The sequence below is a fragment of the Python bivittatus genome, unplaced genomic scaffold (assembly GCF_059951505.1).
Source record: "Python bivittatus isolate LINGU-HERP-01145 unplaced genomic scaffold, Pbiv_v1 ctg000010_np1212, whole genome shotgun sequence".
Classification (NCBI taxonomy): Eukaryota; Metazoa; Chordata; class Lepidosauria; order Squamata; family Pythonidae; genus Python; species Python bivittatus.
Window position 1 is genome coordinate 931,698 of NW_028277029.1, and position 286,361 is coordinate 1,218,058.

Below are 286,361 nucleotides of genomic sequence, written 5' to 3' on the forward strand. Positions count from 1 at the left end.
CCAGCGTAGAGACCCTGTTTCTTCACCAGCTGGGCAGCTGTGAGGATGGTGCTCGTACCACATCTCATCCCGCTTCTCCTCCCTGGCCTTTGCTGCCGTCTTCTCCCCACTGCTGGAGTTAGCACTGGGACCCCATTGGTCGGGATGGCCAAGAGCTCCAGCTCAGCAAAGCTGGACGCGCAGGAGATCCTGGCACACCCCCGCTTGTTAGAATAGCTTTCGAAACCCTATCTGTGTAGGAGGTACACAATTTGCAGAGATGTTGAACCTTCCGCGTGAGCAACTTCGAAAGCGTCCTCATCTACTCTCTGCGTATGGATGGTGCCCGGGCTGTTGCTAATGGGTTATTGCTCTTTCTGGCAACAGATTTACTCAGATGTCCACCCTTTGGCCAGAAACGCTGCATGTCATACATGCAGAGTCATAAATACAAACATAATGATGAATAAATTAAAGATGATACCATTAGCAAGCACATAGCCCTTCTGAAAGAATGAAACCTCTCCAACTTTTTTTTTTTCCAATTCACTAAATCCTGTTATACTAAAACAAGGAAGATTCTGTAATCTGTTTGTAGGCAGAATGTAATGACATTTGCAGGTACTGTTACTCCTTCAGTGGAAATCTCCTTCCAAAATTCAGAGATGTGCAGAGGTGATCAGTTTTCACTGCTAAAAAAAGATTTGTGGAAATCTTATGGAACCGTTCTACCAGACTACAAAAGATACGTTCAGATTTGGAGTTAGCTGCGATCAACACTGATTAGGGGATCGCTGGCAAGGATGGGCACTAAGAGGTTTATTAATTTTTATAACCATGGGCCTGCATGAAGCAGCAGGTTTGCTTTGAAGAGCCTGGTTTGCTCTGCTGAAATGAGGTGGCTGCCCTTGACGCGCTTTGGGGCGATCTTGGCAGAGGAGGTTCTTCCAGCTTCCTCCCCTTCGCAGAGGCCGAAGCGCTTCCACGCCGGGGGCATCAGGCCTGAGCCACTTGGTCCAGGGCTGCAGCAGGAGGCGCCTCCCACTCTGTTCCCACGGAGTTCCCGAAAGACCTTCTCGCCCTTTCCTACCGTGACCTCCCCCCCAGTCCTTCCATGTGGCCGGAATCTCTGAACCCCCCTTAGCTGTCCCCAGATTGCGGGAGCCTTTCACAAGCCCTTGCCCGCTTGTGACAAGGCAAGTGCTGCACTAGTATTGCCCTCCATCCCCACTGCAGCTGGAGACCTCTGGCACACATGAAAAGGGACTTGGGGGTAGCTGTCCACCACCAACGCCACAGATCTGGAGGTCCCTCAGTCTGCAAGGAGGCCCCAAGTTTGGGCACTCTGGTCACAACACTGAGAATACTGGAATGCCCTCAACTTCCAGGGTGTTGCCATGGTGTTTCCGAGGCTGGGTAACAGCAGCACACCATGGTGCCCACTCTGAAGCTCCAGGGCTGTGGAGGTCCAAAGTGCAAGCTGGGCACTCCAGCACCAGCAGGGCCAGAAGGAGCAAGTCCCAAAGCCCATCAGCAGCGGGGTCATGCTATTATGCACACCAAAATCATGGCAAATACACAGACCTGAGAGTCGGGCAATGGAGTGGGACAATCCTTACCCACCAGAAAAGATGGCGCTGACAGTTACTTCACCGAGTGGATTTGGTGGGCTTATGCCATTTGCGTAGAGGAGTAAATAGTTTAGGAGCAACCAGTTTAGCAGACCACTGGAATGCCACGGACCCCAACACGAGTAAAGCATTTGATAAAATGCTAGCAGAGAAGATGGAAACGTACACGCTGGACTATGCTATCATCAGATGGAAACAGAGCAAATGTGCCCAAAAAGCGTAATTCCATGGCTTCGTTCCAAGGAAACATTCAGGGACATCATGCAGGGCTCCATTCTAGGAAATAAATGACTTGGACGAGGTGTTAGAAAAAAGCTGAACAATTATTAGCTTTGCAGATGGCACTAAGAGAGGGGAGGCCTTAGAGGGGACAGTATCAAGGGGGAAGCTGCAACAAAGGGCTTGAGCCAGCAAGATGAATTCCAACAAGTGTCAAGTCTTGCATTTGGCTAGGAAAAGTCATAGGCACGAGTATAGAACGGGAGAGGCCATTTGGGCAGTGGCACACACGAGAAGGATCTAGGCGCCTTGGTGGATCATAAGCTGAACATGAGGCAACAGTGTGAGGCAGCTGCTGGAAAAAAAAAAAAAGGAAACTGAGAAGGTTGGAGGAACTGGTATGTTTACCTAGGGGAAGAAAAGACTGTGGGGTGGGGAGGCCCAGCAATTGTCTTTCAGTATCTGGAGAGTTGTCACGTGGAGGACAGAATCGTTCACCGCTATTCCAGAAGACAGGGCAAGAAACTGCGGGCTTCAATTATCAGGGGGCTGGCTGGACATCAGGAAAAAATTCCTGACAGCGAGAGCTGCTTCACAATGGGGCAGATGCCCGGGAGGTGTGAACTCTGCTTTGCTGGAGATGTTAAACAGAGGGCGGATGGCCGCCTGTCAGGGACAATGTCGTGTGGACTCCCACCCGGACAGGGGACTGAGCTGGGTCACCTCCAGCGCCCCTTCCAGCGCTTCCATTCTCGGGTTCTCTTATTGTCCTTGGTGGACACAGGCAACCTGAGGCTGGGATAACGAGGCTATTTTGTAGAGAATGCCCTGATTTGGAATGAAAATGATTGCGCTACACTGCTGAGTGACTGGATAATATGTACGTTCAGAGGACGTAGCCGTCGTCCTGGGTCTTTATTAATAATTTCGGTTCAGTGGTGCATCAAGTTTAAAACCCTTGATAACTTGGGAGGCATCGTGGTTGGGAGTTCATAGTTCATAGTAAGACACAATAAACAAGCCACAGCAGCTCCTGGATGTTTCAGCCCACAGGCAGGAGGAGCCATCAGGACATGCTGGTGGTTCGCCGCTAACCCAGAATGCCAAGCAGAGCAGCTGGCGGTTCCTTGGGCACGCAAGGGCCTGAAAAAGCAAATGACAGATAAAATAATCCTCCTCTCCTGTTTTGCTGTTGTGTGTACTCCCAGGTGCCCTAAACGCCACTGAACAGAATTCGTCTTAAACAGTAAAGAGTTAGGTCTCCCTGCTCTTTTCTAGAGTAGAGTAATGCTGCCAAACCAGTCCAACTAGCAGGGAAAAAACGACACATTCCAGGGCCATGAGAAGGTGAGAGCCAGCGAGCGCTCAAACCTGGGTAGCTGGTGGAAGATTTCTCAGTCGAACAGGTCACGAAGGAAGCTCTTTAGCCACCAAAACGGCAGCGTTATTTTATTTCCTTACTTGATTTACCTGCTGCCTTTTTGCTCAAAATGAACCCTTGATGTAGTTAATAGGTTAAAACAAAGGAAAAGGTGGCACATGGATAATAGCATCCTTGACCTGTAAGGCCTGGTGAAAGACGTCCTACGGGCAGAGAGAGAAGCCCACACGCAACTCCGGAGGCTCTGCTTTTCAGAGCCTGGCAGACAATCCTCTTAAACAGGAGCATCTTTTGACTGACAAGATGGTCTCCCAGATCAGGCTGTAGGCCATGTAGGGCTTTGGACAGCAACAGCGACACCTAAAACTGTGCCTGGAGGGTAACTGGCAACCGAGGCAGAGCTTTCCATTGAATCCTGTTTTCTTGTCGAGTTCACAGTCTAGCTGTTATCAATACTTTATATCAATTGCAACTTTCATATAATTTTCCAGAGCATGCTACAGGAGATGCGACCACCTCGGGAACAGTCTCAGCCATCCACACTCACTGTGCAAATGCGCTCCTTACCGTAGGCACCCCCTGTGACCCTAGTGACAGCTGAGGAATGAGAATCACTTCCAGCCAATGGACCTGCTCTTTCAGGGCATTCGGAGGGCTCCGTCCAATTCCATGCACAAGTTGAATTTCTATGAGTCAGCACCATCACAATCTCCTCTGGACTGAACTTCATTTTCTTGTGTGAGCTTTATCGATGCTGTGTTTGCTCTCCAGATTGATGAAGAAGCAGCCAACAGTTTTCTTATCAGGTAGTAAAGATACTTGAAGGGACAAGTTATGAGGAAGCAGGGCCCTAAGTTATCACAAAAGCGGTGGTATTCTGTGGTACCAATCAGGATCTAGGGCTGTGCACTAACCTGGAGATTCCTATGCTGTTACAAAATTCACATCATTTAAGTGATGACACTGTGATATGTGTTTTGTCACTGACTCCCTGCAGAAGTCCATGTCTGAATTTTCAGATGACTCCCACTAAAGTCACAGTGCAACTTTAGGAATGGGAAGGGCTGCTCATTGTTGCTCAAACAAATCCCTTGACTGTGATCAGGGAGTGTCCTTCACGAGTTCCTCATTGAGCTGGAGGAAGGAATCGAGGGCGGGCACAAGATTCAGTTCTTGGCCCTGAATTCTTCCACATTTTCATTCATGACGTGGGTGAAAGAAGTGGAAGGGCGCACAGCTGAATAAGACTGCTAACGTCCTACAAGGCGAGCAAAATTCAAAATGATGTAAAAGATCATGGACGGAATACGAGTCAGCAGGCAAATGCACCACAGGCAAATGCCGTTTCAGACGCATCTGTGGAAGCATCAAGGTAGCAGAAGAACAACTTCCAAATCAGGGGAAGTTATTGTTCCAGTCCATTCTACACTGATCAGACCGTTCCTCAAATTATGTATCCAATTCAGGGCACCACATTTCAAGAATGATCCAAAGAAACTCGAGCAGGTGCGTGCAAACCAATTCTGCAGGGAGAGACTGAGGACTCATCCTCGCATGCTTTCTTCCCATCCCACGTCAGAATAACTCTGCCTTGCAGTGTGCCCTTAATGCGCATCCCAAATGGGCCATACTGTGGCACTGTCCACAGAGGCCCTCCATGCGATGCTGTGGAGTGACAGCTGGCGATCTCCCTGGCTGAAATTCAAGTCACCCACCATGGGAAGAGCCAGCACCAACCGCCGTGCAGCTGATGATGCTTGTGAAGTCGAGGTGCTGCCTCTGGTCCATTTCTTTTTTTCCAGAGGGCGTCAACCAGCTGGATCCAGGGAACTGGACACATTTAGCCTTGAAAACAGACAAAGGAGGTGGCTATGACAGCCCCTCGGAGCACCTGAAGGAGCCAAGGCCCTCACTGGCGGCCTTCAGCTACTGGGAGGCTGGCGCTTCACTTCCGTCCAGCAGTGCGTTCTCACAGGCAGGAGGAGGGAGAGGTCTCAGCGTGCCTCTGCGCACTCCTGGGGCTCCTGCAGTCTTGAGCTCTGGGTTTCCCTGCAGGGCTTCAAGGCTTGTGGCAGGAGAAGCTGGCCCATCCCCACCTCAGCCCACCCTGAGGCTCTGGGCCGCTTCTGTTCCTGGCCCAGGCCTTCCTTGGGACCCTGGGAAAGGCCCCTGGCCCCTGGGATTCCTCGGAAGGGGCAGATGATAGTGCCGCATCACGCCCGGGGGCCCTGAGTCCCCTGGACCCCGGCTTAGACTCTCAGGATCCTCCCAACATCCACTGCGGGGCTGACCAGGGCTGGGGAGACCCCTGTACAAGAATGAGGGCTGTGTACCGGTCTTCAGTGCCAGGAGGCAAGAGGGACCTGCTCTAACGGATGCCCTCCCTCGGCCGCCCTGGAGCAGGGCCAGAGTTGCACAGCCAGGGCCCCGTGGCTGAGCCCGATGGGTTTGGGGAAGCGCTGTTGCTGCTGCTGCTGCTGCTGCTGCTGCTGCTGGGGCCAAGGCTGCAGCCCGCTTCGGGGCAAGGTGCTCACGTGGCTGCCCGGCCGGTGGGAGGCGATCCCAGGACCTCCCTTCTCCCCGCCAGCCCCGATGCAAGCGAGGAACGGGGCTCGGAAGCGCTTCCCAGCCTGCTCCCCGCGAATCCGGAGCCCGGCCGCCTCCGAAAGGCCGTCGGGGCCGCGGCCGGGCTGGCGAAAGGCCTTCGGGCGCGGGGGCGCGGCGCTCCCGGCGGGCGGCTCGGGCAGGGCGCACGTGCTGGCCCCCCGCCCGCCCGGGCGGCAGAAGGTGTGGCTCGCCGGGGAGGGCGGGCAGCACCCGGCGCTTCGCAGGGGGCGGGAGGGGAGGGCAGGGGAGGGCAGGGCAGGGCAGGGCAGGGCTGGGCTGGGCTGGGCGGGGCGGTCGGAAAAGCGGCGAGGCTCGAGTCCGCGAAGCGCCGAGCGAAGGAGCAGCTGGGCGAGAGCGTCTGCCGCAGCGTCCCGGTCACGCTCCTCCGTCCCGCCGCCGCCACTTCGCCGGGGCCAGCGCCGAGCGCCGGGAAGCGCCTCTCTCGCCCTCGCCCTCGCCGCCGCCGCCCGCCCGTCCGGCGCGATGCCGGTCAAAGGAGGCACCAAGTGCATTAAGTACCTGCTCTTCGGCTTCAACTTCGTCTTCTGGGTAGGCGGCCCGGCCGGCCGACGGAGCTGGGGCGGGCGGGAGGGGCCTCTGGGCGAGTGCAGAGGGCGGAGGGGTCCCGTCGGGGAGGAGGCGCGCGCGAGGGCCGCCCGGAAGCCCCGCTCCGCTCCGCCCGGCCTTTCTCGGCTTCCCGCGGCGGGCGCACCTGGGGCGCGCCGCCGCCCGCCGCCGCCCGGTGCCCGGGCCGGAGCGGCAGCGGCAGCGGCCGGCGTCCCCCTGCGCCGCGTGTGCCGGGCCGCCGGGCCGGGGGCTGCTACGGAGCGGCGAGGGCCGGGCCGCCCTCTGAGCCAGCTCCGGCCGAAGTTCCGGCCACGGAAAGGCGAGCGCGGCGCCCGCTGCCCGGCGCTGAGCCGGGGCAAGCCAGGCGCGGGTCGCCCGGGAAGGCGGCTTCTCCCGTGCCGCCATCCCGCCGCCCGGGTGCCAAGCCTGGAAGAGGGAGGGCTGCGGAGGCTCGCGGGGGGGTCGACCGAAGGAGCAGCTCCTTCGGCCCCGAGGCTTCTGCGGGGGCAGCCTCCGCCCTCGGCGCCCGCCTGCCGCTGGGGAAGCGGCAGCGCCGGGAGGTGGAAAACCGCCTCCCGGCCAGAAAGAGACCCGCCTCGAGCCTCGTCTGCGCCTCCAGCGTCGACCTCCGAGGCGTTCTGAGAAAGCGGGGAAACGAGCGGGCTGCAGCCCCAGCTTCTTTGGGAAAGGGGCCCGCTTTTCCGCAGGGAGTCAAAAAAGTCAAGATGGCGGCTGAAACCTCACAACCAGAGCCCGCCTCTCTTTCATGCGCCTCTCTTTTACGCACAACACTTCCAACGTGGTGCAGTCGTGGCTGCCCTCGTGACTCGTGTTGACACCCGTGGCCCACTTGCCCAGACCACAGACCAAGGTCGAGAGAGGGCTTGTCCTTTAAGTCTCGGAGTAACAAAGGGATCTCGCGCCCCTCCATAGCAAGCAATCCAGATCAACGCTTTCTGTGGGCTGCCGTGGGTAGATGTTTCTGTTTTGGGTTTGTTCTTGTCCGTGTGCTGGTCCTTGGCCCACTCGATTGACCGAGGTAGGAGCTAAAGGACCACCTCCTTCTCCAGGAATGGCCGGGCTGGCCGGATTGCTCCAGGCCTTGAATCCGCAAGTCGCCCCCAGCAGGAACGTGCTCTAGATGGATCTAGATGGTTGGACTCGTTGACTAGCTGAGAGCTCATTCAGCGTGTTGTGTGAACCCACAAAGTTGGGTCTGTTATTCAGGTTTGGGTCTTGTGGAAACACCACCAGAGTCAGATGGCTTCAGGTTTCCAGTGTAGCAGTAAGGGTTGGTGACCGCTCTGGGAGTTGTTGGAGGCCTCTGGTTGTTAAATTGTTTGAAAACGTGGTTGATTGGGAAGAGGCTTACTTGGAACAAGGGCATCCTGCTTTCTGTTCTAGATGTGAGAATGATAGATGGTTCGTTCTGGGTTTGACCTTCTGCTTTGTACCATGGAATCGTGTATCCGGTCTTACCTCGGCTTTGCTTTGAGGCTGCCTTTCAAAAAATCATTTTCCCCTCTCATCAAACTCCGTATCCCAAATGGCAACTGAACACCCAAGAAAAATTGGGGAGGATTCTGTTCTGTACTTTACTGCATTTGGATGCCATTGAAGCTCATTTGTTTCTCTGAAAGAGACGAGATAGCTTTTGAGTCATGAGAAAAGTGGAGCTAGACTGATGTCCTCAACTAAGTTCTCGTAGAATTTTCCACGCTCCCTGAAACTTTCTGCACCGTCTGCTTGTGCCCTTCCAGCATTAATCATCTGGGGAGACTACCTAACCTGTACACAAAGTGATTTTTCTGGCTGGAGAAATCTCCCTCCAGGTGGAGGCAGGAAACCATCAGAGAAGGGTCCGGATCCTACACAGGGACAGAATTTATGTGCAGTTTATCTAAGTTATGTCTGGCCAGGTGTGGGTGGTCCCAGATATGACATCTCCCATGTCATCCAACCTGGATTCCTGGTGATTTGTGATGGAGTTTTCCCTCGCTAGGACTAGCAGAAGCAAAATACATTTCACAGAATAAGCCAATACTTGCAGATAGGGCTCGTGTAGCGGATGCCAAGTTATCTTTTCATGTTCCTTAAGTCTCCTTTTCATAGTGTAGCAAAGGGTTGGGATTGCCTGAGAGTGCGTCTCTCTGAAATCTTGTCTCTGCATGCCTCTGGTCTGGTTCCCTGAGTTATCATGGGTGGGGCTGCCCTGTTTCCAGGCTGCTGAGACACTGAATGTCAGTCGGAGACCAGAATAGAAACTGGGGCTTAGTTGAATGGATGATGGTGGCGAACTAAACCCAGATAACTCACACTGAACCTGTTCTGGCAGCTGGTTGCGAGAGTGGGAAACAACTGATTTATGGGAAAGAGAGATGTAGGTGGAACAGGAAGCATTGCTGCGTACGATGGGATAGAGCTGTTCTCTTCTGAGATGCACGAGTTGCAACAGCTCCTGTTTGGGGGATGTGCACAGTCCTTGCCTTGGCCAACTTGCTGTTGAAGGTGTGTTGGCATGCAACTTCTGTGTGGCTCTACACAGCTAGAGGAAGTGTTACCTCTAGGTCTAGATTGCACAACGTGAGTCTTGAGGATTGGCCTACTTTTATCCCCTTCTCAGACAGTTTTCAAGTATAATCTGTGAAGGCATTTGGTGCACACCATATTTGTCTTCCATCTGGGAGAAAAGGAAGAGACTCAGCAGAAGGAGGAAAAGGGTAGCCCCACCTGACTTGGGCAGTTGGTCTCAGCAGATTCTCCCAGGGAAGGTGGACCTCAGCAGAAAACAGCTGCCCTCTGCTGATGGAGAAGAATCCAGGCTTTCGCCTGTTTCTTCTTTTCATTTTTAGAGGCACCTGAAGTCTCCAAAATGCAAGACTGCATCATTTGGTGCAAAGTGGGCAAGTGCAGAGGGATCAGGGGTCTTGGATGGGATGCTTGATTTTGGTCTGTGTGGTGGGAGGTCAGACTGAAGATGGGCCTGGAATGCCTCCGGGAGGCTCCCTGCCATTTGCAGCCTGAAGATCCTCCTCTCCCCAAAAATTATGGGAAGCAGCCCACAATCGCACCACTGGAATTCAGCTATTTGGCCACCCATTTTCTGCAGCACAGTCTCGGGAAGAGAACAAGCAGGGCGCTGGGAGCAGATGTGGATCAGAGATGCCCTTTTGTGACGTTGTGATTTCATTGGGCAGTTGATGTCCTCAGCTATGTTTCTGTCTCTGCGTCTCTCTGCATCAGAATTTGGGGGGTTCCTTTAGAAGCCTGACAGGTCTTTCTCAGAAAGGTTGCTTTGAGGGACCTGCTCTGGATTGTTTTCCTGTAGTTGACAGCTTTAGTATAGTCTGCTTCAGCCGTTGTGCTGTCTGAACCCCAAATCTTTCATGTCCTCGGTGGAAGAAGATGTTAGAAGAAAGTCAGAAGATGCTACCGTGCTAGTTCCAGGTTCATAAACTCTTGGACAGTCCTGGCAATTTTGCCGAAGAGGCAGGGGAAAGAAGGAAGAAGTGGGTGCTTGAAGGAGAACAGTGACTCAGGGTGGTGTATAACAACAACAAGCAATAAACCTGGCTGGGGAATTCTGGGAATTGAAGTCCACTCATCTTAAAGTCGCTAAGGTTGAGAAACACTGCCTTAAACATACAATATATAAATATGAAATACAAAATATAAAATGGTAGCCAAGCACCATAACACAAGAACCAAAAGGAGACCCCACTCAGTAGATGCCCGGTAACATTTGATCTTTGGCCCTCTCCCCCACTTTACCTCCAGTCAAATATGTGCTTTAAAATACTAAATGTTTTCATTTTTAATAGAACGACATGTTTGTTTAATAAAGCAACAAACTGGTGTAGATTTGGGGGAAACTGGGTGGCTTAAATTGACTAGGTTCTTAAATGGTTCGATCTACCCTTAATCAGCAGAGTTTTAAAATTGTTGCACATGCTGATTTTCAAATTGTTCCCAGTGCTAAATAAATAAATAAATTTAAATTCGTTTGATAAATAAATAAAATCAAAGTAGAATAGATGTGTTTTGCTTTTTAATCTAATGATTTAAAAATTATTGGCTAAACATTATTTGTCAATATTATAAGACACGATTTTCTAGATAGAACATATTTTCTCATGCTATTAAAAGTTGTTAACAGTGCCAGAGAGCTGTTTGCTTGATGCTGCCCCGAGGCAATTATCTGAAAAAGGTTAATGGCAACTTTGAAACTGCACGGTTTGCTTTTACACCCCTTCATTATTTAATTCTGTGAAAGCATTCGTTTTAAAATGAGAGTATTTTCCGTGGAGAAATCTTCCAACTCCCATTATTGATTGCAACTCTTAAAACTGCAGGACGCAATCTTGCGCTTTTTAAAGGAAGTGAAGCTAGGAAGTAACTACTCAGCCTTATCGTTTAACATACAATATTTTCTACTTGTAAATTCTCCAGGCTTAATTAATTGCTTTTTCGGAGGCCCAAGCTGGGTACGTGGATTCAAAAAAGGCAGTCCTGCCGTCTCGCGTCTTTTGCTCTAACGTTTGAACGCTTTGGATCCTGTGCCCTTCACCTTCCCTCCATCGGCCCCTGTTCCTGTCCCCCCTCCACGCCCACCATTTCTCCGCCGTTAATTACTAACACATTTCATTTTCTCTAACCCCAGAGAGAGCAGCCGCATGGCGGTTCACCCAGCCAGAACAGTGGCATGGAGAGCGCCCATCGGTTTGCCCGGTGCTGTTCCTCAGCCTGCTGGCACCTGTTGGGGAACAGGTTCTGCCACTGGGCGGCCGGGCCTGTAATGTTTGCCCTCTGTTAATTGGCTGATTAAAATCAGAATTTGGCATCTCATAACTTCAGGAATACAAAAGGGTTTTTTTTCTTCCTGGGTGAGTGAGACCAACAGTTCCTTAATTTGAGCTGCCGGAAAGGGAGGTTTACAGGAAGCTGTAAATATGGAATATTTGCCTTTCAGTGTGAGGATAAATATGTCAGCAGGACTGTAACTTCTCTTTTTGTTATTATCAATAGAAGAGAATATGTGTAGTTCAGGGTTGAACTGTGGAGTCCTTGGGGTTCTCTGAACTTGGATTTTTCTATTATTTTATTTTTACCTTATGATGATGATGATATTTATTATATTTTTAATTAAGCATTTTAAGAAAAGGAGAAAGAAAAAAGGAAGCAAAGAAGAATGAAGGAAGCAAAGAGAGAGAGAGAAAAATATAAAGCGCAAAGTCAATAAAAAGGCAGTAATAGATGGATGTCCACAGCAATAGTCAAGAGGCTATAAATCATAAAATGAGGGTAAGAATTATACTAATTTCTGTCATTTAGAGCGTCTGCTTTAAAACGGGACCAAGATTTTTATAGTGCTGGCTGCAATTTCAGTAAACTAGCAATGTTACTGAGGTTATAGTCTTTCCCCCCCCAAATTGAAAACAAAATATTAAATTACACATTTTCAGTGGTCTAATTAAGGGTTAGGCTAGAATTCAAGATACTACAGAACTTGAAAGGATGAGTCAGTCAGTCAGCCCCAAACTTTAAGCTGTATTAGCAAACTAGCTATTTAAATTGGTCTACAGCAGTGTTTCTCAACCTTGGGAACTTGAAGAGGTGTGGACTTCAACTCCCAGAATTCCCCAGCCAGCAAGGCTGGCTGGGGAATTCTGGGAGTTGAAGTCCACACCTCTTCAAGTCCCCAAGGTTGAGAAACACTGGTCTACAGACTTAATTATAGGGACTCCTGGATGGACTGAATCTTTGCATCCTTGGACTGATACAAACAGAAATAAACAGTTTAGGATCATTGATAAGCAGCATATTAAAAGCTTGGGATAAATACAGGAGGAGAGACGGTTCAGACGTATCCCTCTTGCTTCGTTACTGAATATTCATGTTTGTGAAGCAGGGAGCCCAAAGAAATATGCCCGGGGGCAGGAAAGAAATCACGTGGGCTGCAAGCAGACTCTTGTTTCTTTTCTTCGGAAACAGGGTTGTTCCACTTGGAGGAGTGGGGAGGAATTCTGGAAGAATTCGAAATATTTCTGATGGGTTCTGGAGAGCCACTGAACCAGCGACAGCGATGCGCTCGAAGGCTCTGACCCAAGGGCTGCTTGAAACAGGCAGGCCCCGGGGCTGTTGTGCGGCAGGAGATGAGGGTTGTGATGGGGAGGACAATTCCAGGGGCTAGAAGTGGGGTCTCAGGTTCTCTTTGCTTTCGCTTTGCATTCTTGGTTTGTCACAGGCTGGGAAGGGCCAAGCGGCTGGGCTCTTTTGCTCGGAGAATAGCCTCCTCCGCCTGGCCGGTCTTGGTCCACCCCTGCGGCTTCTTCTCACTTCTGCGTTTCCTTCAGGAGCCTCTTCCAGACCCGCCCTGTGGGGAGGGGGAGCTCCCCTTTCCACCTGCAGGGCCCGGCGTGCCTTCCTCCTCCCACCTCTTGGACGCCTCTGTCCCAGATTTTACAGGTCATGAATGAAATGTCCGATAATTAAAAAAAAAAAGTTTCTGCTCTGGTGGTTTCTCAGCCATTCCATGCTGGGAGATGGACAGCTGAGTGGCAGGCAGACATAACAATTTTGGAAAAGAAATGTGCATCGCCGCTGAATTCCCGTGCCATCTATCTCCCTTTGCCTCTTGCAGAGTTGCAATATATGATTCCTCCTGCAAATCGCAGATTCAACCTTTTCCATACAAACCCCCTTTTTTTCCTCTAGCTTACACAATGTGTCCAGGTGGAGAAAACCAGCCTCGCCGCCTTTGTTCTCAAGGGTGCTCAAGCACATGTATGCACGTATACACGTGTACATGCATCGGTCTAAGGCTGGAGCACCCGTTCAGTGCTGCTTTGGCCAACGAAGGCTCGACGCGCCCTCCTGGGTAACTGGCCTGCGGCTGAGCAGATCACTCAGCGACGGACTTCCACCTTCCCTGGGATGCGGTTCCCATGAAGCGTCAATAAACTGGGAGGAGAAGTGGAGAAATGACTGGGTTTTGTGGGTGTGCTTCATCTGGCTGGTTTTCGTCTGGGCTTACTGAACGAACCCGTGGCGCCACCCACTGAGCCACAATGTCCGAGCTCGGCATCATGTATGGAGGCAGCCTGGATGGGGCTGGGAGAGCAGGGCATGCGTGGATTTCATTCATGGCATTGGCAGCGCTGGCTGCTTTTGCCAAAGATGCAAATGCAGCGTGGCCCTGAAAGCTGCCCCTCCCCTTGGCATGCATGTAATGTGGGGTGCACACCCTAAGGGGGCGGGGCCTACTGCCATGCTACGAGGCTGCCTTGATCAGATGGACTGGATTGACACCCACTCCCTTTGGCCTGGAGGCTGAGTCCCTGAGCGCAAAGGAGAATGAAGCGGGCCTGGGCTTCAGGGGCGCCAACTCTGGCCATGGACTCTATGCCCTTAAGCATGAGCTGGATTTTGGGTGTGCATGAGAGAAAATGGGACCTAACTGGAGATTATGGGAATTAATGTCCAACCTCAAACAGTTGTAAGGTAAACCCTCTTTATTACCGCCCATACTGCATCTGTTGGGACTGAGATAGGCTTGCCAAGATTGTCTAGCTATGGTGGCTGGGAATTATGGGAGTCAGAACCCAACAGCGGTTATGAAAAAAACTGCACATGCGGTGGGTCAGGTCGGGTGGCTACTAAATAGCCATCCAAATGTTGAGCCACGGCTTGACTTTGGTTTAGTGAATGAACCACAGAAAGACGGGCTGGGTGATGCTGGTCGATGGGCTGAAATTCCCATTGACTCTGGCTAGTAAGGCCACGATGGCTGGAGGTGATGGGAGTTGTGACCAAACATCGAGAGGTTCCCTGAGTTGTGGAAAGTGGAGGATCAGCTTCGCACAATGCACCATCGTAGGTGTGTGTCTGTCTCTGCGTAGGAAGGACGCATCACCCCATCGCTGTGTGTTGTCAGTGAGCCTCTGGTGTTGTCCGCTCGTCCCTCGGTCCCACACGGCTCTCCTTTGGTAGCGGGGATCCAGGAGAACGTCCGTTTTTCTCAAGGCGAGGAGAAGATGCTCCTGCTCTGCCGTGTTGTTTTCCAAGTCTAAACTTAATTTTAATTATTGTTTATTTTTGGCCACTCGAGCTCCACCAACATAATCCGAATTTCCTGAAAGCTCTTTTATGCTCCTCTGGGCTCTTCCTATTCAGACAATGTCTGATTCACGGTCTCAATTGCCCCCGCTTTGCAGGGCTTCCTTTTTTTCCTCCCCTACCTGCTGTTTTCTGACCAGTGTTTGCTCCCACCCACGCCTGCTCCTTTATTACGGGGCCCTGATTCTCTCGGATTTCCGTTTGCGCCCAGAGCCTTTGCTCAGCCGCGAAGTGGGCTGGAGAGACGCAGATTCAAGGCCCTGCTCCTCCACCGAGCTCGCTGGGAGCCACGAGCCTCCTCTTCCAGTCCACCCGCCTCTCGGGGTCTTTCTGTGTTTGGGTCTGGGGGGAGCATGGGGGAGTGGAGGCGGGGTTGCTGTCTGCGCTTGGGAAAAGGAGCTGCAGCCGAGCAGAGACGCTTCTCGCTCCACGGCCCTAATGCCAACTTTACTCACAGGCATCCAGGCCGGCGTTCCGGCTGCTCGGGTGTAACAACTGGGCGTTTTCAAGGAGCCCCACCCCGCCCAGGCTCTTAGCTTAAAAGGCAAATGCTAAAACAGAGTGGGAAGGTGTGTGTGTGTGTGTGTGCATGAGAGGAAAGGTGATAAGCACACCCAGATAGACAGGGAAGCGGAGGCAACGTCTGAAGGTTGGCAGCTCTTACAGGCAGGCGGGAGGACCAATCGGTCAATTGCCAGGACCGTGTTATGGGGAGCGGCCTATCCCGGTGGGGCTCTTGCGGGGAGTTTGCCGGGAGCTCGGGAGCAACTAGGAGAGGAACCACCACTCCGAGGGAGCCCCTCATCCCAGCGAGCGCAAGAGCGTTTGGAGAAAGGCAAAGGTTGCAGGCTGCTTTATGGACTCTGAGACTTTTGAATGGACTGAGTATTAAAGGACTGAGTATTAAAGACGTATTTACGTGGCCACATCTCTTTGCATGTCCTAGATGGGTGGAGAGCAAGAGTCTGTTGTTGGGGAAGGCGTGCGCTGCAATAAAGCATTGCGTACAGATACACTACGCTGTGGTGTGTCCGGTCCTTGGAAAACAACCTCCACGGGGGGAGGGGGTAAAATTAAGGGAGGACCGACCCCTCCCCTCCACTCTGCTTAAAGGCGGGATATAAATGCCAGCATCACGTCAATGGTGATATCTGGAAGTAAGCCTCACTGAACACAATGAACTGTATTTCCACAAGCTGTTTTTACTTGGATTTACTTCTGCGTTCTTCTCCTTTTGAAAGCTGCAATGATGGCATGACCCATTGTTGTACAGTCATGCGCCTTCTCAGGGCTGGTGACGATGGCTCCAGACCGCGGTGCAGGAATCTGCACAGAGAGGGAAATGGAAACAGTGACACCCGTCAGCCGGGGGATGACGAGGCAGGACTGCGGGGCTCGTGGCTTATCTAGGCTGGGGAGATGAGCGGGGAGGACTGCGACCTTGACTTGAAAGTGCGAAAACTGTGAGAGGGTTCAGAATCCGAGTGGCAAAAATCCTCCATCATAGGAAAGTGGTGCACGACTCCTGAAGCCGAATCTTAGCGGTCCCTGTTGAACTACAGCTGAGCTGGGTACAGGCATTCAATAACCAGGGGTTGGGTGTCGTTCCCAGGTACAGTCATCGCGAAAACTCTGTAAACAGTCAGACCGTCACTTTTATGATGCCGCCTGGCTGAATGCTTGGCAGATGTTTAAAGGGGCCCACAGTGGTGTCTGTTTTCCCTTTGGAAATTCAGTCACCACCAGAACTCCTGGAGGCAAGGTTAAGTCAACACACAGTAGCTCTCATCCCTCCAAGGACCTCACCACATTCTTGGGAAGGTGAAAAGAATCCCAAATGGCAGGATTTCCCAGAGTTACATCCCCATGACAAGACCCCGAAACAGGAGTAGGAGTCGAGGCAGGTGCAGTTCATTTTGTCCACAGAGGGTGATGCGGTTCCTCCGCTGAGCTGATGGCTTTTCCATCCTCTTTGTCACGTGGGGTTCATTTTACAGGTGCCGTAGAATAAGCACCCTTCGTTGCCTCCATTGCTGCCGTGAGGGACCCCTGAATTTGGGCTTGGTTGGATTCCTTCCAGTGTTCCTCCTCTGCTAACCCTCTTTCTTCCTGCTGTTTTACTCTCTGCTCCTGAAGTGGGTGTTGCGAGAGGGGAGATGAGGCTCTGGATGGATTTGTCAGTCATTTCAGCTGCCTCTGGGTTCCTCAGATCAAGACTTAGGACAGCTGGAGGAGGAAGCTGGGGTTACTCGCATCTTCCAGTGGGCATGCCTGATCAATTCATGTAGTCTGAGAGCACCTCCGAAGCCCCCCCTTGTCATCAATTAGCAGTTTGGGGGGCAGTTTCCTCCCAGTGATGTCCCCTAAGGACCATTTTCTGAAGAACTCCCTCCAAGGACCTCAGGAACAGTCCAGGGGAACTGGGCAGGGTGGGCTGAGCAAAGTGGGGGACTCAAGCAGCATCAAGCATTGGGCCTCTTTGTCTTTCCTTCTCTGCAGCTTGCGGGCACGGCTGTCCTCGGAATTGGACTGTGGCTTCGATTTGATTCCCAGACCAAGGATATCTTTAAATCGGAGCACAATGATACAAGTTTCTATACAGGTAATCATCAAGAGCATCTTCCATGCTTTTTTTTTTTTTTTAAATCCCTGACAAATACAAAGCTGATAATTGGAATAAAGACCATTTCCTTTAATGCAAGAAAATGTCCTGCAAATATCCGAGACACTTAACAAGGGCGGTGGACACTTTTGAAGAAGGTTCAAAGTGCCTCCATTCTGACATGAGCAAAACTATCAGTTAAAGCGGTTGGCCCTTTTTCAGGTGTCTGTGTGAGCTTGGAAAAAAAGTGGCATGGGTTAGCATCAGTTTTCATGAGCTGGGTCCTCAAAACGGGAAAAATCTTCTTTTCAGGTTCAGAGTTTGCATGAGGCCTCCTGAACCATTTTTAGGGCACACACGGTCCTAATACTCAGTATCCCTTTGAAGTCAACTGGGAAGTGCTTTAGTAACAACAGCAAAAGACTCCTGGCCAAGCGGGCAGCTGTTAACTGACAGGGCAAGCAAGCAAGCAGGCGTCCTCGGCTGCTTAGGTGGGAAAAGAGCTCAGCGGGGTTTGCGGGCGGAGGAGGAGGCGGAAGGGGCTAAAGCAGGGATGTGAGCACCATCCTGGGAGGACCTGCTGAGCCCGCCGAATAGCAGGCAGAACAGATGCATGGCTGCCGTCAAGAAAAGGCCGTTCCCTTAGGAAGGACATTTAAAATAAAGTGGTGGCACTGCTCCGTGCATTTTGCTGGGATCGGAATCGCCTTCCAGCTCTGCTCATCGTCCCACGTGAGGAGAGGCAGAAAGGGCCGCCAAAGTGAGGAGGGGGCGCCAGGAGAGATCGCAGCCGGTGGCGTGGGTGCGGTCAAGCCACGGACGACGGCCGGGGTCGGCCCGAGGGCCTTCGGGGTTTGGAAAACCAGACCCGGTTGTCCTCCCTTGCCAGGCTGAGTCACCCCCACGGGAGAAGGTCGCTCTCCGTCCGTAGAATCTTATGAATGCTTTCTAAAGGTTACAGCCTGCACTTCTTTGGAAGAACCTGGTTATGAGTTTGTATCTCTTAAAAAAAAAACAAAAAAAAAACTTGGTTACAAGTTTGTATTGGGTTGTATAAACTAGCAACATTATTGTAACGGGGTAACTAAGGTATACAAAATTGTATCCTTTGAAAAAGAAACCTAGCCTATTATAGAAAGAATTACTGTAGACACTGAGGGGGGAAAAAGGGAGGGGAAAAACTATTCTAGGGAAAAAGCACGGGGGGGGGGGGAGCAAAAAAAAAAAGGCCCAAGGGAAAAAAAATCAATCAAAAAAGTAAACAACCAATTAAGTAGAACTGAAAACTCAAACAAAAAACCACACCTAAATTCTAATTGCCGCCTATCTTAGGTAATTACAATTATGTAACTTCCTTCAGTTTCTTCTCTCTCCTTCCACGCGAGCTGGTTTCAAGGCTGAGAACTGCGAGTTTTGTTAAGCCAACCTGGGGCATCTTCATCTTTTTTGCAACCGTCCACGTGTGATACATCCCACCCCAGATTCCAGATTTGGGGAACTTGTGGGAGGAGGGCCGTGTTGGTCTCCGGTGGCAGAAAATCGGGGGGGGGTCTGGTAGCCCCTTTTTCGACTAACACGTTTTATTAAAGGCAGAAGCTTTCAGCTCCCTTCCTCAGAGGCCCAGAGGGGCTGGCCTGAGGCAGGATTTAAACTGGGGTGAGGTGGGGCGAAGGGAAGGGGGGATGCTTTGGCCATGCAATGCAGGCTCCCTGTGAGACAGATCACAAGTACCTCCTCAATTAACAGTCGCCACGTGTTCAAACATAAAACAGATTTGGGGGATTTCGTTTACCAAAACTTTAAGATCTTTAAGTGTCTTCAGAGTAACTGGCTCACCATAGCGATAATAGCTGAAGAAAATGCACATGGACCTGCCCCAAAAGTATGTGCCAGTGTTCCTTCAAATGGATTGCATGGTCAGCACAGAAAGGGAGAGAGTGAAACTTTTAAAAATATTATTTGAGAGGATCTAAAGGGAATCCTTTGCTGACTCTAATTCTGATCAGGAGAAACATATCTAACACTCCATAATAAAGGCTTTCTCCAATTTTGTCAGAGGCTGCAAGCACTTCAGAGCCAGGCAGAGCAAATAATCTGGGTTTTAATTGTATGCATTGCCATTCAGCCTCAGTAGGAAAACTCTACCGTGTTCCTTTTATAGAACCTCAAATGCCTTTAAAGGGTCATTGCTTAAATAGCTGATGAGGGATAATGAGCCCACAGAGGAACCCGAGCATCGGCTTGGCAGGTGGGGGAGAGCGCCAGGTAGAAGCCGCAGTGGGTGAGCGAAGCAGACCGCCTCAGGGCACACTGACAAGGGTGATCTCCAGAAACCTCCTTGCTGCCTCGGGTGATTTTCCACATTCTTGCACCCCAGCTCTGGTTGCCCCCATGGTGGTGGGGCCTCCTGGAAGCTCTGCCTCCAAGAGACCCCCCTGAGCTGTTGCCCTTCCTCCCCAAACCTGTCTGCTCCCTTGAACAGAACAACAATTGAGACTTTTTAGCCCGGAGGAGAGGGAAGTCAGAAGAGGTGGGTAGCAGTCTAAAGAGATGGGTGGTGGCTTGGAAAGGTGCATAGAAAGACCGAACGTTTCCTCCTCGCAACATCAGAACGTAGCGTCAACCTTCAGGTGCATCTGCACTGGAGAGACACAGAAGGGTCCCCTTAGTTGAGCTCATTAACCGAAGGTGCCCGAAGGAGCAGGGGCCTTAGCAGCTTCCATGAGACACGACCCTTTTACTCAGCACAAGGATCTTCTCCTTCTTCTCCTTCTTCAACCCAGGGGTTTACATTCTGATTGGAGCCGGTGCCCTCATAATGCTGGTGGGCTTCTTGGGGTGCTGCGGAGCCATACAGGAGTCCCAGTGCATGCTTGGCTTGGTAAGTGTTCACACACACACAAACACACGGGTAGGATGCTGCCTTAAGGTTGGTCCATTTCATTGCTCGAGCTTCCGCTTTTCCCAGTCTAAAGATAAAGCCTATGTTTAATGTTTAAATTCAGGACATTTCATTCATTATGTATGCCCGGATAGGCTCCAAAGACAGCGGATGGCACATGTTAGGATTTTCTCTGTGCCACAGAAGTGACTCCTGTTGGCATAGCATCTCAGGGCAGCAGGAAGTTGTTGGGAAGCTGATGGCCTGACCTGGCCCAGGTCACCTTCGAGACTGTCCACTTTTGAGGCTCAGATCCAGAGCGAGATTCGGAAAAAGAAGACTAGGTTTGCCCCGATTGAGAAAAAGACGGAAACTGAAAAAGAGAAAGCTGGAGCTCTTTTGTCTTCACCCATGGGACCATTAAGAGGAGTTGTACTAACTTCCCACCCCCCACAATAGCAAACTCAGGGCAGCGCCAACCCTGAGGACTTGTGTGGTGTGGCCCAACACACTGTGGCCCCCGATGCCCAAAGGAAAACGGAAGATCCCCTCCCCATAGAAAGCTGATGTGAGCTTGGGTGCCCGAGGCAGCGGTGTGGGGCTATCCTGAAAGCGCCCCCAACCAGTGGGGCATCCTAGGTTGCAGGAGCACCGGTGTGGAGCTCCCAGTTCAGCCCTGTCCTGCCTCCGCTTGGTGAACTGCTGCCTTTTAAGACTCTCATGGATTTGCTGAGTTTGAAGGAGCTTGTCAATTGCTTACACCAAACTGTTCTTACAGGAGAGGGTTGTTGGCCTTTTTTCTACCCTGCTCTGAACGTCTTCGGAAGGAAGAGCCGTATAAAAATCTAACAATGATATTATCGATAACAATCTATGCCAGAATACTTACTTTCACCCCATCCGCCTACCCTACAAAAGTAGCCTGCCTTATCCGCGAAGCCTCTGTTTATGTAGCTGAGACAAAACATGCAAAGCACATTCATATTATGTTAATGCATCCTGTTAACTATAGAGAACTAAGTAATACCTCTGCATTTCTCCAAAGTGTTCAGTCCTGACCTGACTGCAAACATCTCTCTGTCTTGTTCTTCCTTAGTTTTTCACCTTCCTTCTCGTGATATTTGCTCTTGAAGTGGCAGCCGCCATCTGGGGATTTACACACAAAAAACAGGTAGGAGAACTCCTTTCAGACACCGACCCTTCAGAATTTTTGCAGCGTATTCTCTGGGCTTCAGTGGAGCAACAGTTCAAACCGATGGCCGCGAAACTCTAAAGACAGATATCCCAAATTGACTGGACCAGTTGTATTATTATTGTTTACACGGTGCCATCATTTGACTGAATCGAGGAAGCCAAAAATAAGTATTCCTCTCCTGACGGTCAAGATTTATTGTGGGGTGGGGAATGAGGGAGGGAGAAGGTGTAAGCCCCCTCCGATAGCTGTATCACATCTGTTCCATCTGATCTCAAAGGTTTTCATCCCCACCATGAAGCTGAAGCCTTCTGGCCACAGCATCACCAGATGGAGACTCAGCTGCTGTTCTGAACCCCTCAAACATTGCCCACCTTGGTGGGTTCAAGGATTCCAAGCTAGGCCTGACTTCTCCAGGAATGCCATTGCTGACAAACCAGGTGGCATTAGCAAAAGACTGTCCTGGACACTCTTTTCATTTGCAAGGAGAAACTGTAGAAGTAAAGACGTATACTCTCTGGTAGATTGACCATGATTTGAGATGCAGATATAGCCTCAACTTGAACTGGCCTTAACTCTTAATAACCTCATAGCTGGCTTCTTACAACTTGCAGGATATAATTTTTGTATCATGCTTTTCTTGTTTCAATCCTGGTTGAGGGTCTAACCCAGTGTTTCTCAACCTTGGGAACTTTAAGAGATGTGGACTTCAATTCCCAGAATTCCCCAGCCAGCCTTGCTGGCTGGGGAATTCAGGGAGTTGAAGTCCACACCTCTTAAAGTTCCCAAGGTTGAGAAACACTGGTCTAAGCATGCACTACTTTAGCAGGCAGCTAAATTAATGAGACCGATTAGTCTCATAATAAAGGGGAAGGGATGTTTATGCCTTCCAGCCTGGAACAGAAAGGGCTTCCTCCCTGGCACGATCGGGATGAACTATTATCTCCTATTTTGTTCAGGTCATTGATGAAATACAGACTTTTTATAAATCCGTATATGAGAAGAGAAAGGAGCCAAGTGTGAGAGACACCCTGAAAGCCTTTCAGCACTCGGTAAGTCTATATTTGATTTGTGTCTTTACTCTTAACTTTGGTCATAGAGAGTGCCTTCAAAGGAAGGCCTGTCTCTAACCTTATCAAGGTGCACCACCCCTTTGAAGTTCAATGAAGACCCAACTCTTAGCCATAACTAAGAGAGAGGGCCTGCTTCTCTTCTTTATTGCTCCTTGCATTGTCCTCCTTCTTGACATGATACGCCCTAGAGTTGTTTAAGACCTGCTGTGATTAGCATTCATGTTGGCATAAGGCTTAAGACACTGTTTGGAGTCCGACTGGAAGAGGAAAGGGCTTTCTGCGGCTGGAGTGGGTCACCAAGCCAGCGAGGGTGAGCAAGACTGAAGAGAAATGGGTGCTGGAGTCTTCAAACAGCTTTATTGGAAGGAGCTTTGTGGAGCTGGGGTATGGCCCAGTATCTAAGTTGGCTTCTAAAATAGACCTCCTCTTCCTCCTCTTAAATCTCAGAGGGTCTCCCTTGCAAGTTCATATATCTGCAGTGAACAGCTTCCTCTGGCAGTCCTCCCATCTTCCCACATCATAAGGGTTTGTGAGAGAGGCCTTGGGACGGGGCCCTGCTGAGAGAATCTCATACTACGTATCCCACACTGTGTAGCTTTCAAGCACTTAATTGTTAAATTTCTCACAGGAGGAAGGAAGATCAGTGAGGAGATCAGCAAATTAACTGGAGCTTCCTTCCTTATCAGCTGGTTACAGGGCTGGTTCAGCCCACCACAAGCTTCTGTCGAGATTGGGTGGGTGGGAGGGGAGATTCTGTATATTGCAAAAACGTGTGCTCCATTCCCCTCTTTTTCCGTAGCTGATGTGCCCCACACGTGGGGGTGTATTTTAATCCCTGTGAGAGCTTGCTTAATGGTCCAGTAAAGGGTGTCGCTGTCCTTCAGGCCTGCTGGCTTGAAGAAGGCTAGCATTTAGAAGATGAGTTGCAGCAGAAACAGAAACAGAAAAAGGCCCCCACCCGGCTCCTTGGGGTTTGCCTGTTGTCTGATGGGTGGCTGGGGGATTAAAAACAATGCCGTATCTCTTCTCCCTGGGGCATCATGCCAAGATGGCCATTCTTGAACCTTGTTTCTGGAAAAACAACCCTTGTGTTTCTTTTTGCTGTAGATGGGTTGCTGTGGCCTCACAGGCTTTATAGAGCCCGAGTACCGGGATACCTGTCCTGATAACCTGAGGGTAGGTATTGGGCTGAGAAGTGTCATTTGCATTGCGACTTGTGGGTACTCCGGCACCTTCTGCTTGGGTCCGTTCCGCGCTGCCCGATTTCCTCACGGAAGCAGAGTCTTCTTTGTGGCAGCGTCAGGTTAGCTGAACGTCCCCAGAGAAGCTGCAGAGTCTTGAGGGCCAAAGCTATTTCCCAGAGCCATAAAGGCCTCTGGGTGTGCAGATGGTGGTTGCGAATTAACATTTAACTGCAAGTTGTAACGATTTTAAGGGGGAAACAGAAAGGGGAAGATTCACCTCCCTGCTCCCCTCAAGCAGCAAGAAGAAAACCCTCCATCCGTTCCAAAAGAAGCCCCCCGCCCCCCCCCCAAGGTTAATTGTCACATAGAATGATAACCCTCGGAGCTGAGGCAGCTGGGACGGGGTGGGAGGGGCTCGCCTCCTGCCTCTCTAGGTGAACCTGGCAGTTGCAAGTTTTATTTGGAAATCCAGTCCAGGAGAGTGAAAGCGGGGGGGGGCGATAAATGAGATATTCCGTGTAATTCTGCTTCGGTCAAACCCCGCCTTGAAAACGGTCTGCTTGGGCACTGCACCTCCGAGGGATTCAGGGGAATTGGGCCAGGCTCCCAAGTAGGCCCTCCAAAGAGAGGCTGAAGGAGCCGGGAGCGCTTTGCCTGCAAAAGATGACTGGGCGCGGGTGGGAATTGTATAGCAGTCTTCAAACACTTGAAAGGCTGCCGCGCAGAAGAAGGTCAAGACCTCTCTCAGTCCAGAATGCAGGACCAGAATAACTGATTTAAAAGCAGATTTCTACTGAATATTAGGGGGGAAAACTAGCAATAAGAACAGTTTGCACCAGTGACCAGAGAGGGGCTGGGTTCTCCTTCATTGGATGTGTTCAAGCACTTGTCTGGGGAGCTTTAATTTGGATTCCTCCCTGGGCAGGAGGGGGAAAACCACAGCTTGAATGACCCTTTCCAAGTTTGGGATTCTGCAGCCACATTGGTGGGGTCTTCTGGTCATAGTCGCCAGTCCAATGCATGCATTATGGTACTGAACTCAAGCAGAATCTAGCAGTCTCTTCCTGTGGTCCTGGTGGGAGTCTGCAGCTGTGGCTGAACGTCCCTTCAGAATTTGCCATGTTGTTTTGTGGGCAAATAAACTCTGCAATGTATTTACTAAATTTCCCCCAGAAATAAGGGGAATTCTCCAGTGGAGAGCTTTTCATTAATCATGGTAATAGGCCAATGGAAAATGTTTTTTTGAAAATGGTAGTGGCTAGAAGATGGAACTCTTAGCCACAGTGTACAAAAATGTCTACTGAAATATTTAGTTCTAGTGTGCAACAAAACCGAAGAATATCATTCCTTTCTCTTCCAGCCGTGCCCCGCGTCCATTGAAGAATTCTTCGAAACCAAGTTGAATGTAATCATAGCTGTCGGCATTGCGGTTGCTGTGGTGATGGTAAGTCATGACTGTTGTACAGGGTTTGGATTCTGAGTTAATGATGAATATGGCATTTGTTTTACAAAACATGCAAATTGGCCAACTGGAAGACTACAAGCTTCAGTGGACGATGGGAACCATGCCTTCCTCATAGGGTTCGTGGAAGTTTAAACCCAACCAGTCCTATCCAAGGGTTTTAGAGTTACTTGAGCACTAATGGATCTGGAGTATTCTTTAAATGTCTGCATCGACTTTTAATATGTAAAATATTAATATTTAATATTTAGTAATACAATATAAGTAATCACAGCCTACATTGTAAGAGGCCATGTGCCAGTTCGATGACGAGTCAGGATTTGGGCTTGATCTTTGCCCTGAACTGTAGACCATTCGAAGGAGGGACCTCACTAAGCCAGCTTGCTCCTTTCTGAACCAGTGAACTGCGGCTCGGGGCTTCAGTACAGTGATATGAGCGGTTTTCAGAAGAGAACAAACCGTGAACACTTAAGCATTCGGGCTGAGGCTATCACAGTAGCGCAGAGCACTGCACCTCCCAGCATTTTTTTTACCACTGGTCATGCTGGCCGGGGGGGTTGCACACTGTTGTCATAGCGTCTGGATGAGCGTGGGTTCCTCGCTGATCTTATCTTTTGGACTCTAAGCCCTTCCTGTTACTTCCTAACTCTAAAAGCACCTGATTCTGCTCTCAGGTGAGGATGAATTATGCTGTAGCCCAGGATTTCTCAGCCTTGGGAACTTGAAGAGGTGTGGACTTCAACTCCCAGAATTCCCCTTGCTGGCTGGGGAACACTGCTATAAGCAAACATGAGTTACAACTTCCTCCAAATCTTGAGACTGAATGCTTAATAGATTATGGGACCCTTCATTTTTATTCAGCGCAGTTTGCAAAAGAGCTTCGTAGATATTTACTTTAGACTTGTAAGGAGCAAGTCCTAAAGCTCTGAACTGGCTACTTAATGTTTACTAACAAACATTTCAGTTGTTTTCCAAAGCATATAAACTCTCTGGTTTGTCTTACAACTTGTGAAGAATTCTACAAAATATTTGTTTATTTCTTTTTCAGATTTTTGGTATGATTTTCAGCATGATTCTTTGCTGTGCTATCAGAAGAAACCGAGAAATGGTCTGAAAGCATTCCGGAGAGTCCCAACTCCTCATCCAAAGAATCTCCAGTTATTAACTTAGCATTTTAAATGGCATTTCTAAAAGTATATATTTCGTTTTTAAAGGCTTTATTTAGTTTGGATGTTCTTAATTTTTTGCTCTGTAAGTTTATAAATCTTAAAAGGAATCTACTCTTGAAAAGATACTATATTTGTAAAGCTAAAGTCCAACCACTTGTATATAAAGTTTTTGTCTCTTAATTGATGTCTTGCTTTCTATAAGCTTAAAACTGGGATGTAATTTATGTTGGAGAAATTTTCATACTTAATAAAGATTTAAGACCACATTTTTAAAACACAAATCCATTTCTTTTTCGGCGTACCAATTCTAACCCGTTGGCTGGGCTACTTTTTCGTGGGAAGACCCTGCAAATTTTACCAGGATAGCTATGGAAAACTTCAAATTCTTGAGCTTGGCCCTTATCCTCTGGTCTGCTTCGGGATAAATTTAGTGGGTGGAAAGTTTAAGGGCTACTTAAGTAACGGGTATATCTGTGGCTTGCATTAATGCCTGTTTAGGACTGGAAGCAGCCATATTGCAAGCCAAAGGGAAAATCTGGCATTAGTCAAATTGATGCAGATCAACGCAAGGTTGGTCGATCGATTCCTCTAGACACACGGCAGCAAAGACACGCAGAGCCAAGCCAGAAAATGCAGTTGTTGGCATGTAAGAGCCCAGCAGTTGTTCAGCCTTGCAACCACAAGCGAGCTTGTCCTCCTGCAAGACTCTGCCTCTCTGCCTGGCCTCGCCTCTTTGCTCTCCTCCTTCTCAAGTCCGCTGAATATGTTGCTTCCAAGTGGCGCTTCTCAAGGAACTCGTTAAGATCCATCTCCGGAAAGAGCTGCTTATGTCTCTACAGCGGTCTTTCCTTACTTTGGCAATTTCCTGATGTTTGAACGTCATTTCCCAGTTTCCCACCTGCGTGGCCATGGCTGAGAGTTCTTGAAGTTATTTTTCTCATACCTTGGAGAAAAGTGCAGCCGTGCAAGCTAGTGCTGCAGTAAACAATAGTTTAAATACAATCTTTCTATAACATCCTATAAATGTATATAAAATTCCTTGGGCAATTCAAACTGAGGCCTATGTTCGGCATCCTAGAGGCATCTTGTATCTTGGAAATGGGGAACCTGAGTTTTTTGTTTCTACAGCAGCTTGACCAAACTCTCAGAAGTTCTGCGATTCTTTGATGTTCTCTTTTGCAAAAGCAGAGGCAACTCTGCCTAATGGAACTGCAGTATTTAGTGTCTCTGAAGGACCAACACAAACAACAATAATTGTGGCATAAAGAAAAAAAACGGGGACATATTCCTTGCGTAGCTATCTACTTTTACCCCAGAATCTCTTCCCTTTTGAGATGACACTCAGTGAATGAGCTCAACCAGTTCTCTTGTTGACAGCAATTGACTAGAAGAACAATTCTGATAAACCACCCTATGGGTCCCAATAATCCTAGGTTTATATTCTTGCTCACTGAAAGTGTTCAAATAAGGCAAGGCAATGTCAGTGAAATTCTCACAAAGTTCATTCAGAAAAGGTGCAAATTTCTGATACAAGTTCCACTTTGAGTTTTCAACATACGCTACAGGAAAAGGAGACAAAATTGGGAGGAGAAAGGATACAAGAAGAACAATAGAGGTGAATATGTGTAGCTCAGGGTTCGACTGTGGAGTCCTTGGGGTCCTCTGAGCTTGGTTCTTTTCTTGCAAACGTTTCATTACCCGGCTGAAGATGTTACCTAGCCGGGTAATGAAACGTTTGCAAGAAAAGAACCAAGCTCAGAGGACCCCAAGGACTCCACAAGAAGAACAGGAATGGAGCATCGCTTTAGATACTACCTAAGGTAGAACAGCTGGAAAATTGATTTTGTCTCACAGAAAATGTCCATGTCTGACTTCGTGGTGGTTTTACATTTGGCCATGTTCAACAAAAATAGCATTTCATTCTTTCTTAAACATTCTCTCCCTCCCTCTTCCATTTCTTCTCCTCTTCCTCCAAACTATAAGCATGCACATAAACACTGCACATAAACTTTCTCAGGATTTCATTTCATGCAACAAGGGCATCTGGTAGAAACCACAAAGACATCAAGTGTGTCATGATGTCCTTTATATGATCCAAATTATTTAATATGCCAGAATTTGCATTGTGTCTGCAATGAGTCAGGTGGTCAATTGTTCCCCTTGCCCCTTCCATGCCAACCCATGAAGCTGAGGTGCTCCAAAACATTTCATGGACTTTGCTGCCTAGTGCTGACAAGTACACAGAACATGGGTTTGGTTCTAAGCACTAAGTAACTTTAGAAAGTAAGGAAGATGACCTTGATGAGACTAGACTGAAGCTGCCAGAACTGAAGATGAAGCAGGCATGTCAGTGAGGACAAGCAGCCAGGAATCTGGTCTAAAAGATCCATTCGGGGAGGGAGATAAGAAGGAAACAAGTCAATAAGGAAAAAAGGGGAAAAATGGCACCTGAACCAGGCAAAGGAAGCCGGGCCTGAGCCCATGGAAAAAAACCCAATCCCAGCTAATCAACAAAGCAAGAGCTTCTGAGATAAAAAGGGGTCCTGAAGCCCGCCCACTCCTTGAGTCATTTTTGGATCCAGACTTGGTGGCTTCCTGGCAGCTTAGTTGAGAAGGATGTGGGTAAGTGGGGGTGAGTGTGTGTACACACGTGTGAGAAAGAGCAAATGTACATGGTAACCAGTAAAGTTTTACTGTGACTTTAAATTCACTGAGTCTCCGTGTACTCCAAAGAGCTTGAACGTGTGCCTCCATGTTCAGTTGGAACTGATTTGTGTGTGCCCCTAATTACTTCCCGGCTGTTGACCAGGGCTGCGTGTCTGGTCTGCTCCAGCCTCCCCTCTCTGGAAAATCCAGGTAGAAAGCAAGGGGGCTGGCAAGATCCGCGTGCCTCAGCAGGCCGTGAGCGTGCGAGTGAGTGGCCATAAGCCGAACCTGGGAGCGCCTGTGACAAAGATGACCTTGATCAAGATTCGCAGGTGCTGTTGCCTAAGTAAAAGGGGCTGAAGTATGGTTTAAAGTCCAGAAAATCTGGATAGCATTCGGAAGGAGCTCAAACAGGCATCTTCCTAATCCACTGGCTTTAAAAAGGAGGTCGAGGTCGAGGACGAGGAGGAGGACGAGAAGGAGGCACACACGGCACAATCAATTGGCAGAATGTGGAACTGAATAAATTATTTTTCCCAATTGTTATACAGGTTTGATATATAATTGCTGAGGGCAACTTTTCATAGAATCAGAGTCTCCCAGTCTAACCTCCTGCCCGTGGCAGAAACCCTCAGACCCTCCCACACTGTCCAATCTGTTTGAAAACCTCCATGGACGGAGTACTTAAGGACTCCAGGAGGCAAACTGTGCCATTGTTGAACAGCTCTGACAGCCAGGAATTTCCTCCTTATTTCATGTTTGGATCTCCCTTTGCAAAGCTTTCACCCACTGATCGTTGACCTACCCTCGGGAGCTTTGGAGAATAGACATACGCCCTCTTCCCTGAGACAGTCCTTCAAGTATTGGAAGACTGCTGTCATGGAAGATTACTATACCCTTATCCTTTTTTGTTTAAGCTAAACGTACCCCGTTCCTGGGGCTTAGCCATTCTTCACAGGATTTAGCCTTCAATTGCCCCACCATCTTTGTCATTCTTCTCTGCATTCTTTCCAATTTTGAGCACAATGCAAACAACGATTTATATGGGCTTCTCGAGCTACCTGGCCCATTCTTGCAGCTGAGGAGGGAAAGCTAAGTCACTCTGCAAAAATCTAAGGGTCTTGAACTCTGTCCCGTCTCCTACTTTAGCATGTGGTCAGTGGCTGAGAGCGTGTAATCTTGCTTTTCAGTTCCGAAATTTGGAGAAAAAAAATGCGAGGAGGGAAACAGATATATCAAGTTGCAGTTACCAGTGTCCAGTTTATCAAGACCAAGAATCTGTTTTGCATGCCTAATAACCAAATACCCAAAACAGGCCAAGTTTTTTTTCCAGCGTGGGATGGGGAAAGCAACGCCTGGATTCCTGACTTACTGAAAATAAATCAACAAGGAAGCCATTCAATGGGCATGAATGCATGCCTTGACTGGAATTCTTCTTTGATGGTCAAGCGATCTGAACTAGACCACTGCGGGTCTTTCAGAAAGGAGATGGCATTCTGACATGTATCCCAAATTCCCAGCTGATCAGGTTACTCCAGAGTTTGTGCTTTAAGATTAGAAGCAACTGAATTCTTTTTAGAGGGGATTTTAGGAAGAATCTGGCACCGGTTACAAGCATGTAACATGCAAGGCAGCCCTCCTGCCACCACAATAGCTTCCATGAGGAACCACACAGTGAAGCCAAGGATGATGGAATCGAATCTGAATGCAGTTCTGGACAGAATCCCACCCATTCCCTGATGCCCATTGAGTGTTCTGTATCTCCTTGGCATCCACTTGGTGCCAGTCGGCAGAGGAACTCGAGTAAGTGGAGGAACCGGGAGAAGATGCCATCTGGAAATTAAAAGGCAGAGAAAAGATGGTCATTCTTAGCCCTGTAGCCAGATTTCCCTGATGTTCATCAGATGTTTGGAGGCTGCTGGGCACTTTGCTCCCTTTCCCCTCCTAAGCCTCAAATGAAAGGTTATCATCTGGTTAGGGGACCCAGCAGCATCGGTCAGCAGGACAGCTGGTGGGGGGCGGATTTAGAGGATCAAGAGAACAGCCTGGGGCCAAAGCTGTTCATGTCCTTAATATGTGCAACTTAGAAGACCAACAGGAGATAGGGGGGTGCACATTTTTGGCACATGGATGAGGGCCGTGGATGGCCGTGGGGAGGACTAGCGAGAGGGATGTGCAACGACCACAGAGCCACATTTCTATTTTACTGTCAAGGAAGGGCGCTGCAACTGGAAAAGCCAAAATGAAAGAGTCAGATCCCAGGGCAACCAGAGATGGGGGAGAAATTGTTTCTCTTTGCATTTTTGAACCCATTCTCCTTAAATCTTAACCTTAAACCTTCTCCTTAAATCTGAACCTTAAATAATCTTTTGACATTAGTACTTCTCTGAGTTTTGCAAAGAAGTCCACCAGATTAAGAAAGAAAAAAATGGGGAGAGGAGAAGGCAATACAATTTCTTGCAAAAGTTTAAGCATCCCTGGTCAAATTGTACATTTCCACGAATCCTTAAGTGAACCTAAGCTGACACCTGTACCTGGTACAAAGTTAAGCACAACATCTTTCCGCAGATTTGGACCCCCACTGGCTACGTATGCACAGTTGCTTACAGATCCTTGCTGAAATATCCGGTCTCTTCTCAGCGCTTTTCTCCAGTGACTCTGGGACGCTGATTTCTGGCATACGCTGATACATAGTATTTCCTGTGCCACTGGCTGCCACACCACCACGTACCCCATGGTGCCACCCCCCCCCGCCCCCCGTGTTTAATGAATGCCAAGGTGTTCTTTTCTTCAAATGCTTCACCCTCTTTCCTCTGAATGTATCTTCTGGGGTTGTGGCCAAACCATTCAGTTTTTGCGTCACCGGTCCAAAGCACTCTGTTCCAGAACATGCCAGGCTTATCAAGGCTTTTGTTGCCGTGCCGCAGACAATGACTTCTGTGAAGAGGCCAAAGAAAAGGGTTCTTTCTGACAACTCTCCCATGCAGAGCATGGACACATCAGCCACGCCGTGCTGCCGACCTGCGGACAACTGCTCCAGAGGCAGCTAATCTTTCCAGGGGGCCTTTGGTGGGCGTCTGAGCATGCTTTTTCACTCATCTGACCAGTTTGGGGCACTCTGAGCGAGGCTTTTCTTGATTTTCAAGCTACGGTATGATCCACACGGTGAAATGCAACCCGCAGAAAGAGGGATCCGACCTGCTGGGACCTCTTTGTTTACTCGGCGCTTCTTGCAATCAAAACGAGTTCAGTTGCTGCTCTTTGTGAGCGAGGAGAAGCATTAATCTGCCCGCCTTCACCTTGTAACTTCCCTGCTTGATTTGGAAACGGTAATTCGAGGGTTCTTTCCTAGATTCTAATGGTGTCTCTATACCACCAGAACTTTGCGCTTTCTGGTCCTTTTTTTAAAGCTTGCATAAGCCTTGCGCATTCCTTCTTGCCTCACACTGCAAGCCTTGCAATTAATTTCCCCAGAAACATGGTAAATAAATCAAAGCCCTGGCGATACACAAAGGTGGGGCCCCTCTGGCTGTGTGTGGGCAGGGAGAAGATGTTTGCTGGGTGAATCAACCCCACCGTTTTCTTCTTGCCAGGCCATTATTAGCTCAGTGAATCATCTCAGCTGAAAAGGAAACTCCCAAGACTTTCTGGAGGCTCCGTTAGGGAAAAGCCTCTTGCTGGAGCTCTGGGGAAGTTTTCGTAAAAAGCAGGGAGCTGATGAGACACCGGCAGGGAGCCCCGGACTTCCAGCTCTTTTCTGCTGCTCCAGTCTCAGATGGCTTTTTCTTACAACGGGTTTCCTCCGAGAATGATTTCTGTTCCACTTTTCAGAATAATTTACAGAAACACATTTCCAGCAGTCTGACATAACAATAAACTAGGAGGATAAAATAACAAAAACTGCTCTTTTTCAACAAAACAAAAAAACTTGGAACATAAAATGCAAAGCAGTCAGTTGCAGGAAATGAAACTGGCTTTGCCTGGGGGGGACAAAACGAGATCGGATGAGCCTCTCTGGGAGAACTCCGGGGGGGGGGCAGGCAAACAGAAGGCGCCCCTCCCTCAGCGCCCAAGCCCAGGGCACCAGCAGCTCCTTGGGAGTAAAGGAAGGAGCCAGCCATCAAGGGTGGTCAGGAGGTAGTGGGGGTGTCTCTCCAGTTTGCAGGGTGTCTGCGGGGTGGGTCAAAAAAGTCAAGATGGGAACCATGGCAGTGCACTTGAAGCAATCTTGACTTCTTTTGGCCCAAGATACAACCGAAAGGCTTTGACTGGAGAAGGCTTTCGGGTTTAGATTTTTCTTCGGCAAACACCCAAATTGAACAGAGGCTCTTAAACACCGTCTACCAGGATCCGCAAGCAACAGCTAAAGTATCCTGCTCCCCAGAATATTTTGGAAAAAGGCATGAGGAAGCATTTTACTTTATGCCTTACATGAAAACTCTTTCTGTATTTAAATACAGATGGGCTTTTGGCAGGGCTGGGCTAAATGTCTTCCCCTCCCAGATGTTACAGGAAAGATGTAAGGGAATTGGCCTCTCCAAAAGAATGTGTCCCTGTAATAACCAGGATATAAAGCCAGTGGAACGTAGTCCTCGCTTAATGACAGTAATTGGGACAAGCAACTCTGCCACCAAGCCAGGCGGCCGTCAAGCACAACATCACGTGGTCGCCATTTGTGGCCTCCTGTTGGCTTCCCCGTGGATTTTGCTTGTCAGAAGCTGGCAGTGAAGCTCACAAATGGCGATCACATGACTGTGGGAAGCTGCGACTGTTGTAAATGCACGCCGGTCGCCAAGTGTCCGAATTGCGATCACATGACTGTGAGGATGCTGGGACGGCGGCAACTGTGAGGACCTGTTGCAAGTCCCTCTCGTTCAATCCCGTTGTAACTTTGAATGGTGGGTGAGTGAGTGGTCGTTAAGCGAGGACTACCTGTACTCCTCTATTGCAGCTCTTTGATCTTAGTTTGCATAACAACCTGATTAATCCTATTTTAACATCTTTTCCTGGACATTCAAAACACTTTATGTGAAATATCTTCTCTGGGATCAAAGTCCTAGAGTGACACGAGCAGCGGCAAAGTTCCTACCGGCTACTGTGAGGGTAGGGAAGCAAAGGGAGGGCTAGCAGTAAGAAAGTTCTATCATCTTGGATTTTAAAATAGCCTCAGAGTGTAGCCTGTTCAAATGAACGGGACGGCTGCGTTGGGTGCCTCCTGCGCGTGCCCAGCCTCCCCCTCCCCCTCCTCCATCAGGGCCGAAGCTCCCAGACGGCCGGCCGCTGGAGAGCAGCAAGGGGCTGGGGTCCTCGCCGTCCCGCTCTTGCCCCCGGGGACCCTCCTGGGGTTTACCGTCCTGATCGGAGGGCCCTCCTCGTGGCTGGAGACACACGCAACGCCGGGCGAGGGCGAGGCACAAGAAGGAAGGCCGGGCAAGCGGCTTCACTGTTGATCCCTCCTAGCGACCTTTTCGCTTGTTGATTTTTGCACCCATTCTTTGCACTTTCATAAAATCAACAGCCATATTTTGAACTCTTAACCTGAGCGGAATTTTGCTCCAGAAAAGGAAGCTTTTTTCTGTAATTTAGGAGGGAGGAAAACCTGGCGGGGGTGAGTGACAAGATGCCACTTCCACTTCACCGGAGAGCTGCAGAGTTGTCTTTCTTTTCTGCAGTGACGGGCAAACGTTGCCCAAACAGGAAGGTCCCGTTCAAAGGAGAAAATCAAACAAACTCCCCGGCCGATGGCTTTGTTATTGCCAGAGCCTGGCCTTGGCGGGGTGCCTCAGCAGCCGTGCCTTCGGGCAACGCTGGGGCCAGAGAGCAGCAGGCAGAGGCCTGCCCCTTCGGCTTGGCGATGGGTGGGGCGGCAGCAGCCGGGCGTTGCTCGCCTCCTGGTCCGTGGCCAGAAGCTCCGGAACATTCTTGCGCTCCCTCGTCTCTGGGCAGGCCGACAGAGATGGAGGAGGGCTGGCAGGCCCGGGCTGCAAAGGGCCAGGCGGTGGGGGTGGGGTGGGGCGGAGGGCAGGCCCTCTGTGACTCTGTGCTGGCATCTTGTGGTCTGTTGGAGCCCGGCAGTCCAGACTTGGCACCCTTCGACGAAGAGGAAGATTTCAAAGTGGCAAGGGAACCTGGAGGAACTGGTTCTTCCAGCCAGAAAACAGCATTTGCTCACCTTCCTTTGGAGCATGGATTATACTGGCCGGCGGGCGGGGGCGGGGGGAGACAATTCTTCCCCAAAGGACTGCTGGGATAAGCGGCTTCTTAAAAACAAACAAACAGTTAATGCCTTTATCCCACGATTGAAAAGATGAAGGAAGGGCAGGCTGATGGCCCGTCTTGTGGTCTCAACATCTCTCACAATGCCCCGCCTGGGGAAAGTGGGGCACCGTCCCTGGCTGTGCTCACAGGGGGTGAACTACAGATCACGCACGGCCCTGCAGCCCACAATGTCTCCTTCATGTGCTCCATGCACGCAGCGTAGAAGGAGGGCTGAAGGCAGCACAGGGAACATGGCACCCTCTGGAGTCACCCGCTCCATCGGATGAGAAAAGCCACCGCGCTCAGCCAGACAGAAGGGGCTGTTATCTCACGCTGGCATCTCCTCCATCTTCTGAGTTTCCTCACTCGCCTTGGGGATGTTCTGTCTTTTGCCAGGAAGGGAAGGTGGGAACTAGTGCAAACACATAAGGTGTTGCCAGATGTTTCTCCACCTTGCTCTGGCTGGTCCCGCGCCTGCTGTAGTTGCAGATAACACAGCTGGAATCACTTTCGGCCTGTTCAGAGTGAGTCAGTGAAACTTGAAGGAATCCGTCACACCCCTGGAGACTCCTGCAAGCTGCAGGCTGAGTGGAGGGAAAGATCCTCTAGTGGCTTAAAAGCTCTGGTGGTGGAGCAGAGCTGCCTTCATTGGCTCTCCTTCCTGTTCCCCATCTTTTCAACATCCTCTTCCCAAAGGAAAAGCTTGTCCATCTCCCTCTGGGCCAGGGTTCCTCAACCTTGGCAACGTTAAGATGTGTGGACTTCAAGTCCCAGAACTCCCCAGCCAGCATGGCTGGCTGGGGAGTTCTGGGACTTGAAGTCCACACATCTTAACATTGTCAGGGTTAAGAAACACTGCTCTGGGCCATCAGGCTGCAGGGCTGCTGCCGTGCTGGTGATATTGGTTCAGGAAGAACCACCCCCTGCTGCCTCTCAGCCCTTGGGCGCAGGGGCCCTAGAAGGATCCACTACTGGCACTAGGTTGACCCCACGGGCAAGTGTGCTGTGTGAACAGGGCCAGTGTCATGAAAGGACAGCTTCTGCGTGTGAAACAAGCAGGTTGCGGACAGTACCAGCATCGTTCCAAGCCAGTGTTATTAATCATAACACATAGTAATAGCATCACCTCTGATGGAGACTGCCGAGAGTAATTACTTAACTAAATAGGTTATAAAAGAAGAATATTATTGGTTCTTGCCTGACTCACAAAAAGAGCTAGAGGATAAACATGTTCTCTTCTCAAATAGCCGCTGTGACTCACTTCTAACTTGCTGCCTTAATATTTTGTTAAAGGCTAATGTATTTTGTACAGGATACATCCATCAAGAGCAATACATTAATTCCCGTCTCTGGATGATAACATTTGACTGAGGAAATGCCAGCCTTCCAAAAGATAAGGAATTCCCTGCAATTTTAAAGAGGAAGTTAACTTGCTCCACCAAACAAACTAATCTCTGTTGTGTTGGGCCGAATTGTGTAGAGACCAACTGATCTTTTGGCCCCAAACACTGGAAGAACTAGATTTCATAGCTGTCTGGGCCAAGAGTCACATCTGAAGGGTCTACCAAGATGAACCTTGAATCCAGAACAATACTTCATTCATCTTTCCTTATGTTCTTCTGGCACCCTGGACACCAAGATCGTCATTCACAAGCAAGGTACAACTTTTGTTTGATGATCTGTGACCCTTGAAAAATTATTAGCCTTTGTAGCAGCCAGGAATCAGCAGCTTTCTATTTGCTGTCCTTTTTTTACAAAGTACACACACACACACACACACACACAATGTATTTCTTCTGCTACAGAAACCCAGTTCAAAGAAAGGCAATCCGCTGAAGCAAAAGGAGAAGGAACTTCTCAGGGTCATTAAATTATGGCATATATCAGGTCTAATTCCCAAATACCTACCTACAAATTTGGACCCCCAGTTACCCAGTCCAACAGAAATTCATCTTCTGTGAAGGCTAATAACTAAGTAACTTGCCCCAAACCTAATTGCAACGTAGAAATAGGATTAGCACTCCCAAATAGACAATTCTCTCTCATGAAAAATCAAGACTACAAGACAAAATCCATCTTGTGATTTGCTTTCTGTCATCATCTTCAAGTTAATCCTCAGACTACCAACCTGAGCTGCAGATATCCAAATGAACATGAGATGGCAGCAAAAATTACGGAGGACGATCCAATCCTTGTTATCATGTAGAGCCATCTGACCTTTTGCAGACCAAATCTTTTTAATATCCCCATCCCCCCATAGAAACACACGAACCTGAACTCTAGACCTCATCCTAATCTCCTCAACCCCTCCTTATTGATCTGTTGCCTTTCCCACTTTAGCCTCCCTCCCTCCTTTGCCTCCTCCTCCTCCGAGATATTTGAACTTTCCTGGGCTGCCATCCTCAAGCACCCTTCCTCAGCAACAACAACAACATCCTTGGGGATTGGATCCTGCCTCGTTTCCACTGAGGATCTAGGACCCTTTCAGAGTGAAGTGTTGGCCTCCAAGGGTCCACCAGGCTCACTCTGGGGCCTTAGAAAGTGCCTGGGGCGGAGAGGTGTCCTGGAGAATAAATGTGGCAAATGGCTGGCAACCAACTTGTCACTTTAAATCCATACTTCAGCTTCCAGTCTGTCAGCCCCATTAGTCAGCATGGAAATCCACTCCCCAGGAAGGCTACCGAGAGTCTGATTGTGCCGGACCTCCTCCTCCTTCTGCTTGAGCCACTTCCAGATGTTACCTTGTTGTTCTAGACTGAAAAATGTTCCAGCCTCTTTTGCCGAGGTAACCATTTCTGCACATCTCCGTCAAGGTCATCTTCCATAGTCTCTACACAATCTTCCCCAGATATTAAATTTTAAAATAAGGTCAGTCTTGGATCCATTGTCATATCGCATCGCTTATTCCACGTGCTAATGTTTTCCCTAGCCAAACATTTTCATTCCATTATAATAATTATTGTGGCAAAACGTGGTGCCTGGACGCATTCAAAAATGTTAATGCTGCTGTTTTGTTTTTTAAGCATGCAGTCCTTTGCACTGACAGTTAAACTCCATTAAGTTCCACGAGGCTTAATTCCATGTAAGTAGGGCAGCCCAATCATGTTAAAGATACTAAATCAGATCAAGTTCTTCCCCTTCAACTTTCTAGATGTACTGGACCACCCATCTTGGCAGGCTGGAGGCTGATCTAAAGCATCATTTGGGAAGAATGCGCATAAGTGCTTCTGAGAAGACTCTCTTTGGAATAATGCCTCGCTCTGGGATGCTGTCACTGAAATCCACACGCTCTTTGCTCAGGCCTTTCCAAGAGGAAGGAACCTATAGAGGGTTCTCCCTTTATGGAGAAGAGGCCAGATGGCGGCCTCTCAAGGGTGGCTTAACTGGTTTTCTGGCCCACTGCAGAGAGTTGAACTAGATGACCCTTGTGATTCCTTGCAACTCTGCAGTTTAACGAATGGTATTTGTTCACAATTTTTCTCTTTTCTCCATCCTTCTTACTGTTAAATTGTTTTAAATTGTTTGTACTGTGTTTTATATTTTGTGAACTTTTTAAGCATTACATGAAACCCTTAATTGTCCAAAGCCATAAGAGGCAATTGGAGTCAATGTGTATTATACACTGTTCAAGAGACAATAAAAAAGCTAAGAAGGAAACAAAGAGACCAGAACACGTCCCCTCCAGCACCCTACACCCAGATGAGCAGGGATTAACACCAGACAAACAATCAAGCAGAAAACAATACCCTAATCAAGGAACTACCAAGGATAAAACCACACCCCCATCAACACTGGCAGGGCAAGCTACTGTATATAAGCAGGGAGCAAACCCCACATTCACTAGCATGGAAGGTGCTACCTAGCCAGGTAACGAAACGTCTGCAAGCAAACACCCAAGCTCAGAGAGCCCCAAGGACTCCACAATTCAACCCTGAGCTACAGAGATTCTCTTCCATTGGAAGCAGTTCTGTTTATTTAAATATTTCAAATAATTCATTGTAAGAATGGAATCTGACTGCATCTTCAACACATCTGTAAAATAAGGCTGATGATGCATCTATGCTTTTGATGCACAGTTATGATTTGGTAAGAAAGGAGGGCAAGTAACCTTGACGCAGTGGCCATTTAATACAGTCTCAAACAGTGCTCTGAAGGAGCTTCTGTTTTCCTTGACAATCCAGACATAAGGCAATTCTTCAACCCTTCAGATACAATGTCCAGTCATGCAAGCCCACAGAACCATGGTCTATCTGTTCTTCAACACAGCTTTTTAAAACACGAAATTAAACTGATGGGAATAAGTTACTAAATGGAATATTATGCAGATCAATGTAAAAGGTAATATAAAGCAAAGAGCACATACTAAAACAAGAAGTAACAATTTTAATACTGGTTCATTTTTTTTAAGCATGGAAACAAAGTGACTGAGGGATGAATCTGAGCCTTATTCAGCATTTGGGAAAACGTGGGGCATCTCCCCCGACAGCTTTTGAGCTCAGCTCTGCCCACCCACTTTGCTCCAATGCGTGGCCCTCTCAGGACATCCATACTTTTATCAGGTCTGTAGAGGAATGCCTTCATGTACGCACTCGTATGCATGTTTGCATCCACACAAGCCCTCTCTCTACACAATCAGGGTACACGTTCCTGTGAAGGCCAACCCGTGCACCAGTGTTTTCCTCTGGGGGCAGAAGCGTTCCTGGGCAGGGCTGGCCTTGCGGCCATTCTTCGAATGGTCAAGAGGCAGCCTCTTGCTGAGAGTGGAGCCTCAAGGAAATGGAGGCACTCACCACCTGGGAAACGCTCAGCGGGACTCAAGTCTTCTGCTCAAGACAGCATCCGCAGGCTCGGCAGTAGCAAGAGGTGGCCAATCCTAGCTGCTGCCCTAAAAACAGAGCCCTGGCACATCCAGCTTTCTGTGCCGATCCTCAAGATTTCTCTCTCCGTATCTACCCACTGCAGTTGCTCAGTGGTTTCCACCTCCTCCCTTCTTTAAACTCTTTCTTTGAGGAACTGTAGTCCATGGTCATGAAGATAGTGCTTCAAATTGCAGGAAGTTGAGATTAAATCTGTGCATGAATGATTGTGATGCAATCACATTTCAACAGTTGACCAGCTTTGGGGACAAAAGCATGGTTTCTCTCTTCTTCCTTAGCACCCCACCCTTCAACTGTTACTGGAATAAGCACTTGACCTTCAGGTATTTCAAAGTCCTAAGTGTGAAAGGGACACTGAAGTCACTAACTCCACCCCTCAAACCCAACTGAGGGACAGAAGCAACTCATCCCTTTTCTTTTAATACAGGGAGAGCAGAAGGGGGAAGCCAGATTCAGGATTTTAAGATAGCTGAAGAGGGTAACGCAGAATCTCCACTCAGAGAGGTGTTCCGGGAGCGTCCAGACAGGCCACTTTGCAGGGTGTGTAAGCCCAGTAGATACACAAGAGAAGATGAGTGGACACAAAACAAGAGGGCTCCTTTGCGTCACAATTACTCTTCTGCCATTATTGTGATGGTGGCGGCGGCGGTGGATAAGCAATTTTAGCAAGTGAAAAATGCTAAAAGGAGAGACAAGAAAGAGAGAAACAGAGCACCCTTTTCAGTTCGCCATTTCTGTTCTAACTCAGGAAACTGTCTGGAGGCCAAGCTCAGGTTTCAATGAGAGTACAGCAGGGAGAGAAATCTCCCTTTCAGCATTACAAAAGTAGGTCTGAGCACACACCAGGAGAACCAGTTTTGCGTCTCTTTTCAGCGCAACCAGCAGCGGCGTCTGCAGAGCGTGGCCAAATAGGTGGTGCTCTCATCACGCTTTCACGCCCACCCTCCGGACCTTTTGGACACTCGGTTGCTCATCAGCGTCTAAAAGTCATTTGGAAGAACTGCGTGTAACAATTCTTGGGTGTAAAGGAAAGAACTAGATTGGCTTTATTGCCGCTTCTTTTTCTCAGCAGATAATAATAATAATAACAACAACAACAACAACAACAACAGCAGCAGCAGCAGCAACAATAAGAACAAGTCCTGTAGTGATGATACTGGTAGTTTCCCTTTCTCCAGAGTTCCAGGAGGCTTGCTTCTGAAGCACGTAACGCTTCTGCTGATCTTGCAAGGAGCCTTAACGAGACTCAGGCCGCGTCCTCATCGCTCCTGCCTTTCCAGGAGAAAAGCCGAGTCAGTTCTTGCTCTCTTCAGAGAGATCTGAAAGGATAAGGACCAGGGAGTCAGGACAATCTTGTGAAGGGGCAGTCTGGGTTGGGGGAGGAGGGTCAAAAACAACATGCAATCGAATGGGCGGGTCCTTTGGGAGCTTAGCCGCTCTTTCCAAAACGGGGGCTTTGGTTGTCCGCAAAGCCCCCGATGTGGCGGCCCATGCCCCCTTGGCCTCCTTTCTCTGTTGCCGGCAGTGCAGTATGGGAGCCAGCCCAGGGAATGGGGCTGATCTGGGCAGGCAATCCAAGTGATGGTTTGGGTCATGGGAATCCCGTGGGTGGGGTCCTCAAAGACCAACCATGGGATCAACACGGTAAGACAACGGAGTCAGAGCTCCATGAAGAAGTACTCCAGTAATCATCCTTTCTCCAGGGAGCCCCCCAGTTCAGTACCATCTCACTTCTGTATCTGCACCCCCCCCTCCATTCAGGAAACCATTTAACTTAAAGGGATACCTCGTGTTAACTGTAGTCCCTGAGCTGGGCGCAGCTGCACCCAGAGAGTTGCTTGCTCTCCCTCCATGTCACGAGGGGGTCGAGGGAGGCTGGGAGGACCACCAGCCAGGAGGGCCCCAGCTCTCTTCTAGGGGGCCTGAAGGGGAGCAGCCAGCTCAGGGTGCTTCTTGATCTGCCTGCTAAGGGGCTTCAGAAACTATGCACATAAGCTGGTCCCTACAAGGTGGCAGCCGGGCTTTTCTGCCGCGGCAAGAGCGCGGACAGGCCTGGGAAGGGGGCCGTGCAGTGCAATGTCTACAGGAAGAGCAGGTCTTCTCCTTGGTGCTTCTGTCAGTGGGCCGCCTCTGTGGAAGCAGGCTGGAGAGCGAAGGAGCTCCTGCCCGCCACCTTCTGGAGTATCCACAGGGAGGGGGTCAAAAAATCAAGGTGGCGCCCACAGCCATGGGATCAAAGCCCCACCCCTTTTTATGTGCTGCAATGGCATGGAGGTGGCCACCGCCTTGACGTTTTTGACCCCCTCCCTGCGGACACTCCCCCTGCCCTGTCTGCCTTGGAATCCGCGGTGTTTTTGCGAGCATCCCCTGTGCGCAGCCTGGAGGGCCCGTCCAATTTGCATCTGGCCGAGAGACCCTCCACCCTTCTCGAGTGAGGAAGGGCGAGGCCACGGCAGAGGAGCGTCCGTTCCTGGGATCAACCAGCCAGGAACGTTTCTGACACAGGGAGGGAAGAGGCTTTGCCCCCCCCCCCACAAAATGCTTTGCTCTTTCTTGGGACTTCTTTTGAGGGGGTAAGAAAACCACAAAAACTCTGACTGTTCTTGTTTTGATCAGAGACGTTGGTGAACTCTTCCTTCTGCACCAACCTGGCAGTGGATCCCCAGCCGCGCTCTCCTCCTCCCGGGGAGCATCGTCAGGGTCCGAGTCCCCTCCTGCTGGCATCCTGGTCTGCGCCTGAGACGGGGGCTCCAGATTCGCTGGCACTGCCGGCTTGGTGCTGAACAACAAGGTGGTGCCTGGCCTGGCGGGCTTGGGCAGCTGGAGGAGGCAGGAACTGGCAGGCAGGGTCTGGCTCGGGGCAAAGGGAGCCTGCTCGGCAGAGCTTCCGCCAGCCGCTGCCAAGCTGGAAAACGGTATCGGGGAGGAAAACGGGTGGGCAAAGGGGGCTCCTTGCACAGAAAACTCATTCCAGGGCAAAGCCTGAAAAGCAGGGATGTAGCCTGAAGAAAGGAGGAGGAGAGAAGAGCCTCATTAATCCGCACCCAAGAGAGTGTTCCCTTGTTCACCAGGAATACTCAACTAGTCCAGAAACAGTTCAAACTAATGGTATTGTACCCTATTGCATCAGGTTACATTTATAAATGGCATTCTATGCTACGGCTGAGCATGTTTCAAGGTCAATCTCCAGAAGGGGCTTTGAGATTTCGTCAGGTGCATCTTCCCCCAGGACCAGGTGGCTGCCCTCCTGTTGCGCGAAAACAGACGCCGTGTTACGTGGCCACAGAGCAAAGCTACGTTTCTGCTCCCACACACTCCCAGCCCCTTCTGGAGACCAAACCTGAAGCATCCCATAATTCAGTTTTATGCCTCTCCTCAAGGCGGGGGGGGGGGGGACCGCACAAATAGAAACTTTCAGATGAACACACAGAAAAAGCAAGAGGCTACAAGGGCCCAGAACCAAGAAGAGCACGCACGAGTTGTTGGGAGACTTGAAGGTGCCCAGAGCGCCTGAAAGCCGAAGAGCCTGGGTCAGGCACCAACACGAGAGGAGGACGGCCCTCCCCAAGAAGAGGTCCTTTCTGGCCAGTCTCCCAGTTCTTCCACCCAGAGGCCATCAGGACCGTCCGAAGAACCCTCTCCCCTCTGAGCCGCTTGACTGCACTGCCCAGAGAAGTTGGGGGCCCTCCTCTCCCCACACAGAAGCCCCGCGAGACAGAGCAGGACCACTTCCTGAGCAGCGGCTCCCATCAGGGGACTGAGGAAGCATTAGGAACTGCTGCCTCCATTCTCCTGCTTCCCTTCTCCCTCTCTGTTTACAGAAGCCAAAGACTGTTTAAAATACGAATGCTCTGAAAAAAGAAATAAACATCCAGTCCTAAGCCATGATTTTATGGCATCGTGTGATAACCAAATGAATTTCCGTAATGAGAAATGCAGATTCCTCCATTAAAAGATTCCCCTATTAAAACGTTACACAAAAACTGCATGAATAAAGGCAGCATTGCAGGAGGAGAGCCAGGTTAGTCTACAGTAGCCAAACGTCAGAAGTCCGGCTCACAAAAGCTTGTGCTTTTTAATGCAATGCGTTAGCCTGAAAAGACGCGACCAGACTCCTTCCGAGTTATGAGTAAGATTAAATCTCCTTCAAGGAAACCTTCAGTTCTGGTGGCATCCATGCAGTTTTCCTGGCTGCTATTTGCCTTGGCTTCTTCAAGGATGTTTTTCGACTTCCCAGCCTGGCCTGCTGCTCTGTATTTCCTGCTGGTCTCCATCCAAGTCCTAGCCAGACCTGACCCCGCTTAGATGTTTAAAGACCAACTAGAATCAAGATAACTACAAGAAGCTGAGCTGAAGCGGAGGAAGGCTTCATCTGCCATCAGGAGGCGCAGATAAAGCCTCCCTCCGCTTCAGCTCAACTTCTTGTAGTTATCTTGGCAACAACACAGAAGTGGCTTGCTCTTCCCTTCCCCACCCCCAGGAGCAACCAAGTCTGACCCTCTTGCCAAGGTCAGCCAAGGCTGGCTGCATGTTGCTGAAGGCTAATGACAGGATCACCCACAGTCTCTTTGTGGAAGACCACAGCCACGAGGAAGGCACAGTGCCTTCCTGTGCCTCTTCCCAACCCTTGGTGAAGAACCCCCAATACTGGGCACACTTCTGTTAGGGGACACTCACCTGAGCTCCCAGCTGATGGCTGTACTAGGAGGTGACCTCCTACGTGGTTCTGCAGGAAGCCTTGAGGACACTCTGTGGCTCCATAGGTCACAAGTCCACCACTACCAGGCAGTGAGAAAAAGGTCGTTGTGGACTTACTGGGTGTCGCTGTTGTGAGTCGGACACTGGGCAACGCACTGCCAGAAAGATGGATCGGGAAGTGGACCTGAGGCACCTCGTGTTGAGAATACTGGCCAAACTGGTACGCCCCAGACTGGCTATTAGGGTGAAAATAGGGGGCTTCAAGGTTGATTGTAGGCTCCAGTTGTTCAGGATAACTGCAGTGCCCGGGAGAACTGATGCTCAGGTAAAAGAAAAAAGATTGCTGGTTATTGTTTAGAAGCAGAAGTACTGATCAATCTTTATCACATTACTGAAGTTATTTCAAAGGGACTCCCTTATATCTAGACCATGCAAATGTTTTACACACTCCGGGAAAAGGTCAGGCTTAAATTACGGCATGGCAAAAGGAGAATGATAAACGAATCACAGAAAGCCTCATGGAGGCAGCCCTGGAGAAACTATTCAGAAACCGCTGCAAAAATAAAGTGTGCAGAAGCTTGGCTTGAGCCCTGGGAAACAGAAGAGACTGGGCTTGGCTCCTCCCTAACTCCCAGGAATATAAGAAGGAAGGTAGGGAAAACACAGCCAGGCTTGCAAGGTTTTGTTACACTGGCCCCTCTCCATAAAGTGTAGCTCCGGTCTCCTCTAGAAGAATCTGTTTCCTGACCTGGAGAACCTCAAAGTCAGCAGTTCCCATATTAAGGGTGCAAAGACAATCTACCCCGCCTCTGGTCTACGCGTGGCTGCAATATTTCCACGGGCAGAGATTCCATGGGGCGGTCAGCTGTTGGATTCCACATGCTGGCTGGGAAATTCTGGGAGTTGAAGTCCACACATCTTAAGGTAGTCAAGGCTGAGAAGCACTGCTCTACCCTAATACTGCAGACTGCCTGATGCACCTTCTGACCGAGAAAGGCCCTGTGACTGATTTGGGCTGCTATTCCAAAGAAGAGTGGGAAGCGATGGAGTGCAACCCCCCTTTTCTTTCCTGGTGGTGGATCATCATGGCTTCACGGAGACAAGGCCTCCCTTCTTGCATCTGTGCCACTTGCCTACCTTTGACTCTGGATGCTGTAGGAGAAGGCCTCGCTGGGGCTGCTCTCCTGGCTGGGGGGGCTGCATTCGCTGGCAAGGCTGTTCTCCAGCATCAACGGAACGATGTGGTGATTCGGGTTAAAGACCATGTTGAGGGGAAGGCTGGTCCTCCGAATTGGCGGAGGGCTTGGAATGGCAGGAAACAGTTCTTCCCTGAGGGATCCCAAGGAACCCTGTGAGGTGGCTTTTGTCTGGATGGAGTCATAAAGGGCTGTCTTGCCAGTAACGGAGGCGACTGCAAAGGAAAAAGAGCGCTGTTGATGAAGGATGAATGGAAAGACCAGGAGTTCCCAGCAGCTGGCAGGAAGAGAGAACATGGAAGGATATCTCACCAGACAGCTCCCCTGATGCACGTAGCCAGTCATGAAACACACATTTCTGGAAGATTCAGGAACATCTTCCAAGTACAAGGAGTCAACAGAGTATTCAAAGGTCAACAGAAAGACCCTTTCAAGCAGGGGTGGTGGAGAGGCAACAGACGGGCATTTGCTCACTTTGCAGTGATACCTCTCTTTTGAGGTGGCATTGTCACCTCCCTTGCACATAATGCCCCCAATTTATTTTTTCCACCAATCTCTTTTCCCAACATAAGTTTCTTCCTCTTATACTTAGCTACCTCACCTTTTCCTTTCACAACATTTTCTAGCCCTTTATTTTGCTTTGGACAATAAATAATTGTACTACATAAGGATGAAGACCCTGGAGGATTAGAAAAGGGGTTAGTTCTTTCCTTCCCCATCATGTTTGTAGTCTCTGGAATGAAAGTCAGGCCCTTTAAGAATGAAAGGAATTGTTTGAATGCTTGAAGGTGGTGCATTGTTCCCTTTCTAGGGATTTAGCATACTTTCACATTGACTTTTATCTCCATAAATTTAAAACTTTGTCCCCAAATAAGTGTAATTAAGTACATTTAGTTAAGGGACAAAGGCTAGATAGAGTCAGAAAGTCATGCCTCATCTTTCAGCTTGATGTTATGGCATATTTGGAGAAGCCTTGGTCCTAGAAGAATGTTTTGAGATGCTCTGTTTTTTTTTAAATAGTAATTTTATTAAAGATTTTAATTACAACAGTAAAAACTATTGCAAACTAAAAAAAATAGAGTCAAAGGTGCAGAAAAGAAAAAAAGGAAAAAGAGAAAGAGAAATACAAAAGGAGGAGAAGAATAAAGAAAAAGAAAAAAAGAAAAAAGAAGTGACTTCTTATCTTCATCACAAGTATAAACAATTTTAGTAACCTGTCACTTCTTCTTAAATTACAACCAATGATCTCTTCATCCCATATCCCATCTCTTATCTATAAGCAAATCCATGAAGCATCGTCGTTTCAGTCCTGATGTCAGCAAAAATCCATTGAGGGTTACCAGAGATAACAACATATCTATTTTAACCTTGATCAAATAAACCAACTTTATATTCCTTCCTTTCACTTCTAACAATCTTAATATTTAATCTACTCAAATAATGTCGTAGAATTTGATTTTTCATTTTTTCTTTGTCTCATCTCATGAGATTCTTCAAAATTTTAACAAGCCTTTTTCATAAATCCAGCACAGGAAAATTATCCAGTCACTCTCTTGGTTTGTTATTTGTATATTCCTTTTAATTATTAAGACACCAGCCGGTTTCTTTTGTATGTCCAGAGTAACGTCTTTTTCCATGACATTCCTGTAGCCTGTCATTTTGAAGCCCAATTTCAACTTTGTCTGGATTTTGTCAGGTATAACTTGTTCCTCTTCCATAACATCTTTTAGACCCAGTCTCTCCACAGAGGCAGATGTCTCTGTTAACACTATTAAGTTCTGAGTCCATTTTTCAAAAATATCCTTCAGTAGGTCCAATGTTAGAATATTTTGCTCCATTCTGTAATTGTAAGTCAAGTTTATGTGTTCTTCTCCTTTAATTGAAATCTTTAGTTCCCTCTAGTGTCCAATTTTTAAAATCTTACCTTATTATGTTTTTTTAAAAAATTCAGAACAAAAGCATTTTCTCGTGGGAAAGATTCTTTATAATTAATTCCCAAATCTTATTTCAAATTTATCTGGATCTTAGTCCATTTGTAACTTTCTAGAATCAAAGTTTTAATCACCCTTTTGCTGTTTATTCCAAAAGAAGAATTTTTTCAAAGTCCTTAAACTTGTATTTAAAACTTCTTTTGCAACAGATTGAAGGAGACTCACCTGGTGTTGTAAAAATACTTGTCGATCCAAAGGTTTCTAATAGCTGAAAAGCAGCTAACAAGCAATTTTCAAAAGTGATTAGAAAAGGAACTTTGCGAACTTAGCGTCCTTTCAAAGGCACTGACTGCAGTTTGAGCAAGATGGCTATTTCCTCTCTCAACCCACCAGACACTGCTACCTTTCGGTCTCCTTGTAAGGAGCAATGGTCTGGAGCATTTGTGGGTCATCTCAAGTCCTCTCCTTGTCTGGAGAGAAATTACTGAAAGGCTGGTCTACTTGCTGGCTCTTCATTCCGCTGCGGTTGTTGGTTCCACCATTTCTTCCTCCGGAAGCCAAGATGCTCTGTATCTTTCTGATGAATCAAGATTAGGGCTTCACAAAAGAAAGCTCTTCTCCCCAAACTCTGGCTAAAGCCCTAACAGCTAGGTCACTTGGCCTATCTTGTGGGACCATTGTTCCTGACAATAGATGTTTCTCTGGGGCATCTTTAAGATCATCTTTGATAAACTGAGTCAGAATGCAGTACTTTTGCCTCCAAACAGCCCAACTTCACCTTCTTGAAGGGAGATAGAAAAGGGCTTATATTCTGAGTCAGAATGCAACTAGGAACCAGAAAGCACCTTCTTTAATAAGTGGTTAGGAATCAAACACTTAACAGTACAAGAAATATTTTCCAAAAAAGAGACAAGCCATTCTCATTCTGAAAGACGAGATGAGCGAGGTGGGTTCTTGGTGTTTTCTGAGGTTGGCATTTTTCATGCAAATATTTCATTACTTTCTTCTCCATCATTGGGGCCCTGATTTCCAGGGCTGACCTGCAACCTGAGAGGTGACAAATGATCATTTTGGATCTTGCAGATCTCGCATAATGGAGAACGAGGTCCAACTCTGAATGGGAGTATTTGGAGGAATAATCAGTTAACGCTAATCTGATGATCAAGGTGGGATGGAGGGTGGACCGCAGGATGAGCTTGCCAGTATGCCAGCCTGAAGCCCCCTCAGAGAAGCCCAAGGGAGTCTCTCTCTTTTTGTTTTTTGTTTTTAATATCTTTGTTAAGGTGTTTCTTAATATATTCTTAATTCCTTTCAGGCAAGGAAGCTGCTTAAAGAAGGGTTCAGTAAGAGCATCCGTTCCTTTTTGCATAAACCAATTCTATAATGGGGAGAAAGAAGGGTTGATGACCAACCCCTCCCACCTCGTTCTTTCTTTCCTGGTTGGGTGCAAATTGTGCCACCCAAACTGAGGCTGAGTTTCTCTTTCTGCAACAGACGTCCCCGACCCTTTTGGTCCGCTAGGAACAATTGCAAAATGGCATCTGGGGTGTGTGTGGCTTACAAGGCAAACTGGTGAGGGTTTAACGGGTTTAACCCACCCGTCTAAGCCCAGAATGTCTCCTGTTTCAGAACAGCCCAAAGCAAGCTATGGGTTTCAGCCTCCCATGTCCCATTTTTATTTTGCAAGAAAGCCTGGAACCCAGAAACCTTGCTGAAAGAGTGTTGCCCACCTGCCTGCCTCTTTTCTGTTTATTTACTTGTAGATTAAAGTATCCTTTTTTAAAAGAGACAGGTGAGGCAGGAATCCTGGCCATCGTTCAGAGATAGGTCTGTGGGTCCTGATTGTAAAAGTTCAACTTTTAAGAGACGACAATTGTCTTATGGTGCCATCTCATGGCTGAAACTGTTATTGCTGTGAGAATGTGTAGTCCTGCTTTCCCTTGAGACCTCTGCCCTGGAGAAGCTGAGGCACCCAGGAAGCTCAGCTGGATGTCACTCTGGGACTAGGCTGGGTTGACTCTTTGGGGATGGAGCTGAAGGTGAACGTGCTCCCTCAGGCTCACCATGATGGCAATTCCTGGGGAAAGGGAAACATCAGACTTCAACTCTGATTAACTCACTTCTTATAGGAGGGAGCTATCAAGGTACTGAGAACATCAGCAATACGGGCCACTGGAGGGTTGTCTTACTGCACCTGCTTGTCTAGGAGCTAACCAGGGTCCATACCAGGAAAGTGACTGGATTGGAATGGGGAGAGTTTTTCACCTATGCTGGAAATAGGACACACTTCCTAATTTAGGCCCATTAAAAACAACCACCACCACCTTACCTAACTATCTTAATACTGTTTTCTAATACTAAGTCACACCTCCTCTCAGAAGGAGCAGGTTCATGATCTGGGGGTGAACAGCAGATGGAAGCCACGGCCAGGGTACTTTGCCCAGTTATGACCCTACCTGGACCAGGAGAGTCTGGCAACGGTGGGTCACCGTGCGACTGGGTTATTGCAATGCAACCTATGTGGGGCAGCCTTGGAAGACAGTCCAGAAGCTGCAGCTGATTCAGAGCACGACAGCCGGACTGCTGGTGGGCAGGTCCTGGCACTGCAAAGTAACGCCTATTTAACGGTGGCTGCATTGGCCGCCACGAGGCTTCCAGGCTCAGTTCAAAGGGCTGGCTATCTCCTGTAAAGCTGCTGCCGCAGCCTTCTTCCAAAACATTGACCGCCTAAAACGGCCTGGTGATGTAAAGGAATGCAGAGGTAACCTTGATGAAGAAACGGATGAGCTGTCAAGGGAGGAAAAATGACCACTCAGTCCTGGGAAAGTGGAAAGCATGAGAAAGAAACTCAAGATAACCCTGCCTTGATTCTGTTTCATGTAAGGGGGCAGAGAGAAACTCTGCTGAGTTGTCAGGATTCTGTTAGAATATCCTGCAACAATAAAGTAGCATTCCTGGAACCCCTGCAGTGTCTGTTTCCTGACCTGGCCTGCCTCAAAGGGTTGACAGGGGATCACCCATCCCAGTATTAATGAAAGCCCAACTCCACTGAGATCTAAGCCCAGATGAGGCTGGCCAGGTGCCTCCACCTGCTCAGCTCAGACGACACGCAACCTACACAGGGATGAAGACACTTAGTACCTCCAGAGGGAGGCCTCCACTGAAACAGGATTAGAACAATTAGCATCTAGACAGCATTGTGTTCATTTAACTCATTCACTGTGTGGTTGTCAACAAGGCAGACCATGCAGAACCCATTTCTCATTCTGAATTCCAAAAATAGGTCTCAGTACAGAACCACCAGATAAACAGCGATGTAGGGAAAAACGGCTCTTTTCTTCAAAATGAGTAGAAGGAACATTTGGTAATAATCTTTTCGTCTAAAGAACTGTGTTGAAGGCCTGAACAATTTCATCGACAAACCTCATCTCACACGAACTCAACATTTACACAACCCAGCTGCTAGCAGCACGTGGTTATACTTCAACTCCATACACGCTTCTGTGATCTACTTCCAAACCTAAAGAAAAATAATAGATGTGAGGATAGATATTCTTTTATGGTATGCCAAAGGTGTCTTGTAGGTTCACCTTAAATGATGAATGTGCTAAACGTTCCTACCACATACGCTTCAACGTCAATGTGATGTTGTATAATGTGTGAAATGGTCTTACAGTGAGGGAAGGTAGCAATTAAACAGCTTTTGAGAGAAAGGGAAACATGAGACGCTCCAGTCAAGGCAAATCCAAGAGGGCGATAAGCTGTAACAGATCTCACCTGATGTGGAGGCCAACGAGATGGACGGTCCACTAAGTGCACCAGAATAGTTCACCGTTGCAGTACCCATTGTGATTGTGGTGGGTTGACTGTTCGCAGGGTCAGATAGCTGAGTCACAGCCAAGAGAGTCGTGCTGAAAGAAAAGGTAAATGTGACATCTAACCACCTTCTCTGCTGCTTCATACTGGGCTTCCTTGCCTATTGCGGAAAACAGTATTGTCACTCTCCTTACCAAGGGATCCTCTGAAGAACCCCAAGGAAGAAAGGGACACTTCCTCTGGAGGGAGGCTAGTTTCTCTACTACACGGGCTGATGCAAACAGACAATGCCTTAATTTACTGTAGCGCTTTCGTTCCAAACCAGAATAAGTCATCGGGTAATTCGGGAAGGTTTAAATGTGTCCCCTTTGTGGCTTCCTTTAAAACCCAATTTAAAAATGTTTGTCCCAGTGGCAGTAACATAGCTCTATCCACCCCAGGAAGGACAGTGGGTTTCAGAAACAGGTCATCAGCCAAAGTTAGTTATTGTGAGGTTTATACTCCATCTTTCCACCACAAGTCATGCTCAAAGTGGTTAATAAAACTTAAGCAGGATTGGGCCAGTGAGATGAGGCAATATAAAGATGCTAAAAACAACAAAGGGTCTTCTTTGGGTAACTTCAAAACAATGAACTGCTGGGCAGCTCAGTGACTTCCAGGTCTCTTAAGAAAGAGCAACGACTGCCTTGAAGCTAAGATGCAAGGCCTGCTCACCCTTGTGATATCTGCTGAGGGTCCAGCGACAGAGCAGGCGCTGGAAAAGAATATTTCTTATTGCTTTTCACTGTCATCTTTTCTATTTTTCTCCACTTTGCTCGGCGATTCTGGAACCAGACCTAAGAAAGAGGGAAAAATACTTAGTCAACAAAGCCCATGGACAGATGTGCACATCCCTTAATCCAACCTTCCAGGTTGGCTGGGAATTTGGGGAGTTGTATCCTAACATGGGGGGGCAGCACTGGCACAGCTGCCTGAAATTATACAGGTAGTCCTCATTGAGCAACCACAACTGGGACCAGCAAATCGGTCATTAAGCGAAGTGGTCACTAAGTGAAACTGCAACTGTGCTTACAATCTTACTTCAGCTTTCTGCAAAGGCAGTAATGTGAGAACTGGTTGCAAAGTTACTTTTCCATCACTGTCGTAACTGCGAATGGTTGCTATTCAAGGCAGCTGCTAAACGAGAACTACCTGTATAAATATCAGAAGCACCATCTTAAAGAGAAGAGGCTGTAACACAATAATTTTGCTATATATACCACCAAGATCATAGGGCACCACTCAACATACAGTTGAAACTGAAGATCCTCAAACATACAGAGAGATAGAACAACCAACCCCAAATAAATCAGTAAAGTGTGTTTTCCCGTCACATCTTTTTTTAACTGACAGCAACTTGGAGATCAGGAGGATCCATTAAATCTGAGAATCTGCTTTAAGCACAGAGTCTGATCCTGTTCTCCAAGTGAGGGAAAACCGCTTGAGGAAGGGCATCTTCAGGAGGAGGTGACCAAAGGTGAAGAGGCAACAGGATGACCCCATCAGCTACTCTGGAGGTATTAATAAAAGCAGGGAGGCGGAGTAGGTGGGTTTCAGACATATGCCAGATTTCTCAGCTAGAAACCATCTGTCCAGACTGGTATCATGGCTAGAATTTTAGCACCGGGATTGGATTGACCTTTCCTTCTTCCTCTTGCTCTGACCAAAACAAGAGGGAAGCCTTTTAGAAGGTGTAAGCTGTTTATGCAGCTCATGAAGTGGTATGTGGTCATGGTGGAATCAAGCTGTGGTACAAGAATAACAAAGCTATAGTACAAATTAGAAATGGTGTGGTATAAACTGGATGTAGCTATGCTTCCTTTCCTTCTCTCCTGTCTCATGCCACCCAGAGTCATACAGATTTATACAAAGTTCTTCTTATTTTCTTGGCCTGTTTTTTCCTCCTTTTCGGCCTAACCCTCTTACCCCCAAAGGAAACGGAGTGATGGACAGGGAACCAGAACATGTTCTATGGATACAAGGAATGAATAAAGCTCGAAGGACCGATGACCTAAGCTGCTTCCTGTAGAGCATCCGGATGATCTGCATGTTCTGTGCCCCACAGTTGGGTTCTGGTTGCCATCCTGACTTTGTGTGTCTCTAAGAGCATCGGAGGAGATGCTTGCTTCCAGACTGTTTAACTCTGGATTGCTAACCAGGAAAGACGGATGCAAACCATCACATTTGCTGTTCGCCAGGACTCACCATAACACGCTGTGGTGTCACACCAACTGAAGCAGCAATTTCCCGGCGCTTCTCGTTGTCAGGATAATGGTCTTCTTGGAACATTCTCTCCAGTTCCTCTAGCTGTTCTGGAAAGGAGGTCATCAATTAACAAAATAACGTGGCAAAGCAATCAGGAAGAAAGAGAACCAGAAAGCTAGGGACATAGGCAAAGACATCTAAGCTTGAAAAGCATTTGTATTAATACTCACTGACTTAAAACACACACACACACAACATGCGTCTGTCCAAGAGAACCATATTTTTTTCCCCCTTTACGCCACATCGCACTAAAAACTCACAATGGGGGCCAGCTGATTAGCTGATGCAGCTGCCAAGAGAGCAGAGCAGGTGTGGAGGAATGCAGAGACAACCCTGATAAAGGAATAATGCGAGAGTTATTGGGAGAACCATTAAGGGGAAGTAACGACCACTCGGTCCTGGGAAAAGAGGAGGTGTGAGGGAAAAAATCCTGATTCTGTTTGGTGTAAGAGGGAAATGCTGGCAGGCTTTCAAGATTCGGCTATTATACCCTGTACCAATGAAGTAGTATTCCTGTAATCCTTGTGGGGTCTGTTTCCTGATCTGGCCTACCTCAAAGAGCTGACCGCAGGAGACAACCTTCCGCCTTCCAGCTCCTCTAGATCCTTTTGGCAGCCCACCTGGGGCCGAAGCGCGAGTGGCCAACAGTGACTGTTGGTTTCTCCAAGCTACAAGGTCCAGGCAGGGCTGGAAAGAAATTATCCTGCGCTGGAGTGTATCCAGGTAATGAATCAGTTTTGCAGCTAAATGAAAGAAGCTCAAGGAGTTTGAAAAGGCTGCCAAGGGCTTGAGGAGACAAGCACTACTTCTGGTATTCATCTGCTCTCCAAAGTGAGAATGCACGCCTGGAAACAAGAGGAAACCACAAACTGCCCCAGAAGTACAAGGAAACCAGAAGGACAGGAGCTGTCCCAAGAGCTTCTGGTTACATGGGGGAATAGTACCAACTTGTACAAACCAGTCATGATTTATTCTTCATAACTTACCAGCGCTGTAGAAAGTCCGTGTCTTCTTCCGGGCAGGTGGAGCAGGCTCTTCAGGAATTTCTGGCAAATTGGAGTCTCCTTTTTCCTGAATTTCATCCAAACTGCCTTTGGATACCAGAAATGAAGAAAGCTTGAAGGACTGCTGGCCCAAGCTATTTGCTGTAGCACATCTGGCTGATCTGCGTGTGGGATGGCCCAGGTTTAGGTTCTGGTTGACATCTGGATTTTGTACATCTTCGAGAACAACACAAGAAGCATTTTGGGAACCCGCTGCAAGAACCCTATTCGTTTTCTTTTTTGCAGTCTCCTTCTCTGTAACATTAAGGCTGCATAACTCTGCTTTTTCTTCTGAATTTGAATGGTTAATAAGTTCTTGGTTCCGTTCAGTTTCAGAAATAGAGGGATCAGCGTCCATATCACTGAAGTAGGCTGGTAGGTTGGAAGGCTGGAAGATGAAACTGAGTGGATGAGAATCTAAAGATGACGGCTGTGCAAGATGGGATTCAGGCCTGTGGTCTAGGTAGTACTCTCCATCCCCCTCTTCCTCCTTTGAAACCTCAGAGTTCCCTTCTTTTTCCAGGATCTTCCCAGATTCGTCATCAATGATCACAGTATGATGCATGGATACGACACTACTCTGGGCTCTAACCTCATTCACAAAGTTTTCACTTTGAACAAACTGTTCTGTGCACAACAGTGACTCTCTCACTCCCTTCCCTTCTGGCTCCTCAAAGTCTTCCTCGTACGCTAATAAAGAAAGGAGTCCATATTATGATTCATGTCAACAAAATGAAACAGGAGTTTTCAATTTTAAAATTCAAAAGTGGAAAGACAGAAGAGGAGGAATGGTCAGGAGACCACAGAAGAAAAGGTAAATTAACCCAGTTGCATGGGCTGAGTCTTCGGAGTTTGACTTGGGGATGTGGTTAATGGATTTCCACCACAGGCTTCACCCCGTGAAAGGTCAAAATAATCCCACATGATACATTCAGTACATATTGTGATTTGTCCTGAGATATGGCCAAAACAGCCTGTACACTCCACATTCAAACCATCTCCTATCAGAAACCTGAACTCTGACCGAAACATTTAGCGCTGGAACTGGAAACCTCCTTGCAAAACACACAATCTCAAGAAAAGGTTTTGGCCAGGCCTTAAAGATCTACCCAAATACCTGGAAACCAGACGCTAGGTACAAGGAAAGAATGGCCGTTCATGGCCGTAGCTGCAAGGAGCTGGTTGGCTCCCGAGGACCTCAAACGCTGCGCTGTGTTATGCGACCTCCCTGTTACATGGATAACTTCTTCCTCTTTCTCCAAGGCATTCGGGCAGCCTGAAGACCACTCCCAACTCGCTTCATTGGGCAACGGGCTTCCAGCCTTTATGCTAAAGGCACATCCCTGTGGGGGAGCCTTCAAGAGTACAGAGTCCTCCATGAATTGTATTCTCCTAAAATCCTATTATCCTCCATGAAATGGGGCATCCCCTCAATCCCTGGGCTCTCCATGCCACGCGCTGCACCATTATTTTGAAAAGCTGTAGCTGTTATGAACATCAACCCTAAAAGTAAACCGCCCAGAGTCACTTCCTCGTGAGACGGGTGGTGTCCAAATTTGAAATATAAATAAATAAATAAAATAAACAAACAGCCGCAGCCAAGGTGTTGGGCTGCCACGTCTCCCTGTCATTTCACTCGCAAAATAAGAATGGGTCGTGTGTGTGTGTGTGTGTGTGTGTGTGTAGAAGGACTCTTGTTTACATTCAAAGCCATGCACAAGCACTCTACCCCTGCTAGCTGGGCCTCCGCATTCAGACATGCTATACCCAAACATGCATGCTTTCCTGCTACAGACGCAACAGAACTACCTTGTACGTTGTGCTAACCCATGCCTTAACCATGGCTTAATGAACAAACTGCATTTAATAGGATTCACTCAACATGCTAAGCCATCATCTCCACCACAGAAGATCATCTAGGAACTGGTGCTACTAGGGTGCCGATAAGACGCAAACCAATTTACTGCAACACCTTCAAGATGAGGTGCCTCCCCAATGCTTTCCTGCAGTTGGTCAATGGGTGGTGGAGGAGTAATACATGGACACGGAATGCAGGTGAAATCAAGAAGTCAATTCTGTAAGTGGGGAGATCCACTCTTCTGCATGGGGCCCAGTTTCCCAGAAGCAGTAGTGGGCGCTTGGATCAAGAGGGGCCAGAAATGGCTTTAGCAGCTTCAGACGACAGGTTAATGGTATCCCCTCCAAGAAAAACAGGACCTAAAAAGGACAGAACTACGACCAAGATTCGTTCTGCCATTGAGTCTAGTCCAGAAACTGCAAGATGGTCTTAGAAGCAGCAGCAGCAGCAGCCAGAGAATTTGTTCCCGGACACTGTGGCTTCTCATGGTGAAAGCTTTGATCCAGTTTACTTCAGGGAATGCTCCGTTCTGCATGAGCTCCTCAACTCCAGAGCGTTCTAGAGCAGTGTTTCTCAACCGTGGCAACTTTAAGATGAGTGGACTTCAACTCCCAGAATTCCCCAGCCAGCCATGCTGGCTGGGGAATTCTGGGAGTTGAAGTCTACTCATCTTAAAGTAGCCAAGGTTGAGAAACACTATTGTAGAGACTCTGGAGCCACACACACACACACACACACCTCGTAGACAAGCTTCAGGATCCCAGGCGCCTCCTGAGGCAGGATGAAGCCCATGGAGCATGTCTGGTTCACCCCCAACCCCCACAGAGCACAAGAGGGAGAAATGCAGTCTTGAAACATCCACAACGCTAGGCTCCCAAACGCAAATCATTTTTGAAAGCTTTTCTTGAGGAACACGTGGGTCGATACTGAATCATTTCAATAGAAATCGGTTAGCTCTGTGTTAATCTGTAAACTGCACGAATGCTTCCAACCCCCTCCGTGAAGGGTACATAAATCAAGGACCAATGTAAATATTTACTGTCCACCTACGAAACATACGAATTCCATTTTCACCTGCCAAACAGAAACTGCCCTGCTCGGTGCTGTAACAACATACATTTGCTTGTTTGCTATTTTTCAGGGGGTAGGGCAAGATGAAGGGTGTTGGGGGGTCAGAAAAGTCAAGATGACTGCTAGGCCCGTGTGACTGAAGCCCCACCTTCTTTATGTGCATTGCGTATAAGCCACCCTCTTGACTTTTTTGACCCCTGGAAGGAGGGCATATTGTCCACCGTCACCTTCTTAGAGAGCCACCCTCAACCTCAAAACCCGCCTGCGCTCCCTCGAAAGAAGGCCTCCACGCAGCTCCCTGCAAGCAAAAACCGGGTGAACCCTGGAAAATGCAGTGAAACAGTATCAGCGGAAATGTGGGTTACAATGATTACATTTTTCTGGGCCACCGAAACGGTGGCTCAGATCCGTCCACCCCGGTCGCTCTGCGCAAGGAGTTGAAGAAACGGCTGGCTCTCCGTCCTTCCAGTTCAGCCCCTCGAAAGGCGAGGAGCAGCTCTGAGGTCCTTGCCGCGCAACCAGGAAACCGAGGGCGCTTCCCTGCCTCACTGAGAGGCTTCCACGCCGTGCTAAGCTGGGGCTGCCTTAACCACGCTTCGCGGAGCAAGCCAGGGTGCCTTTTGTCGGGTTCACAAGGCCCGCTAAGCCGTAATCCACGCTTTGCAAGCCATGGTGGGTCGGCACGGGGCAGGAAGCCAGCCCGAGGGACGCCAGCCGCCAGCATCCTGGGACGGGCAGCGGGAGGACCCAGCCCGAGCCCGCGACCGCCTCTCGGCTCCCCGGAGCCGCCCTGGGGCCCCCACCGGGGCTCCTCCCCAGGCCCTCCCGCAGCCAGCCGTGCTCTAAGCGCTGGGAGCCGCGGCAGGTGCGGAGCGAAGCCTGGCGGCGCTCTTGCCCGAGGCGTGCCGCGCCGCCTTCCCCGACGGGGCCAGGGCAGGGCCCAGGGCTCGCCCTCGGGGGACGGAGAAGAAGGGCCCGGCCCGGCCCAGCCCGGCCCGCCGAGAGGCAGCCACGCAAGGGCCCGGCGGGGGAAAGGGGGGCCCGGGGCCCGGGGCCCGCCTGCCGCCGCCGAGTTACCCGCGTCCTGCTGGGGGAGCCCCGGCTGCTGCTGCTCCCGCCGCCGCCGCCGCCGCTGCTGCTGCTGCTGCTGCTGCCCGGCGCGCCCGTCCATCCCGCCGCCCGGCCCCGCTGAGGGCCGCGTGCGCGGAGGAGCCGCTGGGACGCCCGCGAGATACGGCCCCGCAGCCAGGCGGCGCCGCACGACGGCGCGGCCCGCCGGGAGCCTCATCAAGGCCACCTGGCCGGGCTGCGGAGCGGGGCAGGTGCTCGGCGGGGCACGGGCGGCGAGGCGGGTGCGGCGCCCCCACCCGCGACGGCTTTGGCGGCCGAGCGGGCAGGAGGCCGGCGAGGCAGAGGGAAGGGGCCTCCTCGCTCGTCCCCCGAGGCGCCTCTGCGCGGTTCCAGAGGAAAGACGCGCAGGATCGCGCGCCGCCAAACCCCGTCCGGCGCCTGTGTCAGAAGAAGAGCTTTCAGACGCTGCGCGGGGGTCATCGGCGGCGTTTCTGGGTGGGATTTCCCCTCGGGCCGCAGGGACCCTGCCTCCGTTCCTCTCCGGTCTCACGCTGGCACTGCTGGATCAGCAACACGGCAGATGCGCCGTCTGCATCTGCCACGTTCTCCGCACAAACGCGCCTACACAGCAAGGACAGTAATGTCAGAACTGGAGGAAACCTGGTCAGTAGGGTTCACTTCAAAGCACCCTGATGCTGCCCAGGAAGGTGGCATAATTAAGCCCATCTTGGCTGCGCTCTAGAAAGCGAAGCAACCTCGGAACGGGTCCAGGCGGGAGGCTGCAGGACGCCCCGGCTGGCCAGCAGCCAGGATGACTTCAGGGAAGCCCCTGCCAGGATCCTGCTGCCCAGGGACCTAGGAGGTGCCCCAGAGCCCTCCTGAGAAATGCCGCCTACTTTGGAATCCCGTCCTGAGATGATCCAGGGGTTTCCATAGCGGGGTGCCCTTTACGGGCCAGCGGAACAGCGGCTTTCTGTGCTAGTGATAAATTGCACACGTGGGTGTTTCTTGAAATTATATATCAGTTACTGAACAAATTGAAAGTGAGCGAATGGATGCGAGTGCAGGCACCGACTGGGTTTTAACATTTATAAATGTTTTAAAGAAATAAGTGTGCACACCCATGCTGGACCCCGAGACCTTATCCCGCTTCACGTCCAACGTTTGGACACCTTGGGCAACTACGCTGGGTAAGGGAAGACTCTGTTGTATATACCCACTACCATGATGAGGGTCATTCCAGGTATAATGATGAAGAGCAGTGAGGGTGCTCTCTGAGCCCAGTCATTGTGGTTTGCGAAAGATGGCTTGTGGCCTAGCATATTCTCCCAACCCAGCACAAAGTGATTCACTCTTAAGTAAACTATGGGGTAGAGGGTTGTGGGGCACAACCAATCACTGGATTACAAAATACCAGCACATGGATCACCTGAGCATCATATATTGAATTTCAAGCCTACCATGGGTGCCATTTTGTGGGATCACCCCCAGCAGGCCTCCAACATTCCCAGTGCCCACCAACTCAGAAAAGTTGACTTCCCCTGTGCAAACCAAACCAATGGCCCAGGGTGCTGGTGAATCCAGCCTTGCCCTCCCCAAGGTGGGTATCGGTTGGGCTTGGCCATGTAACCTCACTGGCTGGCTAAGGAAAAACCACGGTTGCCATATTATTCTTACCCCACATTGCTCCTTAACCATGTTGATGGGTAATCATGCCTGTTGTCCAACCCAGACCAGCCACCATTTCTGTTCAGTACTAACTGAAAGGTGTTTAGTGCTAAGGAGGAGTGGAAACTGCTCCAGGTTCAGACTGCATGTCTAACCACTAGAAAGTCAAGGCACAGTCAAGGAGCCATCTAGGACAGGGGTCAGACGGCAGGCATGGGTTCATATGGAGCAACCGGGGTAGCTTAGCTGCGGAACCTGATTTGCACGTTGCCCTAAAGCCAAGGCTCGTGTAGCTGGCTTTCTGAATGCACCACTGTTTGGTGCAAAACGTACCACTGTTTGGTTTCATGTGATGCATGAACCCATTGTTCACTTTCAGCTGGGAAATGAAGCCCACGGTCTAGAAAACAGGGCCTCGAGAAGAGAGGCCAGTGGCCAAAACTGGGTTTTTTGGCTTGGAACACCAAAGTTCCTTTTTTGTTTTTAGTTCTAATCCTGTTCCTTAAAGGGATCAGAGTGGCATCCGACTGGCATAAGAAGAGCGATGCTGCTGGAGACCTGGGGCTAATCCTGCTGCCAGAATTAGTAGTAATGAGAGGCGTTTGACCTCAATACGTGTTTCTTTCTTGGTAGGAATAGTTCTGTGTGAGCTAAAATGGTTGGAAAGAAAAGACCGTTTCATCGTAATACCACAAAGTATATTTTTTTCTCTACTGCGTTCTGCTATACAATTCAAAGCACATTGAAATATTAACATTTTAGCCTCACGTCTTTCTGTGAGGTGGCTGAAGACTTATTTTGCAGAGCTGAAGCTAACTCCCTGGTGAGCAGACTGTGCCTTTCAACGTGGAAGAGCGGAGAACAGATTCTCGGAAGGCCAAGTATCGCGCTCCCTGTTGTTTCTCAGCTCTTTCTTCTCTACGATCCTCCCAAGAAAAATGATGCGGCTCTTCTCTCCTGCAGCTTTTCTAATCCGGGCGATGGGCTGGTGCAGCCTATTCCAGCAAGGCCAGTCTGGGATTTGCCTCTTCAACCCCAAGATTAACGCGGCAGTTTAGTCCCTCGCCAGATCCGGGGAATGTCCCCCTGGGTTGGAGAGGAAGCGGAGCCCTTCTCCTGGACAGCAGGCCTTATTTCTTGCGAAAGACCTGCTGTTTGGCATTTTTGACCCGCTGCTCCTCCTTCAGGTTCATCTGCCGGGCGTGCTTGCTGGAGATGAACTCCACTTGATCAGAAGGGAACCAGCCTCTCTCTGCATCTGAGAGCTTCACTCCTTCGATCCAGCCTGCAGAGAGAGAGAAGGCAAATCAATCGTCGTTTGGAGAACGTTCCACCATTTGCGCACTGCCCCTTATCCAGCCATCCTAAAAGTTAAGCATCTTAATGCATGCGTTCACCGCTTTATCTGGCTTTACCTCTGTTATGCACAGGAATGTTGTTTCTCCTTTGCGCAAGCGCCCAGCAGAACCCCCAGTGATGTCACCCGCATCCATGAGGCAAATGATGCCATGACCCTTGGGACTCTGCCTGGAGCCAAGCCTGAGGCAGCCATCCCAGGGGTGAATTCCGTTCTGCTCTGGCCTCGCTGGCTCATCCTGCATGGGGGCTTCCTATTTCACCTGAACCCAGACCGTGGTTTGTTTCTGGGGTTAATCAGAAGTGGAAATCATGGTTTGTCCGCCCTTGGTAGAGCAGCTCCACCACAATCTAAGTGAGCCATGGGAAGCCAAATGCGGTGCATGTTCCAGGCTAGCAACCTCCTCCTGGCCTGTTCTTTGCTGAGACTCCAAGGGGATGTGTAAAGGGGACCCAGCCCCCGTCAGCCAGGGATCGGCTTCTCCTGAACCCTCCTCGGCTCTCAGGGCGACTCCCCTTCTCCTCCTGCAGTCCCGCTCACCCCAAGCAGATTCCACCCGGAACGGGACAGTCCCAGAGGTCGTTCGCTCTGCAGGGCTTCTCCATGTAGAAAAGCAGCCAGGCAATCCCACGGAGAGACCCTCTGCTGCCGGCCCTCCCTCCCTCCCTCCCTCCCCACAAAGAGCACCACCTTCGGATGCTCAGCTGAGCTTCTGCCCATCAGGCTTGGCAGTCTGCTCGTCGTGGGGCGGCATCGCCCCCTCCTCTAGGGGCAGGAAAGGAAAGAATCCCCAGGACTACCACCTGCCCCCCCCCCATTCTGCCATTGCTGCCTTGACTGGAGGGCAAACCGAGATGCCATGGCAGAGTCACAGCCTGCTGGCTTATTACAGTGGCAGGCGTGGCCGTGCGGGGTGACTCATGGTCCAGGCAACTCAACTGTTGCCTGAAGACCGGAGCAGACACTTGTGCAGGTTTGGGATCCACCTGGCTTCCCTCCCAGAGCCAACCCATGGCTTTGCCACTCGAGGGAGAAAAATGCAGGTCCTGCCCATGTTTTCCACTAGGCAGGTGAAGGAGAACTAAGAGTCCACAGGGAAGGGCTTGGCCCGTAACATCAAGAGTTTCTTGTGGTGGATAAACCATCTTTATCCTGGGCGCTCTTGCCTTTCTGTATCTTCCAGTTCTGCCACTGAAGGGACAAAGGCCACGTGGGCAGCCAGAAGCCCCCTCCTTTGCTCTGCCGCCACGCCACTTGGGTCAACTCACCATCACTGCTTTGCCGCAAGACCATGACGATGTCGGCTTTCTCCAGGGTCAGTTCGTCGTTCTCTCGCGCCTTGTAGGACTTCACACACTGAACCTGGGGGGCATCTGGAAATGGGGTGGGATGCAGGGATGGTCATCTCAGGGGAAGCAAGCTAATTCAGAATGCTTTTGGGTCAATACAAGTGCCTCGTCATGGGTTCTCCTTTTCTCCTTCTCATAATGAAGATGCTTAGAGCGAAAATGACTGAAGCAGCACGAAACATTTGTAAGAAATAAAATATTTAGCCCTATTTCATACCCTGTTCTGGGATTCAACAGCGACGGGCCACGGCCTTCTGGACTCTGTTTTCCAGTGCCTTAAAATCTAAAATTTTGTACCTGTGGGCTTTTGTTCTAATGAAAGTTTGTTTCCAGGGGCAGGGTTGTCCGCAGAGGGGGGCGTCAAAAGTCAAGATGGCAACCGGAACTGGACAACCAAACCACGCCTCTTTTTCCCTCGTGTTGCACTGCAGCATATAAAAGGGGCGGAGCTTTGGTTGTGCAGTGCCAGCTGCCATCTTGACTTTTTTGATGGTCCCCTGTGATATCCCTGTTCAGGGAATCTTTCTCCTCAACAATGGAGATCTAGCATCACCACTGCTGCGCTAAGAGTGGAGGGTGGGATCAAGCTCTGGTAACCTTCTCAAGGGCAAGGTCCCATGGGATGACCTTCTGGAATGGTGTGAGCTCCAAACTGCCAGTATATTTTAAAAGTGGCCAAAATATTCTACGAAACAAGCAATATCATCTCTGAAGTCTCATGCTCTTTCCCATAAGAATGCTGAACTCTCTTGAAATTTGCACAAGGTTCACCTAGCATTCATGGGGTGGGGCGGGAGGGTGTCCCTGGATACCATCAGGAGAACTTCACCGACCAAGGAAGCTGAGGAAGAAACTGGAGGTTCTTCTAATGCCAGCACCTTTCAGGAGTGGCTCAGATCCTCCACTGATGGCCATGCTGGCTGGGACTGCTGGGAGTTGGAGTTCAGCAATATATGGGGTGACGTACGATCCTCCGTCACGTCTCAAGGCATACTTTCATGGGTTTTAAAGCTGCCTTTCAGAGCCATTAGTCACAAAAGGTGGATTCCAATACAGCAAAAGAGACTTAATCTGAACTCGGTGAGAACATCTTTTATCATCACTCAGCTAAAATCCATGGATGGAAGAGAGGAACCACGGTGAGTCCAGGTTCAACCCTTGAAGGCTGACTGGACCGGCTGACATGGAGGCATCTCTTCCTGAGGACCTGCTTTTGTATAACAGGATTCTATTTCTGGCTTTGAATAGAAGAGACGAGTAATCTGAAATTAGGCCCTTTTTAATATTTAAATAATGCAAGGTTGGTGGTCCAAGAAACAGCAGAAAAGGTCAGTCTCGATCCTCTCCCTTTCCCATGAGAACTGATCAGGCAGGAAGTAATGTGCCAGAATGGTGGAAGCTGAGGGTTACCTGCAGCCTGACCCAACAGGACTCTTCCGATGTTTTTTCAAAGCTTTAGCAGAAGTCCCTCTGAGGATTATCCCTACTGCCAATGCTGTAGCCAATGGTGGGAGCTGAATCTGGCCCAATAACTGGGCTCTTCCCCTTGGTGTGGACACAGAGGGCTTTGGGGAACCCCTGTGTCTTAGCCGACCCCCCCCCCTTTTCTGCATACGTGGAGCACAGGGAAAGTGGGGACCAATACTGAAGTGTTGCTTAGGCTGGTTTTGATTGAGTTCCGAGCGTTCTTACCAGAATCGTCCAACAGGTCAGGTTCTGGCTGTTGTGGCCTAAGAGCGGAAATCCACCGCAGTTTCTCGCTCCTAGGAAAAGCAAGGATTGAGGTCAGATAGCAAGACCGCACATGCTCTGTTCCTTCACTTGAAGCCCCCTAGGCTTTGGTTCACTACTGCACAAAAACATGGCTTGTTAAATCAGCCACAATGGGATGCGTTCACATGCCACGCTGCACTAGGAGCCATCTGTCAAGGGCTGCATTCAGACAACATGCTAAGGCAACCCCAAATCAACTACTTTCCAGCTGAGTATAATGTGCATACGTATGGGGGATACCAAGAAGCTCAGAGGTCCCTGCTGAGCATTTGGGGGCTGCTTCTTTTCATCCACAGATGCGGCTGCGCTGGGTCTCCGAACTCAGCTGATGACTCTTCTGCACTTGCGGTGCCTCAGCTGTTAAAAAACTTCCACAGGCTTCCAAAGAGATGATGACTGCAGCCACCTGGTTTTTGTCTATGAGATTTCCCCAGGATCTCAAGGCAGCTTCTGTGGGAATCCCTGTTGAGTTTCTCTCACAGCAAAAACCAACTTGGGTGGGTTGGGCTGAGACCGAGGGACTGGCCCAAAGTCACCCAGTGAGACTTGAACCGAGGCTTTCTACGCCGGGTCCCACATCTTTATCATGCCTTCTCAGTAGGAGCCTGGTTTGCTTATTAACTGGCATTGTAGCCAGTATCCCAGTCTTTTTTGCAGTAGGGGGCTGGACAGCACTTCCTGTCGCTGGGTAGCAGATCATTCTGAACAGTGGAACGAAGGGGTGCAGAGAGGATGGCTGAGGAAGGAGTTCTGCCTTTGAAGGAAAGCATTCCTGAGGCTGGGGCTTGTATGAAGGAGTTATCTTAGGCGGAGCCCCTAACGCCCCACTTCCCTTATGGGGAGAGCCCAGGCAAGGAAATACCCAAACTGGACCGCTCAGGACAGGAGGGGAGGGGGGGTCAATAGGTTCAACCCACATGGAAAAATCTGTGCCTGGGGGGAACATTTTGCCACGCAATAAACACTGAATGGGGAACAGTCCTTCTGAATGCCACGCTGCAGCTCTAAAAGGGGGAGAGGGCTGATGCAACCAGGAGCACTCAAAACAGTCAAGACAGCAGCTGCAACTGCACAGTCAAAGCCCCATAGACGTGCTACGCTGCATGTAAATAGGGTGGGGCGTCCATTGTGTGGTTGCAGCTGCCATCTCCCCCTCTGCCCCCCCCCAAATTGCCCATGGATTGAATGCAAAGGAGGGTTCATGTCTAGAAGCAACTTTGGTGCGACGCTGTCAGCGTGTCCACGTGGACCAGCAGGAGAGGGGCTGCTCCCATTTAACCAGGAAGAAATGTCTGGCGTTGCTCCGAGTTGGTGGCTGCGCAAGCCGGCTGCTCTTGGGCACGCCTCTGAAACTGAGCTGGACCCGGGTCTTACTGTGTTTCTGTGCGGAAGAGGAACTCCACTTTCTTCCCCTGATTGTTCTTCAGCAGGAAGAGACGGAGGAGATTTTTGTTCGAGCCGTGGAGTTTCATTTCACACTTTTCTCCACGCACGTTCGAGGAGGCAGCATAATCAAAGACAATGAAGCGCCCGTTCCTGCCGGGGAGAGAAAAACGGGGGTCAGCATTCACTGCTCTGGGTCAGGATTGTTTAATTCTCATCATGCTTCTTGCGGGAGAATACAGGAAGGACTGCGCTGGTTTCATCTTGAACTCTGAAGCTGGTTTTGATGTATCGTTCAAAAGCTCCTTGGAAAATGGTAGATACGTGGATGAACCAGAGTCTCTTTTCTGAAGGGCCTAGGATTACCATGGCCAACTGGGAATTAGAAACCCAATTTCCTCAAACCTTGCCCGGTATGGTTCCCCACTTCTGCGCTAAAATTATAACTGCAATCCTAAGAGGGTGGACTGGGGCAGAGCAGCTCCAGGCTCGGACAGGTCCGTGGGCGAGGCATCTTTGCTATCTCCTCCCTCCTGGGCTGGCACCACCCACCCCATTCACCTGCTTTCAGCCTGGGTCTCTCTTTCTAGGTCAAATGCGTAAGAAGAGGCAAGGTGAGCCAAAGACGCTTGCTTGCCCTCAGGAGGGCAGATGGAGAGAGCAGCCATGTTCTTCTCCCAAGAGATCACAGAGGGATCTCTCCAGCTCTCTATCATCTTGGGAAGAAGACGTGCTGGAGCTGCAGTGAGCCACAAGTCCTTTCTCCTGTCATTCTCTTTGATAGGCTCAAGACCACCGTGGATTCCCCCAAAACTTACTCCTTGGGTCGAGATAGGAGCAGGTAATCATTGAAGAGGTGGAGGTAGATGGGTCGGGTGGTAAGTTTCCACTTCAAGCTGATATTATACTCCAGAGCTGTAAGTTCCCCATGTTTCACTAGCCGTCGTGACTGTGAGATAAGTGGGAATATCTGCAAAGGCAAGTAGCCTCCTTTTAGTCATGCTTAAATCGTTGTCTCATAGTAACTCCAAGCTACGCTCCTCTTCCAGCATGTAGCAGGACATTCCTCGTCCAGTGTTACCCTGTACACACTCTAGGCGTAAATACATCCCCACCGTGCTGCTCTCTCCTGGAGCCAGCGACGTTGCATAAAGTACAGGAAAGAAGCGAGACGTGGCGACCGAAAGACGTTGAAAGCAGCAGAACTGAAAGGAAGTCTAGCCAAAACTAGTTTACTCCATCAGCAGCCACTATACGTGTCCATACCTTTCTCTCCTTGAAAGCTGCCCTTACATCCACCCCATTCACAGACATCACCTTTCCGTCTCACTTCTCTCCTTTTCAGGACCTCACCAAAATCATCCAGCCGAGACCTTCTCAGTCTTCCCTCTCATCTCAACTCACTCACTCTTCCTTCTCTATGGCCGAACCACCTCTGTGTACTTCTTTCATGCTGCTCCCTCATTTTTATATTCAATCCACACTGGCTCAGCCTCCGTTTGTTCTTGAAGGTATCTCTTCTGGTTTTACTACATGCTCACTCCCACTGAATCCCCGTAACTTTGAACTTTCTCCTGACATAGCCGGCCACATTTCCACATAACGAATTACGTGATCTTTTCTCTACCAAGGCCACATACTATATTCTACCTTCCTACCACCATTTCCATGCCTTGGAATGTCTCCATCCATTTCTCCATCATTAGCAAACATTGTAGCAGGAGGCACACATTCACCTACTTGGTCTAAGGCAGTGTTGTCCAAACTTGGCCGCTTTAAGATGAGTGGACTTCAACTCCCAGAATTCCCCAGCCAGCTGGCTGGGGAATTCTGGGAGTTGAAGTCCACTCATCTTAAAGCGGCCAAGTTTGGACAACACTGGTCTAAGGTTTCACTAGGCATGTATAACTTGTAATCATTCAATCCACGTTCACTTTCAAACTTAAACAGCTTCATTGTTAAAGCATTAATTTTCAGATCTATACTTTATTCGTACACATTCATCAGCCCTTGCCTTGAACAAGGGAGATGACTCAGCACGCAAGAAAGCTGTCAGAGAGGGATCAAGATTTCACGTCTCCATGACAACAAGGAGCTTTCCTAAAAGATTATGCACCCTACTTGCTCTGCGGGTCACACTCTGGATCTCATGTTATCAACCAGCAGCAGTGGAAGATCTGGAATTAGGAAGGGGGCTCTAATGAAGCTTAGAATAATATGACTGTTTATGAGAAACGAAACCAGTTCCATACAGACTGCTTGGATGACTTTAGATGACCACATCTATTCTCAAGATGGCTAACTGCTTCTGCTGAAGGAAATGATCTGTATGGATTCAGAGCGACTCATGTTTTCTTGAGAGAATAAGGCCACTTGGGACACAGTGATTTTGCAGCCTTTTTTAAGAAGCCCCAAAGCTTGCAACAATTAGTAGAGTCTCCTACAAGTTGAGCTCAACTTTGTTGACTTCATGGGCACCTCTTGGTATCCTCCACAATTCATCTGTTCCCTGATGATAACCAGGAACTTAGATACTGCATTTGGGGACAGTGGCTTAGCCCCCATCTACCACTGTGGTCATGGGAATTCTGCTTGAAACAAAAGTTAGAAGGATGTTAGTGTTCAATGAGTTCTGGAAATCTTTGGGCAGGGGTATGAGGGAGAATATATGTCTAGAAGACAGGTTACTCAAAAACAGATTCTTTGCAGAAATATTTTTTACCTTGCATTCAAACTCCATATTTTGACTTAAGTGAATTAATTCTTCAGTGCTCTTCATACGCTGGACATTTTCATTGCAATCTTTGATAAGCTGCAGAGAGGAAAGCGCCATCAGAATAGGAAAATGGAGAAAAATTGTCTACGCTTCCTGGGGAGGGAGGGTTGGTTATTGTAAATTCAGTGTTATCATTCTTTCGGGTAAACCTGGAGTGATGAAAATGATGATGATCAATAGAACTGCATCACTTGCCAAGATCCAGCAAGAAAAAGCCAGGGAAATATTTCTTGGATGTAAAAATCCTTTGCACAGGACCTCATTTCTGCTGCATTGCACTGCACTGTGCTGTGCCTTTAGGGGTGAACCATTTGAAGTAGCCCCAGACGGAGTAATTGAGATATTTATTTATTTATATATTTATCACATTATGTTTTCTTGTAGAGAACTCAAGGAAGTGCCCAGCCCACTGAAGACCTCCCATCAAAACTAAAAGAGGAAAGCCTCACAGAAACGAACTGAAGCTGGTTCCATCTTCATTAGGAAGTCGATGGCAACATGAAGGGTTAGTTCCATTTTTCTGAAGGAGGAATGGGCATCTCTTTGCTAATTTTTTATGGTTGGTCACACAGTCAGCCAGATGTTTAGACTGGATGTGGCATTTTTATCCACCTATCGAGTCCTTCCCAAGGACCTGGGATAGGCAGATGTTGTTGTTTCATGGTGTTAAAGGTATCATCACAGGATGTAAGACACCGTCAAATAACAACATCTGCCTATCCTAGGCTTAACTTATTATTATTACTAATAATTAATTAATCATTATTATTATTATATTGTTGGCCTTTCAGAGTTGCATTCACGAAATGGATGGCCAATAAATTGATTTACTAAATGAATAATAAATCAATAAATCTCTGATCATGTTGGTTACTACCAGTTTCCCATATCTGCAAATGCATTAAATTTAATTTTCTCATTAGCATGTTTTTGGAAATATGTCAAATTCAGATCATTGAACATAGATATTTTAATTATTCACACTAAACTAAATGAATGAATCTGTATATTCATTCATTCATTCATTCATTCATTCATTCATTCATTCATTCATTCTCCAAACATGCATTTTGTTTCCAATTATGCCTAATGCCTGTAGTTTGGGCAAACAGTTTTTCTTCCTATAATATGTTTTTGTACATATTTGTTTTACAAATATAGGCCTTTTTGTACAAATTTCCCCTAATACATTTTTTTTAAGTAACTGTACTGAAAAATTTTCAGAGCTATCCAAGTTTAAGAATATGTATGTTTTGTTTTATCCGTTGGTTTGTTCAAATAATAATTAAATACATTTGCATTCAGATACAAACTGAATGGTTTCCTCTCCATTCCTGTTCTACAGAGGGATTGCTCAGTTCATTATCATTCTTCTGTATTCCAAAAAGGGGGGAAAAACTCCTCAAAAACCTTGGATATCTCAGCTTCTGAGCTGAAGGGACATTTTTGTGTGAGGAGGGGAGAGGTGATGGAGGTCTGAAAAACAGATTCTGAGAGCCTTTTACCTTCTCAAGAGCATCATACGCCTGTGTGGCTTGGACTTCTTCATCAGCCCCGGGTGGAATTCGTTTCAGGATGTTCTGCAGAAGGAAAGCAGAGTGAAAGGCATCTGTATTTCTCATCCTTCTTCTCAACTGGCCATCAGTCTTGAATTCAGGCTGACCTCACAGAAGCCATGGCCCCTGATGAGCAGCTTGAGAACAGGAAATGGGGCAGCCCCACAACTTCTATCTGGAGATCTTTGCTAGAAAACTTGGTAAACATCTCCTCTCTTTTTGTCTAAGTGCGGAGTGGGAATGGGAGTAGGAGGGAAGCAGGACCGAGCCAGGGTTTTTATATAGGGGATCCTAACAGTCCACCAACAACATCTGCAAAGAGGAGAGCTGGAAAGCAACTCTTCCTGAGTCCAAACCATCCTTTAAAAACAGCGTACGTCTATAGTAAATGAAGTTTAAATAGCAGAATATACATGCTGTGCTTTGGATTAAAAAAAAACGTTCTTTGGAGCACATGTGGGGTGGTGAGGTGTGTGATCAAAGCACCTGTCTGTAACTGTAGAGAGCAAGCAAGATGGCCTTCATGGAGATATTCAGGAGCCTTGACCTAGGCAAAAGGGGCCGAAACATTGTTTAAGCCCACCACAGACAGACAACATTCAGAAGTGGGTCAGGAAGATGCCTCCCTGATTCTCTGGAGTATAAGAGCAGGGGGGGGGGGGAGGAGCAGCACAATCAGACTGCAGGATGCTGTTATTACAGCCCACCTCAATGGAAGTAGTTTTAGCTGGTTCTGGTCTACCTAGTGGGGCTGACATCCACTCCTTAAGTCAAATGCACTTTTTGCAAAGATCCCCCTCACTGCAGCCACAAAGAGCTGTTTTAGGAAGTCCTAAGGGCCTGATCCCCAAGGCCTCCAAAGCACCTTCCTGCCTTCAGATCAGAGGCCTTGCCTGGTCCTCGTGCGTAGAGCCATCATATGCTGTCCATATCAGATGCTACATTTAGGTCACTGGCTGACCTGTGGGCAGGTGAGTGTTCCTACCTGGAGAAGGAGCTTCAGTCGCGTGATGCGCTGGAACGGGAGAATGAGGAAGGACTTGAGGGAGAGGCGCTGGCAGACGGGGTCACTTTCCAGTTTCTCCAAGACCTGTTGGAAAGCAGGAACCCCATTCCTAGGCAGGAGAAGAAAAGGGGGACGTTACAGCGGAGGTGGAAGACTGGGATCTAAGGGAGGCTGGGCGGGAGAGACTTGAGGTCCAGCTCGACAGGACACAGCACGTCTGCTTAGAACTGCAGGACACAGTCCCTCCTGCCCTCTTGTGCCATCCATTTAAGGCAAAAAAAGCACCCGGCAGGCGTCAAGGGACAATTGCATGAGTATCACAGTGGGAAGTTTCAAGTCAGTGCAAACTTAGAGGCGTAGCACACTTCTTGCAAGGATGTAAGGAAAGCCGCCACTTTACAGCCCAGAAGAAAGATAATATAGAAAACTGTTTCATAACAAGGAGGCTTCCAGACAGCCAATCCATCCATTTCCCAATATATGTTGAAATGCAACTGGATTATTTGGGGATGTCCCTACTTTCGTACTTCTGGAGCTCACTCAGCATACCAACCAATGTTTGTCCTTGTGACTTCCAGCTGACCTATAAATGTTCAAGGACTCACCTGCACAGCCACCCCAAGGGATCCAAAGCTGAGGGGGTCATGAACTAACAAAAATAATTACACTCCCACTCCTGAGCAAAAAAAAGAAAACTCACTGACAATTCCTTCTCCTGCTCTCTACCACCCACCATTGACAAAAGGATTTTTTAAAAACAAAATGCATACGTAAACTTTGGAATTTGCTACCACCAGATGTGGTGCTGGCTAGCAGTTTGACTGGCTTCAAGAAAGGGTTGGACCAATTCATGGAAGTAATTCCAAAAAACATTGTTCAGGCAAGCAACATTTAAACCAGCTTGCATGCTACAGCTGCCTTCAAAGCACTGTGAGAAGCGAGGACATTAGGAATTTTCTGTTCTGCCTTAACATACAAGCGTGCATCAATTACAAAGCTGTAGTTTCGGAAGAGGAAAGGTTGCTTGGTAATGTGGGGCAGATTTGCTTAAAAAGCTTCTGCGGAGCCCTAGGAAGAGAAGAGGCAGGATGGGAGGCGTCTTCAGGCTGCTTACATCAGTCTCTGAAAGGTCTGCTCCTGGTAGGTCTGGTTCGTCACGTATGGCAAGTAAACCCTGCGGAATTCTGGTGCGTTCCTGAGTGCCACATCGCAGACGTTGAAGGTGAACATGTTCTCCTCAAGCTTCTCTTCCAGTTCAAAGAGGAAACTGCAGGCATCGTCAGGTTATCATGAAAGAGAAACAGAAAGTAATGACTGCACTTGTTTTGCTGACTTGTGGTCCTTCTTTCAGAGGAACGGAAGGGCCAAGGGGGACATCGCTGTCCCCAACGCAAGGAACAGGAAAAGCTTTACTTGGGTATTGGTTGCGTGCGAGGGAAAGGACTTTTTGGGAAACCAAATGTTCAGAGTAGGAGAGGTTCATCACTAACCATGATAGGAGTCAAATGGAACAGAGGCAAAGCAGGATAGACAACAGACAAGGAATGAGGATGCTGGCTCTCCTGGGGAGGAGAAGACTGGGTATGAATGACCAGAAGCCCAAGGAACTGGAACCTTCGGTTGAGTTAGAGCCAGTTTGGGGTTTCGTTGAGCATTTTGTGAACAGTCACCACCATTCACTGCTGTAAACTACTTTCCCATCTGTATTTTCTGTTTTTGATATCACTTTTTATAATCTTCACCAATCGTGTGTGTGCATGGCTGTGCTCCATGACAGCATCTGCCATGAAACGCATAGTGTAGTTATCCTTCAGGTGTGGCATGACTTCTTTTCACAGCACAGCTAACATGGGTGCAGCTCTGGAAATTGCTTTCAAAGTAACTTTAGCGGTGGGTCAAAATCAACATGTTCTTGTCATTTCTAATGTAATTCAGCCCACCACCTTCTAGAATGCAGGATTTTTCTTGGCATTGCAAGAAGTTTGGGGGCTGTCTGATTCATATGATTGGGTCATATCCACTTTGATTGTTTTTGGCTTCAGGATATTACATATGTTAACATAGCCTTGGGGAAAAGTACAGCAGTTAAAGTTGTAAGTGCTACGTTGAATTATATACTCCTAAAACATAGCATTCAGCATTTTAAGAACTTTGCCTCTGTCAAGCCTGAGATTCAGCACGAGAATTATTCTACATATGTGGAAAGAATATTCACACACCTGATGTTAAAGAGTGAATTCAAGAGGTGTGTCCTCTGTTGATTTAGAAATGTCTTTATATTGTAGAAATGAGAAGATGGAGGAATATGCTTCTATATGGCCTGGCTTTAATACTATGTTAAAAGTCTGAGATAGTTCTACATTAATAGTATATGGATCCTTTTTTTCTTCAGTTTTAGTTCATTTCAATCAAAATCAAAAGAATTATTAACTTTTTTTTGACTGTGTAATCACTGGTGTAGTATTATTTCTTTTTTTATATTATTTTTTGGTTGTTACAGTTCACAATTAAAAAAAAAAAGCCAGTTGGTTCAGAGTAATTTTTGCTAGCATGGTTTACTCCAGTGATTCTCAACTTTTTTTTTCCCCCCACTCAAGGCCCCCTTCTGATCTTGTTTTTCACCTGTTGCCCCCCTCCCCCCCCGTCCATTACTGGATATGGACATGGGATGGTAACTGGTGTGTTTTCTGCTGTCAATAAGGCAGTATGTGCAGTATAATAGACTTTGCTTTTCCGTGGCCCCTTGGCATACATCGTGGCCCCCCACTGCATGTTTTTCACCTGTGGCCCTCTTGAAACATCCAAGGCCCACAGGGGGCCATGTGGCTCCCGGTTGAGAACCGCTGGTTTAGACAATATGACAGACACTGTTATTTAGACAAATACACAAAAGGATAAAAAAGTAAAGGAACACCCCCCCCCCAAATTATACAATATGAGCTGATACTGAAAGTGTATCTTCCTCTGAAGCACCATATAACCTTAAGATAGCGGAAGTGAGATTTTGTTCCAAAAAGGAGCACCGTTTTTCCAAGTCGGGGAGAATTAACTAGTCCCCAGGGACGACTGCATGGACAGCTCAGTGCAGAATACTAGTTGGCTATGGGAAACAAAGCCCACTGTTGGGTTCTTGACCCTACTCAGTGTCCCAGTGGTTGACTTTCGAGAAGAGGAGGAGCAGAACTCACTTGGCGCTAACGTCGCGCACATCCTGAAGACGGGAGAAAAGCCACTGTTTGTCCTGAGTGGTTAAAAGTCCCTGAAGTTCCTGGCAGTGCTGGAAGTGGTCCACCGCTACGTTCAAGCTCCGCAAGTAGGAGGCTTCGGACGCAATTAGTTCAAACTTGGCCTGTTTTAAGAAGAGAAAAGCAACATCCCCAGGGCACTCTTAGACACCTAGTATTCTTCCGGACGAAACACCAGAAACCGCCCAGATTTGCTGGTTCCTGACAGAGGGGAAACCAGCATTTCATTTCTCATCTGCATCCTCCAGCAGAGAGATCTGGCACCCCTGATCATTCAAATCAGATCAGTCAGTGCATTAATTGAAGAAAATTGGGGGGGGGGGGGGAATGGCTAGATTTGGGAGTCAGCCCAGCCCAGATTAAGATAATCCAATGTTAATGGCTCTCTTTCTTGCTCCTATCCACCCCCCCCCCACTTTTGCGAACCTCTCTGTGATTAACCTCTACAGATATATTTTAATTAAAAAATGGAGCCGCTTTGAATTATTTTGGCCATTCAGCTACTGCTATATTGCTGACCTCTGTGCTCTCGTTGTCCTGAGCTTTTAAGATTGAAATCCTACAGTATATGCCAGTGTTTCTCAACCTTGGGAACTTGAAGAGGTGTGGACTTCAACTCTTCAAGGCTGGCTGGGGAATTCTGGGAGTTGAAGTCCACACCTCTTCAAGTTCCCAAGGTTGAGAGACCCTGCTCTACACATTTAGTTGGCAGTAATCCCTTCTGCAATCAGCAGGACCTGCTTCTGCACAAAAGAGTTTGATTATTTATTAATGTACCAGAAATGTGGATAATAGCTTCTTTTCCTTTCAAGCTGAGACACTGCTTTGGACCTTAGCAGCTTCTAACCAAGTGTTGGTTCTTTCCTGAGCATTTCTCTTCCTGAGCATTTCTTGCACTGATGTGCTCCAATCCCCTCTGAGTGGCCTGTGAGTCCCTCTAGCTCTTTACCTCCTGCAGCTTCTGCTCCTCACGGGTCATGCTCAGCAGCATGGTGCTTCCTCGGACCATGGGGATGTCCTGCCACAGTGAGGACCCTGACGAGACGGACAGGCGTTGCAGGTAGGAGTCCTGAGGGGACAGCCCTTTTCTTCGCAGCTTTGGGGAACCCAGCTCTACCTCTTCGGACAGGGAATCGGCCCGTTTTTGGCTCTGGATAGCTTTGTTCAGCACATCGTCGCTGTATTCCTGGTAGAGCAATCTTGCTGTAGGAAACAACCAACAGATCTCGTATGGGATCATAAGTCTACTGAGATTAGGAGGGACCATTTTTAACATACCACATGCGTAGTGACAGCTGACACGTGCAAATACCGTTGCACCTGTTGGTTAAGACCCAGCACGGTGAGAGCACTTTATTTGCGATCTGACAAAGTGGGGAGAATTCTGTCTTGTGTGTAACTTTCTAAATTATGAGAACTTCCGCCTAATGTCTTAAAAACAGGCAAGCTGAAAACTTCTCTATCAGACGGAACGATCTCTGCAGACTCTTCAACTGCAGGGGACAAATCAGGTTATTTCTAGAAGATAAGAGGTCTTTTCTAAGCACTGCCCCACAGGATGACCAACAGGATGTCCTCACACATCTCTAAAGTGGACAAGACTGAAGCTTATCGGCCCTTTTCTTCAGCATAGCTCTGGCCATGGAAGGAAGCCAGGGTGGGGAGGAAAAAAAAAGAACCACGACAGGGAGCCAGGTGAAAGGTCAGCGTTCTTTCACTGAGTCAACCTTTTTGGGTACAAAAATCAACTCGGGGTGAGACACGCAAATGGAGCAGACTCATGATTTCAACCTCGCGTGTTTTTCTTTAAAATCCCCAATACGTATGGGCTATGAAATAATTTCCTATCCACGGGATATGGCTTAGGAGCTCTTTTATATTTTTCACATTCTACTTTCCGATGCTACCTACAGAACAGGACATTTGGGACTTTCCATGGATGTTTTTTCTTCAAAACGTTTTAACAAGCATAAATAAAGGAACATGTTGTTTAGCTCAAGCTTAGCAAGACAAGTAATACTTACATGAATTGATCAGTCTGGAGTGTCGTCGTTTGATATTTTCTATTGTTTCTGTTGTTTTCTTCTCTCTTTCAAGGAAGGGAACATTTTTTAAAAAGGAAAATTAAGAAATCCCTCAAAGGAGATGGACCTTATCAATTACATCTAAGCATTGGGCAAAATTCACTTGTTCAGATTTTTATATGAATTTATTCCAACTGCATTCCTAATGCACGTGAACAGGGGGAAAAATGAACTTTTTCAGGATGTCACAGTACCGTTTGCAGCTGAAAACGTGTTCACAAAGATGCATACATTGATGAAAGCACACACAAGAATGTATTGTATTATCAGAAAATATATAAAGCAAAGCTATGCTAGGGAAGTGCATACAAAAATGAATTAAGAGAAATGTGCATTAAAACGCACTCAATCTGCACGTAGATGAAAATGAACTTAAGTTTAGAAAAATGAGAAATTGGAATTGCATTTACGGCTTGGTTCATAATCTATTTTCCTTGCAGAGAATGGCTGGAATCCAGAACTAAGCCATGTAAAATCATCTCCCTGATATTCTCAGTGTCTACATCTGAGGACTTTGTTATGAAATCCTACTCATAATGGACATGTTACAGCTGAGGTGCTCCAGATGACTTTGTCCTCCATGATGTTTTCCCCACTGCTCCTTCTGTATTTCTCTCCCCGCAAAGCATCTTTTTAAGGAAGGAAAAGAGAACAGCTGCCCTGAATTTGGAAGCACTCCGAAGCATGAGAATTTGTTCTCCCCCACTCTTCTTTCTCTCAAACAGGTCACAGTGACGTGTGACAGATTAATCCTATGCTTGAACCAACTCCATCAGGCTGATTCCCACAGCCCCTGTTCTGTAGGGCTGCCAGATCTGGGCTGCAAAATACAGATGGTCCTTAGATGGCAGAGAAAGGTTAGAACAGTCTTTCTCAACGTTGGTGACTTTAAGATGGGTGGACTTCAACTTCCAGAATTCCCCAGCCAGCCATGCTGGCTGGGGAATTCTGGGAGTTGAAGTCCACCCATCTTAAAGTCACCAACGTTAAGAAAGACTGGGTTAGAGAGTCCTGTATCTCTTTGCTGCTGTCTTGTGACTGACTGGATCTAAATTTAGTAGCCCTATTTTATGCATACTTTGATCAAGACGGTAGAGGTCTGTCCTTTACAACTTGGTTTGCGACTTTCTTTTAACCAGCGTTAACATTGTTTATTTAAAATAACAGAATCCACATTGCTTCCAGTCAAAGACCTGCCTCTGGTTGCCTTGTGGCTTCCTTCTCAGCTCTCTGAACCCCTGTTGCTCTGCCATGTACGGTCATGCTTGCTCACTGACTAAGAAGGCCCTGCTAAAATCGGCCACCAACATCCTTGATCCTGAGACCTGTAAAGAAGGATGAGCTTCTCTGGGTCCCCTCAGCCTGAGTCAGAAAATAAGGTCACCTTCTGTCTGCATGTAGTCCCCTAACTCTCAGCTTCACCTCAGAGCCCTCCTCTGCAGCCAGAGTTTCTGGAGAATTGCAAGGCTGAAGGCTTCACCATCTCTGTTGTAAATAACATCCACCCACATTTTTTAAAGAGGGAGGGAGTGTTCAGTCTCAACCTTGGCAATTTTAAGATGGGGGGACTTCCTCTCCCAGAATTCCCCAACTCCATGCAGGGAGACAGAGAGGCAGCTCCATCCTGCACTGTTTTTCCTTTTTGCACAGGCCCACTTCTGATGGAGAGAGAAGAGGATTTTCAGAGCCTGGGATGCAAAGGACTGAGGCGAAGAGACTCACCCGTATTTAACCAAGTCTAAGTGATCTGCTTTGTCCTTGTGTCCAGGGGCTTCCTCTTTTGAATGGGCAAGAGATGCTATTGCTTCTGAAAAGGAAGAGCAACAGACGCAAGTCAAGGGTGATTCAGCCAAGGCTTCTCAGCTGAGGTCACTCATGGCCAGACGGTGGGGATGACTGAATGGAGGGCTGCCCTGAGATCCGGAGAGGGGCGCAGAAGGCCTGAGAATTAATCGCAGGCTTTCCAAGATCTCTTCACTGAACAAGGGGATCAGCACCCACTTTTGTGTCAATACTCTACCGCTTGGTCTACTTTTATAAAGGCGGTGCAATATTTTAGACAGTATCCTGGTTATAAGATAAATTGGGATAAATCTTGTTTACTTCCCTTGGGACCTAACATATCAGTGCAGCTATGTAAAGAGTTGGGTTTTGTGATTTCTACTGATTATATTAAACAACAAATATACCCAAAATATTTCTAAATGTGTGGAAATAAATACGTTGAAACTTCTAGAAAGGGTTGTATTGGAAGTTAATAGATGGGTTAAATTCCTTTAAGCTTGTAGGGTAAAATTAATGTTATAAAAATAAACATTGTCCCTCATTTGATTTATGGTCTATCCTGTGTTAATACCAAATAAATATTTCCTTTGGATTGATAAGTTATTTAGGAAATTTATTTGGGATAATGGGCCACCAAGGTTTTCCTTAGCTAAATTGGGACCTCTGTTTGAGGAAGATGGCTTTAATTTATCTGATTCGCAAAAATATCATTGGGACAATATTTTATCAGCACGTGGAATGAAAATATAGTTAAATATTACCCTTTATGGACTACGTTGGAAACGTTTTATCTATCTCCTTTGCAATCGAAACAACATATAGTAGAAAAGGTGCTTTATTTCCAGGAGTGCAAGCAGCAAGAAATCTTTCAACCGTACTGGGATGTAGGCTGAGTTTTGATAACGAGATTCATGAATACTTAAGCCTTTGGAAAAATTCTACTTTGAAAATTGGTGGTAAATTGTTCTTTTGGAAAGTTTGGGCAGAAGCTGGTATCATGGTATTAAATCAACTGCTATGGGATGACTATTTTAAGGATTTATTTTTTTTAGGATTTTTCCCAACTTCAAATTGAATTTGGTCTTCTCAGTTCACAAGAGCGGAGGTATCTTCAACTTAAGCATGTTCTAATGGACCGATATCGGCCAGGTGCTTTGGCTGCCTCAAAGGCTCCTGAGTTGCTCTCCCACTTGATGGAATCCATGTCAGAACTAAAACCTGCAACATAACTCTAGCAAAAGCGCAAGAATATTTTTAAAGTGGACATTTCTGGGTTATTTCAAACATGGACTAAAGAACTAGAATCTCTGATAAAGACACCTCAATGGATTCATGTTCTTAAACAAGTTAAAATAGTATCAACAGATCTGAAATTAAAGCTGATTCATCAAAGAAGTGTATTTAGGGTATACCGGATCCCCCAAATAATGTATTTGAAAGATGGAGATCTGATTTTCTGTGCTGGGGTTAAAACAAAATTGAGGGTTTACTGACCCATATGATATGGTCATGCGATCCTTTGGTACTTTGGAGGGAAAGCGGATTAAGGTGAGATGGGTGGCTAAACAAATCGAATAAATAAATAAAGGTATATAACCATTTTTATGGGGAAATCTTTAAATGTTAAAAATGTTAACGTAATGTTGAACTATATGCCAAAGCATTGGAAGTTGACTGTTTATCAGGAATTATGATTCTGTCAAGCTCAAGGGGTGGCTGAAAGAAACGTATTGAGAAATTGGAAATGGGGTCTTTTTCCAGATGTCAAGGAACGGTTGTCAGAAATGAGTGAACTATCCGTTATGCAAAACGCAATATTTTCTACTGATCAAAGGATGCAGCACTATGTCTTACAAGGGCAGAGATTTTGTGATACAAAACATTTTGTACTGATTATATTATAGCAGTGCATTTATTGGTAAACTGATGACTGTTGACAAGTATAGAATATAAGATTTTTTTTCTCATTTTCTGTTCTTTCTTAGTTTGTATTTTAGTTTGTTTGGGGTTGTCTCTTTTCTAATTTTAAGGGTTTTTTTTTAAGTTTAAAGATTGTTCTGTTAACTGTGTATGTATAAACCCTTTAGAAAAATAAAAATTACAGTCATCTATTAAAAGGGGGCAGTCAGCACCCAGGAAAAGGAGCACGTGTATGTGTGGCTGGTGTTCAGGGATGAGGGTCTACCAAATGGGGCTACAGCAAATTCTTTTCTCTGCCCACAGCCTACTGTTTTGTTTTACTGCCCCCTCCACCCCAGGGAATAAGATTCCATGGCGAGGGGTTAAGAGCAGTCCCGGATCACGGGAGACTGGTCGCTGCTGCTCCAGGGGCACCCTGTGCCTGCTGCCCTGCATCCTCCTGCACCACGGGCTACCTCGGTCCCCTTCTGGACCTCTGAAGAGGCCCTGGGGAGGCCCTGCAGAGCCTGCAAACGTTATCACAGCAAGAGGCGGGCATTGCCACGTCTGTCTGTCAGATCAGGAGCCACTCCAGGCTTAGCCTGGCACGCCAGGGCCCGGGTGGGTGGGTGGGTGGGGGGTCTGGAGGGGGAAATGTCAGGGGAATTAAGTATCTTCAAGTCTGCTTCAAACCCCCAGGCTCCTCAAATGCAAAAAAAAAAAGGGGGGGATTTTGGCCTTTCCCATTTTGGGGGCTCAGTGGGTCACTAAAGGGTTTGGGTAGAAAACTTGGGCTGCGTTTATTGCTCCCTGGGCACACGAGTGGAGCCTCCATAGGTGGGCCCGTCCTGGAAAGGCGTCAGCCATTGCTAGGAGGTGCCACACCCCTCTCAAGTTGGCCACCCGTTGCTTTCCACACCCAAGTCAAGCCCCCACTTGTGCGGCTCAGACCCAAAGTGCGAGCAGGAGCTCCCAACTCTTGTAATCGCTGCCACATCATCTGAAGGCCCTCAGTAAAGCGCCTCTTGATCACTCTTCCACCAACATCTCTCCCGCTAGCAAATTCTGCTTCCTCCATGGCTGGGGAACAAATGAACCTTGGGGCTGAGGTTGGCTGGCCTCCTGTGGCGGGGGGGGGGGGGGGGGGCTCAAGCCCTCCCCTTTTACCCAGGCCTTTGAGAGGGCTGGAGCTTTGGGGGTTTGGTCTAAGAGCAGTTTTAGATGTCCTAAATCAGTGTTGTCCAAACTTGGCCACTTTAAGATGAGTGGACTTCAACTCCCAGAATGCTGACTGGGGAATTCTGGGAGTTGAAGCCCACTCATCTTAAAGTGGCCAAGTTTGGACAACACTGTCCTAAATGCTTCTAGGACGCCCCATGATTGGCCAGGATGCTGGGTGGGCCGTGACTGTATGGCCAAGAGGCACCCCAAACTTGTAGCGCGTTCTTTCCATTGTTTCTGATTACTTGTGATTGTTTTTAATGGCTCATTAGCGGCCCAGAGTCACACGGTAAGTACCTGAATGCATTAATTAATACACACATTTTACAGCCTCTTAGAGCCACTGGAGTGGGGGGCATTCCAATCCACCAAGCACACTCCACCAAAAAATAAGTAATATTCCCATCAAATTCACTAAATCTACAATGCAGGGGTAAGGCATGGTAAGAAACAGTCAAGATCGAGCAATCAGTACACATAAAAACAGGCAGAGCCTTGACTGCGCTCTCACGGCTGCCATCCTGACTTTTCTGACCACACCCTGCAGACACCCCTGATTACCGGGCTAAGACATTCTACTGGAATAGAAGAGTTAAGCGTTTACAGAACTACGTTTTGCCTTCTCACTCCCCTATTGTGCTTGTTTTTCCTGCAAGTTTGGGATCAGAGGCTGAGAGACGCTCACCCATCGCTCCATCAGTCGGCATAGAAATCTTTCTCACGCCGTGTCGATGCCAGTCTTTGCTTTTCGCTCGGTGCTTGATTCCTGCCTCCTGCTTCTTTGTGCTGAAGACGGGTTCCTTTGCATCCAACCCCATGGCATTCTTATCTGGACAGCTGGAGGACTTCTCCAGGCGGGGGTGTCTGCCTGCCACGTCTTTTCTGTGAACCAGCGGGAGAACGGGCTCCCCCCCCGATTTTCCCAAGGCTTTTTTGACCCTCCCTGGGCCCTCGGACGGAGATGCTACTGGGTCCTCTGCAGGCCTGGTCTGTCGCTCCTGCCACTGTGGCTCCTGAAAGTCAGCCCGAGGCACCCCTGGATGTCGAGCAGTTGGGGGCGATGGCGGTCCAAGCTGGAGAAAGTGCATTGGGTTAGTAAAAGCTAAAAGGGAAGGTGTCTGCTTTACATTTCTGGAGTCTCTAGTTTCACACGGTTTCTCACAATCTCCTGAAGGATGGGAGATGCGGTGAGAAGACCTTCCATCATGAACATCTGCACACTTGGACACCGTTTCAGGAACACAACTGAAGGAATCTGCCCCTGTTGCGCCATTTCCTAAAAGGTCACCTTGCAAGTCCGACAAATAAAAACCCAACTCAGGGCATGTTTTATCAGAGGCTGAGGTCCAGTAGACAAGATTGTCAACCGTTAGACTAGTATGTGTGTGTTCATCACTTCCTGTACAGGAAACAAGCAGGCTGCTTTCTGAAGCCTCGGCTCCACGCTGTGCAAAGGGATTGCCCCCAGCGGTTAGATGCTTCCTGGACCTGGAATCTGGTTGGGGACTGTGAGAGCCCCCGCTAAGAGAAACGAGTGGAAGTTGCGTCAGAAGGCTGTTGCCAAGTCCAGCAGCTGTAGACTGTGCGATGTGTCTGGAGTCAGTCCGCTGGAAGGCTGCACTGCCAATGCGCGAAGGAAACACAGCTCGCTTGGAAGCAGTGGGAGAACTGGCATTGTGCGACTCTTTAGAGCCGTGTACGGAGCGTGGAGCCCGGCAGCACAGACCCAAGTCACTTCCAGAGGTGGGGGGCTGCTCAGGCGATCTGGCTTCAGGGGTTACGGCTGAATGCTCCAAAACAGCCTGGGTGGCAGGAGTTCTGGGGGCTAAGGATGGATCGGCCCGGCTGGGACAGGACAGCTGTTCTAGGAGCTGGTCAGGAGGCCTGGGAAGGAGGCCTGGGGGAATTGGCTGGGCATCAAAAGTTGCCGGAGGTGGGCGGCTGACAAACTGAAGAGGCTTCCTAGAGGAGGAAAGTGAAGCCAATTCAAGAACCAAAGTCTGCTCAGAGTCACCTACTAGAACTGGGGCCAAAGGCTGCGTTAGCTGAGCTGCATCAGCAGCCACCGCAGAAAGAGTCCGGGAAGACGGAAGGCTGTCAGCATTACAGTCACATTCAGTTCTGTCTTCTTCAAGAACTGAAAAACATGGTGACTCACTGGTTAAGATATCTTGTTCCGTGCAAAATGTATCTGCTGCTGCTTCCTTCTCTGATAACACGGCATTCTTACTGGTTGGTTTAAGTTGTTGAGGGAAATTCTCCACATAACTTTCAGTAGTGTCTTGCACTGAATCTCTTGTAGTAACAGATGGATAAAGACTTAACTTTACCATCTCTTTGGCTATATTGGACAGACCTTCTTCTAGAGATGGGCTGGGGGGGACTTTGGAGGTAGAACTCTGAGCGTCTTCAGGGAAGTCCTTACCAAAAGTGGGCAGATGATCATCTCCATCACTGTCCAATGCTGAAGCGTCTTCACATATCGCTCTGCCCAGTTGACTGGAGAGATGTAAAACCGACTTGTTTCCTGCACAAGTGACAGTCCCACCTGTCGCTTCCTTGCTAGCATCTTCCTGTAGTACGGCTGCTGCTATGGCCCTCAGCGATGGGACAGGACTCTTTTCAGCATCAAAAGAATGGCCCGTAGGTTGAGAATCATAAAGATTTTGGGGGTCAATGGCTAATGCTAAATCTGTAAACAATTGTGTTATTTGTTCATAATCAGCACTCCTTACACTTTCCTCTTTTCCACTATTTTTACTATCCTCTTTTTCAGTATCATCTTTTCCGACACCCACAGTGAGCTGCGCACCATCCTGATCACAACAGAAAATTGTGTTCGCTTTGTCATAGGTGCCAGAGTGTTCCAATTGTCTAGAGCTGTGATATACGGGAGGCTGCGTCCTTGGGCTCCCACTACCTGCAGGGGCCATTCCAGCTAATGGGATAGCTGTTGTTTGGACACAGGATTCAGGCAATGCACAGACTGATTTTGGAGAGCGACCTGCCGAGGAGACCTCCTTGCAAGAGAAGGCAGATTCTTCAGAACCAACCACAGAACTATTATTGTTCACACCAGAAAGAGCCAAACCGTTTTCCGAAGAATCAAGTGTGTCTCGATCCAATACAATAGGCGTGGGGGCCCTCTCCATTCTGGAGGCTGTTGTTGCTTGCATAGCCCACCCTTGCTCTTCATGGTCGTCAGGTCCCAATTCTACTTCCCCCAGATTTGTTTTCCTTTGGCTCTTCACTTCTTTCCAATTCAAGTCCTCCTCTCCTTCCTCCTCGCTGTCTGCCAACTCCAGTGCCTCCATCTCTGCAAATTCTGGCTCCGCTGCTGCTGATCGCTCTTTTTGGACCGATTCTGATTCATCACAATTCATATTGCTCTTACTGTGATGGGTTTGGACATTTTCCTTTACTGAAAGAGGGCTGCTTATTCGCATTTCACTCTCTTCCTCTTCCTGGAGATGAAGAACAGGGCAGTTGAACGCATTTTGCTCCAAATTTCCTACTCCGTCTTCAATGTCTGAATGATTCTCCACTGCCTTAGAAGATAGATGGCATGAAATGCTGTCTGTCTTTCTTTGTGCCACATCTAAATTTAACTCCTCTTCTTCTGAAGGATTGCCCAATCTTTTACTTGCGTCTTCTCTTTCCAAGGAAATTTCATTGGGACTCATCACAATGTCCATTCCTTTAGAAAGGTTTCTGTTCTCCTCATGCTGTGTCTCTAGTTCCCATGAGTGATCTTCATTGGAACTGGTTTTGGGAAAATCAGCATTTTTGTGGCAATTTGAAATATTATGAATCACCAAGGGAGATTCACTGACAGATCCTTCTTGAGCAAGAAGAGTGTCTGTTATTGCTGGTTCCTCACGCCACGTCTGAGAGAGTGTGTCATAAGGACTCAGAGTTTGGCAAAACCTAGCATCAAGGACTTGGCTCTCCATCTGCCCCACACCAGCCCTCCTGGGAGAGGTAAGAGCAGGGCTGGTTGCATCTAAAAGGGAAGACCGGGGACTGCTTGAAGAACGAGCTGTAAATTCCCCATCAGGGGAATTTGAGGAGGAGCCCCCGCTCTCCTTCAAACTGGGTTGTCCTCTGCTGGGGTTCCTTTTCCCCTCCGAAAGTTCTGCCCAGTTCTCCAGATCCCTCCACCCTCTTTCCCGTTCCTCGGAGGTATCCTTCTCCATGGAGTTAGAAGATTGGTCCCATATATGTTCTTTCATAACAAAGAGAAGTGCTAGATCACGAGGGAGAGACAAATCTTCCTTCTCTTCCACCTCCTCACTTCCAGGAACATGACTCATGATGATCGTCTCTGTGACATCATGGTGCCTTCTGGCTGGGGCAGGGTTAGAGGCTTCATGTGCTCTGTGGGTTGTCAGCAGAAAAGGGTCTCTCCCCTGGATTTTCTCAGACTCCATCAGTGATGCTTCCTGAAAAGAAAAAAAACAGCGGTTACTATTATGGCATGATTGAACTGTACATACATATTGCCCATGGGCATTATTGTGGGGAGGTCAGAAATATAGCTAATCAATATTAAGAAGGGAACCGCTAAGAGAAAAGGATGGACAAAGATGACAAAAACGTAGAAAAAAATACAGAATGCAAAATTCAATTATTTCAGTTCAACCTACACATTACATAGAATTAATTCCACGGTTAATTCCATAGATTTTTTCCCCCAGATCTACAAATTTATGGTGTTATTCTCCTAATGTTGTTTCAAATCACAGTCATCGAAGCTAAGATCATTACACACAAGTACACACATGGGAGTTTAATTAATTGTAGTGCTAAACACAGGGGAGGGCATAAGAGCCCTGATGGCATTACCAACAACGCCGAGGATGTCCCACTGAGAGCCAGGGTGGTGTAGTGGTTAAGGCTAAGGCTAAGTAGACCCAGGATCAAAGCCACCTCCAAGTCATGGAGCCTCTGTGGCCAGTCAGTCTCCCTCAGCCCAAACTGCCACACAGAGTTGCGAGTTTTTTGGGGGGGGAAACAGGAGAAGGAACGGCTGTGTGCGTTGTGGTGAGCTTTTGGACAGGTCTACCTATAACATCTAAATCGAGCGATGAGCCCCTGCTGTCGCTGGACACAGCGGCCAAATACCGAGATCCATCAGGAAGAGATCCTTCATAAGCCACATCTAGGTTTTCTCACTGAGCAAACTTTCTGAGTTTGGAAAGACTTTATATCAGGCAAGTTAGTTTAAGCAGAGATGAAAGTGGGGAGGAAAACGAAGTGTGTTTAATAGAGCTGTGCATGTTCAAAGTGATTGGGAAGAAAGACCTCGCAGAAGAGTGAGCACAAAGTTTTTTATTCTTTACTCAGTTGTTTGGTCTGTCTTTTTCAGGCTTCTGCACAAGCCTGAAAAAAAATGCACAGCTTTAAGGCGTCCACCCAGTGCAGTTCACGCAACTTGTAAAGCGATGGTGGTGGTGCTGTTTTTTCAGGGTCACAGGTAAGACAGAAGAAAGAGGGCCGCTTTAATGAGTATCAGAGAGATGCAAAGCTCCCATGAGGTCCACAGTACTTCTGAATCATTTTCAAAGTCCGCACCAGGAGCATCAGGGTGTGGTTTCAAAGGTACCAAAATGGCAGCTGCAACTACTGTATGCAGTAGAGGTCCTGCATGCGTGTACAAAGGAGTGGGGCTTCTATTGTGGGGTCGTGGCTGCCGGGGGACCTGTGTACAATTGCCCCTAGTGCACCAGTTGTGCCCATTCCTGGATCAGAAGGGCCTGCTCATGGTACTCACACCTTGGCCACCTCCCAACTGGACTATTGCAATGCGCTCTACATGGGGCTGCCCTTGAAGACCTTCCAGAAGCTTCACTTGGTCCAGAGTGCAGCAGCACGGGTAGTTATAAGCACATCTCATTATGCCCCTGTAACACCACTACTTTGCAAAGAGCACCGGCTTCCAGTAGGGTTCCACGTGCGATGCAAGTTGTCATCTTTAAAGTCCTGCATGGCACAGACCGGATTATTTGAGGGACGGCCTTCTCCCAAGAACATCTGCCCACCCCACACGCTCCCACAGTAAGGGCACGCTCCAGGTTCCTTCCTTCTAATCGTGGCACCTTATGGGACCTAGAAAGTGTGCCTTTTCTGTGGCTGCCCCTATGCTCTGGAACAATCTCTCCCACCCCCGACAAACGTCACCTTTAGCAATGCAGTTAAGGCCTGGCTCTTCTCCCAGGTATTTGGGGCCAGTTGAGTGGGAGTCTCCTTTTGGTTGTTTGGTTATGTTGCTCTGTCACCATTTTATATTTGATAAAATATATAAACATACATACATGCATGCATGCATACATACATACATACATATATATATATGGGGGTTTTTTGGCAGGGGAGCTGTTACTCTTTGTTTTTTATGCTATATGCTGTCCAGAGCCACACTGTTTGAATTGGGTGGCCTCATAAACCATTAAATAAACAAAATAAATAAACAAAATAAATAAACAAACGAAATATTGGTTTTTTTGACACACACACCCCGCCACCCCCATGTGCCCCAGCCTACCCGGCCCTAAGCTTAAGCCAGGACTGAAAAGGGATTTCCTCCTTAGTGAGAAATGGGGTGCAGAGGGGAGAGAGACAGACTTGCTGTTCTTCATTATCTCCTTGCCGTTCAGATCACCCGTTCGCTGCATGGATAAAAAATCAGAAAGGGTCTGATAGCACCTTTTCCAGCTAGCCAGGTGTGTTAAGAAGTATAAGCTCTCTGGACCAGATCCACAGAGTGGCTGCTCAATGGCATGGACAGCCATCACTGGGATATCTGGGGCTCCCTTCCGTGAAGCCCTCTTGTCAGCCCTCGGCTCCAGGCACAGCTTTGCCCTGTTCCCCAGAACCTTCTGAGGGCAACCCGATTTGCCCTCATCCTCTGGCTGAGTCGAGGTGAGAGGAAGCCTGAAGGACCATCCTTCTGGATGACTTGCACTGAGATGTCCTGCCCGTCGCGTAGTCTGGAGGGGAGGCAGAGCAGCGCTTTCGCTGCTCATGAAGCTCCTGGAAGAAGGAAGCCACACCAGCCAGCAGATAAACGCCGCTGTTCTTTCTCTTTCTTTCTTTCTTTCTTTCTTTCTTTCTTTCTTTCTTTCTTTCTTTCTTTCTTTCTTTTCTTTCTTTTCTTTCTTTTCTTTCTTTTCTTTCTACCAGCAATGGAAGCGGTAGCTGTGACTGACACGCAAGGGAAGCACGTCCTGACCAACAGGAAGAAGGCGGCATCGTTTCTGGTCCTCCCACATCCTTGCCAAAAGGGCCCTATTTTTTGTTTTCCTCAGTGGAGAAACAGGGCTAGCAATTTTCTACTTAGATGTTCTGCTTTGTGGATGTTAATTGGCTTCAGAAAGAAGTCACTTGAGGGGCTGCAATGGGCTACTGCATGCCTTCTTGGGAGATTTCAATTTGCTGCTGTGTCTTGTGGAGTATGTTGTGGCTTCCTTCAGATGTCTTTTCTTCACCAAAAAGTTGATCTTCACCCTCAAAGTACGAGAAGGAATAAACAACGTTCTAAAAATTTGCTTGAAGTCTGCTAACGCCTGCTCCTTCCAGATGGGCAACCGCCTTACCTAATTTGCATCATTTGCACGATGACATCATGACACCTGTGACATCACTGCAGCATGGACCAGACCCTTCTGCTTCCCTTGCCTTTAACCTAATCCAGGTGAAAGCATCTTGGACGGGTGGCTGGGCAGCCTCTGGTTGAACACAGCCAATGAAGGGGAACCCAGCACTTGTTTGAGACGATGGTTCCTCTATCAAACTGCTCTTATTTTCTTCTGTGGGACAAAGGGAAGGCATAATGGAAATGTCTTCTCCTGAGTGAGGATGGTTTGCATGAATGTGTGAAAGAGAAGGGGGAGCAAAGCCTTATTTTACTTTGTTTCGATCAGCAATAATAATTTTTAAAATCTTGTTATAGCCCTTCCATGGGGGGGCGGGGTGCTTTCTGACAGGTATACATACATAAGTAGACTGACATGCACATTTTTAGACTGACATTTACTGGGTGGAGAGAAACCTCCAGGACAGGTTCAGTTGGAGTAGGACGCTGGGCATTGTGGAGGGTTGGGGTTCTATTTTGATTTTCCGTTTGCTCTTCCTTGTGGGGAGGACATCTCCCTTTTGAGGGAGTAAAGTGTGTTTGTGCAGAAACACACATGCACGTACAGGTATATACACCCACACACCAAGAAGATATCCATGTCCATTGAATAGCCTTCCACAGACTTTGTCCTTTGGATAAATGGATCTTGCAAAGTGATCTTTCATCTCAGAAGAAGCGCTTTCGAGCATGCCTGTGTTTCCCTTGATGAATGCTCGTGGGCACCTCAGAGTCAAAGATACATCCACCAGCTAGACATGTAGGGAGACCAAGAAAGGGACCCTCAGTGATGGAGGCCGGCTGTGGAGGGCAAGATGCCCTCCTCAGTCCTCCAGCCTCAGGGGCCCCATTCTGCCAGGGGGCTCTCACAGCTAATATTTGCTTGGTGTTTTTCCTGAGGCAGAATCCATGCAGCTTCTCAAAAGCAAGGAGGAAGTGGGGGGGGGGGGTAGAGATTGCTTCCACTCCTCCCATTTGTCCCTTGCATGGGAAGAACTGATCAGCGGTTAAGATTTAGTAAACTAGACACCCAGTTCACACTGAATTGAATTGTTTAACTTTTTATCTAGCCTCAACAGCTCATCTGCATGTTTCTTACCAGAGCATTTTTAGAAAGCCCAGTCACTCCTTTCCTTGATGCTGACTAGCTCGGGGAGGGGAAAGTGGAGCGTAACTCCTCCACAAATAGCCTTTCTAGAATAAAATATGCATGATTTTTGCCAAATTTGGGAAACTGAACCATGGCATCTCTGATGAGATGCTGCGTGAGCGACCTCAGATTGCTTCACAGCAAGACCGGGCAAATTGGTCCTTCCGCCATCATAGCCATTGTCCAGAACAAGCCAGGACACCCCTTGCCCCTTAACCCTTCCTGCCCACACCTACTATTCTACACCCAAAGTAGGACAGAGCACCGTAAGAGCATTTCAACATTTTCAACATGTCCCAGCATTTGCTGGAAAGTTGACTCTACAGATCTCCACTCTTTGCCTTGTTGAGAAATCTCCCGGCTCATGGTTCTTCAGAGACGGAGGAGCAAACAAAAAACCCTTGAATCAAGCCTTGCCTTAGTTGTATACATCATGGACAGCCTGGTTACAAACAAGGAATTCTGACTTTGGCAAAGGCGTTCTTCCTTTCCTAGCAGCTTGCACGGCAAGGAGAAAGAAAGAGCAGAAGAAAGAGAACGGGAGCTAGTGAACGGCGTGGAGAAGAAAGAGGAAGCGTGATCCATTGCCCTCAACTGCAGCACGATGTTTGAAAGAGCACTCTAATATTGTCAGGGTTACCCATAGGATGCCCAGAGGTTTTAAGGTTCCAGACCAGCAGATGTGATGGAACAAAAGAGATCCGCGAAACGGCTGCTTCGGCTAGAATGACTATTATTTTTGGGCCTATGAACAAATATTGTAATAAAAATAAAATATTATGAATATGCACATGGCCCTTGGTTACACAGTAGAAACATAGTGGATATCGCTGTGAACTGCATTGGTTAGCCCAGTGTTCCTCAACCTTGACAACTTGAAGATGTGTGGACTTCAACTCCCAGAATTCCCCAGCCAGCATGGCTGGCTGGGGAATTCTGGGAGTTGAAGTCCACACATCTTAAAGTGGCTGAGGTTGAGAAACACTGGGTTAACATGTGGCCACAGAGCACACAATGTGTACAAACAACAACAACATTGCAGAGTGGACACCCAAGGGGTCCAGGGTAGATTCTACATACCTTCCCATTATAGGCAAATTTTATGTCGTCGTTCTTGACCGAGCAGAAACCAACTCTAATCTAGGAAGAAGGATCCTCTCCTAGAACGAACACCTGCTGAGTAATACTGCATATTCTAAAAGCGTAATTCACACACACTAAAAGCAAGCATCAAGAAACCGGTCAGTGTCCAGGTTGGGCGCTTTTGTGACACGCAGGGATTTTAGAAGTTAAAAGATAATGTGTTGGGTTCAGAGAAGCTGCAGTTTCAAAAATCAGTCTTCCCCCCCCCCTCCTCCCCCATTTATTCCCTTCCCCCGAACTGGAACATGGATAAGACTGTTTTCCCTCACTTTAGGGAAAAAACAGAAGCCTTATGCAGACCTTTGCTAAATGGGAGTCTCGTGGGGGCAATCCTCCAAAGGACATCCATACCCACAGACTTCACCGATGAATGAGGAGGCTTCTCTGCCTGTAGCTTTACAGGCACGGCCATCCATATGAGGAGGAACCTTGATTGTGAAGGCTACCTGGCTGCACACAAATCAGATGAGGCAAGGTTCTGGGTGGGAGGTCTGCGTGTTTCATGATATCAGAGGGATGTGAACAGGGTTCAGAGTTCCACAGGTTTGCTCTGTGGTCAACATGAATGCCCTAATGAGTACAGAGCAAGTGAGGCAACCAAAGGCCCTTCTATCTGAGCTTTCTGGTACCTGGTGGCTGGTCAGATACTTCCTAGAAGAGGAGCAAGAGCACTCTCTTCCACACTTGGTCCCTATGACATAAGATGTTTTGATTCTGGAAGTAATAAGGAGTCAGCAAGGTTACTAGTTTCTGATAGTCCACTCCTCCCGGAATTTACCCAGTCCCTTTTTCAAAACAGTCTACACTGGGGGCTATCACCACATCTGGTGGCAGTGAATTCCATGGTTCCTTAAGGTCACTTCTATAACACCAGCTCTTACACCACCATGACCACCGCTACCCGAATCCATCCCAAAACAGATTGATATCAATTTCTGCTGACCTCAACATACTGAGAACATGCTTTGCGTGGAAGCGCCCGAGATGCTGCTAAAGCAGTTCTTCCTTTTACTGCTCCTGAACCTCTTTGCAGGAAACTTCAATAGGTAATTCCAAGTGCAAATGCCATGAGAGTGGAGAAAAATTCTCTAGGTGCAGGTTTTCCATACTCTGTATTATTTTATATATTAATTCCTGTCCGTTCCTCTGAATGTCAGGCAAGCAAATGGCCTCCATTTAGTGGAGCTCTTTAAAGTGGAGCTGAAGAAGGATGGGGGGCGCATGGCCTCCTGAAGCCAAAACACAGAAATGTCAGCAGAAAAAGACCCAGCTCTCCTGGGGCTGTGCATTAGGGAAAAGTCATGGAGCAAAGTGAATTGAGGAAACCAGTGGTTAAAACATTTGTTTCCTGCCAAGGGAGGCTGGGCATGCTTTGTCATTCTCCCCATTTCCCTAGCAGCCATGCTACTTTTGCTGACAGGCTTTCTCCTTTTCAGAAAAGGCAGGAGTATCCGTGTGGGGTGTCAAAATCATCAAGATGGCAACTGTGACCACATGATTGAAGCCCTGTTCCCTTTTGCGTGCAATACAGAGGCTTTGATTGCATGGTTGTGCCCATTTTGACTTTTTTGACACCCCTTGCAGACACCCGTGCAACTGGCTGACTTGTGTGAATGCTAATTATCCACAGCACTGAGTCCTTTGTGAAGAAGCCACCTCCAAAATTCAGGCTTGGCGAATCTGTCAATTTGCTTCTGTGCAATGCTACAGTCACAGAAATCAGTTGTGTGTGCAATGGGTCAGAGGTCCAAGAGAAGCTCCCTGCAAAATCACAATGGGGAGACTCCGAAGTGAGGAAGCTACCTGTTTCAGGGACCCTTATGCAGGAGTCTTCTTCAGGACATACCTCCTGAGATCCAGGAAGCCTTCTCCTGATGCATCTTGACCTCCATTCACCCAGTGGGAAATGGACCAGTTTGCAAAGGCAATAATCTGGCAGGGTCTCATTTTGGGAATATTGGAAGAATTGTCATTCATTCATTCATTCATTCATTCATTCATTCATTCATTCATTCAATCCAATACTCTCTGCAGGGCCGCAACAGGTCTCCAAGGCAGAACATGAGCATAAGAATGTGATTCCACTCAAGCTAGTCTCTATGGACAGGTGTATGCCAGGCGCATCCTCTGTTATTTCATCTTGCCCCCCTGAAGGGTTTTAAAGCAAGAGTGGCCCTCTACTTGGGGCTGTGCTGGGTTCTGCAGAACCCTTTGGGGGTTGAGGGAAGGGGCCATGATACACCCGACATGATGCACTCTTAGAGGAGAAAGGAGATGTTTAGACCTGCAACCGCAGAGGTTACTTCCAAGAGAATTCCCATGGCTTGAGACCCAGAGACGTTGACCAAGGTCGAAGTGCACCCCCACCCACAGAGGACATCCATCCCACCTCTGAAAAGGGCACAGGAAGTGCTTCAAGCAACTTTGCCCTGAACCAGAGTAGTCCCCCAGAGCCCCCCTCTTGAGGGCAGGAGGGATACACGCTCATTCAGTTAGCCAACAGCTGCAGAAAGGCTCAAGGAGACACAAGGGAACGAGGAGGTCTTATGAAAGCAAGCACTCTTCTTGCCTAACTGACGGCGCAAACAGGCTCATGCTTTGCACCCATGTGTGTGTGCGCACACACACACATGCTGATGGAGTCTTGAGCAATGCCTGTAAATACTGTCAGATTTGGACTCGCTGGACTACAGTACAAGTCCAAAATGGAAGAGGGTCTACTGGGTTTCAGGACTTATTCTGCACCAAACATTGTAAGGAAGGGCCACATTCAATTCCCCCTTCTGCAAGGGAGGTCCTTGGGCAACCTGGGGCCAGTCACTGGCAGCCTAAATGATCTCTCAGGGGTTGTAAGATTAACATTTAGAGAGCTCCTTGGGACGTCAACACAATTATCAGTTGGGGGAGAGACACCAAGTTTTGACTGAGTCTCCTCAGTTTGGCCATAATAACTTAAACACACTAAACCACTGTTTCTCAACCTTGGGAACTTGAAGATGTCTGGACTTCAACTCCCAGAATTCCCCAGCCAGCCAAGTGGCCAAGGTTGAGAAACACTGCCCTAAACCATAAACTGTAGCTTAGCAGTCATCATACCAGGGTTCACTTAAACCAGTTGCCCCAGTCTGTGGTCCAGGGACCCCTGGTGGTCCAGAGAGGTACTACACCACTTTCTCCCCCCCCCCCGCCGCCACCCCTCCCCCCCCCCCCCCCCATGATACAGCATCCCCAAACCTCACCAGATTCAGGGGAATCGTTTCAGCACTCTCGCAAGGTTTTCACCATTTTTCCCCCAGTGAAATAATTAAATAATTGGGGGTTCCATGTACACTCCCAGGGGTGATGACGCTCACACGCACAACACTATCGTGGCCCCCAAAAGCTCCCGATGGCGAGGTCGTGGTCCACACAAAGGAAAAGGCTGGGAATCGCTTTCCGAGGCGAGAGCCATCTTAGCTCAGCGCAGCCTGGAAACCCAGCCGCTGCCACAGAATTCTTCCCCACCAACTAGCTGGGCTTCCTGTCAAAAACAGAGGAATAAGCTACGGAGAATTTTGTGCATCAGGCATCTAATCTGAGTTTTAGAAAGCTTAGAGAGCTATGGGAGAACTTGGCGGTGGGGGGGGGAGAATAGGGTTGGGCTATCTCAGATGAATTGCCTTTACTAATTTTTTTAAAAATAGCATATTTACACAACACTGATTTTGGCTTTTGCTCATCTGCATTAGTCCAATTAGCAAGCCCCTTAAAAAAGCCAAAGCCGCATTTGCACCATAGATGGTCTTCTTCACTGTTTAGCGGTGCAGACACACTCTTTTAAGCCAAAGATCCTTCTAGACAAGCCTTTGTGTCTGCACCAACAGCCAGATAGGAAAATCATGAAGACCCTAGACTTCCTCTGTTATTGTTTCCCATAACTGGGGACTACCCAGTTTACACTGCCCCTGACTGGGGAGGCTTCACCAGAAGGACAGAGACCTTCCGTGTGTACCCGAGTGAGCGAGACAAACCCCTGTATAATACAAGTTTACTGTGCAGGCAAAGTCTCCACCTGAGATCTTGGCTGAGAAACGTAAAAGGGCACGTTACCGTTCTCGGCTTTCTGCGAGAGCAATGCATCCTCTCCTTGGTTCCTCTGTATCCCATTTGTTCTGATCCAGGAACATGCATATGCCACGCACACAAAACGGAGGCCTACCCCCCGCCTCTGAGGGCAGCCCCTAAGCCAAGGTTGGGTGGCCAGGCCTGCAGTGGTGGGGCCATCTTCCATCACCTTCTTCGCTTGGAGAAAGAGCAGAAGGCCGCGGGAGCAGCCAAGCTGGGTCTGGCTGGCGAGACATTAGGAAAAGCTGCTCCTGGAGAGCCCGCAGCAAACATGCGTGTCAATAGCCAGCAGGATGTCCCAAAGCCACTGTTGCTGTGGGTTCTCCCCCCACTTCCTGGACCACAACAGGAGGGCAGTGAAGTAAAGGAATCCAAGATTGTTTGCTGAAAGCTGTTCGACAAACTACTTCTTCATTGTGCCTCAACGGAAGTCAGCACATTGAGCAATTCTGAAGATTTAGTCTAAACATGCCCCCCCCATGACTAAGTGAAGCTAAAAGCAAATGTCCTTTTTAATTAGAGGTCGCTCCCTATGCGCGTGCACAAACACACACAAAGAGCTATCAGGAAGTTTCATCATGCTTAGTCTAACATTAGAAGCTGCAGAAGCCGGAGGAGGAGCAGAGCAGGAGAAACAGCAGTTAGTAGATGAATATTCTGATGAAGGCTTGAATGTCTTTTTTGGGGGTATCACGTGGAAAGTAGAAATGTGATACCCCTTCGCACCAAACAAGTTCACAACGCTAGTTCAGACTGTCCTTCCAGCAGCTACAACATCATCTCCTTAGAAAAATCTTGGAATATCCCCTACTCTCTTCCTGCCACCCAACACCGGGTGACATTCGGTTTGCTCATGAAGAAGAAGATCCTCAGAAAATCGTGGAGTTTCTCCTTCTCGGCCCAGCCCTTGACCTGGCTCTGGAGAGGAGCGACTGAATGAGAGTTGGAGGCATGTGGGGAAATGCCACCTTCTGGTTTTCTGCCAGATTCTGTAAGGTCTTGCCTTGGTGCTAGAAAACAGGGCTGGACATGACATAGCTACGCTGTAGGCTCTAATGGGTATGGAAGTGCCCGGGTTGACGACTGGGTGGGGCAGGATGCGCCTTGTGGCTCGTCTCTGGTCTCTCTTCCTGAATGTGCAGATCTAGTCATGGGCAGTTCCCTCAAGGCTGGAGGAGATACGGCACGACATCAGTTCTTGGAATATTACAAGTAGAATTCTGCACATTGCACTACGGTGGAAATCCTCCATCTTTTTGTGTGTCCATCCTTCCATCAAACTACGTTATTCGTGGTTTCCATCCCAGATTCCCAAGCACCAACACTGCAGGAAAACGCAGACTTGGGCAGGCTGGTGGTTGACAGGGGCTGCGTTATCCTTTCTCCCCATCTGCTTTGCTAAGGAAGGCGAGTAGCCTGCATTTCCCCCACAGCCCCCCAAGGGGAAAAGCAGCCTGAGTAAAACTGTGGGGCCGAGCCCCGCAACTCCACAAGATTGCATCTTCCTAGCTCCTTTTCTTTCTCCTTTCATTTTTTAAGGGATTCGTAACAGTGAGTGGTTTGGCTCCAGGCTAAAACATGCCAGGTGGAGACCCTATGATCATGCTGTTGGGTCTCAGTCAGATGACCGGGCTTGGGCAGGAGTGGAAGCAGTCTGCTTGCAGCTGGGGTCCAGACGGGGATGTTTAAAACAGCACCCAAAAGAAACAGCGGACCAACCTGGCAAGTTAGCCGAACTGTACAAGCAGGTCTCTACGGAAGAACTGAGTCGGGATGCTTCCTGGGTGATCTGGCACTTCAGAGCTCCCGAGGTACAAAACAACGTCGTACATCATGTATTTCAAGAAAAGGCCCAGCTCAGGAGAGGACCGGCATCCTTCTCACGTGGAAAAGAGTCATCTGGGTTGGTTCTGTACACTGCTAATGGCCTGGAGGTGGAGAAGCAGCGGCTTCTGTGCCCTGCACTGCCACACCACCATTTCTTATGTTTCTCGTGCCATGCTGCGTGCCGTCTTCTCTGTCCCTGAGAGTGCAGTTCCCACCTCCCTCCTGAACTTGCCACCATCTTCCCATCCTGCGAAATGGGACACAGTGCTCGGAGGCTTTCCAGCCAGAGCACCTTGGAGGTATTCTTGATACAGCAAAGAGAGACTGACTTTAAGAAAAGGGGCACGGAAGAACCTTGGCAAGGCCATAATAATTGTCTGGAAGTTGAAGGTTCTACCTCTGATGCTCCTTGAAGGTAGCTGGTTCCTCGCACAGGAGTCCAGTGATTCTGGCTGGGTCTTTGGCCGGGGGGTGGGGGCGGCAAAGGAAAATCCTCACCCACCCTCTCTCTTCAACACTGTCCCCTAAGAAATGTTTTTAAATGGATGTTTTGACAAAACCTTGTCTAGGGTGGGTGGCAACATTTAGCCATCCATGGCTGGTCTCAGAAAACTAAGCAGGGTCAATCCTGGTTATTATTTAGATGGGAAACTCCCAATAAATCCCAGATCGTGAGCCCAAACTGAGAAACTGAAAAACACCCCAAGAAGGCAACTGCACACCAGCTTTGCACTCTGGCAGGTTTTACTGTTCCATAATCTGTCTAAACCTTGGCTGCCTTTATCCCAAAGTAGAAGGAACCAGCCAATTTTGTCCTCAGCCAAATCACCTGGTTCTTTCCCCAAATACCAAAGTTGTCATTTCTTTTCTAAAAGGCCCCCTCAGATGCATCTGTGTGTGGCTTTGAACCCACTGCCCGTTTTCCTAAGAAGCCTTTTAGACACTTCTGCCCAGAAGCGTCTGTTGTTTCTGAGGGTTTCATCCTATTCTGTCTCAAATGTGACTAAGTTACACCCAGGGGGATGTTTCCACGCCACTTAATGGGAGGTGTCAATCTGGTTTAGGCTGTGAGTTGAAGAAATTAACCCTTGATTCAACCCAACTGGAAGTGGACTGAACGTTTTTCCAGGTTGCTTCAATCAGGCCTGAAACTGAATCTTGTAGTCAAGTCTACACTCCTGAAGGCTGATGTGAAGCTAAATCTTTCTTGGCTGCCGAAACACCACGTGCCAATGTGCCAGCTGTTTTTCCCACAAACTTTCCCAAACTGCATGTTTGGATGCTCACTGAGTTCATGTTCAACAAGCAACTGGAGAACGATCTTCGTCGATATGCAGCAATACAGAGGGAAGGCAGGGTGAGGCTCAGACTGTGATCTCCAACAGAAGAACAGCAGCAGTACCAGTAGCTGGAGCGCTCTCGCTTTCCTGGGTTCACTATCGAACATTTGCATGATGCGTGGATTGAAAGAGAGAGCATTTGTAAGGATTTATTCACGTTTCTTGCTAGCATGCTGATTTCTTTGGATAAGAATACGCATTGGCATTTTGTCCCCCAATTTCTTGGCTGTCACATTTCCTGCAGAAGGTTCCCTGGCATTTGCCAAGTAGGGACTGAAGCCTTGCAGCCTCACCCTACCACACTTACATGGAAGTACCTCGCTCTGCACCCGACGGGACTTCCTCCTGATTAAATGCATTTAAGAGTGCGGCCTTTGCACGACTGGCGACCGGGGTAGCGGAATAGGAAAAAGCTTGCTTTGGGGCATCAGGACATATAAAGCTCAGGGCAGGGATCGGGGGCAGGGATCAATGCACCCCGTTGTCCTCGGACGGAATGGAGTCGGGTAGCACTGGCGCTCATCCCGAGGGGCAGCACCACCCCTTTGCAGTGTCTCAGGATAGGTGGGAACTGCCTGGCAGAGCTGAGGTTCTTACAGCCGATTGGCTGATTAACTGAATACTCTGCTGGTTTTTTCCTGGCCACCGCCTATATAAACAAGTTGGCCGGGTCTCAGAAACAAATGCACTAGATCTTTTAATGGAAAAAAGGAACCACGCCTGAAGCTTTCACTGGCATTCGGTTAATCAGGCCATTAAAGTCCCTGCTTATTTACCAAGCTTGTTTGGGATTCTAGGCTGGAGCCCTTTCAAGAAATATTTGTTCGGTCAGAGAAAAATAGCTAGTTTGGAATTATTTGTGCTTATGACCCAAGGGCCGTAATAAACAGTGCTTGTAAGAAATATTGTAAGCTTCTCTGTTCTACCTGGGCAAGAAACAAGCTGCCCGAAAGGAAAAACATATTCTGCATGAAGGTTTTTTTTAAAAAAAACAATAAACAAATAGCTTTAGTACATTATACAAATGTGAACCTATTTATATACATCCGGTAGATTGTGCATGCCCCTTTCCACATTTTTCAGTCCTTGGAAGGGTCAGTCACTGGGTAGAAGACCACCCGGGAGGGGTGTCCTCAGGCTCAAGGTCAAAAAAGTCAAAAGCCCTGCTTGCTTTTTTATGCGCCCTGCATGCTGGGATTGCGCCATTGTGGTCACCCTCTTGACATTTTTCACCGCACCCTGTGGACACCCCTGCTGCCGGGGAACCCAAATGGGCAAGAAAGGTTGAAGAAACCGGTCAGGAGAAGCGATGAAATGACAGGCATGGAAACGTCCGTTCGGTCTTCAGGAATCAACCTGGACTCAAAAGGGTCACTCATCACGGGGACCGAAATGATTCAGAGCAGTGTGCCATTTGCATCAGATAACTCTTTGGCACAAACAGAAAGCCCTGGATTAATCCACATTGAGTCTGCGAGCAGCATTTCTCAACCTGGGATGTGCAGACTTCAACTCCCAGAACCGCTGGCTGGGGAATTCTGAGAGTTGAAGTCCACACGTCTTCAAGTGGCCGAGGTTGAGAAACGCTGTCTGCGAGAGCGCAATCTGCAGGTTGCATTTACTCTTTTTCCTGCAGCCTGGGAAACTGAATGGCAGGAAGTCTCCCCCCCCCCACTTTTATTGTTACTAAGAGCAGTGGAGGGAGGGTGGGGGTGTGCATGTGGGTGTGAATCTCTGCTGTGTGCAAAGTCCACCCGGGTGTAAGGACATTAACCTCGACACGACTTAGCTCAGCCTGAAGCCAGAAACGTCTTTCAAAGAATCTCAGGCTGTGATATTCTTCCTTCTGACCACTAAACCTTCTTGAGTTGCCTCTGTATTGCAGGGATGGGAGGCTTGTGGCCCTCCAGATGTGCAACCAGAGCCCCGCAGCCATGGCCAGTGGGGATGGGTGCTGGGGGCCGCAGTTCAGCACCCACTGAGGGCACCCAGGTTATCCAGCCCCACTGGCATCATTGTGGGTGGGGGGAATGTGGGTCCTTTAGATGACTAGGTGGATCTTAGGAACAGGAATTGTATTCCCATTATTTGGTATCTGCCTGGATATACTTGTCATCAGCTTATTCACAGGGCATTAAAAAAGTCAAGATGGTGGCTGTGAACATGTGATTGAAGCCCCACCCCTCGTTTTAGATGTGTTGCAAGGTATGTAAAATGGGGCAGAACTTTGATCATGGGGTCATGATCACCATAGACATTTTTGACTGTCTCCCTCTCAGAAAACCAGGTGGTATGCTGACTGTGTTTTTCTTTATTTGGACCAAGTTATGGGGCCAATATCTCCCTCTAACAGACCGTACCCCTCAAAATCAAGGAAGGGAAGTCTAATGGATTGCATAAGTGTTCTCTTGAGAAATTGCAAGGGTGGAATTAAAGAGAGGGAGCAGAGGATAAAAGTCTAATAAATTCACTTCAGTGAAGTCCAGCTGCCTTCGGTCGGTGAGCTCCAGGCTGAACAAGGTAGCGACTGGCATTTTGGCCAGTCCTTCTATGCAGACAAAAACCAGTGGCTTTTAATGTCCAAGCGCGGAGCGATTTTAAAATTATATATTAATCCATTGATTGACTACAGCTTGCCAGAAGAAAAACATGTAACTGCAGCCACCTGGTGATGGTGTGGAGCTATTACCGGCTTGAAAGCTAAGTTTAAGAAAGTGCAGAGAACCTCAGAAAAATGATCTTTCACGAAGTCCATCTAACTTCGCTGCCTCCTTAGATGTCTCACAGAAACGCATTTGATCAGCGCACGTATCAGTCCTACTTCTGCCAGACGCAGCGATAAAGCCGCCGGCCAAACACCCCTTTCTTTGTTTGCTCTTTCGCCCGTTGTGGTGCCTTTGAGTCAGCGCTGACTCCTGGCAAGCGCCCGGACGAGTCCCTGCAGATTCCTTGGCAAGGTGTGGGAGGGGCTCGCCCTGGCCGCCCTCTTCCTGGGCTGCGGGAGAGCCTGGCCCGGGGTCACGCCTCTGGCCTCATGCCCAGGGCGGGCCCAGAACTGACCGTCCGCCGGTTTCTAGCCCGGTGCCTTCCCGCTAGGCAAACTGTCCTTAGGTCCAGGAGACGGGAATGGTCAGACTTAGGGGCCTGGGAGCTCACGGTAGGAAGAAGCAGGGGAGGGAACATCTTCTAACATAAATATAGCATTTTAAAAATCGGGATCACGTAAGGTCGTGTGCTCTTCCACAGGAAGCAACAGTTCCCAAACCTTACTGTTTCATTTTGGTTTGCTTCTTTTGTAGACAACAACCGATGCTATGTATATGGTCATTTGTATAGCACCCACTTCAAAGGACTCTGGGAGGTCGATGGCATCAACCAGATAAAAGCAACAACAATCAACACACACACACACACACACACACACAGAGACACAATAAACCAAAACCTGTTGCAGAATCTGGGACAGCGCCAAAAGCAACCTGTCCCTCAAGAAGGGAGCGCGTGTTTTGCCACGTGAGGGCCACCATCAAGAAGAACAGCGCCACTGCAACTGCCACCTTGACTTTTTTGACCACACCCTGTGGACACCCACGAAGAAGACTCCCTGCTGGGCCCGCTCATTTCATCTCACCTCACGGGGGACGGGGATGAAGGTTCGGGGTGGGCGGAGTCTCAGTGGGAGAGAAGGTCCCGTCAGTGCTGAGATGCTGAGGCCGGAGGGCTTTGCAGGTTAAAAAAAGCTACACCTGGGGAACTACTGGCAATCAACGCCACGACCCCAGAGCCACTTCAGTGCGAATAAACCTGCTCCTTGTTCAGGAGCCAGGCTGCTATACCTTCTCTGAACTATTTCCGAGGTCAGCTCCTCACCCAGCTGGTTGCAATGGACCAAACCTAAGTCAGCGAGGGCGTCAGCCGCCGTGGTCAGGGCTTCCTGGCCCGAGAAGGCCCAGAACTGGCACACCAGGCCAAGCTGGGTATAGCAATGGCCCTTCTGGGCATGGCCTCCACTCGCTGCTCAGGCAGGAGACCTAAGTCCAGGAGGACCCTCAGGTCACAGACCTGCTCCTTTGGGAGAGAGCCATCCATCTGGGTTTCAGTGTAAGCTTCCTTTCCCCATCCAGTCCCTCACAGGACCCAGACACCGAGTCAAGACCTCCACAACTACTGTGCTCAGACTGGATGGAGATGTGCGGCTAATACCTCAACCCAAACTGACCGATGACTGCCCCCCAGCAGTTTCCGGTAGTTGTTAAATAATAAGGGGCAAGACGGCACCACGTACTGGAAGAACCAAGAGTTCCGCACCAGCAGGAGCCATCACTCGGCAAGGAGGAGAACTACTGCGACGTGGTGGCTTATTAGCCCAGTTAGTCATCCTGGCCTTGCCCCAGTTTGGACCACCAGAAGAAAGGAAACGGAGCATGGGGTGAAGAACCTGCTAGGAACTGCCAAGCACCGGGCATTGATACTGATGTTCCAGTTCAGCAGAACTTGGTCAAGTCCCATTCCCTGGAAGGACTGAAACTCGTTCTCCCTCTTTTGGTAAGATCCAGCTTTGAAAGCTGGACTATGGAACAGCTTCTGAAGCCAACTGGGAGAGCCCATTTGGCACAGGGGTTAAAGGCAATGGATTAGAGGCTGGGAAAATCTGAGCGCCAGTCCTGCCTTAGCCAGGAAAGCCAGCTGGGTGACTCTGAGCCAGTCCCTTCCTCAGCCCCAGGAAGAGGCTACCAGCAAGCCGTTTCCAAAAGGTTGCCAAGAAAACCAGCAACAAACACCTTATCAACAACAACAACAAGTGGCCCCCGTTCAGTTGCTGGAGAGCTATACCTGTTCTGGACTTACAGGTTGGAGGAACAGTTTTCTTTTTAATTTATTAGCTCAGCCTTCACCTCAACCCAATACCTCAACCCAACTCATATCAGCTGGATCTTTTCAAAGGTGTAATAAATGCAATGAGTTTTCAAACTCTACCTGAACATTAGTAGGGAAAAGGAACTGAGATTTAAAAGTAATTTGTGTGCGTTTGCCATATGGTAACTTCCTAGGACATCCTCCTCTAAGCAAGGATATGGAATTTCTACCCATGTGGCTGGACTAAATTCATAACAATTCCCCCCACTGGCTTTGCTGATGGCTGTTGGGACTTGTGGTTCTCACGAAATCCCCACCCCGGATTGTAAAGACGAAAGATCAAGGAAGCTGCACTCGACCCATCCTTTACTTCAGGTCCTGGGAACAAAGAGATTGGAGCGCTCTGTTGGGATAGTCCGACCGGTCATCGCAACAATGCAGCCACGCTCTTGGGCTGGCAGATGAGTTCTCTTCATCCCGAGGCCAGATACCACCACGCACAAATATCTGCATCTTCCTTGGCTTTCTTGTGGCTTCCAGATCCTTCAGTGCCAAGAAACCTCAAGGAGAAGGACAGCTCTGAGCTTGCTCAGAGGATGACGCAGGGCTTCCAATGCAGCTGCCAGACGCTTGCTCCTTGACTCCGGTTTCAGTGGAGTTCAAAAAAGGCAAGACGGGGCAGCTGAGCGACTGAAGTCCCCTCCCTTTTTATGCGTCTCACACATGGTATGCACCTAACCGGGGGGGGGGGGGGGTTTCAGTTACGTGGTCACAGCTGCCATCTTGATTTTTTTGACCCCCTGCAGGTGCCCCTGGGGGAATGGCCTCCAAAGTCTTCCATGCTGCTTCTTCCCAACAACATACAATTGAAAGTAGGGGGGTTGCACCTTCTGCCTAATGACGGCTCATATTCAATGACTGTGCCCCAAATCTGTGCACCTCCTACGACTGCAGGACCAGTTTGAAACTAGCTTTGCTGGTTGGACTCATCCCTCTAATAGCTACAGTATTTTCAGTATCACACGGACTGAATAATACAGCAGGGCGCTTGCCACTCCATCTATTCACATAAAGTCACACTTGCAACTGTGCGCCAACCTTTTTTTTTCCCAGTGGGCAAGTTGCAACCTCCTTATTAGAAAAGCAAGAGAAAAGCTACATTTGCAACCCTAGGCTTTGATTTAAAAAAACAAAAACTCTGAAATATTTTTTTCTTGCACACTTGCACATTTTTTAATGTGTTCCAGAGTTCAGCCTGCCTGTTCTCATGAATTTGGTGCATCGTGTTGATCTGCCATCACCCCAAATGAGATTCCGTTTTACTTGCTTGGAAAAAAGGTCCCCGGAAAGGCTGCAGAACCCCCTCGGGGGCCCAACAGACCTCTCCAAACATCCCTGCCCGACTGATGGAACTGAAGACCCGCAGCTTCCCCCTGAGGAAAGTGACTTTCCTCAGGAGACTCTAGTTTTGCACCACCAGCATTTTGTCTTCAGCAGCTGCCTTTAGTCAAACCGACAGAGAAGCAAGCGAGCAGCTGTGAGTGTCTTCTCACCAGTCAGGACATGCCTCTTTTCATTTCCTCATCCAGAGTCATCAAGTCATTCCTCCAGAAGCCTGTGACTTTAACCCTCTTCTCACTCTTGTGTGCATTTCCCCGCTGCCTTGCCTCTCCCAAAACTCAGAGCGTATTATTTGGGTTGCAAAAACTGCCCTGGCGATCTTTTCGTTCCTTAGCAATAGAGGTGACTTAGTGGGTTGAAGCCCCTCTCCCCCCCAACAGACACCCACAGACACCCACACACACACACTCACTCACTCACTCACTCACTCCATGGTTAGAAATGGATCCATCTGCTGACTTGCAACCGAGAAAAACCTCTTCACCCCAGAACTGTCCTAGCCAAAAATACATACCGGAACAAGAGCATCTGTTGAATCCTCATCTGGATTCTGATCCTGGGAACTTGGTAGAGCGTCTGAATGAGAGCAGCCCAGGAGTGAGTAACCCTGAGGGCACTGTCTTAACCGGTGTTTCTCAACCTTGGCCACTTGGCTGGGGAATTCTGGGCGCTGAAGTCCACACGTCTTCAAGTGGCCAAGGTTGAGAAACACTGGTCTTAACTATCAAATAAGGAACCCAACGTGAGTTAAAGACTTCCTAAAACCTTGGGCTCACTGACCAACCAACCACCTTCCTTGCCTTGTGATACTCTCCTCGGCTTCGCTCTCCCCAGGGTGCGCTCAAAGCCCTACCACATAAAAAGCAGGTGGAGATTTTATCCCACCACCCTGGCCACCATCTTGACATTTTGTACCCTACTCTGTGGACACCCCTGACCCTCCCCACTTCCGTTTGCTAAATTCTTTTCCCTTCCAATGGCCTTTCCTATCATGAGAATATTTGGAATTAGTGCAGGTGTTCTTGTCTATTCGATAGGCCTGCTAAACACTCCACTTTCTCCTCGGTAAAAGCGAAGTCCTGCTTCCCTACATTTTCTTGATTTATTGTGCCAGTCAAATGAACAGTTTAAAAAATATATATATATATATACGTATTTAAAGTACAAAGAAAATCACAAGTAATGTCAATTAAAAGCAAATAAAAACAACCCCATCATCAACATTAACGATCCCTCAATTATTGTTTTAATATCACACACACACAAAATATCACTGTAACTATCCCCAGATAGGCAGTGTCCAAATCTCCACATTTTAACTATTCCAAATATCCTTAGAGATAAAACGAGATAACCTGATAATACAGTTCAATAAAGAAACTATTTTTACTAATTAAACCCTTGCCAAATAATATCTGATGAGTTAAATTTTCCATTAACACAACGTTCCAGATCCTAAGTAATGGACCTTCCAAATATTTCAAAATTTAAACAGGGTTAACGTTGCTGACATTAATAAATACACGATGATCACCTTTTCCCCCTCAGTTAGGCGCCTGGCCTATAAATACATTTAGTAAAGCTGACGAGGATGGCTTTCTAATTATTTCTGGTGCCTCCTCCCACGTGCCACACTGCCACGCTTCCATGAAATTTGCCCTGTTGTCCTGCGAGGGGCAGGACCCCTTCGACTTCAGGAATTTGCTGAATTTCCTTTGGGATTCCCCTTTTTCTCTTTCTTCTTGTGCCCTCAATTTGGGTGGCACGCACACAAAAAGTCTTGAGGTACTTCAAAGCCTCCGAAGGCCACTGTAGGTGGGAAATTTGGGGTTTTTACTTCCACCGCATCTGAAGGACAGCAGGCTGGGTACGATTATTGTGTAGCTTTATTTAGTTACTGTACCCGCAGTGTCACTACCAGCACCCTCAGTTAAAAGCCACTGCTGGAGAGACGCCCATTCGGGGCCATCAGCAGGGCATGGTCGAAAAGGCAAGGTGGCAGTCACGAGGGTGTGATTGAAGCTGCGCCCGTGTTTATGCGCGGCACACCCCTGCATCTCTCCAAGGAGATGGAAGATGCAGACCCTAACAAACTGCAGCCCCAGAGGCCTTCAGCCCCTCTCTGGAACGGGCTGGCGGGCTACTCCATTCCAAACAGGGCCAGATTATCTGGCCGAATTCGCAGCTGCCCAACCATGATGTGGGCTGCTTAGGCCTGATCCACGTGACCAGCTTGCCCCCGAGCCACTAACTATTTTCTGAGGGCAAGAGCACCCGACGACATCCTCTCCCTGCCTCCAGCCCGCTGGCAAGGCTGTCTCCACCGGCCTTCTCTCGCCCACATCCCAAGCAGCGTTTTCCAGCTGACTGTCTACAGCCTCCCTGCTTCCCTCCCTCCTTCCTGGACTCATCCGGTGGGAAGGTGCTCAAGCCAGAGGCGGAGGCAACGGAGGGCGGCCTGTCGCACCCAGGAAACTGCATTCCCCGACTTAAGCCAAACAGCCTCCACATTCATTTTCCCTTGCCTGCTAGCCTCTAGCATGTGCCTGCCCGGTTGTGCCAAGGGCCAGCTCAGGCTGCCATCCTCCTGCGCTGGCTGGGGGGCACAGCTGCCTGCCTGCCTGCCACACTCTTTGCACTTGGCCAGGCAGCTGCCGCCCCGCTTCTTCCCCCAAAGGAAGTGCCGAGGGAGAGAGCTGCAAAGGAGGAGCTCTGCCACGCTGGCACCCTTGGGGAGGCTGGGGGTGGGTGCAAGACTGCCCTGTCCTGCCCTGTCCTTGCAGTTGCTTGGGTCTCCAAGGCCAGGCTGAGGCAAGCGAAGCACAAGGTGTTCCCTTCCCGCTCTCCTGCCCCAGACGCTCGCCAGACTCTCCCTCCGTCCTGCTCAGCTGGCAGGACCTCCCTGATGGCTCTCTCTGTGGATGCATCCTGGGCATCCAGGGCACTTGAGAAAACCATGCCCAGAGGGCAGCAGCAGGTCCACCCCCAGGGTAGCCCACGCTTGTGCAGCTTTCAGCTGGCAGTCCAAAATGACCACGAACAGGTGGGGTTGTTTTGAAAATCAGTCAGAAGAAAAACTGTGGCCCTCGCGCAAGTGCAGCATCTCTCTGCTCTTCATCAAGGCAGCTTGCCCTTTTTCAGGCTTCTGCAGGAGGCTGAAAAAAGATGCAGCTGCTTTAAGGACCCCACGCACTAAAGTTAGCGCACTGTTGAAGAAGACACATCTTCAGGCTTGCACAGAAGCGTACAAAAGACAGGCTTCTTTACTGAAGAGCAGGGAGCTGCTCTTCTCCCAAGACCCAAAGCACTTGTGAATCTTCTTCAAAGTGAACACACCCTTCCCAGCCAGCTGTGCCAAACAGTTCAATGGGCAGTGAGTCCATCTGAGTTGTGGATAAGTTGTCAGACCCACACTAATCACATTGTTTTCCCCCCAAAAGCAGCCCTGAGTCGAGGTCCTTCTCTCTTTCTGCAATCCCTCTCAGAAGTCCACTGTGTTGCATCAAACATCAAGGGAGGAATTGGGTTCTTGGTCACAGATATTTGGTATCACGAAGAAGGAACTGGGAGGTGAACATGAAGCTAGTGAACATAGCATGAAATGTTTAAGGACTCAGTGAACAGGGTTCACAGGTTGTAAGTCAGAGCTTCATTATTACTGGCTTATGAGATGTGGACCGTAAACTAGGCCAAAGACAGAACATGTGATGGTACAGCATGTTGTGGGAACCGAGCCAATGCAACAAGATTGTCATCTAAATTGGCATACACAACTCAAAGCTGCCATCTTGGTGTAGTCTGAGAAAATGTGGGGGGCAGGCAAGGGACACCCCACACAAGGCTTGACACCACGCAAAGACATGAATTATGTCCTTTGCACCGATTGTTATAAGCACCATGATGTCATGATGTCTGTGATATCATCATGGCGTCTTTCAGATGCTCATGCTTGAGGGCTTCCTGCAAAGTTGCCTTCCTCAACCAATACTTCGAATTGCATCCAGAGCCCGCTTGGCAGCCTGTACAGTAGTGGGGTTGCACGGATGAATGTGGGCGTTCTTATAACTACGCTGATGGAGATGCCACTCACCCTCAGATTATGTCCCTGCTATTCTGAGCCAAAAGGCAGATATAATGCGTAGCCACCCATGTGGGCCGAGCCCACGGCCATTAACTCCAGAGCTGCATCTGTGCCCCACAGCAAAGGCAAACTGAAATCTCCCAAGGCCCAAATCCTCCAAGAGCAACTCACTGATTTGAGGTCAAGCAGCTCAGGTGGGGACGAAGCTGCACAGACAGACGACCAAGATGGCAGCAATAGGCCTAGCACACCCCTTTTGTCCCTAAGGCCCAACTCACAAACAGCAGCACACATCCAACGCTGTGGAGAACTGTGCCTCTGTCTCCAGTGTCTCTTGTTATCTGGAATAATAAGAACATCTCAGGGCTATAACTGGGATAGGCAGAGTTCTTTGCTGTTGCTGGTATATGATCTACAGGTAGTCCTCAACTTTAGCAACCATTCAAAGTTATGACAGAACTGAAAAAAGTGAATTATGACTGGCCCTTGCACTTACAACTGTCACAGCATCACCATGGTCACGTGATCAAAATTTGGGTACTTGGTAACTGGTATGTTTTTGGTTGCAGTGTCCCGGGGTCATGTGATTGCCATTTGTGACCTTCCCGGGGGCTTCTGACAAGCAAAGTCAATGGGGGAAGCCAGATTTGCTTAATGACCACATGATTCTCTTAATGACCACAGCAAAAAAGTCATAAAATCAGGCATGACTCACTTAACAACCACATCGCTTAGCCATGGAAGTTCCAGTCCCAATTGTGGTTGTAAGTTGAGGACTACCTGTACTGCCTTCTTCTTTAGAACTCACTAAATTTTAGTTTACTCTGGTTCTAGACTAAAAAGTTAATTTTAACAAATCAGATGGATGGATGATTAATATGGCTACGGGAACTAAAGAGCTCTTAATATTCAGTTGACTGTTAAGAACTTAGAGATGTGGATATATTTCCACGTAACTTTCTTGAGAGGGTTTATCATAGCAAACAAACTATAATGGTCTGATATTACTCACCATATTGGGTGTATGGTTTTCATGAATTGTCTACACCGGATTGCTGGGACAAAGGCTCCCTCAAATCAAGCTTGACCAGTGGGGACTTCATGGACACATCACGCAGTCTTCTCAGAAACAGCAGAGAGCTGGTTTGCCATATTTTTTCTGGGATGTGTTTGCAACCTCCCTGTTTAATCGACAGCCCTGAAATTCTGTGGTGGTGTGTTGGTATATGGGAAAGACCTTGGGAGATGGGGGGAAGAGATGCTGCCTAGGGAATGGTCAGATAAGAGAGGGCATAGCCTGCAGCTGCAAAATGGGTGGAGAAAGAGGCTCAGAAGGGACCCTTCCTAACTTCTCGGGCTGTAAAGGAGATGGCAAGAGAATCATACTTTCAGGTTTGCAAGATTCTGTTAATACAGATTTATGATAAAGTAGAATTAGCTTATTTGATTGTGTTTCATGTTTCGTCTACCTGGTAAGGCTGACATCAGTCTTGCAAGTCTGAAAGTACGATTCTCCCGCTGTTTCCTTTACAGCCCAGGAAACTGGGGGGGTCCCTTCAGAGCCCCTTGCCCCACCCATTTTGCAGCTGTGGGCTATGCCCTCTCTTATCTGACCGTTCCCTAGGCAGCATCTCTCTCCCCGCCCCATTTCCCAAGGTCTTTCCCACATACCATTACAGGTGGTCTCTCAAAGACACACTCACCAGGTCCAATCTTGCTTGGCTTCTGAGCTGGGGCGAGGCTGGCCAAGTGCTACCATGTGCTAAAATGCATGGATCTGCACCCACATCTGATTCAGTCCATGAACTTTTTAACGCGAGGCAACATTCATCTCTGAGGGTCTGAAAAAGCCTTAACTCCTACTCTCTCCACTGAGGTTATTTCAATGCTGTATAATTCACTTACCAACTATCCAACTTGATCATGTTGGTATCAGAATAATTTATGAATAATTTGAAAATGCACAGAGTGGTTGTATAGTTCGTTCTCCCATTCTTCCAAAATCTGTTCTGCTGATAAGAGTAAGGAGGAGGATCTCGAGGACTCTTGTCCAGGCTGAACGTCTCCTGCCTTTGGAGATCTGGAGGAGGGCAGGGGAGCTCTTGCCCCCCTCCTGACTGGACCTTCCCATCCTCAGAGGGACCCACTTTTCAAAGCCAGCTGCAGAACCCATCACAGGGACCAGGGCTTAGGATCCAACATCAGGCCTACTTGCCCTAGACCCCTATCACCTCCGAGGCCAGACTCACACTTTTGGCTTGTCCTGGGGACAGCACAGGCCACCTGCCATTTCTTGAGGGTTGGAACTGTTTCAGGAGCTAAAAGAGCAGCAACTGCCAGCAAAGATGCAACACCCTTTTTGTATGAGGACTGGACTGCAGGTAGGCACGTACGCGGGTATGCATTCTCCCGCTTCAGTAGTTGAACTATTACTAGATAAATATGGACAACTGGCAGCATGACTACATCTGAATTAAAATACAGTATCTACTCACACAGCTGCAACTATAATCAGCATATTTACAGGTAATTCTTTTATTATGGATAATGCCCAACAGTACATAAAAACAAGAGGACAGAGGAAACAGAGGAAAGATTGGAACTGACTGGCAAAGAAAAATCATTCATCCTTGGATCTTTACTTCCCAGCTACAAATACTACAAGTATCTTTACGTTCCATTTAAAAGAACTCATGAAATCAGAAGACCTCAAACTTATCCTAACTTATATTATCTTAGACCCACTTAATGTTCTTTTCTTATTTTATCTGCCATGTTCTGTCGTGCTCTCTATGCTTAAATACAATCTATTTTATTAATTTTAATTAATCTATGAAATGTATCTGCCTGAAACCCACCAGCTTACAGAAATTACATAATAAAAACAGAATGTAAAATAAGAATAAAGTAAATTAAAATGATAACTAAAGTAACAGGCCAAAATTATGGAATTGTAGAAAATGGCAACGTTAACACAATTATATTCGATAGATACTGTTGCACTTTAACTTGTAAATAAGAGCTCTTCTCTGGAGCTAGAATGTTCCAATAACAGCCAAGTACATATGTGTTTTAGATTATTATTATTATTATTATTTTGGTAGAATGGTGATATTATAAAACTAGGGAGAACTGCTGGAACTTCAGTAAATTAACTCTCTGCATGAAGAGCGAGTGAAAGAGTTAAAGGAGACATACAGATGACTTAAAGACTGCGCGCTGAACCTTACACCCAGGTCAACAAAACACAATCGCCAAGTTCACATGACTATGACGCCCCCAGAAGGGAGCCGTGGACGGCTTAACTGATGGACGAGTCCACGCAACGAGGGCTGGGTTGGGGGGAGGGGGGAGAAACCACCAACCACCAGGGCGTGGGGAACCACCCACTACCTTCCTCTCAACCTGGAAAGTCCAGGTTGGGCAAACGGAGCCCAGCGCCGACAGCGCTCCCAACGGAGCCTCCGGGGGAAGGGGAAGGGGAAGGGGAAGGGGAAGGGGCCGGGATCCCCGCTCGGGAGGCCGCGTGTGTGTGTGAAGGAGCGAGCGAGCGAGCGAGCGCGCGCCCTGCTCTCTGGGTCACGGCGTTAGTCACCTGGGAATGACAGCTAAGTCACAGGACGGAGGGAGAGTCGGAGGCGCCTGGAGGTGGTCCGGGTTCGCTGGGCTCGGCGGCCGGGCGGCTGGCGCCCAGGAGAGCTGCAAAGGGCCGCTTCCCACGGGCGGCCCCGGCCGGGCCAGAGGCGAACCCAGCTTCGCTGCCCTCAGCCTCGCGCTGGGCTCCTCCGCAGAGCAAAGCCGCGCTGGCGGGGGGCGGCCAGGCGCCCGGGGCGGCCGGCAGCCCCTCCGCCGCCTGCTCCGAGGCGCCCGTCTGCGGGAGGGAGCTTCGCGGCAGGCGCTCCCGCCTTCCAGAGCGCGGCTCGTCGGGAAGCTGCTCGCGGAGCGCGTCTGACGGGGCCGCCCTGCTGCAGCGCCCGCGACCGACTCGGGATTCCGGCCCCGCCAGAGCCGCCTGAAGAGCCGCGCGCCCGCTGGGTCCCTGCGCGGGGATCGAGCGCAGGGCGGCCGACGGCCCACCGCGGAAGGGAGAGCGCCGAAAGACCACCCCCCCCGTACCCTTCGCCAACCCCTTCCCCCCGGCGAGGATCCACCGAGGGCCCCGGGCGAGGCGGCGGGGGCGGGGGCTCTGCCCGCGGCTGCCCCTTGCCCCGCTGCTCCTGAAACTGCCCGCCGGGCTCGGCTGCGGGCTGGGCTCGACCCGACGCAGCCCGGCCGGGATCCCCGCGCGAGGCCCGCGCGCCGCTCTGCCCCGCGCGCCCAGGTCCCGCTCGGCGCCCGGAAGCCCGGTGGCTCACCTGAGGCGGGCCCCCCCCCGGGCCTCGGGGGCCGCGCCGGCCGGTCCATCGGGAGGGCTCCTGCCGCCGCGGCGTCCCGGGACTGACCCTTCCGCCGCGCTCTAACTTTGCCAGGTGAGCCCGGAGGAACACACCTACGGGAGACAGGAAGCCAGGGAGCTGCCGGCTGATTGGCCTCCGCGGCGCCAGGTCTGCCGCGGAAATGGGGACTCCCGGCGCCGGCGGGGGAAGCCCGAAGGACGGAGGGGCCGGCTGACCCACCCGCGCGCCCGGCCGGTGCGGCCCCGCGCGGACCTCTCCCCGCCGGCCGCTTTGGGAGGCGGGGGCCGGGCTGGATCACGGCCGGGACTAATTAACGCAGCAGCCGCTCAAAGGCAGGTAGGGGCGTGTGCGCGCGCGCGCGCGCGCGCTTTCGATTGAAACGTCGACGGGGAAGGCGGGAGGTCACCGGCCGAGCCTGGTCGCCCCTTCGCCGCACCAGGACCGCCCGCCTCTGCGAAGGGAAAAGGACCCCTTCGAATGAAGTTCCGCCCGATGGCGGCCTTCGGGCGAGAACTTCCTTCCCTCCGTTAAGTCCAGGCCTGAGATTTGGGTTCCCCTGAAACCTGTGCCCAAATCTTACGCTGGCTTTGGGTCCTTTGGCCTCCTCAGGACCAGGTGGCCTACTTGGATAGCTCAGCACGGAGTAGACCAGGGCTTCTCCACCTTGGCGGCTCCCGGATGGGTGGACCCCCCCTCCCAGAATTCCCCAGCCAGCATGGGGAACACCGGACCAGACGTTTCGAAGCAGGGTCGGGCGGAAATATCTAAGAAGGAGCTGCCACATTCACCTGACATCAGTGCCAACGTCTTGCATTGTTGAGTTCCGCCAGCGTGCTGGGCCTGAACCCCAATACAGTATGGGGTTCTTTGATCGCCGCATTTGCGATAGATACGTTTTTACTACAAGGAGTTCTCAGGACTGCGCGGGGTGCCTGATTTTCTCAGCAGGAATCCGGATGGATCCACCGAGGTCGGACCCATGGTCTGGGGAGCCCCCCCCCCCGCACTGTCAGGGACATGCCACATTTCTGGGCTTTGTTGATTTTTCTTGTATATCATCATATGTTTATTATACAGAATTAAAAGCTAATACATAATTAGAAAAGATATACAAACAAAGAAGAAGAAGAGAACAAGAAAGGGAAAAAGGGAAAGGAAAAAGAAAGGCATATAAAAAGTGACTCCCCCTCCCTCCAGACAACTAACAATAACTTAACACCTTCTCTGATATTACAGAAAAGGAAACTCTTCTACCCATTTCTCATCACTACAGAACAACCAAATTATATATAAAAATAATCAGCAATTGGTCTTGTGCAGCAAAAGCACTAGGACTACCAATAATAATAATAACCCATGTTTTAAGCTTAAACAACTAAACTGATTTTACATTTTGACTTATAACTTTCTCTAATAAGTAAAACAAAAAAATTATCCCCATAAGCATAAAGAATATCACTAATAGTAACACATATATTTTAAACTAGATCCAATAGGTCCTTTTGACATACTAACCCCTAACTTTCTCTAACAAGTAGGAAATAAAAGATTCATCTCTACGTTTAAAAAATCTTTGCATCACCTTGCAGCCCTGGTCAGAAAAAAGATTCCAGTAATAACCACCCAAAATCAAAACTTATACAATTTAACCTTGGTCAAATAAGCCCACTTTGAATACCTTCTTCTTTTTAAGAGATTTGATCTTCAGTCCCTTCTGTAAAGAAAGTCCCACATAGTGATTTCTTATCATTTTCTCCGTTTTCAGAAGCAACTTCAGAGATTTAATGCTTCCCTTCTGTGGATTAAGAGTAAAATAACTCTCCAACTCACTCTTCTGATTTGTAATCTAATGGTTAAGACTCAGCCAGCAAACTTCTTTCTCCATGTCACTCATGTAATCAAACATATTTAAGTCCATTTTCAGATCTACAACATCTTTTCCCATATCTTCCATATCTCTTTTATAATCTGGCATTTCTTTTAAATCCATTTTAAACTCCTTATTCAAATCATCCTTAGCTTCTGTTTTATCCAGTAGAATCTTTTCTTCTTCCATAGCCTCTGTTAGATCCAATTTTAAAAATAAGTCCTGAACACGTTGTTCCCAAACAGATTTAAATCCTTCTATAGTAAGACAATGTTCCTCCATTATGCCAGGATGTATCTTTTCCTTTAATTGCTCTCTGGTTCCCTCTAGCTAACCTTCAAAGCCCAGTCTTACCTGTTGTTTATTTTCAGAGCCAAAACTTTTCCACAATAGGTTTTCTTATGAGTAATTCCAAAATCATCAGCTGTATTTTTATAAAATTTAAAACAATCCATAAAATATATATATATTCTTTCAAATCCATCCCCTTAAGTCAGCATTCGTAACTCCCTTTTGCTGTTTCCAAAAGTTAAGGTTTTTCTTTTTAATCTTTAAATTTACTTAAATCTTCTTACAACCAGGATAGAAGAAAATTCTCCTGGCATACAGCAACTTGCCTTTCAGAAGATCCTTAATGTCCAAGTAAATAAGTAATAAGTAATTTCTGACAGCAATTAAAAGAGGAGGTGAAAGCAATTTCTGTGGGCCCGTTGAAGGCTCCAAGCCGCAGCTTGGGCTGAATGCTTCCCATGACTCCAAGAGTGCTCAACCTGCTGGAGATTGCTAAAATGCGATCTTTTCACAGGAAGCCTCTGTAAGGAATACTTGTGGGTGATCCAGTCATCTCCTTTGTCCAGAGATGGTTCTGAAGAGCTGGACCTTTCACCAGCTCCAATCACCACGGTTGTTGGCTCTGCGAAAACGGAGCCATCCTCAATCTGTCATTACTCCCCCAGAAGTTGATTTTTACTGTAGATTTGTTCCTAATTTTGCTGCACTAATCTCACCACTGACTCTTTTTACCAAGAAAGGGGTTCCCTTCAGGAGGGCACTCACTACTCATGAAGTCTCACTTCCATTCAGAAGGGCATTCACTTCTCAGCCCATCCACCATCATCCAAGCCACACCCATCTCTTGATAATATAGGCCAAAGCTTCTGTGTTCATCTTGAGTTTGAGGGCAACCACCCCTCTGTGCATCCCTCTCCAGACAAGTCCTTCCAGCCGAAAGGAACATCTGCTGGCAGCCAGCGAAACTTTTGAAGTTTGGTGCCATCTCTTTGAAGGCATGGAATACTCTACCAGAGTTCCCAATGATCACAAAAAGTAGAGCACTGAGAGATTTCTCACCATCTCACATGGAACCAGTGAGGTGGGTATGGTGCTTGACAATCCACAGCAATGGATTATTGGCCTGTCTTGCTCAGCAGCATTGGAATTAGGGTTGGTTGGTGATTTTGTTTTTTCAATAAAGGGACAAGAAAGACTTTCAAGCAACAGTCACAGATTTTGGATTTGTTGTTTATTACAGGCTTTGCCATGCCCCTTTCTTAAATTACTGTTATGAGTTTTCCATTAATCCAGATGTATGTATTTAAAAATAAAATACATTTTTTAAAAAGTGGTGGGAGTGTTGATAATTGCATTAGTTATCCTGGAAATTCTGTTTTTCCATTCCTTTCTCTCCACCTGTTGAAAATTATGGGCTGTGATTGCATGATCAAAACCTCACCCACTTTTTAAAAAGGGGCAGGGCTTTGGTTGTATCATTCGGGCCACCATCTTGACTTTTTTTGACTCCATTACATGGATGCCACTGCTTGGCTAGACTGATCCTAAAAAGGTCTGTGTATGTGTATTCAAATGGCTACTTAGCATGAAATATGTATCAGATAAATATGTATAGGTATCTCTTCAATAGCTACTGTGCGAAACACACCACTTGAAAACTCATGATAGTTATTTCTCTGGCACTGACTAAGGAGGGATTCTTGCACTGGTGAGTTGCTCAGTCTCCGTTTAACCCACGGGCTACAGACTTGGAATTCTTGATAGATGCTAGCTCAGCAGCTACCATCAGTTGACAAGGACAAAGGCAGTTTACTTAGGCTAACTGGCCTAAGTAAATTACACTCATCTATGGAATTAATATTATAATATACCGTAAGCGTGTGTGCTTGTGCAATATAACTTATATAGACATTTTTCAGGTGTCTGGTGCAAAGACAGAGCCGTACCAACCAAATAATCAGAAATCTCCCAACTTAATGGATAGGAACTGCGTTTTTTAATGGTTTGGAGGAAGAGTATGGTTTATAAGCGTTGCAAAAGACACATTATTGAACGGGATTGTTAATACTTTGGAAAACAGAAACAAAATTCAGAATGATTTTTATTGATTAGAGCAGTGTTTTTCAATCTTGGCAACTTCAAGATGAGTGGACTTCAGCTCCCAGAATTCCCCAGCCAGGCTTAGGGTCATGGACTGAAAATAACAGAATGCAGTTGAAGAGACATGACACAGGCATAAGCGGTACAACTAAATCAGACAAGTGGGGATCTTGCAGCTATGGTCAGTCATAGCTGAATATGAGTCAACATGCAACGTGGCTGCAAAAACTCTAGATTGCATCAGTAGAACTATCTATTTTGAAACATGAGAAAGAATAGTGTCATTATACTCTGCGCCGGTCACAACAGGGAAGCTTTAAGCAAATGAACAGGTTCAGAGAAGAAATATGATATACTAGAGAAGTGATGGCACTAGCAAAGTTTAATCTTGGCCATACCCTAAAACTGATTTTATGGGCCAGCAGGAGAGAAGAGGAAGATGCCCTTGATGTACTAACACCCAAGGCTTCTACAGAAACTACATTCCACTTACTGTTCTGGACCAAAAATGAAATTAAAAAGGGAAAAAGCACCAGTCACCTTGGATGAGGCGGCCTTGATGCAGTAAGACCCAACACCACACTCCACCGCCCAACTATCTGGAATGTAGACATTTGCCCAAAATAAATAGCAGACTATGGTTCCCATGGATATGGTTTGGAGAGTTTGAGTGAATGCAAAGTTTGGACTCTGAGGAGTTTTGGGGGAAAAAAACACATTTTTTCCTGGAGTGGGTGGTATAATGAGGTTCCTACAACCAATGTATTTCTTCTGCCACCAGTTCTTTCTAGTTAGGAATGATGTGTCAAATTGGGTGATTTCATTCTCTTGGAAGTGAGTGTTCTGGGTCTTCCCCCAAAATATGAGTTTCTGCCCAGCAAGAAATGGTTGGTGGTTTGACTGTTGGGGAAACTGGCATTCCGGGGCATTTTTCTAAATACATATTTTCTCCACTCAGGTAGCGGAACATGGTTGCCACCTAACTTCATTTCTTACACGTCAAGGCTTCTAGTCCAATGTGGTTGCTCGGTTTGGCTTGCTGGTGAGTTGGTGTTGCAGGCAACCCTGCCCTACGCCACTGCTTGGGATGGGAGCAGTTCCGTGCAGTACAGAAAGAGCTGTGCTTCAGAAATAACGTTGCCCTTTATCTCTAACGCTCCCCACTGTTTCTGGCGTCCGATTTATTTGTTTATAAAGAGCTCGTTCTGCTCTGGCTTTTACATCGTTGTCTTCTGCACATGGAGACTGCGTGTAGCTGTTGTGGCTGTTTTGTTGATGGGCCTCAGAACCTACCGAGCTCACCCTCTTTAGGGGTACCCAAGGACCAGATGCGTCTGCATCGCAGTCAGGGACAAGTAGACTGGCTTGCGTTGACCGTGATGCGTAACTGCCAGGTTCTGTCACGCTGCTGTCACACGTCCTTACAGCTGCGTAGCACAGGGGAGCAAGAGCTCTTTGGCGACTGGCTGTCTTTGAAATGTGTGGCTTCACTTTTTATATCTTACAGGACTCATTTTTTAAAATATCAGGTGAACAGCTTGTGGCAACTTAGCAGATACTGTTACAGAAGAGCAGCTCACAGTGCAGCAATGTTAACTTGCCAAATACAGCTGATTTCATGTTAAAATATTTTGACAGTTGCTTCCCAGTTGGAAAATTATCTTGCCTCCCCCCCCCCCCAACACACACACACACTCTTTCTTTCTTTTCTTTCTTTCTTTCTTTCTTTCTTAAGGTTGAGGATGTACTTCTGTTTCAGCAGTGAGGCCAAGGTGAGGGTGAAGGGTTCAGCCTGGCTTCTGAAGGAGCAATCCGGAGACCTCTCCCTGTTCTGGCAGATATTGCTCCTCCTGCAAAGAGGAGTTTGGCCTATTCATTTCTGGACAAGCCCTCGCTCCTTGCCTGCTCGCTGGAGGGTCTGCAGCATGAGATGTGGCATCAGGAACATGCCCAGGCCGTGCTGAGGGACGGAGCCAGAGAAACTTAGGACGGGGCTGGGCGTTTAGCAGCGATGGCTCTCTCGATGGGCAGCTGCGATGGAGGTGGTGAGCGGTTCTATAAAATATTCTGTGGATTCATCAGAATAGGAAGAGGAGTGGATACCGCTGGGTTGTCCCAGGATGGCCCTCCTTAATGTCTCTATCGTCAACTTTGATGAAGAAGTGGATGGAACCCTTACTAAGTTGGCCAGTGATTAAAAGAAAAATGGGAGGTTTAATCGGGTAAGGCCTCAGAAGAGGAATCAGGTTTCCTATGCTAGAATGAATATCCTGAGCCTAAATAAATTAACACTCAGCAAAACCAACTGCAAACGTTTGAATTTAGGACACCCAAGGGGCCACCTGCTTTGAAAACATTACCTGTGAGCGGGTTCGGGGGACCGGGCTGCAGTCGGTCAACAAGAAAGGCAAATCCTAGATGTCCACAAGGGGAGCGACGTCAGGCGTGTCACAGCATCCTTGTCTGATGCCAAGGACAGAATTGACACCATTTGCACAATGAAGTCAGGGCACGTCTGACATGGTTGCTTCCGCCAGATTCCTATCGGTGAATGCAGTTTTACGGTATGCTGCAATAGCTGGGATTTCCAAGCTATGAGAGGGAATGATCCTCTTTCATCAGCGTGTCCAGTAGCAGCCGCTCCAAGATAAAAGGGGCATGCACAGACTGGAGCAAGCCCAGAGGATGCAACGATTTGCAAAGGATATGGAAAACAGGACTTCAGAGGAAAGGGTGAAGGGACTGCGTTGTCCAAAAAGAGAAGCAACAGGAGAGCAATGGGATTTCACATCCTTGGGCGCTGTTGCCCAGAAGACAGCAGCAAAGACTTCTTTGTATTGCTTCTCGGGGTAGGGTTCCACGAGAGGAGGGGAGATTTCACCCAAAGAATTGAAGAACGAGCAGCTGGACGCCGGAGGTAATGCCCTGCTTGGAGAGCTGCACTCTTCCCACAGGGACTTCTTGACTAAAGCGGGGGCTGCCGAGGGGCCTGCCAGCCTCCCCGGCCTCGGGTCTGCCTCTGCAGGGATCGGCCTCGGGCCTGCGGACAGAGGGGGCTCCTCCTTCCAGCAGCGCCTCAGCTTTGGCCTGGAACCCCCGTGTCTCGTCTGTCCTGGCGCTGGGCGAAGCCTGGGCAGCAGCGGTCCGCTCACTGACCGCTTCCATTAACCTCAGGAGAGGCGGACTCCGGAGAGCGGCTCGAAGCGCCGCCTCCGCCCAGTGAGCAAGCGGAGCAGCCCATCGGGCGGCCGAGGCGTCGCGGCCCCGGACTAGCTGTGGCCGAGGGAGTCTGGGGGCGGCGTCCAAAGGCCAGGATGGCGGCTGGAACCGCGCGACCCCAGTCCCGCCCCCTTTTATGCGCGAGGCAGGTAAAGATGGGCAGGACCCGAACTACGCGCCCCTGGCCCTTTCCTTACGTCGCTCCGGATAAGGCTTGTTCGGAGCTTTTCCCGAATTTCGCCTCATTTTGTTCCAGGCAACGATTTCCTTTAGAAAGGGGGTGGGCGCGGCAAGAGAGGTGCCGATGCCCGGAGGGCTCACGGAACCCCCCCCCCCGGCTTCTGTCTTTTCTCCCCACCCAACCGAGGGGAGGAAAGGCGTGGCACGCGCCAGGCCGGCTCCTGCCGCTACGGCTGAATCTCGCCCCGAAGCCCGGTCCCCTCGCCCTACGCGGGCTGAAAGCGGGACGCGGTGCCGCCTCGCGCTCGAAACGCTCCGCCGGCCAAGCGGCCGGGAGAGCCGCGCCTCGCCGGGGGGGGGGCGGCGTTTGCGTGGGGCGCGGGCCCGGCGCGACGGCGGCTCCTCTCTGCGCCCAGCAGGGGGCGGCATCTGGCCAGCCCGGCCAGAGGGGCAGTGCAGGGATGGGCACCGCCGGCGCGTCGCCGGGCCCTGGGGAAGGCGGCAGACACCGCGGGGAGCCGCTTCTGGGTGGTCGCCCGCGAGACGCCCGGAGCCCGGCCCGCCGCCGCCCTGCCCTGCCCTGCCCTGCCCTGCCCTGCGCCGGGAGCGCCGCAGCAGCGATGCGGCGGAGAAGCGCCGCTCCGCACGAGCCTCGGCCCGGGTGCCGCGGCAGAGCCGGCGGGTGGAGCGCGGCTCGGACCGGGAGGCGGCCCCGAGAGCCCGGAAGCCGCTGCTGCCCGTGGGTCGCCGGGGGCGTCCCCGCGAGGCGCTCCCTCGGGCTCGGCGAATCCCGGCCACGCCCGGCCTCCCTCGGCGCTGCGCTGGGCGCGAGCCCGCCTTCCACACGGCCCGGGGCTCCGCGGCGCTCCGGGGAGCCTCTGGTGCGTGGCCACCCGCGGCCCCCGGCCGCCGAGGCGCGCTGCGGCCGGAGCCCAGCGGAGCCCGCTCGCCCGCCCGCGACGCCGGGAGCGCCTCCCGGCCGCGGACCCGGCCCGCTCGCCGCCTTGCCCCTCGTGGGCCGGGAAGAGTGTCCCGGAGGAGGACCGGGCTCTGCGGAGCCCTGGCCGAGGAGCGGCGGACCCTGCCGGGAAGCGGAGCGCCGAGCGCCGCCCTCCGAGCGGGGGCGATCCTAGCAGGGAAACGGCGGGCAGGGCAGGGCAGGAAAGGAAGGGTCGCCTCGCTCTAGGCGCGCCGCGACTCCGAGCTGGGGAGGGGCTCTCGCCGGCAGCGTCGCCCGCGCTTCGTCCTGCCTGCGGGTCTGCGGGGCTTGCTGGACTCGTCGTTTTGCTTTCGCCAAACCAGCTCTCGGCGTCTCTGAGTTGCTTCTGGGCGTTGCGCCCCGCGCCGCTCACCTTCCAGTAGCCCCCGGGGCTGTGTCTGCGGACGCGCGGGAGGTAGCGCGCGCTCGCTCGCAGTTCCTCAGCCCTGCGAAGTAGGCGACTCGGGGGAAAGGGAGCATGGCGCCAGACTGAATCACAGACTCGGGTCGCATCCGGCCCTGGGGGCTAGTTTACGGATCGGCGTGTCTGGTGCGAACTCAGAAATCGTCCCGTGCGCGCGAGAGAAGCGAGTGCTTTGAAAAAGGCTGCGTTGCAAGGAGAAGCAGCCAGGTTTTAGCACACACCCCTGCCCAAACGGTGCCCCCCCCGGTGCCCTCTGGAGATCAGGATGGCAGCCCCAATTATTCCAGAGCCTTCCCCCTCTCCTCCCTGAGAAATAGGCTTGTGGGTTTCTTCGTCTGTTTAGGGCTTCCGGCTCTCCTCTTTCTAGCCTTTGCTCCAACCCTTAGGAGCAAAAGGTTGATTATTCTATTCCCCTGCACCGTCAAGCCAATGCAAATACTACAAAGCCAATGTTCCACACACCCTCCTGAACATACCCTATTATACACACCCTCTGTTGGAGCCATACATCAACCTCGGCCACTTTAAAACGCGTGGACTTCAACTCCCAGAATTCCCATATGCTGGCTGGGGAATTCTGGGAGTTGAAGTCCACCCGTCTTAAAGTGGCCGAGGTTGAGAAACCCTGGCGTAGACATACAGTAGTTATATTCATCAACAACCCCTCCGTCTTCCTCAGAAGTGAGGCTTGAGACTGGACATAGAACCACACGTTCTTTCCAAGCGCAGGCCGGACATTCATTTTGCATTTGCTCGCTCAGGAGTAAATTTGGCAAAACTTCACAGAGCATGTCTGGAATAAGCTAATTAGCTGGTCCCAGAGCCTCTATTTGGTTGCTGAAATGGACGTGTGTTACGTCCTCAAAGGGGCAAGAGGGGGCAGGATTGAGCCATCCTTGGCTGGGCTCAGGCTGAGTTGAAACTGGTAGAGTTAGACCAAAAAAGGATCCAGCAGTGGCCCATTAGTCCAGGCTGTGGCCAAGAAAACGTCTTGCATGCATTCTTCTTGCAATCAAGACTTAAAGCTGGACTCGAAGACTTGTTTCCTAGGTCCTGAGAAAACCACATCCTGTTAGAGAACAATAACTCAAATAACCCTACTTCTATGAGCTTGAACAGCGTAATCTCTTGCAGCTTTTACAAGGGCAACTGCTGTTCTATGTTGCCCAAGCGCTGGGAACCAGTTTTCATCCTGATAGATCCAATTTAAAAACTGGCTGCTTGGCAAATTACAGGGTGCAAGCTTAACCCCCCTTTTCCATTTGAAACCCTAGACAAAACGTGGAGGCCGTGGTCCTCTGCGCACCGAGAGAGGAGCAACCCCCTCGGCATTGTTTTGCATGCGTTGCTGTGTAGACACGCGAAGGACCGTGGAAGTGTAAAACTGAATTTTCTACGCGCATTCAGGAGATAGTCCAGTGGGGCTTTTAGCGGTTTCAGAGTTGCAGCTCTTGATACTTTTAAATACTCCAGAGAATCCAGCTGGAGTTCCTGCGGGTGAAAGTCCTCCTGGTCACCTTCCAAAACCAACTGGGTTTTAAAGCTAGCCCAACGGTTGAGTTCGTACAGCACGCTAGAACCCTAAAAACGGAAGGCTTGGTCAGAGGGTCCGCATTGGGCTGTAAGATATCTGGGGACAAAGCATGTCCTGCCACCGTTGCGACCTGGAATCCAGATTTAGACTTTTGTCATCCTGAAAAGCTTTCTACAAGTGGACTTGGGCAGGAAGTCTACGGCCGGCCCCAGATTGTACTCGCGGTCCGGAATCCTGGCAAAATAGTTGCGGGGTTGAAGCTGGCTCAGGGGTCTTTGCAGGGTGTGGTCCGAAAGGTCAAGGTGGCAGTTGTGATGGTGTGATAGCACTGCCGCGGCCACCATCTTTTCTGATCACCTGCAGACACCTGTGCCACGCGTTGTCGGGTCCAGCTCCTGACAGACAGCCTGTCGAGGCACACAAATCTCGCAGCCCCCTTGCTTCCTGCCTGGGTTTTCCAGATAGGGGCAGGAAGAGCACAGGAGACACGCAGCCTTGGTCGACAGTGGGAAAGAGTGAGGAGAGCAGGCAAATCACTTTCAGCCGAGCTCTGGGTCACATCAGGTTCTCTTGGAGTACACGGAGACCCAGTGACGTCAATGTGGCAGCAACACTTTATGGGTTCCCTTTGCTCTCTCCCACCTTTACCCCCACTTACCTCTGACCTTCTCAACTAGGCTGCCAGGCACTAGCTAGAGGGACAGAAGCCGCCACCTCCAGAACAAAATGGGTGGGTTCAGACCCCTTTTATCCTCCAAAGCCCTCGCCTTGTTGATTCACAAGTCTGAAAGCTGTCAATGGGGTGGGGGGGGGCGCTCCTCATTCCGATGACATTTCTCCTTTGATCCTGAACAATGACCTGGTTCCTTCTTATCTGCCCCCTGAAGGGATCTTTCTGACAAGATTCCTGGCCTTCCTGCTCCCTGCACGCCTGCTCCATTTTTAGGAGGGCAGAGCAATCTGGGCAGCGGGGCTGGGTGGGAGCAGCAGAAACATTTGGGGGGGCAGCTTGTCTCTAGGCCACCCAGAGGCTTGCCTGCAGCCCTCCTGCTTTTGAAGAAATGGGGGAAGATCTGGAGTTAACCTGGGCTGAAGGGCCTTCTATGGATCCCTGTGCAAACCCACAGAATTACTGTGGTTTTAAAGAGCAGGCAGATTCCATGACTGGATTTAAGGTGAGAAAATAAGATCACATTGATAACCTGATGTGTTTCTGCCTGACATATATTGACCCAATTCCAGTATTCTGAGCAGTGCCTCCTACTGAGGTCTTCGTGGTAGCAGAAGGTCACCAGGTCCATCACCATCCAAGTCTCCCCCAACCCAAAGTGTGTGACAGACAGACAGACAGGCAAAAAAGATGCATTCGGTCCAACAGCAAGTTTTCAGGGTTTGAGTCTCTGCTTGTCTATTATTCATCAGAGGTGTTCAGATACCATTCTTGCAAGGGGTGGGATTCAGTGAAGCAACAAGACCGGTAATGAGAAAATATTATCTGGGTCAGTGTTTCTCAACCTTGGCAGCTTGGGTTTCTGGGAGTTGAAGCCCGCACGTCTTCAAGCGGCCAAGGTTGAGAAACGCTGATCTAGGTAATCCGCTTGGTTGGGTAGGCAAAAACCCTGTTTCCATTTCTTCATTAAGCATCGTTTGCAAAGGCTTTGTAGGGTGTTCCCGTCTTAAAGGCTGTTGGGTGTGCAATAAACAGAAGCAAGTTGAAAATGCCCAGCAGGAGATTTGTATTAATGAGGCTGCAGTTCGCTTGTCTTTCATCCCTCTCCTGGCTATCCCCGGAGAAACCCGCAGTCGCCTGATAGAGATGGCCCTGATGAAATCCAAATCCTGTTGCATTTTCTGCCGACACAACTACTCTGTTAGGCCAGATTTACGTGTAAACACACCCCCGCATGGGGAGGCACCATCTAGCCACAATTATTTGGAATGGAGTCATCTGTGTGGTCAGTGGCTTTTAATTTAATTTAATCTAATCCGGCCTCTTACTGATCCGTAGGAGAGGCGAACCCATTAAGGAGTTTGTGTTAAATGTGGATGTAATGAAGAAGAGGAGGACAGAAAGAGTCCTCCTTTTCCTAGCTAATGTTTCAATATTATTCGCTGGAGCTCCCATTCTTTACTAAACCTTGTCCAAGCTGTTCTTCTTATGTGACAAAAGTTACCCATCATTAATGGCATTCGTATTTTAATAAATTCCCCTATGGACGACTGCCAGGGTCACATATAGGTTGTGAATAGATATTGCTAATGTCAGAGACAGCAACAGGAGTCAGAAAAGTCAAGACAGTGGCTACAAACACGTAATCAAGCCCTATTCCTTTTTAAGTGTTCTGCCGTGCAAGTAGAAAGTGGGGGGGGGGCTTGGATTCAATTTCTGACACCCCCTCCCAAGCCCCTGAATAATGTTCAGGCAGAAATTAAAATCCTGGAAGTTTATAGGCTTGGTGTGTTTAACTAAACAAAACAAAACGCCATTTATAATTCCATGGATGTGTTGAATTTCTGCATGTACAACTGATTAGCCTATTGTTTGTGAAAGGGCTGTGCGTTAGACCTCCTTTCATGAGAGTTCTTCCTATTAAGTGACTTCGGCTTTTGAATATCTGCCTGGTTGTACCTGTCTCTAGCCCAACGCTGACCTTTAGAACAAATGCAAGCTCTGGATGTAAACCTGTGATAGTCAAGGAATCTGAACAAGCTTTTTACAAATTAAAGTAGCACAGGAAATAAGAACTGATTTTATACACACATATGCGTGCATGCATATACACAGGATTTTTATTAGAATTTTTCAGTGTAGTAAAATATACAAAAGAACAAAGATAGAAAGTAAGAAGTAGAGAAAAAAGAGAAATACATTTGAAAAATAAAGAAAAAAGGTACAATTGTGCCTTCCAGCCTACTTTCTGTTGAGTAATGATCATCTTAGACTGTTCCCCAGCCTCTTTGTCCTGGAAATATAGTAAGAACTGATTTCCATTCTGCTGGCTTCTGAAGCAGATGTGGAAATTATGGGGAACTTCATCTTGGGCTGTATCTTCCTAAGGCTAAGCCTGACCCTCTGCGTTGAGCTTGGAGGAAGTCCTCCTATGCTAGTCTTGCCGAGAGGAGTTTTTTCCCCTCCTTCCAGATCAGGCAGATCTCGTGTTTAAAGCAGTGTTTCTCAACCTTAGCCACTTTCAGCGGCACGGACCTCAACTCCCAGAACTCCTCCGCCAGCACGGCCTGACCAGGTGATTCAAAAATCAAGCAGATATTCAAAAGCCGAAGTCACTTAACAGAGAGAACTCTCACGAAGGTATGTCTAACGCGCAGCCCTTTCACAAAAAGTAGGCTAATCAATTGTACACGCAGAAATTCATCACATCCGTGGCCGTGGCCTGACCAGGTGGTTTGCAGGTCGGTCTCTTTACTGGACCCATGCGCTTGAGAGTCAGCCACTGGTTTGATAAACGTGGGTTTGGAGGTTCTGCCAACACAGCCAGATGCCTTTGGATGAAGCTTGGCTCCTGGGGCAGATCTGAGCCCTTTTCTCTCAGCTGAGCCCCCACCCTGCCCTGGCACTGCTTGGTGACCACGAGGCAGCTGAGAGTCTCAGCCCTCACAGCCCGAGGGGAACCAACTCCCAGTGCTGAGGACTGGCGGGCAGGCAAAGGTCTGTTCCAAAGAGCTGAGCAGTCTTTGCCAGGCCGCTGGAAGGGAGTGTCCCCTAATGACTGTTCATGACTATTGATGGTTAATAAATAATAATTGTTATTAATGATAAACCCATCTTTCTAGAAAAAGAAGGAGTGCTAGGAGGACTCAGAAGGAGCCCAAACAGGGAGCAAGTAGTTGAGCCAGGTTACTGAACTTGGCACATGAAGTCCGTGGGTAGGCCCCCTGGCCTCAGAAAAGGCCTTGGCTCATCTGAAGCAAGCTTCTGTTGGCCTAAAATGACCCAGGATCCGACGAGGCGTTGCCAGTCCTGTCCTGAGTGTCAGAAGGTCAGGCCTAGGCAGGGCGGCATAAAGCACTACTGTTGCAGTCGGTCCCCTCCCTTTTCAGGTTAGGGTCTTTTGTATTTTGGTCCTTATATGCTATGGGACCAAATCCCCAGAAACCTTTGAAAAACATCACAGGAAAGACAATGGCTGCAGAATTAAGTATTTTTTTTCCCCAGGACAAAATTTCCTGTTGAGATCCTGACAAGTCCATGGTAGTGATTTCCATGGTACTGGAGCGGTTGTTCCCAGGCCCATCAGATGAGCATGGGTCCACCAGGCTCTTCCCTAAAAGAGAGGGGGTCATGGCATATGGGTTTTGTGGTCAGGCTGGCTGCTGTTGTGCTGGTGCAAGTCAACAGAAGGAGAAAGGAAAAAATGGGGAGAAGCAGCTCAGGGTTAGGGTTGCCAGATATCTGAACAGGCAAAGGAGGACGCGAACAATTGGAAATGAAGACAAAGGGGGGGAAAGAAGAACACACTCTTTAACTTTCTTGGCATCTGTGACAAAAATTACAGCAAAAAACTGCCCTTCCCCCCCCAAAAGTACATAGGCCTACATGTACATGAAATTACTTTTTCTAGCTTCGAGACTTCAAGAAAAACAAGAAAGACTTGTTTTTCAATGGGAGTATTTTTCCAACAAATCTTTAATTTCAGGAACACACGCTAGGGATAATAGAGAATCAACAATGTGCTTTCCGAATTTCACCGTGGAAATGTATGACGCGTCGTGTGGTCTGCAGACTACAGTGATCATAGATTGGAAGAGGCTGGTTTGAAGCTGATGGCTGGAATCAGGAAATCAGTAATGTAGATAATGTAAGCTTCCTGTCGAACAAAGTCTCTGTCCTTGTGGTCTTGGTCAAGTGGAGGACATTATCCACTATGCCTTCCACTGCCCCTGTTATTGATGCTGGGTGAACTCAAGGCTTGGACCTCAAACAACTGAACTACCTCCTTAAAGCAGATGTGTTCCCAACGGTCAGCCACCAAGCTGCTCCTTTTGCTCTGCTGTCATTTAAACTTAGAAGGAAATACTTAAGTTCTTGGCTGTAGCCTTGGTTTTATTCTGTCGTAACCTTTTTACATCTAGTTGTATCGCAGTCTCTGCGAATCCTGGTGCAGCGACAGTCACAGCTCAGCTGTACAGCAGAGACTGTCGGCAAGAGGGAAGGCCGGAAAGGCGAAGTCCAGGCCACAAACAGTGCTTCGGCAAAGTTCTCAGTAGCTAATCTGACTAACCAGAATCACCAGTCTTGGAAGTTTAAAATGAAGATGCTGCTAATAGGAGGAGGAATGTGGAAGTGTGTACAAGAGGCCTGGCCAAACCTGCCCACAGAGGAGTGGCTACAGAGAGATCAAAAGGCGCAAACCACTGTCTCCCTTCTCGTAGATGATGATCAAATTGTGCATATATGCCATTGTGAAACTGCAAAAGAAATGTGGGAGGAGCTACGGAAAGTACACAGGAGAGACAGTTATGAACCTCTTGTCACAGCTCTTGAGGCTCGCCCAGATGTTGAGCTAAAGTAGAGGACTCCTCTACTCTAGAGGACTAGAGTGCATTAAAGGCAAGCTTGTGGGTGAATATAAGCGCAAAACAGAAAGTGCAAACGAAAAGGTGCTCCAGAAACAGAAACTGCTTTGAAAACCTAGGATCAGGCTAAAAATGGTAATGGGCAATGTGAAACCTGTGAATGGTTTGTGTGCAAAAAGCCACAAAGGTTATTTAAAGGCCAACTGCAGAGTCTGGAAAGCTTGAATGAGTCAACGAAAGAGGCAAACTAACAACCCCACGGCCAGATGGGTTAAACCAGAAGATCCTTCCTTTCATTTTTGCCACCACTAAGACACATTTGGGAACTTGAGAAATGGTTTTCATAGTGCTTGCTCTCTTTTCCTACCAAGAGAGGTTAGTCTAACATTTTTATTTAAGTAGACTTTTGATATGTAAGATCAAAGGTTTAGTTTGTGAATGGGGAAGGTAGAAAGCTTAATTTCTGTTTGCCCTTCTCCATGCTAAAAAATAACCCATACAAATTAAATGAACATATGTATATGGTTGGTACCAGCTGTGTTGCATTTAGTCTAGCTTGAAAGAAAAGAAAAAACCTGAAACAGAAATATATATCATATATCATAAATCATATCTCATATATCTCATTGTTGTTCAGTCATTAAGTCATGTCCGACTCTTCGTGACCCCATGAACCACATCGCGCCAGGCCTTCCTGCCCTTCGCTGCCTCCCTGAGTTTGCTCAGTTTCATGCTCATTGCTTCAGTGATGCCATCTAACCATCTCATCCTCTGCCGTCCTCTTCTCCTTTGGCCTTCAATCTTTCCCAGCATCGGGGTCTTCTCCAAATAGTCCTCTCTTCGCATTAGGTGGCCAAAGTATATGAGCCTGAGCATCATTATCGATCCTTCCAATGAGCAATCAGGGTTGATTTCCTTTAAGATTGACTGGTTTGACCTCCTAGCAGTCCAGGGGACTCTTAAGAGTCTTCTCCAGCACCACAGTTCAAAGGCATCAATTCCTCGGCGCTCAGCCTTCTTTATGGTCCAGCTCTCACAGCCATGCATTACTACTGGGAAAACCATAGCTTTGACTATGCGGATCTTTGTCAGCAAGGTGATGTCTCTGCTTTTTAATATGCTGTCTAGGTTTGCCGTAGCTTTCCTCCCAAGGAGCAAGCGTCTTTTAATTTCATGGCTGCAGTCTCCGTCTGCGGTGATCTTGGAGCCCAAATAAATGAAGTCTGTTACTGCTTCCATTTCTACCCCTTCTATTTGCCAGGAATTGATGGGTCCAGATGCCATGATCTTAGTTTTTTTAATGTTGAGTTTCAAGCCAGCTTTTGCACTCTCCTCTTTCACCCTCATCAAGAGGCTCTTTAGTTCTTCTTCACTTTCTGCCATTAGGGTGGTATCGTCCGCATATCTGAGGTTGTTGATGATTCTCCCTGCAATCTTAATTCCGGCTTGTGATTCTTCCAGCCTGGCATTTCTCATGATGTACTCTGCATATAGGTTAAATAAGCAGGGTGACAGTATACAGCCTTGTCGTACTCCTTTCCCTATTTTGAACCAATCGGTTGTTCCATGACCGGTTCTAACTGTTGCTTCTTGGCCCGCATACAGATTTCTCAGGAGACAGGTAAGATGGTCTGGTACCCCCATCTCTTTAAGAATTTGCCACAGTTTGTTGTGATCCACATAATCAAAGGCTTTTGCATAGTCAATGAAGCAGAAGTAGATGTTTTTCTGGAACTCTCGTGCTTTCTCCATGATCCAGCGAATGTTGGCGATTTGATCTCTAGTTCCTCTGCCTCTTCGAAACCCAGCTTGTACATCCGGTAGTTCTCGGTTCATGTAGAGCTGAAGCCTAGCTTGTAGGATTTTGAGCATAACCTTGCTAGCATGTGAAATGAGTGCAATTGTGCGATAGTTTGAGCATTCTTTGGCATTGCCCTTCTTTGGAATTGGAACGTAAACTGACCTTTTCCAATCCCGTGGCCACTGTTGCGTTTTCCAAACTTGCTGGCATATTGAGTGCAGCACTTTAACACCATCATCTTTTAGTATTTTAAATAACTCAGCTGGAATACTGTCATCTCCACTAGCTTTGTTGTTAGCAATGCTTCCTAAGGCCCACTTGACTTCACTCTCTAGGATGTCTGGCTCAAGATCAGTGACCACACCAGCATGGACATCAGGGACATTAAGATCTTTCTTGTGTAGTTCTTCTGTGTATTCTTGCCACCTCTTCTTAATCGCTTCTGCTTCTGTTAGGTCCCTGCCTTTTTTGTCCTTTATCATGCCCATCTTTGCACAAAACGTTCCCTTGATATCTCCAATTTTCTTGAAGAGATCTCTAGTCTTCCCCATTCTATTGTTTTCCTCAATTTCTTTGCATTGTTCATTTAAGAAGGCCTTCTTATCTCTCCTTGCTATTCTCTGGAAATCTGCATTCAGTTGCTTATATCTTTCCCTTTCACCCTTGCTTTTCGCATTCCTTCTTTCCACAGCTATTTGTAAAGCCTCATCAGACAGCCATTTTGCTTTCTTGCATTTCTTTTTCTTTGGGATGGTTTTAGTTGCTGCCTCCTGTACAATGTTACGGACCTCCGTCCATAGTTCTTCAGGCACTCTGTCTACCAAATCTAATCCTCTAAACCTATTCATCACCTTCACTGTGTACTCACAAGGAATACGATCTAAGTCATACCTGAGTGGTCTAGTGGTTTTCCCTACATTCTTCAATTTAAGCCTAAATTTTGCAGTAAGAAGCTCATGATCTGAGCCACAGTCAGCTCCTGGTCTTGTTTTTGCTGTCTGTATAGAGCTTCTCCATCTTTGGCTGCAAAGTATATAATCAATCTGGTTTCGGTATTGACCATCTGGTGATGTCCATGTGTAGAGTCGTCTCTTGTGTTGTTGGAAAAGAGTGTTTGCTATGACGAGCTTGTTCTCTTGACAGAACTCTATTAGCCTTTGCCCTGCTTCATTTTGTACTCCAAGGCCAAACTTGCCTGTTATTCCGATTACTCCTTGACTTCCTACTTTAGCATTCCAATCCCCTATGATGAAAAGGACATCTTTTTTTGGTGCTAGTTCTAGAAGGTGTTGTAGGTCTTCATAGAAGCGGTCAACCTCAACTTCTTCAGCATCAGTGGTTGGGGCATAGACTTGGATGACTGTGATATTGAATGGTTTGCCTTGGATACGCACTGAGATCATTCTGTCGTTTTTGAGGTTGTACCCCATTACTGCCTTTCCCACTCTCTTATTGACTATGAGTGCAACTCCATTTCTTCTAAGGGTTTCTTGCCCACAGTAGTAGATATAATGGTCACCCAAATTAAATTCACCCATTCCCGTCCATTTCAGTTCGCTGATTCCCAAGATGTCGACGTTCAATCTTGTCATCTCATGTTTGACCACATCCAGCTTGCCTTGGTTCATAGATCTTACATTCCAGGTACCTATACAATATTGTTCTTTACAGCATCGGACCTTCTTTTCCCTTCCAGATACATCCGCAGCTGAACGTCCTTTCGGCTTTGGCCCAGCCGCTTCACTCTTTCTGGAGCTACTTGGAAATGCCCTCCGCTCTTCTCCAGTAGCATATTGGACACCTTCCGACCTGAGGGGCTCATCTTCCGGCGTCATATCTTTTAGCCTTTTGACATTGTCCATGGGGTTTTCTTGGCAAGGATCCTGGAGTGGGTTGCCATTTCCTTCTCCACTGGACCACATTTTGTCAGAACTCTCTGTCATGACCTGTCCGTCTTGGGTGGCCCTGCACGGTGTAGCTCATGGCTTCATAGAGTTATGCAAGCCCCTTCGCCATGACACGACATGCTTATATCTCATATGTATATGTATGTATGTATGTATGTATGTATGTGTGTGTGTGTGTGTATATATATACGAACCTAAAAGAAAAATTAAAAAGGGACATAAATATTTATTAACAGTTGGTACCACCTCTGTTGCATTTAGTCTAGCTTGGAAGAAGTTCCCTGCAAAGAGGGAGCAACCCTAAAGCCGGTTTTAGTCTGTGTGATGGACCATATTTAAATCTGCATTTAATCTCTAGGCTTTGAAAATATCACATCATGGAAAAATGGAGGAGAGGGGAGCTCCCACCCGCAAAAGCAGCCATTGCTGCTCAGTGCGTTTCATGCTGGGTTCATCTTCAGTCTGAGTGAAACAGGTCCCTGAACCTTATTTGTAAAAACACAATCTTTAGTCCTGTTGGTTCAATGCACTAGGGATATACGGAATGCAAATCTGTTCATATACGGTGTGAAGTGTCTGAAAATTAGGTTTCTCGGTATTCCTGGGTAGAAGATATCCAGTGCCAATTTTCATGCTGCAGCTGGGCACTGGCACTGGAAGGTGTCGCAGCGAAAAATAGCAGCTTCATAGGGATGAGGTGATGGATACAGAGACAGGGAGTCAAGGCCCACTGCAGCAGTAGTTTAATAGTAGTAACAGTAGTAGGAATCGGAGGAAGCCTCTTGTCACATCTGCTGAATGCTGCACCAGTTAGGAGATATCTTGTTCCTGCTGAATCTCAGGCACCAGTAGTAGGTTTAGGACATGGAGGTTATCCCAGAACATCGTGAACGATCCCCAGGAGGGCACAGTTAATACATAAGGCTGCTGGAAGCTCTAAAGTAGTTAAGAAACTTGTAGCAGAGGTTTACTACAAAATACCATACATTACGAGCCATTTGTGACCTTGCAACGAATATGCGCCAGATGATCACAAGCAGAATGGTGTTCAGTGCATAGTGAATGGCTTTTAGCCTGATAAAACAGAGAAGAGAAAGAAGGGGGGCTGAAATATCAGCGCCAGATGGTTCACAACACAAAACAGATCAACAACCTGCTGAAATTTGTAAAGTGAGATGGAATATAAATCATACTGATAAATATTTTCTTCTGTCCCATCTTGGGCCAGAATGAAATGGTTCCACCCGCACCATCCCAGTCATTCAGGGAAGCAGGAGGGAGAGTGGATGACAGGATCAGAAGAGTCAGCCTTGGTGTCCCAGATCTTAAAGACTCCTCTTACGGGTTTCCTCATCCAACCTACATGGGAGGTTGGAGCAGTCCAGTTCCAAATATCAATTTCAGTTTCCACCCACCGCTTCCCACTCCAAATGTTGCAAGACTGAATCTCACGGGAATGGAAATCACACCTATGTCATTACCTAAGAATCAGACATGATACGTAGCTGGACAACCTAACCACCACGTGTCCTAATCTGATGGAACCTTGTAACAATATTTCTTGGGATTGTTATTCTAAGCACTGCAATTCAGGTCTACTTTATCTCTACAACAGAGAAGGATCCAGGGCAGTCTTGGGTGCAAACCCTCTCCGTGTTTCCTGCTTCAAGTGATAGGAAGGGGAAATGCTTAAACACAGAGAAGAGAAGCACCCAAAGAGCTGTCAATTAATTTACTTTTAATTACACGTAGCTATCAATCAAATTCAGCTTTTTTCCTGGCTCTGCCTGCTTCTTTGTCCTGGACTGCAGTTCTTTTGGAGGAAAGACCCCAACACGTTACTGCAACCTATGTGTGGCTTTCAGCCCAAAGGTATTTCACACCCCTCCTTTGTAGTGACCAAACACAAGTTCATTCCCTGAAAGCGTCCTGAAAGTTAACACAAAGGATTGTTTATGCCTTACTTCCTGATATGCTGTTTGGCTGCAGGAATTCCAGCCATGTCTTCATTCAGCAGAAATGTCTTAGTTCCTAAGCAGTAAATTGTATGTATTCTGACCAAATCAGCTGATGGACATCAAAGCAGAATAACTGGAATCAAGCGGAAAGAATAATATCAAAGATGGGTGGGAGGACCATTGCATTCTTGATGTTGCACTGAACATTATATGAAATGACTTCTGAATAATAAATTTTGCTTTGGAGGAAAATTCCTCATTAGTCCAGCTGATCCCCATCCACCAGAGCAGGACTGTGGGCCCTGGGCATCCCTGCTTGCTCATATCGTAAGTCAAGTGAAAAATGGTCAGATGGCTACTGAGGAGTTCCAGTTGATTGACTATTTTCTTGACCTTCTTTTGGACACTGAATTCTCAGCGAAGGAGAGGCCGTAGATGGCTGTCCATTTCCTCAATCCGGCATTGCTTGTCCCAAGATCTCATCACCGATTGTCCAATTCCTGGGGAGCTCACAAAGTATCCCGCTGTTCAGAGGGGAAACAGTTGCGTTTTCATTCTGGATAAAATTCAGAGGCACCTTGACACTGTTCAGGTGCTCCCCACAAAGTTGTGGAAAATGACAGCATTTGCCCGTCCCCACGAGAGAAACCCCAGGACCAAAGATGATGGGTGTCTGGCTTCTCTCACAAGGCCATGGGCAGAAGCCAACATATGGAGCCTGTGAATGCCCCACTGCCCGCAGGAGGCAGATGTCACTGTTGGCCTGTCATAAGACTTTAAAGACCTGGATGACGATATGGGGAACTGCAACGTTGGCAGCTCCTGATGACCTGCGATCTAGGAAAATCATTCTAGTTCAACGGTGTACCTCTTGATCAGCAAAGAAGCCCTACCTGTGAACTGCAGTGTACCACCCAGCAGTGATGGTTAAGTTGATAGCAAGGTCTACTGGGATAATATCTGCTACTGCATCTTGGTTGCATTTTATCGTCTGTAAAATCCCCTTTCCAGCCTGGGAAATAGAGAAGAAGCTAATTACCATACATAACTTGACTTCCTTATTCAGCATAGAGTTTGTGTACTCTGAGATTTGAATTCAATAACAGTTGGATGGGATAGATATGTTCTCCTGAATTAAACTTGGAAGAAAATTTTAGGGACTTGAGGAACACATCTCAAATGAGAAAACTGATAACATTATCTGGCTTGGATGAAATTATAAACCAAAAAGAATTTCAGTTGTCCTTCTGCAGAAGCCCCTTCCTCCCAGCCTCGACAGCAGAGCAACACGGCCCTGAGTTGCAAGGTGTACAGTGCAAATACTAAAATGGTGGCAGTCCCTAGAAAAAGAGGACTTTAACTGACATTTCCCATGATGTCTTATGGTTAAATCAGTGTCCCTCAAGAGTTCTATAATGTAGGGGAAAATGGGAGGAAAGGGAAAAAGGGGATGATCTCTTTTTCAAGATCAATGGAGTCAGTTACAGGGGCAATGAGTGCACCATTGGAAGATCTGAAGGACCAGGTTGGGGATAAAATAGTTCCTCCACTTCAATATATAAAGCGGATGTTTCAGAATAACATTTGAGATAAGGATAGTTCATCCTGAAATGGTGGATGACTGCCCAATGGTTTCATGTATACGTTGTAAAGGATAGGGGAAAGGACTCAGCCCTGTGGCACTGCATCAGAATACGCTCAGGGGATTGATCTCTCTCAAACATCCGCTGGAACCACCTGCTCAGGTAATATCTATATGATGGCAGCACTATACCTCCGACTCCCAACCTTCGCAGGTAGTTCAGAAGCATCCTTTGGTCAACAGTATCAAAAATCACCAAGAGGTCTAGGAGGATGAGGATGGTCACACCACCTCTGGCCAAGCACCACCAAAGCCATTCATGAGAGCAGCCAGCGTGAGTCCGTCCCATGCCCAGGTCTGAACCCAGCCTGCCACGGGTCCAGATAATTGTATCCTCCACTCCCTCAATAAGGGAAGGATAGAGATGACATGATCGTTGCCCAATGTTGTTGGATCCAGGCTTGGCCTCGCAAGGAGAAGGAGAACCAGTGTTGCTTTAAGGACCTCTGGCATCTCTGGCTTCTCAAAGAAGGGCTGATTCGATCTGACAGCCCAGATTGAAGTCCCGGCCCCTCCCCTGACTGTTTCGAGTTGCCAGATGGGGCAGGAGTCTAATCCACAAGTGATGGAGTTAAGATCTCAGAAGACTCTGTCAACTTTCTCAGCATGCACAGGTTCAACCCTCCCCTCCCTGCCCCCCCAGATAGTACCATAAGACGTCACATTGGTCATCTCAGAAGATTCTCTCCATCTGGATTCCAATTCAGAGCAAATGAGAGCAATTTTGTCCATGAAACGCTCCTTCAGATGATAGCAACTTATATTGACTGGATCTCCAGGCCATCTTTCCCAGAAGGATCTGGGAGACTTAAATGGCTGGCCAGCGATCTAGGGATGCAAGAAGGGCAGAGAAGTACCTGTACAGTGGTACCTCGGGATACGAACGCCTCTGCTTGCAAATTTTTCGGGTTACGACCAGCTCCGGCCCCAAAAATTTACCTCGGTTTGCGAACTCCGCCTCGGGGTACGAACCGGATCGGCGGCCATTTTCCACCGTGCCACGTGGTCCGTGGCCATTTTCCGCCCGTGCCACATGGTCCGCGGCCATTTTCTGCCCATGCCACGTGGTCCGCAGCCATTTTCCGCCCGTGCCACGTGGTCCGCGGCTGTTTTCCAGCCCTGCCGTGTGGTCCGCAGCCGTTTTCGCACCACACCGCGCCGTTTTCGCACCGGGCCGTTTTCGCGCTGCACTGCGCCATTTTCGTGCCGCGCCTGGCCGTTTTCGCGCCCGACGCGTGGTCCGTGGACGCCAGAACGGATTAACAGTAATTACATTGAACCTTATGGGAAATTGCCTCGGGTTGCGACCAAATTCGGGCGGAGGGCGGAACGGATTAACCGGATTTACATTGAATCCTATGGGAAATTTCCTTCGGGTTACGACCAACTCGGGATACGCCCAGAGTCACGGAACAGATTAAGTTCGTATCCCGAGGTACCACTGTACTTTGCTACCTTCATCATCCCTGAGGAGGCTTGGACTGAGCTCTTTCTCATGTCCGGTCACCTTTCCTTCTTGTTTTCCACCAGCATTGCTTCAGCGGGACCTTCACCTGGGTTTGGCAGGCAGGGAGAGGCCGCTCAAGGTGATCTTGTTGAGCCCCTCATTGCCTCTGTCTTCCAATGGTCAAGAAGGCACCCGAGAGAAGTGCTCTCCAGATCACTGGGAAGCTCGGCAAGTGCTGCCAGGAAACCTGCTGGATCAATCAGATGTTTGGGGTGGACCATCTTAATAAGCCCTTCTCCCTTTAGTGAAACTCATCATCACAAGGAAGTTGTCTGTCCATGAGCACAGACTGAAGGGAATGATCCCCAGGGAATGATCCCCAGAGCCAGATCACAACACAAAATGTTCCCAGGTGAATAGTAAACAAAGGCCAGCCTAGTTACCCACAGCATTGCTTCCAGAAAGTGGGAAGGTCTGTGCCCTCTGATATATAGCAATATACCAGGCGTTTGGGTTGGGGGGGGTCAGAGATGGGCTCTACTGCTGTTGATGCACTTTTCTATGAATGGGGTGGTTGTTTGGTCCTTGGGCACCAGGGATTGTATGCCCTGGTGTTTGTATTTTAATGTTTGTACACCAGCCTTGGTACACACCTTGATTCTCTTTCTGTGCCAAAATCTATGTCAGCAGGCATGTGTATTGAATGGTATTAAAGAGCCTTTAGGTTGGGCAATAAGAAGTACAACTATTATTGGCAAATAATTTTAATTTATCCTCTTGAATGGGTAGTTTGACTCCTGAGGTTTTTTTCTTTTTATATTTTTGAGTTGCCAAAGTTTTTAATGCCAGTAAAAAAGAAAGAAGGAGTGTGTCAGCCCCAGCCAAGAACAACAGGGAAACAATCCAGCCAAGTTTCCTTCTTTGATTGCTTGCGCTATATAGGCAGAATTTTGCCAGAGTAAATCTGTACTATGCTAACCTAATGGTCATACCCTGGGAGATTCTAGGGAGTGACTATCCTAAGTCGCTTCCTCTCCCATGCTCCTGCTCTGGACTGTGTTGCCTCTTGTCTCCCCCCTTCCCTCCCGGAATGCGCCCCCTCCTTCCTGAGAACATGGCTCTCTGCTACATGCCATCACACCAGCTCCCGCTTCATAGATACATTCCCTACAGAGAGGGGACAATCTGATTTTCTCCCATTCAGGAGAGTACATCACAGAGCGATGAAACCATTTGGGTCTCACCATGTGGTAGAAAAGTTGGGTGTGTTGGGATACAAAACTATCTTAGTCTGACAAGTCCGAAATAGGATGAAATCAGTCCGCCTGCCTCTGGTGGTCAATGTAACTGAAAATACTACACACAATATGCACTATGTAAAAATAAAGAAATCCCTCCCCCCCCCCCCGGCTTGGAGTAGAAGTCATGTAAGACCATACAGGGGGTGGGCATTATGCAGCATCTGTATCTCTCTGCCCTGAGAGCTTGAGGGAGGTGGAGGAACAAAACAAAACACAGCCCTTACTTACCAGATGTAAGTGGATCTTTTAAAGCCTATAGTATTGTGTCTTGCCAGAATGACAGAGAATCTGCAGTGTGCTCTCCACAGTTCAGTTTCCAGATCCTCGTCTATATAGCGGGTGTTTCAAGGGGAAAAAAAAAAGCTTTTGGGATGAGCCAATTAGTTGTGGCACAAGCTTTCATCAGCTAGTCTCTTCAAGGTTACATCATGATTTTAAGGTACCTGCAGTTGTCCATAATCCTAAAGAGGGCTATTTGCAAAACAACTGAGTCTTGCCACACTACTGAGGCCTTACAAGATAAGAACACTGACAAGCGATGTCCTTTGGGGGATGAACACAGGCGTGGTCCCCGAAAGCAATAATGAGATCAGTTCAGCTTTACACTTCAAGATCACTCATAAGCACACGTCAAATGCGGCAAAATAGATGTCTGTCTGTGTGTATGTGGGTGAAATAAAGATAAAAACTTACAGAACAGACCTGAAACTATTAATTTTGTAAAGAAGCCCCCATTGACATCTATAAACTCTGGCTACTGAGTAAAAAGTTGCAATTTTCTCGGAGGTTCCTGGAAATTGATCCCGTGGAAGCAGAGCAGAAACAGATCATCAGAGCCTCATGATCCATCTGCCACTGAGTGTATAATGGGCACTTCAGCAGTACACGTGATCTGGCTTCAACTTCTGTAACACAGCATACACAAGTGTGATTTTTGTGTATTTGCCTGTTGCCACCCTACTATCTAGAGACAGGGAGAAAAGTCTCCTGTGTGGGACGTGTAAAATGTTGAGTGTGTGTGTGTGTGTCTGGGAGGAGGGGAATTTTCAGAATAACAGGGATGGGAATCTCTGGTTCTGTCAAACTGGATGTCTTGGTCCAAAATCCCCTGCTTAAATTTGGCCAAGGTTTCATCGCGGCCTCGGGTGGAGATTTCTGCAGCCAAAAATGTACAGCGTGGCAGTTCATAGCTGATTTGCCTCTTGAGAGAAGAAACGAAAATATGTAACCAGGAGGTTCCCCGAAGGCTCGCTCTGTCCAGACGCCTTCGAGTCTAGGGTTGCCCTTGTAGATGGCAACGGGGCGCCATGCAGCTTCAGAACCAGAACCTCCGCTTTGAGCTGGGCCACCCGGGACCTGCCGGGTCGTCGTTTCACTGATATTTCCTTACCCAAACAGAGAAACCGAACGACCCAGGGCCAAGAAGCAGTGGGAGCCGGAGCGAGTTGTGACTTGCTGTCGGCTTCCCACTGACTGTGCTTGTGGGGAGCTGGCGGGAGTGATAGAAGTCTCCCTCCCTACCTCCCTCCCCCCTTTCCACATATCATATATAATATAGGCTTGCGCCATTTGCCTTCCCCTCAGGAGAGCCCCACTGAATCCTCCCCCTCCCCCTCGGCCCACCACTTTGCTGGGGGGAGGGGGAACCAAGGAGCCATGCTCTATGAGGAAAGCTGCCCCCCGCCCCCCATTCCGGCCTGTCCCCAAGGGCCCCTCCTCACCCGTCGACCTCCGGCGCCCCCCCAGGCCCCCCAGCCTGCAGGCCTCTGAGTCGCTCCCTCCTCCTTCCCTCACCGCCAACTGCCATTAAGAGATTTCAAATTTCTGCCTCAGTTCCAAAGCAGCCAATCGCTGCTCGCCTGTCAGGCCTTGCCGCCAGCCGATTGGGCACAGGGGACAGAGGGGGGTGGGAAAGAAGTCGAGGATACGCCCACGATGATCATGTGATCTGGGCAGCTACGGCAGCAGCGCCGTGGTGAAGGGGCCACAAATTCCTGCAGGCGAGCCCACTTGAGGTGCCTTGGTCCAAAATGGCTGCCCTGGAGGCGGCGTTTTTATAACCTGCCAGGCTCCTTGATGCAACCCTCGGCAATCTCTTCTGGTGAGACCGAAAGGAAAACTCGGGATTTTAATCTATTATCCGGAAAACTGTTTCCTAAATATCATTTTCTGGGGGAAATTGGAATGTTTATGGGTGCGTGTGCAGATACGTGGCCCACAAAGGAAAGCAGGCAAGGTGTGGGCATATGCGTGGCTGCATACGGCTGTGGTTCACACAGGTGCTCGGGGGCTGCACATTCCAATGCGGCTAATCTGCTGCTGTGTGAGTTTGTGTGCCTCGCGGATGCCGAGCTCCAAAATGTCCTTAAATGAAGCAAGACTTCTTGCACTCCTTAAGCACCACGTCCAAGGGACACACGCACGCACAAGTGGACGCTTGACTATTTGGCACGGCTAAGCTTCAGAAACCAAAGTAGTGTCTTTTCAGAAAGACTTACGGCTATGCTGGCTTTGAATGGCTAGCTGAGTTTTGGCTTTTAAGTAGCCTCAAAGAAGCGCCTCCACGGGGATTGCCAGTTGCTGATGTGCGGATTTGTGCGCATTCAATCCATGTTTTGTGCCTGGGTGATGTTGAACTCAGGGATACATTCAAGAACATCAGCTGTATTAATTTACAGCCAGAGGCCAAAAAATGGCACTCCAGAAGAGGCAGGTTACACTGAAGTGAAACAGAGATGCCCCCCCCGTTTTAAGTTTGCATAATAATGATGTTCCCCTCTGTCTCCTATGGAATATTTTCTTCCTTCTTTTGCACTCCCAAAGTTTTTATTGATACATGCTAATGACATGATTTCATGAAATAGCATAAATATAAATGATATAAATTTGATCAATAAAATAAAATATAAATAATGCCAAGCCACCAGAAGAAGCAGGTTTGCTACAACAGCTTCTGGCAGTTTCCTCATGGACAAAATTTCCTAACCAATAAAAATAAATAAAAGCCTTTCCCTGCCTCCTCCCCAAAGTAATAAAGACCGTGCATTTAAGAAGGACGCTCAGAGCGCCATGACTGAGCACCGCTTGGGCTAGAACATGACCAGAGAAACAAGGACACAGGTGGAAGTGGTCGCCTGGGGCTCCCACAGCCACCTCAGCCCCTGGAGTGCCTTGCCCCAAACAGTTGGGGCAATCAGAAGCAGTTGTCATCAGCAAATAGTTGCCACAGTTGTATGGCTCTAGACAACCTCCTTCAGAAACAACTAGTAGTAGACTCTAAGGAGCCAGAAGCTATTCCTGCTGGTCTTGCCCCTTTAACAATGTCAAGGCAGCCAGGAAGGACAAAACATCTAGCCAAAAAATGTCCAAATGCTGAGCTCGAGAAGACTTATACTCAACCCAGCAAGAGCAATAAGGGGCAGTTTCACCAATACCTGAACTACGTTTTAAAAACACAGCTGAGTGCAGTGCAAAATCTGGGAAAACTGAGGTGAAGAAATGGGTGCCAGAGAACTGGGAAAGCAGAGGACAAGGGAAGAAAAACAGAGCATGCCCAGATAGAAATAATCTGGCTATCTTGCTATTGCCGTCTAGTTTTTCATATATCAGCAGGGTCTTCTCGCTGTCACAACTGCCCGCTCCAGATCTGACTGGCTTCCAGTGGGGACAATGGCAGCTTAGTCATCTCTCCATGAGAAGGGAGATGCCAGCACAGCTGGATCCGTGGCTGGCAGCAAGCACTGGCTGCCCAACTTGCTCCGGATCAAGGAGGAAGCAAGAAATCAACCCATTCGGTTTCCAGGACAGCCATTCCTCGTAAACTAATCACAGAAATGGAAGCTTCTGCAAACAGCTTGCAGGCGAGCAGCTGTGAGGCGGGGATCCATCTTTGTTCACAGATGTGGTGCAGCCTAAATATGGATACTAGAGCTGGCCAAACTCCATTTCTAACACACTTTGGAATATAACTATTGTTTTAACATAAGAGAGACCTTCCTTTGCAACAGATAAGTAATTCTCTTGGTGTTTTTTCATTATTTCTGGGACTGTAAGTTTAAAAGAAGAATTAGAATTTTATTGTAATTTGAACAACTTGCAAAAAACTGGAAGATAAGGAGAATACAAAAAAGATAAAAGTTACTTATGGTGGAAGGGAAAGATTTATTTGTTAAAAGTTTAATTTTATGAAACTTCATCTGTATTAATTGGATTTGATTGTTCTATGGGAAACCTTTTTGTTCTTCTGTGATTTGCCTGTTAATTGGCTGGATTTTCAGAACAAAAGGAGATAGTAATTGGAGCTTTTTGTATATTTCCTGTTAGCACATGCCTGTAATTACAGCTTGAAAGGCACCAAAGGGCGTGAACTATCTGCTTACTTTCACTTATATAATACCTACGGTTGCTTGCTTTGGGGGAAAAGAAAAATGGCTAAAAGAGGCCCTTTGGAGCAGCCGTTAGAAGTTAAAATGACTTAAGTTTACTCCAATCAATGTCTGATGAATGAGGAGCTAAATTGAAGTCTCTTGAAAAGAAGATAGAGGAAAGATTGGGTAAGATGGTTAAATTTGAAACAGAGGTAGAGATTGATTTGAATATGGATTTGGAGTTCAAAAAAATGCTGGATTACGAAGGTGGTATGAGCAAAGATGTTGTGGATCCAAAAATGGATTTAAAAATGCCAAAGGATAGGAGTGATATGCAAAAGGATGCCAGAACAGATTTACAAATGAAACCAACTGATGTCACAGTGACCAAAGGGGACATACAAATAATGGAAAAGAAGAGTGACTTGGAAAGACTTTTTAACTTGGGTTTGCAAAAGGAATGTGTTAAGCCGGTGAGGCTGTTCCTAGGAAGAGACAAAGAGAAATTATCGGGGCTGTTTCTGGGAGGGGACAAGGAGAGAAGGATGGAAAATCAACCCCTGGGACGCTATTTGAAAGGATTAAAGATCAAGCTCTTTAAAAGTAAACAAAAGGTTTACAAAGTGAACTTATTTGAATATGTTTAATATATACGTTGAGATTTTTGGTAGTTATTAACGGGATCTTTTTCCGACCGGGACTGAATTACAGGGTTTTAAGGATCTGTGTATAAAGGGGGAGAGATTTCATTTGCTTTTTAAAAATTTTTTTAGAAAAAATGGTAAGTTGGATTATGAAATGGATTTATTTTTGACTGTTTAACATATATTTGTTGATAAATTTATGGAATTTTTGTTCTTTTATATAACTGGAGTAGTTTTTTTTTTATATATACAAAGATGTAAGGATGTGACATTACCTACAATGGAAGAATGAATGGTGAAGTTGATGGAGTTGGCTGAGATGGTGAAATTGATGGCTTTGATTTGAGAAAAGATATTAATTTTAATGCTAATTAGAAACTTTTTTTGGACTTTCTGTGAGAAACAGGAAAAAATGAAATTATTTTGTATAGATTTGATTATTAGAAATAATATGGGTTTATAGTAATGATGAAAGATATGTTGTAAACGTAGAGCAAGAGATTGATGTATTCTGTTTATTATATCACTTATGAAGAGGGTCGGAAGTCAATTCTTTTTCTTTGTGTTTTTGTACTTTTGACCTTGGACATTCCTTTTTCTAATTTTCCTTTCTTTTTCTTATTTCCTTCCTTTAATATTAGTTTTTCTTAGTTTTTACTGTTTCTATTTAAAATTTAATGTTATGTCCAACCCAGAAACGGCAAGATAACATTTAAGCACCACTGAATCTCTCCCCCCCGCCCCCCTGCTCTTGGACGCAGAAGGTTACTGCTTGAATCCCATGAATGGTTGGCGTCAGCCTTCCAGCCCCAACTGGAAGGAGTCCTTGAGGTGACCCAAGGGGGGGGGAAGGTGCTTTAAACTGGCAGCCAGAGAAGAGGTGCTGAATTTTCATGGGTGGGGGGAGAGGGAGGGCGACATCATCCATTCCTGACCTCCCAGAACGGTCGCTGTGTGTGCGCACCTTCCGGTCAGTCCTCGCCCTTGCCACTTGTGGGGAAACTGGGCAGTGGGCATCCTGCTTTATGCTTTCTGGGGGCACACACATTGTTGTTACCCTAATTTCAGCTGCTTGCTATTTGGAAAGCAGACCCCCCCCCAAAAAAAGCCCAGAGCGCCAGCCTAGAGTAGGGGGTGGGGAAAGGTAATGGCAAGCTCCTTCTGTCTGGTGCCAAGAAAGCAAAATGGATGCGTCACCAAGAGGCAAGTGGTTGTAAACTGGATTAGTAAGTACACACCTTAAATTGCTCCCTCTTTCCTGGAGAACTGGGCAGGAGGGATTAATTGTTGCTGTTGCAAACCCATCTCAAGATCGTAAATCCACACATTCTAATCTGTTCATTTCCTGTTCATGCCACACGTTCTCTCCACAACTGCAAAAAGGCCACCAGCCTCTTAATTCAGTGTTAGCTTTTATACAATGAATTTACTACATCGGAACTAAACAGGAGACAGGAGGTCATTGTGTGAGATCCAGGTTATGTGTTTTGCATGCAGCTGCCGAGGCATCTGTGGGACCCAAAAAGTCAAGATGGGGGCCACGCCACGCAATGTAAGGTCCGTCCTTAGTTACATGCACTGTAGGGGTACAAAAGAAGAGTCTTGATTTTTTCTTGGATGCACGCATACACCCAGACACCTCTGTGCAGCAGCCATTGCACGGTCATCCTACGGCATCTCATGAATGAAAGAAGGCAAGAACACGCCGTTTCAAACACAGTGAGACGCACTTCTGAAAAACCCTTATTTTTCAAGGTTATCACTTTGGCAAGAGCTTATTTACACCAGGGCAGTTCCCAGCCATGCCTCTGCAACAACAGAATTTGAACAGAATTTAAATATATATATTTGGTGAGATAGGCAACCATCTAAAACAAATACACAAAGTGACACCTGAAAAAATCAGAAATAATTTCAGCATATTGAAACGTTTTGATTGATTATGTACCATCAACTTGGCTTGACTCTTAGTGATCACAAAGATACATTTTGACTAGAAGGATCTGTCCCCAACCTGATACTTCAGGTCTTCTAATGATGTACCTGTCACCACCATAACTGAGCCCATCCATCTTGATGCTGAAATTGAATAAATAAGGGGAGAATATACAGCCTTGTCTTACTCCTTTGCAGATCTGTTTTGCCATGTTGTATCCACACTCTGGCTTCCTGACCTGTGCGTACGTTTTGCATCAGGGTAATGAGATGTTCTGGGATTCCCATTTTTCTGAGCACTTTCCACAGCTTGACATGATCAAAACAACCAGAGGCCTCTCTATAACCAACGAAGCACATACATAAGACATGAAATGTATTTTTCTGCACAGATGAAATAAAGACAAACCTCAAAGCTTCTCTTAATTGAAGAAGAAATGAAAGGAAGGAAACAGTCTTTCGCCACTCAGATTCTTAACTGAATATAATTAATTCAATTCTTCAACCGCCCAAGCAGCTGGCATGGCTCGACTCAGCCTCCAGCTCCACTCTCCAAAGCAGCACTTCAGCCTAGCTGCTCGTGGCCACTGGAAACGGCACTCGCTGAATACACTGAGGTTGAAATTCCAGGCGATTAGAAGATGCATATTCTGTTTTTAAAAGACACCACGCATATAACAAAAGAAAAGAAACTTCTAGCCAGAGGGTTTTATAACAGGGTCACCAGGCAGCCTGTCCATTTAACATTTTACCTTCATAAATTAAAAACAGTGTCATACCTGAACAGCTATAAGTGGGCAATTCACATGTCCTTTTATTTGCTTTTATGTAGGAAGATGATCAAATCATCAAACAAATCCTTCTTTTAATAAGAGGACTTCAAAACGTTTAAGGCTGGCTGGCTGGCTGGCTGGCTGCGATCAGGGGAACTCCTTCTCTGGCACCATATGCAATCTGAGCTTATGGTTGCCACCACTTCTTCCATACACAGATATTTATGGTTCCCTTCTTCCAAATGCAATATCCGTTACTATGGGAATATTGACTATAAGGCACCAATAGGTTTACAACTGTGCTTTTACAAGTGATGACTTCAGCTTTGGCAGAAAACACACACGGTAGAGATAAGAATGAGTCATGATCTCAATCAGGTTGTAGGTAATCCTGAAGTTTAGATGCATCCAATAATCAGCCCACTTTACAAAGTGAACAGGATGTGACTATGCACTAATTCTTTTAAGTACTTTGTTGAGAGTAAGGAAGATGACCTTGAAGATATGCGGGCTCCATTACCGAAGCAATCAGAGGAGCAATGTCCACAACAGACAAATAAAATTTGGAAGAGGCACAGAGACACCTCCCTGATTCACAGGAGTATAAGAAGGGAGAAGAGGTTCAGCACAGACTTCCAAGCCACCGGAGGCTACGAAATAGGATCTGGATGCACTCAGGCACCAAGGAGATGCTGCCGAGATGAGGATCGATCATCACATTCTTGACAGCCCTTCCAACAGCAGGGTGTCTGCAAGCTAAAGAGATATGGACTGCCCCACCCCTGTTGGCCCTCTGGAAGGCGGTGAAACCTGGTCTTCCCTCTGGCACTGGGGCCGAGCTGTTGACAGAGATTGGGTCTGGATGTGGTTTTGTTTATTGTGTTGATGATGTGATTTTAGGGGCCTTCTCCCAGTGCCTTTTTAAAGGACTTGGACAGTTGGGTTGGTGTTTTTATTTCTGTTTGCCAGTCAGCGTTCCCTGGCTAGATGGGTGGCTGTATAAATCTGTTAAATAAGTAAGTAAACATTACCATTTTCCCAGAAACTTTCCCCTGCAGCTTGAGTGGGAGAAAAATAAATAGTTTTTAACTATTTATTAAATACCTGCTCTTTAAAACTATTTATTAAATAGTTGCTCTTTAAAACTATTAAATAGTTTTAAAGAGCAACCACTGTGGTTACCGTCCTATTTGTGGGTGCAGAAAAGGCCACAACATAATATTCCCCTTAAGCTGGCACAGCTTCTGCCCAAGAGTTCCTGGCACTGCTGTAGACCGAGGATGCTTAATGGTTTGGACCTCCGTAGTGAAGAGGTCCCTGAAGAGTTCCCTGCAAAGAGGGAGCAACCCTAAAGCCGGTTTTAGTCTGTGTGATGGACCATATTTAAATCTGCATTTAATCTCTAGGCTTTGAAAATATCACATCATGGAAAAATGGAGGAGAGGGAGCTCCCACCCGCAAAAGCAGCCATTGCTGCTCAGTGCGTTTCATGCTGGGTTCATCTTCAGTCTGAGTGAAACAGGTCCCTGAACCTTATTTGTAAAAACACAATCTTTAGTCCTGTTGGTTCAATGCACTAGGGATATACGGAATGCAAATCTGTTCATATACGGTGTGAAGTGTCTGAAAATTAGGTTTCTCGGTATTCCTGGGTAGAAGATATCCAGTGCCAATTTTCATGCTGCAGCTGGGCACTGGCACTGGAAGGTGTCGCAGCGAAAAATAGCAGCTTCATAGGGATGAGGTGATGGATACAGAGACAGGGAGTCAAGGCCCACTGCAGCAGTAGTTTAATAGTAGTAACAGTAGTAGGAATCGGAGGAAGCCTCTTGTCACATCTGCTGAATGCTGCACCAGTTAGGAGATATCTTGTTCCTGCTGAATCTCAGGCACCAGTAGTAGGTTTAGGACATGGAGGTTATCCCAGAACATCGTGAACGATCCCCAGGAGGGCACAGTTAATACATAAGGCTGCTGGAAGCTCTAAAGTAGTTAAGAAACTTGTAGCAGAGGTTTACTACAAAATACCATACATTACGAGCCATTTGTGACCTTGCAACGAATATGCGCCAGATGATCACAAGCAGAGTGGTGTTCAGTGCATAGTGAATGGCTTTTAGCCTGATAAAACAGAGAAGAGAAAGAAGGGGGGCTGAAATATCAGCGCCAGATGGTTCACAACACAAAACAGATCAACAACCTACTGAGAAGCACCCAAAGAGCTCTGAATTAATTTACTTTTAATTACACGTAGCTATCAATCAAATTCAGCTTTTTTCCTGGCTCTGCCTGCTTCTTTGTCCCGGACTGCTCTTTTGGAGGAAAGACCCCAACACGTCACTGCAACCTATGTGTGGCTTTCAGCCCAAAGGTATTTCACACCCCTGCTTTGTAGTGACCAAACACAAGTTCATTCCCTGAAAGTTAACACAAAGGATTGTTTATGCCTTACTTTCTGATATGCTGTTTGGCTGCAGGAATTCCAGCCATGTCTTCATTCAGCAGAAACTTCTTAGTTCCTAAGCAGTAATTTTTTGTGTATTCTGACCAAGTCAGCTGACAGACATCAAAGCAGAATAACTGGAATCAAATGGAAAGAATAATATCAAAGATGGGTGGGAGGACTATTGCATTCTTGATGTTGCACTGAACATTATATGAAATGACTTCTGAATAATTTCGCTTTGGAGGGAAATTCCAGCTGATCCCCATCCACCAGAGCAGGACTGTGGGCCCTGGCCATCCCTGCTTGTTCATATCGTAAGTCAAGTGAAAAATGGTCAGATGGCTACTGAGGAGTTCCAGTTGATTGACTATTTTCTTGACCTTCTTTTGGACACTGAATTCTCAGCAAGGGAGAGGCCGTAGATGGCTGTCCATTTCCTCAAGCCAGCATTGCTTGTCCCAAGATCTCATCACCAGTTGCCCAATTCCTGGGGAGCCCACTGCTGTTCAGAGGGGAAACAGTTGTATTTTCATTCTGGAAGAAAATTCAGGGGTACCTTGACACTTTGCCTGTAAAGGGCTAAATTTTGCCCTTTGAAAAGTTTGGGTAGGCTTCTAGGTTGGCTGATCCAAGTAGGGACATTCTGTCTTCCTCTGAGGTCAGTGCTAGCCCCAGATATAGGAAGAATTGAGAGGACAGGGGGTTTCACCAGGAAGCCACAATGAGACCTGCATGCAACCAGCCAGGTGAGTATAACCTCACCTGGGATTCATCCCTCTGTGTGAACACTGGGCTCACCACTTCTTACTCTCAGCTCGGTCCTAAGTGCCAGTGCGGGAGGGAGAAGGGAGAAGAATGGAATGGACATGGAAAATGGTGGCTGCACATTATTCAGATGTTCATCTATTCTCTGGAGACTTTTCTATGGAACATAGTTTCTTTAGGTGAGATTGGGGTGGCAATCGGGCAAGCCGGCTCTTTTTGCAGAAGCAAATGCTAGGCTACTTGCGGGCTCGCTGGCTTCTGTTTTTATCCCCTTCGTGTTCTAGTCTCTGGTGCAGGGTTGTGTCAGAGACCTTGGCTGTTGTAAATCCACACTGTGACTTGAAGGATGAGCTTGTCTGCCTTTGTGCAACTGACCCAGCCTCCTTTGAGGAAGGACCCGCCTCTGCATGGTAGTAGATGCTGCCTCAACCTCCCTCCCTCACTGGTCTACATCAGGAGAGGGGGTGCCCCAGGGGAAGAGCTGCGCCTGAGCCATCACCCTTGGGATGGAGAAATCTGTCAGCAGGACTAATGGGAGAAGCAGAAGCTAGACTGGGTAGTCTGAAATTTGACACCTACTCACCTATCCACTTCTTTATTTCTTTATTGAAGGACCTTTCTATGCTCCCTATTCTCAGGATTCTGGGCCACTTATGATAAGACAATGAAACAATTATATTCATAAAGCCAAACCATTAAAACCAGTATGTACAATTAATAAATAAGAATCAGTGTTGTTAACATCACCCAGATCCAAACCTTTCTGGAGAAGACTGTGTCTCCCAAACTAGGTCATAGTTAGGATTGAGATGGTGATTTCTGGGTTCCCACAGCCTGGGGCTCCAGAAGCTACCAACAGGTTTGGGAAGAGCATTCCCAGGAAGCCTTAAGAGGAAGGTTCTAGAAGGGACTAGAAAAGGATATGAGAGAGAGGATGGAGCCTCCCCTGGCCTTCCCATCCCACCTGAGGTTTGTGGGAGGGAGGGCTGGACCACCCTGGGAGATTTGCTCCTCTGAAACCTAGGCCCTTGACTGACTATCCTGTTTCAGTTTCAAACTCACACGCACTCAATTGCTAGGTGAAAATAGCAGTGTCCTCAAGGCTGAACATATAATGGCAGACAAGGAATGTAAATCCAGAACAGAGTCTCAGGAAAAGAAAGCTTGCCTGAATGGTTTCACTTTCAAAAGGAGCACACAGAAGAGTAGCCAAAATCTACTCAGAAGTTCAGACAGCCAAGTCAGGTTTGTGAGCCAGTCCAAGGTCAGAGTTTCACAAGCAAGATTCACAAGAACAACATGCCAGAGCAGGAAATCAGATGGTTGTTTCCAACAGAAAAACATGGGTCAAGGCTGCCTCTTAAATCAGGCTGCAGCCAGCTGTCTTTAAGTTACTCTCTTGCTTGGCAAGGAGCCTCATTGAGCATCTTTGCTCTCCTCTCCACTCTACTCGCTGAGTCCATGGTCTTGGAGGCCTTACATCATCATCTGACTGCTCCAGCTGTTCTGATGTGGCCTGTGTTTGATCAGCCTCTGTTGGTTCCTGGCTTGGTGTCTCCTGAGGCTGACATTCCTCTGGTTCAGCTGGAGCAGCTTCTTCAGAGTCAAAGTCTGAGTCCTGGGCCGTGACACTAAGGCATGATCTACTATTGGCTTGGGAGCTCTGTGCCTGGAAGGGAGAGGCCTTCAGGAAGAGCTTTCCAGTTGCAACCCTTCCTTGCATTGTTGCTTTGTTCATTAATGCTGCTGAATGTCACTGAAGTGGTGATTTGGGAGAGCTGAAGGCATCTCACTGGCTTTAAGGAAGAGCTTCCCAGTTACAGGATGACTGCGTGGCTTCCTCAAGAACAAAACTCACAGACCAACCTCACCTCAGTTTTCTTGGATCACTTTCTTAATACTAGAAGGTGTGGTGATAGTACAGACCTAAACTGCCTTGATCTGAGCAAAACACCCTGTGATAAGCCGATTAGCAAGCAAGTGTGGGATGGATGGCAGAACAATGAACTGGAACCCCAACTGGGTCAAAATTCATGGAGTCCCCATCCATGGTTCCTTATCAAATTGGGAAAAGGTATCGACTGGAGATCATGAGAATCCATTTTGCATCTGTACAGTTCAACATTTATACTAATGATTTGGAAACACAGGTAGAGAGAATTGAAGTCCTTGGGATTCTCTGAGCTTGGTTATTTTCTGGCAGACATTTCATTACCCAGCTAGGTAACACCTTCAGAGCACAGTTCAACCCTGAACTACATATATTCTCTTCTATTGGTAGAGAGAATGTTTATCAAATTCCTGGTGATATAAAATTGGGTGGGATAATTACTAGAAGACAGAAATATAATTTAAAGTGATCTCATGATGCTGGAGAAATGGGCTGAAAGCAGCAGAATGATAATGACTGCTTTCATTTTCACTCCTAGAATACCCCAGATCACCATGATCTCACCCAAAATAGGATTTGCCCAGACTTGATCTAATGTAGAAAGCCTATATTCTATATCAGTAATGGTAGACAGATGATCAGTAACAGGCTTCAGGCAGTGCACGCTCTTCAGATCCTATTTTATTGAGAAACTTGGAATTCCAGTTTACATTACCTTCCAACTGGGTTTGATTCTTGACTTCTAAACCCTCAGAATGGCATTATACTGAGTGGGAATTGCTCATAATGTGTCCTTGTCCCTGAATTCTGGGACTGACCACTTGCATAAGGCTCTGAGGAAGGAATTTCCCCTTTTGGAAATCCATCTGAATCTAGGCTGAATACACATTTAATTATTTAATTTTGTTTGATGGGAATTGTGAGGATGTGGTGGTTCAATAAGATGCTTACGTTTTTGTCTTTTGGACTGAGCTCTTTCATTAACATGTTTGTATTGTCGGTGCTCCAGTCCCAGGAATGGCTGGTAAAATAGTCAAGAAGACTCATGGTCTTGTCCAAGCGATTGAAAAGCTTCATAATCCTGAAAGAGAGTATAGAAACATCTCAAATAGATAGGGTTATAGCATCTCTTCTCAAAACATCTGGACAGAGGGTGCTTTGTAAAACATGTTGGTGCCATGGTCCTCGAATATCTAAGCTGGCTATCCTCAAGGAGGTTCAGGACAACGCTTGGAGGCCGTTCCTGGACACATCTACAGACACCTTTCTGATGGGACTGCTGGGGGACCAAGGAAGTCTTCTGTCTTCAGGGCTGCCACCACCACCACCGTCAGCTCCTACACATTAATGTTTTCAATTGCATTTTTATTTACAGTCATTTCTATTGTTCGTAAGCTGTTGGAGGGATTATTATTCTGAGAGATGTAGAGGGGTTTATGCTGTATGTATATACAGCTATGAGCAAAGCTGCAAGTCAATCTTTCTGAGATCCTTTTCCTAACCAATCCCCAATTTGTGAAAAAGGTGGTCCTCCTTGGAAAAAGATCCTCCTTATTCTTAAGGGTGCTATCCTTAAAATTGTCACCTTGACTTTTTTGACATCACCCCTCATGCCCCATAATGTATATCCAGTCTCACCGTGGCTTCTTTCCAGTCAGCCGCAGATACAGGTCACAGAGAAAAGCAGGGGTTGTGTGACAGACAAACGTCCAGTACTGATGGGCCAAGTAGCTCGAGGTTAGGCTGGCATTAGGTAATCTGAAGGGTTTCTCCAATGGATTGTTTTCAAGTGTGCTTCTCGCATGATCTTCTGCATAGTGGTGGAAAACAGATACTGCTTCCATTGAGGTAATTACATGGAAAAGGGACAATTATCGGAAATGTGAATTTAAGAAGGAAAGGCCATTTGCTCATCAGCAAACCAGGGGTGATTTCCAGTCACATTTGATTTGGAAAAGATGAAGAAGAGGGACCAGAGGATCTCCCTGTGAGGACAGGAAACAGCTCTTCCTATGGGACTGGTCTTGCTATTTATTATTGGTACTGTGATGTTACAAAGAGTGTTTTGCCCCCCTTGTTTTATCTGGCAATTCCCAAGGGGGTGGCCTTAGACATTGATGCAGTAAAATAATAAAATAAATGGGTGTTCCACTGTCAGCCTTGCGGGGCATTCCAGACGAGAAGCACACCCAGAAGTGCTAGTTCTAACTTTATTATAAGGTTATGTTAACAGAATCTTGCAAGTTTGAAAGTGCATCCCTCCCCACCCCAACATATTCTGCCAAGAAGAACTCCACCTCCCTCTCCCACCGACTGGAGACCCATTTGTCCACCTTCCAGGGAAGCAGAGTTTGGGAGACTAGAGTGGCATCTACATTTCAGATGGAAGACAATGCACAGAGGAATTTTAGTGAGATGTTACATGGTGAGGAGAAGCCGTGAAGAAGCAGCTTGATGCCTCTGCTGACTCCTGCCCCTTTCAACCCTTGATGCCCTTGTGAAGGACAACATGGCAGACAACATCTCTGCATTTGCTAGATGAGAGCAGTAGGACATCTTCTCATTCTTGCATGGAGATGAAGTGAGAAGAATCCCACGCTGGGCTCTCTTATCCACAAGTCTTGAAATTTCATTGGATGAAACAAGCTGTTAAGGATCATTTCCAAAACTCACCCCAAACCTCTGGTGGAATTTTTTCACTGCCTTGCAAGAAAACTCACCCAAGTCTCCCCAGAAAAATGGGTTGAGGCCACCTGAGGTACAGTTGTAGATCAGCAGTGATTTGGGTCTGAAAAGAATGGAAATAAAAGACAACTCAGAATTCAGAAAATACACCAAATATATTAGCACTCTATTTGTTATAGGGGTATATAAATGGGAATATAGCAAATCAGAGGTGTTTGTGGAGCAGGTGAAGAAGGACAAGATGATCACTGTTGATTGAAGGCCCACCATATCGTGTATGGGAGCCTCAACACACATACAAAGGGGCAGGTTTTGATCACAGCCACTCTCTTGATTTTTTGACACACACCCCTTCCTAGGCACCCCTGTCTTAAATCTTTTTCTGTCTATTGGTCACCAAGGGAGTGATCAATAGACCACATTCTGACCCCAGATCTTAAGTGGTCCAATCTTCAGGCGATCCAATCTTTGTCCGTGGAAGCTTGCTTGCAGGCTTTGAGATGTAGATTGACCAGAGGAAGGACGAGAAGTACAAAATGGCAACATTTGCCCATCCCCACAAGAGAAACCCCAGGACCAAAGAGTGTGGGTGTCTGGCTTCTCTCACAAGGCCATGGGCAGAAGCCAACATATGGAGCCTGTGAATGCACCACTGCCCGCAGGAGGCAGATGTCACTGTTGGCCTGTTATAAGACTTTAAAGACCTGGATGACGTTGGCAGCTCCTGACAATCTACAATCTTGAAAAATCATTCTAGTTCAACGGTGTACCTCTTGATCAGCAAAGAAGCCCTACCTGTGAACTGCAGTGTACCACCCAGCAGTGATGGTTAAGTTGATAGCAAGGTCTACTGGGATAATATCTGCTACTGCATCTCGGTTGCATTTTATGGTCTGTAAAATCCCCTTTCCAGCCTGGGAAATAGAGAAGAAGCTAATTACCATACATAACTTGACTTCCTTATTCAGCATAGAGTTTGTGTACTCTGAGATTTGAATTCAATAACAGTTGGATGGGATAGATATGTTCTCCGAATTAAACTTGGAAGAAAATTTTAGGGACTTGAGGAACACATCTCAAATGAGAAAACTGACAGCATTATCTGGCTTGGATGAAATTATAAACCAAAAAGAATTTCAGTTGTCCTTCTGCAGAAGCCCCTTCCTCCCAGCCTCGACAGCAGAGCAACACGGCCCTGAGTTGCAAGGTGTACAGTGCAAATCCTAAAATGGTGGCAGTCCCTAGAAGAAGAGGGCTTTAACTGACATGTCCCATGATGTCTTATGGTGCAACATCCTCCACCTCTGCCCTTCCCAGAATCTGGATTTCCACCGCTGTGGTGGATATAATTGTCAGGAAAGACAAAAAGGCAGAGTTCTGAGCTGTTGGACTGGTCCAGGACTCACCAGGCATGGTGAACCTGCTTCTTGACCAGCCTGGGCTATGCTCTGTCAGGATCACTAGACTCTGCCCTGATCCCTTCAGCTGAGCATCGTGCTTTGGTTCTCATGGATTCATTCTGGCCGTTTTGCTGCCCCCAAGATTCAGAAGACCCGAGTACTATTTTCATCTCTACCTACCGCAACAAAGAGGCCACTTGTGCCATTGAAGTTGTCAACCCAACCCTGAAAAATGAAAGATAGAAAAACAAGTGTTATGGAGTCTGTGGCAGGACTGGGAATTGAGACTCTTAAGCAGAATTTTGCTGCTCACAGGATGATTGAGAAAATGTTAAAAGTAAGGTATGGATACTTGCTAAGGTCTAACAAAGCAGAAAAACGCAAGATGGTAGTAACATGAATTCTGCCCAAGTTTTGGAAACTGATACAGAAGTTACTAGTCTGATGAAGGGACACAAATCTCAGGCTACGCTCTCAGGTGGAACAGAAGAGAAAAACAGACCCTTCGTGGCCAAAGTCTGAAATTCTCAGACAATAGACTACCCATTTTCAGAAGAAAAATTGATAATTCGCTCAAATATTCAGTTGTTAAAAAAGCCTCAGACACTGTCAGCACATACTGTAGTGAGTATTCGCTCTGCAAGAAAGGTATGAATGGGTTTTCTAGTCTTGCATGATCATTCTCTTACTAATGAATTCTCTGTAAACCTTTGTGGATCATAGTCCATTTCAAATTCCTGGAATGCATTCCTCAGAAACCTCTCTCCCCCCACCTCTCTCTCTCTCTCTCTCTCTCTCTCTCACACACACACACACACACACACACACACACACACAAACACACACTTGTCACTGAGGAGGGAGAGGGATAAGAAAAGGGAAAGATGAAAGGAGCAGTTTATGACCATTAACAGACCACTAGTTAGATATGATGTACGCATTCATGCGTTGATGAACTTGTTAATAAGGTGCATAGTGCGGTAAGAAATGTGGCTCCTAATGAAGTCAGGGAAAACTGATATTAAATCTTCGAATAAAATCTAGTTCAACAATTTCAGGCTAAACTCGGTGAAGGAAAGTCCTGGAGACCTGAAATATTCCACCGATTTTCATATGTTAACCCTTCTGATGCCACAAATGCGTCTCTTTCTTGCTCTGTGTAGAGACTGGCCAGTGTGTCCAGCGCAGAACGCAGTGGAGGGCTGCTGGTGGTCAGCCTGGAAGATGGGAGAGTTGTCTTCCCCTGCTTCCGTGAATGAGGCTGCCAGGTCTTGCACAGAACACGTGGGGCAGCGTTGCCATCTACATCTACCATGGGATCCAGTTTCCTATACCTGAATCGCTGTGGCCTCCTCTGTTCTTGTTGATTAGTGTGCTACTTGTAATTCATTAGCTCACAGTCTTCTAGGCTGCGAGGCTGGGAGCAGACATTGGTGTTCCACCCAAAGTGCATGGAAGGGAAATGCGACTGGCCAGCAGGGCTGCCGATCTGAGTAGCTTTAGCCATAAACTCTGAGAATAAGTGGTTTTCTCTTACGTTCGCTTCTGAAACTGCTCTGTGGTATTACAGTGTTTATTCTTCTCTTTACAGCCCATTCTTTCTACTTAAGTGAGCCCTCACGGCGCCTAGCCAATCTTGTACATCGTTCTGAGGAATCCGTGTAACCCAGTTGAATGTGGGAACTATAGTCTGAGAAATGCCCTAGATCTGTGTTTCTGCAGAATGAAGCTCTATAGGTGTAATTAATTTGAAGGGCTTGACTCTAAACAAGGGACGTTGTCATGTTTTCTGGATGGAGACTAGAGACATGTCCCTCTGTGTTGTCTGTCTGTCCGTCCTTCAGCGATGCGGTTGTGTCATAAAATTAATCTTAGCCTTGAGGGTGAGGTCCATCTTGCTGAAGTTCTTTTGGAATCATGTGACCTCATGGCCTCCTGATAGATGACATGATGCATCCCATCCATGAATCTCAGCTTCACTCTCAGGAGGCAAGCCATAGTTTAGAGATCATTGTTGGTGGCTTCCCCCTCTTCGGCCAAAAGCACGAGAGGGACATTCTTATTTCCAGGGACTGGCTCTAAAGCCACCATTTTGCCAGAAAATGGATGAGAACCAAGCAACCGAACAGCACACATGCTTACCGGGAAGGGCTCCTGCCAACTAGCTCCCACGATGGAGGGTCGGATGATGGCAACATTTAAGTCCCCTTTCTCCTGCTGAATGAGATGCTCGGTCAGAGCTTTGGAGAACGTGTAGGTGTTGGGCCAGTCTCCAATCAATTTGGGGGTGATTGCTTCAACGAGGGACTCATCCATCCACCTAATGGGGTTTTTGTTAAAAAAGTAAAAATAAAAGATATCCATGTGGGAACAAACTTTAACCACTGTGCTTACACACTTTTATATGTATATCCTTGGAAAAGCTAATTTTCTGTGTGTGTGGCAGAACTTCCTATAAGCAACTAAGTGGAAATAAATAAGGAGAAATACAGAAAAGTTATTTTCTATAGCACCCAAGTGGTTTATTGAAATGAAGTATTAATATCCATTGAAGGATAACAAAAGAAGGATTTTTTAAAAATCAGCTTCTTTGAGTGTTGCAGCACAGGAAAACTGAAATGTCTTCTAAAAAATGGAGTCATATACTATTCTGCTGATGCTCACTTTAAATCAGAAATGATTTTCCCACTCGCCTCTCCATATGACACCCCAAACTTAATAAGGGAAGTTAGAAATCTCTGTTAAATCTAAAAGAGCTACTTGTCTACAACCCGTCTTTCTCCCAGTGACAGTGGCAATGAGATTGCATGGTCTGAGAACATCACCCATGACTTCAAGGCTTCCCAAAGGGCCCAGGAGCCAATCAGTGACAGAGGAAGCCCCGATTCCTCTATCAGGTCATAGACCAATGAGACCAGGGGTGTCCTGAGGCTGGTCCAAGAAGTCAAGAAGGAAGCCATAATGGCGCAGTTGAAGCTCTGCCTGTATTTTACAGGATCTGTTTTCCTCAATCTCTGTCACCATTTACCAGGACAGAGACAACTATATTGTAAACACAAACATTGCACATTTCTGGGATTTCACTACCACAAATCATCTCTCTCTTGGAAGAAAGTGCCTATGAGGAGGCAATTGGCATTCCTTGAAAAATATTCTTACATCAGCAGCTTACAGATTTAAAAAGACATTGAAAATCCTTTTCTTTTTGTTAACAATAACTCAATTCATCCTGCTTTTAATGGTTAATCCTCCATCAAAGATACATTGAGCATTAACTGTACAACTTTTGCAATTTCTCTGCCCACTTTCTGATGTTATATCATTCGTTTTTTTTCTTTTTTCTTCTTCTAGTTGCTTTCATTACTTACATCACCATGTCAAAAAGTTTCTTTGGCTCCACAGGAACAGGATAGAAGGCCTCCTCTATGTGCCTCTGATTACAGTTTGCATAGGCAGTTGAAATGTGGATGAGGGCTTCGAGATTCTTCATCTGGTGGGCCAGCACCAGGAGCTGCTGGGTGCCCATGACATTCAGGAGAAGGGCGTCCCTGCTCAAGAAAGCAGAAAGAGCTAGGATGAGGTCCAGCTGGGGCGAGAGCAGGTCCAAACCGATCCTCTTTGCTCCTCCGAGAGCTGCTTCAGGCGCTGAAGAGGAACACAACACAGGGAAACCTGCACTTCTGGATTTTCTCCAGTGAAAGAACTACGGTGAACAGGCCTCGTGGATGAGATCCTGGAGGGCATTTGGGAATCTCTCCTCACTGCACAGAATTAGTTCAGTAGTATCTCACTTGGTGTGGAGAAGACCACAGGTGCAACCCACACCATCTTATCAGGGGTCTCTGGTAGTAGAATTGGAAAGGACCGTGGCTTGGTTGAATATACAAAAGAGTTGACAAAATGAGAGACAACAGTGCCATCAACCTGCCTCAGCCCACAGTGGAGACAAACTCCATCCAAGTCCCGGGACCCTGATTTTCAGGGACGTTTGCCTTTTGGCAGTGGGAGACTCAGAGCTCCCCCCATTGTTCCTAAAAGCCATATCTTCTGTTTCCATTTATTTGGAGGCTGCTGATGAGCAAAACTGGAATTACAGCCCTTGAACCTCCAGGACTGTGTCTATTAGCTCCCCAGGTTTGAAGAACTACACGAATAAAATATCGGCAATGTACTTTAAAAAAAAATCTTCTCTAAAGGTATTGGACAGAAAGGGTTTTCAGATAAAACGTCGCTCTATTTCTTTGCAACTCATTTTTCCCTCTGAGAATGTCTTGAGGACAGGTCTGAGGCCTGCCATAAATCTGAGGAGAAAGCAAGGAGAACATACTTCAGGGGCTCGTCAAATCGAACAGTTGCAGCACAATGGAAGATCACGTTGATCTCAGAGAGCAGCTCCTTGGTGTCTTCGGGAGAGATGGCCAGGTTTGGCTGGGTGAGATCAGCACCCACGGGCTTAATCTTCTCATGGAAGTTGGGCCATTCTTCGCGGACTCTATCAAACAACTAGAGCGCAACAGACAACATTCACTCATCAAAAGAAGGAAAATGCTCAGGTTCCTGATGTTGCAATCCACCAGGAATTAATTCATCTTACAGTTTTAATAGCAACGTCAAGTGCCACCAGTTAGAGCCAAAATGACTGCTGAGCAAACTTTTCAAAGATATGAATCAACTGAAGAATACATGAGCTTTGGGCACCTGTCCCCCAACTTTGATAATTAATACCTAATTATTTGTCTTACTTTCAAAAGACCGTAATTGTATTCTCTCAGAACAATATCAAAACCTGGGGAAAAGTTGAATTCAGAACAACGGAACCAGCAGGACAAGTTACATGGTAATTGATTTCCAGAATGCCTTATTAAAAAACACAGATCAATGGTCTGCCAGGACTCGCGCTTGGCAGGGAGTTGAAGGGGGTTCCTCTCAGTTCCCCCCCCGCCCCCGGTCCTTTTCTTGCAAATGTTTCATTACCCAGCTAGGTAACATCTTCAGTGCTAGAATGGGATGGGGGTTGCTCTGTGTTTATATACTGTGGCCTGCCCTGCCAGTGCTGGTAAGGGTGGGGGTTTTGTTTTGCTCCTCTGCTGGTTCTTTGGTTAACATGTTTGCTGCTTGATTGTGTGCCTGGTGGTAACCTTTGCTTATCTGGGTGATGATTGCTGGTGAGAAGATGTCCTGGTCTTTTGTTTTCTTTTCTATTGTCTCTTTTGAATAGTGTGTAGATGCTGTTTATCCCTATGTGTCTGTTGATTGCTGCCTTGTCTGAATACCAAGCTTCCAAGAATTCCCTTGCATTTTTGGATTTAGCTTGGTCTAAAATGCTGACAGTTTCCCAGTTAAAATTATGGTTAAGTCTGTCCATGTGTTGTGAGATTAAGGAGTTTTCATCGTGTCTTCTGACTGCCAGTTGGTGTCCATGGATGCGTTCTGCCAGCCTTCTGCCTGTCTGTCCTACATAATGGCTGTTATAGTCCTTATACTGTATGTTGTAGATGACTCCTGTTTTTTCTTCTTGTGCTACTGGGTCTTTTGGTTTGCTTAAGATGTTTTGGAGGGCTTTAGTAAGTAAGTAAGAAAGAACAAAAATCTTAGGGGAAAAGTCACTGCTGCCCGTCATAAATATTAAAGGCTTCAGTGACCTCACAGACAGAGGAGGCCATCCGCTGGTTCTCTGCATGAAAGAAGTGGTACAGTTGGATCAGTCATTTCTGACGGCAGAGGTACAGTGGGCGCCTCCCCTCTCCAAAGATTTCCCAATGCTCTTCTAACCCTTTTCCATCTAGAGGAATAAGTGTGAGTTTTATTCCCAGTCAACCCACTCCTCTTCCAGAAAAGAACTTACCTTGCTGGGGTAAAAAAAATCAAGATGGCACATGCAAAAAAAGGCTGGGGCTTTGACTGCATGACCACAGCTGCAATCTTCACGGCCCACCCCATCCCCACCTCCCTGGAGTCTATCCAGTTGTGCTATTGTCCATTGTCTTTACGAGCATTTGTTGAAGTAGAACCATGGATCTCATGAAAGGAAACCTAATTTTTGCTTCTCTGGGACTAAGGACACACACGCTTCCTCACCACAGCACCGAACACACAGGAGCGCGGTGACTCTTGCCATCTCGGCAAACCCTGAGCAGCTGCTGCCCGTTTCTGCCCACCTTTGAGTTCCCTACCTTGCATTTCAGCAGATTCTCCACTCGAGTTTGCATGGGATGTCCAGCTTTGGGCCGCACAAGCACGTAGATGGCTTTCAGATCGTGGCAGCAGCGGAGAAGCTTTTCGATCAGGACTTTGCCCAAAAACCCGGTGGCTCCTGTAATAAGGATTGACTTCCCACTGTAGTAAGCGCTAACCAGAGACATGGTGTTCTTCACTTCCAAGCTCTTGGTGGCAGGATCTAGCAGGAAGATACACAAAATCGCACCACTCAATGTTCCAATCTTCTGGAACATCCTTTGCAACAGCCCTTGAATGCGCAATGCACCTGTATGATCAATTTGCTAAACTGTGTTGGAGTTCTCCTTCCAACGTGCTGAAACTGTAGAGCTTTATAGGTAGTGATTAGCACCTTGAATTACACATGAAAACCTTCTGGTAACCAGTGCAGCTCACGCTGCAGAAATACGACTGACCAACTGAGCATATGTGGCTCTGCATTCTGGAGCAGTTAAAGTTTTCAGATGGTTTCCAAAAGCAAATTTACAGTAATCTAACTGAGGATGGCAAAGGCATGAGTAATTCTCTTCAGTGCATCCTGTTCCAGATTAAGCTACACAAAAACTGTACACCAGCCAAAGCTATACAAAAGCCCTCCTAGCCATGGTCACCATCTGGTCTTTGAGCCCGGGGAGACCCCCTGTTTGTGAGACTGCTCTTTTTACACATCAGGAGCCAGAGATGCTGCAATCCTAGAATGAATCAGCCTCTGAATCGATAGCCACTCCATCTTGTCTGGGTTGGGCCTGGGCCTATGTTTTCCCACTCAAACCCTGACAGCTTCCAGATGCTGGCTCCCATTAGGTTCAGGGTAGAGGTAAGGAAAGTTCATCCTGAAATGGTGGATGACTGCCCAATGGTTTCATGTATACGTTGTAAAGGATAGGGGAAAGGACTCAGCCCTGTGGCACTGCATCAGAGTACGCTTAGGGGATTGATCTCTCTCAAGCATCCGCTGGAACCACCTGCTCAGGTAATATCTATATGATGGCAGCACTATACCTCCGACTCCCAACCTTCGCAGGTAGTTCAGAAGCATCCTTTGGTCAACAGTATCAAAAATCACCAAGAGGTCTAGGAGGATGAGGATGGTCACACCACCTCTGGCCAAGCACCACCAAAGCCATTCATGAGAGCAGCCAGCGTGAGTCCGTCCCATGCCCAGGTCTGAACCCAGCCTGCCACGGGTCCAGATAATTGTATCCTCCACTCCCTCAATAAGGGAAGGATAGAGATGACATGATCGTTGCCCAATGTTGTTGGATCCAGGCTTGGCCTCGCAAGGAGAAGGAGAACCAGTGTTGCTTTAAGGACCTCTGGCATCTCTGGCTTCTCAAAGAAGGGCTGATTCGATCTGACAGCCCAGATCGAAGTCCCGGCCCCTCCCCTGACTGTTTCAAGTTGCCAGATGGGGCAGGAGTCTAATCCACAAGTGATGGAGTTAAGATCTCAGAAGACTCTGTCAACTTTCTCAGCATGCACAGGTTCAACCCTCCCCTCCCTGCCCCCCCAGATAGTACCATAAGACGTCACATTGGTCATCTCAGAAGATTCTCTCCATCTGGATTCCAATTCAGAGCAAATGAGAGCAATTTTGTCCATGAAACACTCCTTCAGATGATAGCAACTTATATTGACTGGATCTCCAGGCCATCTTTCCCCAGAAGGATCTGGGAGACTTAAATGGCTGGCCAGCGATCTAGGGATGCAAGAAGGGCAGAGAAGTAGCTGTACTTTGCTACCTTCATCATCCCTGAGGAGGCTTGGACTGAGCTCTTTCTCATGTCCGGTCACCTTTCCTTCTTGTTTTCCACCAGCATTGCTTCAGCGGGACCTTCACCTGGGTTTGGCAGGCAGGGAGAGGCCGCTCAAGGTGCTCTTGTTGAGCCCCTCGTTGCCTCTGTCTTCCAATGGTCAAGAAGGCACCCGAGAGAAGTGCTCTCCAGATCACTGGGAAGCTCGGCAAGTGCTGCCAGGAAACCTGCTGGATCAATCAGTTGTTTGGGGTGGACCATCTTAATAAGCCCTTCTCCCTTTAGTGAAACTCATCATCACAAGGAAGTTGTCTGTCCATGAGCACAGACTGAAGGGAATGATCCCCAGAGCCAGATCACAACACAAAATGTTCCCAGGTGAATAGTAAACAAAGGCCAGCCTAGTTACCCACAGCATTGCTTCCAGAAAGTGGGAAGGTCTGTGCCCTCTGATATATAGCAATATACCAGGCGTTTGGGTTGGGGGGGCTCAGAGATGGGCTCTACTGCTGTTGATGCACTTTTCTATGAATGGGGTGGTTGTTTGGTCCTTGGGCACCAGGGATTGTATGCCCTGGTGTTTGTATTTTAATGTTTGTACATGCAATAGAATGGTGTTATGAAGGCCACGCTCAGGGAGATAAGTGTTTCCTTAGCCCCCAACAGGAGCATGGGAAGTTTAAGAAGATGAGATGGGCACCACCCTAAGGAATTCACAGTGTTGGGGCTCGCTGGCCTGGGAACTGAGGTTTGGTCTGGAGAGATTTCTGTCTTGAGGTGGAAGCTAATAAACGCAACCGAACTGTATTGCACTGTCTCATGAAGTTCTTTGGGCTGAACCTGACAGTACACCACCCTTGGTACACACCTTGTTTCTCTTTCTGTGCCAAAATCTATGTCAGCAGGTGTGTGTATTAAATGGTATTAAAGAGCCTTTAGGTTGGGCAATAAGAAGTACAACTATTATTGGCAAATAATTTTAATTTATGGTATTGTGGAATCAAAGCGCAGGACACAAATGCAAAATAAACAAGGCTTCACTGCAGTGTTTATTAGGCAGTACCCACTGGAGGGGGACCCCACCAAAGGTTAGTGGGAGACACTCTCCTTGTAGGCAAAATGGATGCCCTGATATTTATACAGTTGTAGAAGAAGGGGAGGGGAAAAGAGCACATCCGTATACATATTCATATGATGATGCAGGCATGCCTAAATGAGCCATGCTTCTCAAGTCACTTTCTGACCCTCTGTTATCTGCTATCTACAAGGTCAACTGCTATCTACTAGGAAGAAGAAAAGAAGAAACTAATTAGTTCAAGGTGCCAAATGCCAGCAAGGAGGCATCCTCCCTTAAGTTGCTGTGGGGATGTTTGTGATAAGGAGTTTACAATCAGCTTAGTTCACACCAGCTTCAAAGGTGCTGTGCGGCACATTCCTTTATGTTTCAGTTTTATTCAGGCGATCCCATTCATCTGAGGCCTCTAAAAACTTGCTTCTTTCACCCAAAGGTATATTTTCCTCATATTATTGTAGAGAGACAAAACCATTTGGGTCTGATTATTTGGTATGAAAGTTGGGTGTGTTGGGATCCAAAAGTATTTTAGTCTGATGAGTCCCAAATAGGATGGAATCAGTCTGCCTGCCTCTGGTGGTCAATGTCATTGAAAACTGTGGAAAAATCCCCCCCCCCCTTGGATTAGAAGTCATATAAGCCCATACAGCTGGCACATAATGCAGTGGCGTGGACAATCTTGAACGCCTCCAGGGGGGCCCACATAACACTGCTGTTACGCGAGCTGCATTGGTTGCCAGTTTCCTTCCAGTCCAATTCAAGGTGTTGGTCATCACCTTTAAAGCCCTTCATGGCAGAGGATCAGGTTATCTGAGGAGCCGTCTCGTCCCCGTTATATCTGCCCGCCCCACTTGGGCCGGCAGAAGGGGCGTGTTGCAGACCCCGCCAGTCAAGGCATTTCAGCTGGCGGGGTCTTCTCTGCCGTGGCTCCCGCCCTGCGGAACAGCAGGCCAGCTGAGGTGCGGGCTGCCCCCACTCTCCTGGCCCTCCGAAAAGGTGTAAAAACATGGCCATGCAGGATGTCCTGGGGGCTGGATGGGGGCTTGCGTTACTGGAACTGCCTCGTGGGATGGTCGATGCTGCTTCCCCCATCTTCTTGATTTGTATATTGCTTTTATAGATTAGTTATTTGTGTTTTAATCAGGGGGTATTTTTATTGTTTTTATTGTCTTGGTTTTTAATCGTAAGCCACCAGAGTCACCCTCTGGGGGAGATGGGTGGCATATAAATTCAATAATAAATAAATAAACCAACCAACCAACCATAAATACAGGGGAACGGCATTATGCTGCATCGGCATCTCTCTGCCCTGAGAGCTTGAGCGAAGCTGGGGTGTCCTGCCCATTCCAGTAGCTTCCTGGAATCCTGAAGTCCAGCCTCTGGACAGTCCTTAAAGCCGGTAGACTCCAGGTAGTCATCTCAAGTGCAAAGGCCTGTCAATTCAATTCCTAGTAGAAGGTTGGAACCCCATTGAATAACACTGGGCTACTCATGTCTGAGGAGTCCCACGCCAGACAGAACCGGTCATGTGGTACCTCCTGGTGGTCAGTGTAACTGACTATATTATTTACTATAATTTTGGCTCTTTGTTCTTTGTAAATACTCTGTATCCATGCAAAAAATTTGGAGCCACAACCCAATCTTTGTTCAATACTGCAGACATAAAAAGCCACTCTGAACTGTCAAAGGCTTTTTCTACATTAAGAAGGATCATGGCCAATTTTTAGTATTTTTTCATTTATCTTATCAATAACATTTAGAATATGTTGAATATTATTTCTCATATACCTCTTTGGAACAAAGCCAGTCCAATCCAGATGTATTGTTTTAATAGGAAACTGTTTATCCTCATTTTACTGTTTCTTTAGCTTTATCTACTGTTATAGGTTGATTAAGGACTTCTCTTGAGACCCAGCTTGGTGTAGTGGTAAAGGCCCCAGGCTAGAAACCAGGAGACTGAGAGTTCTAGTCCTGCCTTGGGCACGAAGCCAGCTGGGCGACCTTGGGCCAGTCTCTATCCCTCGGCCCCAGGAAGGGGCAAGGGCAAACCACTTCTGAAATCTTGCCAAGAAAAATGCAGGGACTTCTCTGGGCAGTCTCCAGGACTCAAGGCTGACTTGAAGACACCCCCCCCCCCCCCCACACACAAAAGACTTCTCTTGGATGATCTGTACATTTTGCAAGTAGTGTTTCATTTGGGTGTTCTTCAATCGTTTCCTGATCAGATTCCAGTTCAAAGAAATGTCTGAGATGTTGCATCTTCTGAGCTATTCAGGATCAGGCAAAAAACCTTATCAAAACCTTATTAAAGAGCAGTGACACTGAAATCTGCACAGAGGTCAGCCAGAGGTCTCCAACTGTTCCTGCCTGCCCAATATGTTCTGGCAGAGTGGTGCACTCCATGTCTCCTCCATGAAACGGTGTCATCTCGTGGGACTGAGGAGGCAGGTTGTGCCCCCACCCTCTGGAACCGCACCCCCCAGAGACAAGGATAGCACCCTCTTGCCTGGGGGTTCCGGAAAGCCTTGAGAATCTGGCTTTGGTCCCAGGCCTCAGGTTGACGTTTCTGATTCGTTTAAGGCCCCTGTTTTGCTTTGTTTTCTTGATTTTGTTGTTTATTCGATTATTTTAGTCTGGGCTGTCTGTCTGATTTTGTGTTTTTAGCTGTTTTTATGTTTTCACTAGTTTTCTATGCTGCCCAGAGTCCACTGGAGTTGGGCAGCCTACTACTACCACTACTACTATTACTACTACTACTACTACTACTGTTATTGTTATTGTTATTCTGCCTATCCCAGGTTCTTGGGAAGGACTTGATAGGTGGATAAAAATGCCAAATCCAGGCTAAACATCTGGCTGACTGTGCGACCAACCAAATCATCATCATCATCATCATCATCATCATCATCATCATCATCATCATCATCATCATCATCATCTTGACTTAGTGACTGCCTTGTACAGCAAGGGTTTGCCATTATGACGGTGATGAAAAAGTAACTTTGCAACCAATCCTCGCATTTATGACCTTTGCAGGTTTGTAAAGCAGAGGAAACCTGAAGTAAGATCGTAACCACAGTCTCAGTTTCAATTAGCGACTGCTTCACTTAATGACCAAGTTGTGGTCACTAAATGAGGACTACCTGTATAACCAACTGTGCAAGCCCCCCTCCCTTTCTAGAAATTAAGCTCATTCTCCAAATCTCTGGCAGTTGTGCCCACTAATGCTGATAGCTCAGATTCAGTGACCATCTGAAGCTCTGCTGGTTAAAGTTCCAAGTCAAACAAACACACAGGGCAAGTCCTTGGACCAGCTGGTACCAAGAGACAGACAACGCGCAACGGAACACACTTAAAAATGGGCAGAGCTTCAAGCACACTGTTGCGGCTGCCATCTTCTTTTAGCATATGCTGCAGACACCCTGCTGTCAGTCAAAGGGGTGGTATGCTAAAGGACTCTAGAGCTAGCCTAACGAAGAAACTAGACTGTGCTTGTCACCTGGCCCATTCGCCTTCCACATGTTTTCAGACAACCGACTGCAAAGACAAAGCAGGGTGTCATTGGCACTTGCACACCCACCCGCATGCCGTGCAGGTACAACCCAGATGGCCGCCAACCGCAAGAAGGGACTCTGGACATTTGCTGCCTATATCCTTACAGACCCCCCCCCCCAATCCTGACAATGATGACTGTTCCCTCCTGCAAATCCTCACCCCCTCTGTGAGAATCTCTGGGATGCAGACCGGTGCCTACGTGGCACAGATCACGGCTCAGGCTGTTTACCGCTTGTACCAGAGCTTCCACTCAGTTCCTGTGAAGCACGCCATGTTAGGAGAATGCTGGCTTAGCCAAGATGGGTCAGTCAACGCTCTCTCCACCCCACCCTCCAATATCTGCTGAGGAGTGCGGATGCCTCCCAGCAAATCCAATCCCCTTACCCCCTCTGCCTACCAAGAGGGCCAGCGATAAGCCATCCTCCATTCTTGGGGCACAGCATCCTTCCCCATCTTCCTGGCCCTGAAGACCAATGAAGTTCCTTGCCCACGGCAGAGGGCCTTACGTGGGGAAGGCCCTCTTCTCATCCGGGTTAGAAAAACTTCCCAGCCCATCGCAGGGAGCATTCCATACATATTTATTTAATTGCTTCCATTCCTTAACGACTTGGTGGCTTACAATTAAAAGGAGAAAAACAACACATAAAGAAAAAGTCACAACCAACCAGAAGATTAATGCAATAATTAAAAAACAAAACACAGCCCTTACTTACCAGATGTAAGTGGATCTTTTAAAGCCTATAGTATTGTGTCTTGCCAGAATGACAGAGAATCTGCAGTGTGCTCTCCACAGTTCAGTTTCCAGATCCTCGTCTATATAGCGGGTGTTTCAAGGGGAAAAAAAAAAGCTTTTGGGATGAGCCAATTAGTTGTGGCACAAGCTTTCATCAGCTAGTCTCTTCAAGGTTACATCATGATTTTAAGGTACCTGCAGTTGTCCATAATCCTAAAGAGGGCTATTTGCAAAACAACTGAGTCTTGCCACACTACTGAGGCCTTACAAGATGAGAACACTGACAAGCGATGTCCTTTGGGGGATGAACACAGGCGTGGTCCCCGAAGCAATAATGAGATCAGTTCAGCTTTACACTTCAAGATCACTCATAAGCACACGTCAAATGCGGCAAAATAGATGTCTGTCTGTGTGTATGTGGGTGAAATAAAGATAAAAACTTACAGAACAGACCTGAAACTATTAATTTTGTAAAGAAGCCCCCCATTGACATCTATAAACTCTGGCTACTGAGTAAAAAGTTGCAATTTTCTCGGAGGTTCCTGGAAATTGATCCCGTGGAAGCAGAGCAGAAACAGATCATCAGAGCCTCATGATCCATCTGCCACTGAGTGTATAATGGGCACTTCAGCAGTACACGTGATCTGGCTTCAACTTCTGTAACACAGCATACACAAGTGTGATTTTTGTGTATTTGCCTGTTGCCACCCTACTATCTAGAGACAGGGAGAAAAGTCTCCTGTGTGGGACGTGTAAAATGTTGAGTGTGTGTGTGTGTGTCTGGGAGGAGGGGGAATTTTCAGAATAACAGGGATGGGAATCTCTGGTTCTGTCAAACTGGATGTCTTGGTCCAAAATCCCCTGCTTAAATTTGGCCAAGGTTTCATCGCGGCCTCGGGTGGAGATTTCTGCAGCCAAAAATGTACAGCGTGGCAGTTCATAGCTGATTTGCCTCTTGAGAGAAGAAACGAAAATATGTAACCAGGAGGTTCCCCGAAGGCTCGCTCTGTCCAGAATCTAAGGCAACAGAGGAAGAAACGCAGCCTAGTCGTAGCTGCACGAAAGCGTTAAGAGTCGAATGAGGGACGCGTGTCGTGGTCCTCGGGGATTTCGACTGGATGCCTTCGAGTCTAGGGTTGCCCTTGTAGATGGCAACGGGGCGCCATGCAGCTTCAGAACCAGAACTTTAGCTTTAAATAATTGGATTGTTTCTGGGACAGAGTTATGTTGGCTTGTGAATTTGATAATTGGAAAGGATGTTCTTATGTTATGCTCGCTTACCTGATTAGTCCAGCAGGTGGAAGACTGAAAATGGTCATCCAGAAGCTTAATATATCTCCATCCTCTATTCTGTTCAATAAGTCTCCATCTTTTATTCACAGACTAGACATTTCTTCTTCTTCCAATGAAGATCTTCCAAAATACTTTGAACTTGTTGAATCACACATGCCCAGATATCCCCTCTCTGCACACATATAAATCGCTTGGTGTGCATCTGAGCTTTTCAAAAGGCTTTGTTAAAATAGTATAATGGATCTCTCTCTTTTTCTCTCTCAAAGATCCCTAATGTTTAAATACTCAGGAAAAGGGAATCCAAACAGAGGTGCTTCTTGACCTTGCCAAAGATTGGAGTCAACTTAAATCACCATCCACAGTCTGTGTAGCAAAACAAACGAATCAACCCACCTCCCTACGACACTTGCCAGCGCAGTGCAAAAGAAACAAAAGGCCCCGTGTTCATGGCTTCTATGGGGCTGTGAAAAAAGAGCCTCAAAACACGGAACCCACTGAATCCACTTGCCAACACTTTGATTTCTTCGTCAACTACTTGGCATTCCCTATTTTAAAGTTGACATCAGAGATGAAGGTGACGGATTTTTCACCATGACCAACCATGCTGACAAGGGTTGTGTGGATGTGCGTGCATGCATGATTCTGTGTGTTTTCCTACACAGACAAGTGCCTTAGTAATAAAGGTACATCTATACTCTTCCCACCATAATTCCAGGGCTGCCTTTAACCCTAGCATTAGCTCTTTGGAGGTAGCCCACAATACTTCTCATGTATCATCTCTGAGCAGCCAATAGTAACATAAGCATCTTCACAAGTGAAGCACAGATCATGTAGGATTTTTCTCTCAAGCATTTGCATATCAAAGGAAAGCAGGTACGGTGTGCACATGTGAAGAAGTGTGGGCATATGGGTGTCTTCTTCTGGCTGTAGTTCACACAGGTGCTGGCAGTGCTATGAGCTTGCATGTTCAAATGCTGCCAATTTGCTGAGCTCCAAAATGTCCTTAAATGAAGCAAGACTTCTTACGCTTGACTATTTGGCACGGCTAAGCTTCAGAAACCAAAGTAGTGTCTTTTCAGAAAGACTTACGGCTATGCTGGCTTTGAATGGCTAGCTGAGTTTTGGCTTTTAAGTAGCCTCAAAGAAGCGCCTCCACGGGGATTGCCAGTTGCTGATGTGCGGATTTGTGCGCATTCAATCCATGTTTTGTGCCTTGGTGATGTTGAACTCAGGGATACATTCAAGAACATCAGCTGTATTAATTTACAGCCAGAGGCCAAAAAATGGCACTCCAGAAGAGGCAGGTTACACTGAAGTGAAACAGAGATGCCTACCCAGAGAGTAGGCATCTCTGTTTCAATAAATAAATGAACAAGTATAATGTTCTTGACTCATTTGTTCAGTTGGGTTCCCTTTATCTGGTTTTAGGACTTGTGTGGAAATTCAGAAGGTTTCACAAACTTTTAAGCACCACTGAATGTCTTTATCATCTCTCCCCCCCCCCCGCCCCCCTGCTCTTGGACGCAGAAGGTTGCTGCTTGAATCCCATGAATGGTTGGCGTCAGCCTTCCAGCCCCAACTGGAAGGAGTCCTTGAGGTGACCCAAGGGGGGGGGGGGGAAGGGTGCTTTAAACTGGCAGCCAGAGAAGAGGTGCTGAATTTTCATGGGTGGGGGGAGAGGGAGGGCGACATCATCCATTCCTGACCTCCCAGAACGGTCGCTGTGTGTGTGCGCCTTCCGGTCAGTCTTCGCCCTTGCCACTCGTGGGGAAACTGGGCAGTGGGCATCCTGCTTTATGCTTTCTGGGGGCACACACATTGTTGTTACCCTAATTTCAGCTGCTTGCTATTTGGAAAGCAGACCCCCCCCCCAAAAAAGCCCAGAGCGCCAGCCTAGAGTAGGGGGTGGGGAAAGGTAATGGCAAGCTCCTTCTGTCTGGTGCCAAGAAAGCAAAATGGATGCGTCACCAAGAGGCAAGTGGTTGTAAACTGGATTAGTAAGTACACACCTTAAATTGCTCCCTCTTTCCTGGAGAACTGGGCAGGAGGGATTAATTGTTGCTGTTGCAAACCCATCTCAAGATCATAAATCCACACATTCTAATCTCTTCATTTCCTGTTCATGCCACACGTTCTCTCCACAACTGCAAAAAGGCCACCAGCCTCTTAATTCAGTGTTAGCTTTTATACAATGAATTTACTACATCGGAACTAAACAGGAGACAGGAGGTCATTGTGTGAGATCCAGGTTATGTGTTTTGCATGCAGCTGCCGAGGCATCTGTGGGGACCCAAAAAGTCAAGATGGGGGCCACGCCATGCAATGAAAGGTCCGTCCTTAGTAACATGCACTGTAGGGGTACAAAAAGAAGAGTCTTGATTTTTTCTTGGATGCACGCATACACTCAGACACCTCTGTGCAGCAGCCATTGCACGGTCATCCTACGGCATCTCATGAATGAAAGAAGGCAAGAACACACCGTTTCAAACACAGTGAGACGCACTTCTGAAAAACCCTTATTTTTCAAGGTTATCACTTTGGCAAGAGCTCATTTACACCAGGGCAGTTCCCAGCCATGCCTCTGCAACAACAGAATTTGAACAGAATTTAAATATATATATTTGGTGAGATAGGCAACCATCTAAAACAAATACACAAAGTGACACCTGAAAAAATCAGAAATAATTTCAGCATATTGAAACGTTTTGATTGATTATGTACCATCAACTTGGCTTGACTCTTAGTGATCACAAAGATACATTTTGACTAGAAGGATCTGTCCCCAACCTGATACTTCAGGTCTTCTAATGATGTACCTGTCACCACCATAACTGAGCCCATCCATCTTGATGCTGAAATTGAATAAATAAGGGGAGAATATACAGCCTTGTCTTACTCCTTTGCAGATCTGTTTTGCCATGTTGTATCCACACTCTGGCTTCCTGACCTGTGCGTACGTTTTGCATCAGGGTAATGAGATGTTCTGGGATTCCCATTTTTCTGAGCACTTTCCACAGCTTGACATGATCAAAACAACCAGAGGCCTCTCTATAACCAACGAAGCACATACATAAGACATGAAATGTATTTTTCTGCACAGATGAAATAAAGACAAACCTCAAAGCTTCTCTTAATTGAAGAAGAAATGAAAGGAAGGAAACAGTCTTTCGCCACTCAGATTCTTAACTGAATATAATTAATTCAATTCTTCAACCGCCCAAGCAGCTGGCATGGCTCGACTCAGCCTCCAGCTCCACTCTCCAAAGCAGCACTTCAGCCTAGCTGCTCGTGGCCACTGGAAACGGCACTCGCTGAATACACTGAGGTTGAAATTCCAGGCGATTAGAAGATGCATATTCTGTTTTTAAAAGACACCACGCATATAACAAAAGAAAAGAAACTTCTAGCCAGAGGGTTTTATAACAGGGTCACCAGGCAGCCTGTCCATTTAACATTTTACCTTCATAAATTAAAAACAGTGTCATACCTGAACAGCTATAAGTGGGCAATTCACATGTCCTTTTATTTGCTTTTATGTAGGAAGATGATCAAATCATCAAACAAATCCTTCTTTTAATAAGAGGACTTCAAAACGTTTAAGGCTGGCTGGCTGGCTGGCTGGCTGGCTGCGATCAGGGGAACTCCTTCTCTGGCACCATATGCAATCTGAGCTTATGGTTGCCACCACTTCTTCCATACACAGATATTTATGGTTCCCTTCTTCCAAATGCAATATCCGTTACTATGGGAATATTGACTATAAGGCACCAATAGGTTTACAACTGTGCTTTTACAAGTGATGACTTCAGCTTTGGCAGAAAACACACACGGTAGAGATAAGAATGAGTCATGATCTCAATCAGGTTGTAGGTAATCCTGAAGTTTAGATGCATCCAATAATCAGCCCACTTTACAAAGTGAACAGGATGTGACTATGCACTAATTCTTTTAAGTACTTTGTTGAGAGTAAGGAAGATGACCTTGAAGATATGTGGGCTCCATTACCGAAGCAATCAGAGGAGCAATGTCCACAACAGACAAATAAAATTTGGAAGAGGCACAGAGACACCTCCCTGATTCACAGGAGTATAAGAAGGGAGAAGAGGTTCAGCACAGACTTCCAAGCCACCGGAGGCTACGAAATAGGATCTGGATGCACTCAGGCACCAAGGAGATGCTGCCGAGATGAGGATCGGTCATCACATTCTTGACAGCCCTTCCAACAGCAGGGTGTCTGCAAGCTAAAGAGATATGGACTGCCCCACCCGTTGGCCCTCTGGAAGGCGGTGAAACCTGGTCTTCCCTCTGGCACTGGGGCCGAGCTGTTGACAGAGATTGGGTCTGGATGTGGTTTTGTTTATTGTGTTGATGATGTGATTTTAGGGGCCTTCTCCCAGTGCCTTTTTAAAGGACTTGGACAGTTGGGTTGGTGTTTTTATTTCTGTTTGCCAGTCAGCGTTCCCTGGCTAGATGGGTGGCTGTATAAATCTGTTAAATAAGTAAGTAAACATTACCATTTTCCCAGAAACTTTCCCCTGCAGCTTGAGTGGGGGAAAAAAAAAAAGTTTTTAACTATTTATTAAATACAGTGGTACCTCGGGATACGAACTTAATGCGTTCCGTGACTCTGGGCGTATCCCAAGTTGGTCGTAACCCGACGCAAATTTCCCCATGGGTTTAATGTAAATCCGATTAATCCGTTCCACTCTCTGAATTTGGTCGCACACGGAAGCAAATTTTCCCATAAGGTTCAATGTAATTACTGTTAATCCATTCTGGCGTCCGCGGACCACGCGTCAGGGACAGGAGAATGGCCGGGCGTGGCGCCGCGTGGCGGGAAAACGGCCGCAGACCACGTGTCAGGGTGGAAAAATGACCATACCCCAAGGCGGAGTTCGCACATCAAGGTAAATTTTTGCGGCCGGAGCTGGTCGTAACCCGAAAAGTTCTTTAGTAGAGGCGTTCATATCCCGAGGTACCACTGTACCTGCTCTTTAAAACTATTTATTAAATAGTTGCTCTTTAAAACTATTAAATAGTTTTAAAGAGCAACCACTGTAGTTACTGTCCTGATTGTGGGTACAGAAAAGGCCACAACATAATATTCCCCTTAAGCTGGCACAGCTTCTGCCCAAGAGTTCCTGGCACTGCTGTAGACCGAGGATGCTTAATGGTTTGGACCTCCGTAGTGAAGAGGTCCCTGAAGAGTTCCCTGCAAAGAGGGAGCAACCCTAAAGCCGGTTTTAGTCTGTGTGATGGACCATATTTAAATCTGCATTTAATCTCTAGGCTTTGAAAATATCACATCATGGAAAAATGGAGGAGAGGGGAGCTCCCACCCGCAAAAGCAGCCATTGCTGCTCAGTGCGTTTCATGCTGGGTTCATCTTCAGTCTGAGTGAAACAGGTCCCTGAACCTTATTTGTAAAAACACAATCTTTAGTCCTGTTGGTTCAATGCACTAGGGATATACGGAATGCAAATCTGTTCATATACGGTGTGAAGTGTCTGAAAATTAGGTTTCTCGGTATTCCTGGGTAGAAGATATCCAGTGCCAATTTTCATGCTGCAGCTGGGCACTGGCACTGGAAGGTGTCGCAGCGAAAAATAGCAGCTTCATAGGGATGAGGTGATGGATACAGAGACAGGGAGTCAAGGCCCACTGCAGCAGTAGTTTAATAGTAGTAACAGTAGTAGGAATCGGAGGAAGCCTCTTGTCACATCTGCTGAATGCTGCACCAGTTAGGAGATATCTTGTTCCTGCTGAATCTCAGGCACCAGTAGTAGGTTTAGGACATGGAGGTTATCCCAGAACATCGTGAACGATCCCCAGGAGGGCACAGTTAATACATAAGGCTGCTGGAAGCTCTAAAGTAGTTAAGAAACTTGTAGCAGAGGTTTACTACAAAATACCATACATTACGAGCCATTTGTGACCTTGCAACGAATATGCGCCAGATGATCACAAGCAGAATGGTGTTCAGTGCATAGTGAATGGCTTTTAGCCTGATAAAACAGAGAAGAGAAAGAAGGGGGGCTGAAATATCAGCGCCAGATGGTTCACAACACAAAACAGATCAACAACCTGCTGAAATTTGTAAAGTGAGATGGAATATAAATCATACTGATAAATATTTTCTTCTGTCCCATCTTGGGCCAGAATGAAATGGTTCCACCCGCACCATCCCAGTCATTCAGGGAAGCAGGAGGGAGAGTGGATGACAGGATCAGAAGAGTCAGCCTTGGTGTCCCAGATCTTAAAGACTCCTCTTACGGGTTTCCTCATCCAACCTACATGGGAGGTTGGAGCAGTCCAGTTCCAAATATCAATTTCAGTTTCCACCCACCGCTTCCCACTCCAAATGTTGCAAGACTGAATCTCACGGGAATGGAAATCACACCTATGTCATTACCTAAGAATCAGACATGATACGTAGCTGGACAACCTAACCACCACGTGTCCTAATCTGATGGAACCTTGTAACAATATTTCTTGGGATTGTTATTCTAAGCACTGCAATTCAGGTCTACTTTATCTCTACAACAGAGAAGGATCCAGGGCAGTCTTGGGTGCAAACCCTCTCCGTGTTTCCTGCTTCAAGTGATAGGAAGGGGAAATGCTTAAACACAGAGAAGAGAAGCACCCAAAGAGCTGTCAATTAATTTACTTTTAATTACACGTAGCTATCAATCAAATTCAGCTTTTTTCCTGGCTCTGCCTGCTTCTTTGTCCTGGACTGCAGTTCTTTTGGAGGAAAGACCCCAACACGTTACTGCAACCTATGTGTGGCTTTCAGCCCAAAGGTATTTCACACCCCTCCTTTGTAGTGACCAAACACAAGTTCATTCCCTGAAAGCGTCCTGAAAGTTAACACAAAGGATTGTTTATGCCTTACTTCCTGATATGCTGTTTGGCTGCAGGAATTCCAGCCATGTCTTCATTCAGCAGAAATGTCTTAGTTCCTAAGCAGTAAATTGTATGTATTCTGACCAAATCAGCTGATGGACATCAAAGCAGAATAACTGGAATCAAGCGGAAAGAATAATATCAAAGATGGGTGGGAGGACCATTGCATTCTTGATGTTGCACTGAACATTATATGAAATGACTTCTGAATAATAAATTTTGCTTTGGAGGAAAATTCCTCATTAGTCCAGCTGATCCCCATCCACCAGAGCAGGACTGTGGGCCCTGGGCATCCCTGCTTGCTCATATCGTAAGTCAAGTGAAAAATGGTCAGATGGCTACTGAGGAGTTCCAGTTGATTGACTATTTTCTTGACCTTCTTTTGGACACTGAATTCTCAGCGAAGGAGAGGCCGTAGATGGCTGTCCATTTCCTCAATCCGGCATTGCTTGTCCCAAGATCTCATCACCGATTGTCCAATTCCTGGGGAGCTCACAAAGTATCCCGCTGTTCAGAGGGGAAACAGTTGCGTTTTCATTCTGGATAAAATTCAGAGGCACCTTGACACTGTTCAGGTGCTCCCCACAAAGTTGTGGAAAATGACAGCATTTGCCCGTCCCCACGAGAGAAACCCCAGGACCAAAGATGATGGGTGTCTGGCTTCTCTCACAAGGCCATGGGCAGAAGCCAACATATGGAGCCTGTGAATGCCCCACTGCCCGCAGGAGGCAGATGTCACTGTTGGCCTGTCATAAGACTTTAAAGACCTGGATGACGATATGGGGAACTGCAACGTTGGCAGCTCCTGATGACCTGCGATCTAGGAAAATCATTCTAGTTCAACGGTGTACCTCTTGATCAGCAAAGAAGCCCTACCTGTGAACTGCAGTGTACCACCCAGCAGTGATGGTTAAGTTGATAGCAAGGTCTACTGGGATAATATCTGCTACTGCATCTTGGTTGCATTTTATCGTCTGTAAAATCCCCTTTCCAGCCTGGGAAATAGAGAAGAAGCTAATTACCATACATAACTTGACTTCCTTATTCAGCATAGAGTTTGTGTACTCTGAGATTTGAATTCAATAACAGTTGGATGGGATAGATATGTTCTCCTGAATTAAACTTGGAAGAAAATTTTAGGGACTTGAGGAACACATCTCAAATGAGAAAACTGATAACATTATCTGGCTTGGATGAAATTATAAACCAAAAAGAATTTCAGTTGTCCTTCTGCAGAAGCCCCTTCCTCCCAGCCTCGACAGCAGAGCAACACGGCCCTGAGTTGCAAGGTGTACAGTGCAAATACTAAAATGGTGGCAGTCCCTAGAAAAAGAGGACTTTAACTGACATTTCCCATGATGTCTTATGGTTAAATCAGTGTCCCTCAAGAGTTCTATAATGTAGGGGAAAATGGGAGGAAAGGGAAAAAGGGGATGATCTCTTTTTCAAGATCAATGGAGTCAGTTACAGGGGCAATGAGTGCACCATTGGAAGATCTGAAGGACCAGGTTGGGGATAAAATAGTTCCTCCACTTCAATATATAAAGCGGATGTTTCAGAATAACATTTGAGATAAGGATAGTTCATCCTGAAATGGTGGATGACTGCCCAATGGTTTCATGTATACGTTGTAAAGGATAGGGGAAAGGACTCAGCCCTGTGGCACTGCATCAGAATACGCTCAGGGGATTGATCTCTCTCAAACATCCGCTGGAACCACCTGCTCAGGTAATATCTATATGATGGCAGCACTATACCTCCGACTCCCAACCTTCGCAGGTAGTTCAGAAGCATCCTTTGGTCAACAGTATCAAAAATCACCAAGAGGTCTAGGAGGATGAGGATGGTCACACCACCTCTGGCCAAGCACCACCAAAGCCATTCATGAGAGCAGCCAGCGTGAGTCCGTCCCATGCCCAGGTCTGAACCCAGCCTGCCACGGGTCCAGATAATTGTATCCTCCACTCCCTCAATAAGGGAAGGATAGAGATGACATGATCGTTGCCCAATGTTGTTGGATCCAGGCTTGGCCTCGCAAGGAGAAGGAGAACCAGTGTTGCTTTAAGGACCTCTGGCATCTCTGGCTTCTCAAAGAAGGGCTGATTCGATCTGACAGCCCAGATTGAAGTCCCGGCCCCTCCCCTGACTGTTTCGAGTTGCCAGATGGGGCAGGAGTCTAATCCACAAGTGATGGAGTTAAGATCTCAGAAGACTCTGTCAACTTTCTCAGCATGCACAGGTTCAACCCTCCCCTCCCTGCCCCCCCAGATAGTACCATAAGACGTCACATTGGTCATCTCAGAAGATTCTCTCCATCTGGATTCCAATTCAGAGCAAATGAGAGCAATTTTGTCCATGAAACGCTCCTTCAGATGATAGCAACTTATATTGACTGGATCTCCAGGCCATCTTTCCCCAGAAGGATCTGGGAGACTTAAATGGCTGGCCAGCGATCTAGGGATGCAAGAAGGGCAGAGAAGTACCTGTACAGTGGTACCTCGGGATACGAACGCCTCTGCTTGCAAATTTTTCGGGTTACGACCAGCTCCGGCCCCAAAAATTTACCTCGGTTTGCGAACTCCGCCTCGGGGTACGAACCGGATCGGCGGCCATTTTCCACCGTGCCACGTGGTCCGTGGCCATTTTCCGCCCGTGCCACATGGTCCGCGGCCATTTTCTGCCCATGCCACGTGGTCCGCAGCCATTTTTCCGCCCGTGCCACGTGGTCCGCGGCTGTTTTTCCAGCCCTGCCGTGTGGTCCGCAGCCGTTTTCGCACCACACCGCGCCGTTTTCGCACCGGGCCGTTTTCGCGCTGCACTGCGCCATTTTCGTGCCGCGCCTGGCCGTTTTCGCGCCCGACGCGTGGTCCGTGGACGCCAGAACGGATTAACAGTAATTACATTGAACCTTATGGGAAATTGCCTCGGGTTGCGACCAAATTCGGGCGGAGGGCGGAACGGATTAACCGGATTTACATTGAATCCTATGGGGAAATTTCCTTCGGGTTACGACCAACTCGGGATACGCCCAGAGTCACGGAACAGATTAAGTTCGTATCCCGAGGTACCACTGTACTTTGCTACCTTCATCATCCCTGAGGAGGCTTGGACTGAGCTCTTTCTCATGTCCGGTCACCTTTCCTTCTTGTTTTCCACCAGCATTGCTTCAGCGGGACCTTCACCTGGGTTTGGCAGGCAGGGAGAGGCCGCTCAAGGTGATCTTGTTGAGCCCCTCATTGCCTCTGTCTTCCAATGGTCAAGAAGGCACCCGAGAGAAGTGCTCTCCAGATCACTGGGAAGCTCGGCAAGTGCTGCCAGGAAACCTGCTGGATCAATCAGATGTTTGGGGTGGACCATCTTAATAAGCCCTTCTCCCTTTAGTGAAACTCATCATCACAAGGAAGTTGTCTGTCCATGAGCACAGACTGAAGGGAATGATCCCCAGGGAATGATCCCCAGAGCCAGATCACAACACAAAATGTTCCCAGGTGAATAGTAAACAAAGGCCAGCCTAGTTACCCACAGCATTGCTTCCAGAAAGTGGGAAGGTCTGTGCCCTCTGATATATAGCAATATACCAGGCGTTTGGGTTGGGGGGGGTCAGAGATGGGCTCTACTGCTGTTGATGCACTTTTCTATGAATGGGGTGGTTGTTTGGTCCTTGGGCACCAGGGATTGTATGCCCTGGTGTTTGTATTTTAATGTTTGTACACCAGCCTTGGTACACACCTTGATTCTCTTTCTGTGCCAAAATCTATGTCAGCAGGCATGTGTATTGAATGGTATTAAAGAGCCTTTAGGTTGGGCAATAAGAAGTACAACTATTATTGGCAAATAATTTTAATTTATCCTCTTGAATGGGTAGTTTGACTCCTGAGGTTTTTTTCTTTTTATATTTTTGAGTTGCCAAAGTTTTTAATGCCAGTAAAAAAGAAAGAAGGAGTGTGTCAGCCCCAGCCAAGAACAACAGGGAAACAATCCAGCCAAGTTTCCTTCTTTGATTGCTTGCGCTATATAGGCAGAATTTTGCCAGAGTAAATCTGTACTATGCTAACCTAATGGTCATACCCTGGGAGATTCTAGGGAGTGACTATCCTAAGTCGCTTCCTCTCCCATGCTCCTGCTCTGGACTGTGTTGCCTCTTGTCTCCCCCCTTCCCTCCCGGAATGCGCCCCCTCCTTCCTGAGAACATGGCTCTCTGCTACATGCCATCACACCAGCTCCCGCTTCATAGATACATTCCCTACAGAGAGAGGGGACAATCTGATTTTCTCCCATTCAGGAGAGTACATCACAGAGCGATGAAACCATTTGGGTCTCACCATGTGGTAGAAAAGTTGGGTGTGTTGGGATACAAAACTATCTTAGTCTGACAAGTCCGAAATAGGATGAAATCAGTCCGCCTGCCTCTGGTGGTCAATGTAACTGAAAATACTACACACAATATGCACTATGTAAAAATAAAGAAATCCCTCCCCCCCCCCCCGGCTTGGAGTAGAAGTCATGTAAGACCATACAGGGGGTGGGCATTATGCAGCATCTGTATCTCTCTGCCCTGAGAGCTTGAGGGAGGTGGAGGAACAAAACAAAACACAGCCCTTACTTACCAGATGTAAGTGGATCTTTTAAAGCCTATAGTATTGTGTCTTGCCAGAATGACAGAGAATCTGCAGTGTGCTCTCCACAGTTCAGTTTCCAGATCCTCGTCTATATAGCGGGTGTTTCAAGGGGAAAAAAAAAAGCTTTTGGGATGAGCCAATTAGTTGTGGCACAAGCTTTCATCAGCTAGTCTCTTCAAGGTTACATCATGATTTTAAGGTACCTGCAGTTGTCCATAATCCTAAAGAGGGCTATTTGCAAAACAACTGAGTCTTGCCACACTACTGAGGCCTTACAAGATAAGAACACTGACAAGCGATGTCCTTTGGGGGATGAACACAGGCGTGGTCCCCGAAAGCAATAATGAGATCAGTTCAGCTTTACACTTCAAGATCACTCATAAGCACACGTCAAATGCGGCAAAATAGATGTCTGTCTGTGTGTATGTGGGTGAAATAAAGATAAAAACTTACAGAACAGACCTGAAACTATTAATTTTGTAAAGAAGCCCCCCATTGACATCTATAAACTCTGGCTACTGAGTAAAAAGTTGCAATTTTCTCGGAGGTTCCTGGAAATTGATCCCGTGGAAGCAGAGCAGAAACAGATCATCAGAGCCTCATGATCCATCTGCCACTGAGTGTATAATGGGCACTTCAGCAGTACACGTGATCTGGCTTCAACTTCTGTAACACAGCATACACAAGTGTGATTTTTGTGTATTTGCCTGTTGCCACCCTACTATCTAGAGACAGGGAGAAAAGTCTCCTGTGTGGGACGTGTAAAATGTTGAGTGTGTGTGTGTGTGTCTGGGAGGAGGGGGAATTTTCAGAATAACAGGGATGGGAATCTCTGGTTCTGTCAAACTGGATGTCTTGGTCCAAAATCCCCTGCTTAAATTTGGCCAAGGTTTCATCGCGGCCTCGGGTGGAGATTTCTGCAGCCAAAAATGTACAGCGTGGCAGTTCATAGCTGATTTGCCTCTTGAGAGAAGAAACGAAAATATGTAACCAGGAGGTTCCCCGAAGGCTCGCTCTGTCCAGACGCCTTCGAGTCTAGGGTTGCCCTTGTAGATGGCAACGGGGCGCCATGCAGCTTCAGAACCAGAACCTCCGCTTTGAGCTGGGCCACCCGGGACCTGCCGGGTCGTCGTTTCACTGATATTTCCTTACCCAAACAGAGAAACCGAACGACCCAGGGCCAAGAAGCAGTGGGAGCCGGAGCGAGTTGTGACTTGCTGTCGGCTTCCCACTGACTGTGCTTGTGGGGAGCTGGCGGGAGTGATAGAAGTCTCCCTCCCTACCTCCCTCCCCCCTTTCCACATATCATATATAATATAGGCTTGCGCCATTTGCCTTCCCCTCAGGAGAGCCCCACTGAATCCTCCCCCTCCCCCTCGGCCCACCACTTTGCTGGGGGGAGGGGGAACCAAGGAGCCATGCTCTATGAGGAAAGCTGCCCCCCGCCCCCCATTCCGGCCTGTCCCCAAGGGCCCCTCCTCACCCGTCGACCTCCGGCGCCCCCCCAGGCCCCCCAGCCTGCAGGCCTCTGAGTCGCTCCCTCCTCCTTCCCTCACCGCCAACTGCCATTAAGAGATTTCAAATTTCTGCCTCAGTTCCAAAGCAGCCAATCGCTGCTCGCCTGTCAGGCCTTGCCGCCAGCCGATTGGGCACAGGGGACAGAGGGGGGTGGGAAAGAAGTCGAGGATACGCCCACGATGATCATGTGATCTGGGCAGCTACGGCAGCAGCGCCGTGGTGAAGGGGCCACAAATTCCTGCAGGCGAGCCCACTTGAGGTGCCTTGGTCCAAAATGGCTGCCCTGGAGGCGGCGTTTTTATAACCTGCCAGGCTCCTTGATGCAACCCTCGGCAATCTCTTCTGGTGAGACCGAAAGGAAAACTCGGGATTTTAATCTATTATCCGGAAAACTGTTTCCTAAATATCATTTTCTGGGGGGAAATTGGAATGTTTATGGGTGCGTGTGCAGATACGTGGCCCACAAAGGAAAGCAGGCAAGGTGTGGGCATATGCGTGGCTGCATACGGCTGTGGTTCACACAGGTGCTCGGGGGCTGCACATTCCAATGCGGCTAATCTGCTGCTGTGTGAGTTTGTGTGCCTCGCGGATGCCGAGCTCCAAAATGTCCTTAAATGAAGCAAGACTTCTTGCACTCCTTAAGCACCACGTCCAAGGGACACACGCACGCACAAGTGGACGCTTGACTATTTGGCACGGCTAAGCTTCAGAAACCAAAGTAGTGTCTTTTCAGAAAGACTTACGGCTATGCTGGCTTTGAATGGCTAGCTGAGTTTTGGCTTTTAAGTAGCCTCAAAGAAGCGCCTCCACGGGGATTGCCAGTTGCTGATGTGCGGATTTGTGCGCATTCAATCCATGTTTTGTGCCTGGGTGATGTTGAACTCAGGGATACATTCAAGAACATCAGCTGTATTAATTTACAGCCAGAGGCCAAAAAATGGCACTCCAGAAGAGGCAGGTTACACTGAAGTGAAACAGAGATGCCCCCGTTTTAAGTTTGCATAATAATGATGTTCCCCTCTGTCTCCTATGGAATATTTTCTTCCTTCTTTTGCACTCCCAAAGTTTTTATTGATACATGCTAATGACATGATTTCATGAAATAGCATAAATATAAATGATATAAATTTGATCAATAAAATAAAATATAAATAATGCCAAGCCACCAGAAGAAGCAGGTTTGCTACAACAGCTTCTGGCAGTTTCCTCATGGACAAAATTTCCTAACCAATAAAAATAAATAAAAGCCTTTCCCTGCCTCCTCCCCAAAGTAATAAAGACCGTGCATTTAAGAAGGACGCTCAGAGCGCCATGACTGAGCACCGCTTGGGCTAGAACATGACCAGAGAAACAAGGACACAGGTGGAAGTGGTCGCCTGGGGCTCCCACAGCCACCTCAGCCCCTGGAGTGCCTTGCCCCAAACAGTTGGGGCAATCAGAAGCAGTTGTCATCAGCAAATAGTTGCCACAGTTGTATGGCTCTAGACAACCTCCTTCAGAAACAACTAGTAGTAGACTCTAAGGAGCCAGAAGCTATTCCTGCTGGTCTTGCCCCTTTAACAATGTCAAGGCAGCCAGGAAGGACAAAACATCTAGCCAAAAAATGTCCAAATGCTGAGCTCGAGAAGACTTATACTCAACCCAGCAAGAGCAATAAGGGGCAGTTTCACCAATACCTGAACTACGTTTTAAAAACACAGCTGAGTGCAGTGCAAAATCTGGGAAAACTGAGGTGAAGAAATGGGTGCCAGAGAACTGGGAAAGCAGAGGACAAGGGAAGAAAAACAGAGCATGCCCAGATAGAAATAATCTGGCTATCTTGCTATTGCCGTCTAGTTTTTCATATATCAGCAGGGTCTTCTCGCTGTCACAACTGCCCGCTCCAGATCTGACTGGCTTCCAGTGGGGACAATGGCAGCTTAGTCATCTCTCCATGAGAAGGGAGATGCCAGCACAGCTGGATCCGTGGCTGGCAGCAAGCACTGGCTGCCCAACTTGCTCCGGATCAAGGAGGAAGCAAGAAATCAACCCATTCGGTTTCCAGGACAGCCATTCCTCGTAAACTAATCACAGAAATGGAAGCTTCTGCAAACAGCTTGCAGGCGAGCAGCTGTGAGGCGGGGATCCATCTTTGTTCACAGATGTGGTGCAGCCTAAATATGGATACTAGAGCTGGCCAAACTCCATTTCTAACACACTTTGGAATATAACTATTGTTTTAACATAAGAGAGACCTTCCTTTGCAACAGATAAGTAATTCTCTTGGTGTTTTTTCATTATTTCTGGGACTGTAAGTTTAAAAGAAGAATTAGAATTTTATTGTAATTTGAACAACTTGCAAAAAACTGGAAGATAAGGAGAATACAAAAAAGATATAAAAGTTACTTATGGTGGAAGGGAAAGATTTATTTGTTAAAAGTTTAATTTTATGAAACTTCATCTGTATTAATTGGATTTGATTGTTCTATGGGAAACCTTTTTGTTCTTCTGTGATTTGCCTGTTAATTGGCTGGATTTTCAGAACAAAAGGAGATAGTAATTGGAGCTTTTTGTATATTTCCTGTTAGCACATGCCTGTAATTACAGCTTGAAAGGCACCAAAGGGCGTGAACTATCTGCTTACTTTCACTTATATAATACCTACGGTTGCTTGCTTTGGGGGAAAAGAAAAATGGCTAAAAGAGGCCCTTTGGAGCAGCCGTTAGAAGTTAAAATGACTTAAGTTTACTCCAATCAATGTCTGATGAATGAGGAGCTAAATTGAAGTCTCTTGAAAAGAAGATAGAGGAAAGATTGGGTAAGATGGTTAAATTTGAAACAGAGGTAGAGATTGATTTGAATATGGATTTGGAGTTCAAAAAAATGCTGGATTACGAAGGTGGTATGAGCAAAGATGTTGTGGATCCAAAAATGGATTTAAAAATGCCAAAGGATAGGAGTGATATGCAAAAGGATGCCAGAACAGATTTACAAATGAAACCAACTGATGTCACAGTGACCAAAGGGGACATACAAATAATGGAAAAGAAGAGTGACTTGGAAAGACTTTTTAACTTGGGTTTGCAAAAGGAATGTGTTAAGCCGGTGAGGCTGTTCCTAGGAAGAGACAAAGAGAAATTATCGGGGCTGTTTCTGGGAGGGGACAAGGAGAGAAGGATGGAAAATCAACCCCTGGGACGCTATTTGAAAGGATTAAAGATCAAGCTCTTTAAAAGTAAACAAAAGGTTTACAAAGTGAACTTATTTGAATATGTTTAATATATACGTTGAGATTTTTGGTAGTTATTAACGGGATCTTTTTCCGACCGGGACTGAATTACAGGGTTTTAAGGATCTGTGTATAAAGGGGGAGAGATTTCATTTGCTTTTTAAAAATTTTTTTAGAAAAAAATGGTAAGTTGGATTATGAAATGGATTTATTTTTGACTGTTTAACATATATTTGTTGATAAATTTATGGAATTTTTGTTCTTTTATATAACTGGAGTAGTTTTTTTTATATATACAAAGATGTAAGGATGTGACATTACCTACAATGGAAGAATGAATGGTGAAGTTGATGGAGTTGGCTGAGATGGTGAAATTGATGGCTTTGATTTGAGAAAAGATATTAATTTTAATGCTAATTAGAAACTTTTTTTGGACTTTCTGTGAGAAACAGGAAAAAATGAAATTATTTTGTATAGATTTGATTATTAGAAATAATATGGGTTTATAGTAATGATGAAAGATATGTTGTAAACGTAGAGCAAGAGATTGATGTATTCTGTTTATTATATCACTTATGAAGAGGGTCGGAAGTCAATTCTTTTTCTTTGTGTTTTTGTACTTTTGACCTTGGACATTCCTTTTTCTAATTTTCCTTTCTTTTTCTTATTTCCTTCCTTTAATATTAGTTTTTCTTAGTTTTTACTGTTTCTATTTAAAATTTAATGTTATGTCCAACCCAGAAACGGCAAGATAACATTTAAGCACCACTGAATCTCTCCCCCCCGCCCCCCTGCTCTTGGACGCAGAAGGTTACTGCTTGAATCCCATGAATGGTTGGCGTCAGCCTTCCAGCCCCAACTGGAAGGAGTCCTTGAGGTGACCCAAGGGGGGGGGAAGGTGCTTTAAACTGGCAGCCAGAGAAGAGGTGCTGAATTTTCATGGGTGGGGGGAGAGGGAGGGCGACATCATCCATTCCTGACCTCCCAGAACGGTCGCTGTGTGTGCGCACCTTCCGGTCAGTCCTCGCCCTTGCCACTTGTGGGGAAACTGGGCAGTGGGCATCCTGCTTTATGCTTTCTGGGGGCACACACATTGTTGTTACCCTAATTTCAGCTGCTTGCTATTTGGAAAGCAGACCCCCCCCCAAAAAAAGCCCAGAGCGCCAGCCTAGAGTAGGGGGTGGGGAAAGGTAATGGCAAGCTCCTTCTGTCTGGTGCCAAGAAAGCAAAATGGATGCGTCACCAAGAGGCAAGTGGTTGTAAACTGGATTAGTAAGTACACACCTTAAATTGCTCCCTCTTTCCTGGAGAACTGGGCAGGAGGGATTAATTGTTGCTGTTGCAAACCCATCTCAAGATCGTAAATCCACACATTCTAATCTGTTCATTTCCTGTTCATGCCACACGTTCTCTCCACAACTGCAAAAAGGCCACCAGCCTCTTAATTCAGTGTTAGCTTTTATACAATGAATTTACTACATCGGAACTAAACAGGAGACAGGAGGTCATTGTGTGAGATCCAGGTTATGTGTTTTGCATGCAGCTGCCGAGGCATCTGTGGGACCCAAAAAGTCAAGATGGGGGCCACGCCACGCAATGAAAGGTCCGTCCTTAGTTACATGCACTGTAGGGGTACAAAAAGAAGAGTCTTGATTTTTTCTTGGATGCACGCATACACCCAGACACCTCTGTGCAGCAGCCATTGCACGGTCATCCTACGGCATCTCATGAATGAAAGAAGGCAAGAACACGCCGTTTCAAACACAGTGAGACGCACTTCTGAAAAACCCTTATTTTTCAAGGTTATCACTTTGGCAAGAGCTTATTTACACCAGGGCAGTTCCCAGCCATGCCTCTGCAACAACAGAATTTGAACAGAATTTAAATATATATATTTGGTGAGATAGGCAACCATCTAAAACAAATACACAAAGTGACACCTGAAAAAATCAGAAATAATTTCAGCATATTGAAACGTTTTGATTGATTATGTACCATCAACTTGGCTTGACTCTTAGTGATCACAAAGATACATTTTGACTAGAAGGATCTGTCCCCAACCTGATACTTCAGGTCTTCTAATGATGTACCTGTCACCACCATAACTGAGCCCATCCATCTTGATGCTGAAATTGAATAAATAAGGGGAGAATATACAGCCTTGTCTTACTCCTTTGCAGATCTGTTTTGCCATGTTGTATCCACACTCTGGCTTCCTGACCTGTGCGTACGTTTTGCATCAGGGTAATGAGATGTTCTGGGATTCCCATTTTTCTGAGCACTTTCCACAGCTTGACATGATCAAAACAACCAGAGGCCTCTCTATAACCAACGAAGCACATACATAAGACATGAAATGTATTTTTCTGCACAGATGAAATAAAGACAAACCTCAAAGCTTCTCTTAATTGAAGAAGAAATGAAAGGAAGGAAACAGTCTTTCGCCACTCAGATTCTTAACTGAATATAATTAATTCAATTCTTCAACCGCCCAAGCAGCTGGCATGGCTCGACTCAGCCTCCAGCTCCACTCTCCAAAGCAGCACTTCAGCCTAGCTGCTCGTGGCCACTGGAAACGGCACTCGCTGAATACACTGAGGTTGAAATTCCAGGCGATTAGAAGATGCATATTCTGTTTTTAAAAGACACCACGCATATAACAAAAGAAAAGAAACTTCTAGCCAGAGGGTTTTATAACAGGGTCACCAGGCAGCCTGTCCATTTAACATTTTACCTTCATAAATTAAAAACAGTGTCATACCTGAACAGCTATAAGTGGGCAATTCACATGTCCTTTTATTTGCTTTTATGTAGGAAGATGATCAAATCATCAAACAAATCCTTCTTTTAATAAGAGGACTTCAAAACGTTTAAGGCTGGCTGGCTGGCTGGCTGGCTGCGATCAGGGGAACTCCTTCTCTGGCACCATATGCAATCTGAGCTTATGGTTGCCACCACTTCTTCCATACACAGATATTTATGGTTCCCTTCTTCCAAATGCAATATCCGTTACTATGGGAATATTGACTATAAGGCACCAATAGGTTTACAACTGTGCTTTTACAAGTGATGACTTCAGCTTTGGCAGAAAACACACACGGTAGAGATAAGAATGAGTCATGATCTCAATCAGGTTGTAGGTAATCCTGAAGTTTAGATGCATCCAATAATCAGCCCACTTTACAAAGTGAACAGGATGTGACTATGCACTAATTCTTTTAAGTACTTTGTTGAGAGTAAGGAAGATGACCTTGAAGATATGCGGGCTCCATTACCGAAGCAATCAGAGGAGCAATGTCCACAACAGACAAATAAAATTTGGAAGAGGCACAGAGACACCTCCCTGATTCACAGGAGTATAAGAAGGGAGAAGAGGTTCAGCACAGACTTCCAAGCCACCGGAGGCTACGAAATAGGATCTGGATGCACTCAGGCACCAAGGAGATGCTGCCGAGATGAGGATCGATCATCACATTCTTGACAGCCCTTCCAACAGCAGGGTGTCTGCAAGCTAAAGAGATATGGACTGCCCCACCCCTGTTGGCCCTCTGGAAGGCGGTGAAACCTGGTCTTCCCTCTGGCACTGGGGCCGAGCTGTTGACAGAGATTGGGTCTGGATGTGGTTTTGTTTATTGTGTTGATGATGTGATTTTAGGGGCCTTCTCCCAGTGCCTTTTTAAAGGACTTGGACAGTTGGGTTGGTGTTTTTATTTCTGTTTGCCAGTCAGCGTTCCCTGGCTAGATGGGTGGCTGTATAAATCTGTTAAATAAGTAAGTAAACATTACCATTTTCCCAGAAACTTTCCCCTGCAGCTTGAGTGGGAGAAAAATAAATAGTTTTTAACTATTTATTAAATACCTGCTCTTTAAAACTATTTATTAAATAGTTGCTCTTTAAAACTATTAAATAGTTTTAAAGAGCAACCACTGTGGTTACCGTCCTATTTGTGGGTGCAGAAAAGGCCACAACATAATATTCCCCTTAAGCTGGCACAGCTTCTGCCCAAGAGTTCCTGGCACTGCTGTAGACCGAGGATGCTTAATGGTTTGGACCTCCGTAGTGAAGAGGTCCCTGAAGAGTTCCCTGCAAAGAGGGAGCAACCCTAAAGCCGGTTTTAGTCTGTGTGATGGACCATATTTAAATCTGCATTTAATCTCTAGGCTTTGAAAATATCACATCATGGAAAAATGGAGGAGAGGGGAGCTCCCACCCGCAAAAGCAGCCATTGCTGCTCAGTGCGTTTCATGCTGGGTTCATCTTCAGTCTGAGTGAAACAGGTCCCTGAACCTTATTTGTAAAAACACAATCTTTAGTCCTGTTGGTTCAATGCACTAGGGATATACGGAATGCAAATCTGTTCATATACGGTGTGAAGTGTCTGAAAATTAGGTTTCTCGGTATTCCTGGGTAGAAGATATCCAGTGCCAATTTTCATGCTGCAGCTGGGCACTGGCACTGGAAGGTGTCGCAGCGAAAAATAGCAGCTTCATAGGGATGAGGTGATGGATACAGAGACAGGGAGTCAAGGCCCACTGCAGCAGTAGTTTAATAGTAGTAACAGTAGTAGGAATCGGAGGAAGCCTCTTGTCACATCTGCTGAATGCTGCACCAGTTAGGAGATATCTTGTTCCTGCTGAATCTCAGGCACCAGTAGTAGGTTTAGGACATGGAGGTTATCCCAGAACATCGTGAACGATCCCCAGGAGGGCACAGTTAATACATAAGGCTGCTGGAAGCTCTAAAGTAGTTAAGAAACTTGTAGCAGAGGTTTACTACAAAATACCATACATTACGAGCCATTTGTGACCTTGCAACGAATATGCGCCAGATGATCACAAGCAGAGTGGTGTTCAGTGCATAGTGAATGGCTTTTAGCCTGATAAAACAGAGAAGAGAAAGAAGGGGGGTTGAAATATCAGCGCCAGATGGTTCACAACACAAAACAGATCAACAACCTGCTGAAATTTGTAAAGTGAGATGGAATATAAATCATACTGATAAATATTTTCTTCTGTCCCATCTTGGGCCAGAATGAAATGGTTCCACCCGCACCATCCCAGTCATTCAGGGAAGCAGGAGGGAGAGTGGATGACAGGATCAGAAGAGTCAGCCTTGGTGTCCCAGATCTTAAAGACTCCTCTTACGGGTTTCCTCATCCAACCTACATGGGAGGTTGGAGCAGTCCAGTTCCAAATATCAATTTCAGTTTCCACCCACCGCTTCCCACTCAAAATGTTACAAGACTGAATCTCACGGGAATGGAAATCACACCTATGTCATTACCTAAGAATCAGACATGATACGTAGCTGGACAACCTAACCACCACGTGTCCTAATCTGATGGAACCCTGTAACGATATTTCTTGGGATTGTTATTCTAAGCGCTGCAATTCAGATCTACTTTATCTCTACAACAAGAAGGACCCAGGGCAGTCTTGGGTGCAAACCCTCTCCGTGTTTCCTGCTTCAAGTGATAGGAAGGGGAAATGCTTAAACACAGAGAAGAGAAGCACCCAAAGAGCTGTCAATTAATTTACTTTTAATTACACGTAGCTATCAATCAAATTCAGCTTTTTTCCTGGCTCTGCCTGCTTCTTTGTCCCGGACTGCTCTTGTTTTGGAGGAAAGACCCCAACACGTCACTGCAACCTATGTGTGGCTTTCAGCCCAAAGGTATTTCACACCCCTGCTTTGTAGTGACCAAACACAAGTTCATTCCCTGAAAGTTAACACAAAGGATTGTTTATGCCTTACTTTCTGATATGCTGTTTGGCTGCAGGAATTCCAGCCATGTCTTCATTCAGCAAAAACTTCTTAGTTCCTAAGAAGTAATTTTTTGTGTATTCTGACCAAATCAGCTGACGGACGTCGAAGCAGAATAACTGGAATCAAGCGGAAAGAATAATATCAAAGATGGGTGGGAGGACCATTGCATTCTTGATGTTGCACTGAACATTATATGAAATGACTTCTGAATAATAAATTTTGCTTTGGAGGAAAATTCCTCATTAGTCCAGCTGATCCCCATCCACCGGAGCAGGACTGTGGGCCCTGGGCATCCCTGCTTGTTCATATCTGAGACTAGTGACACATGAGTTAAGTGAAAAATGGTCAGATGGCTACTGAGGAATTCCAGTTGAGTGACTATTTTCTTGTTCTTCTTTTGGACACTGAATTCTCAGCAAGGGAGAGGCCGTAGATGGCTGTCCATTTCCTCAAGCTGGCATTGCTTGTCCTAAGATCTCATCACCAATTGCCCAATTCCTGGGGAGCCCACAAAGTGTCGTGCTCTTCAGAGAAGAAACAGTTGTGTTTTCATTTTGGAAGAAAATTCAGGTCACCTTCAAATCAAATCTTCATTATGGTCAAAGACCAACATAAGGAGAGTGGAGTACAGTCAATTAAAAAGCATAGAAAATATGTTAAAATCTAAATAATAATGATGAAAATATTTATAATAGGAATAATAATTATTTCTTTATTTTCAGTCTTTGTATATTTGGGATGGATAAACAACTTTTCTTCTAGTAGTTCTGCAGCTGCTGGCCCTGGTTGCTCAGCCAACAGTCCTAAATCCTGTAGCTCACTTGTCACCAGATGTCCAGGAATTAGAACACCTAGTGCAGTCCTTGTTGACCCAGGTGATGACTGATCCAGTATGGGCTTTTATAAATTATGTCTCACCGTATTGTTTATGGGAGAGACAATCTTCATCTGGTTCCTCTGATGAGACCTGTCTAGTATGGTTGAATCTCTGGCATAGCTCTCATTCTCCTCAGAGTGTGCAAGCCCCACAACCACGTCAACGTAGTGCCTCACTGGGGGTCAAGGTAGTGCCTTACTGGGCATTATCATTGGGGACCACAAAACAGACAAATTGATAGAAAATGAAGAAGGTCAAGTGCTCTGGGACTTTAGAACTCAAACAGACAAGCACCTGCAACACAACACCCAAGACTTAACCATTGTTGATAAGAAAAACAAAAAAGTCTGGATAGTGGACACTGCGATACCTGGAGGCATCAGAATAGAAGAGAAAGAACTGGAGAAAATCACAAAATATAAAGACCTCCAAATAGAAGTAGAACAACTATGGCAAAAGAAAGCAAAGATAGTACCAGTAGTAACAGGCGCCTTGGGTGCAATCCCAAAACATCTGGAGCACCACTTGAAGACCATCGGCATCGACAAGATCACCATCAGTCCATTGCAAAAGGCAGCTTTACTTGGAACTGCTTATATCCTGCACCGATACCTTTAACTCCATCAAACAGCATCTGCCTATCCCAGGTCCTTGGGAGAGACTCGACAGGTGGATAAAAATGCCACATCTAGTCTAAACATCTGGCTGACTGTGCAACCAACCATTATAGTAATTATAAAAAGCGAAAAGATATAAAACAGAAAGTACAGTATCTATCTAAAAGGAATCTAAAAGGAGGGCTGGGAGCATTCGATGGATGTAAGGGAGCATAAAGGTTAGCCTGTGGCAGACTGTATCTATCACATTACAGAGCACCCTAGTAAGACAAACTAGACGCTCATTAAGGCTGGTTTATGGCACAGGTCATCCTCTGACGAATTTTAATCGCTGCTGCACAGAACCTGGCAACCTTATAAGTTGTAGCAGGGTTGGTATCTAAAAGCAGCAGGGAGGTGTAGAATTGTCCTGTGCATCCTGGGTATTTATACAGTATTGGTGAGATGAGGCTAGTACAAATGTCCCTGTAACACAGGCATTTAGGCAGTTTGAGTTTAGTTAAGTATGCCATAGAGGAGGCAAGTACCTGTTGGATTCACTGGCAATAAAGGTTGGGGACCTGGCTAGATCCAGTTGGCGCTCTGTGTCTGCTACAAGTTGTTTAATGAGTGCTTTGGCCTGATCATATCCCATGCTGAGTAGAAGATCTGGAGAGAAGCCCAAGGATGAGATTTTAGTTGCTACTGCCTGTTTCCATGTGGACTGAAAATCATCCCTCATAGTTAATGGGGCAAGACCAAGGGGGAAAAAGGAGAGTCTGAGCCAACAGTTGAATATGGTCACCCACACTCTAGCCTCCACTTTCATGAGGCCTGCCTCTAGTCTCAGGGTGGCATTAGAGACACTTTTTGGGACTTGAAGGACCAGTCTTAGAGAATTGGATTGTACAAGTGCAAAATTGGAGAAGGGTCCAGCTGGGCACCATAAAGGAGTTGTGCTATTGGCTTGGCTTCAAATAATTTGAGTGTTGCAGGAATATAGTGGCCACCTCTTGTTTTGAGGAATTTAAGGATGGCAGATGAGCTCCTCTGTGCATTTTCAGCAATGTAGTCCCCATGGGCTTTCCTACTGTTGGCAGAATGAAGACTACTCCCAGGTATTCGAAGGAGGATACCTGATCAATCTTGTGGCCATCTATGCTCCAGGAGTAGCTCTTGGGCCTTTGGCAAAGGCCATGATTTTAGTTTTCTGATAATTGGGTTCTAGCTGGTCTTCCTTGCAGTACTGTGTTAGTGCTCTCAGTGCTCTTTTAAGGCCAATAGGTGCTCTTGAAAGTATTGCTACATCATCTGCATAAAGTAGAATAGAGATGTGTCTTCCAGCAAGTTTTGGGGAGTGAAAGTTGTAATTTGACACCTACTCACCTATCCACTTCTTTATTTCTTTATCAAAGGACCTTTCTATGTTGCCTATTCTCAGGATTCTGGACAACTTATGATAAGACAATGAAACAATTATATTCATAAAGCCAAACTACTGAAACCAGTAAGTACAATTAATAAATAAGAATCAGTGTTGCTAACATCACCTGGATCCAAACACCTTTCTGGAGAAGACTGTCTCCCAAACTAGGTCATAGTTATGACTGAGATGGTGATTTCTGGATTCCCCCAGGCTGGGGCTCCAGAAGCTACCAACAGCTTTGGGAAGAGCACTCCCAGGGAGCCTTAAGAGGAAGGTTCTAGAAGGGACTAGAAAAGGATATGAGAGAGAGAAGCAGCTTCCCCTGGCCTTCCCATCCCACGTGAGGAGGTTTGTGGGGTGGGGGGAAGGCTAGACCATCCATGTGAAGCCCTCTTCTAGTCCTAAAATTCCGTTATGGCATTGGTCCTGGTATCTGCCAAAGGTGGGAGTGGATCTGGGTGTGGGCTTGGAGCTGTGACATTGGCCTTCTAGCTTGGTAAGACCTTGATCCTGAGATCTGAAACCAAAATGCTGCACTGGATTTTCTTCGAGGGTCTGCCAGAGAGGAAACATGCTGTAGAGGAAGGAGGGAATCTTCTCCCCGGGGACCAATTTGCTCCTAGTCTGGCGGACCTCTGGTTTCAGCCACTGGTTTTACACCCTGGGAGAGATTTGCTTCTATGAAACCTAGGCCCTTGGATCTGACTGTCCTGTTTCAGTTTCAGTAATATCGGCCTTGAAAGAGTAAGAGGTTCTGGTCCAATGCCCAATGTTATTGGGGGTTGCCAGGTGTGGCCTCAGTTTCCTTCTGACAGGTCTGAGCATAGCAGTCTAGGCGTTGCTGTTCTTGTAGTTCCTGAAGTAGGTCTACTGGAACATTGATAGCAGCAGATTTTTCAGGAGGTATGACAGCAGCAGGCAGAGAGTTAGTGTCTGAGTGACTTCTGGGGAAGCAATGGTGGACTGAAGACAGCTCTGCAAGAGTGGAGCCAACGGCTACGGTGGAAAGAGGAGCCAGTGAATGGATCGGCTCCTTGGAATCCCTCTTTGGTTTAAGGAGAGGACTAGGATCACCCATAATTTTGCTTCATACAGAGGCTCCCCATGAAGAGATTGTAGAATAGCGATCTCTGGTGGTTTAAGAGCTCTGGGAGCTGGGAAAAATCATCTTGCTTAAACTGGCGCCTTCAAAAGGGCACTGGATTTGCTTACGTCCTCTCTTTATTAACTTAAGAAATTGCTTGTTATTGATCTTTTGGAAGTTAAGAACTTTCTGAAGGGCAAGTTTCATTACACTGGGAAAGCTTCCTTGTTTCCTGGATGAAAGAAGTTTCATGTAAGCTTAAGGACTAAAAAGAAAAAAATTAATTTTTGGAAAACAGCAAAAGAGGAACTAGAATGTTGATTTTGGAAAGTTAAGGGGCCAGAGGAACTTGAAAGAATATTTCCTGTGGGTCGTATATAAAAGTATATGTGAAGATTTTGAAATTAACTGTAAGAAATCCTCCCGTGGGAAAGTTTTGCTGACTGGAAAATAAACATATGATAAGAGGGGACTTTGAAGGTTGACTAGAGGGAACCAGAGAGAACTAAGGATTACAGTTAAAGGGGATGAGACCTATTAATACAATGGAGCAATATTATCTGACTACAGAAGAAATTAAGGCTGTCTGAGAACAGTGTACTCAGAAATTGCTTTCAGGTTTGTCTGCCACTATAAAAATGGATCTAACAGAGGCTACAGATGATGAACAGATTTTACTGGACAAAATAGAGACTGAGGCTGACTTGAACGTGGATTTGAAAATGGATTCTAAAAATGCCAGATGAGAAGAGTGATATAAAAAAAGATGATGTGGATTTTGAAAATGGGTTTAAAAATGACAGGCTATAAGAGTGATATGGAAAAATATACCATAGTGGATTTACAAATGAAACTGGCTGATGATTTAATAACTAAAAGGGATATACAAACTTGGATAGCCTTCTTATCTTGGATTTACAAAAGGGGCGTGTTAAACAACTGAAGCTGTTCCTGAGAGGAGACAAAGAGAAAATGATAAGAAATCAATTTCTGCGATATTATTTGAAGGGATTAAAGATCAAGCTTTTTAAAAGTAAATGGAAGTAATACAAAGTCAATTTATTTAACCAGGATTAAAATACAGATGTCGTAGTTTCTGGTAACTATTAATGGAATTTCTTTTTGACCAGGACTGAATGGCCAGGCTTTAAAGATTTGGTTATAAATGGGGAGAGATTTCATTCATTCATTCATTCATTCATTCATTCATTCATTCATATTCATATTCATATTCATATTCATATTCATATTCATATTCATATTCATTCATTCATTCATTCATTCATTCCTCCCTCGCATGTCCCTCAGAGAAAGTGATAAGCTGGAATACAAAATGGATTTATTTAATTAAGCTTAATATATATACATGTTGTTATTTCTGGTAGCTGTTAATGAATTTTTGCTGAATAGGACTGAATGATGAGTTTTTACAATTTATTCATTGATAAGAGATGAGATATGGGAAGAAGAGATTAACTTTAAATTGAAATATTAGAGAAGATGTTAAGTTACTGAAGTTGTTTATACTTGGGGGGGGAATCATTCTTTTATATATCTTTTTCTTATTTTTTTTCCATTTTCCTTTTCTTTTTTTTCTCTCTTTGCACTTTTCTTTCTCTTTTCTTCACATTTTATATTTTTCTTAGTTTGCATTAGTCCTTTATCTTTGTACTTGTAAACTTTAATAAAATTATTACACACAAAAAAAAGAGAGAGTTCGTGTCTGAGCATTCATATTCTGGCTTCCTGGAGAGGGCTTCGGCATGCTTGTTATAGCTGCTGGGAATGTAAGTAATTTTAAAATTAAAGCAGGAAAAAAACCCCAGTGACCACCAGATTTGTCTTTGGTTCAGCTTCCTAGATAAAATAAGGAATAAAAGACAAAAAGTAATTAGCAAATCCCGGCAGGTGTACATCCTTGACTTTAGGTGGAGGTTGGCATGTCAACATAGCATCAACCTTACTAGGATCCATGGAAATGCCTGTGGAAGAAATGCGAAGGCCTAGGAAGTCGATTGTGGTCTTTTCAAATTCCTATTTGGAGAGCTTAGCAAATAAACAATTTTCTCAGAGTCTTTGTAGCATGGTTCGCACATGTTATTTATGTTCTGTGAGGGACGTGGAGAAAATCAGAATATTGTTGAAATAAATAATGATGTAATAGTCCAGGAGATCTCAGAACACATCATTCATGAAATGCTGGAAGATTGCAGAAGTATTAGTAATCCAAAGGGCATGGCCGTGTATTCGAAATGCCCATACTGAGGGTGAAATGCTGCCTTCCATTCATCTCCTTTTCATATGCGTACTAGGTTATATGCTCCTGTTTTCAAATTCTTGTCAATAAAGTCCCCCAGGGCTGCCAGCTCTGGTTCTGACAAAGAGTAAGGATGACCTACTGGGATCTTAGCCCCTGGCACTAGGTCAATGGGGCAGTCAAATAGCTGGTGTGGCGGCAACTGATCTGATTATCTTTCACTGCATACATCTGTGAATCTTTGATATTTAACAGGAAGGCCAAGGAGCGTATCTCCTTCTTGTTCTGCTGCTAGGATTGCAGGAATGGCAGCCATGTGGTAGTTACAGCAGGGAGCAGGGAAACTTATGGTTCCTGTAGACCACACAATTTGTGGATCGTGTGCTTGAAGCCACTCCAAGCCCAGGACAATGGGAAAATGGGATGTTGAAGCAAGGTAGAACTCAACCCTTTCCTGGTGAGTTCCCAGTCGCATGAGCAATAGTGTTGTGCCCCAAACCACTGGGCCTGATGGTAAAGGGTGACTACTTATGGTCTCAACCACTGGGGGGGTGGGGGGCTAAAGGCATGCTTTGGAATGCCATGGTCTGCTGCGAACTGAAGTTGGTTGTAGCTCCAGAATCTGCCATAACCTATGTTAATATGGAACTTTCCCCTGACACTTGAAGTTCCCAGTCATTACTAAGTGGCTGGTGGGTGTTACTCAGGGCTTCTGGGCTGCCTTGCTGGTAACTGGCCTTGGTCTAGTAAGTCCCCTAGGCTGGGCCCTTCCCCTTTTTCCAATAGGGTGGGGTGTGGTGCCTTAATAGGAGATGAGGCAGCCATAAGACCTTGGCCTCCACAATATAAGCACAGCCCCTCTCTGTAACATCAAGTTTTTTCTTCTGGAGTTAACTTTGTCTGGCTCCCACCTACTTACATAAGCTCCTCAGTTGCAGAAGGTGCAGGCAGGTCTGCTCTTTTAGAAGCTTGAACTCTGGCCCTTCATTGCTATAAATGCCCATCTATATGTAGGCAGAGCTGTATCAAGCCTTGAAGGCTTTCTGGATGCTCAGTTCAAGCCAATTCATCAAGGAGTTCATCTGATAGACCTTCCTGAAACTGGTCCAGCAAAGCTGCATCATTCCAGTCCAAGTCTTGGGCAAGTAACCTAAAAGCACTGAGGTACTCAACCACTGGGTCACACTCTTGCTTTGATTCATGAATGTGCTTATTGGCAGTCTGGGCTTTCACAGGATCTGCATACTTCATCTCTAACTGCTGGCTAAACTAATCAAAGTTATCTAGCAGAGGGCTCTGTTGCAGCAAAAAAGATGTAGCCCATTTAGCAGCAGTTTGATAAACAGATTACAAATCTCACATGCTTATATTATTTGGGAACTCATCAGGGTGTAGACTCCTGTAGAAATTGTATTGTGCAAAGAAAGCTGGAAACTGATCAAGACAGTCATCAAATTTCTCTGGGATGGCCACTGGGCACTTCCTGCATAGAGGAGAAGGATATTTGGCTATGTTAACAGCTCATGCAGCCAGGTGGAGAATAGGTCCACATGCTAGTTTGCCAGAGCATTTTCAGCTATAAGCTGCTCCACTGTGATTTTTAAAGCTTTTCTTTCCCTCCTGTGCAGGAAATTGGGGAGGGGGGGCGCGGTTTGGAGACAAACTATCCTGTTTCAGGTTTTAAACTCAGTTGCTAGGTGAAAATAGCAGTGTCCTCAAGGCTGAATAGATAATGGCAGACAACGAATGTAAATCCAAAACAGAGTCTCAGGAAAAGAAAGCTTGCCTGAGTGGTTTCGCTTTCAAGAGGAGTATGCAGAAGAATAGCCAAAATCCAGTCAGAAGTTTAGAGAGCCAAGTGAGGTTTGTCAGCCAGTCCAAGGTCAAAGTTTCACAAGCAAGATTCACAAGAACGACATCCCAGAGCAGGAAATCAGATCGTTGTTTCCAACAAATCTCACAAACCAACCTCACCTCAGTTTTCTTGGATCGCTTTCTTAATAGAAGGTGTGATAGTACAGACCTAAACTGCCTTGATCTGAGCAAAACACCCTGTGATAAGCCGATTAGCAAGCAAGTGTGGGATGGATGGCAGAACAATGAACTGGAACCCCAACTGGGTCAAAATTCATGGAGTCCCCATCCATGGTTCCTTATCAAATTGGGAAAAGGTATCGACTGGAGATCATGAGAATCCATTTTGCATCTGTACAGTTCAACATTTATACTAATGATTTGGAAACACAGGTAGAGAGAATTGAAGTCCTTGGGATTCTCTGAGCTTGGTTATTTTCTGGCAGACATTTCATTACCCAGCTAGGTAACACCTTCAGAGCACAGTTCAACCCTAAACTACATATATTCTCTTCTATTGGTAGAGAGAATGTTTATCAAATTCCTGGTGATATAAAATTGGGTGGGATAATTACTAGAAGACAGAAATATAATTTAAAGTGATCTCATGATGCTGGAGAAATGGGCTGAAAGCAGCAGAATGATAATGACTGCTTTCATTTTCACTCCTAGAATACCCCAGATCACCATGATCTCACCCAAAATAGGATTTGCCCAGACTTGATCTAATGTAGAAAGCCTATATTCTATATCAGTAATGGTAGACAGATGATCAGTAACAGGCTTCAGGCAGTGCACGCTCTTCAGATCCTATTTTATTGAGAAACTTGGAATTCCAGTTTACATTACCTTCCAACTGGGTTTGATTCTTGACTTCTAAACCCTCAGAATGGCATTATACTGAGTGGGAATTGCTCATAATGTGTCCTTGTCCCTGAATTCTGGGACTGACCACTTGCATAAGGCTCTGAGGAAGGAATTTCCCCTTTTGGAAATCCATCTGAATCTAGGCTGAATACACTTTTAATTATTTAATTTTGTTTGATGGGAATTGTGAGGATGTGGTGGTTCAATAAGATGCTTACGTTTTTGTCTTTTGGACTGAGCTCTTTCATTAACATGTTTGTATTGTCGGTGCTCCAGTCCCAGGAACTGCTGGTAAAATATTCAAGAAGACTCATGGTTTTGTCCAAGCGATTGAAAAGCTTCATCATCCTGAAAGAGAGAATAGAAGTGGATAGGATTATACCATCTCTCCTGAAAACAGCTGAGCAAAGGATACTTGACAAAACAAATTGGTGCCATGGTCCTCAAATATCTAAGGCTGCCTATCCTCAAGGAGGTTCAGGACAACCGCTTGGAGACCTTTCCTGGACACATCTACAGACACCTTTCTGATGGGACTGCTGGGGGACCAAGGAAGTCTTCTGTCTTCAGGGCTGCCACCACCACCACCGTCAGCTCCTACACATTAATGTTTTCAATTGCATTTTTATTTACAATCATTTCTGTTGTTCGTAAGCTGTTGGAGGGATTATTATTCTGAGAGATGTAGAGGGGTTTATGCTGTATGTATATACAGCTATGAGCAAAGCTGCAAGTCAATCTTTCTGAGATCCTTTTCCTAACCAATCCCCAATTTGTGAAAAAGGTGGTTCTCCTTGGAAAAAGATCCTCCTTATTCTTAAGGGTGCTATCCTTAAAATTGTCACCTTGACTTTTTTGACATCACCCCTCATGCCCCATAATGTATATCCAGTCTCACCGTGGCTTCTTTCCAGTCAGCCGCAGATACAGGTCACAGAGAAAAGCAGGGGTTGTGTGACAAACAAACGTCCAATACTGATGGGCCAAGTAGCTCGAGGTTAGGGTGGCTTTAGGTAATCTGAAGGGTTTCTCCAATGGATTGTTTTCAAATGCACTTCTCACATGAATTTCTGCACAATGGTGGAAAAGACATACTACTTCCACTGAGGTAATTACATGAAAAAGGGACAATTATCGGAAATGTGAATTTAAGAAGGAAAGGCCATTTGCTCATCAGCAAACCAGGGGTGGTTTCCAGTCACATTTGATTTGGAAAAGATGAAGAAGAGGGACCAGAGGACCTCCCTGTGGGGACAGGAAACAGCTCTTCCTACGGGACTGGTCTTGCTATTTATTATTGGTACTGTGATGTTACAAAGAGTGTTTTGCCCCCCTTATTTTATTTGACAATTAGCAAGGGGGTAGCCTTAGACATTGATGCAGTAAAATAATAAAATAAATGGGTGTTCCACTGTCAGCCTTGCGGGGCATTCCAGATAAGAAGCACACCCAGAAGTGCTAGTTCTAACTTTATTATAAGGTTATGTTAACAGAATCTTGCAAGTTTGAAAGTGCATCCCTCCCCCTCCCCACCCCAACATATTCTACCAAGAAGAACTCCACCTCCCTCTCCCACCGACTGGAGACCCATTTGTCCACCTTCCAGGGAAGCAGAGTTTGGGAGACTAGAGTGGCATCTACATTTCAGACGGAAGACAATGCACAAAGGAAGTTTAGTGAGATGTTACATGGTGAGGAGAAGCCGTGAAGAAGCAGCTTGATGCCTCTTCCGACTCCTGCCCCTTTCAGCCCTTGATGCCCTTGTGAAGGACAACATGGCAGACAACATCTCTGCATTTGCTAGATGAGAGCAGTAGGACATCTTCTCATTCTTGCATGGAGATGAAGTGAGAAGAATCCCATGCTGGGCTCTCTTATCCACAAGTCTTGAAATTTCATTGGACGAAGCAAGCTGGCAAGGATCATTTCCAAAACCCACCCCAAAACTCTGGTGGAATTTTCTGACTGCCTTGCAAGAAAACTCACCCAACTCTCCCCAGCGAAATGGGTTGAGGCCACCTGAGGTACAGTTGTAGATCAGCGGTGATTTGGGTCTGAAAAGAATGGAAATAAAAGACAACTCAGAATTCAGAAAATACACCAAATATATTAGCACTCTATTTGTTATAGGGGTATATAAATGGGAATATAGCAAATCAGAGGTGTTTGTGGAGCAGGTGAAGAAGGACAAGATGATCACTGTTGATTGAAGGCCCACCATATCGTGTATGGGAGCCTCAACACACATACAAAGGGGCAGGTTTTGATCACAGCCACTCTCTTGATTTTTTGACACACACCCCTTCCTAGGCACCCCTGTCTTAAATCTTTTTCTGTCTATTGGTCACCAAGGGAGTGATCAATAGACCACATTCTGACCCCAGATCTTAAGTGGTCCAATCTTCAGGCGATCCAATCTTTGTCCGTGGAAGCTTGCTTGCAGGCTTTGAGATGTAGATTGACCAGAGGAAGGACGAGAAGTACAAAATGGCAACATTTGCCCATCCCCACAAGAGAAACCCCAGGACCAAAGAGTGTGGGTGTCTGGCTTCTCTCACAAGGCCATGGGCAGAAGCCAACATATGGAGCCTGTGAATGCACCACTGCCCGCAGGAGGCAGATGTCACTGTTGGCCTGTTATAAGACTTTAAAGACCTGGATGACGTTGGCAGCTCCTGACAATCTACAATCTTGAAAAATCATTCTAGTTCAACGGTGTACCTCTTGATCAGCAAAGAAGCCCTACCTGTGAACTGCAGTGTACCACCCAGCAGTGATGGTTAAGTTGATAGCAAGGTCTACTGGGATAATATCTGCTACTGCATCTCGGTTGCATTTTATGGTCTGTAAAATCCCCTTTCCAGCCTGGGAAATAGAGAAGAAGCTAATTACCATACATAACTTGACTTCCTTATTCAGCATAGAGTTTGTGTACTCTGAGATTTGAATTCAATAACAGTTGGATGGGATAGATATGTTCTCCGAATTAAACTTGGAAGAAAATTTTAGGGACTTGAGGAACACATCTCAAATGAGAAAACTGACAGCATTATCTGGCTTGGATGAAATTATAAACCAAAAAGAATTTCAGTTGTCCTTCTGCAGAAGCCCCTTCCTCCCAGCCTCGACAGCAGAGCAACACGGCCCTGAGTTGCAAGGTGTACAGTGCAAATCCTAAAATGGTGGCAGTCCCTAGAAGAAGAGGGCTTTAACTGACATGTCCCATGATGTCTTATGGTGCAACATCCTCCACCTCTGCCCTTCCCAGAATCTGGATTTCCACCGCTGTGGTGGATATAATTGTCAGGAAAGACAAAAAGGCAGAGTTCTGAGCTGTTGGACTGGTCCAGGACTCACCAGGCATGGTGAACCTGCTTCTTGACCAGCCTGGGCTATGCTCTGTCAGGATCACTAGACTCTGCCCTGATCCCTTCAGCTGAGCATCGTGCTTTGGTTCTCATGGATTCATTCTGGCCGTTTTGCTGCCCCCAAGATTCAGAAGACCCGAGTACTATTTTCATCTCTACCTACCGCAATAAAGAAGCCACTTGTGCCATTGAAGTTGTCAACCCAACCCTGAAAAATGAAAGATAGAAAAACAATTGTTGTGGAGTCTGCCTTGTGTATATTAAGATTATGCACAGCTCATTTCAGCCGGCTAAGGGGGGACTTTTAGGCAGAATTTTGCTGCTCACAGGATGATTGAGAAAATGTTAAAAGTAAGGTATGGATACTTGCTAAGGTCTAACAAACCAGAAAAACGCAAGATGGTAGTAACATGAATTCTGCCCAAATTTTGGAAACTGATATAGAAGTTACTAGTCTGATGAAGGGACACAAATCTCAGGCTACGCTCTCAGGTGGAACAGAAGAGAAAAACAGACCCTTCGTGGCCAAAGTCTGAAATTCTCAGACAATAGACTACCCATTTTCAGAAGAAAAATTGATAATTCGCTCAAATATTCAGTTGTTAAAAAAGCCTCAGACACTGTCAGCACATACTGTAGTGAGTATTCGCTCTGCAAGAAAGGTATGAATGGGTTTTCTAGTCTTGCATGATCATTCTCTTACTAATGAATTCTCTGTAAACCTTTGTGGATCATAGTCCATTTCAAATTCCTGGAATGCATTCCTCAGAAACCTCTCTCCCCCCACCTCTCTCTCTCTCTCTCTCTCTCACACACACACACACACACACACACACAAACACACACTTGTCACTGAGGAGGGAGAGGGATAAGAAAAGGGAAAGATGAAAGGAGCAGTTTATGACCATTAACAGACCACTAGTTAGATATGATGTACGCATTCATGCGTTGATGAACTTGTTAATAAGGTGCATAGTGCGGTAAGAAATGTGGCTCCTAATGAAGTCAGGGAAAACTGATATTAAATCTTCGAATAAAATCTAGTTCAACAATTTCAGGCTAAACTCGGTGAAGGAAAGTCCTGGAGACCTGAAATATTCCACCGATTTTCATATGTTAACCCTTCTGATGCCACAAATGCGTCTCTTTCTTGCTCTGTGTAGAGACTGGCCAGTGTGTCCAGCGCAGAACGCAGTGGAGGGCTGCTGGTGGTCAGCCTGGAAGATGGGAGAGTTGTCTTCCCCTGCTTCCGTGAATGAGGCTGCCAGGTCTTGCACAGAACACGTGGGGCAGCGTTGCCATCTACATCTACCATGGGATCCAGTTTCCTATACCTGAATCGCTGTGGCCTCCTCTGTTCTTGTTGATTAGTGTGCTACTTGTAATTCATTAGCTCACAGTCTTCTAGGCTGCGAGGCTGGGAGCAGACATTGGTGTTCCACCCAAAGTGCATGGAAGGGAAATGCGACTGGCCAGCAGGGCTGCCGATCTGAGTAGCTTTAGCCATAAACTCTGAGAATAAGTGGTTTTCTCTTACGTTCGCTTCTGAAACTGCTCTGTGGTATTACAGTGTTTATTCTTCTCTTTACAGCCCATTCTTTCTACTTAAGTGAGCCCTCACGGCGCCTAGCCAATCTTGTACATCGTTCTGAGGAATCCGTGTAACCCAGTTGAATGTGGGAACTATAGTCTGAGAAATGCCCTAGATCTGTGTTTCTGCAGAATGAAGTTCTATAGGTGTAATTAATTTGAAGGGCTTGACTCTAAACAAGGGACGTTGTCATGTTTTCTGGATGGAGACTAGAGACATGTCCCTCTGTGTTGTCTGTCTGTCCTTCAGCGATGCGGTTGTGTCATAAAATTAATCTTAGCCTTGAGGGTGAGGTCCATCTTGCTGAAGTTCTTTTGGAATCATGTGACCTCATGGCCTCCTGATAGATGACATGATGCATCCCATCCATGAATCTCAGCTTCACTCTCAGGAGGCAAGCCATAGTTTAGAGATCATTGTTGGTGGCTTCCCCCTCTTCGGCCAAAAGCACGAGAGGGACATTCTTATTTCCAGGGACTGGCTCTAAAGCCACCATTTTGCCAGAAAATGGATGAGAACCAAGCAACCGAACAGCACACATGCTTACCGGGAAGGGCTCCTGCCAACTAGCTCCCACGATGGAGGGTCGGATGATGGCAACATTTAAGTCCCCTTTCTCCTGCTGAATGAGATGCTCGGTCAGAGCTTTGGAGAATGTGTAGGTGTTGGGCCAGTCTCCAATCAATTTGGGGGTGATTGCTTCAACGAGGGACTCATCCATCCACCTAATGGTTTTTTTTAAAAAAAAATAAATAAAATATATCCATGGGGGGAAAAACTTTAACAATTGTCCTTACACATTTTTCTACCTATATCCTTGGAAAAGCTAATTTTCTGTGTGCATGGCAGATCTTCCTATAAGCAACTAAATGGAAGTAAATTTAAAAAGTCAAGAGTGCACAATAAAAGAGTTGTCCCTTTTTTAACAAGCATTGTTTCTGCAATATACACACAAAAGAGGAAGGTCTTTTGATCACACAGTCTACTCACTGGTTCTTTAGTTTTGGCCATGATCGTTGGCTCTCCTTTCGCAGAGATGTCTCCAGTTTGCCATGCTTCACCCAGACGTCGAGGTCCAGAAAGGTTCTTATTAGCAGCTAGTTTATACAACCAAAGTATCACTATATCATTACTTTTATGGATTAAGGAACTGTCATCGTATGTGAAACTGGAAAAATCTGATTATTAAAAATTTCCCCTCTCCATGCACACACACGGACAAACACTTTAAAAGGATGTCACTGGGTGTGATTATGCTTGTTATTATATTTCAGTTCAGCGTATCTCACAGGTTTGTGGGTGGTAAGATACATGGAGCTATTAATGTAGCAGGCAAATTTTGTATTTTCTGTACAAAAAGCATGGGGATTGTTAGTTAGGCTTAGCTTCCATGTCAGTGGGATCATTTGGGATGGATGTCTTTTATTTAAGTTTAAAAGTCTAGTATTGTTTAAATGACTACCATACTTTGAACAATTCTTTGGCAGCAATCGTAGCTCAGCCATTATTGCTGATGCACGCTGGATAATTGAGAAAGCCAAAGAATACCAAAAAGAGGTCAATAGGTGCTTCACTGATGATGTAACAGCCTTTGACTGTGTGGACTATGTCAAGCTGTGGAATGTGCTTAGAGAAACAGGAATTCCAGACTCACTGCCCTCATGAGAAGCTTGACAAAGTCATGTGACAAAGGAGCATGACAAAACAGACTGGTTCCATGTTGACAAAGGAATGACCCAAAACTATATACTCTCCCTGTGTTTATTCAACCTATATGCAGAATACATATCGATAGAAGCTGGAATGGAAGAAGATTTAAAAATGGAAGAAACATCAATAATTTGTGCTATGCTGGTGACACTACTCTGATAGCTAAAAATGCAAATGATCTGCAAACTCTAGAAATGAAAATCAGTGCACAGTGAAAAAATAGGACTAAGATTCAATATAAAGAAGACCAAAGTCATGATATCAGGTATAGCAACCAACTGACAATGAAGATATTGAAGTGGTGGAGAGCTTCTGCCTTTTAGTATCAACCATCAATAATAAAGGAACCAGCTGTCAAGAAATATGTCACAGACCAGCACTTGGTAGAGGAGCCATGAAGGTCTTGGAAAAGACATTCAGATGCTGCGGTGTGTGAATATCTACAAAGATCAGAATAGTGCAGGCAATGGTATTACTCTCGGAAGTGAAAGTTGCCTTTAAAGAAGCAGGATAAGAAAAACATTGATGCTTTTGAACTTAGTGTTGGAGAAGAGTCCTGAGAATATCACGGACAGCCAAGAAAACAAACCAATGAACCATCAAACAAATAAATCTTGAGTTCTCACTTGAGGCACAAGTGACCAAGCTCAAATTATTATATTTTGGATATTTTATGCAAAGATCTGATGGAGTTCTGGAAGACCTAAAAGACCAGGCTATTCTCCCAGGTCTTGGGGTAGGGTGGATGAAACCCCTTGATGGAGGTGTTTGGTTTATGTAGGTATATGTTTTCGTGTTAGATTTTCCATTTTGTTCATTTATTTTATTGTACTTTCTATTTTGTTTTATATTGTCAGCTGTGATTAGGAGTTGGGTGACAATGTAATCCAAATCAATCAATCAATCAATCAATCAATCAACCAGTCTCCCTCAAGAGGTCTACAATGCAGGGAAAAGTGGGAGGAAAGAGAAAAAGGGGATGATCTTTTTTTCAAGATCAATAGAGACAGGGGCAATGAGTGCACCATTGGAAGATCTGAAGGACCAGGTTGGGGACAAAATAGTTCTTCCACTTCAGTATAAAAAGCAGATGTTTCAGAATAACATTTTTCCCCTCTGAAGAATTGTCTCAAATACATCAGATGTGTATATACAACTGCTGGAGTTAATTATTATCCCTCCCTCCCTCCCTCCCTCCCTCTCTTGTGAATCTCCCCCATCTCATTACCATTTACCAGGAGGAAGACTGAGTACTGTGTCAAAAAGGATCACAAAATAGATTCTTCTTATGGGACATCCACACAAACATTGCACACTTGTGGGATTTCACCATCACAAATCAGCTGTCATTTGGAAGAAAGTGCATATGATGAGGCAATAAGTATTCCTTCGAAAATACTCTTGCATCACAAAGGAGGAAGGGTTGCTTTCATTACTTACGTCACCATGTCAAAAAGTTTCTTTGGCTCCACAGGAACAGGATAGAAGGCCTCCTCTATGTGCCTCTGATTACAGTTTGCATAGGCAGTTGAAATGTGGATGAGGGCTTCGAGATTCTTCATCTGGTGGGCCAGCACCAGGAGCTGCTGGGTGCCCATGACATTCAGGAGAAGGGCGTCCCTGCTCAAGAAAGCAGAAAGAGCTAGGATGAGGTCCAGCTGGGGCGAGAGCAGGTCCAAACCGATCTTCTTTGCTCCTCCGAGAGCTGCTTCAGGCGCTGAAGAGGAACACAACACAGGGAAACCTGCACTTCTGGATTTTCTCCAGTGAAAGAACTACGGTGAACAGGCCTCGTGGATGAGATCCTGGAGGGCATTTGGGAATCTCTCCTCACTGCACAGAATTAGTTCAGTAGTATCTCACTTGGTGTGGAGAAGACCACAGGTGCAACTCACACCATCTTATCAGGGGTCTCTGGTAGTAGAATTGGAAAGGACCGTGGCTTGGTTGAATATACAAAAGAGTTGACAAAATGAGACACAACAGTGCCATCAACCTGCCTCAGCCCACAGTGGAGACAAACTCCATCCAAGTCCCGGGACCCTGATTTTCAGGGACGTTTGCCTTTTGGCAGTGGGAGACTCAGAGCTCCCCCCATTGTTCCTAAAAGCCATATCTTCTGTTTCCATTTATTTGGAGGCTGCTGATGAGCAAAACTGGAATTACAGCCCTTGAACCTCCAGGACTGTGTCTATTAGCTCCCCAGGTTTGAAGAACTACACGAATAAAATATCGGCAATGTACTTTAAAAAAAATTCTTCTCTAAAGGTATTGGATAGAAAGAGTTTTCAGATAAAACGTCGCTCTATTTCTTTGCAACTCATTTTTCCCTCTGAGAATGTCTTGAGGACAGGTCTGAGGCCTGCCATAAATCTGAGGAGAAAGCAAGGAGAACATACTTCAGGGGCTCGTCAAATCGAACAGTTGCAGCACAATGGAAGATCACGTTGATCTCAGAGAGCAGCTCCTTGGTGTCTTCGGGAGAGATGGCCAGGTTTGGCTGGGTGAGATCAGCACCCACGGGCTTAATCTTCTCATGGAAGTTGGGCCATTCTTCGCGGACTCTATCAAACAACTAGAGCGCAACAGACAACATTCACTCATCAAAAGAAGGAAAATGCTCAGGTTCCTGATGTTGCAATCCACCAGGAATTAATTCATCTTACAGTTTTAATAGCAACGTCAAGTGCCACCAGTTAGAGCCAAAATGACTGCTGAGCAAACTTTTCAAAGATATGAATCAACTGAAGAATACATGAGCTTTGGGCACCTGTCCCCCAACTTTGATAATTAATACCTAATTATTTGTCTTACTTTCAAAAGACCGTAATTGTATTCTCTCAGAACAATATCAAAACCTGGGGAAAAGTTGAATTCAGAACAACGGAACCAGCAGGACAAGTTACATGGTAATTGATTTCCAGAATGCCTTATTAAAAAACACAGATCAATGGTCTGCCAGGACTCGCGCTTGGCAGGGAGTTGAAGGGGGTTCCTCTCAGTTCCCCCCCTCAGGTAAGCATTGCTACTTGCTGACACAAGTGAGGAAGGAACAAGGAAGGACAGCCCTCCTGCAAAAGGGAAGATGAACAGAGAGGAATTTGGACCTTCAAGGGCAAGGCTTGTGCCGTGTTTGCCTTCCTGCTTTAAAATGCTCTGGAATAGACTTGTAGCAAGTCATAGCAAACTTTGAAGGAAAAGAATATATGGTGACCTTTCTGCTGCAGAGGAAAATATTTCAATTTCTTTCCATTTCTTTTGAGGTCAATGACAGGAATCTCCAAGACTTCTCAAGTTCTCTCAAATTTTTTATTTCCTGCGGGTACACATGGGAGCTGCAATGAAGAGTGACTGCCAAATTTGCATGTCTCATTAGTCCTTTTTATTTTTATTTTATTCTATTTTCCTATTTTCCATGTATTGATAGCTTTATTCACATTAATGGCTGTTACTACTCACTTCACAGCATAATCTCGATTAAATACCTTACATTAACATGGTTTCTATTTGGTTATCTTAGCAAATATTCTACTATTTCCCATGGTGAGAATTGTGATATCATTGTCAAGTTTTAATGTTAGATTTAGTAATATATGTTATTCAAATTGTACCAGATAGCATTTAGATGATATAAGAAAGTTCTTCATATTTGAGATGGGGACCCTGCATGTTGCTCTACCCCTTTCAGTCTGTCTTCCTATGGTTGGCATCAATTAACCTATTCATGCTAATAGTCCACCAACTGCAGAAGGAAGCCCACTAGTCTCCCAGCAGATGACCTTCTGAGGTGGCTCCACTGCCAGCAAGGTGTTAGCCTTGTGAGGTAGTCCAGAGAAGAAGCAACTCAAAAGTACTAGCTCTATCTTTACTGTAAGGTTACCTTAACAGATTCTTGCAAGTCTGAAAGTATATCTGCCTTCCACCTCCCTTGCCTTTACAGTCCAAGAAACTAGAGAGGGTCCTTTCTGAGGTGTTTGCCCAGCCCCCATTCCTTTTGCAGGCTCAACTGCCTCTTGGCTGACTGTTGCCTACTCTGGCTCTTCCTCCTGTCTCCCAAGGTCATTCCCACCTACCATTACACAACGCTACTAGCCATTAATCCCCATGACTTCCATGAATTGGCCCAATCCTTTTTTGAAGCCAGCAAAGCTGGGAGACAGTCCCACACCTCATCGTAGAGAATTTCAAAGTTCACTACTATGACTTTGACTTCCTTTTGTCTTTCCTGATTCTTCCAGGAGTCAATTTCATTGTGTGACCTCTGGTTCCAATATTTTGGGAAGAGGTAAACAGCTTCTCCTTATCCACTTTATTCATGCCATCAGCAACTAATTACAGTAGCTGAAAACCACAGCTCTTTTTATCTTGCCATTCTTTATGTTCCTCACCATCTCATCATCCTCTACAACTCACATCTGTTTTGAGCCAAAAGGATAATTATTTGCATTTCTGCTATGTCTTTAGCTTCTCTGTGCTACAAAACAATAAACTTACTTTGGAGTGTAAGAAAACTGGAATGGTATGAGTTAAGCCCCTGTTGAATGGGATTTAAAGATATGTTTCTCATGATAATAGTTCAAAATTAAAACCTACAGGTGAGCCTATCTTAAAGGCATATGTGGATTCCGATTGGGGTGCTGACATGTATTCAAGAAAACCCACAACAGGGATGGTGATATTGTTAGCAAATATACCAATTGGATGGAAGTCCATTCAGCAAAGTCTAGTGGCTATGTCAAGTGCCGAAGCAGAGTATTGTGCATTGTCAGATTTGTGTACAGAACTCATTTGGTAGAAAAACTACTGAAATATATAGGAATAAGTATACAATATCCTATAAAAGTTTACGAAGATAGCCAAGCATGTATAAAAATGGCTACCTCAGAACGACTGAAGGCTAGAACAAAACATGTAGCAATTCGTTACGAGAACGTAAGAGAGGCTGTTAATAGAGAGTTTATTCAACTCATTTATTGTCCGTCTGAGGATATGTTAGCCGATGGATTCACAAAACCATTAGGTGTTAAGAAACACCAAGACCTCATATCAAGATTACAAATCAAAAGCATTATCTGAATGTATATATGTATATACTAATGTACGTACCTGTAAAATAAAATGTGTGTTTATCTCCATAAAGGAAAGGAGGGGTGTTAAGGTATTCACCATAAGTGTTTCCTTTAAAGAGTGTAGTATCACAGTAAAACACATCTCAGGTGAGAAAAGGTGGAGCTGGCACTCTGTGATTGGATAGCCTACGTATAACAGTAGGCTGTTCCCCAAGCAAAGTGGTTGGGGGATGTTTGGAGAGGAAGTACTGTGGTTGAAGTGCTACATTGGACTGAATTGTAAGTGTATGACCTTGGACTGTTTAATTGACCATTGCCTATTGTATATATCTTTGCTCATTGAAATACAAGTCTATTGGACTACAGCTGTGTTTGACTTATTATTTTACTGCTGTACATATCTACTGGTTTAGTAGATATCATCTCCAAGCCTATCCCCTGATAATTTAAAGATATGTTTCTCATGATAATAGTTTATCAATTAATGCCCCTTCCCCATCTGTTGTTGTCCCCCTAACTGCCATGCAATCTATTTGGAGAATACTAGTTTGGGAAAAGATGATTTAAAACTTTTGTCAGTGTCATATAATCTATGATTACTTGGATTCTAAGCAATTGGTTTACATTTTGAGGAGTGCTAAATCATCCAGCTTTGGAAGGAAAAGGGATTAATATCTGTACCGAAAAAGAATTACCCTTGTTCAAGGAGACACTGAGATGTTATAAAAATTCTGACCCATTTTATCTTGACCTGAAGGACATTTATAGTTGTTTTTACTATTTTCCCTTTGATTTTCATTCCTTAAGCATTTTCTGAAGGAATTATTCTTGTTTCTCACAGCTTTCTGGCTGGGCTCATTAACCTTGCCAGTATCGTAAAGGCATCAACTCTGGGAAATAGGCTCCCCTTTTGTTGCTGTGAGGAAAACAAAACACTCTTTCTGCAATCAAAGAAAAGATGAACAAACCACATATTAATTACTAGATGACAGTTCCTGGACTCTTTCTCCCCATGCCTCAAGAGAGTGTGTAATAATCTTAATGTTTGTACGCTGCCCAGAATCACTTTGTGTGAGATGGGCAGCTATATAAGTGATAGATCGATCGATTGATCGATCGATAGCAGCTTTATTCCTAATCTGGAAGCACTTCTATAATGGAGAAAAAACAATCTGCTGGATCAGACTAGAGGTCGGAGTGAAGACATAAGGCTTCGGATGGCACCTAAGACAAGATGGTAGGTGTCTTGTGAGTTCCAGGGGTGGTGGGCGATACATCCCCAAGAGCAGGGGCTGCCAGGGAGATGGCTGCCTGTGAGTATCTCCAAGGTAGCACTCTTGTCAGGCATGGCATACTCTGAAGGGCTCATCATCCAGGTCTGTAACAGCCAGCGTGATCTGCTAGGCCTCCTGCCAAACCTTCTGTCCACGAGCAGTTAACTGGCAGTTGCTTCAGCAGAAGTGGAACTTCTGCCTGGCCGAATGCCCAATCTGCAGGATTCTATGCCAGACCAAGTCCTAGGATAGCCCAGCCCTGAGCACATTATAACATGTAAATTCACAGTGGCAAAGGCTACACCTGTCTGGGAAAGTTATGGTTAGTGAAGCAATGCTGAGGTTTTCAATTATAATGAGGACAGGCTTATGCCATGATCATCAGCTTGAGGTTGGTGCAGGCTTGGTGCAGATCATCAAGGGCTATACTTCACAAGTGGCAACACCAGGATCCCTTTTGGGGAACATTTCAGAACTTGTAAGGGGTGGAATGGATGATTTCAGCACTCATGTTTATTTCCAGCATCTCCTTCCTTTCTTGGGTGTGCTTTGCTAACAGCTGTCGCATTCCTACTTCAAGGTCATCTCTGTGGTTCTCAGCAATCACAAACTGATCATCTAGGGTACTTAAAAGCACTTAAAAGACCAACGGTGAGGCGTCCCAGCCCTCATATTGGATTGGAACACCAATACTTTGGAAAAAGGAAATAGCAATGAAAAAAAAATTACACGTCCCCCATGAAATCATCCCATGTTCACCTCTGTTCTACCTGTCTGGAGAAAAACAATGGAGACAACACCTATGTTTTTTCTCCAACACAGATAAACTACTTTCTCCAAAGATCCCTAGAAAAGGAACCTGTGGCGTGTATTTGCATGTGTGTGTGTGTATGTGTGAGACAGGCCCAGAGGAAAGACCACATTTCCACCAGCTCCCAAAAGCCATGAGGGTGGGTGGCATGTGCGCTTCAGGGGGCGGGCTCTTCCAGAGGAGGGGGCTGCTGCGGAGAACAGGTTAGGTGTCCAAAGAGCCAAGAGTGGCAGAGGAACTGCTGTAAAGCCGGACCAAACGATGAAAAATAAAAATTAAATATAAACTGCATGACTTAGAATACTTAATATTATTAGGAAACCAGGACAGTGTCCTCGTTTAATATTACAAGTACTCATGGCTGGAGAATTTGCTAGCAATTCCGTGTATGTGCAATTGTCTATATCTTACAATTCTTAATAAAACAGATTCTGAATAAAATTTGCCCAGGGAACATAAATATCCATCCATATCCACATACCTAATTTGAAAAAACAAAAAAAGGAACAAAAAATCTCAGAGGAATTCAGAGTAAAACTATTTAAATGATAGTGCTTCGGTATCCCAGGACACCTCTGGAGACAGGCCCGGGTGACTGCTACAGGAGCGATTATGAGGCAGGCAGTTCTGAACAATGGATTAATGCAGTGTTGTCCAAAGTTGGCCACTTTAAGATGAGTGGACTTCAACTCCCAGAATTCCCCAGCCAGCATGGCTGGCTGGGGAATTCTGGGAGTTGAAGTCCACTCATCTTAAAGTGGCCAACTTTGGACAACACTGCATTAATGGATAACCACAAAGACAAGAAATGTTTGCAATGCGTTGTTTGTTTGTTTTTAACTTTTTCTGCTTCCCCTTTGCCACGTTAATAGGTCCACGTAGCTCCTTGGCAAGATGGCACAACAAGGCAAGATGGGACAAGACTAAATTAAACGTCCCAATTAAAAGGAAACCACCAAAGAGAGTCAAAACCTGCCCATCAGTTCAGAGATAGCGAAGGAAATGCCTTGAGAAGCAAGTTAAAAATGTTCGTACGGAGAGGCTGCTGACCTGATGCCCCAAAGGTTTCAGCCTTGCATTGGTTAGGCTACTGGGTGGAAGGAGTTCCACCGTCAGGGATCCTCATGGCGGAAGCCACCTTGCTTGCTCCCATCCTGCAGTGATTCCCTAATGAAGATACATTATGATCATAGAACATGGACAGTCTAGTCCAGAGTCCAGAGATTGGGCTCCCAGACCATTTAGTTGTATAGGAACGCAGAAACAGCAACAGCTAGGGGCATTCACAATCAAAGGAATACGATCCCACCTGTCTGTATGAGTTAGTAGTGTGTAAACTGAAACTTCCATGTTGTCCCAATGGGCAAATCCATGTGATACAATAATCTAACAGTGAGATTGTGGGTCAAAGGATGGAGCAAACCACCAAAATTACTGAAAAGTCAAATGATGACATTAAACCTTCAAGTTACAACATATCTGCTATTTCAAGGGGGGGGGGTTTCTATCTACACCAGACAAACACACATTGCCCAAATCTAACATCTTCCTTGTTAAAGGAGGTAACTACACTGAGTCTTGGGGGCCACTCAAGTCAATCTGTGTTTGTAAGTGATCTTTCCAAGAACCAGAGCAGGCTCTCTTGTGGGGCTGGTGGCTGTGGGAGGATGAGCTGCCTGGCACGTTGCCAGCCCCTGGGCCCCTGCCTTCCTCGTTTTCAAATGCTGAGCATAGAGGCGAGAAGAAAGGATACCCACGTAGAAGCTGTGCAGCCACAGGCACTGCCAGGAGGAAGCAGACCTGAAGATGGCCACCCGGTGAAAAGAAACAGGGACCTGCTGTTAGAGAATGTTTCGTGGCTGCAGAAAACCCGGGTGGCGGAGCACCAGGTGGCAGCCCAGCACCAGCCCAAAGGCCAGCCGTCAAAGCGAAGCCCTGCTGAGCAAGAAGGCAATGGGAAGGGAGGGAGGTGGCAGCTGGGAAGCTGGAGGGGGGCAGAGATGAGGCAAGCGCCCTTCCAGCCCAGAGGAGAGAAGGCGGTTCCCCCATGGGAGCCAGCATTCTGCAGCGGGCGAGGAAGGTGGCCAAGAGGCGAAGACAGAGAAGGCGGAAGCACTCTGCCCGCTGGCCAAGGGAGGAGAAGTAAAAACTTTGGAGGAGCAGAAAAGGGAGCCAGAAGAACAAAGGACAGAAGTCTTTCCTCTCCTTCCTCTTTATTGCTTTATATGTCTTGGGGTTTGGGGCTGACTGTTGTTTTCACCACTGTTATTAGTTCGTTTCTTTTTGCTTTAGGTGTGACTGTGGACTTTTTAAAATAATTGACTTTATATGCTACATAAGCCACCGAGAGTCATTTTGATTAAGATGGGCTAGAAGTGTGCTTAATAAATAAAATGCATAAACCTCATATCTGCCTCTCTGGGACTAAGGACACACACACTTCCTCATCACAGCACCGAACACACAGGAGCGCAGTGACTCTTGCCAGCTCGGCAAACCCTGAGCAGCTGCTGCCCGTTTCTGCCCACCTTTGAGTTCCCTACCTTGCATTTCAGCAGATTCTCCACTCGAGTTTGCATGGGATGTCCAGCTTTGGGCCGCACAAGCACGTAGATGGCTTTCAGATCGTGGCAGCAGCGGAGAAGCTTTTCGATCAGGACTTTGCCCAAAAACCCGGTGGCTCCTGTAATAAGGATTGACTTCCCACTGTAGTAAGCGCTAACCAGAGACATGGTGTTCTTCACTTCCAAGCTCTTGGTGGCAGGATCTAGCAGGAAGATACACAAAATCGCACCACTCAATGTTCAAATCTTCTGGAACATCCTTTGCAACAGCCCTTCAATGCGCAATGCACCTGTATGATCAATTTGCTAAGTCATGTTGGTGTTCTTCCGACTGTAAAACCCAGGCTAGCCTTTTGAGGCACAGCTTCTGTTCATCAAATATGCTTAACACTTTTGAACATCTACACCTATCTAAGGAGAGAGTCCTGTCAAGCAGCCAATCAATCCTGCTCGTGTATGTTTTAGATTCAGAAAATCTTAAAATTTGAATCGAATCCACGAATGTTGTTATGAGGAATAATTCTAGAATGGAAAGTATCACAATCTACTAAGAGATCTGCTGACAGCAGCAAGAACTAGTTTGGCCCAACATTGGAAAAGTCAAACTTTGCTGATAATTCAAAATTGGGAGACCAAAATTGGAGAATGCACAGCAATGGGAAAACTGACTATGTATATGTTTAACTAAATTTAAGCAAGATTGACTCCTGTGCATATGCTCCATCACATGGCAAGGCAAGTTTAGACCTTTGGAATATGGTTTCCAAGAAAAAGAGTTAAGAGACTAATAAAAAAAACAATAGACAAAACCAGGTCAGTCAACAACAAAGCCCCCCCTTATATGTGATTTGATCACTGAGGTGCAGGCTAACTTGGTGCACATTACTGAGACCTGGCTGGGCCCTGAAGGGGGTGCCCCTTTCAGAAATGTGCCCAGCTGGGTTTATGGTTTGGCACCAACTGAGACCCCAGAGTAGGGGAGGAGGGGTAGCGGTTGTCATCCGTGAATCTCTGTGGGCGTTCAGGAGTGCTGCTCCAGAAGTGGCTGGTTGTGAGACCTAGTTCTTGAAGTTGGGCTTGCGAGAACAGTTGGGAGTGTTGTTGCTATACCAGCCTCCCTGCTGCGTAGCTGCTGGAGGCCATCTCGGGGCTGGCAGTGGAGTTCCCCAGACTTATGGTCCTGGGGGACTTCAACCCACCATCCCTGGGGCATGACTCAGAGGCAGCTTGGGAGTTCATGGGTACCATGGCTGCCATGAGCCTGTCCCAGATGATCCGTGACCCAGCTCAGGACAGTGGCCTCACAGCAGACTTGGTTTTCTTGTCAGAACAGTGGCAATGTGATCTGAAGGAGAAATTACATCTCTCTCCCTTGTCATGGTCAGATCATGTCCTGGTGGCCTTGAGGTTCTCTTATGCTACCCTCCTCCACAAGGAGGTGGGGACCATTCAACTGGTCCACCCCTAGCGACTGATGGACCCAATGGGGTTCCAAAGAGAGCTGGGGGTTATACCCGAGAGTTTGCTATATGGTCCAGTGGAAGCCTTGGCTGCTACCTGGAATAGGAGAGTGGCCAAGGCTTTGGACAAGATTGCGCCTGTGCGGCCTCTCTTGACCCATCAAACCTGACACTCCTTGTGGTTTACGGAGGAGTTGAGGGTCTTGAAAAGGATTAAGAGGCATCTAGAATGCCGCTGGAGGAAAACAAGGACTGAATCTGACTGAACACAAGCTAGAACCGCTATTAAGGCCTACCTTGTGGCGGTAAAAGTGGCGAAACGTCAATATTTCTCCACTCTTATTGCATCCACAGAATGCCGCCCAGCGGCTCTGTTTAAGATCACCCAATCCCTTCTGGGTAAGGGGGGCCCATTGACTCATCTACAGGGCCACACAGAGGAGTTTTCTGGGCATCTGGAGGATAAAATTGCTAGGATCCGGTTCCAGCTGGATGCCAAGTGTGAGGCATGGTCTGTAGAGATGCCCAGGGTATGGACTTAACCTGTTATCTGGGAACAGTCTGATCCTGTTGCACCTGAGGAAGTGGACAGGGTTCTCTGGATGGTCAATGTCACCACCTGTCAACTAGATCCATGTCCCTCCTGGCTGGTTAAAATTACTCAGGAGATGACATGTGGATGGCTCCAGGCGATGGTGAATTCATCCTTGAGGGAGGGAGCGTTCCCAGTTGCCTTTAAAGAGGCACTGGTACATCCCCTCCTTAAGAAACCATCACTGGTTCCCACCGTATTGAACAATTTTCACCCAGTCTCCCACCTACCCTTCTTAGGGAAGGTGGTTGAGAAGGTGGTGGCATTGCAGCTCCGGAGGATCCTGGAGGAAATGGATTATCTGGACCCTTATCAGTCAGGTTTCAGGCCCAGATATAGGATGGAAATGGCATTCATCACACATGGATGATCTCTGGAGGGAGTGGGATAGGGGTAGTGTATCCATCCTTGCTCTTCTTGACCTCTCAGCAGCTTTCGATACTATCGACCATGGTATCCTTTTGGGTCGACTTAGGGAGTTGGGAGTGGGTGGCACAGTTTTGTGCTGGTTCTCTTCCTTCCTCCAAGGTCAATCCCAATTGGTGTTGAGTCGGCGCGAGAGGTCCAGCCCATGGCCCCTCCATTGTGGGGGTTCGGTACTCTCTCTGCTCCTTTTTAACATCTACATGAAACCGCTGGGTGAGATCATCCACCACCATGGGATGAGAGATCATCAATATGCAGATGATTCCCAGTTACATATCTCCATCCCGGGTGCCTTGTGTGATGCCGTGACCACCCTTTTGTGGTGCCTGGAGGCTGTGGGGGTCTGGATGGGGAACAACAGGCTGCAGCTGAACCCTCGTAAGATGGAGTGGCTGTGGGTTGGAGGCCCCTCGATATCCAAAAACTTACCATCTTTGGTTTTGGACGGGGTTGCACTGCCCTGAACAGACCCGGTGCATAACCTGGGGGGCCTCCTGGACTCACGACTCCTGCTCGAAGAGCAGGTGGCAGTCGTGGCCAGGAGGGCCTTTGCCCACCTTCAGTTGGTGTGCCAGTTATGCCCCTTCTTGGATCAGGAGGCTCTCTGGTCAGTCACTCACGCCCTGGTCATCTCCCGGTTAGACTACTGCAATGCGCTCTACATGGGGCTACCCTTGAAGCGTATCTGGAAGCTACCGCTGGTTCAAAATGCAGCCGCACGGATGATATTAGGTGCCCCTAGGATGGAACTCCTTTGCTGCGGGAGCTGCATTGGGTGCCGGTTTGCTTCTGGGTCCAATTCAAGGTGTGGGTTATCACCTTTAAAGCCCTGCATGGCGTGGGGCCAGGTTACCTGAGGGACCATCTCACCCCCATCCCCTCAACCCGTCCCACCCAGTCAGGCAGAGAGGGCAGTTGTGGACCCGGTCAGTGAGAGAACGTCGGTTGGCGGGGCCCAGGAGGAGAGCCTTCTCCGCCGTGGCCCCCGCCCTTTGGAACGTTCTCCCCCCAGAAGTGCAGCAGGCCCCTGCCCTCCCGGCCTTCCGGAAGGAATTAAAGGCCTGGCTCTGCCACCTTGCGTGGGGTGACAAGAATCTCACCCATTCCTGGGGGTGGCTGGCGCCTTGATGACGCTCCCCAAGCTACTGCCAATTTAACATCTATTCTTGGATTATGTTTCTTTTCTATTTATTCAGTCTCATTTTATATTGTACTTTTAATTGATGTTAGCTTCTCTGTAAACCGCCCAGAGTAATTTTTTAATGAGATGGACAGTGACAAATTTGATATATAAATAAAAAATAAAAATTTGAACAGATAGTGGTACACGCAACAATTTCCAGTGATCAAAGAATAGTACAAACACTCAAGCAGCAGCTAGTGCTTGGGAGCCATGGAGAAAATGTGCTATGGAAAGTTCATTCTTATGACGGTTTTCGATTTTCAAAGTTCTAGTTTTTACTTTGCGTCCATTTCTTTATCCTCAGCTTTAAGAATTGAAAGCGATTAGATGCTTATGATAAAGTATCTTTCAACATTAGAAAAATCATAACCACAGAACTTCTGTGCCACTTTTTATGGTTGGGCTCTGCTGCTGTTGATGCGTTTTCCTGTGACAGGGGTGAGCCCTGGTTTCTGCATTTTGATCTTTGAACACCACCCAAGGTCACTCCTGTGAGATTAAGGGCCATAGAAATCACGTAATTAAAGAAAGATGATCTTATTTGTTGATGGATTAAAATTTCTAGGCCATTCCACTTCAAATGACTCTGGATAGCTTCATAAAATTATAAAACAACATTAGAGTACAAACGACAGACTTAAAACTCCATGTAATAAAAATAAAACGTAATAAATACAGTATATCCGTCTTTGGGCTCCATGTAAAGCCTTCCACACCAAATGCTCGCGGCATCAGGACTGTTTTGCGTTCTGGGAATGCTGTGGCGTTAAGAAATGATAGTGCCTTTTACTGTTACTAAGTACATTATAAAAAAAAATGTAAATCTCCTCTAAAAATGGAAGGTTATAACACGCAATATGTTTTTGTAATGGAACATGAAGATATGTTGCTTTTTTAAAAAAAATTAATAATATGTTTAAAAGCTTAGAATAGTTACATACTAACATTTAGAAAGCTTATTTTCACAACGCCGGAAATGCAAATGACTTTTTTTCATCTTTTCTATATATAGTATCAAAATACCAGCAGAAAGTGTTTTGCCCCCTCCTATGATTAATTTAAACGTTCTGGACTCCCCTGTTGCCTTCTGCATTGCACAACTATATTCCATGTCTAGAAAGTCTGCTTGTTAGCATACTGGCGCTCCCAGAAACAGGGACCTATAATATATAGATGCTATCATACACTAATTTGTCTGGGGGATCAAAGCTACCTTTACCTCATATTATAGATAGATTAAAAGCACAGCAAGCTTAGGTATACGTTTAGGTCAACTTGGAGTTCTACGCAACGCCTGGCTTCATCAAGGCAGACTTCCATGTCAACATTAGGCTTGTACCAATCGAGGCAGCCCTGGGGCTGTAGATTACATGGGGAAGTAATCAAACATCTAAGAAGATGGACATGCCAAACCATTGCTATGCCGTTGCCAAGAAAACCACCTTGGTGGATCTATGTAGTGAGCAACCTGACTGAACAGAGACTTTTGAAACTGGCAAAACTTCTTCTTGTCACCATGCCAGGAAGGTCAAATTAGTACATCCTGCTAATGATGCTCAGGAAAAAACACATTTGTTGCATCAATTAATTGATTGTAATTCAAGATTAGCATTCTTTGCTTTAATCAAATACTTATCCAGTTGCTATAAGTGCATTCTTTCACCTGGTCCCAAACCTGGATCCATTCATCAAGCCAAGCTTCAAGTCCACCTACAACATGTGACTACAAAGACAAAGCAAGGTGTCATCAGCACTCAGACACACACACAGAGTCCAAATACAACAAGAGACTCTGAGGATTCATTCCATATCTCCTTACAGATGCCCCCCCACCCCAAATCCTGACAATGATCATAGTTCCCTCCTGCAAATAGCAGCAGGGAAATCACCACCTCTGTGAGAATCCCTGGAAATTCAGCTCATCCTCCGAATCTCTGGCAGTTGTGCCCGCTAATGCTGATAGCTCAGATTCAGTGACCATCTGAAGCTCTGCTGGTTAAAGTTCCAAGTCAAACAAACACACAGGGCAAGTCCTTGGACCAGCTGGTACCAAGAGACAGACAACGCGCAACGGAACACACTTAAAAATGGGCAGAGCTTCAAGCACACTGTTGCGGCTGCCATCTTCTTTTAGCATATGCTGCAGACACCCTGCTGTCAGTCAAAGGGGTGGTATGCTAAAGGACTCTAGAGCTAGCCTAACGAAGAAACTAGACTGTGCTTGTCACCTGGCCCATTCGCCTTCCACATGTTTTCAGACAACCGACTGCAAAGACAAAGCAGGGTGTCATTGGCACTTGCACACCCACCCGCATGCCGTGCAGGTACAACCCAGATGGCCGCCAACCGCAAGAAGGGACTCTGGACATTTGCTCCCTATATCCTTACAGACCCCCCCCCCAATCCTGACAATGATGACTGTTCCCTCCTGCAAATCCTCACCCCCTCTGTGAGAATCTCTGGGATGCAGACCGGTGCCTACGTGGCACAGATCACGGCTCAGGCTGTTTACCGCTTGTACCAGAGCTTCCACTCAGTTCCTGTGAAGCACGCCATGTTAGGAGAATGCTGGCTTAGCCAAGATGGGTCAGTCATCGCTCTCTCCACCCCACCCTCCAATATCTGCTGAGGAGTGCGGATGCCTCCCAGCAAATCCAATCCCCTTACCCCCTCTGCCTACCAAGAGGGCCAGCGATAAGCCATCCTCCATTCTTGGGGCACAGCATCCTTCCCCATCTTCCTGGCCCTGAAGACCAATGAAGTTCCTTGCCCACGGCAGAGGGCCTTACGTGGGGAAGGCCCTCTTCTCATCCGGGTTAGAAAAACTTCCCAGCCCATCGCAGGGGAGCATTCCATACATATTTATTTAATTGCTTCCATTCCTTAACGACTTGGTGGCTTACAATTAAAAGGAGAAAAACAACACATAAAGAAAAAGTCACAATCAACCAGATTAGCTCTAGAATAATAACAATAATGCAGAACTTCTGGTTAAGATGGCAATGTGAGAAGTGGAACCTCCCAATAACTCCTTTGAAAAATACTTTTTAAATATTTCTGGCCACTTCTAGGTCAAAAGAAGTGATTAAAGACTATTTTAGTAAGAAGAAAGCCAAGGGAGTCATTCTAATCCTGACATTAGTTGTTACTTGAACAAATATTAAGGTACTATTGAAGAACACTGATCAAAGTCTACAAAGCCTCTGGGAACTAATAATGGTTGCTTTGCATGTATATGGTCAAACAAAGAGATAGAGCTATAATTTACTAAATATAATGGTTCTCACTCATAGAGGCTATGCACAACTTGGTTTGCCACCTGTAATACAGGAAGTTGGGTTAAGTAACTCACAACCAAGACAATTAAAAATTACTGATTATTTTATTTCTTAAGAGACTGCCAATAGTCAAAGCTTGAACAAGGATACTGAGGCCATAGTAGCATTGCATGGCTGGTCCTTAGATGCTCATCCCTTACTTCAGCAAAAAATCAATGAAACCGTTGTGAATCTTACTGAAGAGCTTGCTCTTGCTGATAATCAGACCACGTGAACTCAGCTATGGACTCATCCCAGGAAATGATAACATCTACAGTTTGAACAAAGGATGGTACTATGAGAACAAATAAAAGGAACTTATCTTTTGACGGTGTATGGTCACCAACCAGTCTTAGAACTATGGTTTCACAGCAGACAATCTCCTACTCAATGTTGGATAGTTTGTAGCAATTGCGGGAATCAAGTGATACGTTAAGTATGAAATGGGATGCAGAACTTTCTTTAATTAAGATTTTTTTAACCGAATGTAAGGACCTTTTGTTTAATCTCACTAAATTGGATCAACAAGTGGTAAAACTGAAGACATAGGACACAACTAAAGGGCCAGAGCAAAGACATAAACTTTTACAATGCCCAAAGTTAATAAGTAAACCACGGAGTTCTAGGATAGAACATTCAAACTCAAATGACTCTGATACAAAGAAATTATTTAGAAAGTTTAGATTGAAACAAGGGCAGCTGGAAAAAAAAAGTACAAATATAAAGAACTATAAAGCTAGTAAATTAGCTGGGAAATTAAAATTTAACAGACTGTTTGATATTATGGATGCATCTAACAACAATATAAAGGAAGAGAAAGAAAGATACTCCAAGAAGCTAAGCAAGAAAGCAAAGCGGGTTTTAACTGTAGATCATAAAAATAACAACAATATAAGCCCCAACCAAATGATAACTGAGCCTTGTGAGAAGAGGAGAAAAACAACTGCTTGTCAAACTCAAATAACTGTTGATGCAAAACAATCTTTATATCCTTTTGTGCCAGGAGATCCAACTATGGTCATCCGCAGAAGCTATAAATGCAAGAAAGCCATTGCTAAGTTTTTAACATACCCTGGAATCCTAAATCTGTGCCCAATAAATCGGCTTTCATAAATTACCAAAACTCAAAGAAATGTTATTTCACTTGGAACGGAAATTGCATTTTGTTCAGCTGATCCATCATCTAATTCTGTCAATTAATATAAATAGGATGACTAAGGCTGAGCACTTCGTTTTTAACCATTTTAAAGCAAGGGCAATTGTTACGTTCAAAAGAGTAGAAATGGCAGATAGAATATATGAACTCAAGGATTCTATTTATATAAAAAAAATTATCCTATTTTTACAGAATACAGTGAATTGAACATCAATTCTGCAAACCTAAAAACCAGCTAGCCAAACCATCAGGGAAAAAAACTAACCAAGCAAATCAAGCACTAAATGTAATAATGGGATGTTTGGCTCTGACATGGAAGCCAGTGGCATAATAAGAGAAACAGAGAGACTGCAGAACAGATCAAGTCTGTTTCAAAGCCAAAGTTTCATGTTGACCTGTAACCTTTTGGAATCAATTGCGAATAGACGTCTCAGCTCCCTAAATATCTGAATAGTTTATATTTAAGTAAATATAGAACAGTCGTTTCAAAAGCTAGATTAAATGTGTTACCATCAAATATACTGTATGGTAGATTTCAAAAAAAAAATCCCCATGTCTCAAAGATTTTGTCCCTGTAATGGTACTGACCTTGAAATGGTGGATCAAATTTCAATAAAATATTATTAATATATATATATTTTAATAATATTTTATTGAAATTTTAAAGTTACAAAGTTAAAAGTTAGAAATGAAAAAGAAAATTGAAAATACAAATTATGAAGAAAAGGAAAAGAAAAAGTGAGATAAAGTAAAAGAAAAAGAAAAAAGATATGAAAAATAGATAACTTCCAATCTATCTCTGGTCTTAGGAATAGTAAGACTATCCTAAGTGCTAGTTTTTAATACATTAAGTAGGAGTAATGCTTTGTCAAAACATATCCCATTACATTTATAATCTAATCTTCAAATCCCCATGTAAGCTTCACCCCACCTGCATTTTGCAAATAGTCCATCAATGGTTTCCATTCTTTAAGGTAATAGTTATTTGAGTTTTCTTTTAATAAGCAAGTCAGTTTATCATTTTCTGCCATTTCCATCAGTTTTAACAACCATTCTTGTATTGTTGGTAGTGTCTGGGTTTTCCAAAATTGTGCATAAAGAAGTCTTGCTGTGGTAATCATGTATTGAGTAATTCTAATAAGAGGTTTTCCTATTTGAAAATCCATTATCGAAATGGTGGGTCATATTTTATTGCACTGTGAATTTTAAAAGAGCCTTTGACAGGAAGTTATCTGGCCTATTTTAACATTAAAACCAGGAAGAGGTAATTCTGAGTATGTTAAAATTTTACTTGCAGATGAAAATCCTAAAATTACAGAGGTAACAGCCAAATTTTTAGCTATTAAAGCAAGGTTTTTTAGTAATAAATCAATGAGTTGGGGTTTAAGTGTATTATGTAATATTTATGAAAATTTTACTTGTTAAACCATCTTACCTAATGCCAAATTTTAGATTGTATGTGTAACTTGCTATTTGGGCTTTTGGCTGTAAATAAAAATTGGACTGGATTGGATTGAATAACACAATTTCTAAATCCTCATCTCTGTAACAGGTGTGCTGGCTTAACATGAAATGGGTCAAGCCAAGATCATAACAGGTGCTGTAACTCTGATAATTCTTGATTACAAAATCTCTGGAATTACAAAAGTTAAAAAAAAACAAAAAGGTTTGTGGAATGAGCCAATTAGTTGTAGCACAACCTTTCATAAGCAAAAGTCAATTCAAGATTACAGCATTACTCCAAGGAACCTTCAGTTGCCAGTAATCCTAGACATGAGCCCTTTGCATTTGCGTCTTGCCACACTACTGCGGTTGTAAAAGGTCAGTACGCTGCCAAGTGATGTCATTTAGAGGATGAAGGTAGGCATGGTCCCAGAAGACACAGTACAACAGAGCCATTAATGAGACAATCCCATTTTCCGTTAACAGATTACCTACTTCTTACTGTATGCTGCAACTACTGTATACGACGGTCTGGAGTACATTCATCAAATGATACACAAAAAGATTAATCAAATAATACGTCACTGAGCTAAGGCTAAACCCTGAATTTCTGCTTTATTGTGCAGACCCATAAGTAAGGCTATCATCCAGATAAGATTGCTGACTTTCCATGGATTCTGATAGGGAAGATGAAGAACGTACTCATAATCAAATGGATTTTAAGCTATTAAGTTGAAAATGCAGCCCAGCATACTTTCACTGAAGATCTTCCCAAATACTTTGCACTTGTTGAATCACACATGCAGAGATATCCCCCCTCAGCACCCATATAGATCACTTGGTGTGCATCTGAGTTTTTCAAAAAGTGTTGTTAAAATACTATAATGGATCTCTCTCGTGCGCACTCTCTTGCTCTCAAAAACCAAGGGATAGAAAACATAAAGTGATTGACTATATAGTGCCAGATGATGGGTCCCTCAGGTCAGATGGCACTCAACATGCTACTGAGGAAGAGCTGAGGGTCTTTCAGGGTACCGATGCTGTTTATGACGTGGCTAGAATAAAGCCTTTGGGACGTCTAGTTGCTGGTGTTGCTGTACTAGAAAAGAAAATCTGAAGCTGCAAAGACAGAAATACAGTAGGAACATGGAGCATAAGAAGCATGAACACGAGAAAGCTCAACGCAGTGGAGATGAAATGAAACGAGTAGCAATTGCGTGGGTTATCACCTTTAAAGCCCTTCATGGCACAGTACCAGGTTATCTGAGGAGCCGTCTCACCCCCGTTATATCTGCTCACCCCATATGGTCCAGCAGATGGGCCATGCTGTGGACCTCACCAATCAAGGAATTCCAGCTGGCGGGATCTAGGAACAGGGCCTTTTCTGCCATGGCCCCTGCCCTGTGGAACAGCTTGCCACCTGAGGTGCGGGCTGCCCCCACTCTCCTGGCCTTCAGGAAGAATGTGAAATCTTGGCTATGCCAGATGGCCTGGGGGCCAGATGCGGCCTCGCATTGTTGGAATTGCCTGGTGGGATGATCAGTACTGCTCCCCCTCACCATCTTGAATTGTATATAATCTTTTTATATAGACTTGTTATTAGCTAATTTTAATATGGATGTTTATATTTTTATTGTTTTTATTGTTTTGGATTTTAATTGTAAGCCACCCAGAGTTACTCTCTGGGGGAGATGGGTGGCATCTAAATTTAATAAATAAATAAATAAATAAAATAAAAATGGATATCTTAAGCATCAGTGAATTGAGATGGACTGGGATTGGACAGAAGATCACACCATTTATTACTCAGGACATGAAAAACAAAGACTTCCGGGGAAGAAATGGCAGTCTGAAGATGGCTGCATGAAAAGCAGAGCTGACGACCACAGCGGAATGAAGAGCCGGCGAGCAGACCGGCTCTTCGATAATTCTTCTCTGGACAAGGAGAGGACTTGATATTGCCCACAAGTGCCCCAGACAGCTGCTCCTCATGAGAAGACCACAAGACAGCAGTCTCTGGCGGGTTTAGAGCTCTGGGAGACGAGGGAATAACTGCCTTTTTGCTCAAAGCACAGTCGGCACCTTTGAAAAGACGCTAAGTTCGCATACTTCCTATTCTAATCACTTTTGGAAGTTGCTTATTAACTGCTTTTCAGCTATTAGGAATCTTTGGACTGACAAGTTTGACAGCATCGGGTGAGTTTCCTTCAATCCTTAGTGAAAGACGTTTTAGCTACAAGTTTAAGAACTTTAAAAAATATTCTTTTTCGCAACAGACGGCAAAAGGGTGATTAGAGCTTTGATTTTAGAAAGTTACAAATGGACTAAGGGTCCAGATGAATTTGAAATAAGATTTTGGAATTAATTATAAAGAATCCTTCTCATGGGAAAATGCTTTTGCTTTGAATTATGTAAAAAAATATAATAAGATAAGAAAATTAAAAATTGGACACTAGAGGGAACTAGAAGGAACTGAAGATTACAATTAAAGGAGAAGAACACTTAAATTCTTACTAATACAGAATAAAGCAAAATATTTTAACACTGGACATATTGAAGGATATTTGTGAACAATGGACCCAGAAGTTAATTTTAAGAGTGTCTGCCTCTATAGATAGACTGTGTTTAAAAGATGTCATGGAAGAGGAACAAGTTATAGTAGGCAAGACTGAGACTGATCTGAAAGTGGATTTAAAAATGACAGGCTACAAGAATGACATGGAAAAAAATGTTATACTAGATATACAAATGAAACTGGCTGATGTCTTAACATACAACAAACCAAGAGAGTGGTTATCTGAAAATGCAAGGATCTGCAAGCTGTAGTAATAAAAGTCAAGGAACAGTGAAAAAATGGGACTAAAATTAAATACAAAGAAGACCAAACTAATGACAACAGGTAGAACAACCAGTGTTAGAACTGACAATGAAGATACTGAAGTGGTGGATGGCTTCTGCCTTTTAGGACCAACATCAACAATAAAGGAACAAGCAGTCAAGAAATATGCCACAGCACTCAGCAGAGCAGCCATGAAGGCCTTGGAAAAGATATTCAGATGCTTTGATGTGTCTGTACCTTCAAAGATCAGAATCGTGCAAGCCATGGTATTCCCTGGGACCCTCTATGGAAGCAAAAGTTGGACTTTAAAGAAGCAGGATAGAAAGAACATTGATGCTTGTGATCTTTGGTGTTGGGGAAGAGTCCTGAGAATACCGTGGACAGCCAAGAAAACAATCTGATGGATCATTGAACAAATCAACCCAGAGTTCTCATTCAAGCACATACGACCAGGCTCAAATTATCCTACTTCAGACACTTTATGAGAAGACCCAGCGCTCTGGAGAAGGCTCTGATGCTGGGAAAGGTGGAAGGGAAAAGAAGAAGAAGAAGACCAGCAGCAAGGTGGATGGACTCAGTTATAGTGGCAATGAGTGCACCATTGGGAGACTTGAAAGACCAGGTTAGGGATAGATTGTCATGGAGATCTATCTATGCAGTTGCTAGAAGTCAAGAACGACTTAATGGCACATAATCAAACAATCAGTCACATGATGGACAAGAAAACTGTGAGTAAAAATAACAATAAAATGAATCCTCTCCACTCTATCGCCACCTCTAACAGTTATGATACATGGAACTGATATTTAGAAACAAAAACTGAAAAACTACAACTATTAGAGCTCTCCTTTACTTGTCATGGAAAACCAGTTTGGTGTCATGGTTAAGGCACCAGGCTAGAAACTGGGAGACTGAGACTTCTAGTCCTGCTTTAGGCACAGAGCCAGCTGGGTGACCTTGAGCCAGTCCCTCTCTCTCAGCCCTCGGAAGGAGACAATGGCAAACCACTCCTGAAGAACCTTGCCAAGAGGATTGCAGGGACTTGTCCAGGCAATTGTCATGAATAAACACTGACCCGAAGGTACACACACACACACACACACACACACACACAGCTTGGGGAATGGAACCTTCTGACTGAATAGCTGCTTTTATTAGCCTCCCCCACTCTGAAGGGGGAAGAGCAAGTCAAACAATTGCCAAAGGAGTTCCCAACAGGCTTTGCTGCTAGACAACGTCTATAACCGCACCAACTGTAATTTCTATTTTTGAATTGTGAGCTTGGCCTGGGACAGGATACAGCATGCCAGATGATAACAACCACAGCAACCCTGCACCTTTACGCGTCCCTGGCAAGACACTGCTCAGATAATCACACTGAGATGATGCAAGAAAAAATTGGCACTGATGAAGTTCTAGAAACAGGATTAATTAACTCTTTTGAAGCCTTACTGAATTGTGAACAAGAAGAAATGGATGAAGACTGGATGAATTGAAACAAACACTGCTGTTAACCCGAGGAGCAGTTTGACTGACCTGGTATCTTTGGACTCCCATTTGACAGCACCTCTGCAGAAAATCATTACAAATTTTCTGAATCCTGCAATCAAACTCCACTGCCAAAGAAGGAAAGCAACTTACACTTCAGCAAGTCGCCATGTCCTTCTACTCCAAAGCAGCCCAAACTGATTCCATCTTGCTCAGACAATCTACTCCATTCTGCTTTATCTGAGGGTTCAGACGAGAAAAGAGGACAACAGAAGTCGCTGTATCAAGAGTATATCCTAACCAAGATTTCCAGTTTGCAGGACCAGCTAGGCTCAGAAATAGCAAATTAATTGGTAATAGCCCAAAATTGCTGCCTGCTAGTGACTCCCAATTCTCATTGATGAGAATGCCCATCATCATCATCATCATCATCATCATCATCATCATCATCATGATGTCTTCTTGCATTTAGACAAGAACATAACATTTTGAATGCCACCAACTGACTTGTTCCTGAAGCTCTGGGTTACACAGAAGCCATCTCTTGGAATTGCTGGGTGGCACAGTAAATTGGTGACACCTGTTTTAAACAGTACCTGCCAGAATTTAACCTCCTTTTATTATAAGAGACTTGGTGCCTGGATATTCCTCCTCCTCCCTTGCCAGGATTCTGCTCATATCCCATCCCTGCCACTAAATGGGGTCTGTGTGGAAGAGGAAGAGCAAGTGGGGGGTTATCAATATTGATTTCAGCTGATATGGAAGGAACTATACAACAAAGGAATTGGCCAGACAGTGATTACATCCAGGTCGTCTAGATAGATGCCAAATATTTGAGGTTTAATTCTTGGTATTAACGTCTATTTTCCAACAGGACGAAACCCAAAACTCAAAGTCTGGTCCTCCCTGCAAACCTTTGTAGAGAGTTGAACAAATATTACCAAATGCAAATATCCTACTGGGTGGTAACTTTAATGCCAGAATTGGCAAAGATATCAACAGCTATGTTAGGAAGACACAGCTTAGTCCAGAGGATGAACTGTGGAGACATTACTCATTATGTCTTCCACTGTCCCATTTACAAGATCAGGACCCAGTTATTGATGCTGGGTGAACTCAAGGCTGGGCCTCAAACAACTTGAACTATCTTCTTAGAGACCCAACAGTCAGCAACCAAGTTGCTACTTTTGCTATGCTGTCATTTAAACCTAGAAAATAATAAGTTCTTAGCAGTAGCCTTGGCTTTATCTTGCTGTAACCTTTTTACATCTAATACTGTACTCTTTTTATTAGTTTATTTTTCTCTTATTATTTTACTTTATTTGATTGTATTTTATAGTACATTATATGTTATGAACTTTATTTACAACAATAAACTTACTTGCGTACTATAACATGCTAATGACATGATTCCATTAATAAATGGATATATATTTATATCATTTATAAATATAAATGGTATAAATTTGATCAATACATAAAATATAAATAATGCCAAGCCACCAGAAGAAGCAGGTTTGCTACAACAGCATCTTGGCAATTTCCTCAGGGACAAAATTTCCTAGCCAGTAAAAATAAAAAAAAGCCTTTCCCTCCCTTTTCCCCAAAGTAATAAAGAGCGTGCATTGAACAGGGATGCTCAGAGCGCCATGACTAAGCACTGCGCTGTCCAGACAGTAGAGATTGCAAGGCGAGGGGCCTTGCCTGCCAAAACTGGCCAACCCAAGGTAACTGCAAAGTAACCTCTGCCATTCTGCAGTGCAAACAAAAAGGCTTGGAAATGCCATGTGTGGGTGAAGTTCCTGAGTCTTCAGCTGGAAATGTTCCTCAATAAATAATAGAACAAGTATACCACTCCCCAAAACAAAATTGCCTTGAAAACTGCAAGGACTCGTCCAAAGCAGTTGCTGTAGAGTTGATAACGATTGAGCGTGGTAAAAAAAAAAATGTTCTTGACTCATTTGTTCAGTTGGGTTCCCTTTATGTGGTTTTAGGACTTGTGTGGAAATTCAGAAGGTTTCACAAACTTTTAAGCACCACTGAATGTCTTTATCATCTCTCCCCCCCCCCGCGCCCCCGCTCTTGGACGCAGAAGGTTGCTGCTTGAATCCCATGAATGGTTGGCGTCAGCCTTCCAGCCCCAACTGGAAGGAGTCCTTGAGGTGACCCAAGGGGGGGGGGGGGAAGGGTGCTTTAAACTGGCAGCCAGAGAAGAGGTGCTGCATTTTCATGGGTGGGGGGAGAGGGAGGGTGACATCATCCATTCCTGACCTCCCAGAACGGTCGCTGTGTGTGCGCGCCTTCCGGTCAGTCTTCACCCTTGCCACTCGTGGGGAAACTGGGCAGTGGGCATCCTGCTTTATGCTTTCTGGGGGCACACACATTGTTGTTACCCTAATTTCAGCTGCTTGCTATTTGGAAAGCAGACCCCCCCCCAAAAAAAGCCCAGAGCGCCAGCCTAGAGTAGGGGGTGGGGAAAGGTAATGGCAAGCTCCTTCTGTCTGGTGCCAAGAAAGCAAAATGGATGCGTCACCAAGAGGCAAGTGGTTGTAAACTGGATTAGTAAGTACACACCTTAAATTGCTCCCTCTTTCCTGGAGAACTGGGCAGGAGGGATTAATTGTTGCTGTTGCAAACCCATCTCAAGATCGTAAATCCACACATTCTAATCTGTTCATTTCCTGTTCATGCCACACGTTCTCTCCACAACTGCAAAAAGGCCACCAGCCTCTTAATTCAGTGTTAGCTTTTATACAATGAATTTACTACATCGGAACTAAACAGGAGACAGGAGGTCATTGTGTGAGATCCAGGTTATGTGTTTTGCATGCAGCTGCCGAGGCATCTGTGGGGGCCCAAAAAGTCAAGATGGGGGCCACGCCATGCAATGAAAGGTCCGTCCTTAGTTACATGCACTGTAGGGGTACAAAAAGAAGAGTCTTGATTTTTTCTTGGATGCACGCATACACCCAGACACCTCTGTGCAGCAGCCATTGCACGGTCATCCTACGGCATCTCATGAATGAAAGAAGGCAAGAACACGCCGTTTCAAACACAGTGAGACGCACTTCTGAAAAACCCTTATTTTTCAAGGTTATCACTTTGGCAAGAGCTCATTTACACCAGGGCAGTTCCCAGCCATGCCTCTGCAACAACAGAATTTGAACAGAATTTAAATATATATATTTGGTGAGATAGGCAACCATCTAAAACAAATACACAAAGTGACACCTGGAAAAATCAGAAATAATTTCAGCATATTGAAACGTTTTGATTGGTTGTTTATGTGCCATCAACTCGGTGTTGACACTTAGCAACCATGTAGATAGCTTTTTTCCATGATGATCTGCCCATAAACTGATCCTTCAGCAATTCCCATGCTGCATTCATCAGTCCATCCCCCTTGCTACTGGTTGTCCTATTCTTCTCCTCTTTCCTTCTACCTTTCCCAACATAAGAGCCTGCTCCAAAGAGCTAAGTCTTTGCATCGTGTGTCCAAAGTAGGATAATGTGAACCTGGTTATTTGTGCCTTGACTGAGAACTCTGGGTTGATTTGTTGGGTGATGCACTGATTTGCTTTCTTGCTGTCCACGGTGTTCTCAGGAGTCTTCTCCAACACCAAAGTTCGAAGGGGTCAATAATCTTCCTGTCCTGCTTCTTCAAAGTCCAGCTTTCACTTCCCTAGAGGGTCACAGGGAATGCCACTGCCTGCATTGTTCTGATCTCGGTAGGCAGAGACACATCACAGCATCTGAAAATCTTTCCCAAGGCCTTCATGGCTGCTCTACCAAGTGTCAGTCTGCAGTATATTTCTTGAGCACCGGTTCCTTTACAGTTGATAATGGATCCTAAAAGGCAGAAACTATGCACCACTTCAGTAACTTCAGTATTAGTTCTAAGGCTGGTTGCTATACCTGATGTCATGAGTTTGTATACAAGATCAGATCATAATCCCATTTTTTTCTTGTAATGCTCCTTGACTTTCATTGCTAGAACTTGCAAATTATTTGCATTTTCAACTATCACATTAGTGTCATCAGCATGGCACAGATTACTGATGTCTCTTCCTTGAATTTTAAAACCAGCTTCCTTTAATACATATTCTGCATATAAGTTGAATAAATAAGGGGAGAACGTACAGCCTTGTCTGACTCCTTTGCTGATTTGTTTTGCCATGTTGTATCAACTGGAAGTGCTTGTCTTCTTACTAAAAGGAGATGGGATGGAAAGGAGGGACCCCAAACTGCCTGGCTGAACTCTCTATGGAGGGGTCCTGATTCCTTTCTTTGCCTCCACAGTCGCCAGAGAATAGCTGCCAGATGACACCCAGGGGAGGGGACAAGGGAGCTGGCGATCTCCCTTTTTCCTTCTTTCTGCCAGCTGCAGCTTGCTTCATTGAGGGCACAGCCACACTTAAGGTTTTTCTGGGCCAGCACTCTGGCTGCCAGCCAGCAAGACAGCAAGCGGGATGCCTGCCACAGCCCAGCAAGAGGCAAACTCGGGCAGAGCATTGAGAAGCCATAGCTAAAAACAGCCACCACAACCTTGTCAAGGCTTGGCACTGGTCGAGACCAAGAATCCAATAAACCAATGACAAATTCACGGGAAAAGGCAAGAGGGATGGCGATGTGGAGTCCAGATTTCAAGCATGGCACGACAAGTAAGCACAACAGAGCTGAACTGTCGTGTAGGAAAATGACCTAATTACTAGACACTAGTCACTTACCTGGTCTGGTTTTTAAATGTGGTGCTCACCATACGATATAATGAAGCCATGGAGCCCTTGGTGCTCTCTTAGCTTGGCTGTTTGCGTGAAGATGCTTCATTACCCAAGCAGGTAACATCCTCACTGCTGTGTAATTAATATAATTAAGCAACACGAAGAGAATCAACAGTAAATCAACTGAAGAAACCAACTGAGAAGTAGCTCCATTGTTCAATAGTCCAGGTTTACTTCAGGGTTTAGTGTTTAAGTCACGGTGATTTTAGTGTGAAAGATAAGAACAAGCACAAATCCTTGTTACTATCACAGGAGTTCAAAGGGACTAAGACTGCTGGAACTGATCATGGGAGCTCGCGCTCGCTTGCTCTCTCTCTCTCCGGCACCTTACGCACTGTAAGCAGCCTAAGTTTATAAGCATGTTTTCCACAAGCCGATATTCATGGTTCTGTTCTTCCAAATGCAACATTTGTCATTACGGAAATATCAACCTAGGAAACAAATAGGTTTACAACTGCCGTTGCCACAGTTCAGCTTTGACAGGAAAGCTGCATGGAACAGACAAGAAAAACAACTAAAGACATGTTCTTCACCAGATGATAGGTAATGCTGAAGTCTACATGCACCCCATAATCAGCCCACTTCACAAACTGAATGTTCAAATGATGTTACTAAGGACTAATTCATGGAAGCCCTTCTCCAGGAGCAAACTTCACGCCCACTCAGAAACAATGATCAGAAGCTAAGAAATAGGGACTGGATGCACTCAGCCAGCAACTGGTGCTAGGGAGGTGAGAAGACCAGAGGACTCTCTGCTTTCTGTAAGGCAGTGTTTCTCAGCCTTGGCAGCTTTAAGATGGGTGGACTTCAACTCCCAGAATTCCCCAACCAGACACTCTCCCAGCTCTTGGGCTCTTACTTTCTGCTCACCCGATTCTGTTCTGAGATGCAGAATAGCCAAAAAGGTGGGGCAAAATCAAGAAAGCTCAACTGAATTGCTTGCGCCCTTCGACAGATGTGAGCAAGCAAAAGGTTCCTAAGAGGGAACGGCTCTGGCTCCAAACCAAGAGTTCCTCCTATATTTAGGGACTCTTCTCCTTCTGAATAAGGGCAAGCTGAAGAAATATGGCTCGTTAACCAGCCTGCAGCCCCCCCCCCCCCCAGTCAGTTCTTAGGACTGTTCTTTCCAGTGACCCTGAAGAGATTGTGGAAGTCTTCCTGGCCCCAACTCCACACTCGCTGCTTTGGGTCCATCTTACGCTGCAAACGGAATACAACGCACATGTTCCCCCAAAGAACAAAAAGCAAAAGACCCACCCACTCTCCAAGGTCAAAGTGATCAAATTAAAATCACATTCTTTTACGTTTCCAAGTAGACTAACCCACCTAATACTGTTTGGGCTGTTAATCTGTTAGGGCCCTGATCTGAATTGATAGGAGGGACTTGTGGGTGATCAACAGAACCCAGGAAGAGCCCTCCTGGGTCATATTAAGGCCCACCTTGGCACACATCCAGCCACAAGCAGCTGCCCTCAAAAGCCAAGTCTGACATGCAGCTCACTTTAATTTCTGGGTAGCTTCTGGGATGTAGACTTTCAAGGCTGTTATCGTGCCATGTTAACAACATGTCATAAACCCCAGACTTTTTTGCCTCGTGATTCTCGTTGCAGCCCATCTCCCTTGACCCTTGCAGGGCCAGGCAACTGATGATAATAGGAGAATCCCATTCAGAATTCCAGAAGGGACCTCCTTCAGAAGACCTCTATGGTATCTCCAGTCAAACTGGCCAACGGCTCCAGTGCTTGAGCTGGGATCACTATTGCTGTCAGTTGCACCCAGCTGCAAAAAATCGAGGAGGAGGCTGGCAGGGCAGGGCAGGGCAGGGCAGGGCAGGGCAGGGCAGGGCAGGGCAGGGCAGGGCAGGGCAGGGCAGGGCAGGGCAGGAGAGGCAAAACAGGCCAAAGCAACTGGGACTTTCAAACATTATTTTGAAGTGCATGCAATCTCCCTTAAAGTTTTGGGAGTATTTGCAAGAAAAGCTTGCAACATCCACTGGGGTTTTCAAGACCAGTAAAGGAGCAGCTGGTGGAGCAGAATATCAACTGAGTAAAGGAAGCTCACTTGTCTATTTGTTTGTTTTTTGCTATCCTTATTTACAAAGCAACTAAAATCCACGATTAATGTTCACCGAGGTAGGATTAATATTTAAACCTAACTCAAATACAACATCCTTCCGCTATCCAAATGAGAAGCATATTTTCACAATCCCGGCAAACATAAATAAAATCCCATTTCTCAGTCTAGAGCAGTGTTGTCCAAACTTGGCCACTTTAAGATGCTGGCTGGGGAATTCTGGGAGTTGAAGTCCACTCATCTTAAAGTGGCCAAGTTTGGACAACACTGCTCTAGAGCAACATTTCTTCAGATCGACTGCAACTATAAGAACCCACAACTTATACAGTGTTCCAGCATCTGCCAACAGCAAAGGAACCAGGCCTGCTTGCTGGCAACGGTGATGCTTCCAAGTCTTCTCGATGCTTACCAGATATAGCAACTCCTTACTACCGCATGAAGATGATATAAACACAGTTGTAAGGTGTGCAAAGGATCCCAAAAGGGCAGTTTTGAAAAGCGCACGGGCACAGACAAAACACTTTTCCTGAAACATCAAAGCAGCCATGTCCTTTGCTGCTGCATCAAAAGTTGCCCTCAGTTCGCTCTCTCTCTCTCTGGGCATGTGCCATGTAGCCAGGGACAGGCTCAGAATCATATATATGAGATGGGCAGCCTATAACTGTACTAAATAAATAAATAAAACACACAGCTGCTTTAATACTTTCAGGAAAAGCACTTGGAACACTTCAATGTGTATTGATCGATTGATAACATCTTTAGACGGCCATCCTACTCAAGCAGCATGACTCTGGGTCGCATATAAAAATTACTAAACCAATATTCAGAAGAAAAATAATGCCAACCACTAAGAGAAGCTAAACCAATTAAATGGCAATCAGAATTAAAAATACACTATAGATTACCTCACCAAAAGGGAACTCTGGCTCAGGCACTTTAACTGCCTTTCTAAAGGTTTGCAAGGTCAGAGACATCCGTATATGGGGGGCGAGGAAGGCAGGCAGGCAGGCGGACTGGCCGGCCAATGTAATAAGTAAGATGGCGGACACAAGGAATAGCAATGCAAAGCCTTGTTGTGATTCCATTGGACTGGATGCCCGAAGACAACTCTTTTGAATGAAGAAATGCATTTATTTATTTTAATGATACGATCCAAGCAAGGACAGGCACGCTCAGGCTGAAATCTATGGGAGTTATTGTTCAAAACATCTGGAGGTTTGTCACTCCAGAATATTAGCTCAAAAGGCAGCTGGCAGAGAAATCATCACTGAATTGTAAATTCATTCAAGAGATGAATCTCAAATGAGGGATTTCTTGACCCACAGCCCTGTCCTAGCCATGTACTAGTAATGCACAGGGAAGGCAGAAAAAGCCACAAAATGAGACCGAGCTAATCTTACACCGATCTCATATCCTCCGAATGGATCATTTTTAAATGCACACTTGATTCTCCCACTGAGACCAACAGGACTCGGATAAGATTAACACGGCTGGATCTTATCCACTTCAGTCTTCTGACGCACATCCAAACTTTCATGAAATAAATGCCATCTTGGAGATTACAGGCAGAGGTGGCGGCTCTTTGGACAGCCGCACTTGCTTTAACTTGTATAATTTGCTATACCTGCTGTATGCTATACTATATTATATTATTTATAAGATCTCTGAGGAAGATTAGTTGAGAAGTAATGGCAAACTGAGTGAACAAACAATTCATTACGGTCCAAGAACAGATCATAAAAGTTGAAACAACCAAATACAGCCTGAAAGTAGAATCTAAAAATACAATCAAATCTTGCTAATTGAGTGAATAGACTAAGTTGGTTGTTGGGTCTGAACGTCAGCAGAGTCTGATGGCTTGGGCACAGAATTTAGCAATTAGATAGATGATTTCAGGACAGTTATTGTTTAAGAAGAACCCTAAATACCATTGGTCAGAATGGCTAGGCAACCTATCCATTAGGGGTTGGATTGGTTAGGAACACGATTCCTTGTAAAGTCTGTAAAACCTTAAAGATATTATAATATTTCAGTTTCATCAGAAGCACAAGGGCATTGTCTGTGGGAAAGGGGTAGCTGGTCCATGATTGCAAAGGGAAGGACATTGAAGAGAACCTCTACAGAGGGCCCAGAAATATTGGGAGTAGGATAACCTGTATAGGTATTGTATGAATTGCATTTCCCCTGATTCGTTATAAAGTTGGTCTAGCCTTGGGGCAGCTGTGAAGTTATTCAGGAGTCCCCTTTCTTCTAGCCCTTGTCTGATGTCCTCCTTTGCTTTATCCAATCTCACGTTCACAAGAGAATCAGGGGACGTCCCAATGGGGCAGCTTGCTGGATGCAGTTCTGCACCGTTTGGATTGGAAATTGTTTTGAGCTAAAAACCCTGTAGGGGATAGGGTTCTTTAAGCCAGTAAGATGCCATTAATTGCCAAGCCCTGGGAGGGATGAGCGAAGAATGCCATGAGTGTATGCCGAGAGTATATAATAGCAGCAGGGCCACCCAAGGTATGAAGGTCATCCCAGCTGCCCAGCTAAAGCGAGGAGGCACCTATATTGAGCAGCAGCAGTATAGGAAGTTGCCAGAGGCAGAGGATCACTAGTGACAACGTGCAGGAGAAGGCAATGGTAAGCCACTCCCGGAGGCATAATGCAAAGACCTAGTTCTCTGGTCTTTAGAGCAACAATAGGTGCACTGCTGGAATACATCAAGGATCAGTTGGGGGTAGATCATTCTGGGAAAAAAATCTATCTATGTGGTTGCTAAGAATCAACACCAACTTAATCAATCAATCAATCTTTAGCTCTTCTTCAATGCATAATTGAGTCACTTGGTTCAGATGGGCAACTACAGAAATTAATTAATGAAATACATAATATATAAATAATTGGCTAAATATTGGCTGAGGGCCCTTCTAAGTCCGGCTGAGGTCTGGGAAAAGATCACTGCATCATCCATACATAATAAAATATATCCATAAAATATGAAGATGTTTATCCCCTATTTCGGAAGAATGTAGATTGCAGGGTCTGAAACATTTGAGTCCTGATATAGATACCAAAAAACACGGGGCCAAAATACAAATCTGTCTCACATCTTTTGCTAATATTATTGGATTAATTAGCTGCCTATTAGTGCTATACTGAACTTGCTGGCTCATGTTGTTTACAAATTAATTTGCTATTGCTATAAATTAATATCAATAAAAGCCTGTCCATGGTGGATGGTTGAAGTTTATCCCATAACCAATACTTTGAAATGGTGTCTAAGGCCACCTTAAAGGCTACAAAGGCTACATACAGTTGTGTGTGAGAATTACAGGCATATTTATCAACTAGATATTGGAGAAGACCATGGTTGATCTCCCTTCCCTAAACCCTGCTTGTCCACCTTCCAAGACATTATCTTGCTCTATGCAGAGCTTCCTGCCCAGATTCTTTGCTTACAGTTTGGTTGTATTCAGAAGACTTACAATTCTGTACTTAGCAGGAAGTGCCCTATCACCTTTCAGGTGGACATGTTTTTAGAGCTGGGCATCAAACAGGCATCCATTCTATGCAACATGCTAGTTTTTTGTTTTTTTTTAATGTTGGCACTCAGCTTCATCCATCCCAGTTTCCATCTTTTTGTTACCAACCCTGCCACACAGCAATACTATGGAGACATAGAACAAATTCTCTTCCATGTCATCTGCCTGTGTTCCTCTTCACTGCCCTTCTTTAATCCTCTACAGTCCCATATAATACTTCATTCTCATTCACCATGCTCTGTGTTCCTTTTCTTGTTCCGTGCACAATGAATTCTCCTCACTCTAAGTCTGCAACCATAGGTCCATTTACTCCAGTAACCCAGAAATTAGAGGTGTGAGGGCCTTAAGAGGATAAGGATTAGAATCCATGGGAAGAGGGTCAACCACATGGTTGAGGCCCCCATGGATTGCATATGCAGGGCTCTAAAAGGGGGTGGGGTGCAACTGCACAGTTGCAGCCATCACCTTGACTTCTTTGATGCAACACAATAAAACTATAAAACTTAAATTATAAAAAGGTTGGGTGGGAGAGATAATTTACTGGAGGACCTTTTGGAAGCATAGCAAATACCAAAGCATGATCTGGAGTATGGTAAAAATAAAATTAAAAAACCCTCCACATTGCAGAGATTTGAATAAAATGCTTTTTAAGACTAGGCTTTATTAACTCAACATGAGTAATACGTAGCATGCAGATTTTTAAGTAAGACAATTCATGGTATTGCAGAATCTGGGTATAATTCTTGAGAATAATGAAAAGATTAACATGTTGATATTGTACAATGTTTTGCCTAACATTTAAAAGGCAAAACAAGAGATTCAGTGCCAGCTTTATTAAAAAGATCCTCTTTCTCATTGATGTAAGCCTCAACCCCACTGGAGATCCACTGATAAGGAAGAGAAGTTTCTTTGCTTATCTGATGCAGAAGCCACCTGAGGCAATCAAAAGTTAAGTGTTAATGCTCTTAACCTGAGCCTGGAAACAAATACAAATAAAGTGATGATGAAACCTCTGAAACAGGATCTCCATGCACAGTGCCAGTTCAGATCCTGGCTAACGGGTTTTGCATTAACAAAGATACTCAAATCCCTTTCAAGAGTTACAGTAGGTTTATCTAACTTAATCCAGGCAGAGGGCTAACTGAATACAAAAAACAACATGTCCAGATTGGACTCCTGACAAGAAGAGTTGCACACTACTTGTTGGCACAATAAAGCCAAATTTCAACTAGACATTCATGGGATTGGAGATGACAGTGGTCAACCAGGAAAGAAATTCAGGAGTATAGTGGAGACCTCAATAATAATAATTTAAAAAGGTCAACTCAATACACACAAGAAGAAAATATCACTTACTTTCAGCCAGAGACTGACAGAGTACAAGTGGCAGGCAGGCAGGCAGGAAAATCCAGTGTGCTTAGAATTGTTAGGAAGGGAATTAAAATTAGAACTGCCAGTACAGTAATGCCCTCATACATATTAATGGTTGGGTATATTGTGGACAGTTCCGGTCCTGAAGAAGGATATCCACAGGACTGGAAAAGGTAAAAAAGGGTCAACAAAATGATTAGAGGGTGGAGTGGTTCCTCTACAAGGAAAGATGACAGCAGTGGGATGCCGAGCTGAGAATGAAGGAAGTTAGGGCGAGACTTCAGGTTTAAGATCATGCACGGCTTAGAGAGAAACGGACATTATTCTACTTCTCTCCCAAGGTTAGAACTCAAAATCATCCATTGAAACTAAAGACACGGAGATTCCAGACTGAGAGGAGAGACTTTCTCACCCAGTCAACCTGTGGAATTTGTGGCCACAGCAAATTTAGTCATAACAGCCAAGCTGGAACATTTTAAAATGAAACTGGATACATTCATGGGCAATCAGGTTCTCAGTGGCTATGAATAAAGGCACCTGTTTGCCCCTTCCTGCATCAGGGCTCTTCTTATATTCTTGCAGTCACAGGAGGGTGCTAAGATGCAGTCCCACCCAGAACTGAGTATCTTCTCCATCACCTATTTAGTCTCGGTAGACACTCCTCTATCTTGACCGCTGCAGGCATTTCCATCACCTGAAGTGGTCTTCCCATGAGTCAAAACATCTGAACGTAATCCCTACTTGTCTCGGCCAATGCTGTGCGCACTGGGGTCAAGAGAAGCTTCTAACCTGAGTCTGGATTCTTGCGATTTCCAGGAAGAACAGATGTGCTTTCATCTGCCAGGAACTTCTCGTCCTTCAGGCTTCGTGTCCAGAAACCAGGCCATTTTGCAGGCCAGTCCCACTCCCAGGTCAGATTCAACCAAAGAGCCCGGACACAGAAGCACCCGTGTTTCTCCTGACCGGGGGGGGGGGGGGGAGAGATTCATCCCTGACGATATTCTTCGGCTATTGGTAGCATTAATTCTGTTATTATTATATTATGGGTTATTAGCAATAAATCCCAGGGCTTCAGAGTAGACGGGGATGCCCGAAAAACACACAGGAACAAGGCAGCAGGAAATCTGCTTGCACTGGGGCCAAGGAAAAGACGTGGGGTGAGCTCAGCCAGAGAAAGATTTTCCCTTCACGAGGGAGATTGTGCTGAAGTGCCCAACGCAGAAATTAAGAGGAAGAGAGCAGAATGGAGTGGGGGGAATCAAAGCTTGCCTTCTCTCAACAGCATTTGCTCATCCCACAGCAAACTCCCCTTGCCCGCCTATTCTTTCCTCTGCGCCCCCCCCCCCCCGTCGTTTTGCCAGTGGTAACTGGACAGGCACGATCAGCCAGGACAGCTTCTCTCCCAACGCCCCCGGCCTACTTCCGGGGGGCCGCCAGCGTTTGTCAGCTGCTGCTGTTTCTTTGGCAATAATTTGGAACCGCTAAGGCAGCAGGGGCAGGAGCGGCAAAACGTTGTCTCCACCGGAGGATTTCCACTCTCCCCGGGGGAACCCCAGGCACTCGGAACCAGCTCCCGGGCTGAGTTCTGTAGCCTCATTTGCAACTCCGCAAGCCTGGAATGGCCATTTCAGCAGCCGCAAACCGTCGCAATCTCACCCAGGGGCGGGAGACAGGACAGGGCCAAAAGAGGGGTGATCTTTAGACCCCTGGAACAAGACGAGAGAGAGAGAGAGAGAGAGAGAGAGACCTAAAATATACCCAGCAATTCTCGCAGTTCGCACCCAACTGGAACGGGCACCTGCGGGCACCGTTGCCGTTAACATCCCCACGGCCACGCTCGCAGAGAACTGAGAAGCCCTGAAAGCGGGCGAGGCTCGCTGCGCGGATCGGAGCCCCGCGTTGCCGAGGCGGGATCAAAGCGGCCCCCGCCCTGCTTCGGCGGGTTCTCGGCTCCGCGGAGAGCGGGCGGGGGAGCTGCCTTCCCGCCGCTCGCCCCGCGCTCTTCCTCGAAGTCGCGATCTGGCCGCAGCCCCCTCGGATCCGCATCCGGCCCCGGCCCCCGCGCGCCCCGCAGCCCCGCTCGCCTGGCCTCCGGGGTGGCCTGCGACGGCACGGCGCGGCCCGAGCGAGACGGGCGCGGCGCGGCGCGGCGGTGCCCCGGAGGCTCGGCGGGACGGCGCTTACCTGCAGCCCGGCTTGCCCGTTGCGCCCGCGCGGAGAGCAGTCCCGCTCGCCAGCTGCCGGCAACTTTAGGAAAGACTAACGGCGGGCGCAGCGGGCGAAGCACGCGCGTGCACACGCACGCACGCTTCGCTCTCGCTTGCTGAGCGGCGCCTCCCTTCTCCGAACAGACGGTCGGGTTTCTGAGCGTCTGTGCCGAAGGGATCGGGCGGGGGCCGGCGAGGAGGAAAGACCTTTTCTCGCGGCCGCGACCGCGACCCTGGCCCTGAACTGCTCTGCGGCCGCTCGGCATCCCCACGTCCCCGCTTGGCCAGGGAACCCAGGAGCGCGCGGGCTTTTCGCGGCTCGCCCAGTCTCCACGTGCGGAACACGCCCGGAGCCCGCGGGCCGGGCTTCCCTCGGGCTTCGCCTGCGAGGTTCGGCTTCCTCCGCTTCGCCAGACTCACCTACGGAAACATTCCGGGGGAAAAGACCCTCGGCTTGGTCGCGCTCCCAGGAAGCCTCCCTTGCCCGGGGAGAGGAGGACGCGGAGCCTAATATAGTGCCCGGATTCCTTGGCCGAGGCGAAGCTGCTCCCACCTCTGCCCCCTTCCTTAATCTGATTGGCCCAATGCCACTGTCGCCCTTGAGTGATTGATGCCCCATGAAACCAGAGCAGGGGGTGGGCGTCGAGCCAAGGAGTTCGGATGCCACAGACCTGGGCACGGAGACACGCCTTCCGTAGGCTCGGCAGAGATCTTTCTCCAAGTGGCTTACAACGTGGAACTCAAAACAGCATGAAAACAATGCAGCGCAATGATTAATGTCAGCTCCTCCATCAAGCAAACACATCACCGAGACGAGTAACAAAATAAGAATGGATTGCCCGATTAGGGCCATCAAGCCAGAGTCAACTCTTAGCAACCACACAGGGGCATTTTCGCCGGGAGGATCTGTCCCTAACCAGCTCCTTCAGGCCTTCCAGTGGCACCCCTCGCCACTGGAGTCGAGTCCATCCCCCTGGCTGCTGGCCCTCCTCTTCTTCTCCTTCCTTCCCCCTTTCCCAGCATCAGAGCCTTCTCCAGAGAGCTGGGTCTTTGCATAATGTGTCTGAAGTAGGATAATTTGAGCCTAAAAATAAGAATAGGCATCCGATAAAGCACAAGAGTCATATACATGTATTAGAAATATATACGTACTTGAACAATATTTGCTTAGATAAGAATATTGAGAATTGCAACTGTTTAACTGTTACAATGACATATCGTTCTACGTTCTTTTTTCCTTCACCGTACTTCTTTCGCTTTTTATGTTTTTTTCCCCTCTGACAATGGAGGTATCTCCATCATTGCTGTCAATGTGTTTTGCTCTTTTTCTTTTTCTTTCTTTTTTGTTATTAATTAAAAAGCGATTAAAAAAAAGATGGTGGCTGTGACAGTGTGATCAAAGCTCTGCCTGATTTTTATGCGTGTCACACATTTTTAACCGCAACCCGTGGACACCATCGAGTAGAATAAAGTTATGGGGGATGAAACCCACTGATGTCCACTGTGCCATCCCAAGTTCTGGAATGTAAAAGTCTCTTGTCCAATTGGAAAAGGCCTTACTGGCCATGGGGAGGGACTCTTCTTCCTGCCATACATCACCACACAAAGACACTCAAGAACAAACTTTTGCTAAAGTTCAGTGGGATTTAGCATCACTCGTAGGTTTGCCCATTCCCCATATCTTTCCTTGCCTTCAGCTCAAGTGTCTGCTAATGAGAAAGGAGATGGGGGATCAGGTTGGAAGCAACTGCACTGGGCATCCTCATGTTACATAGACCAATCATAGCTTCAGCCAAAATTCCAAACCCACCCAATGGTAAACTTTCCAAACTAGTCTGGAATCCTTCAGAATCCATCCATCTCGGGGGGCTGAACATCTTAAGGGAATCCGCTGAGGAGCATAGTTGCTGGTGAGTCTAAATGTCCACAGAAAGTCACTACTAAAAATAATAATAAGAAAGAAATGTTGAAAATCTCTAGATTATTTTCCACCAACAGAAGATTTAAACCTTAGTTCTTCAGTAGTGCAAGCACAGAATTTGAGGTTCCCCTGAATATCAAGACAATCTTCTTGAGAACCCAATTCTGAGGCCGCTCCTGTTAGCTCAGAAGGACGCTATTGGCAGATGAGATGATGCATCAGCGGCTTCCCTCGTTTGTCTGTGTTGGGATGGACCAGTTGTTTGGGGGTGAGGATTGGGAAATGTTTAAGTAAATCGCTTTAAAGTTGCAATGAAATTGTTGGTTCAGCTCCTCATAGCATAGATGTTGCAGAGAAGGAAAGAAGAGGCGTTTAGCTTCTGAACATTCGAGAAAAAATACTGTCCTGTGGAATATTCAGGCAGTAGCTACAGTACAACTATTCCAGCAAAGCACAGTCCCCTAACGAAAGTACGATGTGGGATGGGGCTAATGTGTTGCTAAAGCCGAAAAAGAACAGAATCAACTACAGTGTGCAGGCACAGAGCTCAACAGCTATGGGGTGATGCAGTGTAACAAACCATCTAGATGGATCCAAAAGTTGCATGCAGAAGATTCATGGTCACAATATTCAGTTTCATTTTCTTTGTGAATGGAATCACAACTGCAGTTCACTTAGGGCAACATTGGATGGACGGGAGCTTTGGATGCCAAAGACACCCAAGCCCAAGAAATGCTCTGGAAACCCTCCTGTGCCTCCAGCGTGCAGCTGGATAGAGCAGTTGAGGAGCTCCATTTTGATTAGGTTGTTTACGTCCTAGGCGTGTGCGGCACGCTTGCTAGCTGCTCTTCGTCAGATACGTCAGTAGGTTTCCACCCCAGGAGGCTGTCTCCTATAGTTCATCTTGGGGAAGCGTAAAATGCCTCCCCAATGCAAGATTTTCTGTGAAAACATCTTGTGCATCTTTTATGTTGCTGCCAGAGAGGAAGAGGAGAGGTCTGCAAGCTCAAACGCCTCTGGTGTGCAATAAGGACATCATGAAACGTCTCAGATATAAACCCTACTTCCTAACTGGCTTCCCCAAAGAAGAGCTCCTGGCAATCACCTGCTGGCTCGCTGATGTTTGTTATACGCCATTGGTTGGATCGGGAGGAATCTGGCAAACGAGTCTCCCTCCTGCTTCGTCATCTAATGACTGCCTGCACATCAATCACCCCAAATTTATACCTTCCAGAATTGGCCATTGCCCCTGATCAAGAACAAGCAAAGAGCATTCCCATCTGGGCATGGCAAGACCACAAGTGCAAGCTAGAACCCATTCCGATGGCTGAAATGTTCATCTCCACCCAGCTGGATTTTCTCCACCCTTGATCAGATGTCACGTTTAGCCTACGTTGTCCCACGTCTATTTCAGACCAAGTCAGATATTGTCCTAGGAGCTGACAACATGTTTTGCCTAATTTAACCCCTAGGTTTGCTTCCAGATATATTTATAAATGTAGTACTGCAGAAATTCAGACTGTGGCCGGATTGTGAAATCAGTTTATCAGTTTATATCACTCGTTTGTTAGATTTGTTCACTACAGGGGTGTCCACAGGGTATGGTCAAAAAAGTCAAGATGGCAGCCATAATGGTGCACTTGAAGCTCTGCCCGATGGTGGAGCTTTGATCGCATCATCATGGCTCCCATTTTGATTTTTTTTACCACACCCTGTGGATACCTTTCTGGTTCTCTGCAAAGTCCTAAGTAGAAACCAGATGAACCTTGTGCAACATCTACCCCAATGGGATATTTATTTATGAGATCCCTGGACCAAGCAGGGGTTCACTGATTGTTATCTTCAGATTTAGACGAGGCTGCACATTCTTGTTAATCTGTGGAGGTCAATACCTACTGAAACATTCAGTAGGCTCACAATATGCAGATCGCACATCACACTTCTAAGCAATGGGAGGCTTCAGAGGTACCAGTGCTCATCTAGAGTTCTGTTTTTTGTAGTGAAGGAATTGGAGATGTTTCCCGATGTAAGGATTTATTTAAAAATATTTACAGGAGAAGCTGAAGCATTCACAACAATCCCCAATCCCACTAGATTTGTATGGGGAAACGCCTTGTCACAAGATTGCTTGCAGAAAACTACACCTGTTCCTCTTTCCAGTTCCAGCACTTCTGAAGGACAGAAGACCAGATACATTGCAGACATGGTCCTTGATAGTTCCTTGATTCGGTTATTCTTTCTTCCCTGATCATTTATCTGGAGCTGTTTCTTGTTATTTGGGAATTGGCTGCTAGGGAGAAGGTACTCGGGGCTGTTTTCTTCCTTCCTTCCTTGACCTTTGAACAGGACCTTTGTCCTTGTGGTGGTGAGGACAGAAGCAGCAGCAATATCCTAATTGAGGAACTGTCAAGGAAGAAACCCCACCCCATCCAAGACTGACAGGGCAAGCTGCTGTGTAGAAACAGGCAGCGGACCCCCACTCTCCCCTGCACTGATGAGGCTGCCTAGCCTGGTAACAAGATGTCTGTAGGAAAACCACCAAGCTCAGAGGGCAACTGGAACTCAAGAGAACTGCTTTGCCTATGGATTAGGGATTCATCTGAATCTGATGCATAGCACAACTGAGCACATACCTCATTGTCCTTTCCTTTTGTCTCATAATAATAAGAATCTTTACTGTATGTCAGAAGCTACGTAAGAGTTGATTCCCAGACAGTTATGTACACACCCAACTGCAGACTTCCCTGTTATCAGTGGAAAGACCCATTTCATTCCTAGATCATAGGAAAGCTCCTAGAAAGAGAATCAGAAAGTCTCTGTCCTAATAAACATGGGTGTAGATCAGTTCTAAGCTGACAGTGGTTCAGTTGCTGGAATCCTTGTAACTCTCATCTCATCCATCTCAATAAATCTTGTTAAAGAAGACTGAAAAATGGGTCCAGCCCTTTAAATTAAATTATAGACCAAATCTTGTTGAAACAATACCAGCATTTCAAAAGCACAGAGTAGGGATTTCATACTGCAGTTTTTTAATCGTTTGAAGCTGATCAGGGATTCTTAAATGGCGAGTGGTCAGAAGATGGCAGTGAAATAAAATGGCAACCTTGGTTTGTTCTTATCAAGTGACAAAACTGGTTTGTCCAAACCCATCACTGTTTCATGTTAAACAAGGTACAGTAACTCTAATCCTTCCAGCCAATAACCAAAGCTTAATTGATTATACATTATGGAAAACTACCCCGTGAAGAATTATTTCTGCAAAGCCACCTCTACGCTATTTGGAAATGCAGGGTAATCTGTCATCTACAATTATGAGTACACGTGTACACGTGATGATTAAGACACCGCTAATGTCAGTTGTGAAAAGCCTGAAGATGAGGATTTGCATCGTTTGAAGTCTAATGGTGAGAAATAATGTATTAGTGGAAGTAACAATGAACAATCAGCAACTTGGGAATATTTCTTTTTTTCAGGCAAATGTTCACCTCATTTTTCCAGGACACTTTGTTAGATGTGTGTGTGTAAAAAAAAGTCAACACAGCAGGCACAACCGTATGACTGAAGTCCCGCCCCTTTTTAAAATGCACCATGAGACACATAAAATGGGGTGGGGCTTTGATCACATGGGTGTAGCCACCAACTTGACTTTTTTGACCTCCTGTGGACACCTCTGCTTTACTGTAAATGTTCCATTCAAGTGGAAAATAGGAGACCAGAGGAATGAAATTTCTGCTTCTTTCAAAGGCTATGATATGGTGACCAGTCACACTGGACGAGAGTGTCACCGGTTTCTTAGAAATTTAGATGTTGTCAGGAAGAAAGATTTGTGCCAGATGTAGAGAACCAGAACTAAAATGTTGCTCAGAGGGGTTATGACTGAAGCAGCACATAAGTGTGGTGAAAAAAATAAATAACATTTCCCACAGCTCCTCTCAAGCTAGCCAGTGGCGAAGAATGAAGGTTGCTCAGTAACTTCTCTTATGAGTTTCCCCTCAGTCTACTTCATGGTGTGATGGCAGACATCTGTAGTTTTTACCATTTTGAACTCTTGCCCATCTTTATTATTTATATTCATTCTTAGAGTTTACTAAGGAACAATGCTGAAATTAAAAATTGAAAACATTTCTCAAGGGCACAGTAATAACATGTTGCAACATGGCATCTCCTGTTCTTTTTCCTGCATCTAGCTAGCCATATTCTTGAAGGGCTTCTTTATTTGTCATACAATAGTCAATATTCTAGACCACCCCTATATACTCAGTTGCCATTGGGCTATGATGAGGGGGGTTGATCCCTGGAATATTTTCCTGAAGATTAGTTTTTTGTTTTTTAAAAGATGTTTAAAAGTTTTTTTTAAAAAACTTCTTCAAACTTTGTTTCTCTCCCATCCGTGCATGTTGAACTCTCTTTCCCTTGTTTCCTAACAGCTCATTTTGGCAATTCTGCTTACACTACTGGAGTTCATTAGCAAACAGACTGATAATTTCAGAAAGGAGGAATAAAAATATAATGCTGGGAAAGGTGGAATGAAAGAGAAGAAGAGGAAGATCAGCAGCAAGAGGGATGGACTTCATTACAGTAGCGATGGGGGTACCGTTGGGAGACCTGAAGGACCAGGTTAGGGACAGATCATCCTGGAGAAAATCTATCTGTATGGTCACTAAAAGTTGACACCAACTGATGGCACATAATCAATCAATCAGTCAATCAATCAATCAATCCAGACGTCAGGCTGGAATGCACACGATTTAAACTTCAGAGAAGATGATTCAAAGTAACCAGGAAATATTTCTCACGTAGTTTGATTTCCAGGGCATACAAGTGTATGTCTGTTCGTAGCAAGCTCGATGCCTGGATAAGCGGATATGAGATTGCCACCTTACAGACATTATGGAGTTAGTTTCTTGGAGCTTCCAAACTCCATGTGAACATCTGGAACTGTTAGAGGCCCTTGCGGCTCTTTCCTTCTTAAAATTCGGGCCATCAATCTCAAACAGGGGAGCTGAAGTCTCAGAAGGAAAAATGCTCAACTAAGTTCACCAAAGTCCCTTGCTTTCTGCGTTGTTTCACCAGCATATATCTTTTCCCTTTTTTATTGGTCTTGCTCCTTTTTTCAAAAAAGGTAAACGTATAACTCCTCTGAGCCTATGTTTGCTCTCAGGCAGTGTTTCTCAACCTTGGCCACTTGAAGACGTGTGGACTTCAACTCCTAGGATTCCCCAGCCAGCCAGGTTGAGAAACACTGCTCTGAGGTGTGCCCATGTACAGTATATGCACACATTACTCATCAAACTCCCACACTTGGTGAAAAGTCGAGCGCACACAACATTAAGTTACCCCCAAATAATAACCAGACATTCAGGCACCATAAAACTTCAGCCTCGCAGGCAGCGAGGACTCCTGCCCCAGCTTCTGCCTCGGCTTAACTGCAGCGGCAGCAAGGGCTGCTTGGCCCCGCAGTGATGCTGCTGGGGCTGGAGCTCCTGGGGGGTCCCTCGTGCAAGGGCAGCAGGCAGGCCGGCCGGCCGGCCGTCCCTCCCCAGCTGACCTGCTTTGGATCGGGCCCAACTAGACGCAGTCCCAGCGCCTCCTGTGCACGAAGGAACGCCTCCCTGCTCCCTCCCAAAAGGTTTCAATTAACCCCTCCTGAGTTTTGGCCACACGAGGCCCACGACAGGTGTTGAGGTGATAACAATTTTCAGATTTTTGAATGAATGACAATCCAGTTTAATAAGTCAAAATATAGGCAGGCAGAACATGGGGTGCCGGGGGGGGGGCAGTGGGAGCCACGAGGGCATGTTGGGGGAAAGGAGAAGGTGGTGGGAAAGAAAGAGCTGGGGACGTCCTCCAAGCAGCTGACCCTCAACGCAACAGAGAACATAGGCCCCCTTGTACAAGAGGGCTAGAAAGCATATGCCATAGACATTAAACACATAAATAAACAAATGCCATGCTAGAGAGACAGAACTGAGCCTCCTGGGCCAAGCTCACGCTGGTTGTCTTAGACTGGGAAGGGGGAAAAGCAGGTCAAAGCCACGTCATCACAGCATTGATTGATCCATGCCAATAAGCCCTCAGGGTGCTACGCAATTCAGAACGGAAAAGACAGTTCTAAACTTTGAACAACAGCAGCCATAAAGGCTAAAGAATAAATTCCAAGAATGGTGGGAATTGGAGGGAGCGTCATCAGGGCACTAACCGCCCCCCAGGGACGCTTAGAGCTCTTATCGCCCCACGCAGGCTTAATTTATGTAATTTATATATACATCTATATGAATTTATATATATCGCCAGGCCATTGAGGGCTCTGGGAAACAAATTAACAGCTAGGACTGCAGCTGTAGAGCTGCTGTGGTGTTACAGTGGGAAACCACGTACCAGACCGGTGGGCTTTTGACTTTCTGACCATACCCTGCGCCAAGCAGTCCTCGACTGCAGCGTCTGTGGGACTTTTCAAACCTTCTTGCAAGAGAGGCCCACTCTGGGCTGATAAAGGAAGCAGCCGACCAGTGGCTCACGAGAGCCAGATCCCTGCTCTGTACGCAGCGCCACAACGGATACGCCATGCTCCCCGTGGGTTAAAGGGCGGCCAAGGGCAGCCAGAACAACAGTGAGCGAAATCAAGGCTAAGGAGGATGAATCTGACAGGATCCACAGGCAGCCTGCAACAGGCAAGGTCAACCGTGGCGGCTCGGAAGCTCCTGCTTTAGCACCCTGGAAAAGAAGGTGGATATTTTTGCACCCAGAGCACTGGATGATTAGAGGGGCCCTTCCAAAGCAAAACTACAAAACTCACTTTTAGAGACCATTTCAAAAACTTCTCTTCTCTTCTCTTCTCTTCTCTTCTCTTCTCTTCTCTTCTCTTCTCTTCTCTTCTCTTCTCTTCTCTTCTCTTCTCTTCTCTTCTCTTCTCCAGCGTAACCTAGAGAAGGAGCTTGTAGGAGGCAGATATCCTTATGAATAAAACTCATACCTACCCATCGACCTCATTAACGCCAGAACTTTTGCAGAATTCTAAAGTAGTCTACCACAAACAGGTATGAAAACTGAAGGAGAGGCTGGGTGAGACGCTGCTGTCTAGCAGTCAGCACTTTTTCAAAATTGCCTTTACGACTTTAAATTCTCATGAAATGTAATTGCCTGTTTAGTATAATTTAATTGTTTATTCAGTCATAGAAGAGGCAATACCTAGCCAAACTTGATGGATCCTCAGAAGTTAAGCAGGGTGGGAGACTACTGAGAAATTGTGGCACCGTAGACTAGATGACAGATGGTGATTAGGATTTCAAATTTGTTGTAGCTGCCTGACTCCAGTGGTCTCTGGGTGGCAGGCAAAATCATTAAAACAATTAAAACGTAAAAGACAAAGACAGCCTGGACTGAAACAAGTAGTCAAAAGAGTAGGTAACAACCAACCACTTTCATGTGGTTTCCAAGAAAACGACATGAAATCATTAGCAGCTGAGTGTGATTCAAAGGAAGCTTTACAAACCAGTGAAGTGGCAATATCTAGCCGGCTCTGGCTGACCTTGAAAAGCAGAGCAGAGGTGGCCATGGGGTGGGAGGTGATCAGGAAACCCCAGGCTAAACTGGGAAGTCCAAAAACATCCCAAGAGAAAGCAAGGACAAGCCATCTCCGCACTGTTGCCAAGAAACCACCCAGAGAGACTTTATTTTGTATTAAATACTCCCTAACATGCTTTTGGAAAATTGACTCTGGACTGACTCCGCTTTCAGAATGACTACGCATCACTCCTTCGTAGCAGGTCACAGAAAAGAATCTGGCACCCTATGGTGGGGCATTTCTGGGCTTGGCATCTGGCCATCCATTCAGTGGCTGGGGGTGTCCAAGGTGAGGGGGTCAAAAAAGTGGCAACCACAGCCCTGCAGTCAAAGCCCCGTCCTTTTTTGGCGTGCCCCGCAACGCACACACAAAATGGGCAGAGCTTCAACCACGCTGTCACGGCCAGCCTCGTGACTTTTTTTCCCATCCCCTGCAGACACCCCTATAAAAGCTAAGCCCCGCGGCAAGCTCTTGGCGCAGATCTTAGAATTGTGCTACCAGGAGACCTCATGCTGCCATGATCTAGTAAGAAGCCAAGAATGCTTTCTCTCTCTCGCTCGCTCGCTCTCTGTGCGTGTGTGAGAAGAGAAAAATGTCTGTGCACATACATCTTGTCCATGTGTGTGAAGGAGAGTCTGTTCAGGCCTGGTGAATATACAACTAACACATCTTTATGTCTTTGGAAGCCCATTTGGGTGTTAAAAAAAAAAAAAACCACTCCTCCTCACTTCTTTCCATTCCTACGTTGCTTCACCGGCCACCCTGTTTACAGTACTCCTTTCCTGCTAGAAATCATAGCTCTTGTGGCTTCCCCTCCTACACGTGTCAGTAAATTCTGAGTTCTAAGCACTTAACAAGAAGATCTTCCACCTCGCCTTGGTTTAAGGCAGTATTTCTCAACCTCGGCAATTTTAAGATGTGTGGCCATCAACTCCCAGGATTCCTCCAGCCAGCACGCTGGAGGACAGACACTCCGCCCCACCTCTGCAGGTGGGGCCGTCTCTGGGGAGCTTTCACGGAACTGGGGCGGGCTCTCTTCGTGAGCTTCAAGGGTGAGGAGCATCACTTCTGGACAATTCTGCAAGACCTAAGCGCGGCAGCAGGATACATGTCCACCCTCGCAAAGGGGAGAGGGCACGAATGGCATTGCAAGTCAGTGGGCGGTTCTGGAGCCTTGCAAGCAGCAAGCTCCTCATTCGTATTCTGGCACTGCTTGTCCCACACCGGACTAGGTTTCAGTCCTACAAACAGCCTGCAAACTGGAGAGAGCAGTTTCCGACTTAGAAGAATATTCTCGCACCCCCCCCCCCCCCGTCTTCCAGGGTTCCTTGGAAAACGGAGGAAACCAGCAGGCTTCTGTCTCCTGAGCCATGAAGTGTCCCAGGGAGGACAAAGCTTTCTCCTCACACTCTTCGGCAAATCCCCCCCCCACCAGTCAGCTCTGCCAGAAGTGCAAACTTTCTGTGCACACTTGGCCACACTTGGCCTAAGGGTGTTTTGGGTGGGCTAGGACAATAACCACCTTTGTACAGTTTCAGTGACCCTGAACTTTAATTAAAATTAAATGAAGCTGATACAACTCTTTTCCAGTCATTATTTCATAACTGCCCCTTGCCCAAGTAATGCTCACATGTTGGCAACAACTTTGGGGAGCCAACCCTAAGCTTCCTGGAGTAGTAAGGGATTAGGCTGCCTAGAGAATACGATTTTTTAATGCAGCCTTGGACGCACAGGATGACCAAACTAGGAATGGTTGGTGAAGATGATGGAACTTGCTGAGATGGCCAGATTGACTTCTTTGACTGAGAAAAGACAATATCTACCTTTATGGCTGACTGGAAACCCTTTGTGGACTTTTTGCAGGAAACAGAAAAAAATGAACTTACGATTTATGGTTTCGATGGTTAGACAGGATAGATTACAGAAAGAAGAGAGTCATGATGTAACTTTAGAGAAACAGGTAAATTTATCATTGCACTTATAACTGCCGCAAAGAAGATTGGAAGCTACTTCTTTGTATTTTTCTTCTTTCTTTTCTATTTTTCTTTTCCTTTCTTTCTTGCACTTTTAGCTTTCTCTTTGATTTCTTTCTTTTTCTTTTCTTTTTCTTTTTCTTTTTCTTCCTTACTTTATATTAGTTCGTATTCGTTTTTACCTTTGTTTTATATATATATATATATATATATACATACACACACACACACACACACACACACACACAGACTATATATATATATATATATATATATATATATATATATATATATATATATGAAAAACTATGACCAAACTAGGCTGACTGGGGGTAAAAAATGCCAGCTACTGGATATTTTCCATAGTTATATATGAGATGAAATATTAAACAGCTCTGTCTTAATCGTGCTACCCACAGCTGACATTAATTACAAACGCATTCTTTCCTAAATGGCTTCTTTGCACATGCACATCCAGGGATGTGAGAAGGGATCAGAGGATTCTCTGCTGGAGGTACAAATCCAAAGGCACAGACTGTTCAGCACCTCAGGACTTACTGACTGCGAGGGTGGAGGAGGATGGAGGCTGAGGGCGGAGAACTTACTCCGGGCTTCCTCTCTACCTGCTCTTGTTTATCCATTTGATAATCTGAGGACACTTCCTTTTGCCTTTCTTCCCAGGCACGCGCACGTGCACACACACACACACACAGCACACATACTCTTGGTTCTTTTCCTGGTACGATGTGGTTAGGTAGGTGCTGAGCTTTGCCTAGTCATATAATGTATTTCCTTAAATACACCTCCTTTTTATTATACTTAGTATGTATGTTATAGTTCAGCAGTCCTGGCTGAGTCGGATTCCTGTTCCCAGGAACACACGCTCAGAAGGCTTCCACCTTCACCACACCCTCCTTGGTATCTCAGCAAAGGAGTCCAACACAAACACATTCTGGAATACTGTATCTGGCATCCTGAAGGAACAGAAGCTCCTTTCTCTGACATTCCTATTCCAGCCTCAGTAATGCAAGGAATACTGTGGTAATTTGGTTGGCAACTCTAATCAGGGCCCTTCTTCAAAGCAGAAAGCTGAGCTTCCCACTTTTAACATATTCCCTGCCTGGCCACCAGCATTACTGGCAGAAATTAAACACGTCATACATTCTTTGAAATCCAAAAAGGTGCCTAGAGAAGATTTTCTGCCTGTTGAGCTTTTTCAATCACCTATTGACTGGTGGCCTCCATTATGGGCAAGTCTGTTCTCTCATATAAGCAGCACCGGCCCTGTTCCTGTTGGATGGACACTTCCCCTTACAGTCCCCATATATAAGAAAAGGGACAAAGATCCCCCAAACTACAGGCCTATAAATCTAGCTGATATAAGTGGCCACAGACTTCTTGAGCAGAATAGGTTTTATTGTATTTTTACTGTATTTTTATACTGTTTTTATTGTATTTTAATTAATATTTATTTGTTGTTTTATTGTGAACTGCCCAGAGTCACTTCTTTGTGAGATGGGCGGTATCTAAATTCAAAATATAAATAAATAGAGGACTGGGTGCTTGAGAAGAGCCTTCTGGTAGAAGAAGAGGCAGGGCTCAGACCTGGTCTTTCAACCGTAGATAGCTGCTTTACTTTATACAGCTTATAGCAAAAGCACCCATCAGCAGGAAAACAGCTGTGCACAACTCTTGTAGGTCTTAGTGTCAACCAAGACAGCTATGGAAGAAACTGGCTGAATTAGACATGGAACTCAAATTCCTATGCCCAGTTAAGCCCTTTGTATGAACACCTCTCTGAAAGTTCATGCAGGAATGAATGGTATCTTGGCACACAACATACAGTAGCTGCTGCCAAAGGTGTTAGACGAGGATGCATCCTGGCCCCAGTCCTGTTTAATCTGTATGTCAATCACATCCCAGGATTTCTCTACTCCCAGAAGGTCCGTATGCCAAAGATTCTTAACCAACGTATTAACATCCTTGTGTATGCAGACGATATGGTCCTGATGGTGCAATCTCAGGCTGGCTTGAGGAGACTGTCCTTGAAAATTAATAAGGTCAAGTCCAAAGTAATGGTCTTCGGAAAGAGACATACCAAACACAGTCGGTACTTGGATGGGGAACCTATAGAACAAGTCAATTCCTTCTTCTTATTGGGGGCAGTCTTCTCTGAAACAGGGTTATGGACAAGCCACTTTGAAGGAAAAGCTGTGAGGGCCACAGCCAGTCCTTTTTTTAAAATATAATTTTATTGAAAGTTTTAAAAACAAGAGTAAAAATGAATACAAACTAAAATAAAGTAAGAAGGAAAAAAGAAAAAGGAAGAAATGAAAGAGACATCTAAATTGCAAAAAGAAAAAGAAAAGGAAAAAAAGTAGAAGAAACATGGAAAAGAAAGAAAAATATATAAGGAAGTTTTTTCCAGCTGTTTATCCATCGGTCCCAAGAGGAAACGTTCTGGTTTAAGTTGTATTTGTTGTCATTCAGTCGTTAAGTCGTGTCCGACTCTTCGTGACCCCATGAACCACATCGCGCCAGGCCTTCCTGTCCTTCACTGCCTCCCTGAGTTTGCTCAGTTTCATGCTCATTGCTTCAGTGATGCTCTCTACCCATCTCATCCTCTGCCATCCCCTTCTCCTTTTGCCTTCAATCTTTCCCAGCATTAAGTTGCATATTAATCTTTAAAATCCTCTGAATCAATGTATGCATTTGAACCCAAAGTCTTCTAGCTCTTTTGCCCATCTTCCGGACATGGTAAAACGATCCTTCTTGTTGTTCACATTTCCAACATACATCTGAAGTGCCTTTATACACTGTAGATAATTTTTCTGGTGTCATATACCAATGGTACATCATTTTATAAAAGTTCTCTTTAAGATTATAACATCGTGTAAATTTCAATCCTTTCAACCGCATATTTTCCCATTGTTCCATCTGTATATTATAACCAAACATGTTAGTCCAGTTTATCATACATTCTTTTACTTCTTCTTCTTCTTCTGTTTCAAATTTCAGTAAAGGTTTACACATTTTAGCAATCACATGTTCAACATTTGTGCACAATTCCATTTCAAAGTCAGTCTTAGAATATTCGATACCATAAATCCCTTTGCCTACTTTGAATCTTTCTGATAACTGTAAATAGGAAAACCATTGACAATTATGTCCCTCTGCCATCCGTTGTTCTCTGGACTGTATTTTGTATTCCAGCGATTCCACCAAATACCGTACTCAGAGAGGAAACGTGCCTGTGGAGCCTCAGATATAGAAGACTTTGCACCCGTCCTCTTTGGCTGCCAACTGTATGCCCCAGCCAGGGGGCATAATTAGAGCTACTAAGCAACAGGAATGCCCACTGGGAACCCACCAACGGGCTCTCTTATTTCCTTTAGGGTTCAAGTACATGGGCAGGCCTGCCAGGTTCATCGCTAAAGCCATCCAGCTGAGACCTGACTAATCAGTAGGCTAAACAAACAATATTTCTTCGTAAGGGTGGCTTGTAACTGTATTTTTAGGGAAATGCTTACAATTTCCCCCTTCCTTATTTAGACAGCCTAAATTGTTTTAAGGCCTTTTCACCTGGATCAGTTCTGTCTATTAACATCATAAGGATGATGATGATGATGATGATGATGATGATGATGATGGTAACAATAACTATAATAACAAAGTTTAGAGGTGGCATTCATTGAGGCATTCACATTTTTAACTTAGCATTAAGGTATTGTAGCAGATTTACTATAATATGTTTCAAACATAAAATTATAACTAACTTCATTTTGTATAAGTTCTGTGAAGTCAAGCACTGCTGGTGCTGTTGAAACCTGAAATACTCTCTGAGATTTTGGATGGCAGCCAAAGTTCAAAATAAGGCACTTAAGGAACAGTCAGAAGAATGGATTTAAAGAAGACAAAATGTATTCAGAGAAGAAGGAAAAATTTAAGAACACCAGAGAAGAATGGCTACGATTAGGGAGACTGATGCTGTAGACCGATTTCGATAGCCCAGGATCTAACACCAGGATGGGCTGCAGCTTTCAGAAGAGGGAATGGGATTCAACACCGCCCGCCTGTGTGGGCTGGATAGAACTCGAGGGAAGGGTATAATTTATTTCTCAGCACAGGCAGAGATGGAAAGTCGTCATTCTCCGTGTCCTTCTTTACAGAAGAAAAGCATTCCTTTGATGGACAGAGCATGGAGCACCTTCGTCTGTGTGAAGTGAGGGCCCTCATTCTTTATCATCAAACATAGTCCATGAAGGACAGAGCGAAGATCCATTGGATCTTGTGTCACTCTGCACCAAATCTTTTAGCCCCCCCTCCTCCCCCCATGACATTCCCTGCTCTGGCTCCCTGCCAGCCTTGGCCTTATGGTCTTCTCTCGCCTGCAGCTCGGTGCTTTCCGTGATCCTTCACGTTAGAACGTCTGATCCTTTTGAGGTGAGATGACAAGGATCTATGAACACCTGCCGGCAAAGAGAGAGTCTCCTGATGAACTATGACATCTCTCCCGCCCCCCCCCCCTTTGAATGAGATAAAAATACATTTCCAGTTCTCTTGTACTACAGATTAAATGGATGTTTATTTTCTTTGAGGAAGCTGGAAGTGGAGGAATCTAGTGACCCTAATAGCTCTCCTGGGTTTGATGTTTATGATGCAACAAGGGTGGTTGTACTCTGACATGAGCTAACTGGGACAAACAAGCTGCAGTTGTAAATACTATCAAGTAAATTCAAACAAGGGATGCTCTTTTACATTTAGATTGCCTGCAACATCTCTTCTCATCCCAAGCAGCAAATGTCATTCACACGAAACCAGTTCCCCCAGTTAGCAGTAAAGGAATTCACTGGGCAGGAATCATCCCTCAAGAACAGATAAACACAAAAAGGACCTGTATGGTTATCAAAACTTCTGCCAAATGCTTCCTTGTGTTTCTAATTAAATTGAAAAGTAATTGTCTTCTTTCACTATCTGTTCCCTAAAGACAAGCTCTGACACAAAATGTGTTGGTTTTATAAATAATCTCATTGTTATGGTCTGTGAGAAGCAGCAGCATGTTGGATTCATGTGGCCTACCAAGGAACTTACTTTAAAGGTGACAAATTGCATCATAAATTTGGCAATAGAACAACCCATGGACCCTGGTTGCCAAACAGAAGGGACAAAGACCTTATGCAGTGAATAAGCCAGTAAAGCTGAAGGCAGGCAGTGCGTTAAAATGTGCTAGATGAAAGGCTCTATGGTATTTTGCAGTAGAAAATTGTGTAGAGATTTAGATGGAACAGAAGGTTCCCCTTCTCAAAACAAGAGAAGCTTCTAGCTTTATTTTTTTGCAAATTGAGTTCTGTTATTTGCTGTTTGATAACTTCTTTACCCTTGAGAAAACCCAAAGGATGCAGGGCTGTTATAGATAGGCCATTATTTTATAATTTCACCAGCGGTTAAAAAACAACAACAACAACAACCCTAAGTTAATAACATCAGTGGAGCTGGGCCCTTGCAGAAGAATGTCAAGTTAAGCCAGCAGTTATCATACTTATCCAGACATGTTTCTACTGAGCTGAGACCTGCTTTGGATCAGAGGGTGGCACTGGGGACATACTGAAGGATCTCAAATGCAGCCCACAGGAACTTAGTTTGAACGGCCTCCAGAAGAGAGAAGTCCCCGCAGTTGCAGGCCTGGGCACCATGTATCATCCTGGCAACTGCTTTACTGTGAAAGAACCCGAAAATCAGGACTATCCTTCTCTGGGTAGCATGCAGAATCTGTGCCTTCCCAGAAGGCCTGGAAAGCAGCACCCAAGGAGCTGAAAGTTTCACGTCCACCCATATTTCATTGAATGCCTAGATAAGACCATGGCTTCGGTCTCCAGATAATTTACAGCACGCTTTTATTCAAAACAACAGGAAGCAACTAAGAATGAAAGAATGGCTGCCTCATCTGCAGACAGAAATGCAGGAAGCCATCCTGTGGCCATCGCTGGGAGAGTAAAAACTAGGATTAGATCTTGCTTGGACCAATGAGCTGATTTCAACAAATGGGGGAAAACGTACTCCCTTGTTTTAACCCAGGTGTGTGTGTGGTTCGTTTCTTGTTTTTAAGTGGGCATATAAAAGGACTCTGAGGGGTACAACAAACCCTCAAGCAGGTGTTTCCGGTGGCCCCCAAATAAAGCTGAGGAGCGGACGAGCCATCACAGGCGCAGCGTTCCATCATCTCAGCCAAATGCTGCAGAATTAAACTTTGGCCAGTTGCCCCAAAGTCTGCTCTTCTCCTACGACATTCTCGCTACCCAGCTGGCCCCAGAGCTTCCCGCAAAAATGCAACTTGAGTAAAGTTAAGTAATTGCACTAAGTGGCAAATCAGCCGATAATTTGACAGGTCCACCTTGTTCCCATTTTTATATATGCGGTAGATAACTGCAGGTCCCCAGTCATCAGGAGTCTCCAAGGGTTGGTCAATGCTGATGAAAAGTGATGTCCAAACTGGGCCCCGCCAGTCAAAGTTATTTTGATCAAATGCAGGTGGAATATATTCCCCTCCAGGTGCTTTCCCCACCTTAAAGTGTGATCGTAGGGGTTTTTAAAAATTACTATTTCAGTCAAAAGGACCAGAGGACAATCTGGTCAGTCCATTAAATGTGGGTGTGTTGCCAGGTTCGAGGTAGGCCCTGCATTATACAAGGCTTGGGGGGGAAAATCCCCCAAATTGGCCAGGCCATAACAGTCCACCCAAGAAGCATTTGTCTGTGGCCTTCCTGCTAGAACCTCTTTTGGGGTCTGTCTTCTGTCTTCCGAGCAGGCTTTACAGTCTCTCTTCTGAGAAACTAAGTTGTGTGGTATTGACGGGTCAAGGGGTTAACTTGCTTGAGAAGGGAAGTCCGGTGGCTGCGCATAACTGGTCAAAACATACTTCGATTTCACCAAAGGCCAAGAACATGGGTCCAGGCTCCTGGGGTAAGAACTTTTGGAGATATGAAATCAGCTTCTAGCATGGCTGAATGGCATGTCAGTAGTTTTGCTTTAAGACTTTAGAAGGAAAAAGAAACCACTTCTTTAGCTTTCAAGAAGATAATCAGGTTGTGCCATGTTTAATTCCAAATTTCTGTAAGTTTGTCCCCCACTGCCATTTTCTTCCCAACAAGCTCACTTCCCTTTTGGCCCTGTTGCTACAAGCTCTGATCCATTTCTTTGGTCAAAAATCGAAACAGTGGATGTTTTCCTTAGAGACATGTCTGTTTCTTCATCCGTGCTATCCATTAGCTCTCTAATTTCAGTAGATGTCTGCTGGAAGAGGGCCTATAACCTCTTCTACTCGTTGAACTACTTTTCCGTGGTTATTCAGAGTTGCTGAACATACACAGACAGCCTTTCAAGCGTTTTTCATGAGCAGGGAGGTTTGTGGCAAAACTTCTGGATTCCCTGTCAAGATCTGCAGCGTCAGCAAGTAAATCTTGGAAGGAAGAAGCCGCAGTGAAAAGAATGGTTTGCTATTTATAACGAATTCCCAAGCTAAACACAGATTCTCCAATCCCGCACTCGGTTGCTCTGACTTTGTGATCCATGATACAAGCAGAGCATCAAAACGTCGTTTGAGGCAAACCGCAAACCTGTTTATGCACTGCATCTAAGGGGTTTTGCTTTCCTAGGACATTTGCCATATTTGTTATCCATGTTAGAATGATAAGGCCGGGGCGAGGGGGGGGGGTCTGCAGAGGGGGTCAAAAAAGTCAAGATGGTGGCCACAATCATGTGATTGAATCCCGTCTCTTTTTTAGGTGCATCGTGATGCTGCTTGGCGGTGGCCACCATGTTGACTTTCTTGACCCCCCCCACAGACCCCTCATTTGCCCCCCTCCTTCTGTCTTTCGCAGCTGCTTCTCGCCCTCACTTTTGGTCACCACCAGTAGCTCCTAACTGGATCGTGCTTTTGCTTGCTAAAGGTATGTATTCCTGAAAATATCTAAAGGCCTCAGATTCAGCAAAACGGGTTAAGGTTTCCACCTCTTTGCTCAGCATTATTATTCGACAGTTTTGAAATGTCCTCAGTGTGACCCTGAGAGTATTCTTTTTCTCATTCTCTGGTCAATTCATAACTGATCTTAAATTGTTAAATGGGTAAGGGTGGAGATGAAGACTGAAAACTTAATATTCCAAACAATGGTTAGATTGTTAAATAAGATTTGCCATCTTCCAGGGGAAGAGATAGAAAGACGCAGCAGTTGCTCTGCCTAACAGCTGTCATTAAGTAAAACCCAACGAGCAGAGCCAGACAGGGCATGAAAGAAATGCCAGAGGTGCCAGAATCTGACTAGAAAACCAAAGAGTTTTAACTTCATATATCTTCTGCACAGAGCCTAAATATGTAAAGCTAAGCTGTTCAGCTTTCTAGCCAAATTCTGTTATGCCGCACGCAGAAGATTTATGCTGCTCTCTCCCTCTTTCCTTTTCATGTTAAACCGTTTGACATGTGGTGGATTCCCTGCATGCGCAACGCTTCTGACGCAAAACAATGTGCAGCGGAAGAGCCCAGCCGCTCTGGCTCCTCTGCGTTGCTCAGAGGCGCCCTCTTCTGGCCGGTGAATGGCGAGCAGGCGCCTGCTTCTGAGAGCCAGGAAGGGCTGCTCGGCTTCTGTAGGCGGGAGGCGGCCCGCTCCGTCCCTCTTTTCCTCTGATGCGGGAGAGGCGCTGGGAGGGTTGAATCGGCCTTTGGCGCTGATAGGGAGGCGGTGGAGAAGAGCCAGGACAAATGAGTCTCCATCCGGGCAAGATGGCGATGCTCTTGACGAGCAGCATGAGTTAGCTGCCCTGGACGAGGGACCACACTTGCCAGCCCGGGGTGGGCAGCAGGACCCGGCTGGAGGGGAAAATTGTCCCCCAGGCGCCTCTCGGGGCCTGGAGGGCGTCAGCGGTCAGGAGCCAGGATCCTGTCCCCTGTGAAAACCTGCTTACTGATCTCATGTAGCTCTTGGACGCTCGGAGTGGCTGCCCGAGTGCCAGCTTGGGAATGCCAGCAGCAGCTGCTCAGGAGCCCAGCTGGCTTCCAAAGGGGGAGGGGGAGGCCTGCTTCCCACTTGGAGGGAGGGGCTGATTCAAGCCCTGCCCTGGTCCGTGCCAAATGGCCACGGGAAATTATGACAAGAGTTCTGAACGATGCCCAAATCAGTGAACGCTGGTTATTTTGAGGAACGTTCCCAAAGAGGTGGTTCCTGGGGATCGTTTCTGTTTCAGTGCATTAAAGCAAAAGTGGTTAGAGGCCTTTAGGCACCACCTCTAAAGAGATGAGGCTCAAAGCAGGTTCCCAAAATTTTCTGGGATCATTTGTGTGCTTAGCCATCCACATCTTCTCTGTTCACAGACCATGTCTTTCTCCAGGACTGGTCCTCTTTAGGTGGTCCAAGCTGCTTTTCCATCTACGGTTGTACTTCCTGAGCAGCATCCAGGCATTTCTCTCCCTTATTTGGAACTGGATTCTAGCAATGGAGCTGGGTTCAGCCATGTTCTTTGGAAGTTGTGGTGTTTTTGGTCAACTGTAATCTATTTACCTTTCTGCTTGGGTGGAAACTACTTTGGAACAAGATCTACAGACTGGATTTTCCACTGACGTTGGGTAAGGATGGAGGTGAAGACTGAAAACTTAATATTCCAAATAAGACAGGTCCTGCATTATTTGTGAATGGGACTGATTACTGTTTGTGATTAAATGATTTCTGGGATCAAACTGAGCAGAATTTCCCTAGAACTCAAATCCTCGTGTGTGGTCCTTTCAAAGTAAGATTAAGTACTACATCTGAAGGGACTTTCTTGAAGATACTTTTCTGTTGGTAGACTTGGATAAAGGTACTAAATATAATCAACATGTTCTGAAATTTATAAAAAAAACCTATTATGTCATTAATTGGCAGTTCAGTGAACAGTCTTGGCAAATTACATATATCTACAGGTAGTCCTCGAGTTATGACCATTTGTTCAACGACTATTCAAAGTTCTGACGGTGCTGAATGAGCAGGACTTACAACTGGTCTGTGAAGCTACGGCTGTCACAGTGTTCCCGTGGTCACGTGATCACAATTTGGGCACTTGGCAACCAGCCCGCCCCTATGATGGTTGCAGCATCCTACAGTCATGTGATCGCCATTTGCAACTTTCCCTGCCAGCTTCCCACAAGCAAAGTTAATGGGGAAGCCAGCAGAGAAGGCTGCAAGTTGCTCCCGCTCCCACTGCTTTTTCTCCCAAGAAGCCCCGCCATGGAGTACAAAATCCTGGGGATCCTGTACCCCATAGCGCATGCCCACCTGCAGCACCCCGTGGCCATACTCCATAGCACACCCCTGCCTGCCCATGCTTGCACCGTGCCATAGCACGACCTCCTGCCCACACTCGTGCTGCGCCACAGCACCCCCTGCCCTGCTGCACTCATGCCAGGCTCCAGTGACCACCCCCTACCTGCCCACTTATGCCACACTGCAGCATCCCTGCACGGCTGTGCTTGCACCGTGCTGTAGCACCACCCCCCTGCCTACACTTTCAATTTCTGCCCATCTAATAATTTCTTCATTGCTATAGTCTTCAAGCAACCAAAATGACACCTATATGCATGGGTGTCACCAGATGGAGGACCCAGAAATCAAACTGATTATATTATTACTAAAAAGAGGAGCTCAGTTGTAGCATCAAAGACATGGTCATGGCCTGACTGTGGAACAAATCATGGACTGCTCATATGCAAGTTCCAAGTAAAACTAAAGCGGCAGAAGAAAGCCAGTCCGTTTCCATGATGTGACCTTGACCACATACCCACCATTTTCAAGGAGAGCATCGGGGATCACTCTGAAGTCCTGAACCTCGTTTTTAGAGAACCAGAGGAACTGTGGGATGCAGCCAAGGAAGCTGTTACGGATGAATGTGACAAGAGACTGCCAAAGACCAAGAAAGAGATGGAAGCGAACTGGAGGTCAGAAGAGATGTTGGAAATGGCCAGGAAGAGAAGAAAAGCCAAAGCCAAGAAAGATAACTCTCTCAGGGAGGAACCTAACAATTTCAAAAAAAAAATGTTAGAAGAGTATTACAACAACATCTGTAAAGACATAGAAGATGGAAACAAACATAGAAAAACAAGGAGAGTTTTCCAAAAAAGCTCCAAGCTCAAACTGATATGCTAAAGGATGCCAACGCACAGATAGTAACTGATTTCAAGCTTACAATAAGTTCAGACTTCCACAAGTAGACCATGGATCTTCTATTCCACATTATTAACTCTGGCAGTGCCGTTTTTGGAAGCAGTAGCATTTTGAGGCTTGTAATACTGGAGCCATTTGTTTTTTGTTAGTTAACTGTTACTTTGAGGAGACTTACCTCAAGCAGATACTACTTGTTTGAAGATACGGACGTTCCCACCCAGAGGTGCTGGGGATGCCAAAACCTCTAATGCTGCAAGTGTGTGCGTATGCGTGTCTTCTCACAAAGGACAGGGCCAAACGCTCCACTGTTTGTGGTCTTGCCTTTGTTATGGGGCCGAAATTGGATTTTGCAATTTTGAATGGCTTTCTTCAAAATTATGCCACCCCTCTGGGATTATTTTGATGACAAACAGGCTAACATTGCCAGTCCATCCATCCGTTCAGGGGTGTCCGCAGGGTAGGGTCAAAAAAGTCAAGGTAGGCGCCATGATGGTGCAAGTGAAGCTTCACCCACATCCCGCATCCCTCCATCCCTCCAACCCGGGTGACAGGTAAAGGACTTGCTGAGGACCTTGGCTTGTCCAAGCTCTTGGCTGGAAATTCACTTGAATCCAGGTGTTCCAGCCAAAAGGATCTACTGGGTGATTCCAAAGAATCTGGGGAAAGATGCATCTTAAAATGAATGTTTAAAGCTCTTTTGTTTATTACATAGAAATTCTGCTTGGCATACGGGCATTACAGTGATGTTTACCATCCCCTCCCCCGCATACGTTATTGGGAAAATTTAGCAGTTCCCAAGATTTATTTTTTGGCTGGCCCAGCATTGTTTTCAGAGTCGGTACTTGCCCATATTTACCAAAATATCTTTAATGCTCCACATCGACCGCAATCGGAGGGACCGGCAGACGGACAGCTGCGAAACCTGAACCCTCCTGGTTCGGCGAAGACCGAAGACCGCCGTGCAGGGGATGGAACTTCATTCCTGTGGGACAATTAGCAGCGGACTTCCCCAGAGCCGCAGGTGGGGAAGCATCATGCATTTCCCTGAGGAGTTTAAATCAAACCAGCGAGGTGGTCTAAATGGGGTGAAGTAATCTTGAGAGGGATGCTACCTTGAAAAAAGTATACACTTACGCGTGCATGTGCACGTGTTTACACCTGTGTGTGTGCAAGGATTCTATGGCAGAGATTCAATCTTTGCTGGAACAATATTTGTCCCACTGTCCTCTGTTTGCTGTAGCCAACCACTGTGTATTCAGCCCAGGGTGAAGAATTTGGAAAACGTAATTTCACCCTTGAGGCTTGCTTGAGGTCAATGTCAGAAGAGATTCTTAACCCATTTTCTCTCTCCCTTAAAAAAGCTTTCTTTCTGTATCATCAGTCTGACATCGCTGGTGGATGCAAGGGCAGACCCTGAACATCTTTAGAAACAAATTGCCCAGTCTTTTAAACCTGCACTTCCCTGAATTATGCAGTGCTATTTGCCAGTAAAAAAAAAAAAAAAAAAAGTAGGCATAAACCTGCACAGACACAGATATTTTAGTTAAAAACAGTCCTAGGTATATGACTACATACAAAATATGCCTGCATTTTTATGTAGTCATTCTTTTAAAAACTGAATCGAGGATTGGAAAAATGAGAAACTGAAAGGAATATCGACAGATTTATTCGGTGGGACAGGCATTTCAGCCATCTGAAAAGCACAGTTCTGCGCTGGATGCAGCTACATCCCATAATAAAAGTTCCCACCAGGAACTTCTCCCTCCTGCAGTTCATTCTGGGGCGGGGGCTTCGTTCCGCTCGGACGGAGGGCTGGCCTGCTGATGACCGACGTCTTGCCTGCCAAGTTCAGAAGGTCCCAGCATCTCCATTGCTCACCCTCTCAGCACCATCAGAGCAGCGAGAAGCGGTAGGGCGTAGCTCTCTTTCGGGAAAACCCACTGCTGTTATTTCCTTTCCCTCCGAGGGGCCTTCTGTAAATAACAAGCGCCTACTCGGCGTGAAAACTTTCACTCCCGCAAAGATTCACCTTGGAAAGAAGACCCGCAGCTGATTGTCCGCAAGTGCGATTCGCTTTCCCGGCCAATAGAGGGCGGCCTTGGCTCAGGAATCCTCCCTGAAAGCGCTTCGAGTTAGGTGGTCCCCTCACCCCAGTGCCAAGCCAGGTAAGCAGTAGCCTGGCAAAAGAAGGCCGCGCTTCTTATTTTCCTTGTCCTGCAAGGCAAAGGAACCATAGGCATCCAAGAGCAAGAGAAGGAACTGTGGGGAAAAAGTGCTTTGGAACTCCTAATTGGAGAGACGTCGGGCAGACCCGAGCAGTCATTAATGCTGCTTTTGATGAATGTTCTTTCAAGAAAGGAGGCGGGAAGGAGCATTTTTCTTCCCCCACGCCACTTAAGTGCCCCACTTGCTACCAGAAGAATGGACAGAGGGATCATCCCAGGGTTAGGGTTCCATTCCAGACCATTTCGGGACAGGAGGGTCCTCAGAATGCTGAGCAAGAGAAGGCTTTGTTCACCTCCCGCTTCCTCTGGGTGGCCTGGTGGAGTTGCCGCCACCGCCTCTGCTTTCCCAGGTGCAGGTGGGACCCTGATGGCGACGCTGCTCTATAAAGCTGCTGGTGGCTTTGCTCCTCCTCCCCTCACCCGAGGAAGCTGGGAGAGAGGGTCTCTCCGAGTGGCAGCAGAGAGGAGAACCAGGAAGGGCGGTGGGATGAGCGTTGCTTTCGGAGCGTACACTGACATTTGCAATCCATCGAATATTCTGAAGTTGGTCCTACCAAACATATAGGACAGTGTTGTCCAAACGTGGCCACTTTAAGATGAGTGGACTTCAACTCCCAGAATTGATGAGTTGAAGTCCACTCATCTTAAAGTGGCCACGTTTGGACAACACTGATATAGGAGAACTCAAAACTCTGACGTGTTGCTTAATGAGAAAATATTTCTTTAAAGTGCATTGGAGAAAATGTCTGTACTAGAAAAAAAATCTATTCAGAGACGCACTTTCTGCAACGGGCCTGCCAAAAACGGGCACGCTAGGAAATCTATGTGATGTTTTGTTTCTGCTTAAACTTTAAAACGTTGAGTTAGTTTAGAATTTCTTGAGAACATGATCCTGCTTTCCACGGGTCAGATAGACATCTCAGCTGAGAGATAAGTTCACAACGAGGACATGAACCTCGCTCCACAGCGGGACGAGCTGCGGCTTCATTATTCCAGTGCATGATTATATTCTAACCAGAGAGAGCCATAACTCCTGTGTCGCAGTAGCCACTAACTGTAATAGTTACCCCTCTATCTGAAAAGGCATAACTGAATTATGACTGTACCAGCAGAAACGAATAGAAACTAAACACGAAATAGTAAATGCAATATTTTAACTAAATATTAAATGAGGCATACCATATCTGGGCTGCAAAACCCAGAATGGCCACTTGATGGCAGCAAAGGATTTTTGGAACCCCCTTGCTGCCCTCTAGCAGTTGTCCAGCTCTTTGCAGACCAGATATGGTGAGCCGACTTGTACAGAAGACACGAACACTTCTGGCAAGCCAGACGGTTCTTCCCTCACTATTTCTAATGAAATTCTAGGGCGGTTGGATTATTCTTCGGTGTTTTTGCAGTTGGGTATGTTTAGGCAGGCCATACAAGTGTGCCAGGTGGTAGGGACACGTATGCACAGAAAAGTCAAGGTGGTGGCCGTGACTGTGCAATTGAAGCTCTGCCTCCTTTTTGCTTTGATTGCGCCCACCGTTTTGACTTTGCTGACCCCTGTGGTGGACACCCTGCAAAGCACATGCACCCCTGCTCTGATGAAGCGTTCAGAGTTCATCCATAAAAAACATGTCACATATTTATCTGCTGCTACAAGGCCAGTTTGGTGTAGTGCTTAAGGCCCAAGGTTAGAAACCGGGAGACTGTGAGTTCTAGTTCCGCCTTGGGCGCGAAGCCAGCCGGGCGACCTTGGGCAGGTCTCTCTCTCTCTCTCTCAGCCCCAGGAAGAAGGAGGCCGGGGCAACCCACTCCCAAACATTTTGCTGAGAAAACTGCAGGGAATGGTCTAGGCAGTCGCCAGAAGTCAACACTGGGTCGAAGGCACCAATCCCCCCCTCCACAACCCAAGACTTTTTATTGTTTTCGCTACAGAAATTGCTTGGAACTCTCCAGTGCAAGGTGAGAATGCAGGGCCAGTCGAATGGCCCGCCCGAGCAGAGGACGGCCCCTCCTGCACGCCGCCCCTTAAACCCAGGGACCCATTTTGTTTCTACTGTAATTAGCTGAAGAGAGTATGGCCCTGCCAGGTAGTTTTAAATACCCTTTTTGGCAGAACCAGCAGCTGGAAGGCAGAAGGCATATACCGTGCACGCGGAGGGGGCCTTGCCAAAATTACGCAGGTGGGAAAGAGGTGGACGGCTGACGCCGTCATCCAACTCAGTCCCAGCGGTGGCTTCAGGAGCAGAGAAACTGGGCCACTGCTCTGGGCTCAGCGCTGGGAGTACGACCTCACGGCACAGGTGCTGGGCTGAACCAGGGGGCAAGCGTAGCCATGTCTGATGCTCAGCCCCACGATAAGGCCCTCAGCCCAGGTCAGGATCTAAAGAGGGGGCAGGAGCTGTTGCAGGAATACTTTGGCCTTTCCTCCATTTTCAGCCTCACCCCCTGCATTTCTCGGGAGCTGTTGTTGAGAACAGGCAAAGTATTAACATCATCTGCAATGCTAACTTCCTCAAGCCTTTTCCACCTTCATTATCTGGTAGAATAGGGAATAGAAATGTGCATCGGAGGGTTCTGATTCAGGATATTGTGCATTTGATGTCCTTCAGATTCAGCTGTTTCCTTCTCCTCAAATTTCCATCCATACCTGAAGGGACAGATGATCCTCCTAGATTTCAGCATGTTGGGCAGGAAGTGGTTTGTCTCATCTTGCAATTTCTATTCTAAGGGCAACGTTTGCGCCAGATCCGCGTTGTGCCTCCGTGCTTGGACACCATCGCCTCCACTGGACGGTAGAGCCAACTAAATTCTGCCTCCGCGGTGGGATACTTGAAACCACCACAGAGACCATTTTGCAGCACAAATGCTGACCATTTGGACTGATGGTTTCTCCTTGGCAGGCATTCTCACGTCAAACTCTTGCCTTGCTCTCTGTTGAGCTTAAGGTGCCCTAGTTCCATGCTGGTATTTATCCATCCCTTTTAAGAGAAGCAGATTTTTACTTAGCAATAAAGACCCCTTTGTGGTAACCAGCTGAATTGTTTTGAGGTAGCCAAGGAAATCAAGGTCAAAGGAAGAAGGATGAGAATGGGCCAAGGGAGGACGCTTGGCTAGACGCTGATTTTTGCACTCCCTGGTTGACCACCTAGAAAAAGAGCTCCTCTGGGGTTCCCTGTGTTTGGAGGAGGGCGGATAATCATGACCCACTTTGAAAATGTTTCTCAGGAGGGGGAAGAAATCATGTCTGTGAGGAAATAGCTTAAATATCAGTGCTCAGTTCCATTTCACAAAGCAGAGACAGGAAAAAAACACCTTTTTTTTTTTTTGTAGGACAAAATACTGCTTACAGTTGTGTATAATTTGCAAAAAAACTAAAAGATAGTTCTGTTGAGCCAAAATGGGGTGGAGATGGGAAGTTTCATGAAAACATTAATCTTGGCACTTTTTCATTGCATAAAGGTTGAGAAAAGGTTTGATGCTCTGAATGATTCTTGAACATCTAGACCATCCACGTTTAAAAAGAATGATCCAAGGCAAAGGCGGTTGCTTGCCCTGGCTGGCATCAATATATCCCTAAGCACTCTGACAGTAGCAACATCTCCAAGGGCCGTGGCAGTAGCAACCTAAGGAGTCAACTAGCCAGACGACGGTTGTCACTGTGAGGGCGATGTGGTGATGCTGGGCTCAGAGCAGTGGGCAGTTCCAGAGAAGCTCAGAATTTGCTTGGCGCAAAATTGACTAATCCATGAACTTTTGTAGTGCACAGCTGTTCCTCTCCCCTCCCCCACAATCTACTCCTCCATTAGCCTTTTATGTGTGAAGAAAGTCATTCGGATGAGAAGACCTGGCTGGCATTTCTTTCCTGGTCTCCCTGCAGTGATCCACCTGTAGGAGGAAGAGTGCCAGAAGTAACCGGAGTGAGACTGATCTCTAATACTAGGGATAGACAGGGAAAGGCCATGGGCAATCAAGGGTGGATGAGAACCCTTCTGCTGGATGTGCAAAGCAAGGAGTCACAACCCTCAAACCTTTTGCCATGGGCTAATGCATGAGAGGCCGGACATTGCTAGCTCAGTGGCACCTGCCCACATAATGCCTTGCCAGTCCCTTCTGAAGCTCTTTTCGAGTGCTATGCAAGCTCTTCGTAAGCCCAGGGTTAGCACTCTCTTGAAAGAGCACTAGACCATGTTTAAAAAAGCAAGCCTAGAGCTAGTCCTCCGGAGAAGGTCCTATCGGCTGGGCGTTGATGGTTCTATCACTGGTGGTGAATGAGAGGCCTTCCACTGTTCCTGCCAAGAAGGAGTCTTGTGTTGGCCATACTTTCTACTGCTTTTATTACTTTGATGGCTGGCATCATTTTGGGCTACTTCTGGAATCCACCAGACGGGTGGATAGGACAACTCACAACCCGCACTGTCATTCTCTTGTAGTATTAGGCTCACTATTTCCATTAAACCCTTTTGTAAGCTTTCTGGTAACACTGATCACCTCACTTAACCATGGGGCCAGACGCAGCATGCCCAATTTACTCAGCTGGGAAAGTGGTGGAAAGGATTGAGCAAAAAAAGACCTTATAGAGAGGCGTTGTGAAGGCAGAAATGGCACCATTGTATATTGCAACTTAGTACAAATGAGGGCTCGGTTGGAAATCTTTAGGAGTCACATCATTGTGAGGTTCATGGAGGTCCTTATCAAGAATTCTCACCATGCAGATGCAGCCACGAAGTCTAACAAGTCGTGACATTGGGATGTCCTTCCTCCTCCTAGTGCCTCGTCCATCTCTAGCGGGGATCACAGCTATTAGGTGACAAAGGGGTTCTCACACTTCCTCTGGCATCTGCCAGCTGCCTCTCCATTTTGAATCCTTTTTAAGAACTGATAGTGAGCGCCATGCCCTATTAGACTAGAAACCTCAGGAGCTTGATCGTAATGAGATATTCCCCATTAATACATTGCCCTATTTTGTAAACTTCTCAATCTCTAAAGATTTCTAATTTTCACATGTTCTCATACAGTGTTCTTTGTCCTTTATTTATTTATTTTTTAAAATAGTACCAAACTCCACAAAGCCAAAAGTTAAACTGAATAAACTGGCATTGCCCCGGAAGGGGATAAAAAAGACAAACTAATAAATCCATGGTCCAGTAAAAAGTAACAAATTTATTAAGGCATACAGTAAGCATTCATGGACTACAATCCAAGTAGAGAAGATTTGGGAGGTAAGTCGGTAAGTGTTTAGACCTCACAAAGCTTACACTTTCCTTCAGGGATTCCCTGAACTGGACCATGGTTTGGCCAGAAGGGGAATTTAGCTCTCCCTGTTTTTCAGATCTAAATAATTCCTACAACCTGTCACCCCTTCAAGGTAGACCAGACTAGGAAACCAAAGTTAAGAAAGCTAATACTACTTTTACTACAAGAATATAGTAACAGAATCTTGGAAGTCTGAATGTGCTTCCCCCCCCCCGCCCCCATCACCATAAGAACGAGGGAGGGTCTTGTCTGAGGTGCTTTCTCAGGTTACATACAGCTCTGGCCCAGACTTGGCTTTCTTTTATCTGACCATTGTCTTGGTAGCAGCTCTTCCTCTTGTCCCTCAAGGCCATTCCATCTGCCCATTACAGAAGCTAAAGCCATTTCTTGCCCCCGTGTAGGGTGGGGGAAAAGAGGAGGGGACAACAGAGATATGTACCATAAAAGTCAAGTCTCCTTTGAGTTGACTTCAAGGACACTTCCATGGGGTTTTCTTGGCCTCAATACAGAAGTGGTATTTCAATCTAGCCTACAGCCCTGGATTTCTCTGGTGGCCTCCTACCCAAATACTAATCAAGCCTAGCCCCATTTAGCTTCTGAGCCAAAGTCAGCTAGGAGGTCACACTTGTCAAGGAATAGACCAGGGTCATAGTTATGCTACTCTGGCCTTTAGCGTAACTGGGTGCTTTGAATTTCTCCTAGAGATACCTCGCACAGCAAGTGGGTTAGATAAATATTTCAGCTTACTAAAGAGATTAGGGATTCATTGATCTCTTCTTTTTCATTCAGCAAATAAACAAATTAAAAATGCCACAGCCTTCTTTATCTTGCCAGAAGCTGGAGAGCAACTTTTGACTTCCACGTCCCTCAAATGTATTATGCAAAATTCAGAGAAATATCTATCTTGAAACCTGATTACTCAAAAAAGCAATGCACATCTAACACTATAGTTAAAAGTGTTAGATGTACCACTGATTCTGAGGCTGATTTGGGCAACGTTAGATGGCATGTGGAATGTGGAGCCATACTATGAAATAATAACCCAGAGAACCCTAGATTATATGAGATGAGCAGAAACCTGGAACAATGTGTTGAGCCGGTTAGAGTTCCCTGTCGCCTTCTCATCCGCTCCGACGAATGGAAATTTCATAAACATTTCCTAGCACCTTTGCAAGTGAGCAGCGTTACTTCGATACTCCAAGGAGCTCTTGCCATTTGAAAATTGCCTTCCCTGCTTACTCCAAACATTTGATCCTGCTTATCAGATTGGGAGGAGGCCCAGAGCAATACCATTTGATGTGTGGTGGGTTTTGTGTTGATCTGTCCCCATAGATTTGCAGGGACTAGAGCCCCAGCAGATGATCGAAACTGTTTTGACTTCTCACAAAGAGAAGCTTGGACGCAAATCCGTACTTCTTGCATCTCGCCGTGTTCCATAAAAATGCATTGTTTTAAAAAGTCAAAGCTGTGATCAAGGCTGGTCTTGGAGGTCTCAGAGAGAGATTCAAAGCCAAAACAAACCAGCTGAATATAAAACATTTTCTTCATCTGATTCGCCCTTAATCAACCATTCTTTGATATCAAGGGGGAGGAGGGAGAACACACAGGGTGGAACCACAGCGTTTCTTCATTTCCCTTGCTCTGTAGCCATGATTTCTGATTTCATGCCATTTAGACTCCTTTTTTCCTAATTGGCGGCCTCTGCTTTTCATGGCTAGCCAGTTATCTTCAATACACATTTTGGTAATTAGTCCTGACTAGGTCAACACCACCTCCCCGCACTGACAGGCACAGCTCAAGGGGCTCGGCTGCCGAGCCAGAAAAATGCCTCTGATGACCTCAGCAAAATGTCAGCTTTGGCTCTGAGTCCACCAGAGGAGCGTCCAGCACCAGCAGACGGACGCGGAGCCCTCCGCATTGTCTAGCAACATGCTGTGCTTGGGCCTATCTTGGCAGGAGGGGGGAGATTACTAATAGGGATTTTCCATCTCTGGTGGCGTGAACTGTGGCTCTCAGCAGAATTTTAAGCCCAGGTTAGGGTCTGCTTTTCTGCTGCTGCTCTCCTTGTTGGGCTGACTTCCTTGTTACTGAGCAAGAAGTCCTCCTGATCCAGGGAAGGTGGTCCAAGTACAACAAAACCCTTCCCTAACACCGGGTAGCTAAATGCCAGACCCAGTGGGAAAGTTTAGTTCACACGGCTTTTTGCCCCTGAAGGTGATGAAACAGAAGGAGAAAAAGAAAACGAAGCAAAGGAAATTCAAAAACAGCTGGGGCGCTGTAAGGAGCTTGCCCCCTGTGTTTGCCCGCATACGGCTTTCAGAATAAGGGATGTTGTTTTAAAGTTGGATTGACTGATGGGCCAAACAATGAGGACCAGGCTGCAGAATTGCCTCCTGCCCTCTACAAGCTCTCTTCTGAAGTCGGCGTTATTGGGCACATGATGAGCGGGGTGTCCTTGTCGCTTGCCAGCTGAGATTGCTGGTGAAAAATAGTTTCCCTATCTTTTCTTTTTCTTATCTTATGTTTTCAGTTTCTTTAGCTTGCTGTTCCTTTCCCTTTCTGCCCTTTGCATAACGTTGTTTACCCCCAAAGTGAGAAGTGTGATGGGTATGTGGGTAAGTAGGTGATAGCTGACATTACAGTAAATTATCTCATAGAGCTGTCCCCAGTTTCTGCAGAGTTTTTAGGATGTTTATTTAAATCGTAAGAGAAGTGGGCTGAAAACAGTGGAATGAAATTTAGAAGAGATATGTACAAAGTCCTTCACTTTGGAGAAACAAAAAAAACGAATGCAAAGGCACTAAATGGGGGTCGGGGAGATGCCTGTCGTGGTAACAGTTCTCGTGAAGCAGATCTTAGGACAGAGGCTGATCCCAAACTGAACATCTGCCAGTGGTGTGACGTTCTTCATTGTTGCAGCGTGCCAGACCCAGAAAAATGGATTTAAGTCACAGGAAGACAGATTCCATCTGCTTTGTGAGAAAGAGCTTCCTAAGAGTAAGAGCAGTTTAACAGGGGGATCAGTGACCCAGAGAGATGGCGGAGCCCCCTTCCTTCTAGGAATCTACGGATGATTACGACATCAACTAAAGTTCTTCATGAGCTTGTCCTCCATGCATATCTGCCAAATATCTGTTTACCAGATCCCTGTCTTAACTACGTGTGACTTAAATGCTAGATGTGCTCTTAATTTTTTTTAAAAAGCCCTTTTCATGCACTCGGATCAAGAACACATCCTATTCCCCTGGGGCTTGAAAGCTACAGTCCGCAAGGAACGGGTAACTGCATTCTTTTGGAGAAGGCATGGAAAGAGACAAAATAAATAGAAGATGACTGGGTGCAGATAATTGTGTGTGAAATAGCTTCCCCGTCACAAAGACCATGGGCATTTTATGCCAAAGGTTCTTTTCTTTTCCTCAGAACCAAAGAACCTGATTTGGGAGTGCCAATATTCCCAGCTGCCACTGGGAGGGACTACCACATCTCCATTTTTTGAACCTGCTGCCTTTGGAAGGGGGAGCTGGAGACATAACTCCATTATGTGTTCATAACAGCTGCGGTTGTGTATATCTGGCACATACAGTCATCATCCAACATATTCCAACTGTAGATCCACTCCTAGCCAGGGCAACCACGGAGGGAGAGCAAGACAAGATGGAGGCTGGGCCTGCGTGACCGAGGCACGGGGCATCCATCACACAGTTGCTGCTCCAGGCTTGACTCGTTCTCAAATTCCACAGATGTCCCTTCTCATACCACTGTAGATTTTATTTTTATGGCCACCAGTTGAAAATTAATATATTTTATTAGGCCTAAAGTAAACACAAACTGGTGAGTTTTCAAGAAAACTGTTATTTTCTGGTGCTGCCTTTCTAAGTTTAACAATCCTGGTAGTGTTAAACAGCAAAAACGATTCCCTAATAAACATAGTTCAACTTCTTTGCTTTCATTAGCAGCAATCCCAGCAAGTATTAACTGATGATCATTTCCCAATCTTCTTGAGATATTTCATCCCTTGTGTCTCCAAAAGGAGAATAATAAATGAGTCATCTATTGAGCTTTATCTTGTTATTTTACTAATAAACCTTTTAGGGAATCTAAAGATCAGTTTATAAAAACACTCTGTAAAATTCAAGAGAAGATTGGTTTGGAAGTATACTGATGTTTCTCAGATCCCTTCCATCTGGGTCCTAAATACTGATATAAATTACGCTGTACCAATAGCATATTCTTGCATAATAAATGATGTCACAAAAAACATTAATTTACCACATTAAGTATCCGGATTAAACTTTCAATGAATTAGTAACTTCAGTAAGATCTGGAAAGTGGAAAATAATGTAGTGTATATCTGCCCACGAATACAGAAGTATTGTTATATGTCTGCATTATTCCATTTGGTACCATTTCCGCAGGAAAACTGTTTTCCTGCATCTTCATTTCTGCTGAGCTCCAAGAGTGGCCATAGATGAGGATATGCAGCTCCATCATAACGTGGATGCTTTCATTTGGCCTCCTGCGCTGGAGAGGAGCGTGGACGGAGGATGCCGGGATCAGAGCGGGCGAGGCCGAGCTTCTCCCATCCTTTGCTTTGGGTGGTTGAGGTTCTGGAGGGCAGTGTCAGTCGAAATGGATCCACGAAGTCTCTATGAGATGAAAAAACACTAATGGGGCCTTGTTTTGTCAAAAAGGTGGGGAAGTGTATCACTATAAACCCTTATTTTGCTGCCAAATTTCAGCAGCACAAACTTAGAGACTCTGGAGGACCCAAAATGGGGCTGAATCCAACTTGGAAGGTAGGGGTTGCAGACCCCTCAGTTCAGCTACCCTTGTTTACCTATTGCTTTAGAGGGTATGCAAGCACTTGGACATCCAATGACAGGGACGTTTCTACAAGCCCTCTCAAGCTATTGTATGCGTCTTCAGAAGAACAAGCAGGACTTCGTGTTTCATGGACCCAGGAATTATCTACCCACAGGCCCTTCATGTTATCCAATGTCCTCATACAAATGATACAACTGACACAAATTTCATAATTCCCATCATTGCATGATGACACCATTTGTGTCATCATGACTTCGAATGGGTGCCTAGGCTTAGTATGAAGGCATCATCATATGCCTAAATCCTCCTAAATCTTTTCTGGTTTGCTTCTAATCTTCTGCAGATGCAAAAAAATGTACCAATTCTTGGCTATCCCCAATATCAAATAATAATCCCGTTCTTGTGGATTATAATGATGTCATGCATCAATTACGACATTGCTCTCCAAAGATCTGTGGGAGTTTACCCATTCAGGTCTCCAGGGCTCCATAGAATATCCAAATAAGGATACTCTGCCAGTATTTTATTTATTTTGCTGAACGAGAAAGAAAGTTTCTAATTTGTATTTGGGGCCAAACACACCACGAAAGTGTCTTATTACACTTAGTTCCCCAGTTCTGAATGCACAAGATCCATCTGTTTTTTAATTAATCGGACAGAACAAATGATATATTGTCTTTCATTATTATTGTCGCCCCTTCCATTTTTATCCTTTCCCATGAAGGATAAACTTTCTCCAATTTCATCATTTCCAAACAAAGAAATTATTCTCCCGTTTGCATAGAACTTTCTGGCAAAAATAAAATCACCTAGAACTCGGGCGAGAAGTTAAGCCAGATTTAACGCATGAGGTGGAAGAAAGATGGAAGACATCAAAACAGAGACCCTTTGGCAGACTTCCCAAGGCAGTCCAAGTCTCCAGTGATCTAAATGAAACCCAGAACGTGGACCAGGTTGAGACCTAACCCCCATTTAAGCCCTTCGGACTTGCCAGTCTTTAGGACACTGAGAAAACGTTCACTTGCAAGGAGACCTGCTAACTCAGTCCCACATCCCAGCCCAGCTCGTGATATGAATGACCCCCAGCCTCTGCCGCCACCTTGTAGACTACCCAGCTGAAGGCTGCCATTTTCTGTTCTCCTTCTCTTTTCTCCTTTTTCCCTAAGCCAGAGCAAAAAATCAAGAAAGAATACGCCATGCTATATCACCAGAAACAGTCGGAAGTGTGGCTGATCTTCCTTCAACGCATTCCTGCTCATCACCGCAGGAGGCGAAGCCACAGAGATAAAATGCTCAAGGCCATTCTCTAGCACTCGGTCTCAGTCTTGGGAGAGGTAATCCACAATCAACAATTCCCACCGACTCAAGGAGTCAGCTTAACCTCCTGCATCTCTGGAATTTTTTAGGATTACATCTGCCTCTTTAGCTGGCTGGATCAATTAATCCCCACAGCGAGTTCCCGTGACACACTGTCTCACCCCCGTTGAATCAGATAAGCGCCTACAGTGGTGTTAGCTCAGCACATTTAACCAGACCAATTAAAAGCTGGCAGATGCATTCACACTGCATGCTAAACTTGGTGGGCTTTACCTTTTCTGCGTTGTATAAGCATAGCCAATCTGGCTAATCCTGTAAATGCAGAGAATGGGCCCCTTAATCCACACAGGCAGCCTGTGATCCTACAGCAGTGTTCTGCCTTTGGCCCCGGAGTCAGCCTTGACAAGGCAGGTTTTCTGCCTCAACGTTGCCTGAATCTGGGCTTCTGATCCAAACATCTGAGCCGTAATCCTGAGCCTTGCAGATCTTACTCCACACCTCGTGTCCGGAGGAGGACGTGGCGCTTATGCCCAGAATTCAAGTCCATTGCATGCCAAGGCCTACGCTTTGGGGCACAAGAAGGAAAAAGGGAAGAAATAACCAAGCACTCCCCCCCACCCCCCGCCCCCACTATATAGAGAATGAAAAAAACTAGAACCATATATTTAAAGAATTCCTCAGATTGATCTTCAATCAAATAGCAAGGTGGGGATGAGGAAAGAGAAGAGAGTTTGCAAGGCGGAAAAAGTCTTTGCCATGGCAGTCACTTGCTAGCAGATTCCATGACTGAAATAATAATAACGATGATAAAATAAGGCCAGAAAATCAGAGAGTTGTGGCAGTTTACATTAAAAACTAGATAAAAACGATCAGGGTACAAAAGGTACCCAAATTAAATGATGCTTTGGGGAAGTCGATAAAGCACTGTCTCAGTCTTCCTCCACCCTTCATCACTATTCATTGTCTGTAGAATGAATAGAAAACAGGAGATGGGTAAGCAAAGCAGGGGGAAGATATTCTCAGCAAGAGAATAACTTTAGTGACCAGCAAAAGGCTGCTAAGTTTACAAGCAACCAGAACGTTGCAGGAAATGCATAGCTGGTCTTTCCAGTGGGCAGATTTATTTATTTTATTTCAGGAATTTATAGGGCCGCCCAACTCACTCACCGTGACTCCGGGCGGCTGACAGGAATAAAAATCCCAAATACAAAACCCACCACATCCCCCCACCCCCTTGGCAACAGCAACACATTTACACTAGCCATCTGATGGGCTCCGGGTCGACCTGGGATCCCCAGGCCCGCTGGCAAAACCATGTCTTCAGGGCCTTGCGGGAGAGCATCGAGGCGGGGGCCAGTCGTATCTCTGTGGGGATGATGCTCCACAGGGAGGGACCACCATGGAGAAGGCCCTTCTTCTTGGTCCCTCTAGATGGACCTCCTTAATGGGGGGAACCCATAGAATATCCTGCCTCCCCGATCTGGGGGGTTGGGCATATGAAACTGGGAAAAGGCGGCCCTTCAAATAACCTGGCCCCAAGCCATGTGGGGCTTTAAAGGTGACAACCAGCACCTTGAGTTGGACCCGGAAGGAAATTGGCAGCCAACACAGCTCCCGCAAAAGAGGTGACAGGTGGGCAAATCTAGGCTTGCACAAAACCATGCGGGCCGCCGCATGCTGAACCAACTGAAGCTTCCGGGTAGATGATGAGGCTTACAAGGAGATTATAAACAGACATTAAATTCATCTCAGCAGTAGATAAAGCGCTCAGCTGGCTTAAAACCTCAACCTATTCCCCCAACCCCAATAAGTTTCCTTACGATCATTGTGATGTATCACAAAGAGCAGAGTTTGTAATGCATCTTGTTCTATACCTTGATCCCAGGCTTGCCATTTAGCAAGGGGCTGGCCTTTTCCTCCTTCATCCTCCGACTTCCCAGCAGGGTGAGAATTCTTTTCTTGCCAGCCTGATTCTTTCTGTATGAAAAAACCTTCTTCCCCACTTCCCCCAAGATGACCTGTTTCCTCCTCCTCCTCCTCCTCCTCCTTTTAATAAAAACTTTATTAAATTTCAGCAAAAGATCAAATATAAGAAAACAGAAGAAAAAAGAGTTGAAAAAAGAAAGATCAGAGAAAGAAATTAAAAGTGCAGAAAAGGATAGAAAAAAAGTAAAGGGTAAGGAAACAGGAAGATTGTCTCCTAAAATTCCTGTTTCCTTCTTTTAGTCTCTAACTGTGAAAGTCGTTGTGGTGGCCTTTTGCCTCCTTCTTGGGCAACCAACTAGCCTGGATTTCTCCAGAAGACTTCAGTAGGAGCAGGCTGTAGCTGAAACTACAGAAGCTGCTCCCCCCGAAGCTTGATCCTGCAAAGTTCCTCCAGGTTCAAGGAGAAGTGGAACAGTCTGGTCGTTGCTGTATGGAAGGGAGGAGAAGCCTCTTTCAGAGCACCCAGTCTAGTGACAGCCACATTGCTCTTTCCCCAACTGGACTACCATGCTTGTCTGAATCAGGCATCGCATCCTGTCCTTTCTCTTTTGACCATAGCAACTGATTGCTCCAACCATTTCTGCTTCACTTCTTGATCTTTCTGGTGGACCCCTGTACTGTCCGTCATACCAGCAAGGCTCTGTCTGTGGTCACTCAGTCTCTTCCAAAGATTGGAACTGGAGTAACCAACTGGGTCTGACCTCCAGAAACATTTTGATATAAGATAATTATGGAATCCAATATCACTGCTGAACAAAATGTTTTGCATGAGCAAATGCTAAAAAGGTCCTATTTCATGCACATGCATGCACACACACACACACCACTTTTGAATCAGGACAAGGAAGATTAGAGCTATCTGCTCTGTTTTAGGAGGGTAAAAATCTATCCTGAATTGTCCCAAGCTACAGTAGATGTGGACTTCATCCTGAGTTGGAAGACGATTCTACTCTCTTTCCTTGGGAAGCAATAGGAGTGACTGATAGATGGAGAAGACAAGGTTGCTCCTACTTCCCGGTCTACACACCTCATCTCCCACCTCAGAGCCAATTCAGACTACTTTGATTCCCAGTAATGGGTGTCACATGCTTGCAAGCCATTTCTCAATCCACTTGCTATGAAGTCATTTCCATACCACTGACATTTTGGCCAGAACAAAATTAGACATTAATTTATATTCTTATATAGTGAACGTACAGATTTTTCCCCGAGAGTTTCTTGCATTCCTAGCTTATTCCTCTTTCTGTGCCATGGTTTACAGTTTGCTGCTAGGCAGCAACCTGGAGGGAGTCTCTTCTGCCACGGCCTCGTG

The 286,361-nt window shown here is 46.5% G+C and overlaps 5 protein-coding genes and 2 long non-coding RNA genes across 9 annotated transcripts; 1 reads left to right on the forward strand and 6 right to left on the reverse strand.

Moving 5' to 3' along the window:
• Positions 1-6,087: 6,087 nt before the first annotated feature.
• CD9 (CD9 molecule) lies at positions 6,088-26,328 on the forward strand. 2 transcript variants are annotated; one of them, XM_088145298.1, is made up of 8 exons: positions 6,088-6,366; positions 16,999-17,101; positions 19,885-19,982; positions 21,079-21,153; positions 22,134-22,226; positions 23,355-23,423; positions 24,792-24,875; positions 25,942-26,328. In XM_088145298.1, the coding sequence occupies exons 1-8, from the start codon at positions 6,301-6,303 to the stop codon at positions 26,005-26,007; spliced, it is 654 nt and encodes a 217-aa protein (XP_088001424.1). In that variant the 5' UTR covers positions 6,088-6,300; the 3' UTR covers positions 26,008-26,328. The 2 variants fall into 2 exon arrangements, with proteins under 2 accessions (XP_088001424.1, XP_088001467.1); XM_088145341.1 differs by lacking the exon at positions 6,088-6,366 and adding an exon at positions 10,425-11,685.
• A 14,808-nt stretch (positions 26,329-41,136) lies between these two features.
• Positions 41,137-59,311, reverse strand: NOBOX (NOBOX oogenesis homeobox). Its single transcript, XM_088143012.1, has 9 exons — positions 59,128-59,311; positions 54,775-55,521; positions 53,729-53,835; positions 52,199-52,320; positions 51,446-51,579; positions 45,679-45,952; positions 44,521-44,861; positions 42,492-42,845; positions 41,137-41,162 (listed from the first exon to the last, which is right to left on the reverse strand). The coding sequence occupies exons 1-9, from the start codon at positions 59,309-59,311 to the stop codon at positions 41,137-41,139; spliced, it is 2,289 nt and encodes a 762-aa protein (XP_087999138.1).
• Positions 59,312-61,181: 1,870 nt separating this feature from the next.
• Positions 61,182-113,905, reverse strand: ARHGEF5 (Rho guanine nucleotide exchange factor 5). Its single transcript, XM_088145410.1, has 15 exons — positions 113,825-113,905; positions 82,619-86,375; positions 78,751-78,835; positions 76,969-77,033; positions 75,894-76,147; positions 74,888-75,048; positions 72,814-72,966; positions 71,679-71,808; positions 70,643-70,717; positions 69,084-69,173; positions 67,180-67,331; positions 66,353-66,514; positions 64,898-64,968; positions 63,125-63,229; positions 61,182-61,784 (listed from the first exon to the last, which is right to left on the reverse strand). Exons 2-15 carry the CDS (start codon positions 86,361-86,363, stop codon positions 61,630-61,632), a joined length of 5,403 nt encoding a protein of 1,800 aa, XP_088001536.1. The 5' UTR covers positions 86,364-86,375; positions 113,825-113,905; the 3' UTR covers positions 61,182-61,629.
• A 20,080-nt stretch (positions 113,906-133,985) lies between these two features.
• LOC148217185 (uncharacterized) lies at positions 133,986-141,833 on the reverse strand. Its single transcript, XR_015793503.1, has 5 exons — positions 141,773-141,833; positions 140,280-140,379; positions 136,555-136,673; positions 135,668-135,794; positions 133,986-134,777 (listed from the first exon to the last, which is right to left on the reverse strand). It is a non-coding gene; the product is annotated as an uncharacterized LOC148217185 (long non-coding RNA).
• Positions 141,834-149,225: 7,392 nt separating this feature from the next.
• On the reverse strand, positions 149,226-163,442 carry LOC112543261 (fatty acyl-CoA reductase 1-like). The gene is made up of 11 exons (XM_088145480.1): positions 163,131-163,442; positions 161,285-161,460; positions 160,326-160,505; positions 159,100-159,277; positions 157,138-157,182; positions 156,353-156,471; positions 155,593-155,660; positions 154,511-154,682; positions 153,824-153,953; positions 150,223-150,350; positions 149,226-149,891 (listed from the first exon to the last, which is right to left on the reverse strand). The coding sequence occupies exons 1-11, from the start codon at positions 163,407-163,409 to the stop codon at positions 149,729-149,731; spliced, it is 1,638 nt and encodes a 545-aa protein (XP_088001606.1). The 5' UTR covers positions 163,410-163,442; the 3' UTR covers positions 149,226-149,728.
• A 13,300-nt stretch (positions 163,443-176,742) lies between these two features.
• LOC112543151 (uncharacterized) lies at positions 176,743-184,649 on the reverse strand. Its single transcript, XR_015793512.1, has 5 exons — positions 184,589-184,649; positions 183,094-183,193; positions 179,363-179,481; positions 178,476-178,602; positions 176,743-177,585 (listed from the first exon to the last, which is right to left on the reverse strand). It is a non-coding gene; the product is annotated as an uncharacterized LOC112543151 (long non-coding RNA).
• Positions 184,650-189,011: 4,362 nt separating this feature from the next.
• Positions 189,012-247,317, reverse strand: LOC103048366 (fatty acyl-CoA reductase 1-like). Of its 2 annotated transcripts, none has more exons than XM_088145612.1 (12): positions 247,233-247,317; positions 218,926-219,149; positions 211,628-211,803; positions 210,669-210,848; positions 208,066-208,243; positions 206,091-206,135; positions 205,306-205,424; positions 204,546-204,613; positions 203,458-203,629; positions 202,778-202,907; positions 193,587-193,714; positions 189,012-192,708 (listed from the first exon to the last, which is right to left on the reverse strand). In XM_088145612.1, the coding sequence occupies exons 2-12, from the start codon at positions 219,112-219,114 to the stop codon at positions 192,546-192,548; spliced, it is 1,548 nt and encodes a 515-aa protein (XP_088001738.1). In that variant the 5' UTR covers positions 219,115-219,149; positions 247,233-247,317; the 3' UTR covers positions 189,012-192,545. The 2 variants fall into 2 exon arrangements, with proteins under 2 accessions (XP_088001738.1, XP_088001687.1); XM_088145561.1 differs by lacking the exon at positions 247,233-247,317 and adding an exon at positions 246,790-246,919.
• Positions 247,318-286,361: the final 39,044 nt, after the last annotated feature.

What these genes read in the sequence shown, in the direction of transcription:
- LOC103048366 (XM_088145612.1), bottom strand. Translation starts at nt 219,114, where the DNA reads ATGTCTCTGGTTAGCGCTTACTACAGTGGGAAGTCAATCCTTATTACA. An exon ending in CAAGTGGCTTCTTTATTGCG is followed by an intron (nt 205,425 to 206,090) that starts GTAGGTAGAGAT and finishes TCTATTTCCCAG; the next exon opens with GCTGGAAAGGGGATTTTACA. An exon ending in ATTTCGCTGGGGAGAGTTGG is followed by an intron (nt 203,630 to 204,545) that starts GTGAGTTTTCTT and finishes ACCATTGTGCAG; the next exon opens with AAATTCATGTGAGAAGTGCA.
- LOC112543261 (XM_088145480.1), bottom strand. Translation starts at nt 163,409, where the DNA reads ATGTTCCAGAAGATTGGAACATTGAGTGGTGCGATTTTGTGTATCTTC. An exon ending in AGAATCTGCTGAAATGCAAG is followed by an intron (nt 161,461 to 163,130) that starts GTAGGGAACTCA and finishes GTTGCGCTCTAG; the next exon opens with TTGTTTGATAGAGTCCGCGA. An exon ending in CGATTTGACGAGCCCCTGAA is followed by an intron (nt 160,506 to 161,284) that starts GTATGTTCTCCT and finishes TTTCTTGAGCAG; the next exon opens with GGACGCCCTTCTCCTGAATG.
- CD9 (XM_088145298.1), top strand. Translation starts at nt 6,301, where the DNA reads ATGCCGGTCAAAGGAGGCACCAAGTGCATTAAGTACCTGCTCTTCGGC. An exon ending in GCTTCAACTTCGTCTTCTGG is followed by an intron (nt 6,367 to 16,998) that starts GTAGGCGGCCCG and finishes CCTTCTCTGCAG; the next exon opens with CTTGCGGGCACGGCTGTCCT. An exon ending in TGATACAAGTTTCTATACAG is followed by an intron (nt 17,102 to 19,884) that starts GTAATCATCAAG and finishes TCTTCAACCCAG; the next exon opens with GGGTTTACATTCTGATTGGA.
- ARHGEF5 (XM_088145410.1), bottom strand. Translation starts at nt 86,363, where the DNA reads ATGGAGTCTGAGAAAATCCAGGGGAGAGACCCTTTTCTGCTGACAACC. An exon ending in ATATGGAGTTTGAATGCAAG is followed by an intron (nt 67,332 to 69,083) that starts GTAAAAAATATT and finishes TTGCCTTTGCAG; the next exon opens with ATATTCCCACTTATCTCACA. An exon ending in TGACCTGTTGGACGATTCTG is followed by an intron (nt 63,230 to 64,897) that starts GTAAGAACGCTC and finishes CCCCATTTCCAG; the next exon opens with ATGCCCCCCAGGTTCAGTGT.
- NOBOX (XM_088143012.1), bottom strand. Translation starts at nt 59,311, where the DNA reads ATGACCCCCGCGCAGCGTCTGAAAGCTCTTCTTCTGACACAGGCGCCG. An exon ending in ACGGACTTTCTACAGCGCTG is followed by an intron (nt 53,836 to 54,774) that starts GTAAGTTATGAA and finishes CCTCCTTTCCAG; the next exon opens with AACAGCTAGAGGAACTGGAG. An exon ending in TGACACCACAGCGTGTTATG is followed by an intron (nt 52,321 to 53,728) that starts GTGAGTCCTGGC and finishes CCTCTTTCTTAG; the next exon opens with GTCTGGTTCCAGAATCGCCG.